At 45.0% G+C, this 243,793-nt stretch overlaps 8 protein-coding genes and 3 pseudogenes across 29 annotated transcripts; 4 read left to right on the top strand and 7 right to left on the bottom strand.

Moving 5' to 3' along the window:
• Nucleotides 1-758: 758 nt before the first annotated feature.
• On the bottom strand, nucleotides 759-13,818 carry ABCF1 (ATP binding cassette subfamily F member 1). Of its 3 annotated transcripts, none has more exons than XM_082415329.1 (25): nucleotides 13,676-13,818; nucleotides 9,926-9,972; nucleotides 9,628-9,726; nucleotides 9,342-9,471; nucleotides 9,154-9,191; nucleotides 8,959-9,069; nucleotides 8,212-8,286; nucleotides 8,017-8,130; nucleotides 6,961-7,065; nucleotides 6,570-6,692; nucleotides 6,091-6,191; nucleotides 5,908-5,993; nucleotides 5,453-5,592; nucleotides 5,219-5,367; nucleotides 4,837-4,920; nucleotides 4,512-4,636; nucleotides 4,209-4,321; nucleotides 3,914-4,085; nucleotides 3,737-3,811; nucleotides 3,584-3,654; nucleotides 2,325-2,357; nucleotides 2,072-2,240; nucleotides 1,808-1,872; nucleotides 1,641-1,713; nucleotides 759-1,495 (listed from the first exon to the last, which is right to left on the bottom strand). In XM_082415329.1, exons 1-25 carry the CDS (start codon nucleotides 13,746-13,748, stop codon nucleotides 1,329-1,331), a joined length of 2,538 nt encoding a protein of 845 aa, XP_082271455.1. In that variant the 5' UTR covers nucleotides 13,749-13,818; the 3' UTR covers nucleotides 759-1,328. The 3 variants fall into 3 exon arrangements, with proteins under 3 accessions (XP_082271455.1, XP_082271456.1, XP_082271457.1); XM_082415330.1 differs by having other exon boundaries at nucleotides 9,342-9,468; XM_082415331.1 differs by lacking the exon at nucleotides 8,212-8,286.
• A 3,538-nt stretch (nucleotides 13,819-17,356) lies between these two features.
• Nucleotides 17,357-23,331, bottom strand: PRR3 (proline rich 3). 5 transcript variants are annotated; one of them, XM_082415507.1, is made up of 5 exons: nucleotides 23,030-23,331; nucleotides 22,415-22,543; nucleotides 21,605-21,667; nucleotides 18,926-19,216; nucleotides 17,357-18,641 (listed from the first exon to the last, which is right to left on the bottom strand). In XM_082415507.1, exons 2-5 carry the CDS (start codon nucleotides 22,518-22,520, stop codon nucleotides 18,535-18,537), a joined length of 567 nt encoding a protein of 188 aa, XP_082271633.1. In that variant the 5' UTR covers nucleotides 22,521-22,543; nucleotides 23,030-23,331; the 3' UTR covers nucleotides 17,357-18,534. The 5 variants fall into 5 exon arrangements, with proteins under 5 accessions (XP_082271633.1, XP_082271629.1, XP_082271631.1 ...); XM_082415503.1 differs by having other exon boundaries at nucleotides 22,415-22,661; nucleotides 23,030-23,261; XM_082415505.1 differs by having other exon boundaries at nucleotides 23,114-23,212.
• An 87-nt stretch (nucleotides 23,332-23,418) lies between these two features.
• On the top strand, nucleotides 23,419-51,038 carry GNL1 (G protein nucleolar 1 (putative)). 5 transcript variants are annotated; one of them, XM_082415383.1, is made up of 13 exons: nucleotides 23,419-23,747; nucleotides 24,164-24,329; nucleotides 24,695-24,831; nucleotides 24,997-25,148; nucleotides 25,266-25,337; nucleotides 26,305-26,512; nucleotides 26,660-26,755; nucleotides 27,165-27,359; nucleotides 29,911-30,089; nucleotides 30,168-30,330; nucleotides 30,569-30,709; nucleotides 32,897-32,994; nucleotides 35,914-36,069. In XM_082415383.1, exons 1-12 carry the CDS (start codon nucleotides 23,675-23,677, stop codon nucleotides 32,944-32,946), a joined length of 1,632 nt encoding a protein of 543 aa, XP_082271509.1. In that variant the 5' UTR covers nucleotides 23,419-23,674; the 3' UTR covers nucleotides 32,947-32,994; nucleotides 35,914-36,069. The 5 variants fall into 5 exon arrangements, with proteins under 5 accessions (XP_082271509.1, XP_082271508.1, XP_082271510.1 ...); XM_082415382.1 differs by lacking the exons at nucleotides 32,897-32,994; nucleotides 35,914-36,069 and adding an exon at nucleotides 47,949-51,038; XM_082415384.1 differs by lacking the exons at nucleotides 32,897-32,994; nucleotides 35,914-36,069 and adding an exon at nucleotides 38,958-39,367.
• A 13,622-nt stretch (nucleotides 51,039-64,660) lies between these two features.
• On the bottom strand, nucleotides 64,661-67,407 carry RPP21 (ribonuclease P subunit p21). 3 transcript variants are annotated; one of them, XM_082415529.1, is made up of 5 exons: nucleotides 66,435-67,407; nucleotides 66,258-66,358; nucleotides 66,081-66,163; nucleotides 64,939-65,071; nucleotides 64,661-64,800 (listed from the first exon to the last, which is right to left on the bottom strand). In XM_082415529.1, the coding sequence occupies exons 1-5, from the start codon at nucleotides 66,489-66,491 to the stop codon at nucleotides 64,740-64,742; spliced, it is 435 nt and encodes a 144-aa protein (XP_082271655.1). In that variant the 5' UTR covers nucleotides 66,492-67,407; the 3' UTR covers nucleotides 64,661-64,739. The 3 variants fall into 3 exon arrangements, with proteins under 3 accessions (XP_082271655.1, XP_082271654.1, XP_082271653.1); XM_082415528.1 differs by having other exon boundaries at nucleotides 64,946-65,071; nucleotides 66,258-66,334; nucleotides 66,435-67,385; XM_082415527.1 differs by having other exon boundaries at nucleotides 64,946-65,071; nucleotides 66,435-67,374.
• A 370-nt stretch (nucleotides 67,408-67,777) lies between these two features.
• LOC309638905 (E3 ubiquitin-protein ligase TRIM39) lies at nucleotides 67,778-80,599 on the bottom strand. The gene is made up of 7 exons (XM_082415404.1): nucleotides 80,512-80,599; nucleotides 77,972-78,431; nucleotides 76,528-76,623; nucleotides 72,427-72,657; nucleotides 71,221-71,243; nucleotides 70,525-70,640; nucleotides 67,778-69,782 (listed from the first exon to the last, which is right to left on the bottom strand). The coding sequence occupies exons 2-7, from the start codon at nucleotides 78,422-78,424 to the stop codon at nucleotides 69,235-69,237; spliced, it is 1,467 nt and encodes a 488-aa protein (XP_082271530.1). The 5' UTR covers nucleotides 78,425-78,431; nucleotides 80,512-80,599; the 3' UTR covers nucleotides 67,778-69,234.
• An 824-nt stretch (nucleotides 80,600-81,423) lies between these two features.
• LOC309638984 (HLA class I histocompatibility antigen, alpha chain G-like) lies at nucleotides 81,424-128,025 on the top strand. The gene is given in 13 exon segments (XM_082415561.1): nucleotides 81,424-81,555; nucleotides 94,931-95,145; nucleotides 113,654-113,791; nucleotides 115,403-115,531; nucleotides 116,276-116,371; nucleotides 120,865-121,161; nucleotides 123,066-123,223; nucleotides 123,227-123,341; nucleotides 124,399-124,440; nucleotides 124,443-124,673; nucleotides 124,793-124,912; nucleotides 125,330-125,383; nucleotides 126,220-128,025. Coding segments are annotated over 10 exon segments (1,365 nt in total). The 5' UTR covers nucleotides 81,424-81,555; nucleotides 94,931-95,145; nucleotides 113,654-113,791; nucleotides 115,403-115,440; the 3' UTR covers nucleotides 126,381-128,025.
• An 18,735-nt stretch (nucleotides 128,026-146,760) lies between these two features.
• Nucleotides 146,761-180,450, bottom strand: LOC309638923 (BOLA class I histocompatibility antigen, alpha chain BL3-7-like). 5 transcript variants are annotated; one of them, XM_082415464.1, is made up of 8 exons: nucleotides 180,267-180,417; nucleotides 179,675-179,944; nucleotides 179,211-179,486; nucleotides 178,314-178,589; nucleotides 178,081-178,191; nucleotides 177,616-177,648; nucleotides 177,428-177,475; nucleotides 176,953-177,264 (listed from the first exon to the last, which is right to left on the bottom strand). In XM_082415464.1, the coding sequence occupies exons 1-8, from the start codon at nucleotides 180,328-180,330 to the stop codon at nucleotides 177,260-177,262; spliced, it is 1,083 nt and encodes a 360-aa protein (XP_082271590.1). In that variant the 5' UTR covers nucleotides 180,331-180,417; the 3' UTR covers nucleotides 176,953-177,259. The 5 variants fall into 5 exon arrangements, with proteins under 5 accessions (XP_082271592.1, XP_082271589.1, XP_082271590.1 ...); XM_082415465.1 differs by lacking the exon at nucleotides 177,616-177,648 and having other exon boundaries at nucleotides 178,048-178,191; XM_082415462.1 differs by having other exon boundaries at nucleotides 177,176-177,475; nucleotides 180,267-180,418.
• An 11,241-nt stretch (nucleotides 180,451-191,691) lies between these two features.
• On the top strand, nucleotides 191,692-194,711 carry LOC309638167 (cysteine-rich protein 2-like; annotated as a pseudogene). Its single transcript has 3 exons — nucleotides 191,692-191,866; nucleotides 192,315-192,394; nucleotides 193,395-194,711. The product of its transcript is annotated as a cysteine-rich protein 2-like (transcript).
• Nucleotides 194,712-195,776: 1,065 nt separating this feature from the next.
• Nucleotides 195,777-204,150, bottom strand: LOC309638943 (tripartite motif-containing protein 26 pseudogene; annotated as a pseudogene). Its single transcript has one exon. The product of its transcript is annotated as a tripartite motif-containing protein 26 pseudogene (transcript).
• Nucleotides 204,151-216,485: 12,335 nt separating this feature from the next.
• LOC309638917 (BOLA class I histocompatibility antigen, alpha chain BL3-7-like) lies at nucleotides 216,486-219,947 on the bottom strand. 3 transcript variants are annotated; one of them, XM_082415448.1, is made up of 8 exons: nucleotides 219,808-219,947; nucleotides 219,223-219,492; nucleotides 218,746-219,021; nucleotides 217,849-218,124; nucleotides 217,617-217,727; nucleotides 217,114-217,181; nucleotides 216,961-217,008; nucleotides 216,486-216,797 (listed from the first exon to the last, which is right to left on the bottom strand). In XM_082415448.1, the coding sequence occupies exons 1-8, from the start codon at nucleotides 219,878-219,880 to the stop codon at nucleotides 216,675-216,677; spliced, it is 1,245 nt and encodes a 414-aa protein (XP_082271574.1). In that variant the 5' UTR covers nucleotides 219,881-219,947; the 3' UTR covers nucleotides 216,486-216,674. The 3 variants fall into 3 exon arrangements, with proteins under 3 accessions (XP_082271574.1, XP_082271573.1, XP_082271572.1); XM_082415447.1 differs by having other exon boundaries at nucleotides 217,149-217,181; nucleotides 219,808-219,895; XM_082415446.1 differs by lacking the exon at nucleotides 216,486-216,797 and having other exon boundaries at nucleotides 216,872-217,008; nucleotides 217,149-217,181.
• An 11,319-nt stretch (nucleotides 219,948-231,266) lies between these two features.
• Nucleotides 231,267-234,288, top strand: LOC309638166 (cysteine-rich protein 2-like; annotated as a pseudogene). Its single transcript has 3 exons — nucleotides 231,267-231,441; nucleotides 231,890-231,969; nucleotides 232,990-234,288. The product of its transcript is annotated as a cysteine-rich protein 2-like (transcript).
• Nucleotides 234,289-243,793: the final 9,505 nt, after the last annotated feature.

The following is a 243,793-nucleotide window of genomic DNA, read 5'->3' as shown; positions in this document are numbered from 1 at the left end:
GAGCCACAACTACTGAGCCCATGTGCCACAACTACTGAGGCCCACGCACCTAGAGCCCGTGCTCCACAACAAGAGAAGCCACCGCAATGAGAAGCCCGCGCATCACAACGAAGAATAGCCCCCACTCGCCGCAACTAGTGAAAGCCTGTGCGCAGCAACAAAGACCCAACGCAGCCAACAATAAATTAATAAATAAATTTTTAAAAAAGAATCCTTACTATTTCAAGGTCCACCCTCAAGTCATCCCGCCAAATAACCAAGTTCTGGATAATCTTTCTCTTCTATGAGCTCAAGACAACTTAGAATCTAGAGCACCACACATTTGGCAATTAATCGTATCACGCTATACACTCATGTCTTATTTTCTAAGTCTTCTCTATCCAGACTATTCATGAAGGCAGACCTTGTCTCTTCCCTTTTTGCATACCGCACGGTGCTGTACATGTTGGCTGATTTAGTAACGTCTGGGAGGATCAGCTCTCTGGTCCCTGATACCAGGGCGGAGCTTGGATAGTGAGAAACCCGAGTGTCCTAGTTGGAAGGGATGACTCACTTTCCCTTGTCCTTGTCGGAAGGGCTGTGGGAAGGGAGGGAGGCCCCTCAAACAGTGAGCTCCATCTAAAGTGCAGTAAGACTGCAAGTCAGACCCACGTGTACTGGTGGGGAAGAGAGGGTACTAACCGCTGCTAGTAAACCGAACAAAGCAAATCAAGAGTAAGAACAGTTCCAGCTCCCACGAAATCTCCAAACAGTGACAGGGCGGTGCAACTCCTTTCCTTTATTTCTTCCCCTTGTAAAGGGTGATTCGAGTTCAGCAGCATTCATTTCCTGCCCCCAAGTCCCCAACCAGACTAGAGACTGCAGGCACCAAATCCTGGGTGACAGCACAGGCCTCAGAACTCTCCTCCAGCTCTGAGCTGCACCAGCTGTTTGTACCAGTTAGGCCAGCATTAAATCCACCAGAAAAAAGCAGCACCACTCACAGAACAGGGCAGCAGCTGGGCCTGAAGCTTTGAGGCGGACCAGACGCAGGTTTCTGAGTGAGGACAGAGTCTCAGACAACTGGCCACACGAGCTTGGCTGGATGGAACCCCATAACAAAGCTCACCTCTGCTTGTACAGAGGGATTTCAAGGACAAGGCCAGCTCAGTTATCTGAAGAGAGCAATCAGACAAGTCTTTCAGAGAAGAGGAAGCAATCAAAGCGGTAACCTGGTCACATCAAGACCATGCTCCGCCTTCATGTACCCGAGTAGCTGCTGCGCCAGCTGCAGACCAGAGCAGGCTTCCGAGTGGAGAGGAGACGAGGGGATGTCCAGGAAGGAAAGCTCACTCTCGGGGCCGGTTGACCACGACTTCACCCAGGGCCTCCAACACCTCCCGCTTGTAGTCTTCGAAGTCACCATCGATCTGGCTAACGCTCTGCTCCTCCACCACCCACAGCTGGCAGTTGGTTTCTGTGATAAGTCGGGCATCATGGCTGACGACGATCACAGCTTTGAAGAAAGATGGCGAGAACGGAGGGCAGGGAGGAAGGAGGAAGAGGGGAATCAGAACCTGAGAGGAGGGCGCCCAGCCGAAAGACACCACAGCCCCGTCCCCAAGGCGGGGAGGAGGAGGGCGCGCCCTGAGCTGACTCACCACCCTTGTATTCGTTGATGGCCTCCCCAAGAGCGTCGATAGACTCAATGTCCAGGTTATTGGTGGGCTCGTCCTATGGGGGAGGAGGCATCCCGTGACTGAGAGTTACGACTCCTACCTTTCCTTTCTGTCACCCTTAACCCAGCCCTGAAGTCCAGCTCACTCACCAAGATGAGGACATCAGGCTCCCGACAGGCCAGCTCTGCAAACACAACTCGGGCTTTCTGCCCACCTGTAGCAAAGGGAAAGGAGATCCACCGCACCTTTCACCACCTGACATTTCTCCAGGTAAACCCTGAATGTGTGTGTGTGTGTGCACGTGCGCACGCAGTGAGGTCCCCCAAGTCCCAGTTCCTCTTTCCTCCTGCCTCTAGGGACAGTCTGCAGGTATGAAGGCTAAGGACGGGGACACCTGCCCTGGCCCCTGGTACCAGAGAGTTTGCAGATCTGTATGGTGTGGGCGTGACTCTCCAGGCCGAAGCGGCCCAGGCACTTGCGGGCATCCTGGTAGGGCAGGTTGAAGCCCTGCTGCAAGTACTCGGTGGGCGTCTCCTCCATGTGCAGCTGCTCTGCGTACTGCTGGTTGAAGAAGCCAATTTTCTGCCCGAGAGGAGAGGGAGGTGGTCGGTCAAAGTCATACTTCCTCTGTCGGCCTCTTACTCCCTGATTCCCAAAGCCACTTACCAGCCGGTGGTTCTTCCTCATTTCCCCACGAGTCTGCAAGGAAAAAGCAAGGGGGGAGCTAAGGGGAAGGGGAAAGGAGCTGCAGCTCCACACCCCAACTTTTCTGAAGGGGAGCTAAACACCAGAACCGGGCTGGGAACAAGCCAGTGTGAGAAAGGGGACACGGGCGTGCTCCTGAACGTGACCAAGGCAGGCCCAGGAAATCAGAAGCAAGAAGAGAATCAAGGAGGGGGAGACAAAAAGCAGAGATTCAGAACCAGGAGCAGACTGACCACAAGTAAAGGACCCCCATCCCCAACCCCGCCTTCCAGCAAGATGTTTTCAGGGTTCCACCTCAGATGGGGATTAAGAGACAGTTTGTGGGAGGATCTAGAACACCTTTCTGAAGATCTACTCTCTGTGGGTATGAGGCAATGGGCCCTCTCAACACTTTCTTGGAGGGCGGACAGATGGCTACAACCCACCTAAGCACTACATAACGCCGCAAAAGTCCCCAAAGCAATTCTAGGGAATTTATCCTAAGGAAAACTAAATGCATGAACAGGTATAATAAGACTATTTACTATAATTTTGTCCTTTAGTGAAAAATCAGAAATAATCTAAACGACTGACATCAAATAAACTATGGCAGATCCATACGAAATGAATGCACACATAGGATTACTGGCATGGAAAAACGCTTGATGTACATTATCTGGAAAAAGCTGGTTACAGAACAATTCACACGATAGGCCACTTTCGTTAAAAAAAAATTATATGCACGCTTGTAAAGGAAAAAAGGGGAAAGCAATCCATCAAAATTAATACAGGTGACCTCTAGAATTTTCTCTGGCTTATGCAATTTTTCTTTTTTTTTTTCAGCTGCGCCACGCAGCTTGAGGGATCTTAGTTCACCGACCAGAGATTGAACCCGGGCCCATGGCAGTGAAAGCTCCGAGTCCTTACCACTGGACCGCCAGGGAATTCCCTGGCTTGTGCAATTTCTAACCTCTCTACAATGGGCATGTATTTCTTGCATAACTGAAACACATGGCAGGGGGCAGAGGGGGAGGCGCGTGCCCCTAGCCTGGCCCCACTTCTCCTGGCTCTTCTCCCCGCCTGATCTAAACTGTCCTCCTCTACAGCACCTCTCAAGGAAACACACCATCCATGACAAGTTCTGTATTTAACTCTCCACGGCACAGAGCCGCTGGGGCACAGCCGTGAGCTCACGCCTCGCTCGCTCGTCGCCGTCCCCCCTTCCCGGCTCCCGGACTCACCGGCGTCAGCCTGCCTGTCAGCAGCAGCAGCAGGGTGCTCTTCCCCACACCGTTAGGGCCCACGATGCAGACTGCCAGAAGGAAGACAGAGGTCAAAGAGGCGAGGTCCCCAGAAACTCTCCCCGGGGCTCGTGAGCCTCCCCGCCAACTCACTCCTTGAGTCCATGTCAATGCCAAAATCCAGATTCTTAAAGAGTGGTTTCTGCCCCTCATAGCCAAACGTCACACCTGAGAGGCCAGGAAAAGAAGCACTTTATTTTCTCTTCAGAGTCCCCCGAGGGTGCCCCGAATGTCCTGGTGTGGAGGGAAGGCAGGGCCGCGGCCGCTCACCGTGCAGGCCCAGCACCGGAGGGCTGAGCGGCGGCGGGTCGGGGAATGTGAAGCGCACGGTGTACTCCCTGGGGCGCTTCAGGAGCTCGGGGGCCTCCTGTGACTCCTCATCCTGGTTCTTCCTCCGGCACTTCTGCTGCTTTCGAGTCAGGGCTTCCCTTGTTTGCTTTTCCTGGGGAAGAAGGGGAAAGGGAGACATCCGCACCCTTCACAGAAGGCCTCGAAAGGCAGGCAGGGCCCGAGTCTTGCTCCTTCTCTTGAGAAGACCCCATCCCAGGAAGACCCAGGTGCTCACCGCCTGCTTGGTCGACTTGCCGCCCGCCTTTAACTCCTTCAGCTTTTTCTCCTGCTTCTCATACTGCTTCAGCAGTTCCTTCTGCTTCTGCTGGTACATCTTCTTGAAGGTCACTGGGGCAAGAGAGGGGAATGGGCATCGATGGTTGTCCCTCTCCCCAGCAGGACGGGGGAGGATGGGGGCAGGCGTCGTTGTCTAGAATTCTGAAAGACTCAGAATTATCACCACAACCCTACAGGCCCTCCTTCCCAGGCCTTTCTCCAGGAACCACCCCTTTCCTTGCCCCCAAACGATCCTCCTTACTGTAATTGCCCCTGTAGTAATGGAGCCGCTGGGCATCAAGATGGATGATATCGGTACAGACGTCATCCAGGAAGCCCTGGTCATGGGAGACGATGAGCAGCGTCTTCCGCCAGCCTTGGAGGTAGCTGGGTTTTAGAGAAGTGTGGAAATGTCACAATGGCCAGGTTAGGGTGGAGTCAGGGGAAGCAGACAGAGCATGGGGGGCAGGGAGTGAAAGAGCGGGGGCTGGAGTGCGAGCTGTCAAGGGCAGAGTGGAGACCAGCTAGAGGAAATGAGGGCAGAATGCGAACCAACGATGCAAAGGCTGTAATCAAGGGCTACTCACTTATTGAGCCAGATGACAGCGTTGAGGTCCAGGTGGTTGGTGGGCTCATCCAACATCAGCAGTGTGGGCTCCATGAATAGCGCCCTAGAGGGCAGGGCAGCAGAATGCAGAGTCAGGGGGAAGACGACCCTTGCTCAGAGAACCCAGAGAAGCCTCTGGTAAGTGGAGCCTGAGACCATGAACACTCCTTCCCAATCTCTCCTTAGACAGTTCCCAGGCAGGAGACACAGAGACAGAATACACCCCCAGGTAGGGAGAAAAGACCCCGAGTCTGACAAGGCAGACAGTAAGGGAGAGAGAAGATGGCCTTAGAAGAACTGGAAGAAGGGAAAGAGCCCTGGTGGACGGAGGCTGGAAGGGAGGGTGGTGAGGTGGGTCCCACCTGGCCAGGGAGACGCGCATGCGCCAGCCCCCCGAGAACTTCTGTGTGGGCCGATTCTGCATCTCAGGGTCAAAGCCCAGACCGGCCAGGATCCGGCGGGCTTTGGCCTCTGCAGCTGCCGCCCCGGTAGCCCGCAATTCCTCATACACCTGGGAGGAGGGAGAAGAGGACACATGCTGCGAGGTCCCAGGAGCCCCCAGTCTTAGCCCGTGTCCCCTGCGCCATCTCCTCTACCTTCTCGAGCCTCTCGGCAGCCGCGTCATCGCCCTGCTCCAGCTGTCCCTGAAACTGCCGCTCCTCTTCCAACAGCTTCAAGCGCTTGGTGTCGGCTCGGAGAACAGCCTGCACGGCCGGCGTCTCATCGGCTACCACCTCTGGGGGCAGGGGAGAAGTCAGGGTGTCCCAAGGGCCAAGCCTCCTATTCCCTCTTCCCTGCAGCTCTGTTTCTGGTTTGCCTGACCCTGCCCAGCTCTTTGTACTTGTTCCAAATAAAATATTCTCCAGTCTCTCATCTCTTCTCCCCCTTCTTTAGCACCATTTCCCAGTGCCCAGTCTCCCCACATAACCCTTCCAACTCTACAACCACGGTTTCTTCTATTCTTGGTTGGCTCCTGTACCCCAGTGGCGGCCCCCCTCAGGCCCCTCGGTTTCACCTCCCCACCAAGCCCCTCTCCCACCAGCGGCCTCACCCTGCTCACAGAGCAGCACGTCGATGTTGGGAGGGATGCTCAGGGCTCGGTTGGCGATGTGCTTGAGGAGAGTGGTCTTGCCCTTGCTGGGGGATGAGAGCTTTTAGGACCAGGCCGCCTCAGAGAAGTCTCTTCTCCTTCCAGCCCCGCCCCTCTCATAGCTCCAGCCCCTCCTCTCCTCACCCATTGGGTCCCACCAGCCCATAGCGGCGGCTGGCGACAATGTACAGGTCTGCGTTGACAAACAGCTCCTTGCCGTGGGCGGAGATGCTGAACTTCTCCAGCTGCAGTTGTCAGGGAAGGAGCGAGCACATGAGAACTCTCCCTTCCAGACAGCAGCTGCAGCTTTCTCTCTGCAGGGAAGTCCCCTCTTCTCACCACACCGGCCCCTTCCCCAACCACTGCCTCTAATCGGAGTCTCCAAATCCTAAGCGCGGCCAGCCTGTCCCGCCTTGCTTCCCTCCAAGGGTGGACCCTTATGCTGGTTCTTCTATCTTCTCACTCAAGTTGGCAGAACTCAAGGTGTAGAGCATGGCTCCAAGCTTTCTTCCCAATGGACTTCCCATTCATACCCACTTCCTCGGTTGCCGTGGCCACTCAGGGGAAGGTGAGAAGTGGCATGTCCCTGGGTGAGCTGGTAGAGGGGCCCCCTCAGATCTTACCTTGATGTCAGATGCATTTTCTAACATGGCCTGGCGGGAAGACACCTCTGCTTGCGACACGGAAAAGTCATTTTCAGCAGCATTGGCTGCTTTTAATGAAGCCACCTGGCGCTCATACTCCATCTGAGAAGGAAGGAAAAATCACATTTGAGGCTATTGCCTGCCACTTTCCCATCACCACAATACAGCCCCATGTCACCAGACACCGAGACAAGGCTCACAGAGCGCTATTATTTCCTTACTCCAACTGTTCTACTTGACATAGCACCCAAAGCGCTCCTTCTTGTCCCCTAATTCACATGTCCCCACTTGAAGCGTTAAGGAAAAAAAAAAAAAAAAAAAAAAAAATCAGATTCTCCCACCTTTGACCACCAAGAACCCAAGGTTTTACCTGTTTCTTCAGTTTCTTCTTTTCCTTCTTGCTAAGGTGAGCGTAGGGATCATCAGCCTTGGACTCCCCTTCTTCCTCCTCCTCCTCTCCTTCTTCCTCTGAGCCCTGTGAGAACCAGGGGATGGTAAAAACAAGGGACCCCTTCTAGAACTCAGACTTCACATCACGTACCCCCAGTTCCACAGTCAGCTCTGTCTCTCTCCACCAGGGTCCTGAAATACACTGGTGGATCTGCTCCCATTCTCATACCCGCCCTGCTCTCCTTGCAGCCCTGTATCCATTTTTGCCACCAGAAATGGTATGAGTATTTATGTATGAAATGTAATAATGTATGTGCACCTGTAACTATGTACTGTAACTATGTAACTGCCAATACAGTGTAATTGAGGGTTATATGAGGTTCTTTTTCTCATGTATCAGTGGCCTACACATTAACATGCAGGGAAAAGGTCTGGAAGCCCTAGCATACAGTCACTGAGAAATCCAGCAAAATCAGAACTAGCAAGTGCTAACGGTACGAGGGAGCTCAGAGATCACTAGATCACACAGATGAGAAAACTGAGACCCAAGGAGATGGAAAAATGTACTCAAGGTCACACAGTGAGTGGCAAGAGCCAGAACTCAGACTGACTGAGGCTAAGGCCCACATCATTTCCTCTCTGGATCAGGAGTTGCCAATGATGGCCCTTGAGCTAAGAACGGTTTTTACATTTTCAAGGAATTTTTCCAAAAATAGAAAAGAAGAAGAATATGCATCAGAGATTGCATATGGCCTACAAAGCCAAAAATATTTATTATGTGTCCCTTTATAGAAGTTTGCCTGGGACTTGCCTGGTGGTCCAGTGGTTAGGACTCCATGGTTTCAGTGCCATGGGCCCGGGTTCAATCCCTGGTTGGGGAACTAAGATCCCGCAAGCCGCATGGCAGGGACAAAAAAAAAAAAGTTTGCCATCTCCTGCTCTGGAGAGTAAGAGCACCCCCAGATCCTGCCCCCTGCCCAAGGGCCACAGAGTCCTAGTCCCTCAGCCCACCTTCCCCCAAAACCAAAATACAAACCTGCTCTGCCTTCTTGGCCTTCTCCTTCCCTTGCTTGGGTGGGTCCTCTTCTTTTGTTATTTCCTCTTCATCCTCCTCCTCTTCATTGTCCAGAGCAGCAAATTTATTTTGAGGCTACCAGGGAAAAGACAGCAAGTTTGATGAAATGCTCTAATTCCTGAGACCCAGCCCCTCCTCCTGCCTATACTCCCTCACCTTGGCTTTCCCCTTTGACCTCTCCTCCTTTCCCTTTTTGCCCTTGAGCCCTGGCTGTTGTTCCTGAGATACAGCCTGGAGAAGACACACACAGACACACACAAATTAATTTGCTATATTGTAGCTTAACAAGAGTTTCTAGGGAGTCTAGGAGTAGCAGTTAACTATACTGAGTCTGCCAGGGAGAAAATGAGACCCAGAAAAACCCTAGTCTCCGGCTGGATAAAGATAGTGAAGAGGCGACTAGAGAATATCAGCAAAGCTAAGGGACTGTGAGTCAGGCAAGTGAGCCACGTGGGTGAGATGGCCCTAGCAATGGAGGGCTTCCTCAAGAGGACAAATCTCGAGAAGAGGTAATGGATGTGGGCTTAGTGAAGGTGTTCTAGGAAGAGGGAAGAGAAGGCATAAAGAACAAAGGTTTCAACACACAGTCAAGCTGGATGCCAAGATGTGATCAGGCTAATCTGAAAGGTATACATGGAGAAGTCCCAAGTAACCCTGCAGAGGGGTCCAAGTGGAAGGGCAAAGACCCGAAGGCCTTTGTTTTATATTTTGAGTTTGAAAGCAACAGGATCACTGTAAATTTCCGAGTGATGAAGAGTATTTTAAAAAGCTGACTTTGACAGTGTAAGCAAGACTGGCCTAGAAGAGCTAGCTGAAAAGCAGGAAAAGCAGCCAGGAAATTACCACACTGTGGCCAGAGGTGCTACACGGGGTGGGAGTGACTGGCAGAGCCACCACTATCACCTTATTGATCCGATTTTTCTCTGGCTTGGCTGGCTTAGGAGGATGTTTTTCTTCCTCCTCCTCTTCTTCCTCACTCTGATCCTGAATCAGGGCTGCAAAAACATTACCACCCTGGAGAATGAAAGGGCCAGAGAAGTCAGCGGGATGGTCAAGGCTGCACCCCTGGGGTCTCTGTCTACCACACAGATGGCTTACCTTGGTTTTCTTCCCTCCTCGGGGTACTGGGGCAGGTACTGAAATGACAAGGGGAGAAGGTGAGACAGGAAAGGAGAATTACAATGTCCTGCTCCTTAATCTAATCCAGCTCCAAAAGCAAGGAATGAGGCTCCTGACTCTTCATGACTAAAGGGTTCCAGGTACCCATTTCCCCTCGGGACATTTACCCTCCTCCTCCTCATCACTGGCCGGCACTGAGAGCTTCTTAAGACGCTCCATGAGCTCCTTCTCCTCTCCGTCATCATCCACATCCTTTTTCCGACGGCTTTTTCGAGTGTCTCGCTTCTTTTTTTGCTGCTGAAAGACAAACAGTGAGAGAATGAAGCCCAGGCCGCTGCTGTATCTCTGCTCCAGAGAGAGCTCCCCGTCAGCTGAGTGACCCAGTGCGGGCTGCAGAGGGGCTGGCGGACCCATGGAGGCCTCCATGTAGCGGTGGGGCCTGGACACCTGTACCTGCTGCTGCTGCTGCTGCTGCTGTTGCTGCTCCTTCTCCTTGAGCACTTTCTTTTCTTCCCCAGCCTGTCTGTCTTCTACTGCCAGCTCTTCGAAGAACTATAACGGGAGTTAAGATCTAGGTAAACATGGCTCAGAAACCAACCAAGCCCTTCACCACCACACACGAGCCCAGGGACCTTCCACTCCATCCCACCTTGCTCCCTCTCCTGACAAGACCTCGTCCCCTCCCTTGGGCCCCCACTGCCTTCAAAGGGCCACCTTCTGCTCGGAAACACCCACAGTCCTCTCTCCTCACCGTCTTTTTGGTCTTCCTGTCCTTCTTCCCTTTCTTCACCACTTTGTCTAGAAGGTTAAGCAGACATTCTGAATGATGATTTGCAAATTCCAAAGCACCCTGATCTCTCCTGCCAAGCTCTCAGTGGTCCCCACCCTATTTACTGTTTTTCTAGCTCAACTACCGCTCCCTAGACATTGGCACTGTCCCACAAGACAGACAATGGTGGCTGGTCTAGGCTAGCAGTGGGAGGCAGAGAAGGAGAATTCACAGAGTGATGGCAGAGGTGAGAAGTAAGAGTATTCAGAGATGACTCCAATGTTTTTAGCTGGCAAAATTAGCTGGGCTATTGGTACCATTGATTAACGCAGGATATACTGGAAGAGAAGGACCCCTCTCCCCACCCCTACCACCCATGGGGGAGAAAGGTAGGACAAAAATATGAATTCAGTTAGGGATATGTCAGTTTTGGAACCTGCAGGCCATGGAAACAGAGCCATCTGGTAAGTCAACAGACACCTGGGTCTATGCCGCACCTGCTCCACTCGCATTTCTAGCACAAATCACGCTTGTTGTACTTAATTGGGCATCGGTCCTTCATCCTAGAGAGCAACCTGAGAGACTGCTTAACTTGTGTTCCCAGGGAGCAAAGTGGGAAGTCGATAAAAGTTTACTGACTGAACAAATTCCGATTTCTCCTTTCTGTCCATCCCCATTTCCCTGAAGGCAGGGGACTAGGTCTAACTCCCTCCCACATCAGACTGGGAGGCAGCCAGCAGCCTCGTGATTTCTCTCCACGCCCAGCCCTATCCACTATCACATTCGTCTCCCAACCATCCCATCCACCCACTGCTACCCAATTCTATCCAAAAGCACTCCTGCAATCACTTAGGTTTTTCTTCCCCAAAAAACCCCAAAACAAAGGCTTTCTGCTATCTACCACATTGAGTATTCTCAGACCAGATTTCCACCTAGTCCATAGTAATCATTTATTCAGATACTGAGCATCTACAGTGTCAAAAACTAGAGATAATAAAGGACAATCCCTATAACTTAGGGCCTCACAGACTAAAAGGGCGCATCCTATCTTGTCTATCTCTGTTTCCCTATCCATACCCGTGTTCTGGACACTGGCTTCTCCTCGCTCCTTGGTTAACTCCCAGGCATGCTTGTGCCTGTCTTTGCTTAATCTGTGACCTCCATCCTGAACACATTTCAAAATCTGATCCCCTATTGGGTGACTAGCGTGATGGAACTGAAAAGATGTGCAGGAGAAAGTAATGAAAGGTTTTATAAGCTATTCCAAGGAGTCTAATCCTAAAGCCATTAAGAAGGAGGACTCACTGCAGTACACGAGAAGGAATGACATGATCAGCGCACCCTGACAACACTGAGAAGTGACTCAGACACTAATGTATCTCCAAGGACTAACACAACCACACCTCCCGACCGTCGGGAGAGAAGCCTGTGCACAGGTTCAAGCGTGAGAAAGTATTATCAGCAAGGAACAGGAAAAGGCTAAGTGTGGCTAAAGCTATGCTATATCCTCCACGTCTCCCCCTCTAACGGCTCCTCCCCTTAGTAAGTACATCACTGAAGTGGCTCCTAATTTCAAAGCCAAGTAAAGCACTTTCCGTAACCTTACAATCTCCTCCCCCAATTACTGTTTCTACCCTTGTCTTCACTGAGTCTCAAAAGTGCAGTCCACACTAGCTCCACCTGCTCATCTCCCGTTCCTTTTTGAACATACTGCAACCTGATTCAGCTGTCATCTTCTAATGAATACTACTTTTCTCAAAGTTGTCACTGCCCCCTTAGTTGTTCAACCCGAAAAGGTTTCTTTGTAGTCCTTATTTTGCTTGATTACTTGGCAACATTCCATGCTACCGACCTCCTCATCCTTTTAATTCTCCTTTCCTGTTGCTACTTAGCGTCAGGGATCCTGCTGCTGCTGGTCTGCCTCTAGTTTCTCTGGCTGCTCGCCTTTCTCGGTCTCATCTCCTCAGCCTCCTTCTCTACCTTACTTCCCTTAATTGTTGAGGTTCTTTTGGGTTCCCACCTTCTACGTCTTTTCGTTTCAATCTGCATACACTCTCTAGGGGATGCCCCGTACAACTACACTCACCTGTGTCCTTACTCCTAGTCTAGAGCTCTCTCCACAGCCACCGAACAAACTCTCTCCTTGCCATCTCCTCTTAAAATTCCCCAGAAATCTCCAACTCAGCATTCAAAAGCTGACCTTACCTCTTCCCACTCCCCACTCCACAGCCCACTACTGCTTTCAGTGAATAGCCTACTAACCGCTGCATTATTCAAGTGAGTGTCAGCCTTAATTCTTCTCCCTTGATTTAGCTGGTTCCCAGTTCTAGTCAAGGCCCTGGCTTACTCTCTTACCACTTCTCACCTGGATCATTACCAGAGCCTCCTAAATGGTCTCCCTCTCTCCAACCATTCCTTATGCACTTCAATGGGTCCTCCTTCTTAATGTTTTTAGGACTAAGTTCCTTGGAGTACTGTATAAAGCCTTTCATTATCTGTCTCCCGCACGTCTTTCCAACCCCATCACACTAGTCACACAATACTGGGAACCAGCCAGGCTCAACTACATCTCTACCTCTGCACTAACTGCACCCTCTGCTTACTTAGGATGTTCTTCCCCTTGCTAACTCACACTGATCCTTCAAGAACGAACTCGGCTATCACATATTCCTGGGAGGCTTTGCTGACACTCCCGCCCTATCTGATAGATGTTGCCCCTCTCTATGCTAGTCCCATAGCATTCTCAAGACATTCATCACACTCTGTCAGCCTCTGCCTGATTAATGCTCTGTCCCCTCCACTACACTTGCCCCTTCTCGATAGGCAAGGCTTATCTTTCATCCCTACACCTCCAGTTCTTCTGCACAGCACCAGGTACAAAGTAGGCATCCAATAAATGCCTGTAAAGTTAGTCACTGTATACCTACTATAATTATTTGTGTCCATTTTATCTCCCTCTTGAAGTACCTTCAAGCCTGGTAGGATGTCTTCGTATTTTTTTCTCCCCTCCCCAAAGCACAGCATTTACACTGCATAATTAAAAACAGGTACTCAATAAACATCCGCTGCTTTTAAGTAAACCTTAATCCTCCATTCCAACACCCAGTATCTATGCTCTTGCTCCAGTTGAGTCAGAAAGATGTCTTACGAAAGAGCGCAAGGAGTCATCCTCTCTTAAGAAGCAGGTGGGATAATGGGTTCCACGGGTGAGAGTGTGAGTGTGAGAATGTGTATGTGTGTGTGTGTGTGTGTGTGTGTGTGTGTGTGTGCGCGCGCGCGCGAGAGAGAGAGAGAGAGAGAGAGAGAAAGTAAGAGAGAGAGAAAGTAAAAGAGAGAGAGAGACAGAGAGAGAGGGAGGAGGTCGAGGCACAGCTTGTATCAATATGTAAGTGCTGGACGTGGAATACCGTGTGGTGGGGAAGATGTCCAAAAGAGAAGAAAACAGGACTTTCTCAGTTTTCCCCATCTCTCCCTCGGTACCATACGCTCTTCCTCGTCTCTTTCCCAGTCTTACTGAAGTTCCTGCGTGACACCCCGGCACCTCTTCTTTCGCCGGCACCCCAAAAGCCCTCCTGCCAGGGCAAACTCTTCCCGGCCCCACTGAACGCATGCGCAGTAGCCCTCGCACGGCCCGGTCAATCTCGCGCCCCGTGACCCTCTCCTAAGACACGCACACACTTCTCTCTCTTCTTCTCTTTCCTATCTCCTTCCCTCCCTGCCTACCAGCCTCACCTGTGGGGCTCGTGGTCTCTCCGTCCCCGATCCACTCGGGCTCCGGCAGCTGCTGCTTGGGCCCCTTCGGCATCGCGGTGGCAGTTACTGCAATCTTGGCGGCGCCGGGTGCTATTTCCGGTTCCGGCAGCTTGGGGCCCGGAACCAGGCGGGCTCTCTACGCCTGCGCTGTCGACCCCGCCCCCGGACAGCCCACAAGCGCGCCGCGCGTTCATCTCCCGGGAACGCTTGCGGCGCGGGTCCTCCCGCTCGGGTCGCGACAGCAAGTTTATGACGGTTGGGGAACCCCAACCCAGTGACTCCGCGACGCCGCGTGACTAACGACTGAACATAATAATTTCCGACTAGTATGAAAGAGTGAAGTCATCTTTTGTCTTTTCTTTTTTTAAGAAACTGAGTGCTACCTTGTACCAGCCCCTTATGTCTGGTTAGGAGCAGAAAGGCGCAGTCCACCGACTTAGGAAGAGGCCTTGTCGGTCAAGTGTTGAGATGTGTCACAAAATCCCGAGGTGTAGAGGTGTAAACGAGGAGGAACTCTAGCCTAACAAACAGAAATCACGGTGCGGTGGAGCTTCAGTTCACCTTTTTTTTTTGGTAACAGCTTTTCTGAGGTGTAATTGAGTTACCATAAACTGCATATACAGTAGACAGCCAATAAACTGCAAAGTGTACACTTTGATAAGTTTTGACATGTACACACCTGTTAACTCACCACCACAATCAATGTTTGGGTCACTTCTTTTTTGTGTGTGTGTGACTCTTGGATTCATTGGAACTTCCTGACTTTTTTTTTTAGTAAATGTATTTATTTGTTTGTTTTTACTTTTGGCTGTGTTGGGTCGTCGTTTCGGTGTGCGGGCGTCTCATTGCAGTGGCTTCTCTTGTTGCAGAGCATGTGGGCTCTAGGCGCACGGGCTTAGTTGCTCCGCGGCATGTGGGATCTTACCGGATCAGGGATCGAACCTGTGTCCCCTGCATTGGCAGGTGGATTCTTAACCGCTGCGCCACCAGGGAAGTCCGGCCTTGGTGTTTTTAAGAGCTGGGCTGGCCCTCACATCTAGGCCATAGTGCTTGCTCTCACATTGAACATAACCTCAGAACACCCATGCCAGACAAGGCCAATCTGTGACTGTGAGGAAGTAAGACAGAGTCTATAATCTTGTGTAAGTGCAGACAAAAACAAGGTTACTATGCAAACCATAAATTCTAAACAGGTCCCTCTCAGCTAAAATGAGTAGTGGCTGCTTTTTTGCCAATTACAGCTTCAGCCATGTTTCATTTCTCCCCCCCCAGAGGAGACTCCGTTATCTGTGGGTTCCACATATTCGGATTCAACCAACCTAGGATCAAAATATTAGGGGAAAAAAGAAATTCCAGGAAATTCCAAAAAGCAAATCTAAGTTTGCTGCATACCAGCTACTACTTACATAGCATTTACATTGTATTTATAACTATTTACATGGCATTTACATTGTATTCAGTATTATAAGTCATCTAGAGATGACAAAGTATAGGAGGGGATGTGTGCAGGTTATACGCAGATATTATGCCATCTTATACAAGGGACTTGAGCATCCTTGGATTTTGGCACATGAGGGGGTCCTGGAACCAATTCCCCATAGATACCGAGGGATGACTATTAAAATGTGAAATCATAGAATTGCTCCCACTTCCTGGGAGCACTCAATCTAGATTCCCCACTTCCTTGAATCTTCCCCCAAATCACCTAACACAAACCCTAATCCTGTCACTCCTAACCGTCTCTTAGTGAGATCTCTGCAGTTGATAAACCCAACTTTGTTTAACTAGAGGTGGTTCCTGTGTGGTCTTTGGTTGGAGGGCACTGACACTTTTACTGTCTTATTCTCTATTTCATGTCCAAATTCTAGCAGGGAGGCACTGGTAGAGGATGTTCATCCTCCTCTAATGTTTTTACCTGCTGAAGGGCCAAGAGTTTGCTTAGTACATGGCTGCCTGAATAAAGAGTACTTTTCAAGCCTCACTGGGGCCAAGGATTGGCCAAGTTATGGCCAGTGATGTGTAAGTTAAAGAGGGTATGTTAGCTTGGAGGTAATTTCCTCTGCCCTTCCTCTGTCCTGAGGCTTGGAGCATGGATAAGTGAGCTAGAGTTTCACTGCAGACTGTGAATAGGAGGGTCTGGCCCCAAGAATCATGGAGCTGAGGGCTGGGGGGAGCAGGGGTTCTGAATGCCTGAGGACCTTGTGGTGGCATGATTGTCACACATGCCTTGTACTACTTCTTGACTTGTGAGAGAAATAAACTTCTATCTTGCTTTAAGACTAATTTTGGTTTGTTACAACTGAACTTAAAACTCATAACTGGGCCATAATAGGTGCTTAATATTTAGAGTGAATGAATGTATCCACGCTCATAGCTTCAACCACTACCTATATGCAGGTAACTCAGATTTATGTCTCTACTTTTAATCTGAGTACCAAATCTGTATATCCAACTACTTACTTTATATCTCTCATTGGATGTCTTAAAAGGCAGCTCAGATGCAACCATTCCAAAAGCAAATTAGTGGCATTCTGCCTGTTTTCTTCTAATACCTTTTCAAACAGCATTTGGTTATGCGAGCCAGAATGACCCAACCCTGGGAAGCCTAAAATACTTTCATTTTGGTCTCTTTATTTCCAAATGGTCACGTTTCTTCCACTCTGCTACCCAAGTCTATACCAACACCGAGTGGTCTAGCTCCTTCTCCTTCTCCTCGCCTCTCATTCTCCCCATCTCCTCTTAGCAACACCTTTGCCTGGACTCTGCTCTCCCACCTCACCTCCTGCTTGTGCTCAGAGCTTGTCTCACCTGCCATCTCCCCAGACTCCGTTTATTACATGCTTCCCCACCATGCCTCGCTTTTTTTTTTAATATAAATGTATTTATTTTTTATTTATTTATCTTTCGCTGCATTGGGTCTTTGTTGCTGCGCGCGGGCTTTCTCTAGTTGCCGCGAGCTGGGGCTTCTCATTGTGGTGGCTTCTCGTTTCAGAGCACAGGCTCTAGGCGCGTAGGCTCACTAGTTGTGGCAGGCGGGCTCAGTAGTTGTGGCTCGCGGGCTCTAGAGTGCAGGCTCAGTATTTGTGGCGCACAGGCTTAGTTGCTCTGCAGCGTATGGGATCTTCACGGACCAGAGCTCGAACCCGTGTCCCCTGCATTGGCAGGCGGATTCTTAACCACTGTGCCACCAGGGAAGTCCCCGTCTCGCTTTTTCATAGCACTTCTGACAGGTACTTCATGCATACTGGTGACTTTTTCACTAACGTGTCTCCTCTTGTAAATTCATTGATTTCGGCTCTCCATTTTCTCTAGCGTCTAGTACATTGCCTGGCCCACACGCACGCTACAGATATTTGTTGAAAGACTGCTTTGTCATTACCACTCCATAAACCTCAAACCATAAATGCAGGTAAAATGTTTAAAAATTACTCCATGGATACCCGGCCTTTCCTTTCTCTCAACAAAACTTTACCCTTGAACAAAATGCAACCTGGTCGGGTTGATTCCCATAGGTTAATGGGACGCCACCGGTTTCCTCAGACTGGAAGAAACTTCTAGCAACACTGCATATGAACTAAATGAAGAATAAACTGACTCCAACAAGAACAGCCTCACCTGCACCTCCGGAGATGACTGGAACACAGGGATTAAAGAAAATGCTTGTTTCCGCTGCATTTATTACTAATATAAAAACATGTTAGAAAGAAAAAAAAATTCATTCTCAGTTCTCCAACGGCTCTCATCCCTTCCTCTTGCCCACACAACTCCTGACCCATTTCCCCAGGGCCAGTTCAAAACTGAACCTGTTCACTGCCGTTTTCACAGAAAACAACCAGTGCCAGGGATGCAGAGGAAGAAGGTTGGAAGAGGGCGACAGTACTGTCCAAGTTCCACCCACAGGTAGACCAGGTGGAGATTCACAGAATTCAAACGAAAGGGCTGGTGGCCTCACAATGACATAGTCTAACTAAAACGGGCTGGAGAGGAGATAGGGTAGAGGACGTCTCTCGGGCCTGTGTCAAACCCAGAGAAACCGATACCGGGAGAATGGGGAGGACCAGGCAGGCAGCCTTGTGGAAGTTTCACAGTTCTCCCACGTCGGGAGGTGGGGAAAGTCTAGAGGGCACCAACGGCCCCACACATTTTGGCAGAAAAACTCACTCTAGCGTTGGGAAGTCACAAAAATGCCATGGACACTGAGAAAGGCTATGAGGGGATGCACAGTCTCACAAAGCACAGTGTTCACAGACCATAGCGGTGGAGATCATGCTACTGACGCAGAAACTACAAAATCCAAAAGCAGGGAACGTGGCCTCTCAGGAGTGACTCTGCACCAGTCATCCCAACTTGACCCCGGGTCAGACAAGCTGGTGAGTGTCACAGAGCAGCTGACAACACTGGGGGAAGGGGGTGTCACATAAAAAGGACTTAAAACAAGCAGCGAGAAAGGAATGGTAGGAAACTGCTCCAGGGCTCTCAGGAATCCAGGGCGCTACCCGGGGCTGGGTGGACAGATGCACAAGAAACAGCACCAAAGAGGTTTCCTGTTCTGCAGTCAGCTGGCGAGGGGGAAGAGGATCCAGGAGGCAGTTGAATGGAGCAAAGATGGGGTCCCGGAGACGAGTCTCTGGAGGCTGCATCAGAAGGAAGAGTGCACACCGTGCACCAGTCACGGAACACAGCTCTGGACCCCGAGTGGGGGAGGTGGCGATGGAGCTGGGCATCACTGACTGAGGGCGGCAGGTGAACGGCCTCACGGTAGCCATCACAGGGCCACAGGGAAGTATATGGCAGCCAAGTCAGAGGGCTCCTTCCAGTCTGGATGGGAAGGCACAGTCTCACAGAGGAGGTCCATTTACGCCAGGGTGGTAGAAGGCACAGAGGTCCTCATATCGACAGTGGCCCTTTTTTGCAAAGTGTCGGCAGACGGGGCGGTCAGATTTGTCTGTGAACAAGCGAAAACCGGGCAGTTTAAAATGTGAGTAAGAAAGAAAACAAATGTAACAAAAAGCAGAGATAGAGAAGGCAGTCAGATTTCCTACTCACTACCATTTCCAGATATGATGGAATGGTAGTCTTTCTCCTGGGAGAAAAAACATTCAGGGCTACTCCTACTTCAAAAGGACAAAGGACAGCCCAAAGAAGAAGAGCCATGGGCATTCTGGACATGAGGCCACTTTGGGAGTGATGGGTGTTCAATGTGTGCAGGCATAAAAAAATGGACCTCACCTTCCATAACCTGGGGTCCATCCTTGGGTGGGCAGGTATTCTTGATAAGAGACCAGCTTTTGAGCCTTCGAGGATTTCTCTGCTCTTTGTGAAAGCCTCCCCTGGACGGACCCCCATGGCCTGGTCCAGGAAAAGGAGGCTCAGCATTGACCCCCCACCAACCACGACCATATGGGCCAGACCTGGGGCCTAGGCCTCCCCGAATTGGGCCTCTGCCCCGGGGAGGAGGTGGGAGACTCAGCAGTGGTGGGATCATTGGTCCCCTTGATCCCGGAGGACCTCTGTGAAGAGCTGAAGAGAGAGAGAGAGAGGGAGAGGGAGAGAGGGAGAGAGAGAGCAAGAGAGAGAGAAACATGGAAAGGTGATCAATGGCCAGCTTAATCCAGATAATGAAGCCCTGATTTTTTAAAAACTTTTTATTGAAGTACAATATACATACCAAAAAATACACAATTTTAAGTGCACAACTCAATCATCACCAAAGTAAACACACCTGTGTTTCCACTAACACAGGCTAGAGAAGGGATAGAGCCTTTTTAGCACTTCAGAAGCCCCACCCCCTTGTGCCCCTCCTCCCCCACTATCCCACCCTACTCCCCAAAAGTAACAACTATCCTGACTTCTAGCATCATAGGTTAGTTTTAGCCTGTTTTTGAACTTTGCATAAATGAAATCATACAGTCTGCATTCTTTTGTGTCTGGATCCTTTTGCTCAACATCATGTTTATGAGATTCATCCAGGTTGCCTGTAGCAGGAGTTCCTTCATTTTCATTGCAGTGTAGTATCCCATTGCATGCACATACAACAACTTATTTAGCCATTCTACTGTGGTGGATTCCAGTGTGGGGCTATAACGAAAAATGCTGCTATGAACATTTTTATACATGTCTTCGGTACACACATGGATTCATTTCTGTTGAGTGTATACGTAGCAGACGTATTACTGGGTCCTCAAGTGTATGTATACTCAAGTTTAAGGAAGTCAAACTTTTTTTTTTCCAAAGTGGTTGTACCAACTCACACTCCCACCAGCAGCTGTCCCATAGACAACCTGTTGTTCCTTGACAACACTTGGTAATATAGATCTTTTTCATTTTTGCCATTCTGGTGAGTGTGAAAAGCAGTGTTTTGTTTTGAAATTGTGGTTAAAACATTTAACAAAAAATTTGCCATCTTAGCTACCTCTAAGTGTACATCTCTGTAGTGTTAAGTAAATTCATCTTGTTGGAAACAGATCTCCAGAAATTTTTCATCTTGCAAAACTGAAAGTTTATAGCTACTCAACAACTCTCTTTTCCCCCTCCTCCACCCAGCTCCTGGCAACAACCATTCTAATTTCTGTTTCTATGAATTTAACTACTTTAGATACCTCAGATCAGTGGAAACATAGAGCAGTTTTTTTTGTGACTGGCTCATTTCATTTAGCATGGTCTCAAGGTTCATCCGTGCTGTAGCATGTTACAGGATTTTCTTCCTTTTGGGGGCTGGATCATATTTCATTATATGATTATACCACATTTTGTTTATCCATTCATCCATCAACAGACATTTGGGTGGCTCCATCTCTTGTCTACCGTGGACAGTGCTGCTATGAACATGGGTGTGCAAATCCCTCTTCAAGATCCTGCTTTCCATTCTTTTGGGTAAATACCCAGAAGTGGAATTGCTGGATCATACAGTAGTTCTATTTTTAATTTTTTGAGGAATCTCCATAATGTTTTCCATAGTGGTTGCACCACTTTACAATCCCACCAACAGTACACAAAGGGCTCAGTTTCAAACATATGTGTTTTTATCTTGCATTTATTTGATGACTAATGATGTTGAGTTCTTATTCATGTTTTTGGCTATCTAGAGATCGGTTTTTATCAGGTGGCTGTTCTGGTCTTTTGCCCATTTTTCTAACAGGTTGTCAGAGAGTTTTTATATATTCAAGATATGAGCTCTTTATTGGTTATATTTGTTGCAAGTATCTTCTACTCTGTGGCTTCCTATTAACTTCTTAATGGTGTGATTTGATTAACAGAAGTTCATATTTTCTAACATAGTTCAGTTTATCTTTCCTTTATGGTTAGTGTGTGTGTTTCTTGTCTGTTTAAAAGCTCTCATCTACTTTAAGCCCATGAAATACATTTGTTTTCTAGAATTATTTCTTTAGCCATGAATATCCAATTAATTCAGCATCATTTACTGAAAAGACCACTATGTCAGTTCCATCTTCATCAACAATGAAATGGCCACATATGTGTGGGCCTGTTATTGGACTCTTTATGCCGTTCTGTTGATTTATATGTCTATTGTTGGGCCAATACCACACTGTTACAACTACTACAGGTTTACAATAAGTCTTGATATTCAGAGTAAGCCCTTCCACTTCAAGATTATCTTTGCAGTCTCTCACCCTGATCCTCTGCATTTCCATACAATAATGTAGAATGTTTATTTCTACAAAAACACTGTAGGGATTGTAATTGGGAGTGCACTGAATCTATAGGTCAGTTTGGGAAGAAATGACATTTTTACAACATTGAGTTTTTCCAGGCTGTCAATACACATCTCTCCATTCATTTAAGTACAAAATTCCTGATCTTTTAATTGTAAGTCCTTTCTGGGTTTTAGTCCCTCCCTTGCTGCCTTCTCAGGACCTAATCAAAGGATCAGGGCCCCTTCCTCCTCACCTGACTTGGGGTCACCAGGCTTTCCATTGGCCATGGGGGGAGGGCCCAGAAGGCTGGGTGGTCCTAAGAGCAGACATGAAAACATGGTCATCAGAATGAACTAAAAAACTGATGATCCTGTTCTTATATGTTTTTCTTCTATTATTCATTTCTTAATCTAACCAGCAAAGCCAGGTATGTTCTCAGCAGTGTTATGAGTTCTCACCCCATCTATTTCCAAAGCGTTTTCAGGATTTGCAAAGTGGAGACTCAGCCAAGTCAAGGGGGATAATGAGGGAAGGATACCTACAAACTTTCTCTTTCCCTTACATTGTTGCTACCCTAAAGATCCCAAGTGATTTCAGAGGTAATCCAACTACTCTTTCACTGCTGGCCAGTCAGATAGCTCTCCCCCCCACCCCACCTCCGAGTAGTTTACAGAAGTCTGCACTTCCACCTTCCCCGTGAACGTCTGGTCACAAATTGTCATCCCAGTCACCGCAACCTACAACCTCTCTAGGGCCCCTCTCCCCTGTCGTTTTGCGGCTGCGCACACAAGCTCTTTATCTTCTCCCCTGCCTTCTTTAGAAAGGTTTAGTGGCTGGTTTGAAGTTGAGGGTTCAAATAAGAGAACTCATTTAGTGTTCCATCCCAGCCAGGCCTCCCCCAGCCCCAGCCCCAGCCCCAGCCCCAGCCCCAGCCCCAGCCCCAGCCCCAGCGCGTGCGCCCTTCCTCCTTCCGTTGGAGCCCCCTCCCCCGCACCTTTTCAGCCCCCAACCCCTCGCCTCGGCCGGCTGACAGGCATGTGCACACAACTCCCGGGCTCCTCACCGATGGGACTCCCATCTTCCTCATCTCCAGTCTCTTCCCGCTCTGGCAGTGGGGGCTGCTGCTGCGGCTGCTGCTGCTGATGATTCTGCTTCTTTCGTTTCGGCATCGTGGTTGCGGCAATGGCTGCAGCTGGATTTGGAGGGCAGTGAGGAAGGGGCACGCTGAGATTCTGTTTCCGCTTCCGGGGGGGCAGTGGACAGTGAGGCTGAGGCTCCCGCCATTTCACTTCCGGAAGGCTGCGGGGAAACTTTGGGTGGCTGTTCTCAGATCAGCCGCCTCCCTCGGTCTCTGCCAGGCATGGCAGCAATCTCAAACCTTTCCTTTGCTGCGTTTCTATAAACGCTTTGGAAAAAGTTTTTCGCTCCTCCCCTCGCTGAAAAAACCCTACAGCCGGCTCCTCATAGTGTGCCATAGAGTCGACAGGCTCTGGCCAGAAGGCCTGAGAAAAGACGGCTGTCGCACCCTAAGATCGCCACATCCGGTCCCCGGTTTCTATGGTAACAGCTGCAGGCACAACTTCGTGCCCTATGACCTCCCTCCAAAAATCCTTGTTCCACCTGGGTTTCCCTCCTCGGCCGCGCGCTTGCACTTAGGATCTGTAAACCTGCTGCTTACCATCGTTCCCACGAGGAATTTGGGTCCCAGCAGGGCGGTGCCCAGGGCTCTCCAGACCACCACTCGCCCCTGAAGACCTCTCACCCTGTCCCCAGTGTAGCCCATCAACTTGGCTTCCTTCCCGGGACGCACAGTCGCGACTTTCCTCTAAGGTCCAGCCGGAGGATTGGTAGCTTCTGCTCGTCCACGCCCCTTTATCCCACAGGTGGTAGGACCCGCCCTCCGCTCCACCGCCCCCTCCAGGTGAGTGGTAGCTTCTCCCCGGCTCGCAAGGTAGTGATGACACGCGTCCCCCCTCCTCCAAACGCGATTTGGTAGCGTCCGTGACGAAGTTAGCCCGACCCTCCCACGCGCGCCTCCTTCCTCGCCGCCGCTGCGCCCTCTCAGCTCCACTGGCTCTCACGTGCGGGTAGCCCACCCCGCATCATCCTCTCGCCTCGCTCCCAGTGGGAAGTGACTGTATTTCCCCCTGGTTGCCTTCCACCCGGGCCGCCTGGGCGCATCGGCCTGGCCCGCCCGCTGACGTCACCTTCCAGTCCCGCCCCCTCCAGTGTCCCGGGCCCTTGCGGCGGGGGCTGGCCCGGGGGGAGTCAGTTGAGGCGGCGGGAGCTCGGCGAAGGGCGGGCCAGGTGACTGGTCCGGGCCATGCCGAGGAAGAAGCCTTTCAGCGTGAAGCAGAAGAAGAAGCAGTTGCAGGACAAGCGGGAGCGGAAGCGAGGTCAGTGCGGGAGCCAGAGGAGGGGGCGGGGCTCGGACTCCCGCACATCTGGGAGGAGGGGTGTGCCCGCCTCACCTCTGGGAGGCGTGAGAGGGGGTGGCGGCCGCGCGCCGACGCGCGTGGGCGACCGCGGAGGGGATTCCCTCACCCCAGCCCCCTACATCTGGAAGGGGTGGGGAAGGATGGAGAGTTGGGGGAGGGGAATCCCTCCAGCTCCGACGGGGCGTCATCCCAGTAGATCCCTGGAGGAGGAGTGCCTCCCCCCACGCACATCCGGGAGGGTCCTGAGCAGAGTAGGTGGGAGGGCCCGGCCTGAAAAGACTGGGGTGGTGTGGGGAGGAGCCAGGCCGACCGGGTTGGGGTCTTCTGGCCCGGGAGAGCTGGCCAGCCCTGGCGTCACCGGCTCCTCCCCGCAGGGCTTCAAGATGGGCTGCGATCCAGTTCCAACAGCCGCAGCGGGAGCCGGGAGCGGCGGGAGGAGCAGACCGACACCTCGGACGGGGAGTCTGTGACCCATCACATCCGCAGGCTCAACCAGCAGCCTTCCCAGGGGCTGGGCTCACGAGGCTATGACCCAAATCGGTGAGAGTGGACAGGGGGCTCTGGCCCGGGCTTCCCCGCCTACCCGGAAGTCAGAGCGTTGGGGGAAACCTGCTGCGGCTGGGGGAGGCTTGAAACTGGTGGGGCTGGGTTGCCACGGTTCTCCGCGGGCCGCTGGGTCACCGGAGCGGTCCACAATCTTCCCTTCTGGAGGGGCTGGAGAGAGTTTGGCTTTCAGAAGGGCGAAACTTAGGGGAAGGCCTGCTGTTGCGTGAAAAGAGATTTGGGAGAGGGCCGACTCAGAGGGGAGACTTGAACTCTGGAGTGAAAGCTTTGCGAAGTTGCCTGCCCAAGAGGGGAATTCGTGGCCAAGGATTGTGATGGATGGCGTGGTCCCTGTCCTGTAGATACCGGCTGCATTTTGAACGAGACAGCCGCGAGGAGGTGGAGAGGAGAAAGAGAGCAGCCCGGGAGCAAGTGCTACAGCCCATCAGTGCTGAGCTGCTGGTGTTGGACATCTGGGAGGTCTATCAGCCCGGCTCCGGTGAGTGAGAGCTCAACGCCTGGTTGCTTGGGGCAGGCAGTGGGCTGGGGAAAGGAGTTTGCAAGAGTAAGAGCTGACCGGGAGGAAGAAGGGGTCTGGGATGGATGCACCCTTGAGTCCTGAAACTATCCTCAGACTTATTTAGATTTTTTCTTGATTTCTCAGTCCTGGACTTTCCCCGACGTCCTCCTTGGAGCTATGAGATGTCCAAGGAGCAACTGATGAGCCAGGAGGAACGGAGCTTCCAGGAGTATCTTGGGAAGATTCATGGGGCTTACACCTCTGAGAAACTCAGCTACTTTGAGCACAATCTGGAGGTGAGACTAGAGTGGGGACAGGAGTGGGGCATAGTCACCCGTGGTCAAATTGGTCTGGGGTCATGCAGGAGAACGACTCTGGGCTCAGGTTCTCTTCCACTGACCTTGTCTTTTCAGACGTGGAGGCAGCTGTGGCGAGTATTAGAGATGTCTGACATTGTTCTGCTAATTACTGATATCCGACATCCAGTGAGTCCTGGGGATGAGGGTGGGTAAGGGGCAGGAGGGGGGAAGATTCTTGCCGGGTAAAGGGCAGAGGCAGGAGTTGGGAGTCAGAGAGGTAACCTCTTCTTTTCCAGTCTCCTCTACCCCATCCTGATGTCTGCAGTCAGGAACTCAGTCTTTATTCATCAGTGTCAGAGCCTGTCACTCCTCCCCTGGCCAACTGCCTCTCCTCTCCTTTATTTCTTTGATGGAAAACTGCATACACATCCTGTTTCCTAGCCCACTAGGGCTAAATAGAAAGTCTCAGTGTGGAGCTCCAGGGGATTCTGTGAAGGGGGCTTCCCTGCCATATCGGTTACTACAGAACTCGTCCTCACCTGGGATGCTAGGGTAGTGGTTAAGGCTCTAGACTCTGCTGCTAGGCAGCCCTTGTGTGACCTGGCTATGCCACTTCACTGTTGTCCTCCAGTGGGAGAAAGGGAGGTCTGGAGTCTGTGCGGATCTTTAGGTTGGAGGTCCTTAACATGTACACACGCCCTCCTACGTACTCACAGACATACATGTGCATTCACATGCTCACTTATGCAGCTACACGTGCTCAACACAAACATGCACACACACGTTTGTGTACACATGTAGACAGTTGCGTACATGTGAAAATAGATATTAATTTCTATCCCAACTCCCAGCCCTGTGAGTGATCCCAGCCTTTAGCCCAGTTGTGTTGGGGGTCTCTGTTTCCTTGTCTTCTTTTTAGCTCATTTCCATTCCTAATCAGGCCTTACAGGAAGCCCCCCAGAGACAAACACATAGGTGTTACTTACGCCTGCTTTGTCTTCCTAGTTCAGTTTGGCTGATTTATCCTTGTTGTCCCAGAATCTGCTTCCACCAGGGTCTTGTCTCCAAGCTGTGCCTGCTGTCTGGGGAGCTGGAGGCAGAGAACTCTGGGTTGACCTCGCATCACTCCCTCCTCTTACCATCCCTGTTGCAGGTTGTGAATTTCCCACCAGCACTTTATGAGTACGTGACTGGAGAGCTAGGGCTGGCCCTGGTGCTGGTCCTAAACAAGGTGGATCTGGCCCCGCCGGCTCTCGTGGTTGCCTGGAAGCATTATTTCCATCAACACTATCCCCAGCTCCACATTGTTCTTTTCACCTCTTTTCCCCGGGATCCCCGCACCCCACAGGACCCTAGCAGTGGTGAGTGGGCAATGAGGAGGGCAGCGTGGGTGAGGTGGGGTGGCAAGGGACAAAGGGGGACCTGATCTAGGGCCTGAGGGTGGTGGGAGAGAGGGGGTACATAGGCCCCATGGGGTGTGCTCACGCTTTTGTGCCCTCTGATCTCAGTCTTGAAGAAGAGTCGGAGGCGGGGGAGAGGATGGACTCGGGCTCTGGGGCCGGAGCAGCTGCTGAGAGCCTGTGAAGCTATCACTGCGGGGAAAGGTATGTGCCCCTTAGAGGGGAGCTGTGGGAGGCCGTGGGGGAGACCCAAAGCCCCAAGTCATTTTGCTCACCTTTCCCAAAGTCAGTCCCTCTATTATGGACTCAGGTGAGAGGCCATGGGGTGGGGTGGGAGAGGGAGCAGCCTGACTTGGTGGGACAAGAGAGGCAGCAGGGAGGCAGGAGCCTGAGTGGTTTGCTGCCTTCAGTGTTGCCAGTGCTTTTCAGAAACTCAAAAATGCACCTGATTCCGGGGTGGAGTCAAGTGAAGGCTGGGGAGAGTCGCTGTTGCGCAGCTTGGCCCTACCCAATCCAGAGGGCGCCACTTACATCAGCTGTGCAGTGCATGGTCTGCGCCATCGTATACAGTGGCCCTGGGGAGAACCTTCTTCTTCTTTCCTTCCCTGCGCAGTGGACCTGAGCAGCTGGCGGGAGAAGATTGCCCGGGATGTGGCTGGAGCCACCTGGGGTAATGGCTCCGGGGAGGAGGAGGAAGAGGAGGATGGGCCAGCCGTCCTGGTGGAGCAGCAGACTGACTCAGCGATGGAGCCAGCAGGCCCCACACGGGAGCACTACAAGGATGGGGTGGTGACCATTGGCTGTGTGGGTAAGGAAGCGGCGGCCCACGCATGGCGGCCTCCTAGGAGGCACAGGGTTTCAATATTTGGAATTGAGGGAAGGTGGTGAGGTCCCATTAGGCTCCAGGGTCTCTGAGGGCAGAGGAGGCTGTCTGCTGTCGTGGAAGGATCACGGCACGCCTGAGTTAAATTCTGCTTCTCAGCGTATTGATCTCAAGCAAGTTATTTACCCACTGTCAGTCTTAGTGACTTTGATTTGAAAAATGAGGACAATGATGCTCAATTAAAAGAATGGATGAGGACTTCCCTGGTGGTGCAGTGGTTGAGAATCCGCCTGCCAATGCAGGGGACACAGGTTCGAGCCCTGGTCCAGAAAGATCCCACATGCCGCGGAGCAACTAAGCCAGTGCGCCACAACTACTGAACCTGTGCTCTAGAGCCCGCAAGCCACAACTACTGAGCCCACGTGCCACAACTACTGAAGCCCGCGGCGCCTAGAGCCCGTGCTCCGCAACAAGAGAAGCCACCGCAATGAAAAGCCCGCGCACCGCAACGAAGAGTAGCCCCCACTCGCCACAACTAGAGAAAGCCCGCACACAGCAACGAAGACCCAACGCAGCCAAAATAAAAATAAATAAATTTATATTAAAAAAAAAAAAAGAATGGATGAGAGGAATGGAGGGAATAGTGTAGAGAGAGCCTAACAAAGCCTGACAGATAGTGATAATAGTAATAATAATAATTGTTAAAAATTAACATTTATGTGATGCTTGCTGTGAACCAGGCACGGTTATATGATTTACATATTAACTTTTTTAGTTGTAGTAATTAGTCCATCATAGAATGATCATTAAATTATAGTAGTAGCTTAGAAGTGTCAGTTTCTTTCTGGGTTTTAACTCTTTAAGGAGAATCTTCCCTATTTTTAAAAATATTTTATTATTTATTATTTAAAACATTTTTTTTTATTTTTCATTGCGTTGGGTCTTAGGTGCGGCATGCGGGATCTCTCATTGTGGTGCGTGGGCTTCTCTCTAGTTGTGGCGTGCGGGTTTTCTCTCTCTAGTTGTGGCACTTTACAGTAAAACTCTTTTAAAGAGGAGAGAGGAATGAGGCTGGCGGGGGTTGTCAAAGGAGAGTCTTATCCCCCCACCCCCTTTTGAGAGGAGATACAATCGAGGAACCTGTGGATACGGAGGGCCGACTGTACTATGCCATTTTATTTATTTATTTATATTTTAAATTTTTATTTATCTATTTATTTATTTTTGGCTGCGTTGGGTCTTCGTTGCTGCGCGTGGGCTTTCTCTAGTCAAGGTGAGCGGGGGCTACTCTTCGTTGTGGGGCGCGGGCTTCTCGTTGTGGTGGCTTCTCTTGTTGCGGGGCACAGGTTCTAGGTGCGCGGGCTTCAGTAGTTGTGGCGCACAGGCTCAATAGTTGTGGCTCGCAGGCTCTAGAGTGCAGGCTCAGTAGTTGTGGCGCACGGGCTTAGTTGCTCCGCGGCATGTGGGATCTTCCTGGACCAGGGCTTGAACCCATGCCCCCTGCACTGGCAGGTGGATTCTTAACCACTGCGCCACCAGGGAAGCCCTACGCCATTTTATATAAGGGACTTGAGCCTCCAGGGATTTTGGTATCTACAGGGGCTCCTGGAAACTATCCTCTGTGGATACCAAGGGCCAACTGTACTTGAGTGGGTTGTCAACAGAGTGCAGTCAGCACCATGGTGCATCTTTGCCCAGCCTCAGTCAGCTGCTGAATGGCCAGAGTTGCATTTTACAGGGTTGGAGTTTTGCCAGGTGACTAAGAAGAAGGGGAGAGGCGGGACCAGGGAGTGGAAGGTCTGTGAGGGGGACTGGCTGTAGAGCTGGATCACGGAATCTAAGTTGCATAAGAAGGGAAATGAGGACATGAGTCGGGTATTGAATAGTGTTCCCAAGCTAGTCAGTGTCAGAGACTTATTGGAATGGAGGAACCAGAATAAGTGAGCTGGAAAGACGAGATGTCAGGGCAGAGAGAGGGGTGCTTGCACGTGAGATTTGGAAGGCGTGAAGTGACAGGTCCAGGGTAAGACCACAGAGGTGGGATGGAAGAAACCTTTGGGAGGGAGATTCTGGCACTGGGAGGCCAGAGTGCTGTAGCGGAGATGTGTGGTGGAAGGTGGTGGTCATGAAGAGAGTGGCAGTGAGCCCCTGGGCTCTCAGTCTTCTCCTTGGAGAAGTTTGATAATCACGAGATGCATGTCTCACTTAGACTTCTGCAGACACAGTGCCACGCGATTGTATTTGTTTCTCATTTCATCCTGACCACTCTGAGGTTGGAGGTATCTGCTCTGTAAAATGCGGAAACAGAGACTCAGAAAATTAAGTAAATTGCCACGAGGTCACAAAGCTTAGGTAAATGGGGAGGCCAGAATTCAGCCCTGGCAGCCCAGAGCCTGATTCGTAACTTGTGATGTTATACCACTTCCTTTCTTTCTTTCTGCACCTTAGTTCTCCGTTCATCTATAGCTATAGCACGGTGTCCTGCCTGTCACAGAGTAAGGATCTGTCAGGTGTTAATTTTCCTTGTCTTCCTCAGGTTTCCCCAATGTGGGCAAGTCCTCGCTGATCAACGGGCTGGTGGGGCGGAAGGTCGTGAGTGTCTCCAGAACCCCGGGCCACACCCGATACTTTCAGACCTACTTTCTGACCCCCTCCGTGAAGCTCTGTGACTGTCCAGGCCTCATATTCCCCTCGCTTCTGCCCAGGCAGTTGCAGGTATGAGGGCAGAGGGGCCAGAGGCGGGGAGAAGGCAGGAGATGGAGGAAGGTGCTGAGTGCTCTTGTTTCCCCTCAGGTCCTGGCAGGGGTCTACCCCATCGCCCAAATCCAGGAGCCATACACCGCTGTGGGCTACCTGGCCTCCCGGGTCCCTGTGCAGGCCCTGCTCCACCTGCGCCACCCAGAGGCCGAGGACCCCTCCGCAGAACACCCGTGGTGTGCCTGGGACATCTGTGAAGGTGGGCTCCACACACCTGGCTTTCCTCCCCTTGCCCTATCTCCTTTCCTCTCCTTCCTCAGAGGTCCTGCCATCGATGGGGCAGCTAGCCAGTCACCCCTAGGCTTCTGTCTCAGGGCCAGCAAGATCTCGGGCCTGGAATATTCTGGGGGAAACTGGAAGGACTGTGTTAGGAGAGTGGGATGATTGTGACTGGACCTGGTTGATGGTCTTCCCTCCCCATTCTTTTCTCCTTCCAGCCTGGGCAGAGAAACGTGGTTACAAGACAGCCAAGGCGGCCCGAAATGATGTGTACAGAGCGGCCAATAGCCTCCTGCGGCTGGCACTGGATGGCCGCCTCAGCCTGTGTTTTCAGCCCCCAGGCTACAGCGAGCAGAAAGGTCAGTCAGCCGGTGTTCTTCCCTAGCCCCTGTGGTGATGGAGGCAAAAAGGTGTGGGCTTTGTAGGTGTGAGGATTCAGATTCTGTACCCATAGGCCAGCTCTGTGTTACTAAGCAGCTCTGAGATGACTTCCTGCTCTACGGAACCAGGGTGGTTAGTTGCCTCCTGGCAAGGTGGTGGTCACGATTGGAGTTAATGTGTGCAGAGCTTCTGTTCTGTGCCCAGTACACGAGAGGTTGAATGAATGCGTGAACAAATGAATGCCAGCAGCTATAAAAGTTATTGTTATTCTTAGTCTTTGCCTCTTCCCCATCTTTGCCTGGCATTAGTTTCTTGCTCAAAACTCTCCATTCTTTTTCTTGTTTTGGTTCCCCAGGCACCTGGGAGTCCCACCCAGAGACCATGGAGCTGGTGGTTTTGCAGGGCAGGGTGGGGCCAGCAGGTGACGAGGAGGAGGAGGAGGAGGAAGAGCTGAGCAGCTCCTGTGAGGAGGAGGGAGAGGAGGACCGGGATGCGGATGAGGAGGGGGAAGGGGATGAGGACATCCCAACCTCAGCTCCAGGGTCCAGCCTGGCCGCCCGAAACCCTTACGCCCTGCTGGGCGAGGACGAGTGCTGAGTCCCTGCCCTGCTCCATCTCCCCACCTCCCCGCCCATATCTTTGCTTTTGGACTGACCTGGGGGTCTCTCCCGTCTGCCACCCCAATTGTGAATAAAGATTGTCTGCTTTGTAGCCCCTTCCCCAGATGGACTGAGGTGAGAGCAGCTGTCTCAGGCTGACAGCTGTGGGAGGCTCCGCTGCTTTTCTCCCTTCTTTTTTCGTGCATTCTCTCTGCAAAGGAAGAGTTCTCTTAGGAGTTAATTCAGTGGGTTCTAAGGCCTGAAACCCGCTTCCTCTGCTCACTCTCCCACTTGCACCTTACGAACCCCGTCATCAACATGGGGAGGGGAGGTCACTTCAGGCTTTTGAGGCCTGGTCTAAATTCAGCCCCCTTTGGGAATTTGTGTCAGTCCCTCTGGGATTGGAGCAGCCCCCTGTGCCCCCCCTGCTGTCAGACCTGGGTTATACGAGGAGCTTCTGGGAGAAGAAGCAGTAAGAGAAGATGTCACAGCTGATGTCTCCAAGTGAGATATTTACAGGATTTATTCAAATTCAACAAATATTTATTGAGGTCTGACTGTGTGTCTGGACTTATGCTAAGCACTGAACATATAAAGCTGCACAAACAGGCCTGACCTAAATATACTGCCTGGCCATGATCAAGACCCCATTAATCAGGCATCTAGCTTTTTGGATTAAGATGGGTGTATAATGTCCTCCAAATCCTTAGGGCTCATATAGTATAACTCTAGAACTTCCTGTTGATGGAGGTATTTAGTTAAGACTCGATGCTTGTGAAAATGTTACTTAAACGTGTATGAGTAGTCTTAATTACTGGCAAAAAAGTAGCATGCACATTTATGATTTGAGCAGAAGAGCCCTTTGAGTGCAGTGTCAAGTTTAACTAGTTAAAAGCCTGTAACACTAGGGGGTACTAGATTCATAGGGGAGGGCATAGAGCCAGCTTCCTGAATCCCACTTACCCTGGTTAGAGATGGAGCTAAGGAAACCCAGTGCAGGTTCTTAGCTGGCTTACAGTGTCAGGCACATTTCAGCAGGGGTCAGGTCTCTTGTGAGTCAGGGCACTTTAGGCCTTGCTGTACTTCTCCCTTGTCAAGCAAGCAGCTGGACTCCTAGATTTAATTCTTGGAGAAAAGGAAGAATGGGCTTTGGTTTATTGGCTGCCACAATGTTGTCTGGGTCAGGTGGTAGCAAAAAGTGTTGTTTGATAGGTTAGCCGTTAGGTGTAGGGGTGAGGAGAAGAGGGCGTGCCAGATTCCTCTCTTCACTCTAAAGCATTCTATTCAGGTTCTGGGTCTTGGGCCAGTTTCTGTAATTCCAGCAGAGACCCTGTCACCCCAGGAGCAAAAGAGGCTGAGGTGTTTGGGCCACACATTTCCTCCAGTTCCCCCCTCCACTGGTCCCAGTGAGGGCATAAATCCTGGAATTTGCACTCCAATGCAAAGTTTAAATACTACCAGCATGTGAATATGCCTGAAGGTTGCCCAAAATGTGCCGTAAAAGAGAAAAAGTTTCAGTGGAGAGAAAAACCCACCTGTCTCCCATCTTGGGCTTTTTACCCTCAGGGCTGGGTCTTTTGATGGAAGAAAGAGGACCCCGACTCAGCATCTTCTGAAGGTTCATGATGATCAGGGAAGCACAGGGGACTTCTTTGCCGCTAGAGGTGGGTTGGGGACGTTGGAATCATCTCAAAAAGTGGAGAAAAGAAAAATCAGATTCTGTTTGTACACCTGCCTCTGTGCTGCTTCTCTTCACTGTCTTTATCTTTTGCTCTCATGAGTTTCACCAGGGGCATTTGGGAGATCTGGGGGTAGGGGTGAAAGTTGAGACCTGGTGCTGGAGGGGAAGCTGAGAAGGGGGATTTTCATGCTGAAGACCTGGAAGGAGGCAACTCTAACATCCCCAAGGGGCCAGACTGTAAATGATTCTTCCCAGGCCCCTGTCAATACTCACTCTGTAGGAAAGTAACACTGGGAGAAGAACTATCTTAGCAACAAATAGATTTGGGAGGAGAAGGGTAAATAATAACCAAAGACCACTGCCTGAGGCTGAGCTTGAAACTGACTAAAAAGGACAAAGGAAACCAGGGGTCCAGTCTCCCCTCCATGATGAAATACCCAGGACCCCTGTCCTCACGCCCTTCCTGGGTCACATCCACCATGGAGATACTTGACCATGGAGGTCTCGAGCTGTGGGAGTTCCCACAGCTTCTGGCCAGTCTCTTGATGGTGAGAAACTAGTGCTTCTCATTCATGCTGGAATTCTATTTAGATGCTGCACAACTTCTTCCGAGCTTCCATTTTTCTAGACTGAGTTCCAGTCCTGGTTCTGGGACAAGGTAGCTGTGTGTGGTCCAGAGCAGTTCAATTATCTGGGCCTCTGTTTCTTTATTTCTCATTATCATTGATACAATCAACGAAATTGGTTGAAAACAATGTGTGTCAGGCATGCTGAGTTCTGGGACAAAAAAATTGAGTAAGGCATAGACCTTACCCTCCAAGAATAGAACAGCCAGACACTAATACAGTAATTCCATAGCATATGTAAATTATAAAAGAATTGCTGTAAATGAGCCTATTGAGTTGTAACTAAGTAAGGTGGGTAGAACTATTATCACCCCAAGGATTCATTCACCAATCGAACATTTGTCCATTTGTCAAGCAATTACTATTTGCCAGTCACTGCTAAGTGGTAAGTGACAGAAATGGTCCTTTGTGGAGCTCACAATTTATTGGACTATGGAAACAATTAAATAGATAATTAGCAAAAAAGTGTGATAAGTGCTGTCAGAAGGGTGGAACAGGGTCCTGTGGGATAGTGGTGGCTCCATATAGAAGGGTCTTGTGATGCTGGTCAGAAAGGAGTGGAGGACAGGGCTGGGAGCTGTGATTGTATAGCAAGTTATATAAGACTGAGAAAAAAATCAGTGGTCTGTGGTAAAGAATTGCTATGGGAACACCCAGCAGGGGCCAGTCTTGGTGAGTCAGAGGAAGCCTCCTAGAGGAACAGAGGTCCAAGCTGAGGCCTGAAAACTGAGCAGGAGTAAGCCAGGCATTGAGAGGGAAAGAGCATTCCTGAGGGGACAGCAAAGGACAAGGAACAGCACGTAACAATTTTGGAAGACTAACACGTTCAGCATGGCTGGGGCAGAGGGTTCAAGGGAGAAGTGGCGAAAGGTGAAGCTGGAGAGGTAGGCTTGGGTCAGCTCTCACTGGGCCTTGTCAACCATGCTAAAGATTATGGCTTTATCCAGAGGAGCACTGAGACCAAGAAGGAGAGATTTGTGCCTTAGGTCACTTTGATTGGAGTGTGGAGACTGGTTTGGAAAGGGGAGAGAGATCAGAGGCTTTTGCAGAGATCCCAGAGACAGAATGGAAACCGGAATTAAGGGGTTTGGGGGAAGAGAGGTGCGGCTGCACACAGAGATTTGGGCGTCAGTAACATATAGGTGGGAGGAGGGTAACTGAGATCATCCACAGAAAGTGTGTAGCATGAGAAGAGAAGAGGGCTGAGGAAGGACATGGAGAATATAAAAGGGAGGGCAGGGAAAGAGGAACCAGCAGACAGGATAAAACCTAGGAAGTGTGGTGCATTGAAAGCTAAGGGAAGGAGGAAGGAAAGGCGCAGTGTAGAATGCTGCTGAGGATTGATGACAAGAATGAAGAGTGTCCACTGGATTTAGTAAAAAGCCTTGCTGATCTTGGTGGCAGCAGTTCCACTGGACAGGTGAGGTCAGAATTCCCAGATGTCAGGGGATTGAGGAATAATTTGGAGGAAGGAAGTGGAAGCAGTGGAGAAAAGGATATAATTTTCAAGAAGTTTGGTTGTGTTTGCAATGAGAGAAAAACGGAGAGAGCAGAGTATATAAAATCGAGGAAAACAGTTTTTTAAAGTTTTGAACATTTTCACGGGCTGTTTACAAGGGTCAAGTGGAGGAGGAAAGGCTGAAAAAGCAGGAAAGTGGGGATTAGTGACGGAACAAGCCCTGGAGAGCAGGCGGGGTGGCACTGACAGTCCCGGTGCAGGGATTACCCTCCCGCAGGAGCCTGGTGGCTTCTGTCGAAATAGGAGGAAACAGCGCTGACATTCAGCCGGTTTGCACTGGTACTGCTCAACCAGTTGTTAAAACACTTCTGTACCAGTTAGTAAGTAGTATAAGAGTAACTGCAATAAGCAGTAAAAATAATTAATAAAACAAATTATAATATGAACTCATCAGTTCAAGTAATTAAGAGATTGCGACAGCCATTGGTAAACGGGCTTCCCGCTGCACCTGAGACGCTTTGCAGCGCCATCTGCCGGTAGAGCAGCATCACTGCAGGCTGAGCGGCTGCTTTGAGCCTTATTAAATAAACTCTTTAAAATTACCTGTCTAAATTATCTTTGAATTATGGAGTTGCTATTGCTTCTAAGTAGTTTAGCTTCTACTTTGATTTTATTGCTAGTTCATTGTCACTCTTGTGTCTGTAGTAAACTGCAGTGTTTTAATATTTACAAATTCAAGAATTTTTAATAAAATATTAAAGCCAAACTTGAATAAAGAGATAACAAAGTTTGAACATGTTTCTTAATGTGCCTTCAGAAATATCATAAATGAGAATCTTTTGGTTCCATGGGAGAAAAAAGAAGAAATAATTTAATGAGCTGCTGCCTGGAATGTCTTCTGTTACTATGTTAAAAAAAAAAAAAAGAATAATATGGAAATTCTTTCCAACGTTTTGTTTTGAAAATTGTCTAACACACAAACTGAAAAAAAGGACAGTAAACACCCAAACATTCATACAAGGTTTCAACAAATCCTATAATTTTGCCACGTTTGCTTTACTCGTCTCTATCTTGTTATCCATCTATTTGTCTGTCTACTTATCCTTTTTTTTTCCTGAACCAGTTGGAAGCAAGTTGCAGACATCATGCTCATTCATCCCTAAGTCATCAGTGTATATCTTACACAACCACAATAGAATTATCATGTCTAATGAGTTAATAATTCCTAATATAATCTAATATCATATTCAAGCTTTCCCAATTTAAATGTCTTTTACAGCATTAAAGAAACAAACCAGGAATCAAGTTCCACAGATTGCCTTTTGTTGTGATTATGTCCTCCTCTTTGCCCTTTTCTTTTTTTAAAAAAAATATTTATTTATTTATTTATTTATTTATTTGGCTGTGCTGGGTCTTAGTTGCCGCGTGTGGGATCTTTGTTGTCGCATGCAGGATCTTAGTTGTGGCATGTGGGATCTAGTTCCCTGACTAGGGATCGAACCCGGGTCCCCTGCATTGGGAGCGCGGAGTCTTAGCTGCTGGACCACCAGGGAAGTCCCTCCCCTTTTCTTTTTAATCCAGAAGAATCCAGTCTTTTTCTTCATAGAATTGACTCTTTGAAGAGACTAGGCCAGTCTCTTCTATAGAATGTCTTACATTCTGGATTTGTCTTATTGTTTCTATGTTGTCATTTAACTTGTTCCTCTAGCTCATATTTTTTTAATTAAAAAAATAAGATTCTAGTTACCCAATTTTGGGACTAATTCTTCAAAAGTGCTGCGTTCTTCACATTGCCTCACATTGGAATGCATGTAATACGAGGTCATGCCGCAGCTAATGATGCTAAATGTAATCACTTGGTTAAGGTGGATACTGTCCGATCTGTCCTATGAAGGTAAAGTGTTCCCCTTTGCAATTAGCAAGTCATCTGCATGGTTCTTTGACACTGTGAGTTTTTTTTTTTTTTTTGGCTGCACTACATACGTTGCAGGATCTTAGTTCCCCAACCAAGGATCAAACCCAGGCCCCTGGCAGTGAGAGCATGGAGTCCTAACCACTGGACCACCAGGGAATTCCTGACACTGAATATTCTAAAAAAGCTTTCACCCAATAATTGGCATCCATAGTGATCCTTGCCTGAATGAGTTATTTCATCAGGAATTACAAAATGGTGCTTTTCGACTTCTCCCACTCCCCCATTTATAAGGGGATGTTAATCTAGAGAGGAGCTTTCCCTCATCAACTGGAAAAGTAGGGTTCCTTCTAAAAAGCCACGACAAATGCTTAATTATTTCCATTTAATTACCAATTTTCAGAGTAAGGTGGTGGTGTATTAATCTACAAGGGTAGAAAGTTATAGTCTTTTTTTTTTAACTATAGATCCAGGGTTTTTAATCCATTTAGTATTTTATAATCAGTTACAGTCATTATTCCTTTTGTGCTCAAACTGTATCAAATGTGTCCAGTAAGAGCCCTTTTAAGCTGACTCCTGTGTCCTTTTGACATGCCCCAAAGTTGTCTTGACCACTTTCTTGCTTCTGGCATGATGATGTCCCAGGCTCAGTTTTTACTTTCCCAAGCTTCAGACATGGAATCGGCCATTTCTCCAAGGAGCACTGGTTCTTTTAACGAAGAATGGTATATGGAAACCACTGTTTAGGTTCTGGGAGAGCTCATTGCTACAGAGGTATCACTGCTTTAAGACACTTTTAGTGTTTAGAGAAATCATGAATTCATACTGATATTTCCAATTCAAATTTTACATTGTAGTTTTCTCTCAACTTCTTTAATTTTGTATTTTATATCTTTTATCAGGATAATTGAAAATCTTAATAACTTTGATGTATTTATCTATTCGCTTTATCCTAAAATATACATAAAATAATTTCAAAATTGCAATATTTAATACTACTAACAAAATTACTAAGTGAAATTTAATATTTACTAGCTGTTCTTTTAGTCTTTAGAATATTTACCATGAAGGATGTACAGAGTACTGTATTCAAAAGTCACCTGAAATAATTATTTTCTCTTAATGGTTACCTCAAAATATGCAAATAAATAGGTTCATATGTTTTAGTTTTCAATTTTAGACTGATTTTTTATATTAAGTTCATTTAAAATATGTAAAATACTTTCAAAGTTCAAAAGTAGAAATAAGATTTTAAAGATGTACTCATGGGACTTACCTGGTGGCGCAGTGGTTAAGAATCCACCTGCCAATGCAGGGAACACGGGTTCGAGCCCTGGTCCAGGAAGATCCCACATGCCGCGGAGCAGCTAAGCTCACGAGCCACAACTACTGAAACCCGCACACCTAGAGCCCGTGCTCCACAACAAGAGAAGCCACCGCAATGAGAAGCCCGCGCACCGCAACGAAGAGTAGCCCCCGCTTGCCGAAGCTAGAGAAAGCCCGCGCACAGCAACAAAGACCCAACACAGCCAAAAATAAATAAAACAAATTAATTAATAAAAAAAAAAAAAAGACAGTTCAGGGGACATGGGTTCGATCCCTGGTCGGGGAAGATCCCACATGCCATGGAGCAACAAAGCCCGTGCGCCACAACTACTGAGCCCACGAGCCACAACTACTGAAGCTTGCACACCTAGACCCCATGCTCTGCAGCAAGGGAGGCCACTGCAATGAGAAGCCCAGACATGGCAATGAAGAGTAGCCCCCTGCTCGCCACAACTAGAGAAAGCCCGTGGGCGCAGCAGCGAAGACCCAACACAACCAAAAAGTTAATTAATTAATTTAAAAAAAAAGTACTCAGAGAAGTATGTTTATCGTATACTCCCCATCAGTTTCTTCCTTCTCCCTTCCAGTAACCATTTTTATTGGTTTCTGTTTTATTCTTACAGAGTTTCTTTTTACAAAAATAAACACACATGTTATAAATATTTTTTAGTCTTTCTTATACAAAGAGTAGCATTATACAGACTTAAAAGTTTTTATTGGGCTTCCCTGGTGGCGCAGTGGTTAAGAATCCGCCTGCCAATGCAGGGAACACGGGTTTGAGCCCTAGTCCGGGAAGATCCCACATGCCTCGGAGCAACTAAACCCGTGCGCCACAACTACTGAGACTGCGCTCTAGAGCCCTCGAGCCACAACTACTGAGCCCGCATGCCACAACTACTGAAGCCCGCACGCCTAGAGCCTGTGCTCTGCACGCAACAAGAGAAGCCACTGCAATGAGAAGCCCGCGCAACGCAACGAAGAGTAGCCCCCGCTCACTGCAACTAGAGAAAGCCCCGTGCACAGCAACGAAGACCCAATGCAGCCAAAATAAATAAATTAATTAAAAAAAAAGTTTTTATTTTCTTAAATTTTTTTTATTTTATAAAAATTTTAAAGGTTACTTTCTATTTACAACTATTACTATATTCCTCACATTGTACAATACATCCTTTAGCCTATCTTACACCCAATAGTTTGTACTTCCCAATCCCCCAGCCCTAAGTTGCCCCCCCGCCAGTGGTAACCACTAGCGTGTTCTCTATATCTATGAGTCTGCTTCTTTTATGTTATATTCACTAGTCTGTTGTATTTTTTCGATTCCACATATAAGCCATATCATACAGTATTTATCCTGCTTGGAGTTTGCTAAGCACTTGAACTTGTGAAAAACTTCCACTGTGTGAAAGACATTGTTAAAAAGAATGAAAGCCAAGTCACAGACTGGGAGAAAACATTTGCAAAGCACATATCTGATAAAATACTGGTGCTCAAAATATACAAAGAACTCTTAAAACTCAACCATAAGAAAACAAACAACCCAATAAAATATGGGCAAAAAATCTGAACAGACACTTTACACCTTACCAAAGACGATATACAGATGGAAAATAAGTATATGAAAATATGTTCCACATGATATATCATTAGGTAATTGCAAATTGAAACAACAATGAAATACCACTATACATCTATTAGAATGGCTAAAATCCAAAACGCTGATAACACCAAATGATGGTGAGGACATGGAACAACAGGAAGTTTCATTCGTTGCTGGTGGGAATGCAAAAAGGTATAGCCTCTCTGCCAGTGTTTCATAAAACCACACATACCCATTTATTTATTTATTATTTTAAAAAGTTATTTATTTATTTATCTTTTCGGCCATGCCACGCGGCTATCCTATTTCCCCGACCAGGGACCAAACCCGTGGCCCCTCCGTGAAAGCTCGGAGTCCCCGCTCTTTCTAAGAGAACTGGTAACTGCTCACACCCTTTTCACACACACACATCTATTAAAATAATCCCCTCATTAAATTGTACTCTATTATCCTGCACCATTTTATATCCCCACCAGCAGTTTGCAAGGGTTCTGCTTTCTCTACAGGTTTGCCAATACTTGTTATTTTCTTTTTTAAAAATTTTTTAAATTTTATTTTTTTTTATACAGCAGATTCTTTTTAGTTATCTATTTTATACATAGTGTATATATGTCAATCCTTATCTCCCAATTCATCCCACCACCACCACCGCCCCCCGCTTCCCCCTCTCTTTCTTTCTATTTTTTAAAAAAAATTTCATTTATTTATTTTTGGTTGCGTTGGGTCTTCGTTGCTGCACGCCGTCTTTCTCTAGTTGCCGAGAGCGGGGGCTACTCTTCCTCGAGGTGCGCAGGCTTCTCACTGCGGTGGCTTCTCTTGTTGCAGAGCTCGTGGGCTTCAATAGTTGTGGCATGTGGGCTCAGTAGTTGTGGCTTGCGGGCTCTAGAGCGCAGGCTCAGTAGTTGTGGCGCACGGGCTTAGTTGCTCCGCAGCATGTGGGATCTTCCCGGACCAGGGATCGAACCCGTGTCCCCTGCATTGGCAGGCAGACTCTCAACCACTGCGCCACCAAGGAAGTCCTCTATTTTTATTTTTTAGTAGCCATCCTAATGAGTGTGAAGTGGTATCTCATTGTGGTTTTGACTTGCATTTCCCTAATCATTAGTGATGTTAATCATCTTTTTATGTGCTTATTGGCCACGTGTATATCTTCTTTGAAGAAATGTCTATTCAAGTCATTTGCCCATTTTTGAATTGGGTTGTCTGCTTTTATGTTGTTGAGTTTTTGGAGTCCTCTATATGTTCGGGTTATTAATCCCTTATCATATATATGATATCTGATATTCGCAAATATTTTCTCCTATTTTATGGGTTGCACTTTTGCTCCATTGATAGTGTCCTTTGATGCACAAAAAGTTTTTAATTTTTATGAAGCTCAATTTGTCTGTTTTTCCTTTTGTTGCCTCTGCCTTTGATGTCATATCCAAGAAATCATTGCCAAATCAATGTTGTAAAGTTTCCCCCCTATGTTTCCTTCTAAGAATTTTATAGTTTTAGCTGTTATGTTTAGGTCTTTGATCCATTTTGAGTTTATTTTTGTATATCATGTTAGATAAGGGTCCAACTTCATTTTTTTTTTTCTTTCATGAAGCTATCCAGTTTTCCCAGCACCACTCATTGAAAGGACTGTCCTTTCCCCATTGGCTGGTCTTGGCACCCTTGTCAAAAGTGATTTGGGGCTTCCCTGGTGGCGCAGTGGTTAAGAATCCGCCTGCCAATGCAGGGGACATGGGTTCGAGCCCTGGTCCCAGAAGATCCCACATGCCACGGAGCAGCTGGGCCCGTGAGCCACAATTACTGAGCCTGCGCGTCTGGAGCATGTGCTCCGCAACAAGAGAGGCCGCGATAGTGAGAGGCCCGCGCACCGCGATGAAGAGTGGCCCCCACTTGCCACAACTGGAGAAAGCCCTCGCACAGAAACGAAGACCGAACACAGCCATAAATAAATATAAATTAAAAAAAAAAAAAAAAAAAAAAGTGATTTGGCCATATATATGAGGGTTTATTTCTGGGCTTTTTCATTTTGTTGATGGTTTCCTTTGCTGAGCAGAAGCTTTTCAGTTTGATATAGTCCCACTTATTTATTTTTGCTTCTGTTGCCTTTGCTTTTGGTGTCAAATCCAAAATACCATCTCCAAGACTGATGTCAAGGAGTTTACCACCTATGTTTTTTTTCTAGAAGTTTTATGGTTTCAGGCCTTATGTTTAAGTCTTTAATCCATTTTTTAGTTAATTTTTGTGTATGGTGTAAGATAGTGGTCCAGTTTCAGTCTTTTGCATGTGGTTGTCCAGTTTTCCCAACACCATTTGTTGAAGAGACTGTCCTTCCCCCATTGTATATTCTTCGTTCCTTTGTCAGAAATTAATTGACCATATATGTGTGGGTTTATTTCTGGGCTCTCTATCTCTTCCATTGATCTACATGTCTATTTTATGCCAGTACCACACTGTTTTTATTACTATAGCTTTGTAATATAGTTTGAAATCAGGGAGTGTGATACCTCCAGCTTTGTTCTTCTTTCTCAAGATTGCTTTGGCTATTTGAGGTCTTTTGTGGTTCCACACAAATTTTAGGATTGTTTATTCTAGTTCTGTAAAAAATGCCACTGGAATTTTAATTGGGATTCCATTGACTCTATAGATTGCATTTGGGTAGTATGGACATTTTAACAATATTAATTCTTCCAATTCATGAGCATGGAATATCTTTCCATTTATTTGTGACTTCAATTTCTTTCATTAATGTTTTATAGTTTTTAGTGTAAAGATCTTTCACCTCCTTGGTTAAATTTATTCCCAGGTATTTTATTCTTTTGATGCAATTTTAAGTGAGATTAGATTGTATATTGATTTTTTTATGCTACAACTTTACTGATTTATTGATTAGTTTTAACAGGTTTTTTGTTTTGTTTTGTTTTGTTTTGTTTTTTGTGGAGACTTTAGGATTTTCCATATATAATATGGTGTCATCTGCTAATAGTGACAGTTTTACTTCTTCCTTTATGATCTGGATTCCTTTTATTTCCTTTTCTTGTCTAATTGGTCTGGCAATTATTTCCAATACTGTGTTGAATAAAAGTGGTGAGAGTGGGCATCCTTATTTCCTTCCTGATCTTAGAGAAAAAGCTTTTAGCTTTTCACTGTTGAGTATGATGTTAGCTGTGGGCTTGTCATATATGGCCCTTATTATGTTGAGGTACATTCCCCCTATACCCACTTTGTTGAGAGGTTTCTTTAAATGGATGTTGAATTTTGTCAAATGATTTTTCTGCATCTATTGAAATGATCATATGATTTTTACAGACAATGATTATTAAATATATGAAAACATCTGCAGTCATTTTGACATAGCATTAAGAAAAGATACAAACAACACGATTTAAAGCAGATTTGCCCCCTTTGAAAGGCATTCTTATTTGTGGGAGCATTTCTGTGTAACCCCAACTACTTGACTATTTTAAATGGAAGTTCTATTTCTTTTGCAAAAATGGGTGTATAATTAACATACGGCATTATATTAGTTTCAGTTATACAACATAATGATTTGATATTTGTATACATTGGAAAATGATCGCCACTAGTCTAGTAACATCTGTGACCTTATGTAGTTATAAAATTTTCTTTCTTTTGATGAGAACTTTTAAGATCTACTCTCTTAGCAACTTTCAAATATGTAATACAGTATTATCAACTATAGTCAACATGCTGTACATCACATCCCCATGACTTATTTATTTTATAACTGGAAGTTTGTACTTTTTGACCCCCTTCATCCACTGGAAGTTCTATTTCTAAAATATTTTCTGGGCACTCTTTGGAGTAACACAGTATCATTCCATTTCTTATTAAAATATAAAAAAGAAGATACCTAAATTGTCCTTTATGGTACATATAGTTCAAGTTTCTTTGGACATGCATGGCATAATGCTAATGGAACAAAAGTATAGTTTCTTAAAAAAATTTTTTTTAGAGTGTCAAATACGGCTCTAAAGTGTTCGATGTGAACTGCAGCTGGCTTAGCATATCACATCAAGTAGAAATGTACTTTACAGTCTCCTAGCATATTTACCAAACAGGAACCTTACCCAGTTTGCACAGCTGATTCCCCATCTATTCATTGCCCCCTCCCCCTCCCCACAGAATCAAAACTTAGAATCAACTGTGTTTCATGATATTTAAAATCATTTGTAAGGCTAACAGTGTAAGAGCCAAATAAATATTAATTCATCTTCTCTTCATAGCCCCCCTCTGTGGTGGGTACTACTCTTAGTGGTCCTCACTAATGATACTAAGGCACAGTGTGTTGTCAACAGCAATACTTTAAGAGAGGAAGACAACTGAATTAGTTTTTGCCACAGCTCTGTAAACAAACAAAACTAAAAATCAGCAACAGGGACTTCCCTGGTGCCTGCAGTGGTTAAGAATCTGCCTGCCAATGCAGCGGACACGGGTTCAAGCCCTGGTCGGGGAAGATCCCACATGCCGCGGAGCAACTAAGCCCGTGCGCCACAACTACTGAACCTGCGTTCTAGAGCCTGCAAGCCACAACTACTGAAGCCCGCACGCCTAGAGCCCGCGCTCAGCAACCAGAGAAGCCACCGCAACGAGAAGCCCGCGCACCGCATCGAAGAGTAGCCCCCACTCGCCGCAACTAGAGAAAGCCCGCGCGCAACTAGAGAAAGCTTGCGCAGCAATGAAGACCCAATGCAGCCAAAAATAAATAAATTTGTATATATAAAAAAAATCAGCAGCAAAGAAAGAGTAGCACAACCTCAAAAAAAAAAAAAAAATCGCTGTGCAAATTCCCCCCCTCCCAGACTGTCATTCCCGCCAGCCTCAAAGTTATTTATTAGGAGAGTATGTTTCTGCGTGAACAGAATACTCTTTCGTCTATGGGAAAATCTAGAGGCCGGACGTCCCCCTCTGCGGAATGTCCAGGGGTTTTTGCAGGGGCACTGCTCCAAGCCTGGACTCTGAGAGGGCAAGCAGGGTCTGGAGTCCCAACCACTAGCAGAGGGCGCAATCAGTGCTCCCCAGAATATAAAGGTCTGATTCTCTAGAGCGCCTAGATACAATGCCTAGGAGGACGCTTAGTCACTTGCCTCGGAGGCATCTGGGCCTGGGACGCCTCCGGAAGAGCCCACAACTGACAACTGGCTGGCTTCACTGGGGGTGCCTACGGCTCGAATCCCCTCTCCAGCTTTTTTTTTTTTCTTCACTCCCTTGCTTTGCTTGTCTAGACTGCCAAAGCCTTGAGTTGCAAACGCACCCGTTCCCTTACCCCACCGTGGTCTAGGTTTCCTTGCCAGGGTCACTGTTCCTCACCTCTCACCTCCCTGGCCTGTTATACAGCAAAGTCCAGGCGACCTCAAACTCGCCTTTGCCCTCTCCTGTCCTCCTAGGGCGGTCCTTTCTGCTCTGGAATAGGCCCCATGAGGAGCTGCAGGGCAGTCTGCGTCAGACAACTGCGTCCCGGGTGCCAAACAGTTGCCTGTACCCTTCTGCACTCACCGCGTCCCGCAACGCAGTTCAGGGATTTTTAAACTACAATCTCCGCCCGGTGTGATTCTCCATTCATGGGCGGTGCGGGGCGTGCGGGCCACGCCACTGATATTCCCGTGGGGCGGGGGAGGGGGGTTAGGGGGTGCGGTCACTTTTTTCCCAGAGGAAGAGGGGAGACCCGGCTTTATGGGGAGGCGCTGGATGGAAACCCAGAAGATCAATTTTAGTCCGGGCACCGTCTCCCTTGGGACCAGTTAAGAGGTAAGCTGTACTCAGTAAGGCAAAGCAAAAATGAATTTGATTTTTTTCTTCGTGTAACTATTTTCAAAGGCTTCCTTGCCTGGACACAGAGCGGTCTGCCTCGAGCGTTGTTCTTCCGGAGAAATAAAGTATCTCGGGCTCGGTTCTCCCCCGAAGGAGCCAGAACTCGCAGCGGACAGAACTGCTGACCCTCGGACGGTCAGTTACGGAATAAAACTTCACCGCTAAGGCTCCAACTGGGCGCCGGCGTTTCTGTGCTGGTGACGCCCGTAGCCTAGTCACTCTCGGTGGAGTCGGGGGAGGCTTCCCATCCCTTCCAGGAGCCCAAACCTGCGGCCCCAAGTCTCCCCATTCTTCACGTGTAATCTCACTCGCCCTCACGACTTTTTTGGACTTCCGTTCAAAGGACTCATTCCAGGTCCCCCCGGCCAGCCAGACCCCTATTTGAAAGCCAGCCAGGAGGTGGAGAAAGGGTGGAAAGGGGGCTCTTGCTGGTGAACTAAACCTTTTTTTTTCCGAACCAAGCTTTGAGGAATCTAAATTTAGCTTATGCAGTCCAAATTGACTACAATGGTCGAGGGTACTTATTTTCTGTCTCTGGGGACAATCCCCAGCTCCGAGCTTCCGCCCACACCCTGAACCCCCCGCCCTGCCTCGCCCCAAGTGATGCCCTCACGCTCAGGTAAAGGGGAAAGGGGCCTGGACAGAAGCGGCCGAATCCCAGTCCTTTCAATTTCACTATTTTGAAACGCCGGGAGACCAGAAAGAGAGTGGCCGGGATGCGCGGCCGGAGGCCACCCGCCCCGCGCCCCACCCCCCCGCCCCCGTCACAGCACTGACTCTCCTGGGGCCCTACAAGAGATTTCTCCTCTGGAGATGAAAAATCTCACTGTGCACCTCAAGCAGGGGTCCTCGGAGCTGCCTCCCTCTGGTTGTGCTGGGTGGACTTCCCTTCTATCCTTTCTCCAGCAGGCAAAAACAAATCGATGAGCAACGTGCAGAACAACTCTTCTAGGAAATGGTGGTGGTGAGGGGTATAGGAAGTGGGGGGAGGAGTTCCATCCAAGTGGATGAATTTAGAGGCAATTTGTCATATTAACTCCAGGAATGGAGACACCAGGGAGACTAGAGTATGCCGACCCACTCAGGTCAAAAGGTTGGAGTCTCCTCTTGCCTCTCTCCATATTACAGCAGCTTCAGTGCCCTTGCTAGCCCTGGGTGCTGGTGGCCTCAGCCCCAAGGGCAGTCCTGCTCGTGCTCGGGCTCAGAAGAAGAGGTTTCAGGAACCCACAGACCCGTCACCACTCCTTGGAACCCTATTCTCTGAGTGAGGCTGGCTGCCTGCCCTGTCCACTTCCCCCTTCATTAAGTTACACAATGCCTCAGGAATTCCCTGGTGGTCCAGTGGTTAGGACTCCACGCTTTCACTGCCGAGTGCCCGGTTCCATCCCTGGTCAGGGAGATCCCACAAGTGGCTCGGCAAAAAAGAAAAAACAGAAAAAGTTACACAGTGCCTTGCCAGTAGCAAAATACCATCTCTCCTCTACTTTCTCCCAACCATTCCCTTCTACCCCTTTTCTGGAAAACAACTATTTTCAAGCCTTTTAGCTTACATTTTGTTTGTTATCTCCATGTCTCTTGATAGCATACATTCGTGCTTCGTTTGATTTTTCAGTTTTATTGATAGAAGTTATCTTTGACATGCCAACATCCCTTCCTCCCACACTTCCAACTCCCCCACCCCCCAATAAATGTAATTTCATCCTCTTAGGGTAGGTAGTCCAGTTGACTGGACTGAGAGTCAGAGTTACAATTATTTATTTATGGGAATGCTACTCATGCCTGAGCCACATGTAAAACTCTCTTAATTGTCCTTTCCATACATACTGGTGTTTGTCAGGGATTTAATAATTGCCTGATGTTTTCATTTTCTTACTTTCCATGATGTTTTAATTTTATAAATGTATCCCCCCAACTCTCCCCCCAGTTAAGTGAATCCCTTCTCAATCCCTTCAAAACCATGATGGTTGCTGCCTAGGTAATTTTCTTGGTTAAGGCTCCCCTCTGCCTTCCTGTTGACTCCCTTTCCCTTCTCATAGGTTGATGCCCTGTTTTCCCAGATCCCACATCTTCCTCTTTTTTGGTATATGCCCTCCTCTTCCTGGAGCACATCCCTCTGCTTCCCAAAAAGGGGTTCACAGGAAAATTTTAGATGCTCTCATGTCTGATTTTTTTTTTTTTTACTATTTTACAGGGATGGAATTGGGAGTCATGGTCACCCCCAGCAGGAACAAATGGGTCACAGGAAGATCCCCATCAAGGAGTACAGGTGGCCCCTCTCCTGATGCATAAAGAGTCTGAATTTTTCCTACACTGATTTCCCAAGCAGGCAGCAGAATAATACCACAGCCTAAGTTTTAACCACAGGTGTTCTCTCTTATGGATTGACAACCCAAGTTCACATTACATGGATGTTCTGAATATTAGCATGCCATGAATTCAGCATTAAGAAGGCCATACTCCAAGGAATCTGGTGAAAGCAAACACAAGAGAGGTCTGGAGGAATTTACTATCATCCATGCTTTGAAAATTCCAAAAATCATTTCATAAGCAAAATGAATACTTAACAGTAAAAAAGAAAATATATGTTCACAAGAAACAAGATACCTTGAAAGAAGAAACAGAAAAAAAGCAAACAACAGAATCCTGTAACTTTGAAATTAGAGTAATAAAAATAGGTTATAAAATAGCATATTCTTACTGTGAATAAAAGACAAAATTTTAAATATTTTCAGTTAATAAGAAATTGTAAAGAATATCCAAGAAAATTTGAAAAGAATTATATACAACATTTTATAAATGAAAATACAGGGACTTCCCTGGTGGCACAGTGGTTAAGAATCCGCCTGCCAATGCAGGGGACACGGGTTTGAGCCCTGGTCCAGGAAGATCCCACATGCCACAGAGCAACTAAGCCCGTGAGCCACAACTACCGAACCCCGTGCGCCTAGAGCTTGTGCTCCTCAACGAAGAGCAGCCCCCGCTCTCTGCAACTAGAGAAAGCCCACACGCAGCAACGAAGACCCAACGCAGCCAAAATTAATTAAGTAATTTTAAAAACCACAATAATTAAAACTAAAATTTCAATGGGATTTTCCAAAGGCAGACAATTTGACACAAACAGACCATTACTAAAGGAACTCTGAAGAATGTACTTCAGGCAAAAGGAGAGGTCTCAGGAGGAGGGTGTGAGTTTAAATAAAAAATAAACAAGAAATAAGGGTAAGTGTGTGCATAACATTGAATGAAGATAAACTATGGAAAAAATTGAAATGTCTTGTGAGGTTAAAAAGGATAATAAATTGGGAGGGGATAATCAAAGTTAATTGAAATCTGAATTCTTTCTCTTTCCTCCACAATAATACTGAACTTATTTATATCCTGATAAAAAACTTAAAGATAAACTTCTCACTCATTATGTGGTCTATTTTTGTTTTGTTCTGTACATTTCAGTATAGAGCATAAGAGAATATTTTGTGGATCTTTCTGTATGTTATCTTCCCAACTTATTGCTGGATTGTTCAGTAACCCAGATGCTCTAAACTTATAAATAACGAATGTACAAATTCAACCGTAGAGCAATTTTCCACAATAAGAAGGCCATTCATGGAGTTGGTGGAATCTGCCAATTTAAGACTTTCAGCACCGTGGACAGATCTACATGTCCTAGTGTACAGGAAGCTGTAGTTCCCTCTAAACTGGATACAATGGGATACCAGAGAGGAAAGTTTAAGGTAAACCCTAATGATCATGAAATTGTGATTTTAAACACAGTCATTAATCACAGTCTCAAATTCTGAATCTACCCCACTTCCAATACATCATTAACCGTGATGTCACTATAATAGAAGAGCCAGTTTGGGCAGAAGAGGAAGTGACTCACAGAGGCAGTAAGTCACCTGAGCCTCTGTTCTGCCAGACAGCCCATCTACAGTGAACCTACAGTGTAACAGCATTTAGACTAAAGTAAGCACTTCAAGAGAAATAAAAACACGTGTCCACACAAAAACATTGTACACAAGTGTTTATAACAACATTATTTATAATAGCAAAAAATGGAAACAACCCAAATGTTTGTCAAATAATAAATGAATAAACAAATTGTAGTATGTCTATACAATGGAATATTATTCAGCGAAGAAGAAGAAGAAGGAGGAGGAGGAGAGGAGAAGAAGAGGAAAAGGAAGAAGAAGGGGGAGGGGAGAAAGAGGAGAAAAAGAAGAGGAAGAAGAAAGGGAAGAAAGGAAGTACTAATAATGCTACAAAAAGGATGAACCTCGAAAACATTATCCTAAGTGAAAGAAGCCAGACCCAAAAGGCCACATATTGTATGATTTAATTTATATGAAATATTCAGAATAGGAAATCTGTAGAAATAAAACATACGTTGGTAATTGCCTAAGACTGGGGTCTTGGGGAAAATGGAGAGTGACAGCTAATGAGTATGGTGTTTCTTTCGTGGGTGATAAGTGTTCTAGAATTGATTGTGCTAACGGTGGCACAACTCTGTGAATATATTAAAACCACCGAATTGTACACTTTGCATGAATTGTATGGTATGTGATTTATATCTCAAGATGTTAAAAATGATTGTGTCAAGTAAAATTAGTGTGTTTCTTTGCTTAAAAAAAGAAGCTATGAGAGAAAAACACCCAATATAGTTTTTGTTGTTGTTGTTGCTTTCTGTTTTTTGTTTTTTTGGCCACGCCATGTGGCATGCGGGATCTTAGTTCCCAGGCCAGGGATTGAACCTGTGACCCCTGCAGTGGAAGCACAGAATCTTAACCACTGGACCGCCAGGGAAGTCCCTCAATACAAGTGTTTATGAAAATGGAGAAATCAAAAATATAGGGAGTAGACTGATAATATTACCTCAGTAAAGTGGGTGTGGGTTTAGTGATGGAAGAGATTTAAAAATATATTTATACAAATTTGATTGTTTCAATTCCTGTGTGAGTATGCATTATTTTTATAGTCAATTTTTAAAAATTAATTTTATTTATTTACTTTTGGCTGCATTGGGTCTTTGTTGCTGCGCGCAGGCTTTCTCTAGTTGTGGTGAGCCAGGGGCTACTCTTCATTACAGTGCACAGGCTTTTCTTGTTGCGGAGCACGGGCTCTAGAGCGCAGGCTCAGTAGTTGTGGCGCTCGGGCTCAGTTGCTCCGTGGCATGTGGGATCTTCCCAGACTAGGGCTTGAACCCATCTCCCCTGCATTGGCAGGCAGATTCTTAACCACTGTGCCACCAGGGAAGCCCTATAGTCAATTTTGTAAAATAGAAAGTTAAGAAACTTGAGAGCTTGCCCTGTAAACTCTGCAGCCAAATAAAATCAGTAACTAACAAATAATGAAGAGGTGTCTGGAATTTCTTCTTGGAGAATTGGCTTACTTGTGTGCAAGCCAGGAAGAGTACAATGATAAGAATCGCGGCAGGACTACAGTGTTGGAAGAGAAGAAAAACACAAACATGAAGATACACGAGAGGACAGAGAGAAGATGACAAATCCAAGAACTGAACACAAATCATGTGAAAAGCCCTTTCAGTCAGGAATTGGCTGGGGTCAATGTGAGAGGAAAATTGCAGCCCAGAGCCCAAGAGGACCAGACACCATGGACAAGGGACAGGGGCTTTCTGATGATTCCTTTTTTTCCTCCTTCCATTGCCCCGGCAAGATCACTGCCTAATTTATACCTATTGCATATTAAGAAATCAGCACCATTTGGAGACGTCCGGATAATAGGAGCACAATTTTTCAGCTCTTCTTGTATCAGTATAGGCTTTTTCAGAAAAACAGCCCTACTCTGGTATTCCAGGAATAAAAAAATTAACACAGGAATAACAGTTTCCACCACAGTTGAAAATCTGGGGAGCAAACATCAGTGAAGTCATGTGGTAGGCGTGACAATGGTCTCCTAAAGAAGCCCATGTCTTAATCCCTGGAACATGTGAAAATGTCACCTGATATGACAAAAGGGACTTTTTGCTTCTTGAGATGGGAGTATTATCCTGGATTATACAGGCAGGTCCAATGTAACATAGGGTTCTTTACAAGTAAAAAAGGAAGGCAGGAGAGTTAGAGAATGAGATTCGACGACAGAGTCAGAGGTCACAGTGATTTGATTATTGACTCAGAAGACGGAGGAAGGGGCCACAAGCTGAGAAATGCAGGCAGCCTCTGGAGACTGGAGAAGGCAAGGAAACAGATTCTCTCCTAGAGGCTGCAGAAGGAACACAGCCTCTCTGACATCTTGATTTTAGCCTCGTGAAACCTATTTCAGACTTTGACATCCAGAACTGTAAGATAACAAATTCATGTTGTTTTAAGCCACTAAGTTTGTGGTAATTTGCTATGGCAGATATAGGAAAATAATACCAGTCACCACCAAAATTCTGAGGAGCTGAAGTTGGAAGGTTAGGGAAGCAAATGCTGGAGATCTCAGCTCAAAGCACTGATGGGTGGTTCTCACAAGCTTTCTGGGAGATTGCTGTAGTTGTCTAGAACCTGTGAGAAAAATCCCATCCTGTGTCTCAGTCTGCAAGGCAAAGCAGGTGGGTGTCAAACCTGGTACAGTAGCTGCTGAGAATTTCTCATGTGCCTGCTCACTCATGTGCCTGATGGATAGCGAGATCTCCCTCTTCTGGGCCCCATATCTCATGCAAGTCTCTCCCACTGGAAAACTTGAACTTGAGCTATGGGGATTCTGGGACATACATTCCCTGGGTTCTCTTCTGCAGACGTGCTAGAAGTGGGGCTGCTGATTTGGTAGGATACAATTCTGCACGTTGGTTAATAATGGCAAGTGCAGGAGGGTGGGCTGGCCCCTGGTGGACAAGCAAAGGTTCTGTAAGCTGATGTAAACCAGTGATGTATTTAAGAGATCCATTTAAATTCAGCAAACACTTTCTTTTCTTTTTGGCTGCACTGTGTGGCATGTGGGATCTTAGTTCCCTGACCGGGGATCCAGCCCACGACCCCTGTGGTGGAAGCGTGGAGTCTTAACCACTGGACCGCCAGGGAAGTCCCCATAAATTCAGTAAACATTTTTGGTAGCTATGATGTGTCAAGGTAACTCATGGTTTTCTTGATTTTCCCCAGTATGACTCAAGAATGATCCTGAAAGACCATTGTTCTAGCCAGATCAGAACCATATATTTGAATTGGAAAAGCTGTGTTGGATCCTCCAAGTCTTGGGGGCTCACCTGAGGGGCAAAAAAATGTATTCTCTTACAGGTCTTGAGGTCAGAAGTCCAAAATTAGTTTCAGTGGACTAAAGTCAGGGTGTCAGCTGGGCTGGTTCCTGCTGGAGGCTCTAAGGAAAAACTCATTCTCTTACACTTTCCAGCTTCTAGAGTCTGCCTATGTTGCTTGGTTTGTAGCTCCTTCCTCCACCGTTAAAGTACATCACTTCAATCTCTGCTTCCATCATCACATCACCTTCTCTTCTGACTCTGACTCCTCCTTCCTTCTCTGATAAGGACTGTTGTGATTACATCTGGGCCCACCCTGCAAATTCAGGATAACCCCCCTTTTTCAAGATCTTCAGTTTCATCATATCTGCAAAGTCCCTTTTGCCATCTAAGGCAATATTCACAGTTTTCAGGCATTAGGATGTGATTAGGGGCCATTAGTCAGCCTACGGCCAGTAGTAATTTGTAAGTAGAATGATTAAAGGGAAGCAAATTATTGACATCCTATAGTTTGTAGTGCAATGTTATTTACTGTGACTTTGGCATACATTTTCTGCAATTAAAATGCTTTACAGATGTATACTACATATTGATAGCTTTTGCTTTATATGTATTCAAGACTATATGCAATTTAGGGCTATGTTTTCTCGAAATGATTGTGTGGGCCACTGAAGATTTTTAAGTAGGGGAAGGATCAAATGACATCTTGCTCTACAAATATCTCTCTGGTGGCTGGCAGAGTCTTTGGAGGAGAGTAAGACTGGAAGAAAAGAAATGTGTTAGGAAAACTTGGCAGAAATCTCAGGGACAGATAATGACGATCTCAGCTAGGCCAGTGGCCACGCACTGAGACTGGCATCCCAGCCAAGGGCAAATGCCTGAGATGAAGCAGCCACAAAGGGTAGAAGGGAAGGCAGAACAGACCAGGGCAGCGGTCTCTGGTTCTGCTAGAGTAGAAGCCCGCGCTGTCAGAGGTCCCGAGGCGAAAGGGACATGGATCTCCTGGGTTGGGGCACTTGCGTAAATCAGGTTTGAGTGCTATTTGTGTACTTGGAATGAGCTGGGGTAGCTGAGGGGCCCTGTGTGAGGGAAGGGCCGCGCAATCAGCGGAGAACAAGAGCCGCAATTCAGGCAGGGTGGAGCTGCCACAAGGTGGCGCCAAAGGAGCGGACTCTGGGCGAGGGAAACTGACAATCTGTGACCAATGCAACTGCAGAGGAACTTCTGCAAAGCCACTTTTCTTCCGGGTTTTAGACTGCGTTAGGTTTCTCGTGAATTATTTTCTAGCACCGGAGCCCATCATCTTCTCTTCTTCCTCTCGGCTCTTTCTCCAATTTGACTTTTCCCCTCATATTGAGGAAAAATCCTCCTATTGAGATATTGCAAATTTCCAATAAGGGACAATAAGGACCGTGAACTCTGTCCCTTGAGTCTCCTCTGGTTTCTCACCAACCCACAGCGTCCCACGCTTCCCAGACACAACAAGAAGCTCAAAGGACAAAGTCGAATTGCTTCTTCCCTACACCTCTGGGAAGCAAAAGGCATGTCCAAGCTTGGGAAACACATCTGAGCTGGGAGAACCGTGAACCTCGCAAGACAAGTCCCATATCTGTGTGTGTGTGGCGGGGATGGAGCGGTGTCTGAGAAGCGTGACAATAGGGGGAGACCAGCGGAAGCTCTTAGGTGGGAGTCAGAGCTGGACCTCCCAGCGAAGTCGAGAAGTGGAAGTGAAAGGGAAAGGAAGAATCTCAGCAGCTGGAAAAGAGAGCCAGACCCAAAAGTGGCCCGGGAGTGTTTGCGGCTTGCCGGCTGTGCAGCTCAGACGCATCACTGCGTCGCTCATTCCTTAAATCAACCAACGGTTATTTAACATCCTCTATCCGCCAGCCGCGATGCTGGACTGTGCGGGTACAAAACTCCAGGAACTCCTGCAGAGACACCGATCTGGTGTCGCGGAGTTGGCACCGCGGCCAGCCGCAGGCGGATCAGCGCACCCCGAGGCCTCCGTCCCTGCTCGCCTGGGGCCCGTCCCAGCCGCCTCTCCCAGCCCGCAGCTCTGCCCTGCTTTGGCAAGGCTCTGCCAAGCGGAAGACTCAACAACGCTGTGAAGCCCCGAAGAGGACAGAAATTGATGAAAAAAACCTCTAAATGCCTAAATCATAGATAGCTCCCGGTGATTTTTAATGGGAGAACGTTACAAGATCAGGATTCCTGGAGTCAGTATCCACTTTGGCTATATACTTATCAGAACCCAAAACACTTCAGGATCATTCACTTCAGCAAAAACACATCTCTGGAATGGATGTTATGACATCATTGGCTCCCCAGGGTAACTGTACACTGGAGGAAGATCAACAGTGTGGTTTAGATGACCTTGGAGAGCTTGCGAGTTTAAGAGGCTTGGTTGTACAACACCCACCTTCTCTAAATATAAATTCAGATGTTAATAGCAATTCATATTCAACCCTGAGATGGTGGAAAATTCTTTTGTTCAGGGAATGCTTCCTAATCCTTGTGTAATAAGACAGAGAGAAAGGGCAGAACCCAAAGGCAGCAGCTGAGACAGAAATTCAAGGATCAGTCACATGCTTAATAATCTAGATGTAATGAGATAAGTGCTGAAACACATCAGGAAAACAGCAATGATGCAAGAAATGACAAACAAAAACCAAGGCAGAATTTCAAGAAAATCTTGAGTGCTTATTACATGAGCAATTGTTTTAAGAGGCCAGAACACTGATGGACTGTGAGGAACTGAAACCGTGCAACTCAGATTGGGGCTTGAACCCATGGTCTTTTAACTGAGATCACACACCTGGTCTCAGGACTTAATGAAGCTCAGGTTCTTGATGTCTCACTGCAGAAAGAATTCAGTGAGAGACAAAGTGATAGATAAGAAGTGGATTTATTTAGAGAGAAACACACTCCACAGACAGAGTGTGGGCCGTCTCAGAAGGCGAGAGGCCTTGGGAGAAACAAGTGGAAATGAAACAGGAGGGAAGGGGGCAGGGCACAACCTTTAAAAGAATGACATAAACATAGAACATGACAAAAACTGGTTAGAACCAACTAGGTCCAAGATGGCAGACAAGTTGACTTCCAGTAGACCTTGAGCCTCAGTATACGCTCATTGTAATACATTAGCAGACTAAATGACACACCCACCAGCGCTATGACAGATCCTGCAAGCCGTGCAGAGTGACAAAAAAAAAGGGGGGGGGGCAAAGGTCTTGAACAGATATTTTTCCAAAGATATACAAATGGTCAACAAGTATAGGAAAAGATGCTCAACATCATTAGTTTTAGGGAAATGCAAATCAAAACCATAAGGAGATAGCACTTCATGCCCGCCCACTAGGATGGCTATAATAAACAAACAAAATAACAAGTGCAAGAATGGAGAGAAATTAGAATGCTTGTATATTGCTAGTGGGAATGTAAAATGGTGCAGCAGCTGTGGAAGAGAGTTTGGTGGTTCCCCAAAAAACGGAACTACCATATGATCCCACAATTCCACTCCTAAGTATATACCCCAAAGAACTGAAAACAGGTGTTCAAACAGAAACTTGTAAATAAATCTGGTCACAGCCTACAGATTCTGAGGACAGAATCCTCCTCTGGACTCCTGTCTCCCTCATCCTAAGGCTCCTTCTCTGACCCTCCTACCTACTTACTCAGTTTCAGGGAAAAAAAGTCCCAGTCTTTACCCCTTATGAGGAGAAAACATCCTGTGAGATGCCAGGGTGAACACTCTTAAGGAGCTGCTAGTCTTGGGCCCCAGTGAAGTTTCCAGAACTATCTCAGTCCAGACTAGGGCAGGATCAGGAAGCAATACGGGAAAGGGAAGTGTTGGTGAAACCGTGCACCTCAGATTGGGACTTGAACCCACGTGCCGGGACACGAATCCAGCCTAAACCCAGGTTGGGACTTGAACCTGACCAAAACCCACAGTCTTTTTTTAAAATAAATTTATTTATTTGTTTTTTTAAATTTTTGGCTGTGTTGGGTCTTTGTTGCTGTGCATGGACTTTCTCTAGTTGCGGCGAGCGGGGGCTGCTCTTCGTTGCGGTGCGCCGGCTTCTCATTGTGGTGGCTTCTCTTGTTGCGGAGCACGGGCTCCAGGTGCGCGGGCTTCAGTAGTTGCCACATGAGGGCTCAGTAGTTGTGGTGCATAGGCTTAGTTGCTCCACGGCATGTGGGATCTTCCCGGACCAGGGCTCGAACCCACGTCCCCTGCATTGGCAGGTGGATTCTTAACCACTGCGCCACCAGGGAAGCCCCCACAGTCTTTTATCTGAGATTAGGTAAAAGGCCTGATCTCAGGTTAACACCTGGTTTCAGGACTTAATGAAGCTCAGGTTTTGATGTCTCATGGCAGAAAGAATTCAGTGGGAGATAAAGTGATAGGTAAGAAGTGGATTTATTTAGAGAGAAACACACTCCACAGACAGAGTGTGGCCCATCTCAGAAGGTGAGAGTGGCACCAGGGTATGGGGTTGTCAGTTTTTATAGAAGTGGGTAATTTCATAGGCTAATGAGTGGGAGGAGTATTCCAGCTGTTGTGGGGATTTCCAGAAATCGGGCCACCACCCACTTTTTTGGCCTTTGATGGTCGGCGTTGGAACTGCCATGGCACCTGTGAGTGTGTCATTTAGCTTGCTGATGTGTTACAGTGAGCATATACTGCGGCTCAAGGTCTAGTGGAAGTCAACTTGTCTGCCATCTTGGACCTATTTGGTTCTAATCAGTTTATGTCATGTCCTCGGGCTCTATCATTCTTTTAAAGATTGTGCCCTGCCCCCTTCCCTCCTGTTTCATTGGGACTAGTCAGCTGCTCTCCCGAAGCCTATCCTGCGGCAGAGACCCTAGGCCTCTGACCTGTAACTTCTGGGTGTGAGTATGTTAACCATATTTTCTAGTTTCTGAAGTTTTTGACCTGTTGGGCCTTGCAGATTAGGGAGGGACTGCCCCTCCTGGGGTTAGCCTACTCTCAGAGATAGCAATCAACTCTCCCAGGAGCTCACCCTTTGACATGCAAACTAACCAATCTGGAGCCTGCACCCTCTCACCCGCCTGCTTTATTCCCTCTTAAGCTTGTGAGACATTAACCCTAGGCCCTAACCGCCCCAGCACCAGGCATCAGACAACTAGGGCTACACCTTGGAGCTCGCTAAGATTATTCAAACTAGCAATGCCAAACCTAGTCGGCCCGTTGTTGCCCTGCCTCACCAGTTCCTTCCCACAAAAACCACAATACAGGCATTCCTGCTGTTCCGCTTGCTCTCTATCTGCAACTGACCTCAACCTCAGTGTTCTGCCTGTGGCCCTGCTCAGTGTGGTGTGCAACGCCCCCTCCTCACTTCTTGGGAACCAGAGTAAAACTATCTTTTCAATGGTAATCATCTCCTGATCTGTTGGCGTCACCATACATACCAGAGTAGAAGCAAAATCCCAGGTACCTTTTAAAACAGGGAGGACACCCAATTCTGGTGGCCTGAGCTCTGTTCCTCTGTCCTCACCTGTGCTGGCTACAGTTAACCTGCCGTCCTCACCTAATGCTTAAGCTTGCGAGGCATCTATGTACACACGTTCACCAAATTTTCTCACTTATTCACATATCTGTTATGCTAACATTTAACTTCATATAAAAAATTTATAAAAACCAAGGACAGAATTTATAGGAGGGTGAACTGTATTATGGAAATCTGATTTCCAGGCATCCTGGGTACCTCTCAGGTACACCCCAGACCTACTGAGCAGAGACCTCAAGGGGATAGCAGGGGAAATCTGGCTTCAAACAGATCTCTGTGGCCTGTAAACATCACGAAGTGGTCCGCTCTGCTGAAGCAGCAGTCTGACCCCAGAAAGTCCTGGGATGCAGGGACTATGGTTCAACAGGCAGCAGCCTCCCTGCTCTGCTTCTAGCCTAAACTTTCTCAGTCTGCCCACCTGACAATCAAGCTTCTAATGCAGAAAACTCCTACCCCAAGTACCCAGTCCCAGCGAGCCTGGCTCCCTGCAGATTTCGGCCCCCCAGGCAGTGGTTGCTCAACTAGGCTAAGGCCTTGCCCACCAGAGAGCCAGTCTCCTTCCCACAGCCTGCTGCATATCTAGGTGTAGTCATTTCTAGCCCAGCGGTAACAGGGGCAGAAAATGGGGCAATTCCGCCACTTAGGGTGGGGAAGCCATAAGGAAATGGGGGCTCTCTTTCCTACCTGGACTCTTTCTCTTCCCTATAACAAGCATCAAGGTAACAGCAAGAAGATAAAGGCAAGTCCCATAGGTGGGAGGATAATGACTCGCACAGGGAATATGATGGTCTTGGATATGACAGGCCAGGAAAGCAGCTCTTAGAAGGGAAGGTGAAAGGTGCTGAGCTTCAGGTTTAACCCTTGAAGATCTGTGGTATTTGGGTTTCAATACTCCAGCCCTCCCTGCTCCACCCTGCGCTCAAGGCTCCATCCTCAGACTCTGTAGAAATACCTCCTGGGGGTAGGGAGGAGCTGATACCTTGTCTGACCCTCCTTCCTGGGGTCCAAGGTTGATGGGGCAGGGAAGGGGTAGGGGGTGAAGGGGTTCCTGAGACAGAAAAGGGGCAGCAAGATAGAGAAAGGCAGTGACTAGGAGATGGGTGAGAGGAGGGCTGAGGAGACCAGTGGATTGAAGTTACCTTTTTATGCATATGGATAAGCAATTGTTTCAGCATCATTTGTTGTAAAGAAATGTCATTTCTTTACCGAATTGTCTTTTTGCCTTTGCCCAAAATAAGTTATCCATACATGTATTGATCTATTTCTGGACTTTATTCTGCTCCATTGATCTATTTGTCTATCTTTACACCAAGACTATATTGTCTACTATTGCTTTATAAGTCTTGAACTCAAGTCTTTAATTCCTCCAATTTGTTATTCTTTTTCAGAGTTGTTTTGGCTATTATGACTTTCAGAGTAAAAAAAAAAAAAAAAGGGCTTGAGATTGCTTTAAATCTAGGGAGACATGTTTTGGGAGAATTGACATCTCAATAATATTGAGTCTTCCAATTCATGAACACGTTATATCTCTCCATTTATTTGGGTCTTGGAACAATATTTTGTAGTTTTCAGTATATAGGCCTTTCATAATTTTTGTCATATTTATCCCTAAGTATTTAATATCTGGATGCTATTGTAAATGGTATTGGTTTTTAATATTAATTTCTAATTGTGTATAGAAATACAATTTCTAGTACGTAGAAATACAATTTTTTTTTATATCCTGCACTCTTGCTAAACTCACTTATTAGGTGTAGGAGCTTTTTATTTTTTATTTTTATTTATTTATTTTTTGGCTGCATTGCACAGCATTCAGGGATCAAACCCACGTGGACCAGGAATCAAACCCACGCCCCCTGCAGTGGAAGTGCAGAGTCTTAACCACCGGATCACCAGGGAAGTCCCTGTATGAGCTTTTCAAGTGATGTCTTAAGACTTCCTGCATAGATGATCATGTCTTCTGCAAACTAAAACAATTTTACTCCTTCCTTTCCAATCTGGATGCCTTTTGTTTCTTTTTCTTGCCTTGTTGCACTGGCTAGAGCCACTAGTTCAATGATGAGTAGAAGAGGTGACAGTAGCCAACCTTGTCTTTTTCCTGACTTTAGGGGGAAAGCATTCATTTTTTCACCATTAAATGTGATGCTAGTTGTAGCTTTTTCATAGATGTCCTTTTAAGGTTGAGGAACTTTTCATCTATTCCTCATTTGCTGAGAGATCTTATTAGGAATAAATGTTAGATTCTGTCAAATGCTTTTTCTACATTTACTGAAATTATATGATTTTTTTTCTCTTTTAGTTCATTAACACAGTGAATTATTGTTCTGTCTCATTCTTCTTTGAAATCAGAAAATATTCCCCCTGATTTATACAACAGATCCTCAAAAGGCTCAATGGACAGCATCAGGTATTTTATCTTTATAATGAGAGGATATATGCTAAGAACCTTATAGCATTAACATTACAGAGAGAAAAGTTCATAGAGTTACAGAAGTGATGGCATGTCTCTCCATTCTACATACAGTGTACTTTCCAGAAGCCCTGGGAATGATTAGATTGAATTCCAAACCCAACTTCCACCCTGCACTGAGATGAATAATGTCCCCCACCAAATTTTTGTCCACCTAGAACATGTGAATGTGACCTTATTTGGAAATAGGGTCTTTGCAGATATAATCAAGTTAAGAGGACATCATATTGGATTAGGGTGGGCCCTACTCCAATGACTGATGTCCTTGTTTGTCTGGAGACAAACAGGGAGAATGCCATACAATGTTGGAGGCAGAGACTGGAGTGACGTATCTACAAGCCAAGGATCACCAAGGATTGCTGATAAACATCAGAAGTTAGGAACAAGCAAGGAAGACTCCTTCTACAGAGCCTTTGGAGAAAGTGTTGTCCTGTGGATGGCTTGACTTCTAGCCTCCAGCACTGTGAGAGAATAAAGTTCTGTTGTTGTAAGCCACCCATTTTGTGGCACTTCGTTATGGCAGCCCTAGGAAACTAATACACACATCAGGGCTGGAGATATATTGGACTCTGTACATTTGGATCAAATAGGAATTCATAAAATATCCTTTACAGAGAATATTTTCAAAGTACAGACCAATATCTTGTTCTGAATATATTATAGCACATATCACGAGACCGTTTAAACTTTAGTTTTGTGGAATTGTTTGTCCTTTTTCTTACATCCCTCTGCTAGTCCATCAGGAAATCTATGGGATCTACCTTCAAACTAGATCTAAAATCTGAACACTGCTCTCCCTCTGTGAAGACCCTTGTCCAAGCCACTATCATCTCTCACATGGGTGACCACAACAGCTCCCTGTTTTCCTTTCTTCCAATCTTGCTCTCCTAGTCTACTGTTAGATCAGAGTGATCCTTTTAAAATGTTAAGCCAGATCATGTCATTTCTTGCTAAAAACCTCCAATGAACCAGTCAATTTCCTTATGATGGCCTAGAGATCCTTGGTCTCCCATTATCTCCTGGCCACATTTACTACTCTCCACCTGGCTCATTCTGTTCACTCACACTGGCCTCTTGCGAACTATGAATACTCAGGCTCTTGCGCAGGCTCCCTCTTCAGGACACTTGCCCGAGCTGTTCCCTCTGCCTGGAAGTTTCTCCCAGATATCTGCATGACTGTTGAAGGAGGTAATCATGAGGACATGACTGCTGGTTGACCCTCGAACTGGACCCAGGCAATCAGGGGCTCCTCACCCACTCCCCTGTCCTTGGAGTGTGAGTTCTGCCCACTGTTCCCACAGTGGGAGCTGTTCCAAGGGCACAACTTTGAGAGAGCAAGGTGTTGTTGAGACCATCTGGGCTGAAAGCATGACTGAACCCTATTAAGGCCTCTATATAAACTTTTTAAGATTCTGGTGGGTGAGTGTGGAGGTCTACTCGTCTTGCTGCTGCCCAAGACAAAGCCTCGTATGTAAGTTTCCTTGCTTATTTTAAACCTGCCACCTACCAATCTGGAGTGGTCTGCCTCTTTCTTTGATCTCTCCTTGCTCTCCATGTACAGGGGCTGGTTTCAGATTTTACCTAGGAAGCTCCTGAGGTTTTGAACCAACAATGACTAGATCCCTTACCTTCCTCAAATCTTTTTTTCTTCTTTTTTTTTGGCGACACCATGTGGCCTGCCAGATCTTAGTTCCCCAACCAGAGGTGGAACCCGAGCCCTCTGCAGTGGAAGTGCAGAGTCTTAACCACTGGACTGCCAGGGGATTCCCAGACCTTGTTTTTTTGATTCAATTGGGATGACATAAGTTTCTTCTCTCTCCTCTATTTAATTTTATCTAACAGGTCCTAAAAGAGCACAGATTTTGAATTACTGAATTGTTTAGAAACATTAAAGAAAACTGACTATTGAATAATAGGGCTTTGATTTCCTTGTTGTTATAGGAAATCCATTTTTGCACATACTGACAACTATTGTATCATAATAAGTAAACATGAAAAAGGACAGAGTTTTGGGAGGAGGAAGAGGGCTATGATCTCTAGTTAGAGGAACCCCAGTGCTATCCCACTGTGGACATGTTCAGTCATGTGCAATCATAATCACACTCAAAACAACTTGGCCAAGAATCAGATTTAGTGCGTAAGAACCAACCAGCTCAGAAATGACACTCAAGGAGGGAACTAAGGAAGGTGAGCTGAGGACACAAAGGGTCCAGGCCTGCATGGGGTGCATCTTCAGGCTACATGTTTGTGTTGGCTGCTACAGTTGACCCGTTGAATACTATCTCCAGAAATAAATGTCAAAGAATAACTCAGAAACATTTAGTTACTTGCACACTGATAAGTATTTTCCATGCAAACAGCGTACTGGCATGTGAAGGAATCAGTGAAGAGAATGAGTCAGGGACAAAGGCAAAACAAGGATGTGGTAGACTGCTACACTGGTGGTCCTCAAGGAACCAATGAACCTCCCAGTATCCATGCCCCAGTGTAGCCCCTTCCACACTGAACGTGGGCTTGGCCACATGACTTACTCTGGTCAAGGTGACATTAGCAAGCGTGAAGAGGACAGAGGCTTGATAAGCACTTGCACCGTGGAGCTTGTCTTCTTGGAATACTCTCTGTGGAAGCCGGAAGCTTTGTAAGGAAGTCCAACCACCCAGAGACAGCCATGCTGTGAGGACGTCAAGGCCAGTTACAGAGCAAGGCCACATGGAGAAGCAATGAGGTGCAAACATGCAAATGAAGCTTTTTGAGTCTTCCAGACCAGGTACCAGCCTCCAGCTAAATGCAGCTGAGTGATTCCAGCTGATGCCATACGGAACAGAAGAACCACCCAGACAGGCCCTCAATCAGTCTAGCCCACAGAATCAGGGGAAATAACACATCATTGTTGTTTTAAGCTACAACATTATGCAGTGATTTTTATGCAGCAATGAATAAGTGCAACCAGGATTTACAAGAGAAAGAGAAGAGAGGAAACTGCATTCTGGGAATAGTGAATTTTGTTTGTCTACTTTTGGGGTAAACTGATTAGCTGGCACCTAGCAAAGAGGTCAGTCTGAAATTCTGACTTCGAGTAAATTGTCCAGGGATATCAAATAAAACAATTTTTGTTGTTTACTGATTCTCAAGAAAACCTTGAAGGTTTACCTACAGAACTTACTTGTGTAATATCTGCCAGTGTCCGTTTGTTATACCTTTGACTTTATTAGTTCAGGTTGTACAACTTCTCTTATTAGAATTTTATAGAAGAAAACACAGAGATTGGGAAAAGACCCAAAAGGAAGTGGGCCTGGAGAATCTAAACCTTCCCTCCACCAACCCCACCCAAACTTTTTTTCCCTCCTTTAAAAACAGCATCAGTGGCATCAGCAGTCTGTCTGTCCAGCCCTTTAGTCAACAGTCAGGGCTACCTAAAAATGGACTGCCTTAAGAAGGATCAGGGCCTTGCAGACAAGCCCGGAGCCTGAGTTCCAATCGTGGCACTGCACTGAGGAAGCAGGGGTGGAGGGGCACTGGAGGCAGGGTCCTGGAAATGGGAGCTGCTTCATGGGGCCAAGTGGTAATTGGGATCTCCCTGAATGGTGGGAGTATGAGGATGATAACGACAAAGGACTAAAAGGACAAAGAAGAGGTTAGCTGCTGACAGAGAAATACAGACAGAAACAGAGGAAAATGGAGTTAAGAGCTGAAATACAGAACAGAATCATGCAAAGTTAAAGAGAGTTAAAATTTATTTGGAAGACAGGGTGAATCCATCACTGGCGATTGGAACTCTGAGGCTGCACTTTCTCCTCAGGAAGGTGGGCTGGAATGCGGTGGGCTGTGTTTGGCAGGGGTTGTGGTGGTTTGGGATCTGAGTAGATGAGCAGAATTAGTTTTTTAAGACTGTGGCACCTTTCACACCAACCCAGAACCCACCCATGTGTCCTCTGCAGCTCTATGTTACCCACTGTCCCTACTCTCCTGGGGTACCCCCCATTTTCTCAACCACCTCTCACCTGCCTGGCTCCCCAGCTGGGCCTCAGGTCGGTCTCCCCAGAGCAGATGCCTAGGATCGTTGAGGAACCGTTGGCTGCGCTGGCACATCAGGCAGGTCTGTACAGTCCAGCGCTGAGCCTTGCAGCCTGGGGTGCATGTGGGAAAAAGAGAGTGCCCAGGTTTAGGAGAAGAAAAGGTCTCCTGCACCCAGTTTTGCCTCCACCGTTTTCCAGTAGGGATTCTACTCCCTCCCCACTTTGATTTGATGGTGTCAGGTGTCTGCATAAAGTCTGTCATTTTCTTGGTACCCTTTATTTATTTATTTGGTTGTGCCGGGTCTTAGTGGCAGCACGTGAGATCTTTGTTGCCGCGTGCGGGTCGGTCGTGCGGGATCTTCATTGCTGCATGCGGGATCTAGCTCCCTGACTAGGGATTGAACCTGGGCCCCCTGCATTGGGAGTGCGGAGTCTTAACCACTAGACCACCAGGGAAGTCCCTCTTGGTACCCTTTAAGATAAAGTCCAAACTCCTTAACAAGACTCTTCAAGATCTGCCCTGTTTCCCTCTCCGGCCTCCTGACTTGCCCTTGCCCACATCAAAGCCAGCCTCCTGGGCTCTCAGTTCCTTGACAGCACCACAAGCTCTCTTGTCTGCGGCCTCACAAATGCCTAGGATTTCCATCTCCCACTCCCTTCCCTTATAATGAACCTCACCATCACTGGTTTAAGTAACTTAGTATTCTACTTCCCTAATTAAAGCATTTTTCTATGCTATTCTAATTGTTTCTGTCTTAGTCTGTCCCATCAGACTATAATTTCAATGAGAATAATGACTCTAAAGCAATACTTGACACATCTCAGAAAAATAACTGTTTAATGAATGAATGAATATGGGAATCATGTCCTCCAAGATGTCAAATAACATCTATTATCATGCACGGGCGAGGTTGCTTCTCATGGCAACGTCACTTCTCTACTGCCCAGACCTAGTTTGTCCAAGTGGAGTTAAGTTATTAACTCAGAGCTGGAGAAAGCCGACGCCTCCAAATCCCAAACCTGGCACCCATCTACATCGAGGAAGGGATCATTGCCCGTGCCCTCCCCCAGCCCACAGGTGTTCCTCAAACTTCCCACCTCGGCAGGAGGGAGCACTCACGTCTCTGGCGCTGGGTGCAGGTCAGGCCCGGGATGAGGAGGGAAGAGCAGCCACGACAGAGGGTCCTCTTCACCGAAGGGTCCCTGGGGGCGGAGGTAGGTGGTGGTCTGGGCGCCCGCTCTCCCTCTCCCCTCTTTCCCCCGTCCAGCCCGCCGCCGGGCTCCGCACCCCTCTCACCGCCGCAATACGAGCCGCTTCGCTATGGTCCTCTCCGTGTGGCAGTAAAACCTCGCCAGTGCCTGGTTCTCGGGGTCCTGCGCGAGGACGCAGTGAGCAGCCTGAGGGAAGGAGCCGTCACTGGGATCCCTCCGCACTGGGCCGCCTCCCCGTGCGTGCGCCGCAACGCGGACTCACCTGGTACAGGAAGCTGAGCCTCTGGAAGGCCTCGCGGTCCTTCACCTGCCCGGCCATCCGAGCCGCGTTAGCTCCCCACACGCCGCAGTCCACAGGCCCCACCCCGGGGTAGCCCCGCTCCCGGGCGTCCGCGCAAGGCCTCCTGGGAACTGTAGTTCCTGGGGCCGTGCGCGCTCCCGTGCCGTCCTTACTCTGGCGACACCCTGCGGCCTCACAGACCCATCTATTTGCAAACCCACACCATCCCCTGCAATCCAAGCCAGGGGTTCCTTTATGAGTTTTGGCTTCCTTTTAGTCTTCCTCAAGCCCATGATTATATTAGGTAGAGACTGGAGAGGTTAGTGGAGCAGGAGAGAATCTTAAACTGCTAAACATCTTCAGGACAGAAGACTGGTCTCTTTATGCAGATAGGTTGGGGAGATGGTTATGTGCAGTATATACCCAGCTAGACTTCCTGCCCTATGCTCCTGAAGCCAAAGGCAGATGCCTGGAAGACCTACAGACTGATGGAGCAGTTTATACATTCAAAAAAACCACTAGTGCCAGTGCCAGTGAAATTGGAAAGGATCTTGAGGGCAGTGGAGGGAGGGAAGAGGGCTCCTGCCCCTTAGAAAGCACAGCTTACTCCCAATCGTTTCCACTTACCAAAATGCAGTGCTGGACACACAGTAAGTAGGTGATCCTCACTAACTCCTGGTCTTAGGTACTGGAGGAAACCTGTCAACAGCATCCCCTGCCCCCGAAAAAATATCCCTTGTAGTGTTTCACATGCTTTCCTCACATCCCTCCCTTAGACCTCTGTCTCTCCTTTGCTCTGTTTGACATCCTGTGTTCACTTCTGCTTCATAGTTAATAACCACTCGTTCCTGAGGTTAAGTAGAGGATGAATAAATCCTGAGATGGGGAGAGGGCAGACTAAGTCAGGGGAGAATGAGGGTTCTCTCCTCTCCCAGACCCCCTCCTCCCCGCCCCCCAGCAGGCTGGACAGGGAACCAACCAGGCCTCCAGTTTGAAGGAAATGGCTGAAATTTCCTCTCAGATTAGTTTCACAAGGGTCTTCAGGCTCAAATGAGGAGTGTTTAAAAGGTAGATGCCCAGGCCCACTCCAGACCTCGATCAATCACTGAAGGTGAGCCCCAGGAACACACAACTTTTTTTTTTTAGCCACGCCGTGCAGCTTGTGGGATGTTAGTTCCCTGACCAGGGAACAAACCTGGGCCCCTGACAGTGAGAGCGTGGAGTCCTGACCACTGGACCGCCAGGGAATTCCAAGGAACATGCATTTTTAACCGTTTCTTACACATCAACAGGGATTATCATCAAATTAACACAGGACACATAGATCACTTCAGTGGATCCTTTGTTCCATATTATGTTTTACCAACCAAAGCATCTTGCCACAAAGAACCACAGTCAAGGCACAAAGGTAAGAGGAGAGTCTGGACAAAGTCCTGTTGAGGTGGTAGGAGGAGCTGAAATGCCCTCAATGAACTGCAGTTTCTTGTCCTAATCTTCTGTGAACCCCTGATTACCCAAGTAGCAGATAATCCAGTCATTTTAGTTTGGTTTGGCATGCATTGCTTTACCTTTTTTGACAACATATGTACCCTACAAGTTATTTATTTTGGCCTAACATTAAAATGATTTACATTCTCTGATATGAGAAATGGCAAAAGGTGAAGGATGGCAACAAACAAAATCCGGCTCTTGGGAACACTAGTTCCAGGCCAGATGCACACAGGCCAAAGGAAGTTGCCTATCTGGCCCTTCCCTATACATACCACCCTCTTCTACCCTGTCCCCAGGGTGAGGAAGACTCCGTTTTCTTTTTCCCTGTCTGGCTTGGACACCTTAGCCAGGTAACAAGGCTGACAACTTGGGAGTAGCTACTTAGTAGCATTCTTTAAGGCCAGGGCTTTGGATAGGAATACTTTTCTCTTTCCTCTAATACCTGACTCTCTCCTTTCCAAGTTCCCTTGGGAAAGCAGTGAAAGGGTAGATGTGTCTTGCAGGATCTCCTGCATCTTGCCTCTCCAGATGAGCAAGGTAACAGCTCTTGGAGATGAGCAACTACAAGGAGGTGGGCGATGAGCCATCTCTGCTGAAGGCTAAGGCAGGGACCTGGGTTCTCTTTCTTCCAACCCCCTCCTCCCCACATTCCTACCTCTGGCCAATCCTACTCATAATGGCAACCAAAGAAACCCTTCTCCCCTTCATTAGTCTTTAGGAATCTGTTCATTTAGCCCCCTTTCCTGACCTTCTTTCTAACCTTCTTGATGCCCAATCTCTGCCCTGAAAATAACTCCTCAACTTCTACACCCACGAGAGCAACTGTCATTCATCTTTATTTCAATTTAGAGGTACAAAGACCCCTGTGACCTTCCTAAAAAAACAAGACTATTTTGGGTCAAAAAACCCCCTAAAAGGATGTACAGGGGTTTCTGTTTCCTCCTCTGGTTTGAGCAAGTCAGACCCTCCGACAGACTTGTTGTTTCTGGAAAAGCCTCTCCTTCCTTCCAACCCATCCTTGTGCAATAGAAAACCTGATGGACTTCAGAGGAGACTACCCCCTGGGAACCAGCTCTCCACCCTAACAGTGAGGAGGGAGACACTGCAGTGCTCTCGTCCCAGCCCAGTCCTAACTACTCCTCCCTATAAACCATTCTAGAAACCAAGGTGTTCTCCCAGATGGTTCAGGACTGGAACCAGGCAGACACGAAGACGTTCCAGCAGGTCACAGGAAGGAAGGCCCATAGCTCTTGACCCTGCCTCACCCTGATTATTCCCATGTCCCTACCTGTCACTCCCAATCTGTTGGGGGCCTGATGGTAAGTGGTGCAGCATTCTTCCGACCAGCCCGGATGCCTGGGTAGAAGAGGGGCCAAAGTTTCTCAGTAAAAGTATCAGTGAAGGTGTAGATATGAGAGCGGTCTGTGACGTTGTAAAAAGACAGTGTACCGGCCTCATAGTCTAGGAATATGCCTACCCGCTTGGGTTTCACCTTGATGTGCAAAGGGGTAAAAGGTGTGGTGGTGGCTGCATACTTGTCCCCGTTCCACAGCCGCACCCGCCAGTAGCCAGTCTCAGGGAGTGGGGTCAGTTCGCCCTTTCGGCTCACAGAGTCCCGGCACACACCCACTGCCCAGTGGGTCTTGTCGCCCACCTCCACCTCCCAGTAGTGTCGACCTGAGGTGAAACCCTCAGTAGCCAAGACACAAGGGTAGAAGGTGAAACGCTGTGGTGTATCAGGGAGATCCCGGAGTCTTGTCTCCACGAACTTGACGCTCTTACGATCTTCCGACAGGACTAGGTTAGGATGAGCAGTCTCAGGGTCCAGGGTCACATCCGCTGGCGGGAGAAGCCAGAGTGGGGAGCTAGATGAGGACGGGAATAGCTAAACGCCCCTGCCTCACTCTTCCAGCCTGCCTTTGCAGAGCCTGCTCCCTGAAAGCCCCCAGAACCCCGTGGTTTGCTTAACTTTCTCAATCCTCGGTGTCACCTAAGGGAGAGGAGGGGAGGGAACAATGGCTTCACTTCTCATCCTGGCCCTAAAATAAACAGGTAATGATCTCTTGACTCTGCAAGGGCTGGTGGTTTAGGCTCCTGACTAGTCCTCCCTCCATCCCCCGACATCATCATCCATCTCACTGTGTGGAGAAGCACAAGGCACAGTCCAACGGTCAGAAAAAATAAAAATGTTAAGAAGGGTACAGAGCAAGATAGCATTATAGTCTAGCGATAGGGTGACCATGTGTCTGTTTTCCTGGAACAGTCTGGCTTATGACTATTTTCCAAGTAAGTATTAATAAGACTCCCTTTCACTCTCAAGAGGGGACCAGTTTCAGCAAATTATTTAACCTCTCTGGGTCCCTATTTAGAAAAGTATGGGACTAAGAGTAGATGACACCTGAAGCTTCTCACTTTGAGTTCTGTGACTCAGAGTGAGATTGAAAACCAGGTAAAGGAGTGGGTGTGGATATGGACATGAAAAGTGACAGAGGGGATAATTGAAGTCCAGATAAAGTAGGACCTAAAGACTCTCTTCTATCTGTCAATTCCCTCTGCTAGTTTCCTTTTGGGAACAACTCACCAATTAGCTGTTTAAGGATTTTCCTTAGTGCAAAGTACTGTCGGGGGAAATTGCTGAAGTTCTTTTCCAGCTCTATGGATACTGAAGTCACCTCCATGGTCTTCACCTTCTCACATCTAGGAGGGATGGGAAGATAGGGGAAGAAAGGGCAGGGTCAGGGGAAGCTCCAGCTTAGTGAGTATTCAGATGTTGTCATCTCTAGGGAGAAACTAAAATTCTCCATCCTCACACTTTCTCCTCCCTCAAGACAAGTACTTGCTTATTGCTTTCTTTTGCCTATCTATGGAAAGCCATATGGTCCCCTAGACAAACCCTTATCTTAGTAATCAGTCTTAGAACTTTTTGGAGGTACTGTTATATTTCATGCAAATAGATAACCACCTCCCCCCGCCGCCCCCAACCAGTTCCTCCTTCCATCTTGTTTGGACACAATTCCACCCATAGGCCCAGGTAGAATCTGGTTCTATTTCATTATCTTTGTATCTAGGAAGTCCTGATGCTCAAAGGGGAAAAGGTAAGGGACTAGTACTCCCAGTGATTTGCTCTCTAACTGGCTTCATGGACGCAATAAACCTTCTCCCTTTTTCTACCCAGACACTGCATGACTTTCCCATCCTTATTCCCCCAACTCCTTATTGTAGCCCTACTCTTTAAGCCAAGACCTAACTCACTCAAAGAGATACAAGAATCACTTACTTTTCCAGGGTACTTTTGACATCCTAGAGGAAGGAGAAAAGAAAGCAATATTGGTCCTGGTAGTCAAGGGTCCTAAAGGCAAAAGGTTCCCCTCCTCCCAAAAGTTCTAGATCTATTAAATAGGCATAAGGCAAACTATGGGTCACAGTGCAAGGGGACGAGCTCCAGAGGGATCTGAGTACATCTCTCCTAACCTAACCCCCACTTTCAACTCTCAGTCATCATGAAGCTTGGTAATTGATATCACTTCCAAATAGTTTCTTGGGTGCTTGTCTTTGTTCCTCAAGAACACTGGGACTCAATGCCAGGGACAGGGATTGTGTCTGCTCTTTACTCTGTCCCCCAAGTACCAACCACACACCTGTCTCCTTGAGGATCAGTACAGATAGTTCCAGACTGCTGGCATAGGAACGAATCACACTCTCCCGTTGTGGTTTGGTATCCCTTGCCTAGTATTGGTTAATAAATATTAGTAACTGTGTGCCAATCCTGATTTGTGAATACTTGGGGTCCAGAAGACAAAGAAGACAAATCTCTGCCCCCCAAGGATTTCCCAGTTTAATGTGGAAGGCAGAACACACATACATGAAAGGACACGAGAGTAAATACCAAGCAATATATAACATGCAGATAAATGTACAACGAAGCCTCACTGATTCAAATGTTGGTAATGTGATCTCTAAGGTAAGAAATATGTTTCCTACAGCCTTGCTAACACCATTCATTTGCTTAAGAAAACAGATTATTTCAAACATTTAAGAGGCACCATTTACATATCAAAAGCAATATATTACTTATACATTATTTCAAGTGTCCTTCAAACTATGATTCTATTCTTTCTGTGCACTAGGTAAATCAAGTTCCAGGACTTAAAAGTAACGGTTACTGCATTTACACAATTTTTAATGCATAGTTTTTTCACTAATTCAGACTAGACTGCCCTCCTCTCAAAAGAGTGAATTTTTTCTTTGGTACAAGTTAAGCACATAATTGTTGACAAGACATAAGAACACAGAAATGATCAGAAGGGGATGGGAGAAATCAGAGAAGGCTTTCTGTAGAAAAAGATCCTTTGAGCATGTCTGGAAGAATGAATTGGATTTAGAGAGGCAGAGCGGAGGAGTGAGCATTGCAGGCTGACAGAATGGCCTGTGCAAAGCTAGACTGCGCTTGGCCTGAGGGGCTATGCAGGGGCAAAGGTCGAACCTTAAGCATCTCGAAGCCCGACTGTAAGCACTTGCCCTCCACCTCAGCAGCCAAGTGGGCCAGGTCCCGGCGCTTGTCTCCAAGGTGAGCAGCATTTTCTCGGAGGCGCTGTAGAATGTCCTGTTCCTCCTCCTCTAGTCGTGAAAGTAACACCTGCTGCTCTTCATCCAGCCGCCGATGAAGCTCTTCAAATTCCTTTAGGATCTGCTGTCGACGACTCTCCACTAGTCTCTGAGAACAGAGGGTGGGTATTATGTTTAACAGGGCCAGTGGGGCATAAAGTGCCTTTCCCCACCCACCATGTGTATGAATTCACACAGACTTCCAGCGTCATTGGAAAGAGCTTAACAGGACACGCATGTTTCTCTCCATTGGAATTTCCTTTTGTAAAGAATGGCTCCATCCCTAACTAATAAGAACCTACTGTATAGCACAGGGAATTCTACTCAGTGCTCTGTAGTGACCTAAATGGGAAGGGAATCCAAAAAAGAGGGGATATATATATATACGTATAGCTGATTCACTTTGCTGTACAGTAGAAATGAACAAAATAGTCTACACTATACTCCAATAAAAATTTTAAAAAAAGAAAAGAAAAGAATGGCTCCATCCTCATTGTCACCCCTACTGATGATGGGATGAAGACCATTGGGGAGATAAGAAAATAAACCAATGTTAAAAAAATTTATCTTCTTTATTAAATTAGCTTCTAAAAAAGCTACACTTTTATATTTTAGTAAAAATATTCAAGACATAAGAACCCAATAATATGACATGTACTATTACAGATATCAGAGATACCTCTGCTACGGCCTACTCTAAAGTTCTGGTTAATGCAATCTGTCAAGAAAAGGAAAGTACAAATACTGGAAAGTCAGAGATTGTTATCATTTGTACATTGCAAGACATTTACTTGATAAAAATCAGAGAAGCAACTGGAAAAATATCAGAATCAACAAGATTTTAGAAATGGGTTGTTACAAAATATAAATGTAGATTTCAGGGCTGAACCTGTTAAACAGCTTCAAGTCACTTCAGAGACTGACAGTTCACACCCCAGGAAGAGGTTATAGAAGTTTGTGAGTATATTATTTGCTTGAAATTTGAAACATGCATTCTTTCAGTTAAACCTCTAACATTTCTGAAATTGGATAACATATGACTCAAACTCCAGCCATAACCCATTCTGAGAGTTATCAGCAGACATATCCTCCCTTTTGCACCTCAACTGCAACAAGAAGTGATCTCCCCAAAGGATTCCCTAAGCATCACGTGTCTGATGGGGAGGAATCAGCCCAAGAGGAAAGCAAAGTTAGAAGCAGAGACTGGGACTCTGGAAGGAGGAAGTAGATAGGGCCTGGAAGGCAGGGTTGAGGGTGAATAGAGAGCGGGGCTGCAAAGCCAGGTGGGCCTTACAAGCCTTGTGTTTCTGGATTTCAAGCTAGTTTCCAGCAGAGGCAGACTAGCTCCAGTTCTAGAGCTGCTTGCTGCTTCCCATTTCACTGCTGCCTCCTCAGGAGCATATTGGAACAAAATCTATTCTTACAACAATTAAGTAAAACACAGCCTTTCTTCCTGTGTGTCTGTGTGTTTAGGGGTGATGTATGGGTAGAATTTAGGTTAGTAACTGTGGTAAAAAGAAAGCAAAGGGCTCTCTTATAATCTCATAATCCCTTCTCTTTTTTTCCCTCTATTTTGTAGGGCAGTGGTTCTTAATCAGGGTGTTACCTCCCTCTAGGGATGTTTTGGAAACAGGGGGCATTTCTGTTTGCCATGATTCGGGGAGCTCCTGGGAAGGATGCTAACACTCCTCCAATGTGTGAAGACAACCCAGTAAGATGAACTGCACCATTTTCTAATGTTCTGCTGGATATTAAAAAAATGGAGTCCTGGACTTGAATGCCACTTTATATACAAACACAGAGTAATTCTTATATGGTTTTAATATGCCTGAATTTTTCAGGAATGGCTGAAAACTCATTAAGACTGTATTTTGTTTTTCTTAGAACTTTACTGTAAGTTATTTATCATTTTGAAAAATTATGGCACCAACAGCTAAACTGCTAGTGGCATTTGAGTCAACATTACTACACAATTCCGTCAGTCTGAATTTGTATTTGTTGCATTGTTGATATAGGTGCAAAGATAAAACTACACTGTAGTGTCTTTCAGGGTAGTCATGCCTAAATGTTTACACACCAGATTTTATTATAAATTACTTCTATGTTGTATTATATTATACTATATTTGGGCATGATAGCCTCTTTTAAAAATTATGTGGATAGATCATTTTATCCATAATTTTCATTTCAGCATGATTAATTATAAATTATTTATTTCTAAAAGGGGCATTGGGTCTGGAGGTGGGGATGAGGGAGAGAATTCAAAAGGTCACTGAAGGAATGCTGGTGGTTGCTGAGTTTCTGAGACCACTGAAATGATAATTTACATTTAAAAAAAAAACACACCACAGTTCTGTTCAAGCATTTAGCAGGTTTTTAAAATTTTTATTCCCCTCTCCATCCTTTACCTTTAAGAAGGTGATCAACAGGAAGAGGAAAGCTAATGACTGGGAATAAGCTTCATTTTCACATATTTTAAGTTCTTCAGGAGCCCTCCAAAAGGACAAATAACGTTTTTTTTTTTAACGTTCACCTTTGCAATCAAAATTAGTTCAAATTTTAAAAAAATTCAAATGTTTGTTTGTTAAAATGTATAAAGGACTAAAGTAATAATACTTGCTTCCTGTTGAAATGTCATTTTTTTTTTTTTTTTTTTTTTTTTTAATGTCATTGTTAAAAAAAAAAAATTAGTGTTTCTATGGATTTCAAACCTGTGTTTAATTTCTGGTGATCCCTAAATCTCAACTCCAAAAACTCATTATTTCTTCTGGAAGCCTTTAATGACATCAAGTTTCTCTTCTGTCTTCTTAGGAATTTGCAACTGTGCTTTTTGTGCCATGTCATTTATATTTTCTCTACTTGACTGTAAGCTCAAGGAGGGAAGGGACTGTGCTTTTGCTCATCATTGTTCCCCAGTGTCAAAGACAGGGTTTGGCCTATACTGGAAGCTTAGTAAATATTAACTGATTTCTGCAGAATTAGTATCTCTGATTTTTGCACATACTGGCTATATGATCTTGGACTAGACACTTATCCAAGTTCTGTTTCCTACTGTGTAAACTGGGGATAACAATACTTACCTTACAGGGTATCTAAGTTCACTCTTGTCAAATATGACTTCCTGGACTCCCTTCTCCTTGTCTTGTACCTCCTCTATGTCCCACTTGGGCCAAGTATAGCCTGAACTCTTAGAACTTAAAACTGGGCAGAACCCTAAGACCTAATACAATCTTCTAAGTTTGGAATGTCATGGACACCTAATGAATTAATGCACAGGATTCAATAAATACTAGGTATTATTACCACTATAATTAATACATGTTTCACTGTCCAACAGAAGAAATAAGGCAGATACCAAAATACCATGCTACAAATATGGTAATGCTATGGAAGAGATGTGAAACTGTATGAAAATTAAGAAAGCTAATTTCTAAAGGGTCAGGAAAGGCTACATAGGAAGTGGTTTTCATCTTAGGATGGACAGGATCCTATAGGTAGAGGATGAGGAGGGTAAGAACATTCTAGGAACCATTATCATCTAGCATACTTGAGCTTACTTGAATTAAGAGAATGTGGTCCTAATGTCGCTGGGGGGTTCTTCTGGGTGCTGTTGGGCAGCTCCTTCATTCTTCCTCCCCAGTGCACCTTCCACATTCTCCTTTCCTCAATCCCTCTAAGGATCTCTCAGCAGAGAGCCTCCTTCCCTGCTTTACAAAGAAAAGGAGGCCAAGGGGCATGAACTCCCTCAACTCGCCAGATATAAGATGTTCTGTCCTTCACCTCTTACATCCTTCTCCTCAATTCTTAATCCATGACAATTTAAGTACAATGTTTAATCACAGTCAAGCTTAATAAAATATCATTGTTTTTGAGAGAACAGCATTTTTCTAATAAACCAGAACTGGTGGATTAAATAACGTGTGGTTAATGTTCAGTTAATTGCCTGCAGAGCAGCCCAAATGGGATTGCCTGCCTTTACCTTGAGCTCCCCAGGCTTCTTCTCCTCAGAGGACTTGCAGCGGGTGATCTCCTGCAGCTTCCGCTCCAGGGGCTCCAGGCACTTCTGCAGTTTTTCCTGAGGGGTGAGAAGTGGGAGAATGGCATTTGGAGTTGGCTAGTACATCCTACGTTCAGAGGCTAACCTATTTTTTTTTTTAAATTAATTAATTAATTTTTATTTTTGGCTGTGTTGGGTCTTCGTTTCTGTGCAAGGGCTCTCTCTAGTTGCGGCGAGCAGGGGCCACTCTTCATCGCGGTGCGCGGGCCTCTCACTATCGCGGCCTCTCTTGTTGCGGAGCACAGGCTCCAGACACGTAGGCTCAGTAGTTGTGGCTCACGGGCCTAGTTGCTCTGCGGCATGTGGGATCTTCCTAGACCAGGGCTCGAACCCACGTCCCCTGCATTGGCAGGCAGACTCTCAACCACTGCGCCACCAGGCAAGCCCTAACCTATTTGTTTTAAACCATTTGTTTGCTTCCTATCCATCTCACTGCCTCTTGATCCAACTCCCTTCCTGGCCTGTCATTTGAGGTGTCAGCTTCCTACAGGTCCCTCCTCCTGCCACCAGCCTGTCTCTATCACCTTCCTTGCTCTGAAACCTTCCTTTCACTGAATCTCACTGTTCCACTGTCACCAACTCTCTGTCCTTCCCCAGCCCTATTAATTTTCTAACTCAAGGAACCGCTTGTTACTGTCAAAGTGACCTCCTGTACCCTGATATCTTTCTTTAAACTTGTTTTCCTATCCAATTCTAACCACTTGCAAATATAATAAAATCTTGATTACTTATTCTTCAAACTACCATAAAGTCTTATTTCCAAGATTTTATTAACATTATTAACATTTATTAATTAGGCAAAGTACCTGATAAAGTGCTAAGACATTAAAATCTCTAGTTCCTATTACTCAAACATTTACCCTGTGTCCCAGTAGTAAGTTAAACCAGATGCCGTATTATCCTTTATTGGGGGAAGATGCAAACAGACTGGTTCAGCTTAGCCTGGTGGGGATCATTCTAAAGTGAGGTTACCTGTTCCCAATACCAGTGGGTAAACAAGGGGTGTGCTGAGCAGGGGGACAGAATGAAGAAACCAGGCCATTTTTCAGTTCTTAAGTTTGATCTTCTCCACATGGTTTCATTCATTTATGAAAAATATGATACATTCCAAGACCACACATACTCAAATGTATTATAAAAGTCAGACAGAAGTTTTGGGGGTACTCCTTACTGCTTTTCTTCATGCCTGAGGATAATTGATCAGACATACTGTGTGCCCCGGTGTACATAGCTCTGAAGGGACTATAGAGTGAGGATCAGATACCGTCTTGCCCTCAGGAACTTACAATCCTCTACCCAGGGAGTCTCCCATCCTCTGTGCTCCTCCCTCTTGCCCTGCATTGGCATCATGTGTCTGGTTCCCTACCTTGTACTCCTGTGTGGCATCGTCCAGTGGCACGACGGTGTGGGCCCGGTGGGTGTGGGAAATTGCACATATCAAACACACAGCCTCCTGGTCCTCATAGCAGAAGAGGCTGAGGGCTTCATGGTGCTGGGGGCAGAGGCTCTCATCTCGGATCTTCCGCTTGACGGCCTGGAGCTGCTTGGCAATTTCCACCATGCTGCCCAGCTGTCGATTAGGCCGGAGACTGCGGTAGCGGGACGTCTTTCGACATACAGGACAAGGGAAGTCCCTCTCTAGGTCCTCCCACCAGCGAGTGATGCAAGCTTTGCAGAAGTTGTGCCCACACTCAATGATGACAGGCTCCTTCAGATACTCCAGGCACACAGAGCAACTTGCCTCCACCTGTAAGTTCTCCAGAGCTGCAGCTGTGGAGGCTGCAGAGGCCCCGGCCTCTAACAGGCTTGTCTCTGCCATTATTTAACTTGAGGTTAGGATGGGAGAAGAGAAAAAAAAAAATGTTAGTTGGAGGTTTAGTTTTTTTTGCATCCCTGGCCTGACAGTTACCCCCATGTTAAATCCTAAGTCCAGATTTAGCCCCATCATGGTATTTTACATCTTCTCTTCCACTACATCAACCTTTTTTGTTTCTCCATTTCCAAAACTTTTGACTCCCAGCCATCAATTTTTTTTTTCTCTTCAGCAAAATGACACACAACCCTCAATCTTGTCTTTTACCACTGCTTTCTCTTGCTAGAAACAGAGGCTTCCTTCAACTCTAGCTGAGTACTTCTCCTGATCCAGGTTCATTCCACTTGTATCTTAGAACCAAGAGTTTCAGACCAATGTATTCCTAGTGTGACATCTTCTTCTAATAGATGAGAAAAGAGTATGGGAAAGCGAAGAGTGCCACAAAAGTCAAAACATTAATTAAGATTTCTTAAATTAAGTATATTTTAAAGTTTAATATTACAGAAGAGTTTTACTACAATAGCCCATTGGAGCCTAAGCTTGATTCTCTGCCACTGTTCTCTCAGTCTTTCAAAGGGTGATAAATAGAATGAGTTAGGCAAGGGTGACAACCTCTTCTTTTCAGAAAGTTTGAAATTATTCTTCCTTTTATCAGGCTAGCCTAGAGGAAGTGTGCCCTTTTTTTGGAATGAAATGATTTATACAACAACTCATTTCTATTTGTGTGCATTTGGACATCTGGAACTGCTGAAAAGTGATAAATTCACGGCAACTAAAGTCTATTACTGAGCCCAGGGCAATAATTTTTTGAAGAGAGAGCTGACAAGTCTATTTTAAGTATTCAGCAGTGACTGGAGTCTTTTGAAATAGTTATCGATAACTAATTCCTTGGATGTACTGTACCTCCAACTAATAGGTTCTGGAGTGGTTGGGAATTAAGAGAGAGAAAAGTAAAGAGGCAATCAAAAACTTCTAATGAAGCCTCAAAAGAATTGGAAATGCATCTAAGAGATTTATAAAGCAGAAGGCTGGTCCTCTATTCCATCCTTAATACATCACCACTTTTATCCATGAAATAGCTGACTTCTCTATCCCCTTAACCCCCTCCCTAAGGGACCCAACAGAAGGAAATTTAGTAAGTCTATGTATTGAGAGAGAAGTGGCCATGTAATGAGTTGGGTTAACAATGATTATTCCTGTATATGTTGACGGCACATGTGAAAAGTATTTAATTTGGAGTAGGAACTGATAACCTATTTGGATCTGAATTTCCTCCCTCAACCAGGAGAGAAGTTCAGTCAGACGATTTTTCTCTACCTATGGGAATCCAACTTTGACGAGTAACCCTTCCCTTTCCCTAATCTTCTAGAAATTAGGTGGTTTCCTCAACTGGGGTGAGTTGAACTGTTTGCAGAGTTAGGGAGCAGGATGGATCTAGACTAGCAAAGAAGTAGTGTGAAAGAGAGATGGGGAAAGGTTAGGGAGGTATGGGGAGAGGACTTGGAGCTACAGCACTAGTGAGGCCTTCGGTGTCTCTGGGTTGGTCATTTTTTCCCTTCTATTCCTCGTGTCTCAGTAGAAGGGCAAACTTCAAAGCCGTCCTCATTTTGTTTCTACCACTGTCGGGGGTCCCACCTTGCGACCCTTTCCTGAGCGTGGTCCACAACTCGGTCCCACCCCCGTCTCCATCTTCTCCCGCCAGATCTGGCGCAGGGGGATTGGAGTTGGGGGAGAGGAAACGTCGTTGTTGGCAGGGAGGGAGGGATGTGTGTCCAGGTGAGGAGGAGGTGTGACGTGAAGGTGGGATGCCCGCCGCTATGACGCAGCCGAGAGCCGCGGTGACGGCGTAAGAGTTTCACCCGGGGAGGCGAGCGGCAGCGGGACGGGGGAACGGCGGGGTAGCCAAGCAACGCCGGACGCGCTGACGTCGCCGGGGCGGCAAAACGTCCGCCCGGGCCCGAGGCAGGCGGAGGCAGCTGTGGTTACGTGCGGGGGGCCGGTGACGCAGTCGCGGGGCGCTAGGACGCGGCGTGCGGAGCCGGTCAGCGGGGACAGGCCCCAAGGCCCCGGCGCGGCGGCGGGACAGCACCTACCTTCCCGGCTTCGGGTCCGGGAGTGCGGGGCGCAGAGCCGCCGGAGCGCTGCCTCCCTCCTTCCTCCTCCCCCCGCCCCCGCCCCGCAGCGCGACACACAATACTCGCCGGAAGCGGAAGCCGCGCTGAGAGGTTCGTGTCAGTGGAAGCCCGGGTATCGGCGGGCGGCCGCGAGAAGGCCTAGCGGCGCCTGCGGAACAAGGAGAAGGCGGGGGGCCGGAGGGGAACACCAGCAGCAGGAGTTAAGGGCGAGAAGAGACCCGGAGGGGCAGGTGGCTGAAATGCGGTCGTCCAGGTGACCCGAGGAATACTCTGGAGAAAGAGGGCCGCGCATGCGCGTGGCGGAGCGCTGAAGCCCATTGCCCACAGGGCGTCTACGGGCGCCGGGGCAGGCGGGACCGTCCCGCCCAGGGTGTGGGCCCGGGCTCTGACCCGGCTCGGGCTGGTCCCGGTTGGGGCTGGGAGCCGCCGGGGGCGGGACAAGGGCGGGTTGCGGACTTTGAGCTACACTGCTCCTCTCTCCAGGCCAGTCCCGGGAGAAGGTGGCTCGCCGAGTCGGCGGCCAATTACGTGGTGGACCTGCGGGTCTCAGCTGGCACGTCACTTCCGACAAGTTGAGTTTAAGCCTTTTAACATTCAAGGATTAGCTCAGTTTTCCCTGCCGTGGACTTCGGATGCTGGTCACCTTGTCCTTGCTAGGCGAGCTTTACGGAAATAATCTACCTCCTCCGATGGAGTGGAAGCCCCGAAAGAGCTGGTACTGTGACTCTGCTGCTCACCTTTGTGTCCTCAGCTCCTCGCTCGGTGCCCGACCGCAGCGAGCGCGCCGTGAGCACCCGTTCTGGGTGCGAGCCAATCCCGTCTTTTTCCAGTTTTGTGGCTTTGGCTTGAGTTTCTCCTCAAGAGCAGATGGTGGTTGTGCGGGGACTCCGGACTCCTGCGTTATAGCCTCCTTACTTTCCTCTCCTGTTGCTGGAAGCTTCGCAGCCCTGTGACTTTGGAGGACGAGAGATGATGAGGCTGGGGAAGAGTCGGCCGACAGAGGTGTGATGAGACTGGGAGGAGGTGCTGAGTTGAGTTGATGGAGCTGGGGAAGAGTGGATGCTGGGTAAAAGGGTGATGGGACTGGGGAGAAGTTGGGGCTGGGGAAAGGTGTTCTGCGGCTGGGCAGGAGTTAGTGCTAAGAGTGGACGCTGCTGGTAGGAAACGCAGCTCGCCCCGCCTTCTCTCTGCCAACACTTGGCATACAGAATGCTAACCGAAAGAAATGAGCACATTTTGGTGTACCCTTCCAGGTGAAATGGCCCAATGGCCCTACTTGTTCCTGTGTAAGTTGTGATGCTGTTTACAAACACTGTGCAGTATTTAACCTCTCATCCTGGGAGCCAGGAACTATTTATTTGCAGAAAATATCTCCTGTGGGAGGTATAAAGATTTAGGGTCAGGCATGCTAAATACAGCTGGTCTGCTTTTTCTTCACTGTTCTTTGCTTTTTGTTCACTTTTTTTCAGTAGCAGTGATTTGAAGAGGATTAAACTTGATAAAATTACATTTATTAACTTCTTTCCCCCTCATTGTTATTTGACCATTGGGAATTTTAGCAGCAGTACTTTTTCTAGTTCACGGACTGCCTCAGTTCTAAGGTAGGGTAGTTTGAAAGCCGCAAACTGAGGGGTCAGCCTCTTTATCCTTACTTTATAGGGAGCGTGGTGAGGTTTGGTTCTGGTTATGATTTGTAACTTTTAAGGTGTTGGCTAGCACTTCATTCTGGCTTTCTGTTTGTAGGTGGCCAGGGGTGGTAATATTAAGCAAATTTCCAGGAGGAAGTGCATTTCTGAGGAATATGAAGAATGTGTTGGCCTGGAGACTAATAGATTATTAAGATGACTTTATGCTCAGTATGGAAGGAAAGGGGGAGAATGTCTAGGTAAAACTATAAAATTATGAAGGGCATGTACTATGTCATAGAACAGGGTTTGGCAAACCTTTCCTGTAAGGAGCCAAATAGGACATATTTTTGGCTTTGTTGCCCATACTCAGTTCTGTCTTTGTAGTATGAAAATAGCGTTAGACTATACTAAATGAGTGAGCGTTGCTGAAATTTGAATTTCATATAAATTCTTCACTTGCCTTGAAATTTTATTCTCCTTTTGATTTTACCCCCAATCATTTAAAAATGTAAACACATTTCTTAGCTTGTGGGCTGTACAAACACAGGTAGCAGACCATAGTTCGCTGACCCCTGACATAGAACAGTAATGAAGTACCCAATATTTTTCAAGAGAGAATGCCTGGGAAAGTGGGTGAACACAAGCTATGATCTCTTATTTCCATCTGTCTATATGATAACACACAAAATAATGATAAAGGAAATTTGAAATCTTAACACAAATTTGTTATGACCTGTGAAACTTGGTCGGCTGAGATTTATGAATATACTAAGATACAAGTACATTCTTTAAACAAGGAAAGGTATTCGTTGTCTAAAATTAAAAGGGATTGCAGTTCAGGAGAGGTGGAATAACACTGAATTGTGATGTTGATTTATATCAACAAGGGATTTCCAACATAGGAATATGCAAAAATGAATAATAGTAATATGAATGATAATTAAAAAAAATTAAATATACACTTTAATATTGTTTTTATATCAGTAAAAGATATATCTGATATATCTTTTATATCAGAAGATATCTTGGAACCACTGAGTCATATAGAGGAAAAGGATGTATTAGCAGTACAGGTAGAAAACTGGCTGAGGTCAGATACGAGATATGGTAGGTTGGGGAGGGAGAGGGTTCAACTGTCCAGACTTCCGAAATGCTTCCTCAGAAAAAGGCAAAGCATCTAATTTTCCCCCACCATTTTTTTAAATTATAAAAAATTTAAACTGCAGAAAGACAGTCGTCAGTCTTTTTATACTTTATCCTGTGCTTTTTATGCTTTACACACGGTGCTTTTTATACTTTATACTGGCTGTCTTTTATCTTCCCAATTCAGTAACATTGGAACTACCTTGTTCTTTTTCAAGTCTATATCACTGCTTCATTGTGTAGACGTATAATTTATTCAGCCATTTTCTTTAGAGAAGACATTTAGGGTTTTTCCAAGTCTTATTAAATAAAGGCTGTAGTGAACATTCTTGTACATATATCTTTTTCCCTCAGTTTTATTGTGATATAACTGACGTATAACACTGTGTTAGTTTAGGGTGTACAATGTAATGATTTGATATATTTGCCCCGATGTCTTTTTTTTTTTTTTAACTTCTCAATAAGGAATGCGTCTTTTATTTTTTTTTGAATTTTTGAAATTTATTTTATTTTTTTAAACAACAGGTTCTTATTAGTTATCCATTTTATACATATTAGTGTATACATGTCAATCCCAATCTCCCAGTTCATCCCACCACCACCACCCCGCACCCCGCCACTCTCCCTCCTTGGTGTCCATACCTTTGTTCTCTGCATCTGTGTCTCTATTTCTGCCCTGCAAACTGGTTCATCTGTACCATTTTTCTAGGTTCCACATATATGCATTAATATACGGTATTTGTTTTTCTCTTTCTGACTTACTTCACTCTGTATGACAGTCTCTACATCCATCTACTTCTCTACAAATGACCCAATTTCATTCCTTTTAATGGCTGAGTAATATTCCATTGTATATATGTACCACATCTTCTTTATCCATGCAACTGTAGATGGGCATTTAGGTTGCTTCCATGACATGACTATTGTAAATAGTGCTGCAATGAACATTGGGGTGCATGTGTCTTTTTGAGTTATGGTTTTCTCTGAGTATATGCCCAGTAGTGGGATTGCTGGGTCATATGGTAGTTCTATTTTTAGTTTTTTAAGGAACCTCCATACTGTTCTCCATAGTGGCTGTATCAATTTACATTCCCACCAACAGTGCAAGGGGATTCCCTTTTCTCCACACCATATCCAGCATTTGTTGTTTGTAGATTTTCTGAAGATGCCCATTCTAACTGGTGTGAGGTGATACCTCACTGTAGTTTTGACTTGCATTTCTCTAATAATTAGTGATGTTGAGCAGCTTTTCATGTGCTTCTTGGCCATCTGTATGTCTTCTTTGGAGAAATGTCTATTTAGGTCTTATGCCCATTTTTTGATTGGGTTGTTTGGGTTTTTTTTACATTGAGCTGCATGAGCTGTTTATATATGTTGGAGATTAATCCTTTGTCCGTTGATTCGTTTACAGATATTTTCTCCCATTCTGAGGGTTGTCTTTTCGTCTTGTTTGTGCTTTCCTTTGCTTTGCAAAAGCTTTTAAGTTTCATTAGGTCCCATTTGTTTATTTTTGGTTTTATTTCCATTACTCTAGGAGGTGGATCAAAAAGATCTTGCTGCGATTTATGTCAAAGAGTCTTCTTCCTATGTTTTCCTCTAAGAGTTTTATAGTGTCCGGTCTTACATTTAGGTCTCGAATCCATTTTAAGTTTATTTTTGTGTATGGTGTTAGGGAGTATTCTAATTTCATTCTTTTACATGTAGCTGTCCAGTTTTCCCAGCACCACTTATTGAAGAGACTGTCTTTTCTCCATTATATATCCTTGCCTCCTTTGTCGTAGATTAGTTGACTACAGGTGCGTGGGTTTATCTCTGGGCTTTCTATCCTGTTCCATTGATCTATATTTCTGTTTTTGTGCCAGTACCATATTGTCTTCTTTTTCTTTTTCATTTTATTTTTATTTGTTTATTATTTTTGGCTTTGTTGGGTCTTCATTGCTGCACGCAGGCTTTCTCTAGTTGTGGCGAGCGGAGGCTACTCTTCATTGTGGTGCATGGGATTCTCATTGCAGTGGCTTCTCTTGTTGTGGAGCACGGGCTCTAGGTGCGCGGGCTTCAGTAGTTGTGGCTCACGGGCTCTAGAGCACAGGCTCAGTAGTTGTGGCGCACGGGTTTAGTTGCTCCACGGTATGTGGGATCTTCCCGGACGAGACCTCGAACCCGTGTCCCCTGCATCGGCAGGTGGATTCTTAACCACTGCACCACCAGGGAAGCCCTGTCATATTGTCTTGATTACTGTAGCTTTGTAGTATACTCTGAAGTCAGGGAGTCTGATTCGTCCAGCTCCGTTTTTTTCCCTCAAGACTGCTTTGGCTATTCGGGGTCTTTTGTGTCTCCATACAAATTTTAAGATTTTTTAATTTTAGTTCTGTAAAAAATGCCATTGGGGGGCTTCCCTGGTGGCGCAGTGGTTGAGAATCTGCCTGCCAATGCAGGGGACACGGGTTCGAGCACTGGTCTGGGAAGATCCCACATGCCGCGGAGGAACTGGGCCCGTGAGCCACAATTGCTGAGCCTGCGCGTCTGGAGCCTGTGCTCCGCAACAAGAGAGGCCGCGATAGTGAGAGGCCCACGCACCGCGATGAAGAGTGGCCCCCGCTTGCCGCAACTGGAGAAAGCCCTCGCACAGAAACGAAGATCCAACACAGCCATAAATAAATAAATAAATAAATAAAATTAAAAAGAAAAAAGAAAAAAAAAGTTAAATAACCCAAACGATTGAGTTGGGGAAATGAAACAACTATTTAAAAAAAAAAAAAAAGCCATTGGTAATTTGATAGGGATTGCATTGAATCTGTAGATTGCTTTGGGTAGTATAGTCATTTTCATGATATTGATTCTTCCAATCCAAGAACATGGTATATCTCTCCATCTGTTTGTATCATCTTTAATGTCTTTCATTAGTGTCTTATAGTTTTCTTCATACAGGTATTTTGTCTCCCTAGGTAGGTTTATTCCTAGGTATTTTATTCTTTTTGTTGCAATGGTAAATGGGAGTGTTTCCTTAATTTCTCTTTCAGAATTTTGATCATTTGTGTAAAGGAATACAGTAGATTTCTGTGCATTAATTTTGTATCCTGCAACTTTACCAAATTAATTGATTAGCTCTAGTAGTTTTCTGGTGGCATTAGGATTCTCTATGTATAGTATCATGTCATCTGCAGTGACAGTTTTACTTTTTCTTTTCCAATTTGTATTCCTTTTATTTCTATTTCTTCTCTGATTGCTGTGGCTAGGACTTCCAAAATATGTTGAATAATACTGGCGAGAGTGGACATCCTCATCTTGTTCCTGATCTTAGAGGAAATGCCTTCAGTTTTTCACTATTGATAATGATGTTTGCTATGGGTTTATTGTATATGGCCTTTATTACGTTGAGGTAGGTTCCCTGTATGCCCACTTTTTGGAGAGTTTTTATCATAAATGGGTGTTGTGTTGAATTTTGTCAAAAGCTTTTTCTGCATCTATTGAGATGATCATATGGTTTTTATTCTTCAATTTGTTAATATGGTATATCACATTGATTGATTTGCGTATATTGAAGAATCCTTGCATCCCTGGGATAAATCCCACTTGATCATGGTGTATGATCCTTTTAATGTGCTGTTGGATTCTGTTTGCTAGTATTTTGTTGAGGATTTTTGCATCTATATTCATCAGTGATATTGGTCTGTAATTTTCTTTTTTTGTAGTATCTTTGTGTGGTTTTGGTATCAGGGTGATGGTGGCCTCATAGAATGAGTTTGGGAGTCTTCCTTCCTCTGCAATTTTTTGGAAGAGTTTGAGAAGGATGGGTGTTAGCTCTTCTCTAAATGTTTGATAGAATTCACCTGTGAAGCCATCTGGTCCTGGACTTTTGTTTGTTGGAAGATTTTTAATCACAGTTTCAATTTCCTTACTTCTGATTGGTCTGTTCATATTTTCTGTTTCTTCCTGGTTCAGTCTTGGAAGGTTATACGTTTCTAAGAATTTGTCCATTTCTTCCAGGTTGTCCATTTTATTGGCATAGAGTTGCTTGTAGTAGTTTCTTAGGATGCTTTGTATTTCTGCCATGTCTGTTGTAACTTCTTCTTTTTCATGTCTAATTTTATTGATTTGAGTCCTCTCCCTCCTTTTCTTGATGAGTCTGGCTAATGGTTTATCAATTTTGTTTATGTTCTCAAAGAACCAGTTTTATTGATCTTTGCTGTTGTTTTCTTTGTTTCTATTTCATTTATTTCTGCTCTGATCTTTATGATTTCTTTCCTTCTGCTAACTTTGGGTTTTGTTTGTTCTTCTTTCTCTAGTTCTTTCAGGTGTAGGAACCTAAGATTGTTTATTTGAGATTTTTCTTGTTTCTTGAGGTAGGATTGTATTGCTATAAACTTCCCTCTTAGAACTGCTTTTGCTGCATCCCATAGGTTTTGGATCATCATGTTTTCGTTGTCATTTGTCTCTAGGTATTTTTTGATTTCCTCTTTGATTTCTTCAGTGATCTCTTGGTTATTTAGTAACATATTGTTTAGCCTCCATGTGCTTGTGTTTTTTATGTTTTTTTCACTGTAATTGATTTCTAATCTCATAGCGTTGTGGTCAGAAAAGATGCTTGATATGATTTCAGTTTTCTTAAATTTACTGAGGCTTGATTTGTGACCAAGATGTGATCTGTCCTGGAGAAGGTTCCGTGTGCACTTGAGAAGAAAGTGTAATATGCCGTTTTTGGATGGAATGTCCTATAAATACCAATTAAATCTATCTGGTCTATTGTGTCATTTAAAGCTTGTGATTCCTTATAATTTTCTGTTTGGATGATCTGTCCATTGGTGTAAATGAGGTGTTAAAGTCCCCCACTATTATTGTGTTACTGTTGATTTCCTCTTTTATAGCTGTTAGCAGTTGCCTTATGTATTGAGGTGCTTCTATGTTGGGTACGTATATATATATATATGTATATTTATATATATATATACACATACACATATATATGTATATGTGTGTGTGTATGTATATATATATACATATATATGTATATATATATAAAATTGTTATATTTTCTTTTTGGATTTATCCCTTGATCATTATGTAGTGTCCTTCCTTGTCTCTTGCAACATTCTTTATTTTAAAGTCTATTTTATCTGATATGAATATTGCTACTCCAGCTTTCTTTTGATTTCCATTTGCATGGAATATCTTTTTCCATTCCCTCACTTTCAGTCTGTATGTGTCCCTAGGTCTGAAGTGGGTCTCTTGTAGACAAGCGTATAGATGGGTCTTGTTTTTGTATCCATTCAGTGAGCCTGCGTCTTTTGGTTGGAGCATTTAATCCATTCACGTTTAAGGTAATTATCAATATGTATGTTCCTATGACCATTTTCTTAATTGTTATGGGTTTGTTTTTGTAGGTCCTTTTCTTCTCTTGTGTTTCCCACTTAGAGAAGTTCCTTTAGCGTTTGTTGTAGAGCTGGTTTGGTGGTGCTGAATTCTCTTAGCTTTTGCTTGTCTGTAAAGCTTTTGATTTCTCCATTGAATCTGAATGAGATCCTTGCCAGGTAGAGTAATCTTGGTTGTAGGTTCTTCCCTTTTATCACTTTAAATATATCATGCCACTCCCCTTAAATATATCATGCCACTCCTTTCTGGCTTGTAGAGTTTCTGCTGAGAAATCAGCTGTTAACCTTATGGGAGTTCCCTTGTAAGTTATTTGTTGTTTTTCCCTTGTTGCCTTCAATAATTTTTCTTTGTTTTTAATTTTTGTCGATTTGATTACTGTGTGTCTCAGCGTGTTTCTCCTTGGGTTTATCCTGCCTGGGACTCTCTGCACTTCCTGGACTTGGGTGGCTATTTCTTTTCCCATGTTAAGGAAGTTTTTGACTATAATCTCTTCAAATATTTTCTCAGGTCCTTTCTCTCTCTCTTCTCCTTCTGGGACCCCTATAATGCAAATGTTGTTGCAGTTAATGTTGTCCCAGAGATCTCTTAGACTGTCTTCATTTCTTTTCATTCGTTTTTCTTTATTCTGTTCCACAGCCGTGAATTCCACCATTCTGTCTTCCAGGTCACTTATCCGTTCTTCTGCCTCAGTTATTCTGCTATTGATTCCTTCTAGTGTATTTTTCATTTCAGTTATTGTATTGCTCATCTCTGTTTGTTCTTTCTTCTAGGTCTTTGTTAAACATTTCTTGCATATTCTTGATCTTTGCCTCCATTCTTTTTCCGAGGTCCTGGATAATCTTCACTATCGTTATTCTGAATTCTTTTTCTGGAAGGTTGCCTATCTCCACTTCATTTAGTTGTTTTGCTGGGGTTTTATCTTGTTCCTTCATCTGGTACAAAGCCCTCTGCCTTTTCATTTTGTCTATCTTTCTGTGAATGTGGTTTTCCTTCCACAAGCTTCAGAATTGTAGTTCTTCTTGCTTCTGCTCTGCACGTATGTCTTTAAATTGTCATACCATCTGTATTAGTAGGACAGATTTCTGGAAACTGAGCTACTGAGTCAAAAGGCATGGAAATTTAAAATTCTAATTGTCTTCTAGTTTCCTTCCCATAAGGTTGTACTGATTCCTGCCCACACCAGCATATTATGAGATAGTCTGTTTGCTTACAGTGGAGCCACTGTTGACATTTTCATATTTAAAAATTTTTGCTTATTTTTTTCATTAAAATTGTAATGATTGCATAACAGGTCTTGTTCTGCAGGTGACATACGTTTTCCAGTCTTTTATTAGCAGATGGGCATTTACTTAGTTTCCTGTTGTTACTTAGTTTCCTTTCTTTTGCCTTAGTTTCCTCTTTATTTCATTTTGCTGCTGCATAAATAGTGTTAGACTAAAGATTCTCTGAACATTTGTCCTTATGTGCTAGTGGATTCGTTACTGTGAAAACGGTTCCGGGGTTGAAGGGTATTATTTACAATCAGCTCTCTGTATCCGTGGCTTCTGTATCTGTAGGTTCTGCATCTGTGGATACAGAGGGCTGCCATTTTTTAGAAGGGACTTGAGCATCAGTGGATTTTGGTATCTGTGTGGAACAACTGTAGTACTAATTTTTATGGATATTTCATTGCTGCATTTTTTTCTTTTTTTTTTCTTTTGGTTGTGTTGGGTCTTTGTTGCTGCACGTGGGCTTTCTTTAGTTGCGATGAGCGGGGGCTTCTCTTCGTTGTGGTGTGTGGGCTTCTCACTGCGGTGGCTTCTCTTGTTGCAGAGCATGGGCTCTAGGTGTGCGGGCTGCAGTAGTTGTGGCACTTGGGCTCAGTCGTTGTGGCTCGTGGTCTCTAGAGTGCAGGCTCAGTAGTTTTGGTGCATGGGCTTAGTTGCTCTGTGGCATCTGGTATCTTCCCGGACCAGGGCTCGAACCTGTGGCCCCTGCATTGGCAGGCAGATTCTTAACCACTGCACCACCAGGGAAGACCCCTTACTGCTTTTTAAGAAGGCTGTTATTCTTTACATTTACCTTGGCAGCAGTGTATGAGCTTTCCCCTTTCCTGTATCCCCAGGAGAGAGAGTTATTATCTGTTTTTATTTTTTTCTGGCCAGTAAAAAATGTCTTGGTTATTTGAATTACACTTTTTCTTACTTAGTAATTTTGAATATCTTTTTGTTGTTATTGTTTGTTTGTTTGTTATTGGGATTTGTTTTCTGTGCATTTCTAATCCTGTCTTTTGCCTGTTTTTCCTGTTGGGTTGTCTGTCTTTTGCTTATCAATTTATACATACATACATACACACACTTGACATACTGTCCTCATTAAGAAATCTAGCCTGACCCTCAGATTCTAATTTACTTTCCTAGGTTTTCTTACAGTGTTTTTTATTTTTTGCATTTAAGTCTTTTTCTTTGTTTTTTTGTGTTTTTTAAAAAATTAATTAGTTAATTAATTAATTAATTTATGTCTGTGTTGGGTCTTCGTTTCTGTGCGAGGGCTTTCTCTAGTTGCGGCGAGTGTGGGCCACTCTTCATCGCGGTGCGCGGGCCTCTCACTGTCGCGGCCTCTCTTTTTGTGGAGCACAGGCTCCAGACGCGCAGGCTCAGTAGTTGTGGCTCACGGGCCTAGTCGCTCCACGGCATGTGGGATCTTCCCAGACCAGGGCTCGAACCCGTGTCCCCTGCATTGGCAGGCAGATTCTCAACCACTGCGCCACTAGGGAAGCCCTTTATCTTTGTTTTTAAAAATATGATGTAAAGGGAAGATCTTTATTTTTCTCTAGAGCAGTGCTGTCCAGTAGAAATAAAATGCAAGATACTTATGTAATTTTAAGTTTTCTAGTCAAAGCTGCATTAAAAAAAAGTAAAGAGAAGTGAAATTAATTGTAATAATATATTTTATTTCACCAACTTAACCCATTATATCAAAAATATTTTTACATGTGATCCATTTTAAACAATTATTAGTGGGATATTTTATGTTTTCTCAGACTAAGTCTTTGAAATCCAATGTATATTTTACACTCATATCAAATCTCAATTCTAGACTAGGCGCATTTTAGGTGCTTAGTGGCCACATGAGGCTAGTTGTTACTGTTGAATAGCATGCATTAGATGGCTTAGATGGATGGCTAGTTGTACTAGTTACATTTATTAAATAATCATCCTCTTTTCATTGAATTAAACTATCACACTTGTCATATCTGAAATTCTTTCATAGTGAGATCTGTTTCTGGATTTTTGATTCTATATTCTAATCTTCTATTTATCTCTTCTTACACCAACACCATAGATTTTATTTCATTGATTTTATAATATTTTCTGAAATCTAGACAGGCAAGTCTCTCTTTCCTGTTATTTTTATACTTTTTCTTAGATGTTTTTGGACATGTATTCCCTATACACTCTGAAATCATTTTTTACTGTTCTCTCCCGTCAAAGAAAAAGAGAAAAACCTATTGTGATTCTAAACGGAAAAACATTAAATGTATAATTTAACTTGGGTATTGTTGGTATTTTTTATGTGTCTTCCCAGCCAAGAATGTGGTTTGTTTTCCATTTATTTAGGTCTTGTTTTATTTTTTCAGTAAGATCTTCATTTTTAAAAAAAAATTTATTTAATTTTGGCTGTGCTGGGTCTTTGTTGCTGCGCACGGGCTTTCTCTAGTTCCTACGAGTGGGGGCTACTCTTCATTGTGGTGCGCGAGTTTCTTACTGTGGTGGCTTCTCTTGTTGTGGAGCTCGGGCTCTAGGCGAGCGGGTTTCAGTAGTTGTGGCACACGGGCTCAGTAGTTGTGGCTCGTGGGCTCTAGAGCGCAGGTTCAGTAATTGTGGCGTATGGGCTTAGTTGCTACACGGCATGTGGGATCTTCCCAGACCAGGGCTCCAACCCGTGTCCCCTGCATTGGCAGGTGGATTCTCGACCACTGTGCCACCAGGGAAGTCCCAAAATCTTCATTTTTAAAAAACAGATTCATTTAGCATTTTTTTGGCTGTTATGAGTGGAGATTTTCCCCCAGTTTCTGATAAGCATACCAGGTGCTTCATTGCTTGGATAAAGAAGTAAGAAATCATTGATATTTGACTATTTCTTATATCTAGACCCCCGTCACAATCTCTTACTAATAGTAGTAAATTTTTAATTATAGAGTTCATTTAAGTATTAACTGGCACTCCGTGTTTTCATAGGTTTTCCCAGACAATTCTTGTGCATTTGGCCAGAGAAGCTCATTTGAGATCTGCTAATCTGTATGCTAAAGATTCTCAAAATTTGTTTCTGGCTTATATGTCTCTCCTGAAACTCACACATCTGGAGCTCAACATGTATGAACTGAGATTTTTCCCTCTCACTCACAGCTAATGTGTTACTGAGTTCCAGGAATTCTTCTTAACTGCTGCCCTTCTCTCCCTCCCTAGAGTATCAAAGAATTTGTAGGTATTTAAAAAACTACTGCAGAGATTAAAGGGTCTCAATTTATAGAGCCTTCAGAAGTAAATTTCCCTGCCCTTTACATCACCTGTGAAGGTGCTCTTTTGGTTTGAATTGCTCAGTCATTCTGTTGCTCTCACGAGTACCCCTTTCCATGTGCTAATACAGTTACTAGCATTGATATCTATCTTTTCTGTCTGAGAAGATAAAAAAATCCTAAATCCTAGGGCACATAGAAGGAAAACATGTACTGGGAGGGGGGTATGTATTAGTTTCCTAGGGTTGCTATAACAAGGTATCACAAACTGGTGGCTTAAAAGAACAAAATTTATTCTCTCACAGGTCTGGAGGAAGACTGAAATCAAGGTGTTGGTCAGGTTGATTGCTTCTGGAGGCTCTGAGGGAGAATCTGTTCCATGCCTCTCTCCTAGCTTCTTGTGGTGCCTGGCAATACTTTGCGTTCCTTGGCAGTCTCTCTCTCCACTGTCACATGGTGTTCTGTGTGTGTGTGTGTGTGTGTGTGTCTGTGTGTCTGTGTGTCTGTGTCTGTGTCCAAAATTCCCTCTTCTAAAAAGAACATCAGTCATTGGATTAATGCCCACCTTAATCCAGTATGCCCTCATTTTAACTTGATTACATTTACAAGGACCCTATTTCCAAATAAGATTGCATTCTGAGGTTCCTAGTGGACATGAATTTTGGGGGGACACTATTCAACCCAATATAGGGTATAAATTTTAAATTTCACTGGTGTCTGTAGACACTTCACCAGAGAGAAGTTTCCATGACACTGCAGTATCCAGATGTCCTTGATGTAGACATTGAGTTGGTCAGTGGACTAGTCAGATTGTAGAACCATGGCTGCTACTTGTTCATATGGAAATATTTGGTTATGGGAAGCTAAGAGAATTAGTACTAAGTAGGAGAAGTTGAAAATAGTAACTGGCATAAAGATGATTTTTCTAATCACTTTTATGTATGCTCTCATTGTCAGCTGAGCCTGGGAAATTTGCCACTTTTGATCATCTGACTCTGTGTCATGATACCACCTTGCTTGATTACTTGGTGCCAAGGGGATCATACCAGAGGTCATCCCTGGTATTCTTTGGTCTGTAGGCAAAGCCTTTTTTCAAATCACACAAGTGCAAGATGTGCTTATCTAAGTGACACTTCAGTAGAGGAATCATGGGATTGTCAAGCTCTCCTCCACTCCCCTTGCTTGATATGCATAGAAGAGGCACTTTTACCTCCAGGAAAGATTGCAGAATTTGGTTTTCTTGATTCTCAAGCTGGCTCTATTTTAGGGAGGGGACCAAAAGGAGAAGTGGCTGCTCCTAGTACAGTGAGTATGTAGTAGGTATTCTATAAATGTTTGTTGAATTAAAGAATCTTTTTCTCATAGGGGTAGCTGTTGGCATAATACATAGCTAATATTTATCTATATAGTGCTTTGTCTCCTTTGACTTCCACAACATTCGTATGTGGAAGGTTTTATTACTCCAGCTCTCCCCACTGCCAAATTATCATCCATCAGAACTAAGTTATTGTTATTTGTAGTTCCCTAAATCTAGTGCCCTATTTCACAGCTTGATGCCTTTGTTTTCCTGGATTCCTCTTAATCTTGCTCCCAACTCCAAGTTGTTAATATTTTTCTTTGGAAAACTTCTGTACTTTTATAGTGTTCTTGAACTATTGATGTTTTTTATATCTGTTCTCCACTGGAGTAGGAGCTACTTGAGAGCAGAAATTGTCTTTGTTTTCCCATTGCTTCACAGTGTCTGACACACAGGAAGCCTTAGCTCAAAGAAGGAGATCAAGGCTTGGAATGAACGAGTAATTTGCCTGCGGTCACACAGCTGGTGTATGGCAGAGCCAGAGGAGAATCTAGATCCTTAACCACTCAAGAACTAGAAAGAAGAAAACACTGCACGGGTGTCAGGAGACCCAAGGACTAACCTTGAGTTGGCAGCTCTTGTGTCATCCTACCTAGGTGAGATTCTTTACCTTTATGGTATCAATATTTCGGTTCTTGTTTGTAATGCTCTTTTTAGGACCATCAATCAAAGGTTCTTTTTGTATGCATTTCTTCCAAGGAAATTGAAAAAGTCTCAACTCCCTATAGATACCTTTTAAGATAAGTCACTGAAGAGAACTGTTGGCTATAATGAAGGTATGGAGAATTTCCTTTTCTGGCTCAAGAGTATCCCTCCTATGAGGAGTTCAGACTAGGTGCTCTATAGGGCTCTTTTGGATTTTGTATTCCAAGTCTTTCTACCTCACCTGAATGCTCTCCATTAATGACTCCACTACCCTTTATTTTTTCTTTCCCTCATCTTCATGTTGCGATGGAACGTTTCCTCAGGAGCGACCACCTTCTGCTCTCCATGGTCCTGAAAAGATGTCTCTGGGTTTTCTGAAAGTTTCTGTTTCCCAAATGCAAATTTGAGTTTTGATTGGTTCTTGAAGAAAAAGAAGATGGCAGATGATCTGCTAATGACTTACTGGAAAACACAGGAGAATGAAAGGCACTACCCAGGTGGTAGAGTCAGATCTTCTGTTATTTTGCATTTCTCCATCTCTCCCTCTTTCTTTTGGCTGCCTCAGTGAGTCCAGCTCTGCTTCTCTTGTTGCTGAGGTCTCAGACCTTATGATTTACTCTAGAGGTGCTGGCAGAACTGAGCTCAGATTTAGGATTAAGGAGATTAGGACTGGAGAAGGATTAGGTAGGTTCCAGAGGCTGATGGGTTTATCTGTCAGAGAGACTTCAGGAGCTCTGTATCTCTCACATTCAGACCTTTGTCCGCTCTGGGAGCAACACAGTGTTGTCACTGATCATGCCCTGATTCACTTCAGTGAATCCCTGAGGAACTAGAATGTCCTCCCTCCCATCCTAAGAATTCCACTGCTTAGGAAGTGACGCAAAAGTGATAGCCTCTAAAATCCTCTCCCTGTTCCCATAGAGCACCACAGAAAGATTCCAGGTGGAGATCCTGACCCTTAGGATGTGAAACTACTGGGATGAGATTTTTTTTCTTCCTTTTTTTTTTTAAAGGGCATTTTCTTTGCTGTTGATATCCAGTGCTTCACTGCTTTGTTAATTATGTTGTAATTCCTCTCCTGTATCCCTCCCATTTAATTAATTGCCAGTTTCTGACATTTCTAAACATCTTAGCTGTCCCCTCCTTCCTTTTCCACTTTGATTGTCCTATTTCAGGCCCTTCCTATACTGTGGCAGCTGACTCCCTACCTTTATCTGAGCATTTGGTCTCACTCCCTTGCCTCACTCCCAGTCTTTCCTCTGTACTGCCTCCTCGGTGATATTTCTGACTCAGAACTCTGTAGTATTCCCCTACTCAGTCATCTTTGATGATGACTTTTATCCTTCACTGATTGGGTAAGACCTAAATCTCTCTGGAATGGCTTACAAGGCTCTTTATGATCTTGTCCAATGGGCTGTCCTAACTTTATAGGTGGGAGATTTGTGAGGAAGAACAGACCACTTGTAGAGAAATAGACACTGCATCTTTGTGCACTTAGGTATATGGGGGATTCCATATGTGGTCCCATTCAAATGTAAGGAGAGAAAGTTTAAAACAGCTTTCTACAGTCTTTGTTTTGGCTGGTGAAAGGAGCAAAGTGATCCTTCTCGTTTGTCAAACTGAGCACTTTCTAGGGAAGCCAAGATCTTTGCAAACTGCTCATGGAAATTACTCTTTCTCTTTGCAGTAGAGGTGGGCCATGGACCACTGAGGACACTTATTAAGCATGTACTCCTCAAATATTGAAGGAAGAGTCCATCAGTAGCAAACTTTTATTGAGAGACTGTGTTAGGCATTGTGCTAGGTCCCATGGATACCAGTGAACAAGACAGACATAGTCCCTTCAGGAATCTGAGGTCATAGCTGGGAAAAGAGACAGCTAATTCCAAAATGTTTCTCCAGAGATATAGCCAGTTCCAAACTAACTGTAGTCTTGATTATAACTCCTTTATTTTTTATTTTTTTCGTAACTCCTTTAGAGTTATTGTTTTCATAGTCTTTTTTCTTTTATCAGTCTTTATAGTGCTTCCTCTTTTTTGCTTTCAAATCAGAATTTAACAAAGCTTTTATTGGCCCGGCTGACCTATGTAGCAACAATCTTCCCTTTGCTGCAGTGAGAGAAGTGGTCTGCATTTAGTATTTTACTTTCCTCAATTCTCATCTTTCCCCATGGGGGCCCAGTGTGCAATGGCTGCAAACAGCAGCCTCCTCGGTAGTGTATGCAGCCTGTTGCCTGAATGGGTTGCCCTAAGGGACCTTGGAGACAGCCCTTTCCAGTGGACATTCATGACTGGCATGCTGTCCCCAGTCTAGGCTCCAGACAGGTATGTGCGGTGTCTTTGGAAAGCCCCAGGGCACAGTGGCCAGGGTCCACATTGGCCAAATCATAATGTCCATTCACACCAAGCTGCAGAACAAGGAGCATGTGATTGAGGCCCTCCGCAGGGCCAAGTTCAAGTTCCCTGGCCACCAGAAGATCCACATCTCCAAGAAGTGGGGATTTACTGTTTAATGGGGATGAATTTGAAAACATGGTGGCAGAAAAGTGGCTCATCCCGGATGGATGTGTGGTCAAATGCATCCCTAATTGTGGCCCCTGGACAAATGGTGGGCCCTGCACTCTTGAGAGCTTTGGCGCTGTCCCCTCCTTACTCATGCCCACCAATAAATCCTACTTTCCTGTCAAAAAAAAAATTTTCATCTTTCTTTGACTTCTGCAGTCCCACTTCTTCTCGCCACTTAATTTACACTGTCTTCCAGTGGTCCTCAGAGGCCTTTCCTTAGTCTTCTCTATGGCACCTAACACCGCTCATGGTGCTCCCTCCTTAGTCTCAGAGCACTGCTGGATACCGTCCAGTCTGCTCAGTCTCTCCCTTTGTCCCCACCACCTCTTCCCCCTGCCCCCTCCACTTGCCTCTCCCATGAACCTCTAACAGACTCTTCCTCAACACCCTCCTCACATTCCCAAGATAAGCTGAGTCAAACTTTGAAGTGAAAAGAAAGTTTTATTTGGACATCATCTGCATTTTTTTTAACATCTTTATTGGAGTATAATTGCTTTACAATGGTGTGTTAGTTTCTGCTTTATAGCAAAGTGAGTCAGCTATACATATACATATATCCCCATATCTCCTCCTTCTTGCATCTCCCTCCCACCCTCCCTATCCCACCCCTCTAGGTGGTCACAAAGCACCAAGCTGATCTCCCTGTGCTATGCAGCTGCTTCCCACTACTTATCGGTTTTACATTTGGTAGTGTACATATGTCCATGACACTCTCTCACTTCGTCCCAGCTTACCCTTCCCCCTCCCCGTGTCCTCAAGTCCATTCTCTACGTCTGCGTCTTTTATTCCTGTCCTGCCCCTAGGTTCTTCAGAACCATTTTTTTTTTTTAAGATTCCATATATATGTGTTAGCTTACAGTATTTGTTTTTCTCTTTCTGACTTACTTCACTCTGTCTAGGTACATCCACTTCACTACAAATAACTCAATTTCGTTTCTTTTTATGAGCCCCATTCTTGCCAACACCTTGATTGCAGCCTTGTAGGCACCCTGAAATAGATAACCCAGCTTATGCTGTGGTTGGATTGCTGACCCACAGAAACTGTGAGATGCTGTGAAATCCTCTTGTTTGGGGTAATTTGTTATGCAGTAATAGATAATATATTGCAGATGTACGGAAATGCCAACTGCCCAATAACTGGAGGCCTGGGGGCCCATGGCAAATTATAGACTCCTTTGCCAAGTGTTAAAAACACCACTGATCCAACTGGATGGTGATTTCTTGCAGCCCCACTCGCTGGGAGAAGAAGGAACCCCAGGTTCTAATTAGCTTATTATTCAGGCTACCCAGCATGAGTTCGCAGTGTTATTCTCAGACAGTTCTGCTTCTTGCATCATAAAGATAATAGAACAACACTAGAGTGAGTTAATGAGGTTAGGACAGTGGGTTATAGACCACCTTATGTAGGGATGTGTTTTTCTAGACACTTGAAATCTCACTATGAGGAGAAAGAGTTGTTGAAGGTACTAAATAAACTTAAGAGAAAGGAGTTTCGAAGAAAATGTCAGTATCTTAACTAAGAAGTAATTTTGTGACCTCAAAGGGCAGGAAACAGGAAGCTGTAGGTAAGCTGTGCTAGAAGTGAAGGCTGATTTCTAACCAAATAAATTTCAAGAGAAAAAAACAAAAAGAAGAGAGGGAATCAGTAAGTTAGGAGACATAGCAACCAAAATCAATGAGTACATCTCTTTGGATCCTGGTTTAAACACCTCAGTTGTTAAGAAAAAAATATAATTAGGGAAGTGTGAACATGCACTGAATGTTTGATGATGTTAAGAATTGTTATTTTTAGAAATGATACTGTAATTATGAAATTTATAAAATTAATTTTAGGGATACATTAAAAATATTACAGATGAAATGATATATCTATAATTTTGTTTAAAATATCCAGCATGTACTGTGGGGAGAACTAGGTGGGAATATAAATGATGCAAGGTTGATTCCAACTATATGACATATGGAAAAGGCAAAACTACAGAGAGAAGAAAACCTAGTGGTAACTGGTGGGGTGGGGTGGGGTGAGGTAGGGAGATAAATAGGCAAAACACAGAGGATTTTTAGGGCAATGAAAATGCTTTGTATGCTATAATAATAATGAATATATGTCATACATTTGTTCAAACCATAGTATGTACAACTCCAAGAGTGAACACTAAGGAAAACTATGGACTTCATGATTATGATGTGTCAATGTAGGTTCATCCTTGGTAAAAAATGTACCATTCTGGTGAGTGGTGTTGATAATGGGGGAGACTGTGTAAGTGTGGGGGCAGAGGGTGTATGGAAAAATCTCTGTACCTTCCTCTCAATTTTGTTGAAAATCTAAAACTTTTCTAAAACAATAAAATCTTCTAAAAAATTAAAAAAAAATACACATACAAAGCAAAAAAAACCCCAAAAAACAAAATAAAACCTGTTCAGTAGAAGGACTCAATAGCAGAATTGAGCAGGCAGAAGAAAGAATTTGAGGATCGTTCAATAGAGTTTATCTGGTATGAAGAACTGGAAAAAATAAGAATAAAAAAATATGAACAGAGCCTCAGATACTGTGGGACAACATCAGTACCAACATATGCATAATAGGAGTCTCAGAAAAGGAGGAAAGAGAAAAAGCAGAAAAAATAAAGAAATAAAGGCTTGAAACTTCCCAAATTTGATGAGAAACTTGAATCTGTACACTCAAGAGGTGTATCAAACTCCAAGTAAGATGATCCACACCAAGACACATTATGGTCAAAAGATCGTGAACAAAAGAAAGGAGAAAAATTTGCAAGCAGTAGGAGAAAAAGCTCATTACATATTAAACACACACCCACACACAATAAGAATAACAGCTAACTTCTCATCAGAAACAATAGAGGCCAGAAAGCATTGATACATTCAAAATGAAAAGCAAAATAAAGCTAAACAAAAACCACCAAATAACCTGTTAACAAAGAATCCTATATCTAGCAAAACTGATTTGAAACTGAAGACAAAGACATTCCCAAAGACACAGAGGATTTATTGCTAGCAGATCTGTTTTACAAGAAATACTATAGTTAAGTTCTTTAGGCTGAGAAGAAATGACACCAGACAATAACCCCAATCTGCATGAAAAAAACAAAGAGCACCAGGAAAGGTAATATGAACATAATTATGAAAAACATTATAAATGTATTTTTATCTTTTCTTATCTGACTTAAATTATATAAAGCAATAATAAATTTATTGCGTTGGGCTTATAACATCTTCAGATGTAATATATATTCATGTGAATAATTGGACAAAGGATGGAGGAAGGAATGGAACTCTTTTGGAGTAAGGAAATGACAAAAATGGTATCTTGTGGTATTTGAATCCACAAGAGGAAGAGTACTGGAAATGCTAAATACAGAGTTTAAAATGAAAGGCTCAAGTATGTTTTTTCTCTTTTCTCAACTTCTTTAAAAGAAAATTATATAAATCAATATTTATGATACTATGTTACAAATATAGCTATGTAATATATATGACAATAACACGAAGGAGAGGAGTCATAACAAAACTATATCAGAGCAAGGTTTCTCTGCTTACTGGAATTAAATTAGTATTTATCCAAAGTATACTGTGATATGTTAAGGTAGAGATTGTAATTCCTAAAGAAACCACTATAAAATAATTCAGAGTTACACTTAGAAATGAACAAAATAATTTATATGGCTCATAGCAAAATATCTACCTAATAAAAGACAATAAAGAAGGAACAGAGGAACAAAAAGACATGAGATACATAAAAAAAAGAAAAAAACATGGTAAACAAATCCACTCAGATAAAAAATAACATTAAATGTGAATGGATTAAACATACATAGTTTTCTGTGCTACATAATAAGTGATCACAAACCTAGCCCACAAATCAACACACATTTATTATCTCACAATTTCTGTGGGTCAGGACTCCAAGTATACCTCAGCTGGGTTCTCTGCAAGGCTGTATTAAGGTGTCAGTTGTGTTCTTAGCTGGAGGATTGACTGTAAGATCCACTTCCACACTCACTAAGGACGTCAGTAGAATTCAGTTCCCTGTGGTTATAAGACTGAGGGACTTGACTTCTTGCTGGTTGTTGGCTGGAGGTTGCCCTCAGCTCCTAGTAGCCACCCTCAGCTCCTTGTCACATGGGACTCTCAACATGGCTGCTGCTTCAAAGCCAGCACAGGAGAGTGTCTCAAGAAAGTCTACTAGCAAAACAGACTCTGTAGCAATGTGATCATAGGCATGACATCCCATCACTTTTGCCATATCCTCTCCGTTAGAAACAAGTCAAAGGTCCCAGAGACAGTCAAGGGGAGGGTTATATAAAAGGGCATAAATATTAGAAAATGAGGATCATTAGGGGTCATCTTAGAGTTTGCCACAGAGAGAACTTATTTAACCTGATAAAGAGCATTTATGAAAAACCTGACATCTTAATGGTGAAAGAATGAATGCTTTCCCCCAAGATTGAGAACAAGGTATGTCTGCTGCCACCATTTCTATAAGCATTGTACTAGAGGTTATAGCTAGTGCAATTAGAAAAAAAAAAAAAAAAGACATCTACATTGGAAAGGAAGAAATAACGCTATCTTTATTTGAAAATAATGTGATCCTGCATTTTGAAAACCCTAAGGTACCCTCCCAAACACACAGATTACTGGAATGAATAAATTAATTCAGCCAGGTAATACAGTACAAGATTGTGGCAGATAGATTCTAAGGTAGCCCCTATAGTCCCTGCCTCCTGGTGTTCATTCGTGTGATAACTTACACTTGAGGCTCTTGACCAATAGACTATGGCCAGGGTTATGGGATATCACTTATGTGATTACATTACATAGGATTGTCACGTCTAAGAAAGAGGCTTTCTTCTCTAGTGGCTTTGATGAAGCAAGCAGCCATGTTGGGAGGAACATGGAAAGTAATTGAGGGCTGCTTCTTGGAGCTTGGGTGGCCTCTGGTCAGCAATCAGCAGCAAGCTGAAGCCCTTCTTCCTATAGCCACATGGAATTGAATTCTGCCAACAGTTTGGGAGCTTGAAAGCAGATCCTTCTCTTGTCAAGTCTTGAGATGGCCAATACCTTGATTGCAGGCTTGTGAGGCCCTAAGCAGAGGACCCACTAATCTGTGCCCAGATTCCTGCCCCACAAAGCCTGCAAGATAATAAATGTTTATGGTTTTAGCTGTTGAATTGATGGTAATATTGTTAGGCATTAGTAGAAAGGTAATATGTATTTTAGTACCTGAAAGTGGGATATTGCTATAACAAAGACCTACAAATGGAATAGCAGGTTTGGAACCAGGCAGTTGGTAGAGGCTAGGAGAATTTTAAGCATGGTGGGGGACTTCCCTGGTGGTGCAGTGGTTAAGACTCTGTGCTCCCAATGCAGGGGGCCCGGGTTTGATCCCTGGTCAGGGAACTAGATCCCACATGCATGCTGCAACTAAGAGTTCATATGCCTCAACTAAGGAGCCTGTGAGTTGTAACTAAGGAGCCCGCCTGCTGCAACTGAGACCTGGTGCAACCAAATAAATGAATAAATATTAAAAAAAAAAAAAAAAAAGCATGGTGGAGGGAAGTCCCTGGCGGTCCAGTGGTTAGGACTCAGTGCTTTCACAGGAAGGGAAAGGAAAGGAAGAAAGTAAAAGAAAAGGAAGGAAGGAAAGAAAGAAAGAGAAAAGGAAGGAAAAGAAAGAAAGGGAAGAAAAGAAAAAGGGAGGAAGGAAGGAAGAAGGAAGGAAGGAAGGGAAGACTCCCTCTTGTGAGAGCACTGGAATCACAACTAACTGCTGAACAACCATTGACAGGAAGACACTGGAACTCACCACAAAAGATACCCCACATCCAAAGATAAAGGAGAAGCCACAATGAGACGGTAGGAGGGGGGCAATCACAATAAAATCAAATCCTGTAACTGCTGGGTGGGTGACTCACAAAATGGAGAACACTTATAACAAAGAAGTCCACCCACTGGAGTGAAGGTTCTGAGCCCCATGTCAGGCTTCCCAAGCTGGGGGTCTGGCAACGGGAGGAGGAATTCCCAGAGAATCAGATTTTGAAGGCTAGTGGGATTTGATTGCAGGACTTCGACAGGACTGGGGGAAACAGACTCCACTCTTGGAGGGCACACACAAAGTGATGTGTGCATCAGGACCTGGAGGAAGGAGCAATGACCCCATAGGAGACTGAAGCAGACCTACCTGCAAGTGTTGCAGGGTCTCCTGCAGAGGCGGAGGGTAGCTGTGCTCACCGTGGGAACAAGGACACTGGCAGCAGAGGTTCTGGGAAGTGCTCCTTGGCGTGAGCCCTCCCGGAGTCCACCATTAGCCCCACCAAAAAGCCTGCAGGCGCCAGTGCTGGGTCAGGCCAAACAACCAACAGGGAGGGAACTCGGCTCCACCCATCAGCAGACAAGCGAACTAAAGTTTTACTGAGCTCTGCCCGCCAGAGCAACACCCAGCTCTACCCACCACCAGTCCCTCCCATCAGGAAGCTTGCACAAGCCTCTTAGATAGCCTCATCCACCAGAGGGCAGACAGCAGAAGGAAGAAGAACTACAATCCTGCAGCCTGTGGAACAAAAACCACATTCACAGAAAGACAGACAAAATGAAAAGGCAGAGGACTATGTACCAGATGAAGGACCAAGATAAACCCCAGAAAAACATCTAAATGAAGTGGAGATAGGCAACCTTCCAGAAAAAGAATTCACAATAATGATAGTGAAGATGATACAGGACCTCAGAAAAAGAATGGAGGCAAAGATCGAGAAGATGCAAGAAATGTTTCACAAAGACCTAGAAGAATTAAAGAACAAACAAACAGAGATGAGCAATACAATAACTGAAATGAAAAATACACTAGAAGGAATCAATCGCAGAATAACTGAGGCAGAAGAATGGATAAGTGACCTGGAAGACAGAATGGTGGAATTCACTGCTGCAGAACAGAATAAAGAAAAAAGAATGAAAAGAAATGAAGACAGTCTAAGAGACCTCTGGGACAACATTAAATGCAACAACATTCGCATTATAGGGGTCCCAGAAGGAGAAGAGAGAGAGAAGGACCCAAGAAAATATTTGAAGAGATTATAGTCGAAAACTTCCCTAACCTGGGAAAGGAAATAGCCATCCAAGTCCAGGAAGTGCAGAGAGTCCCAGGCTGGATAAACCCAAGGAGAAATACGGCAAGACACATAGTAATTAAACTGACCAAAATTAAAGACAAAGAAAAATTATTGAAGGCAACAAGGGAAAAACAACAAATAACTTACAAGGGAACTCCCATAAGGTTAACAGCTGATTTCTCAGCAGAAACTCTACAAGCCAGAAGGGAGTGGCACGATATATTTAAAGTGTTGAAAGGGAAGATTACTCTACCTGGCAAGGATCTCATTCAGAGTCGACGGAGACATCAAAAGCTTTACAGACAAGCAAAAGCTAAGAGAATTCAGCACCTCCAAACCAGCTCTACAACAAATGTTAAAGCAACTTCTCTAAGTGGGAAACACAAGAGAAGAAAAGGACCTACAAAAACAAACCCAAAACAATTAAGAAAATGGTAATAGGAACATACATATCGATATTTACCTTAAATGTGAACGGATTAAGTGCTCCAACCAAAAGACACAGGCTCGCTGAATGGATATAAAAATAAGACCCATCTATATGCTGTCTAAATAGACCCACTTCAGACCTAGGGACACATACAGACTGAAAGTGCGAGGATGGAAAAAGATATTCCATGCAAATGGAAATCAAAAGAAAGCTGGAGTAGCAATACTCATATCAGATAAAATAGACTTTAAAATAAAGAATGTTACAAGAGACAAGGAGGGACACTACATAATGATCAAGGGATCAACCCAAGAAGAAGATATAACAATTATAAATATATATGCACCCAACATAGGAGCACCTCAATACATAAGGCAACTGCTAACAGCTCTAAAAGAGGAAATCAACAGTAACACAATAATAGTGGGGGATTTTAACACCTCTCTTACACCAAAGGACGGATCATCCAGACAGAAAATTAATAAGGAAACACAAGCTTTAAATGACACAGTAGATCAGATAGATTTAATTGATGTTTATGGGACATTCCATCCAAAAACTGCAGATTACACTTTCTTCTCAAGTGCACACGGAACCTTCTCCAGGACAGATCACATCTTGGGTCACAAATCAAGCCTCAGTAAATTTAAGAAAACTGAAATCATATATCAAGCATCTTTTCTGACCACAACGCTATGAGATTAGAAATCAATTACAGGGAAAAAAACGTAAAAAACACAAACACATGGAGGCTAAACAATATGTTACTAAATAATCAAGATATCACTGGAGAAATCAAAGAGGAAATCAAAAAATACCTACAGACAAATGACAATGAAAACATGATCCAAAACCTATGGGTTGTAGGAAAAACTGTTCTAAGAGGGAAGTTTATAGCAATACAGTCCTACCTCAAGAAACAAGAAGAAAATCTCAAATAAACAATCTTAGGTTCCTACATCTAAAGGAACTAGAGAAAGAAGAACAAAGACAACCCAAAATTAGTAGAAGGAAAGAAATCATGAAAATTAAAGCAGAAATGAATGAAATAGAAACAAAGAAAACAATAGCAAAGATCAATAAAACTAAAAGCTGGTTCTTTGAGAAGATAAACAAATTTGATAAACCTTTAGCCAGACTCATCAAGAAAAAGAGGGAGAGGACTCAAATCAATAAAATTAGAAATGAAAAAGGAGAAGTTACAACAGACATGGCAGAAATACAAAGCATCCTAACAGACTACTACAAGCAACTCTATGCCAGTGAAATGGACAACCTGGAAGAAATGGACAAATTCTTAGAAAGGTATCTTTCCAAGACTGAACCAGGAAGAAATAGAAAATATGAACAGACAAGTCACAAGTAATGAAATTGAAACTGTGATTAAAAATCTTAAAACAAACGAAAGTACAGGACCAGATGGCTTCACAGGTGAATTCTATCAAACATTTAGAGAAGAGCTTACACCCATCCTTCTCAATTCTTCCAAAAAGTTGCAGAGGAAGGAACACTCCCAAACTCATTCTGCGAGGCCACCATCACCCTGTTACCAAAACCAGACAAAGATACTACAAAAAAAATTACAGACCAATATCACTGATGAATATAGATGCAAAAATCCTCAACAAAATACTAGCAAACAGGGCTTCCTTGGTGGCACAGTGGTTAAGAATCCGCCTGCCAATGCAAGGGACAGGGGTTCGAGCCCTGGCCTGGGAAGATCCCACATGCCGTGGAGCAACTAAGCCCATGCGCCACAACTACTGAGCCTGAGCTCTAGAGCCTGCAAGTCACAACTACTGAGCCCACGTGCCACAACTACTGAAGCCTGCATGCCTAGAGCCCGTGCTCCACAATAAGAGAAGCCATGATGATGAGAAGCCTGCACACCACAACGAAGAGTAGCCCCTGCTCACTGCAACTAAAGAAAGCCCGCGCGCGGCAACAAAGACCCAACACAGCCAAAAATAAATAAGTTAATTAATTAATTAAAAAAAATACTAGCAAACAGAATCCAACAGCACATTAAAGGGATCATACACCATGGTCTAGTGGGATTTATTTCAGGGATGCAAGGATTCTTCAATATATGCAAATCAATCAGTGTGATATACCATATTAACAAATTGAAGAATAAAAACCATATGACCATCTCAATAGATGCAGAAAAAGCTTTTGACAAAATTCAACACAACACCCGTTTATGATAAAAACTCTCCAGAAAGTGGGCATACAGGGAACCTACCTCAACGTAATAAAGGCCATACATGATAAACCCATAGCAAACATCATTCTCAATGGTGAAAAACTGAAAGCATTTCCTCTAAGATCAGGAACAAGATGAGGATGTCCACTCTCACCACTATTATTCAACATAGTTTTGGAAGTCCTAGCTACGGCAATCAGAGAAGAAAAAGAAATAAAAGGAATACACATTGGAAAAGAAGAAGTAAAACTGTCACTGTTTGCAGATGACATGATACTATACATGGATAATCTTAAAGATGCCACCAGAAAACTGCTAGAGCTAATCAATGAATTTGGTAAAGTTGCAGGATACAAAATTAATGCACAGAAATCTCTTGCATTCCTATACACTAATGATGAAAAATCTGAAAGAGAAATTATGGAAACACTCCCATTTACCATTGCAACAAAAATAATAAAATACCTAGGAATAAACCTACCTAGGGAGACAAAAGACCTGTATGCAGAAAACTATAAGACACTGATGAAAGAAATTAAAGATGATACCAACAGATGGAGAGATATACCATGTTCTTGGATTGGAAGAATCAACATTGTGAAAATGACTATACTACCCAAAGCAATCTACAGATTCAATGCAATCCCTATCAAATTACCAATGGCATTTTTTACGGAGCTAGAACAAATCATCTTAAAATTTGTTTGGAGACACAAAAGACCTCGAATAGCCAAAGCAGTCTTGAGGGAAAAAAACGGAGCTGGAGGAATCAGACTCCCTGACTTCAGACTATACTACAAAGCTACAGTAATCAAGACAATATGGTACTGGCACAAAAACAGAAACATAGATCAATGGAACAAGATAGAAAGCCCAGAGATAAACCCACGCACCTATGGTCAACTAATCTATGACAAAGGAGGCAAAGATATACAATGGAGAAAAGACAGTCTCTTCAATAAGTGGTGCTGGGAAAACTGGACAGCTACATGTAAAAGAATGAAATTAGAATACTCCCTAACACCATACACAAAAATAAACTCAAAATGGATTAAAGACCTAAATGTAAGACTGGACACTATAAAAGTCTTAGAGGAAAACATAGGAAGAACACTCTTTGACATCAATCACAGCAAGATCTTTTTTGATCCACCTCCTAGAGTAATGGAAATAAAAACAAAAATAAACAATTGGGACCTAATGAAACTTCAAATCTTTTGCACAGCAAAGGAAACCATAAACAAGGCGAAAAGACAACCCTCAGAATGGGAGAAAATATTTGCAAACGAATCAACGGACAAAGCATTAATCTCCAAAATATATAAACAGCTCATTCAGCTCAATAGTAAAGAAACAAACACCCCAATCCAAAAATGGGCAGAAGACCTAAATAGACATTTCTCCAAAGAAGACATACAGACGGCCACGAAGCACATGAAAAGATGCTCAACATCACTAATTATTAGAGAAATGCAAATCAAAACTACAATGAGGTATCACCTCACACCAGTTAGAATGGGCATCATCAGAAAATCTACAAACAACAAATGCTGGCGAGAGTGTGCAGAAAAGGGAACCCTCTTGCACTGTTGGTGGGAATGTAAATTGATACAGCCACTATGGAGAACAATATGGAGGTTCCTTAAAAAACTAAAAATAGAATTACCATATGATCCAGCAATCCCACTACTGGGCATATACCCAGAGAAAACCGTAATTCAAAAAGACACATGCACCCGAATGTTCATTGCAGCACTATTTACAATAGCCAGGTCATGGAAGCAACCTAAATGCCCATCAACAGACGAATGGATAAAGAAGTTGTGGTTTATATATACAGTGGAATATTACTCAGCCATAAAAAGGAACGAAATTGAGTCATTTGTTGAGAAGTGGATGGATCTAGAGTCTGTCATACAGAGTGAAGTAAGTCAGAAAGAGAAAAACAAATATCGTATATTAACCCGTGTATGTGGAACCTAGAAAAATGGTACAGATGAGCCAGTTTGCAGGGCAGAAGTTGAGACACAGATGTAGAGGACAGACATGGACAGCAAGCGGGGAAAACTGTGGTGGGGTGGGGATGGTTGTGTGATGAATTGGGCGATTGGGATTGACATGTATACACTGATGTGTATAAAATTGATGACTAATAAGAGCTTGCAGTATAAAAAAACCAACCAACCAACCAACTAATACTAAACTTTCATTGGGTTATTTGTATGGAAATATGTTAATATAAATGTTTCAGACATTACATGAAATTTCTAAAAATCTTATATGTTCTGGTATAATGTTATAAGTCATAATCCTAGTTATTTCTTTAAAATGTATATCTCAGAAATAACTAATTTTCTTGTCAACTGCATTATTATGAACTTTCATCAAATCTTTAACCATGGTCATTTTTAACTCTTTTGTCATTTACAGACAGTTCTGGGTGTACTCTGATGCTTTTGCAAATATGTTCCTATAAAAGGGTTTCATCTTCAAGAATTTCATGGAAAAGACTCTGACAAGTACAGGTTTCTGGTAATTGACTGTACTGCTGAACTGAATAAATAAGCATTTTCAGAACTCTAATGAAAAACTGATGAACTCATAAAAGTGCTAACAAAAGATCAAGATGAAAAAAAATTAATTACATGGGACTGAGTGAACTGATGAGGATGAGTATAATTTTTGTGACTTTCTGTTTGAATTAAAAAAAAAAAAATCCCACAAGGACTCAGAGGCAAAGAATATACAAATCAGTTTTCACTGCAAAGTAAAGGAGCTGCTACAGTGGAGGATTACTGGACTGAATGTCAATATTATGACATAGTATGAGTGTGTTTCATGTTTGGTAATTGCAATCATTGTTGCTTTTGTTGTGGTCATCCATGTACAATGCTTGATGTCAGTCTATTTATCTCTTGTAAAAATAAAATACAGTGTGTGTGTGAAAAAAAAATTTCTCTCTCAAAAAAAAAAAAATGACACAAACAGATGGAGAGATATATCATGTTCTTGGATTGGAAGAATCAATATTGTGAAAATGACTATACTACCCAAAGCAACCTACAGATTCAATGCAATCCCTATCAAATTACCGATAGCATTTTTTACAGAACTAGAACAAAAAGTCTTAAAATTTGTATGGAGACAGAAAAGCCTCTGAATAGCCAAAGCAGTCTTGAGGGGAAAAAACGGAGCTGGAGGAATCAGACTCCCTGACTTCAGACTATACTACAAAGCTACAGTAATCAAGACAATATGGTACTGGCACAAAAACAGAAACATAGATCAATGGAACAAGATAGAAAGCCCAGAGATAAACCCACGCACCTATGGTCAACCAATCTATGACAAAGACGGCAAGGATATACAATGGAGAAAAGACAGTCTCTTCAATAAGTGGTGCTGGGAAAACTGGACAGCTACATGTAAAAGAATGAAATTAGAACACTCCCGAACACCATACACAAAAATAAACTCAAAATGGAGTAGAGACCTAAATGTAAGACCGGACACTATAAAACTCTTAGAGGAAAACATAGGAAGAAGACTCTTTGACATAAATCACAGCAAGATCTTTTTTGACTCACCTTCTAGAGTAATGGAAATAAAACCAAAAATAAACAAATGGGACCTAATGAAACTTAAAAGCTTTTGCACAGCAAAGGAAACCATAAATAAGACGAAAAGACAACCCTCAGAATGGGAGAAAATATTTGCAAACGAATCAATGGATGAAGGATTAATCTCCAAAATATATAAACAGCTCATGCAGCTCAATAGTAAAAAAACAACGCAATCAAAAAATGGGCAGAAGACCTAAATAGACTTTTCTCCAGAGAAGACATACAGATGGGGGCTTCCCTGGTGGCGCAGTGGTTGAGAATCTGCCTGCCAATGCAGGGGACACGGGTTTGAGCCCTGGTATGGGAAGATCCCACATGCCGCGGAGCAACTGGGCCCGTGAGCCACAACTACTGAGCCTGCGCGTCTGAAGCCTGTGCTCCGCAACAAGAGAGGCCATGATAGTGAGAGGTCCATGCACCGCGATGAAGAGTAGCCCCTGCTTGTCACAACTAGAGAAAGGCCGCGCACAGAAATTAAGACCCAACACAGCTAAAAATAAGTAAATAAATAAATAAAATAAAAAAAATACAATGATACAAATCACAAAGGTAGAATAATGAATAAATATTTAAAAAAAAAAGACATACAGGTGGCCAAGAGGCAGATGAAAAGATGCTCAATGTCACTAATTATTAGAGAAATGCAAATCAAAGCTACAGTGAGGTATCACCTCACACCAGTTAGAATGGGCATCATCAGAAAATCTACAAACAACAAATGCTGGTGAGGGTGTAGAGAAAAGGGAACCCTCTTGCACTGTTGGTGGGAATGTAAATTGATACAGCCACTATGGGGAACAGTATGGAGGTTCCTTAAAAAACTAAAACTAGAGCTACCATATGACCCAGCAATCCCACTACTGGGCATATACTCAGAGAAAACCATAACTCAAAAAGACACATGCACCCCAATGTTCATTGCAGCACTGTTTACTATAGCCAGGTCATGGAAGCAACCTAAATGCCCATCTACAGTTGCATGGATAAAGAAGGTGTGGTACATATATCCAATGGAATATTACTCAGCCATCAAAAGGAAGAAAATTTGGGGCATTTGTAGAGAAGTGGATGGATGTAGAGACTGTCATACAGAGTAAAGTAAGTCAGAAAGAGAAAAACAAATACCGTATATTAATGCATATATGTGGAATTTAGAAAAACGGTACAGATGAACCGGTTTGCAGGGCAGAAATAGAGACACAGATGTAGAGAACAAAAGTATGGACACAAAGGGGTGAAAGTGGGGGTGGTGATGGTTGGGGGGACGAATTGGGAGATTGGGATTGACATGTATACACTGATGTGTATAAAATAGATAACTAATAAGAACCTGCTGTATGAAAAATAAATAAATAAAATTAAATTTAAAAAAAAAGAAAGGAAGAAAGAAAGAAGCATGCTAGAGAAAGCCTACATTTCTGTGAACACACTTAGTAGAAACCTGGGCTTTAATCTGCCAATGAGGGCTCAGAAGGAAATGAGGAACATCTTATTGGAAACTAGAAGAAGAGGAAGTCTTTGTTAAGTAGTAGTGGAAAGCTTAGCTAAATTATCTCCTACAGTTATGTGGGAAGCAGAACTTGTAAGCAATGAACCTGGTTATATAGCTAAGGAGATTTCTGAGCAACGTGTTGCAGGTGCTGCTTGCTTTCTTCTTACTGTTTATAGTAACATGTAAGAGGAGAAAGATAAATTGAGGGAAGAAGAGCTAAAGAAAAAAGGAACCAGGGTTTGATTATTTTGAAAATTCTCAGCCTCTCCAGATGACAAAAAGCATTAAAATTAGAAATGAATTTTCAGCACTATCAGGAAAGCATGGCATAGAGAAAAAGCTGAGGGTATGACTCTACAATTTTAGTTAAATCCTCAGAAAGACCTAAGCATCAAGTAAAATTCAGTCACACAACAGGCCCTTTAAAAATACTAAGTGTATGCCTCATAGAACCTCTCAGTTAAACCATAGCAATTCTAGGAAGCTTAAATATCTTGTCCCTCAGCCATCTCAGCAAGAGCCCAAGATCTTGAAAAGATCTGTGTTTGTGGCTTTTGTCTAATTGTGAACACCAGTGAAATCCATGGAAGGCCCACAGTGTTTTATAAGAAGGTTAGTCAATAAAATCACTGGCAGTTCGTACTGAAAAGGATGAAGAGAATGCAGAACGGGAAGGAAAGGTTGCTGTCAGACCCCCCCCAGATTCTATTGGTAGGAAACAAGCTGATAAAATGACTCAGGTACAAACAAGTGCTGCCTTTCATGAAAAAGGAAGGATGACTAAGAGGGTGGAATCAAGCGTCCACAGGGCAGAGCCAAAAACCCTGAGAATTATTCTCAGGTCTCGAAACTTAATCAGGACCATCCCATCCAACATTTGCCCAGCTGAATACCAGAATTGCTATGCAATAGTATCTCCATTATCCCCCCTCCCCATATTGAATGGGAATGTTTACAGCTGTTATCCGACGCCTGTCCTACCATATGTTGGAGTGTGTGAGGCAGATAATTTGTTTTTAGTTTTACAGATTGACAAATTGAAAAGAACTATATTCATGGAACTTTATCCATGCCTGGACCTGATTTATTTATATGAGGAGGTTCTGGATGTTGAGCTGATACTGTAATGGGATGAGAGCTTTGGTGTTCATGAAGGGGGTGAATTTATTACGCATATGGGATGGACATGAATTATAAGGGGTCAGATGACAGACTGGTGGACAGACTTTAAGATGGCCCCCATGAGCCCCACATCCTGGCATTTGCACTCTTGCGTTATCTTCCTTGAGTTTGGGCAGGACCTGTGACTTGCTTCTGATCAATAGAATACAGCATGTGTGATGTGATGTCACTTGTTACACCTTGTTACATAGGACTGTGATCCCAAATTTGCAAAGACACTTCCTCCCTTGTTGGCTTTAATGAAACAAGTGGTCATGTTGGGAGGTTCATGTGGCAAGGATCTGAGGCCAGCTTCTAGGAGCCAAGGGCAGCCTTCAGCAGACAGCCAGCAAATAACTGAAACCTTGAGCCCCAAAACCACAAGAGACTGAATTCTGCCATCATCCACATGAGATGGAAACCAGTCTTTCCCCAGTAAAGTTTTGAGATAAGACCCCAGCCCTGCTGACACCATTTTGGATGGGATGGTCCAAAATTGAGTGGACATAGCTAAATCATACTCCACTCCTGGCCCACAGAAACTGTGAGATAAGTTGTGTGAGATAAGATACTGTTGTGTTAAGCAGCCAAGTTGGTGATAATATTGTTACAGAGCAACAGAAAACAAATACAAAGGTTAATATACAAGAATCAATTGTATTTTTTAAAAAAGTTTGACATTTTATTTTATTTTATTTGTTTTGGCTGTGACAGGTCTTAGTTGCAGCAGGCAGGATCTTTCCTTACAGGGTGCGGGCTTCTCTCTAGTTGTGGCGCATGGGCCCTGTAGTTTGCGGCATGCGGGCTCAGTAGTTGTGGTGCTCGGGCTTAGTTGCCCCGGGGCATGTTGGATCTTAGTTCCCCAACCAGGGATCAAACCCAAGTCACCTGCATTGGAAGGCGTATTCTTTACCACTGGACCACCAGGGAAGTCCCCCCAGTTGTATTTCTATACAGTAGCAATGAGCAATTCAAAATAAACGTAAGAACACAGTTCCATGAGTGATAGCATCAAAAAGAATAAAATATTTAGGAATAAATATAACAATTAAGTGTATAATTTATACTCTGAAATGAAAAAAAATATTGCCGAAAGAAAATAAAGGAGATCTAAATAAATGGAGAGACTTATCACTTTCAAGGATCAGAAGACTTAATATTTTTTTTTTTTGGCGGTGTGGCGTTCGGGATCTTAATTCCCCGACCAGGGATCAAACCCATGCCTCCTGCAGTGGAAGCACGGAGTCTTAACCACTGGACCACTAGGGAAGTCCTGACTTAATATTGTTGAGATGGCAATATTCTCCACACTGAGCTACAGATTCAATGCAATCCCTATAAAATCCCAGTTAACTTCTTTGCAGAAATTGACAAGCTAATTCTAAAATTCATATGGAAATGAAAGAGAACCAGAAAAGCCAAAATAATCTTGAAATGAAGAACAAAATCAGAAGGCTCATACTTCCTGGTTTCAAAATTTACTACAAAGCTGAAGCTATCAAGATAGTCACAGGAACTATATATCACAGGAACTATTGGCTGCTAAACCCTTTGCTTTCTTCTGAGGACTAGCCCACATCTTTGTTCCTTCTGCTCCCCTGGCTTTAGCTACAAGTTGCAGGTTGTGTTGTACTGGGTCCCCCTGAATGACCTTGTGCTTGATAATAAGAATTGGAGTGATGAGGGCTCACCTCCTACTGCTGCTGTTCCAGGGAATGCCGAAGGCCATTCTTTCCAGTGAGTATGGCCGTTGGGATAGGGTAGGGTGGGGGTGTGGTGATTTATGGGAGGCAGGATTAGGGAGATTAGAGAAACAGAAGGTAGGAGAAGTCCTGACTTCTGGTCCCTACTGGCTCCTATCAGGGTATGCTTTCAACCATCCAGATGTGAGCAAAAGAGAAGCCGGGTGGAAAGGGAAAGGGGATGTCCTTTGTTTTTGTTTTTTAATCTTTCTCTTGGCTCTACGTCCTTGTCCCAAGCTTTACCAACCTCCCTCACCCCCAGCAACCCACTGTGGGGGTCTGAACCTGGTCCACTTGAACCGCCAAACCAGGGAGGAGAGCTTCCCTCACCCTCTGCGGCAACTCTGTGACCCAGCAGTCCTCTCACTTTGCCCAGAGTAGGCAGGGTAACTGCCCCTCCCAGGTTCCTCATAACAGTTTCTGTCTTATACAAACAATGCTCCTGCTGAACTTATTTGAATTGGACATTTTATTTTTATCCCCAGTTTTTCAGGTAAAATTGACATATAACATTATATTAGTTTAAGGTGTAGGATATAATGATTTGATATATGTATGTACTGTGAAATGATTGCCAATGTGACTGATTAATTAGCTGTTATAAGTCAAAGGCAGTGCATTCCATAAAACTTGGAACTGGAGGGGAAAAAATCACCCCAAATCAGAACATTATTTTTGTGTATTTATTGCCGATTTCCCCCCTAAATATGTAATTTTGTTTTTCCCTGTGGCCTTGCAGCATGTGGGATCTTACTTCCTCCACCAGGGATGGAACCCATATCCCCTGCATTGGCAGGCGGATTCTTGACCACTGCGCCACCAGGGAAGTCCCCAGGTTTGTTTTTTCTTTTTTAAATTAATTAATTAAGTTTTGGCAACACCTCATGGCCTGCGGAACTTCCCCGAGCCGAGGGATCGAACCTGTGCTCCCTGCACTGGACGCTCGGAGTCTTAACCACTGCACCACCAGGGAAGTCCAATTCAATTTTAATTGTATGTTTATTACGTTCCATATATGGCTATATTTTTCCAAGTTGCTAATCACTCTTTTAACTTCTCTGTGGTTTTCCATGTATAGATGAACATTATTTGCATTGGGTGAGGAAGGAACCAAGGCTCCTAAGCTGAGAGACCTGCCTAGGATCTGAAGTCCAATAAGGGGGTGGGTGCCTCTAGACCAGCCCTGAGCTACTGGCTGACTTGGTGTGGCGTTGGCTATGCGGGACCGGGAGCGTTTCCTGTTCATCTGGGACTTTCTCCGAAACCAATTCCAGTGGGACTTTTCCAGAGAGCGTTTTTGCAGTGCTTATCTCTCTCTGGCTGGTGCTCTAGTTTCCCTCCCCAACCCTTTCCTGTTCGCCCTCAGCAGTTTTTGTACCTCTAAGGCCCCGCCCTGTTGGGTAAAGAGCTGGAGTGAAGCTGGCTGCCCCGGTGCTGAGTGCCCCGTCCCGGTTGTGCTGGGGAGCCTTGGGGCCAATCATAACAGCTGAGGCGATGCTGTGGGCCCCTGTCCTCTTTCACTCCTTCCTGACCTTCCTGCCAGAGACCCGAGCCCGTTGAGTGGGGAACTGGGGGCAGCGGGCTGGGAAGAGTTGCAGGGGAAACCGAATCCGGCAGAGGAAAACTCCAGAATGGAACTTCAGAGCACTGGAAGCTCAAGTGTGACTTTCCAAAATCTTGGTGCAGGCTGTCACAGGCTTACTATTGTGCGGGCTCTGTCAAAGAAGGGCATGTAGTGCAAACAAGAAGGAAGCTGGCAGATCTCTGAACGAGGCTGGAAGTTACGAATTATGTATTCTTCCTCAGAATAGATGTTTCTGGTTCTTCAAAGCCACTTAGAAAAGAGGCTTGTTGAATATTTCGAAGGGCAGAGCCACAGCCAGAAGCAAGAGTTTGGGGTCCATGGTGTCCAAGGTTTTAAATCATCTTTCTTTACAGTTTAAAGTGTGTGTTTATTTATAAAGTATGTAGATGTTCCATTGTACCAATACATTATGCACATTATAAAAATTTACAAAAACAGAAATCTAAAAAGATGGGATAAAATATTTTAAATAACTTCTTTTTTATTTATCAGAAGTTTGGTTAATGACAGAGTTGAAAGAGATAACACGCACAAACATTCACATTTATTCAGATGGAAGAAGTGCTTCACTGATGTACTCGTTAAATATGACTCATCCAGGAAAACCCCGACCCGAAACTATGTAAAGCTCTCCCCACCCCAAGCTGCTATTTTTGGATTTTCCTTTATGCAAACTAATGAGAAACCGTTGTCTACAGCCTCAGGTGTCCTATGCATGGTTGCTCAGCAGCTGTTGTTAAACTTCAGAGTCTAGAGGTGTACTAAGAAAACCAGATGGAAAGCCAGGCTCATGACTTAATTGCTGATTAAAATGTTTCTGGACTAGCAAGGAAAAACTCGATGGAAAATGAAACAAATTCTTGACATTCATATCTGGCAGCATGAATGTGATGTCGGTTTCACTCTTTTTTTTTTGTCTCACCTATTTATGAGCAAGAGAGAGAGATGTGTTCTAATTAAAGCTTTGCTACTAAGCTTCAGTTTTCTCACCTCTAACATGGAATTTAAATGTCACTTCATACAGTTATTAAAAGAATTAAAATAAAACAAAGAAATAATAGCAGACCACAGAGGAAATGCTCCAACACAGTGATAATATTTAGGAAACAGACTTTATTTCTGTGCAAACCTAACTGGTTTGGTGAGGGTGTTTAATGGGAGTAAGGTGTGAACTTTTCCATATTTGTACATTTCCTGTCTGCCTGAATGGACCAAGTCATCCAGGATATGGCTGCTGGACTGAACCTTAGAAAGAATAAAGGGGAGTTTGTATGCAGTGTCTTTCGTCTTTCTTTTGCTCTTGTTTTTTTTTTTTCTTTCTCTTCACCATCATTCCCTGGAATTCAGTGTCTCTGAACATCTAACAACAGCCTTGCTCCCTGCATAGCCCCTGTTCAGGTGCAGGGCCACAGTAGGGATTGGCAGAGAACAGACAGAGGGGGACCGCTGGCTTGCATGTCCACTGTCTTGGTTCCTCAGGAAGGACTTCTTGACTTGACTCAGCAGGTGCTTCTTCATGGAGTCTAGATCTGAGTGGGGTCAGAGTCAGTTCACGGTGAGAGGGACTTGTTCATCAAAGGAGGAGACCACACCAAGGGGTAAAAATGGAGAGGTTCTTAACAGAGAAAAACAATTCCGTTAAAAGCATATAAATGATATGAATAAGTAATTTACAGAAGAATAAATTCAGTTGCCCAGTAAACATGAAATTATATTCAACCTCTCTAATTACAACATAAGTACATTAAAAAATATATATTTCAACTGCCATTTGCAGCAATGTTGATAGATCTAGAAAATATTATGCTTAGTGAAATAAGTCAGACAAAAAAATACTATATGACATCACTTATACGTGGAATCTAAAAAATAATACAAATGAATGTATATACAAAACAGACTCAGACATAGAAATCAAATCTGTGATTACCAAAGAGGAGAGGGCAAGAGGGGAGGGACAAATTAGGGGTATGGGACTAACAGATACAAACTACTATATATAAAGTAGATAAGCAACAAGGATTTATCGTATAGCAAAGGAAATTATACCCATTATCTTATAATAACCTATTATGGAATATAATCTGCCAAAATACTGAATCACTATGCTGTACACCTGAAACTAACACAACATTGTAAAGCAATTCTTCAATTAAAAAACAAAAAACACACTTTAATTCTGTAGAAAAGGCCCTCCCAAGTTTTTGTTGACTTTTTAAATAATCTATTGAGTGAAACTTGCTTATTAAATAATCTGTTGAGTGACAAACAAAAAACTATATATTGCAAATTCTCCTGTTAATGTGGGTATAAATTGATGATCTTTTTGTGGAGCACTTTGGTACTACCTATTAATACTCAAACTATTCATAAGCTTTGTTTCAACATTTCCACTTAAATTAAGAATTCATAGAAACACTTTCTCTAGTATGCAAAGAAATAAGTGCAAGAATACTTTTGAGGCATTATGTATATTAGTGAATAATTGGGGAAAAACAGTACTGGAATAGTTAAATAAGCTATGTACATACAGTGAAATACCACACTTGTCATTAGGAAAAAAGATAAGAGTCTATATATATGGACAGGAAACATGTCCACATGATAAATTAAAAGTGTAGAACAATCTGAATTGGAAGAAATATTTATTTCAAACTTCCATCCATCTTTACTAATGTATGAATAGGGGAAAAAGGGGGAAATTTAGAACAAATAGTTAATAGTGGTTCTCTCTTGGATATTATTATGGGACATTTGTACTTTCTATATTATATATCTGCTATACATGAATTTATGTTCCTGGTACCTTTGTAAGGTATATGGATTTTTCACTTATTCCTCTCCCTCTCATATACATATGGTGTATATATGTATAATACACATATATTTTTATATATACATTTGTATATGTACTATGTAATTATGTATTTGTGCTAAGTGCTTGCGATGGTTAATCTCATGTGTCAACTTGACTAGATCCTGGCACCTAGCTATTTGGTCTAACACTAGTCTAGATTTTGCTATGAAGTTATTTTTTAGTTGAAATTAACATGTAAATCAGTAGACTTTGGAAATTCCCTGGTGGTCCAGTGGTTAGGACTCGACACTGTCATTGCCAGGACCCCAGGTTCGATCCCTTGTCGGGGAACTAAAATCCTGTGAGCCACATGGCATGGCCAAAAGAAAAAAAAATCAGTAGACTTTGAGTAATGTAAATTACCCTATTGATAATGTGGGTAGGCCTTGTCTAATCAGTTGAAGGCCTTAAGGGGAAGACTGAGGTCTCCTGAGGAAGAGGGAATTCTGCTTCCAGACTGCCTTTGGACACAAACTGCAACATCGAGTCTTCCTTAGGTATCCAGCATGCAGGTCTGCCCTGCAGATTTGGACTTGCCAGCCCTCCAAGACTGCATGAGCTAATAATTCCTTAAAGTAAATCAATCTCTTACTCTGTATGTATGTAAATATATATATACATATATATTTGTATGTGTATACATATATATTTGTATGTGTATACATATGTGTGTGTATATATTTATTTCTTCAAATTCTCTCAGTGCGTACTCTGTGTGGGATTTGAATTCACTTATGCCAAGTGTTGTAATTGTCTTTTTCATTGTTTTATGTTGTGTGCCGTGTGTCTCTTATTAGACACACGTGCACACACACTCATTCCCTAGATCCTCACTCAGTAAATTCTGGAGCTTGCTCTGACCCACTGTCTCTTGTTCTTACCTCAGGATCACACTCTCTGCATTATTTCTACTCGGCTGTGTCTGAGCCAGCTCCAGTAGTCCCTTCATTTACTGCTTTTGGCTTCGTGGATGACCAGACCTTCATTCGCTATGACAGTGAGGAGATGAAGGCAAAGTCTTCTGTTCAGTGGTTGATGGAGGAGCCGAGTTACTTTGAGGATGAGACCAAGATCTTCACAAGTCGGATGAAGATTTTCCACTTAAATCTGAGGAATGTGCAGCAATATTACAACCAAACCATGGAGGATGGTCTGAACAAAGCGCTGGCACAAAAGCAAACAGGTAGGTGCTTCAGAAAAAGCAGAGGGAAGTGGTGGTTATCACATCACCCCAATCCCCATGGGTGAAAGGCCCTCTCTACAAGTGTTCCCATAGGATCAGGCTGGGGCAGGAGAACGTGTACAAGTTAACACTTGAGAATGAAAGCTGGGCTAGTCTGGTCACAATGGCATAGGGTCTGTTTGACATGACTTAATAATTAATAAATAGATGAATTAAGCAGTTTTATTGGGTCATGGACATATGCTTAGTATGTCACTTTTGGGTGCTGGAGGTGGGGATCCAGAAAAGTATAACCTGGTGTTTGTCTTCAGAGAGCTTACAATTAATATGGGAGGGTACTCACACTTCTGTGAAAACTTTATTAACCCTTTGATGCATACCCAGAGATGTCAAAGACAGGAACCTCCTTAAATGCCAAATGAGAAGCAGAGAAATAGTTTACTGAGGTTCATAGGCAACACACCCCAGTGGTCAGAGTTTCATGAATGAGGCGGAACTTTATATAGAACCTGATGGATGTGTATTACTTAGGTCTATGAAGAAAGTAAAAGATGTTTCAAGCAGTAGGAAATTAGGGTGCAGCAAGGTGTGGGGTGGGATTTGGCATAGTGAGTTCAGGGGATAGACTGAAGTTTAATCATTTCTAGTTAATGGCTCTTGAGAGTTTAGCTCTGTTGAAACAAGTTTGTAAAGGGCCTTGAAGCTAAATCAAAGCATAAACCAGTGAGAAGTACAATTCAAGCTGAATACTGAGGCTGCTCAGCTTTTACCAGTTGATCCTTCTAGGAGCATGAATTCAACAAAGGTCTATCAGATGGTTACTTCACAGGCACTGACATAGTACCTGCCATCTAAGGGCTCACAGCATAAGAAGAGAGTGATGATACACAATAAGGTTAGAGTATGTCAGTGTTGGACTAGGAGTTTGAGCTGGGAGACTGTGGGAACCCAGAGGAGAGTGTGGTGAATCCAGGCTGCAGTGATCTCAGATTTATTTATATTTGACTTTGAAATTCATTCAAGAAATTTTTCAGCAGTTTGGGCTTATTGATGTTATTTGCATTCTCTAGTACCTCGTGTATTAGTCTGCTCGGGCTGCCATAACAAAATACCACAGACTGCATGATTTAAGCAACAGAAACTTATTTTCTGACAGTTCTAGAGGCTGGAAAGTCCAAGACCAAGATTCAGCAGGGTTCACTTTCTGGTGAGGGCTCCCTTCCTGGCTTGCAGTCAGCCACATTCTCACTTTCCTTGGTGTATGCACATGGAGTGAGTGAGAGATCGCCCTATCCCCCTAATCCCTGTTGGATTAGGGCACCATGCTCATGACCTCATTTAAACTTAATTACCTCCTAGAATCTCCAAATAAAGTTACATCGAGGTTTAGGGCTTCAACATATGAATATTGGAGGGATAAAATTCAGTCCATAGCATTCAAGGAAAACTGTACTTAGCACTCTGTGCCCTCCTGTGTTAATGCTGTGTAGTGTGATCCTGTTTTCAGGAACTTGTGCTTAGAATCTGAGACTCTTAGCACAGAAGAGACCTGTAAGGTCATAGTCTAACCCTCCATTTACACAAGATAAATGTGGAACCCTGGAGGTTGAATAACTTGCCCAAATAACACAGTTCATGGCAAAGTCCAAATCTGTAACTCCCCATCCATGGCTTTTTCAGTACCTCCTGGAACCAACCATAGGCCACTCCCCACAGCAGAGCTGACAGCCAATAAAAGAGATCAGTATCAGGACAAAACTAGTTTGCCTATAGAATGTGAATGACCTCTAAGGAGAAGATAAGAGATAAGATGGGAAGGCGTGGGGGAGCTGGAACCATGGATGCGGAGGCCTTGGAGGCAGGCTCCGCCTGACTGACACTGCTTGGTCCCTGGGGGTGGGCAGGTCCCCACACCCTCCAGTTCACCTTCAGCTGTGAGCTCCAGCAGGACGGCAGGCCCACGGGGCACTGGCAGTATGGCTATGATGGTGAGGACTACCTGAGCTTGCATATGGACTCTCTGCAATACACAGCAGCACCATTCATTGCTCAGTACACCAAATGAAAATGGGAGGCTGGTGGGAACTTCACTGAGAGAGACAAGAACTACTTGGAGAAAGAGTGCGTCCTGTGGCTGCAGAGATACTTGAAATTTGGAGGGGAGAGCTTGAAGCGCACTGGTAATGACCTCCCACAGCCCACCCACTCAGCCCTTCCCCCATCCCCAGCTTGGGCCATTCTCTCTCCAGAGTGTGGGTGAGGTGAGGGGGTCTCCTCCAGAACTGATCCAGCACAGGGGTGTAAGATATTTAGTGTGGGATGGCTGGGGCCCATGTGCTGATGATGACTTCCCTGCAAGCCAGAGAGGTGGACTGGGGGGCTTCCTATCTTGAGTCTCCTGGACGGTGCCATCTGACCCACCCATTCTTCTTTTTTTTTTTTTTTTTTAAAGCTTTGATTCAAACACCGATTTTTAAAAAATTAATTAATTTTTTGGCTGCATTGGGTCTTAGTTGTGGCATGAGGGATCTTCGTTGAGGCATGTGGGATCTTTCATTGCGGTGCGTGAGGTTCTCTCTAGTTGTGGCGGGCGGGTTTTCTCTCCTCTAGTTGTGGCACGCAGCGTCCAGGGCACATGGGCTCTGTAGTTGTGGCGCACGGGTTCCAGAGTGCATGGGCTCTGTAGTTTGCGGCATGCAGGCTCTCTAGTTGAGGCGTGCGAGCTCAGTAGTTGTGGCACATGGGCTTAGTTGCCCCGTGGCAAGTGGGATTTTAGTTCCCTGACCAAGGATTGAACCTACGTCCCCTGCATTGGAAGACGGATTCTTTACCACTGGACCACAAGGGAAGTCCCGACCCACCCATTCTTATTAGGCTCAGGAAACTACTCTCAGGAGGGCACAGAGCTACTTCATAGAACCTTGGAGGTTTTTCACCCTTTTGGCACTTTTCCACTAGATACACACCTGTATCTAGAAACATTGACCAAAGGCTTGATAAGAGTGGAGAGTCTTTGAAAAGGCTCCTGTCCTGGAGGAGAATGTTAGATTGAGTTCCCACAGCCTTGTCTTTAACCTGGCTCAGCCTAATATGGGTCCCTCTACCTTCAGATAGAGGAAGCTCCCTGTCTCCCCCTGGTCAGCAGCCAAACCATCAGGAGTTGTGGTGTCTTGGTCTTTGGAGTCGATGCCACTCAGTGAGCCCTTGCCTGAGCCCTCCCTGCTTTGTCTACCACAGAGCCTCCCAAAACACACGTGGCCCAACACAGCGGCCCTAATAGGAGGTCACCCTGAGATGCTGGGCCCTGAGTTTCTACCCTGCAGAGATCACCCTGACCTGGCAGTGTGATGGGGAGGATCAGACCCAGGACATGGAGCTTGTGGAGACCAGACCTGCAGGGGATGGAACCTTCCAGAAGTGGGCGGCTGTTCTTGTGCCTTCTGGAGAGGAGCAGAGATACACGTGCCATGTGCAGCACGAGGGGCTGCCTGAGCCCGTTACGCTGAGATGGGGTAAGGAGGGGAATGGAGCGGGGAGATTCTCAGGGAAGCAGAGGCCCTTCTGGAGAACTTCATCAAGGTCAGGACTAAAGACTGAGGTCTGGGCCCCTTCCCTTCTCTTTCCTTCCCAGAGACAACTTTCCTTCCCATCTCCATCAAGGGCAACACTGCTGGTGTGGTTTTCTTTATGGTCATTGGAGCTGTGGCAGCTGGAGCTGTGGTGGTTTTGATGTGCAGGAAGAATCAATCAGGTAGGGAAGGGAGGGAGGGAATCTGAGTTTTCTTGTCCCGCTGTGGGGTTTCAAGCCCACGTAGAAGTCTGCCTGCCTCGTTACTGGGAAGTACCATCCACACATGTGTGCTTAGTAAGTTTGGGACCTTTTGCTTTCACTTATTCTTTGTAAGGCACATGTGAAAATCGAGACCAATATCAACGTGATGAATCTGGTGACGGCGACATGATTCCTAGGATTTGAAGGTCAGGGAATGTCACTACTGAGGACAGGCCTCCGGGAGGGTGGTTGGTCCAGTCCCTGCACATCTACTTTCTTCATGTTTTTGGATCCTGCCCTGGGTTTTCAGTCACAGTTCTGGAAACTTCCCTGGGGTTCAGGACTAGGGGGTTCCTTTAGGGCCTCATGACCTGCCTTCTCCCTGGCTTCTCACAGGACATTGTGTTTCTTTCCTCAAGTGGAAAAAGAGGGGCTATTCTCAGGCTGCAAGTAAGTATTGAGCAGAGGTGGTGGTGGAGGGTGAACCCTGAGATCCTTGGGATAGTGCAGACGGGAGCCGATGGGGGAGCTCACCCACCCCATGATTCCTTCTTTAGTCACATCTCTGGGCTCTGGCCACGTCCTGTTTTGTTCTCCCCCAGGCAGTGACAGTGCTCTGGGCTCTGATGCTCTCACTGATTCAAAAGGTGAGCCCCTAAAGGGCCCAAAATGGGAGAGAGGCTGGGGCAGAGGGAACACACTGGGTTATGGAGATTCTTTGAGTGGGACATTTTGAGCATGTGGGGGGCTGTTAAGAATGGACCACTTACGGTGATTGACCTGAATTTGTTCATGATTATTTTCTTTCACAGTATGAGAGAATGGCCTTGTGTGGGACTGAGTAATGTAAGATTTGTTTGTGCCCCACCCCCCTCCTTTGTGACTTTGGATCCCCTGACTTCTGTTTCTGCAGCTCGCATCTGAATGTGTCTGTGTTCCTCTTAGCATAATGTGAGGAGGTGGGGAGACTGGCCCACCCCTGCCCACCACGACCCCTCCCCACCCTGACCTGTGTTCTCTTCCCTGATCCACTTGCCTGTTCCAGCAGAGGTGGGGTTGGGCCACCTCCATCCCTGTCTTAACTTCATGTTGCACTGAATTGCAGTTTCTTACTCCTTATTGAAAATAGGAATCTGGATATGAATTTGTTTCTTCTGATTCTTGTCGTGAGGTGGGGTTGGTGGGTTAATTAAAAGATAGGAAGATTCTTAAATTTTGCGAGAAATAAATGGAAGTGCTGAGAACCTTCCAGAATCCGTGTGCTTGCTGTGCTCTGTCTGTTGCAGGTGGGACAGGAGGAGGCTGTGAGGAGCCGAGCGTGGACATGGCCTGTGCCCACTCCGTGCTCACTGCATCGTGGGCTTTGATGTGGTCACTCCTGGTCACATCTTCTCAGCTTCTTTGTCCTTGTCCCTTCAGTAGAACCTTGTCCCACCAGGACTTGTGATCACATGGACTCGGATATCACCTGGACCTTGTCTTGTCTTCTGGACTCTGGGCAGTGAGGACTTTACCTGGTTGGGTCAGCCAGGACTCAGGACTGGGTCTGGCCCTCAGCCTTCATCTTTTGGGTGTTTATTATTATTTTTTATTTGTTTCTATAGAGAATTACGCCTCTTCTTGTTCTTGGGTATGAATTCTAGTCTCATTTTACTCTGGGTGTCCCCCATCTCTTGACAGGAGCAGGAGTGATTTTGCCTGTCATTGTCCCCACAAGGCCCAGGAGCTCCCTGCTCACTGTAGTGTCAGTGGTCTGCAGAAATGAGTTTTCTGACTCATCCAGCTCTTGCCCTCCTTCTAAGGCTATTTTCTGGATTGTTCTTTCCGTCTTTTCCCCAACCTTTCTTTAAGGAACCAGATCCCAGAATTAGTAGGGAGGAGGGATCTGATAGTTTCTCATCTTAGAAATTCCTCTTATCTTCTCTGCTCACTACTCCTTCTCCCTGCCCTTAGCTCTAGTAGTGCTAGTGCTGGCTTCAGGCCAGACTCATGGATTTATAAAGCTGAGTCTAATTTAGATTTACAGTGGATTGGAAAATAGGACGCATAGGTCAAGGACCATTGTTTTCTCAAGAGGGAAAGAAGTTGTGTGCTGTGGTGTGCAGGAGGGTTGGTGTGGGAAGAAGGAGAAGGAAGGAAGGAGGGAGGGAGGGAGGGAGAGCAGCACTTGTGAGAAAAGCACGTCAGGATTGACACCAGTGAGAGTAGATGTTGTGCTGTAGCTGCCACAGAACAACATGTGGCCTTAGGCTACATTAATAAAGATACTGCCTTTAGAATACGGAGGTGCTATCCACTGATCGTTCATTCAACCGATATATATGTTGTGTGTCAGATACATGACACACTATTTTTGCATCTAAGAAACTTCAGAAAACTAAAGTCAGGCAAAGTTGTTGGCCTGTGGAGCATGTTCTGGTGGGAACGGGCAGTGTGGGTACTATAAGCAGAGTAATAAAGGAAGTGTTTACCTTAGACGTTGGTAAATGCTTTGAGGAAGGAGACCCAGCATGTAAGTGTGTGGGGACAGGGAAGGTGGCTGTTTTACTAGGGCGGTCAGTGTGGGCCTCATTGAGAAGGTGACCTTTGAGTAAAGATGTGAAGGACATGAAGGAATGTCCATGAGGATGTCTGGGGCAAGTTCTCTCCAGGCAGGGGAGCCTCCAGTGCCAGTGCACTAGGGCAGGAGAGTGTCTGCGTGCTCAAGGAAGAGTGAGGAGGCCATCGTAGCTGGAGGAGAGAGGAATTGAGATGAAATCCAGTGTCCGGCCAGATCATGTGGGCTTTGAGAATATTGGATTGACTTTTCTCTGAGGAAGATGTAGCACTCCAAGACAGTTTTGGAAGAAGAGGGACCTGGTATGACTTCTTTTTAGAAGCATCAGTCTGGCTGTTGCACTGAGAACAGAATCGAGAAGTAAAGGGTGAGCAATGCAGTAGTGGAAACTGTAGGAAATAATGCAGTGTCCAGGCTGGAAATGTTGGTGCTCATCTTTCTAGCCATGGGGCTCACCACGTGCTAGGTTTGGGAGTCTTTGTTTCTTCACTTCCTGTTTTCACTACAGATCAGATTCCTTGTTTGTTTGTTTGTTTGTTTTTAAGAAATTCACGTTCTTTTATTTATTTATTTATTTATTTATGACTGTGTTGAGTCTTCGTTTCCGTGTGAGGGCTCTCTCCAGCCGCGGCAAGTGGGGACCACTCCTCATCGCAGCGCGCGGGCCTCTCACCATCGCGGCCTCTCTCGTTGCGGAGCACAGGCTCCAGACGCGCAGGCTCAGCAACTGTGGCTCACGGGCCCAGCTGCTCCGCGGCATGTGGGATCCTCCCAGACCAGGGCCCGAACCCGTGTTCCCTGCATTGGCAGGCAGACTCCCAACCACTGCGCCACCAGGGAAGCCCCTCCTTGTTTGTTTTATGATTTGGTTTGGAGGCAGCAAATTGTGCTCAGAGACTGAGATTTTCTTTGCTAATAGTTTATTTAACACAGGTTCACTGTGGAAATTATAATAATTTCATCAGCCAATAGCATACAGGATAATGTCTTTTAATAAGCTAATAAAGAAATAACATACTCCAAACAAATGATTAATTACACTGTTGTTCTGGGCAAGGGGAGATTACAGAAATAATGTCCAAATGTACTTTGAGGTGCATCTTTTATAGGAGTTTGTTTTCTCGGGAGAGAAGGCTTTGCTAGAGCATGTTGCTAGGGAACGTTGGAGCCTGTGTTGGTGGGCAGGCGAGGCTGCTCCGAGGGTTATCACTTCAGGGACCATTGCATGGCTCATGTCACTGCCAACCAGGAGGGCCTCGGTGAAGCAGGAACAGGTGTCCCTTCCCTTCCTGAGACTGCTGCGTTGTTGAACATCGCTGCTGACCAAAGAGTTGCCTTGGCCAGGGCAGGAGCAAGTGTCTCAATATCTTCAGAGAGCTAGATCCGTGAAGGGTAGCTTTGCCCTGACTGAAACTCTCAGATATTCCTCCCTAACTGTTGGTTTTTTATATTGTAAATGTCCCTTTGCCATAGTTACTTCTCCACATGTTCTTATTGATAAGCCCCCAGAGGGCCCCCGTCAGCAGCTGGGCTGCTAAGTGCTTATCAGTCAACAGCAGAGGACATGATGACATCCTGACACAACTTACTTCATTCTTATGTCAAAACAACTTTACTTTGAAGAACAACTTTTTTTGGTCCTTACCATAAACAAGTGGATTAAAACAACTCCACTTAAGGTATAAACAAGTGGATTTGAAATCATTTCAAACCAATATATTTACAACGGTCCTAGCCAGCATCAGAATCACTGCTGGTGGTCTCTTCCTCCTCCTCCTCCTCCTGTCTCGAGGCAGCGACTGTGGAGGCTGAGATCTAGAGGAGAAACTCCTCAGGTGGAAAAGGAATGCAGAGCCACTTGACATTGGTTTTCACTGGGAGTCTGTGCTTCCCCAGCCTGGCTTGGACTGCTGAACTTGAGACAACTGACCTCAGTTCCCTCATATCCTGTCCCCAGTCATCCCAAAATAAATATTCCATCGCTCACTTCCCGAATTCTATTTGCTACCAGTGAGTCACTAGCTCCAGCTTATGCTCTAAGGGTAAAGGTTATACATGGGCATGGATGCCAGGAGATGAAGATCTTTGGGAATATCTGAGAGTCTGTCTGTTTACCACCTAGAAAGGTGAATCAGTTTTGTGATTAAAAGAGTCAGTTTTGTTAGCTAGAAACATAAAGGTAGGGACTTCCCTGGTGGTCCAGTGGTTAAGACTCCATGCTCCCAATACAGGGGGCCCGGGTTCGATCCCTGGTCAGGGAACTAGATCCCACATGCATACCACAACTTAGGAGCCTGCAAACCACAACTAAGACCTGGCACAACCAAATTAATTAATTAATTAATTTTAAAAAGAAACATAAAGGAAAGCCAACTTTGCTAATAGCTAATGTTCTCTCATTTTTCTCGTGGCCCAAAGAATTCTGAAAGTTCTTTTTATTTATAGTTACATGGTTTAATAATCAGCATGACCTTAAATAGCTTAGGAAATATTATGATGCACCAGGAGAGGCACATGACCCAGACCTGACCAATCAGGGTGTACCACATTGTACCACATCTGCCTGGCAACAGGGATTGGTCCAAAGGTAACCTTCTCTGGTACTTTATGTATGGACACTGTGAGAAAGATGTTTATTTTTCTGCTTAAGTTGTTAAAGTGGCGCAATGTGAGGGAGGTTAGAGATGATCTTGGCTACCTTCCTTAGGAACAGAGAGAGAGAGCTGATGACAAGTTTGATTCCCTAGATCCAGTCATGTCTCAAGTCAGCCTCATCCCTGCCCTCTCAGGTAGATCAACATGCTCAATCTGTTCTGCTAAAACTGTTAACTTGTGACTGAAGGAGTCCTGCCACAATGATGCAAATATTGTTATTTTTTAATGAGAGCCCAGCAGAATTTAGTGTTCTCTTCATCACCCAATGACTAGTCTAATGACTAGTCTAGTCTAATGACTAGAAGTATAGCCTTGGATACTTATATTACTATGTGAGCCCTAGGTTAATAGTTCTGAGTGATGCTCTGTGGGAAGGAAGGGCAAAATCCTACCTGGAATACATGTCAGCCTAGATCAAGATCAATCCCTGATTTTTCCAAGGTGGAAGAGTAACAACATAATCAACTTGCCACCAAGGGTCTGGTTGCCCTCCTCAAGGAATGATACCACATTGGAGTTTATTTGCTGCTGGAAGATCAGCTGTTCAGTTGTAGCAGTAACTATATCAGCCTGGGTGAAAGGGAGCCCAACCATGGATATTCCTTTTATAGCTTGTTGTGCAAACACTGAGTTAGCTAAGGACAGAGGCTGGCTAATGTCTACTGGCTGAGTCGTTCTGTGCACTTGGTTGTTTAGTGTCTCTTGCATAGTAGATAGTTTTTGATGGGCATTAACATGTGATACAGCTTATCCTAACACTTTGTGCCTACCATATGCCTCTTCCCAAATATTCTTGTCCTGATCTTCCAATCTTGCTCCTTTTAGGTCCCTCCCAGGCCCCTCCAGTTAAGCCACCGCCACTGCCTGAGTTTGTGCATAGTCTTACCTCAGGCCACTTCTTTTTCTTTATGCAATGTGGGTAAGTAGGAGCGCCACCTGAAGTTCTGCCCATTGGAAGGACGGCCCCTCAGCACTGTCTTTGGTCATCCCTGAGTGGGGCTATGGTGCAGCATGGCAGTAGCCCACTTTTGGCTCACACCAACATACTGAGCTGCCACATTTGTGACCCAGGCTCAGGTTTTCCCCTCTTATGTCAACTGGTCATAGGAACTCCCCGTTAGGTCATAGGTGAGAAATGAGGAAAAGAGAAAGGCACAACAGTGGTAGGTGACATGAAGGTCTGAGCCATTTGTTTATGCAACTGAATTGAGGTAAAATTCCCTTTAGGTATTCAATAGCCTTATATCATATACCAGAAACTGCATAAATCTGCTCTATTAAACATATCACATTCAGCACATCTGCTGCAATTAGGCTAATTTGAGTTAAATTTCTAGCAGTTCCCTATCATCTACCATGATCCATCCAATTTTTGCAAGAACCAGACCAGCAAATTAATATGTTTGGACTGCCCTCCACGCCTGCATCCTTTATGTATTTGAGGGTGGTATTAACCTCTTTAATTGCCCTCAAGATACAATATTGTCTTAATTTTCTATCCTGCCTGAGGTTCAAAGGCTAATTCATGGGCTTCCACTTGGCCTCTCTTACTACCAGGCTTTTATTCCACAGGTCAAAGAAACAATGTGAGGGTTCTGGCAATTGTTAAGCATGTCCATTCCAATGACACATTTGGAAACTGGGGAAATAACCACCAAGTGGATGTGTGGACACAGAGGACCCACTGAGATATTGGTGGACCTGAGACAGGAAACAAATTATTTCCTGGTCCCCATATGCCTCTCCCTAATGGGAGTCCATGATGGTGCTTTGGTTCCCCAAGAATTAGTGTCAAATTGGATCCTGTGTCTAATAAACCTAGCAAAGATCAGGGTATTTTCTTTCTTCAGTGTATGAATAAATGGCCATTGATTCCTTTAGTGATGGGCTTGGGGAATTACTGATGTACACTTGACATGGTGTTGCACGGGACTTCAACAGGGGACCTGGCCTCTCCTTTAATTAATGGATTCTGTGTCTGAGATCTGGCTTGGGTCTGGAAACTGGTCAAGGAATCATAACTTTTTAAAAAATTTTTTCATTTATTTGCTTATTTATTATTTATTTTGGCTGTGCTGGGTCTTAGTTGCGGCACATGGGATCTTTCGTCACTGCATGCGAGATCTTTGCTGTGGCATGCAGGATCTTTTTTAGTTGCGGCATGTGGGATCTTTTAGTTGCGGCATGCGGGATCTTTTAGTTGTGGCATGCGGGATCTTTTAGTTGTGGCATGCGGGATCTAGTTCCCTGACCGGGGATCGAAGCCGAGCCCCCTGCATTGGGAGCATGGAGTCTTAACCACTGGACCACCAGGGAAGTCCCAAGGAATCATAACTTTGTATTGGAGCCATTAATCTCAGCCATCAGCTTATTCATTTTTCTTCTATTGGTTAAAATATTAAGCAACACTCTTGTAGGCTGCCCATTTATCTTGCCCCTAGGAGTACAATGGTCTGTTACCCATTTCCAAAATTCCTTGCAGTCAGAATTTTCTGGCTTCAGTTCTGACATTGCTGGCTATTTTGGCAATTCTGCCCACTTTGTTTCTAACTTGCTGTCACTTGTCCTCTGGCTTTCTGGGATCCTATTATCCCCATTAATGCTAAGGAGCCAGGTTCTGTAATATCATCTCCTAGAGTCAGGCCCGGCTTACCAAGCACAGGCACAATGAGGTTGATACTCCCCTTGCCTGCACATTCCTTATTGCCTGATAAACAGTATCCTCTGGGTACCTCCAAGGAAAATAGTCACCTCGTGTGTTATTCATGGACATTTAGGTTATTTCTGTTTTTTTGGTTATTATGAATAATGTTGCTTGAACATATGTTGCAAACTTAGTAATACACTGTAATAATTAATTATTACTTCGTATAATTTTTATGTCTTCAAGGTCACTGATCTTCTGCAATATCAAATCTACCATTACACATCCAAACACAATCTACCAATCTACCAATACACATCCAGTGTATTTTTTAAAAAGTTATTTATTTATTTATTTTGGCTGCTTTGGGTCTTCGTTGCTGTGCGTGGGCTTTCTCCAGCTGCGGCGAGCGGGGGCTACTCTTCGTTGCAGTGCGCAGGCTTCTCATTGCAGTGGCTTCTCTTGTGGAGCACAGACTCTAGGCATATGGGCTTCAGTAGTTGCAACGAGTGGGCTCAGTAGTTGTGGCTTGCAGGCATGGCGCACGGGCTTAGTTGCTCCACGGCATGTGGGATCTTCCTGGACTAGGGATCGAACCCGTGTCCGCTGCATTGGCAGGCGGATTCTTAACCACTGCACCACCAGGGAAGTCCCATCCACTATATTTTTATCTCAGACGTTTTCATCTCTAGAAGTTTGATTGTGGTCTTTTATATACCTTTCATGTCCTTATATAACTTTTTGAACATAAGGAGTACATTTATAATAACTTCTAATGTCACTGTCTGCTAATTCTAACATCCTAGTCCTCACAGTTCATAACTCTGTCCCCTTAACTCACTGAGACTGCTGGGCTGTGTTAGGGCTCCTCCCCACCTGCGCTGTGTCCTGGAAACTCTCTCCAGGAAGGAAGCTGGACAATTGTAGGCCTTGCTGCTTTCGTTTCCCTTCTCATAGGAGTCACAGTTCTTGTGCTGCCTGATGCCCAAGGTCTGAATACTGTTGTTTCATATATTTATCTGAATTTGTCATTGTTTAAGACAGGAGAGTAAATCTGATCCTTGATACTCCATCATGGCATTTTCAAGCTTGTCATTTTTCTCTTTATACAAAATAATCCAGGTTGTTTTATTTTCTATGTTTTATAATTACAATATTGAAGTTTTATGAGCTTCTTTGTACTATCTGTTGTTTCTTGTGGTTCTCAATTGTATTGTCTTTTGCCCACTTGTACTTATACATCTCCTGCTCCAAGCTGTTCCTTTATCTTGTGCAAGTATTTGTGTAAATTCTTTGACACATAGGTTAAATGTCAAACAAATATATTAGCAATAAATGTGAACAAAAACAAGAATGTGGAATAAGAAATGAAATAAAAATTAAAATCTGTCAGCTTGGGGGCTTCCCCGGTGGCGCAGTGAAGAATCTACCTGCGGATGCAGGGGACACGGGTTCGAGCCCTGCTCTGGAAGATCCCACATGCTGCGGAGCAAGTAAGCCTGTGCGCCACAATTACTGAGCCTGCTCTAGAGCCCGCGAGCCACAACTACTGAGCCCGTGTGCTGCAACTACTGAAGCCCGTGCGCCTAGAGCCTGTGCTCTGCAACAAGAGAAGCCACCACGATGAGAAGCCCGCGCACCACAACGAAGAGTAGTCCCCGCTCGCTGCAACTAGAGAAAAGCCTGTGCGTAGCAACAAAGACCCAACACAGCCAAAAATAAATAAATGATTTAATTAAAAAGAAAAAGAATGAAAAAATCTATCAGCTTGGCAAAGATGAAAATGAATGAGGAGGATATTGCCAGTATAGGGAAAAAATACACTGGTCATAAAGCTTGATGGGATTAAAAACTGGAATACAAAATTTCTTTTTTTCTCCTCTTCTTACCAACTCTATTAATTTGTGTTTACTCTTAGAATATTATAGGGTTACAAAGTAAGTAGTAAAGAGAACATTTAATTTAGTAATTGAGTATTAGATTCCCCAGACATGGTCTAAATATAAATGATACCAAAAGATTATATAATATAAAATTATTTTTTAGTGTGCTAAGCACAAAGCTGACTTTCTTAACTATTCAAAGAAAGCTGTCTAAAATCCAGAGTCTTTTGCTCATCTCTATCCTGAAGTATAGAATTTGGGGGGAAAATAATAGAACTAATGAGTACATTAAATTTTAATAAACTGTTAGGCTTTTTTTCAGCCTTGAAATAAAGATAAGTAGTGTAAAATTTCTAAAGGGCACTTTTGCAGATCATCTCAACAATTTAAGTATGCTTACATTTTAATGCAGAAATAACTAAATTCCTGGGACTTCCCTGGCAGTCCAGTGGTTAAGAATCTGCGCTTCCGATGCAGGGGGCACAGGTTCGATCCCTGGTTGGGGAACTAAGATCCCACATGCCGCACAATGCAGCCAAAAAAAAAAAAAGAAATAACTAATTCCTAAAAAGAATTTATCCTAAGAAGATAATCACACATGTCTCAAAAATGTGTTCAAGGATGTTTCTTGAATTGTGGTTTATAAAAGCAAAATAGTGGAACTTATCTAAATGCTGTAATGATGGTAACTGTGAATAAAGGAACACATTTCTCAGGCAATAATGCCATGTGATTTACATGGAGAGTCAAATTTAATCCTCAGAGCAAACCCATGAAGCACCCAATTTGTGATCCCTTTGTACAGACAGGGAAAGGGAAACTCAGGGAGGTTAAGGAGGTGGTAGAGTTGGGGTTGAACCCAGGATATCTTCTCTCAGAGACCTTTGTGACCCATCTTCCTTTGGTTCCCTGTCCATCAGGTGGCAGGCATGACTCTGCATCCCATGCAAATGAACTGTTGCAGTGTTCCAGAATGTTCTGTGATAGGAAACTGCTAGGCTCAGAACTCAGGAGGTCATCAAGCGGCAGTGTGACTTAACTGCCCAAGCCACACTAAAGTCCATCATCCAGCGTATGTTTTGAGGCCTCCAGTGGATCAGGATCTGCTAGTTCCTGGAGACAGAGTGAAGAACAAGAGTAAGACCCTGGTGCTATGGAGATCTCACTGTTGTGAGGGAAATGAACATTTAGAAGAAATCATGAAAGCAGATAACCAGGAGAACTAACGGATTCCCTATGACTATAATCAATAATATCTAAAAGATGTAAAAAAGATACGGCATATGAAACAAGAACAGAATTACATACAATTGTATACAGTCAGAGAAGAAGAAAGCACTCTTTAAAATTAGAAATATCACAGAAATAAATAATTCAATAGATGAATTGGAAAATTAAGTTGTACTTCCATTTAGTGCTACAAATGGAAAAGTAATGGCAAGAAGGAGAGAAGAACTATACGAATTCTGGGTTATCAATCAAGGGATTCCAACACATCAATAATACAAGTTTCAAAAAGAATGGAAAGTAGCAAATAATTTTAAAATTTCAAGAAATTTTCTCAGAGTTTGACAGACAAAAGTTTACACTTTGAGTGGTCCCAACCAAGTTCTCAGCACAGGAGATGAAAACAGATCCACATGAAGATACATCACAAATGAAATATCAGAAAAAGGGTGGAAAAGAAGAGAACCTGAAAACTTCAAGAGGCAAGAAAATCTGCTCTGGAGAAGCTAGAAAATGTTGAAGCAGTGCCTTCCAAATTCTGAGGAAAATTATTTCCAACACAGAATTCTATACCAAGTCACTATGTGAATATGTGTTAGCATAGTCTGAAGACATTTTTAGATACTAAGGGTTTCAATATTTTACTTTACATGTTCCCTGTCTCAGGATACTAACTAGATGAAGTAGGGGGGAAATGTTTGAGAAAACCAAAAAGAGGAACACATGGGATCCAGGCAACAGGGAAACCAGTAGGAGAGAAAGGCCAGAGGGCTGCCCAGGATGAGGTGAAGGAGATGTGGGACATCAGCCCTGCCCCAGGTGTGCAGGGAACCAGTCCCCGTGTGGCAGCATCGAGGTCTATGGGAGAGTCTGTGCAAAGAGACGAAGTTGGTAGAATATCCGATGTGCTTGAATATATTCATAAATATTTAGATGGTGGAGGAAAGTTTGGGAATGATTTCGTAATGAATACAGCAGAAACTAAGCAAATGAAGGAATAAGACATTTATTTACTCCAGAAAAATTTTTTAAAAATTCAAGGGAAAAAAATAATCATAGTCTACTAAATGCTTAGTTGTGAATAGCATTTACATGGTTATAATAATGTAGATACTGAACACTGAGCTAATCAAAATTATAAAATAACTATTTGGAGGACTGTGGTATGTTAAAGAGAGCTAATCCACTAAAATGATACACAAACTGAAAAACAAAGAAGGAGCACTACAAACGTGCTATGTAGACAACAGAAGTAACAATAAGAGAAACAGACAGAAGTTGGCTCTGGGATCGGAAATGGGATGCATGGAAGACTGGGGATGTATGTCTCCTTAACGAGCCTTGTAGAGGTATTTACTTTTCAAGATATATGCGTATATGCATCTGATAAAACGAAAAGACAACCTAGTAGGTGAGAGAATGGACTCAGGGATTGTTCTATAAGGAGTGTCATAGAAATGGGGCACTGGTGGGTGGGGGACGTGGGATCAGGTGGTGGATTTTGATGGGATGATTTTTTTTCTGTTGTTGTTGTTGTTTTGGCCCACACCGCACGGCGTGCAGGTCTTAGTTCCCTGACCAGGGTTCGAACCTGAGCCCCCTGCACTGGAAGCGCGGAGTCTTAACCACTGGAACGCCAGGGAAGTCCTGGAATGATTTTTGTTTTCATTTATTTAGTTTCATTTTGTTTGTTTTAATGAGAGGTATTACAGCACATTTGTATGCAAGAATGAATGAGGGGCTTCCCTGGTGGCGCAGTGGTTGAGGGTCTGCCTGCCGATGCAGGGGATGCGGGTTCGGGCCCTGGTCTGGGAGGATCCCACATGCCGCGGAGCGGCTGGGCCCGTGAGCCACAACTACTGAGCCTGCGCGTCTGGAGCCTGTGTTCCGCAACAAGAGAGGCCGCGATAGTGAGAGGCCCGCGCACCGCGATGAAGAGTGGCCCCCGCTTGCTGCAACTAGAGGAAGCCCTCGCGCAGAAACGAAGACCCAACACAGCCATAAATAAATAAATAAATAAATAAATAAACATTAAAATGGAGATTTCTTTAAAAAAAAAAAAAAAGAATGAATGATACAGTAGAGACTAGGAAATTGATTCTCGGGGGAAGCAGGGGCCCAATCTTATGCCCAAGCTGAGGGGTGACCTTAGATAGGAGTGGGACCATCCATCATAACTGGTTGGAAGGCAGAGATACAGGCACAGAGCTTGGGGCCACTGAGGTCTGTGCTCATCAACTTAGAGTTTCAGCACTTGGGCAGCAGCAGGTTATATAATAAACTAGAAGAAAATGCAACAAAATATTCCCATGTGTGAGGGTTACAGTTATTTTTACTGTCATTTATTATTTTCAGCATTTTGTAAATTTTCTATAGTGAATATACATTATCATATATTATACACTATCCATATACATTATAATCAGAATTTTAAAAGCTTGGTTTAAAATTTTAAAGGGAAGGCAGATGGGTAGAAAAGTCAGGAGTTTGGGACAAAGAGCTGGAAGTGCAGGACTGCTATGTCTGGGCTCTGGGGCAATAAATTTACAGAGCTGTTTCTCCATTTTCAGGACACTGTTCTCTATGAAGTCCAAGCAGGATCTTTCCCTTCTTTGGGGAGCTAGGTCATTTATTACTATCTTGTCAACTCTTTGATGCTTTTAAGAAGATGGTTTTTGAGTTTTACATGGCATTTGTACCTCTTTTCAGTGGAAGGATTTGTCCATATACTATAGCCAATCTTTTCTAGAAATGGAAAATTTAAGCCAAAATAGTTCAGCGAAAAGATCTTTGGGGAGTTTCTGGTTTGGGTTCTACACATAAGCAGCTTGGAAATCACCTCTCTGTCCTTAAACCAAGTAAAAAGCTGAACAGACTGAAAAATCACCAACTCTTCTCAGATTCGTAAAAGAGGAGAGGAAACAAGGCAAACTACTGCCCCCAAGATTAAAAAAAAAAAATTCCAAAAAGTTCCCCAAAGCAAAATTTGAATTTGCTATATACCAGCAACTATTTTCATAGCATTTACATTGTATTTATAACCATTTGCATGGCAATTACATTGTATTAGGTATTAGAAGTAACCTAGAGATGATTTAAAGTACACAGGATGATGTGTGTAGGTTATATGCAAACACTATGCCATTGTGTAAAAGGGACTTGAGCATCCACAGATTTTGGTATCTTTGAGGGGTCCTGAAATCAATCCCCTGTGGATGCTGAGGGACAGTGTAGATCAACTGAACAGAATAAAGAGCCTAGAAATAGACCCACATAAATACTGTCAACTGACCTTTGACAAAAGAGCAAGGCAATACAATGGAGCAAAGATAACCTCTTTCAACAAATGGTGCTAGAACAACTGGACATCCATATTAAAAAATGTCCGTCTCGACACAGACTTTACATGATTCACAAAAATTAACTCAAAATGGAGGATAGGCCTAAATGTATAATGTAAAACTATAAAATACCCAGACGATGATATAGGAGAGAACCTTGATGAATTTAGGGTATGGTGATGACGTTTTAGATACAACACCAAAGGCACAATCCATGAAAGAAATAATTGATAATCTGGACTTACTTAAATCTTCTTTAAGTGTGGGCGAGGATGTGGAGAAAAAGGAACACTTGTGCACTGTTGGTGGCAATGTACATTGGTGCAGCCACTATGGAGAACAGTATGGAGAGCCCTCAAAAAATTAAAAAGAGAACTACCATATGATCTAGCAATTCTACTTCTGGGTATTTATCTGAAGAAAATGAAAACACTAACTCAAAAAGAGATGTGCATGCCCATGTTCACTGCAGTATTATTTACAATAGCCAAGATATAGAAACAACCTAAAGTGCCCATTGATGGTTGAATGGATATGAAAATGTGGTATACACACACACACAGATACACACACACTGGAATATTATTCAGCCATAAAAAAAAATGAATCTTGCCATTTGTGACATGGATGGACCTTGAGAGCGTTATGCTAAGTGAAATAAGTCAGACAGAGAAAGACAAATATCATATGACTTCACTTATATGTGGAATATAATCCCCTCCCCTAAAAAAAGTCCCCAAGCTCATAGATACAGAGAACAGAGTGGTGGTTACCAGAGGTGGGGGTGGTGAGGGTGGGAAAAATGGGTGAAGGGGATCAAAAGGTACAAACTTCCAGTTATAAAATAAATAAGACTTGGGGATGTAATATACAGTCTGGTGACTATAGTTAATACTGTACTGCATATTTGAAAGTTGCTAAGAAAGTAGATTTAAAAGTTCTCATCACAAGAAAAAAAGTTTTATAACTATGTATGGTGATGAATGTTAACTAGACTTATTGTGATGATCATTTTACAATATATACAAATATTGAATCATTAGGTTTATACCTGAAAACAATGTCAATTATAGCTCAATAATAATAATTTTAAAAACTTCTGCTGTCAAGAGAATTAGAGTCAAGCCACAGAGTAGGAGAAAATATTTGCAAAAGATACATCTGGTAAGGGACTGTTATCCAAAATACAGAAAGAAGTCCTAAAACTCAGCAACAATGAAACAAACAACCATTAAAAAATGGGCAAAAGACCACCACCAAAGAAGCCACCCCACCAAAGAAGACATACAGATATGGCAAACAAGCATATGAAAAGATGCTCCACAACGTAAGTCATCAGGGAAATACAAATTAAAACAATGAGATATCACTACACACTTGTTAGAATAGCCAAAATTTAGAAAACTGACACCACCAAATGATGATGAGGATGTGGAACAACAGGAAGTCTTATTCATCGCTGGTGGGAACGCAAAATGGTATACCTACTTTGGAAGGCAGTTTGGTTGTTTGTTACAAAACTTACCATACAATCCAGCAATCACACTCCATGGTATTTCCCCAAAGGAGAAAACTCTTGTCCACACAAAAACCTGCACACAGATGTTTATAGCAGCTTTATTAAAAATTGCCAAAACCTGGAAGCAATCAATATGTCCTTCAGTAGGTGGATAAATAATCTGTGGTACATTAGACAACAGAATACTTTCAGTGCTAAAAACAAATGAGCTATCAAGCCTTGAAAAGACATGGAGGAACCTTAAATGCATATTATTAAGTAAAAGCCAATCTGAAAAGGCTGCATACTGTATGATTCCAACCGTATGACATTCTGGAACAGGCAAAACTATGGAGACAGTAAAGAGTTCAGCGTTTGCCAGGGATTAGGAAGGGGGAGGAATGAATAGGAGGAGCACAGAGGATTTTCAGGGCAGTAAAAATACTCTGTATATTATAATGATGGATACCTATATTGTACATTTGTTCAAACCAATAGAATGTACACCACCAAGGTGAACCCTAAGGTAAACAAGATAAACTGGATTTGGAGTGATCATGATGTGTCAATGTGGGTTCATCAATTATAACAAATGTACCACTCTGTGGGGGATGTTGATAATGGGGGAGGTTATGCATTGGTGGGGCCGGGGGGGTATATGGGAAATCTCTGTACCTTCCTCTCAATTTTGTTGTGAAGCTAATACTGCTCTAAAAAAAAAAAAAAAGTCAAAAATAAATCATTGGTGCCAGAATAGAGGATCAGAATATGAGTTTTAACACATGATTTGGACATGATGTCAAGTGTTTTACAAGTTTAAAGGATTTTAATGTAATTTAGTTTTGAAACCATTCTTTGATACACAAGAAAATTAAAAATGCTGAGGGATATATCTATATCTTATATCTATATCAGAATATATAGATATATAGATATAGATGTATAGATAAATACACACACACAAGTCACATCTCCCCAGCTGCCATCCCCCAGTCACCCAGGTCATCTGCCCAGAAACTAGAGTTAGCAATTTCTCATTTCCCTTTCCAGAAAAATAGTAGTATTTTTTTCTTTTTTTTAAATAAATTTATTTATTTTTGACTGAGTCAGGTCTTCGTTGCTGCGCGCGGGCTTTCTCTAGTTGCGGTGAGTGGGGGCTACTCTTCGTTGTGGTGCACGGGCTTCTCATTGCGGTGGCTTCTCTTGTTGTGGAGCATGGGCTCTAGGAGTGTGGGCTTCAGTAGTTGTAGCACGCGGGCTCAGTAGTTTTGGCTCACGGGCTCTAGAGTGCAGGCTCAGCAGTTGTGGCGCACGGGCTTAGTTGCTCCACAGCATGTGGGATCTTCCCAGACCAGGGATCGAACCCGTGTCCCCTGCATTGGCAGGCAGATTCTCAACCACTGCGCCAGCAGGGAAGCCCCTAGTAGTATTTTTTTGTAAAATACAAATCTATGCTTATATTTGGTCATTTGCATATGTTGTTATGTCAGTAAAAGAGCTCAGGCCACAGACTCGGAGAAAATATTTGCAAATCACATATCTGATAAAAGACTTGTATCTAGAATATACAAAGAACCCTTAAAACTCAACAATAAGAAAACAGATAACCCAGTTAAAAAATATGTAAAATATGAACAGATAATTCACCGAAGACAATACAGATGGTATATGAAGAAGCATATGAAAAGATGCTCAATATCATATGTCATTAGGGAAATGCAAATAAAAAATAGTATGCCACTACACATCTATTAGAATAGTTAAAACAAAAACTGATATTACCAAGTACTGGTGAGGATGTGGAGCAACAGGAACTACGGTCTGTTTGGGCTGCTGTAACAAAACAGCACCACCCGGGTTGTTTATAAGTAACAGAAAGTTATTGCTCATAGTTCTGGAGGCTGAGATGTCCAAGATCACTGTACCAGCAAGGGTGGGTAAGGACCCTCTTCCTGGTTCATAGCTGCCACCTTCTGGCTATGTCCTCACACAATGTTAAGAGCTAAGGATTTCTCTGTGAGGCACTGTGATATTGTTATTTATAATAAGAAATATATATTTGGTCTTCCTCCCCTTTCCTGGCACAGGGCTACAAAAGCCTTTGGAATTTCCTAAGTGATGAAAGCGATAAATGTGTCTTTTTTTATGTTAATGAAGTGACTTTTGGACCACCCCTAGCTAACTTAAGGATGAGGGCTGGTCACCAAAGGAGACTACCACGATTAGAGGGTTGGAATTTTCAGTCCCACCCCCATGACCTCCGTGGAGGGGAGAGGGGCTGGAGGTTGAATCAATTGCCAATGGCCAATGACTTAATCAACTATGCCTATGTAATAAAGCCTCCATAAAAACCCAAAAGGATGGAGTTTGAAGAGTTTTCAGATTGGTGAACACGTGGAGGTGCTGGGAGAGTGGTGCATCCAGAGAGGGCATGGGAGCTTGGTGCCCCTCCCCACATACTTTGCCCCATGAATCTCTTCCATCTGGATGCTCATCTGTATCCTTTATCATATTCTTTTATAATAAATTGATAAACATTAAGTAAACTGTTTTCCTGAGTTCTGTGAGCCTCTCTAGCAAATTATCAGGAGGGGTCCTGGGAACCACTGATACCTAACTGATCAGTCAGAAGTATAGGTGACAACTGGGATTTGCAATCAGCATCTGAAGTTGGGAGGGGTGGGTATTCTTGTGAGACTGAACCTTTAACCTGTGTGATCTGATGTGATCTCCAGGTAGATAGTGTAGACAGCGTCAGAATTGAGTTGAATTGTTCGACCCCCATCTGGTATCAGAGAATTGCTTGGTGGTGTGGAAAAAACCCCACACCTTGGGGACTGGGAACAGGATTGTAGGCACTCATCCCATTCATTAGGGCTCCACTCTCATGACTTAAGCACTTCCCAAAGGCCCTGCCTACTAATACCATCCCACTGGGCATTAGGACTTTAGCATATGGATTTTGAGGGCACACAAACATTCAGACCAGGGCGGGAACACTCATTCCTTGCTGGCAGGAATGCAAAATAGCACAGCCACTATGGAAGATATTGTTTCTACCTCTCGGTATCATACAGTATGTGGACATTTGAAAATCACCACAGTTCACCTTCTGGACATTAATTATTTTCATTCCTCACATATGCAAAATAAACTCCCTCCCATCCAAGGCCCCAAATGTTTGATTCCAAGACAGAATCCCTCTATGTGGGACCCGACCTGGAGTGGATTATGGATTCTGTTCCTGGCTGTGTAGCCTCAAGCTTGTTCTGTGGCTTTCCCTGAAATGAAATGAGTTCCCAGGGTACACACACACACACACACACACACACACACACACACACACACACACTTTTCATTTATGTTACAATTAGAAAAATTTGTATTCCATTGTTTATACCAAGGAATGAGTGAGAAATCCATCCAGGGAATAGTTTCAGAGAGCAAGGATTCATAGATTTTCATTATCTTGAGCTAATAACACTTCGTCAGTCTTCCACCTGGCTACATACCCCAGGGTAGAAAAACCAACATGTGTCTCCAGCATACATCTTGCCCTTTTCTTCCCAGGAAAAAACAAGGTTTAAGTGTGGATTTAAGGCTCCTCCCCAACCTGAGCGCTCTGATCACTGACCTCAGTCGTTCCCAATCTGGCTGAATCCCAAGATTGCTTGCAAGGATTGCTGCAAAATATTCAGGCTTCTTCCCAGACCCACCATCTCAGAATGCTGGGCACGGAGCCCAAGACTTGCTTATTCAACAAGCCCTACAGGTGAGGCTGGTGCACAGCCGTGTGGGAATCCTGGTCTATGTTCTTGCTACTAAATGTGATCTGAAAGTCAGCAGAATTAGCACCAACCTTGTTATAATACAAAATCCCATGCCCTACTGCAGACCTTCTGAATCTTATCAAGATGTCCCGATGATTCTTATGCAAATTAAAGTTTAGGACTCCCTGGTCTCTGTGCTGTCTAGACGCAGTGCCAAAACTCTGCAGTCTGCTCAGGTGTGTGGTCTGATCAGATCACGTAGCACTGGGACTTCCAGGGTTTAATCCTTTTTCCTTTCCAGTTTTTGGTTCTTTGGAAAAGATGGAAAGAATAATCCAGAAAACAGCCCTAGAAGGAGAACAAGAGCTGAATGAGAGAGAAAAGTCATCTCTCAATACCACAGAGACTCCTGTGTGCAGGGGCTGCCACAGGCCTTGTGGGGACCCTGACAGGCAAAATGACTTCTACTGTTGTCAGAGATGGGGGACACCCAGAGCAGAATGAGACCAGAACTCTATACATGAAAAGAACAGTCATAATTAAAAAAAAAAAAAAAAGCAAAAAACTAAAGAAGCAAAACATAAACATCCAAAAGAAGATAGGGCTGAGGGCTGGACTGAGGCATGAGTCTAGGCTGACCCGGCCACATGAAGCCCTTGCTTCCCACAGCTCGGAGACAGGACAAGGCCCAGGTGACTTGGATGACAGGTCCTGGTGGGACAAGGTTCTACTGAAGGGACAAGGACAAACAACAGAGAAGATGACCCATCCAATTAGTGACCACTTCAAAGCCCACAATGGCCTGAGCACTGACTGGACACAGGCCCTGTCCACACTCCTCATATCCTTCTCTGGTCCCACCTACATCAGACTCAGCACAGCATACACATAGATTCTGGAAGGTTCTCAGTGCTTCCATTTGTTTCCTGTCTTAAACTTTAGGAATCTTTTTTGTTTTTTAACACATCGACTGTCATGACATGAATTAGAAACAAATTCACATCCAGATTCTTATTTTCAGTATTTCTCAGGGCACCCTGAAGTTAAGGTAGAGGTAGAAAGGGCCCAGCCCTGCCTCTGCTGGAACAGGCAAGTGGATCAGGGAAAAGAACAGAAGTCAGGGTGGGGAGGGGTCTCGGTGGGCAGGGGTGGGCCAGTCTCCCCACCTCCTCACATTATGCTAATAGGAACACAGACACATTCAGATGCAGCTGCAGAAAGAGGAATCAGGGGATCTGAAGCTACAATGGTGGGGGGGGAACTAATCTTGCATCACTCAGTCCTATGCAGGCAGCTGTCTCACACTTAGAAGAAAATAATCATAAATAAATTTAAGTCATTCAGAAAAGTCTTGACATTCTAAACAGTCCACTGTATGTTCCAAATGTCCACTCAGAGAATCCCCATAACCCAGTGGTGTCACCTCTGACCCACCCCTCTCCTGCTTCAGGCTCTCCAGGGTCTCACCTTTAGGACTGGTGAAAGATAACATCACAGCCCTGGGCACTGTCGCTGCCTAGGATAAAACAAAACAGGACCTGGTCAGAGCCCACAGAAGATGAGACTAAAGGAAGAATTAGGGGATGGGTAAGATTCCCCCCATGGGCTCCCATCTATACTATTCCAAGGGTCTCAGGGATAACCCTCCAACCCACCCAAATGTACTAGCAGCCTGAGCATAGCTCCCTCCTTCTCTGCCTGTGGGAAGAAAACATCACATGATAGACCAGGGAGGAGGCAGGGCCATGAGATCCTAGAGGAGCCCCCTAGTCCTAGACCCCAGGAAAGTTTCCAGAACTGTGACTAAAGTCCCAGGGTAAGGTCAGGAAATATGAAAAAAGGAGATGTGCAGGGACTGGACCAACTGCCCTTCTGGAGGTCTGTCCTCAGCAGGGACTTTCCCCTCTGACCTTCAAGTGCTGGGAATCAGGTCCCCATCACCAGAATTATCAAGGTGAAAAGTTTGTTTTCATTTTCACATATACTTTACAGAAGGGTAAGTGTTAGCACTCAGCTCCAGACTAGTAAGCACATATGTGTGGATGGTATTTCCCAGGAACAAGGCAGGCAAACTTCTACCTGGGCTTGAAACACCCCCAGTGAGACAAGAAAACTCAGATCCCTCCCTCCCTTCCCTACCTGAGTGCTTCTTCCTCCAGATCACAGCTCCAGCCACCACAGCTCCAGTGACCACCAAGAGAACCAGGCCAACAATGATGCCATGAGGACGGTGGGCTGAAGAGGTTCTGTGGAGGAAAGGGAAGGTGAGGGCCTTCCTCAGGCTTGAGTCCTGACCTTGCTGAAGTTCTCCTGAAAGGCTCTTGTTTTATCTGATAATAAGCTCGACCACCCATCCCCCTTTCTATCCCATCTCAGGGTAATGGGCTCAGGCAGCCCCTCGTGCTGCACATGGCACATGTATCTCTGCTCCTCTCAAGAAGGCACAACCGCAGCCGCCCACTTCTGGAAGGTTCCGTTCCCCTGAAGGCCTGGTCTCCACAAGCTCCATGTCCTGGGTCAGATCCTCCCCATCACGCTGCCAGGTCAGGGTGATCTCCGATGGGTAGACGTCCAGGGCCCGGCACCTCAAGGTGACCTCACGGTCAGAGATGGGGTGGCAGGTCACATGTGTCTTTGGAGGGTCGGAGGAGGAAGAATCAGAAAATTCACACTTTGGGTTACTTCCATGGGCCACTGAAGCAGCATCATGTGACCATCCTGAGAAACGCGAGGACAAGGGTTGGGAAGGAGAAGCACAAAACCCAGACACCAGCCTCGTCTCAGGGGTCTGGGAATATCTCCTATTCCATGGAAAGTTCTAGAATGAGAGACTACAGTAGGAAGTTCCAGGTCTCAAAGGAAGAAAACACAGATTTCTGGACCTAGTCTGGGTGAAGGGCGAAGGACTCAGCAAAGCTGGAGTCAGGCCTCCAAAGGTGTTTTCAGGCCAAGAACAAGGCCTTGAGGGAGAAAGTCATGGTTCACAATACTGCTGTCAATGTCACAGGGAATTATTAATAAGTTATTTCAGGGATGGTCTCCCTTTCCATCCCCATGAGACTGGATTCCTTAATTGTCCTTTAGAAAAAGTCCAATGGGGCTTCCCTCGTGACGCAGCGGTTAAGAATCCGCCTGCCAGTGCAGGCGCCACGGGTTCGATCCCTGGTCAGGTAAGATCCCACATGCCGTGGAGCAGCTAAGCCCGAGCGCCACAACTACTGAGCCTGCGCTCTAGAGCCAACGAGCCACCGAAGCCCGCGTGCCTAGAGCCCCGTGCTCCACAACAAGAGAAGCCACGACAATGAGAAGCCCGCGCACGGAAACGAAGAGTAGCCTCGACTCGCCGCAACTAGAGAAAGACCACGCGAAGCAACGAAGGCCCAACGCAGCCAAAAAAAAAAAAAAAAAAAAAAAAAAAAAAAAAGTCTAGCCCTCTGGGCAAGTCAGTCTCTAGTACTGAATATAAGAACCTAGAAGGACTCCTCCCTCTCCCGTCCAGAAGGAAGGGTGATATTCTGATGCTGATTGCTTTTCCTCTCCTTGTGGGAAGCCAGCTCCAGCCCGAGGGGAGACCAGGGAGGCCCCGCATTCCCTCGTACCTGCGCGTTGCAGCGTGTCCTTCCCGGTCTCCAGGTGTCTGCTGAGCCACTCCACGCAGGTGCCCTCCAGGTAGTTCCTGTCGCGCTCTGCCTCACCCGAGCCCTCCCACTTAAGCTTGGTGATCTGAGCCGCTGTGTCCACCGCGGTCCAGGAGTGCAGGTCCTCGTTCAGGGCGAGGTAATCCGCGCCGCCGGAGGCGAAATGTCTGTACCCGCGGAGGAGGCGCCCGTCCTGCTCTACTTCGCAGCCTTACATCCATAGGCGAGTGAGACTCTGGCCCCGCCCCGAAGTCAGCCCCGCCCCCACCCCGACCAATCACAGTGACTAAACCTAAACCGAAAATGAAACCGTGTGAAAGACCTGCGGACCCTCCCGGGTAGGGGGTGCCGGGCGGGTCTAGCAATGTTGGGACTATCCCGGCCCGTCCCTGGGGATGGGGGTCGTGACCACCTGGACCCGGGCCCGCGTCGCTCACCGGCCTCGCTCTGGTTGTAGTAGCCGCGCAGGGTGTTCAGGTTCACTCGGAAAGTCTGTGCGTGGTGCTTGTAGATCCGCGAGTTCCGATCCCAGTACTCCGGCCCCTCCTGCTCCACCCATGGCGCCCGCGGCTCCATCCTCGGATTCGGGTCGTCGCTGTCGAACCGCACGAATTGAGTGTCGTCCACGTAGCCGACAGAGATGAAGGGGGGCTCCCCGCGGCCAGGCCGGGACACCCCGGTGTAGAAATTCCTCAGGGAGTGGGAGCCTGGGGGCAGGGAGGGGTGAGACCCGGCCCGACCCTCCTCCCGGCGCGGGTCCCGGGTCCGAGGGGTTGGGGCTGGGAGCGGGGAGGGGGCGAGGGGCTCGTGAGACGGAAAAGGTCGGAGAAGGGCCGGGACTTCCGGGGGAGAAAAGAGGGGGCGGGAAGCAAGGGAGGGACAGGCGGGGACTGGCGTGAGGGGGCGTGTCTGGGCCGGGGGCGGCGGAATCGAACCTTCCCTGGGGGTCCTGCGCACCCGACCCCCGGGGGTTTGCGGTGCCGTTACCGCATCTTCGGGGTCTGGGGAGAAGTTGAGTCTCGGCGGGTCAGACGCTGATTGGCTTCTAGAAACCGGACACCCAATGGGAGTGAGAACTGGGTTCGCGTCACGAGTGTCCAGGCAGGAGGGCCCGACACAGGTGGTGAGAGAGAAAGTGAAACTCTGGGAGACGGGGAACCCTAACACGGAGCGTCAGAGCCCCAGACACTGCCCTGGAGCCTGGGACCTTGAGAGCCTCGCCCTCCCCGGGACCTGGGACTTTGCCCTGATCCCTCCCCTCCTGCACCAGGAGCTGTTTGTCGCACTGTCTCCCCGAGTCCTGGCCCAGGGGATGTGTAGTCAGCGATTTTCAAAACATTTTGGTCAGAATATTCATACAGTCTTACAAATTAGTGAGGACCCCCAGGATAATTTTGTTTATGTGGTTACTTCTACCGATATTTTCCTTAGTAGAAATAACAGAGTTTAACATTTTAAATTAATTTATTTAGAATAATATTAATAACCCATGCATTTAATATGAAAAATAACTATTTCCCAGAATAAACACGGTAGTTGGGAAAAGCGGAGCTTTTTACGTTTTTATATTTTTGCAAGTCTCTTTCTTGTCTGTCTCATTAGAAGACCACTGGATTTTCATGTTTGCTTCTGCATTGAATCTGTTATGTTGACTGAAGTCTGTGAAAATAAAAAGGCCCACACAAATGTAGGAGTAGTTTGTTTTTTTTTTAATGTGGACCATTTTTAAAGTCTTTATTGAATTTGTTACAGAGTTGCTTCTGCTTTATGTTTTGGTTTTTTGGCAGCGAACCATGTGGGATCTTAGCTCCCGACCAGGGATCAAACCCTCACCCCCAGCCCTGGAAGGGGAAGTCTTAACCACTGGACCGCCAGGGAAGTCCCAGTAGGAGTAGTATTTTTCATAACCTTTTCAGATAATCGTGGATGTTTATCTTTGATACAAAACTAAAACTGCACAAGTGGCAGTTTCTCAAAGGTTATTTTCAAAGTGGACCTGAAACAATATCATTGAATATTTCCTATTCTGTTACATTAAAATCCATAAGCCTATTTTGCACATTGAATGTCTCGTACTAATGTAAGATTTTTAAAAAGTAATACGTTGTTTCACTAAGTTATATGGATCTTCCAGTGTCATTCGTTCTTTCAAGTAAAAATTGTATTCCATGAAAAAGAGGATAGTTCAGCTCACACAAATTATTTTCCTTGGGACATAGTACTTTGGAATGTAGCAGAAGGGCTTGATGGGTACTTCCCATGTCATCACAGAAGATACTTTTAAAATGAGGATTTAAGGATGGTGATTTAGGAAAGATAAGAATTTTTATTTATTTATTTTTTAAAATTTATTTTACTGAAGTATAGTTGATTTACAATGTGTTAATTTCTGCTGTACAGCAAAGTGATTCAGTTATATATATATATGTATATATACATATATATTTATATTCTTTTCCATTATGGTTTATTAAGAAAAGATAAGAATTTTTAATGCATCAACCAGGACACTTTAAAGCAAACATGCTTTTTTTTTTTTTTCTGCAAGTAAGTTGTGGTGAAAATAATTACTAGTGCAGTTTGCTACCATAGTCTCTATTAATGCTGTTATACCTCAAAGCAAGTGTCAACATAGCAAAAAGACAAATATTATCTTAGTAATTCTATGAAAGTAGGTTTCACCTCATGGATCTCATGAAAGGGTCTCAGTGACGTCAAGAGTTCCACAGACCACACTCTGAGAACTGCTGTTCTGAATAAACCAGGGAGTCTCCCAACTGATCCCTGCCTTTGCCTTCTCGTCATTTCCAAGAATCCTTCTCCCCGAGCTGGACTTGCTGCCTCCCTAAACTTAGCTGAGGGCCCTGCCCAGGACTCCTCTAGGAGAGAACTCACCCCCTGAAAATTGGTGCCAGTGTCTGGGAGGGAGGTGGAGGGACAGGTGTTTCCCTTTGGACCTGGGAACAGTTTGTGCCTGAAAGCACCACACCCACTCATAACCTAGTTTGGTTTTGTTACACACCAGCTTAATATGTATTCATATCCCAGACAGAAATCTGACATAGTCTCTAAGGGAAATAATATTGGCCCTTTCATCTCACATGGGTCTAATGTATATGACTTGAGGCCCACAAAGCATGAAGAGCAGTCCTGGCCAATAGAACGTTCTGTGATGAAGGAATTATTCTGTATCTGTCCTGTCCAGTCAGGTAGCCCCTAGCTGCATGTGGCTACTTAGCACCTCAGAACTGGCTATTGTGCTGAGCACTTATATTTAATTTAAATAGCCATATGTGGCTAGTAGCTAGCATATTGGGCAGTGCATATCTAGAATATTCTTAATCTTAAGTCTCTTCCCCCAAAAAGATACTGTGTGACTCATAGGTTGATGCATATTAAAATAATCTTCATATGGAAATCATGGATTTGTCTACGTGGGTCTTAGATATATCCTTAAAATACAGCATGCACCGAAAGTTTCATTAACATGTATTTTAACAACTAGAGTGTTCACACATTAACCAAACCATAGTTTATCACCCTAAGGTCATAAGTGTTCAAAACTGCCCATCACTGGAGATAATCCTTGTCTATATTACATTGAGCTCTTGGTGTTGTTTTCCTTAACCTGGTAAACATAAGCAGACACAAAGAGTTCACTTAGCCCAAGAGGAAGTAGTTATAGAATACATCATATATCAAATACCTTGTAGGCCCTGTACATACTTGTAAAATTATAAAGTAGAAGATGTAACCTTAGAATTCTTTACTTACTGCTCCTGCTATACTTTCCCCCCAAGTTCGATCAATTCTGTTTCCCTTCACCCGTGGACCCCTCTCTCCTAGATAAAAATATACATGAATTTTTTTTCGGTTGCGCTGGGTCTTCGTTGTGGCGTTCAGGCTTCTCTTGTTGTGAAGCATGGGCTCTAGAGCACGCAGACTCAGCAGTTGAGGCCCGCGGGCTCTCTAGTTGTGGCGCAAGGGCTGAGTTGCCCTGCAGCATGTGGGATCTTAGTTCCCTGACCAGGGATCGAACCTGTATCGCCTGCATTGGATGGTGGATTCGTAAGCACTGGACCACCAGGAAAGTTCCTTTACATGAATGTTTTACACTTGTGGAATGAAGAGTTATATGACCCAAAGCTGAAAAATCATAAAAAGCCATAAATCTTCTGTCAACCAGACACTCACAAAGATACAAACACATGCCCCTATTCAAACTCAATGACACTTTAAAAAAAAATTGACAAACAGGTAACCTGTCTCAATGTTCTTCAGCCAAAGACCGCCAGGAGCAAATTTGTGGGCAAACAAGTTGGAGTTATTACTGGATGCAGCAAGGAGGGAGATGACACACCATAGGGGACCATGCTGTCTTAGTGTGAGGTGTTAGATAGAACATATACAGGATGTGGGCTCTGGTTGGGTGATTTTGAGGAGGGCGTATGGAGGAGGGGCTCACTCTAGATTGGGTGTTGTCAGGAAGTGTGGGCAATTCTGTGACTGGGCTTGTCAGTGAATCTTCCCTGTATGGAGGGAAGACTAGAGTGAGGATGCAGCTGTAATTGGAAAGAAGCCGTGGTCACTCTTGTCAGCACAGGGAAAGGTTTGGTCCATTGTGAGGTGCACAGTGCTGCCTTGTTTGGTCTGTACTTGGACAGAATGATGTCGTGGGCTTGTTTTGTCTCACTGCGTCATGGCCTCAGATGTCCTTGTCTGATGTTGATGTTCTGTGAGATGACATATGTCCAACAGGAGAATAACATGGCCGCATGGTGAGCTCCAGCCCAGCTTCTGAGTAATATTCCATTGTATATATGTACTACATCTTCTTTATCCATGCGACTGTAGATGGGCATTTAGGTTGCTTCCATGACATGACTATTGTAAATAGTGCTGCAATGAACATTGGGGTGCATGTGTCTTTTTGAATTATGGTTTTCTCTGAGAAAATGCCCAGTAGTGGGATGGCTGGGTCATATGGTAGTTCTATTTTTAGTTTTTTAAGGAACCTCCATACTGTTCTCCATAGTGGCTGTATCAATTTACATTCCCACCAACAGTGTAAGAGGGTTCCCTTTTCTTTACACTCTCACCAGCATTTGTTGTTTGTAGATTTTCTGATGATGCCCATTCTAACTGGTGTGAGGTGATACCTCATTGTAGCTTTGATTTGCATTTCTCTAATAATTAGTGATGTTGAGCATCTTTTCATCTGCCTCTTGGCCATCTGTATGTCTTCTCTGGAGAAAAGTCTATTTAGGGCTTCTGCCCATTTTTTGATTGCGTTGTTTGTTTTTTTACTATTGAGCTGCATGAGCTGTTTATATATTTTGGAGATTAATCCTTTGTCCGTTGATTCGTTTGCAAATATTTTCTCCCATTCTGAGGGTTGTCTTTTCGTCTTGTTTATGGTTTCCTTTGCTGTGCAAAAGCTTTTAAGTTTCATTAGGTCCCATTTGTTTATTTTTGTTTTTATTTCCATTACTCTAGGAGGTGGATCAAAAAAGATCTTGCTGTGATTTATGTCAAAGAGTCTTCTTCCTATGTTTTCCTCTAAGAGTTTTATAGTGTCTGGTCTTACATTTAGGTCTCTACTCCATTTTGAGTTTATTTTTGTGTATGGTGTTCGGGAGTGTTCTAATTTCATTCGTTTACATGTAGCTGTCCAGTTTTCCCAGCACCACTTATTGAAGAGACTGTCTTTTCTCCATTGTATATCCTTGCCTCCTTTGTCATAGATTAGTTGACCATAGGTGTGTGGGTTTACCTCTGGGCTTTCTATCTTGTTCCATTGATCTATGTTTCTTTTTTTGTGTCAGTACCATATTGTCTTGATTACTGTAGCTTTGTAGTATAGTCTGAAGTCAGGGAGTCTGATTCCTCCAGCTCCGTTCTTTTCCCTCAAGACTGCTTTGGCTATTTGGGGTCTCTTGTGTCTCCATACAAATTTTAAGATTTTTTGTTCTAGTTCTGTAAAAAATGCCATTGGTAACTTGATAGGGATTGCATTGAATCTGTAGATTGCTTTGGGTAGTATAGTCATTTTCACAATATTGATTCTTCCAATCCAAGAACATGGTATATCTCTCCATCTGTTGGTATCATCTTTAATTTCTCTCATCAGTGTCTTATAGTTTTCTGCATACAGGTCTTTTGTCTCCTTAGGTAGGTTTATTCCTAGATATTTTATTCTTTTTGTTGCAATGGTAAATGGGAGTGTTTCCTTAATTTCTCTTTCAGATTTTTGATCATTAGCATATAGGAATGCAAGAGATTTCTGTGCATTAATTTTGTATCCTGCAACTTTACCAAATTCATTGATTAGCTCCAGTAGTTTTCTGGTGGCATCTTTAGGATTCTCTATGTATACTATCATGTCATCTGCAAAGAGTGACAGTTTTATGTCTTCTTTTCCAATTTGTATTCCTTTTATTTCTTTATCTACTCTGATTGCTGAGGCTAAGACTTCCAAAACTATGTTGAATAATAGAGATGAGAGTGGACATCCTTGTCTTGTTCCTGATCTTAGAGGAAATGCTTTCAGTTTTTCACCATTGAGAATGATGTTTGCTGTGGGTTTGTCATATATGGTCTTTATTATGTTGAGGTAGGTTCCCTCCATGCCCACTTTCTAGAGAGTTTTTATCATAAATGGGTGTTGAATTTTGTGAAAAGCTTTTTCTGCATCTATTGAGATGGTCATATGGTTTTTATTCTTCAATTTGTTAATAGGGTGTATCACATTGATTGATTTGCATGTATTGAAGAATCCTTGCATCCCTGGGATAAATCCCACTTGATCATGGTGTATGATCCTTTTAATGTGTTGTTGGATTCTGTTGGCTAGTATTTTGTTGAGGATTTTTGCATCTATATTCATCAGTGATATTGGTCTGTAATTTTCTTTTTCTGTAGTATCTTTGCCTGGTTTTGGTATCAGGGTGATGGTGGCCTCATAGAATGAGTTTGGGAGTGTTCCTTCGTCCGCAATTTTTTGGAAGAGTTTGAGAAGGATGGGTGTTAGCTCTTCTCTAAATGCTTGATAGAATTCACCTGTGAAGCCGTCTGGTCCTGGGCTTTTGTTTGTTGGAAGATTTTTAATCACAGTTTCAATTTCATTACTTGTGATTGGTCTGTTCATATTTTCTGTTTCTTCCTGGTTCAGTCTTGGAAGGTTATACCTTTCTAAAAATTTGTCCATTTCTTCCAGGTTGTCCATTTTATTGGCATAGAGTTGCTTGTAGTAGTCTCTTAGGATGCTTTGTATTTCTGCGGTGTCTGTTGTAACTTCTCCTTTTTCATTTCTGATTTTATTGATTTGAGTCCTCTCCCTCTTTTTCTTGATCAGCCTGGCTAATGGTTTATCAATTTTGTTTATGTTCTGAAAGAACCAGCTTTTAGTTTTATTGATCTTTGCTATTGTTTTCTTTGTTTCTATTTCATTTATTTCTGCTCTGATCGTTATGATTTCTTTCCTTCTGCTAACTTTGGGTTTTGTTTGTTCTTCTTTCTCTAGTTCCTTTAGGTGTAAGGTTAGATTATTTATTTGAGATTTTTCTTGTTTCTTGAGGTAGGCTTGTATAGCTATAAACTTCCCTCTTAGAACTGCTTTTGCTGCATCCCATAGGTTTTGGATCGTCGTGTTTTCATTGTCATTTGTCTATAGGTATTTTTTGATTTCCTCTTTGATTTCTTCAGTGATCTCTTGGTTATTTAGTAACGTATTGTTTAGCCTCCATGTGTTTGTGTTTTTTACGTTTTTTCCCTGTAATTGATTTCTAATCTCATAGCGTTGTGGTCAGAAAAGATGCTTGATATGATTTCAATTTTCTTAAATTTACTGAGGCTTGATTTGTGACCCAAGCTGTGATCTATCCTGGAGAATGTTCTGTGCGCACTTGAGAAGAAAGTGTAATCTGCTGTTTTAGGATGGAATGTCCTATAAATACCAATTAAATCTATCTGGTCTATTGTGTCATTTAAAGCTTGTGTTTCCTTATAATTTTCTGTTTGGATGATCTGTCCATTGGTGTAAATGAGGTGTTAAAGTCCCCCACTATTATTGTGTTACTGTTGATTTCCTCTCTTACAGCTGTTAGCAGTTGCCTTATATATTGAGGTGCTCCTATGTTGGGTGCATATATATTTATAATTGTTATATCTTCTTCTTGGAATGATCCCCTGATCATTATGTAGTGTCCTTCCTTGTGTCTTGTAACATTCTTTATTTTAAAGTCTATTTTATCTGATGTGAGTATAGCTACTCCAGCTTTCTTTTGATTTCCATTTGCATGGAATATCTTTTTCCATCCCCTCACTTTCAGTCTGTATGTGTCCCTAGGTCTGAAGTGGGTCTCTTGTAGACAGCATATAGATGGGTCTTGTTTTTGTATCCATTCAGTGAGCCTGTGTCTTTTGGTTGGAGCATTTAATCCATTCACGTTTAAGGTAATTATCGATATGTGTGTTCCTATGACCATTTTCTTAATTGTTTTGGGTTTGTTTTTGTAGGTCCTTTTCTTCTCTTGTGTTTCCCACTTAGAGAAGTTCCTTTAACATTTGTTGTAGAGCTGGTTTGGTGGTGCTGAATTCTCTTAGGTTTTGCTTGTCTGTAAGGCTTTTGATTTCTCCATTGAATCTGAATGAGATCCTTCCGGGTAGAGTAATCTTGGTTGTAGGTTCTTCCCTTTCATCACTTTAAATACATCATACCACTCCCTTCTGGCTTGTAGAGTTTCTGCTGAGAAATCAGCTGTTAACCTTATGGGAGTTCCCTTGTATGTTACTTGTCCTTTTTCCCTTGCTGCTTTCAATAATTTTTCATTGTCTTTAATTTTTGCCAGGTTGCTTACTATGTGTCTCGGCATGTTTCTCCTTGGGTTTATCCTGTATGGGACTCGCTGTGCTTCCTGGACTTGGGTGGCTATTTCCTTTCCCAGGTTAGGGAAGTTTTCGACTATAATCTCTTCAAATATTTTCTCTGGTCCTTTCTCTCTCTCTTCTCCTTCTGGGACCCCTATAAGGTGAATGTTGTTGCGTTTAATGTTGTCGCAGAGGTCTCTTAGACTGTCTTCATTTCTTTTCATTCTTTTTTCTTTATTCTGTTCCACAGCCATGAATTCGACCATTCTGTCTTCCAGGTCACTTAACAGTTATTCTGCCTCAGTTATTCTGCTATTGATTCCTTCTAGTGTAGTTTTCATTTCAGTTATTGTATTGGTCATCTCTGTTTGTTTGTTTTTTAATTCTTCTATGTCTTTGTTAAACATTTCTTGCATCTTCTCGATCTTTGCCTCCATTGTTTTTCCGAGGTCCTGGATCATCTTCACTGTCATTATTCTGAATTCTTTTTCTGGAAGGTTGCCTATCTCCACTTCATTTAGTTGTTTTTCTGGGGTTTTATCTTGTTCCTTCATCTGGTACATAGCCCTCTGCCTTTTCATCTTGTCTATCTTTCTGTGAATGTGGTTTTTGTTCCACAGGCTGCAGGATTGTAGTTCTTGTTTCTGCTATCTGCCCTCTGGTGGATGAGGCTATCTAAGAGGCTTGTACAGGCTTCCTGATGGGAGGGAGTGGTGGTGGGTAGAGCTGGGTGTTGCTCTGGTGGGCAGAGCTCAGTGAAACTTTAATCTGCTTGACTGCTGATGGGTGGGGCTGGGTTCCCTCCCTGTTGGTTGTTTGGCATGAGGCAACCCAACACTGGAGCCTACCTGGGCTCTTTGGTAGGGCTAATGGCCGACTCTGGGAGGGCTCATGCCAAGGAGTACTTCCCAGAACTTCTGTTGCCAGTGTTCTTGTCCCCACAAAAGCAGCCACCCCCCGCCTCTGCAGGAGACCCTCCAACACTAGCAAGTAGGTCTGGTTCAGTCTCCCCTGGGTTCACTGCTCCTTGCCCTGGGTCCCGATGCACACACTATTTTGTGTGTGCCCTCCAAGAGTGGAGTCTCTGTTTCCCCTAGTCCTGTCAAAGTCCTGCAATCAAATCCCACTAGCCTTCAAAGTGTGTTTCTCTAGGAATTCCTCCTCCCATTGATGGAACCCCAGGTTGGGAAGCCTGACATGGGTCTCAGAACCTTCACTCCAGTGGGTGGGTTTCTGTGGTACAAGTGTTCTCCAGTCTGTGAGTCACCCACCCAGCAGGTATGGGATTTGATTTTGCTGTGATTGCGCCCCTCCTACTGTCTTATTGTGGTTTCTCCTTTGTCTTTGGATGTGGGGTATCTTTTTTGGTGAGTTCCAGTGTCTTCCTGTCAATGATTGTCCAGCAGCTAGTTGTGATTCTGGTGTTCTCACAAGAGGGAGTGAGAGCACGTTCTTCTACTCCGCCATCTTGGTTCAGGCTCTGTATGACTTCTAATCTTCTAAATTTGTTAAGGTGGGGACTTCCCTGGTGGTGCAGTGGTTAAGAATCCGCCTGCCAATGCAGGGAACACGGGCTCGATTCCTGGTCTGGGAAGATCCCACATGCCGTGGAGCAACTAAGCCTGTGCGCCACAACTACTGAGCCTGTGCTCTAGAGCCCGTGAGCCACAACTACTGAAGCTCGTGTGCCTAGAGCCCGTGCTCTGCAACAGGAGAAGCCACCACAATGAGAAGCCCGCGCACCACAACAAAGAGTAGCCTCCGCTTGCTGCAACTAGAGAAAGCCTGCGCATAGCAAAGAAGACACAACACAGCCAGAAATAAAATAAATAAATTTATTAAAAAAAATTTTGTTAAGGTGTGTTTTATGACCCAGAATGTGGTCTATCTTTGTGAATGTTTAATGTGAGCTTGAGAAGACTGTGTATTCTGCTGTTGTTGGGTGAAGTAGTCTATAGATATCGATTATATCCAGTTGATTGATAGTGTTTTGAGTTCAATTATGTCCTTACTGATTTTCTGCCTGCTTGCTCTGTCCATTTCTGAGAGAAGGATGTTAAAGTCTCCAACTAAAAGAGTGGATTCATCTATTTCTCTTATCAATTCTATCAGTTTTTACCTCACAGAGTTTGACCCTCTGTTGTTAGGTGCATTCACATTAAAGATTTTAATGTCTTTTTGGAGAATTGACTCTTTTATCAGTGTGTGACGCCTTTCTTGCTATTTCTGATAACCTTCCATGTGTTGAAGTCTGCTGTGTCTGAAATTAATATAGCTACTCTTGCTTTCATTAGACTAGTGTTAGCATGGTATATTTTTCTCTATCCAGAACCTCTGTGCCATGAGTTGGGTTCTCCCCATCATGCTGTCAGATCAGGGTTATTCCATAAGGTAGAAGCCCAGGGCCCAGCATCTTAGGGTGACCTCACAGTCAGAGATAGAGTGATGGGTTGCATGTGTCTTTGGGGGAATCTGAGGGGATGAATCAGAAAATTCAGACATTTTGCATCCCTAATGGGACACTCCAGCAGCACTCATGTGAACATCCTGGGAACAGACAGGACAGTTGAGTTGGGGGGAGAAAGACACCAGCCTGGACTTGGGGTCTGGGATAATCTCCTGTTCCTTGGATAGCTGTAAGTTCAGGTTGAGACAACTCAGAGAAAGAGGCTCCAGGTTTCTGGGTTGGAGAACACCACTTCTGGTCCTGACCTGTGTGGGGGCCAAGTAACTCAGAAGAGCTGGAATCAGACTTCCAGACAGATTGAGGGTGAGGCAGAGAACAAGGCCTGAGAGAGAGAAAGTCGCCCAGAGTATAGTGCCCATTGCTGCCACCGGAGTCAAAGGGAACTGCTAACCACTTACTTCGGGGATTGTCTTCCCCTCCATCCCTGGAGAGACTGGATGCCTTAGTTGTCCTGAGAGAAGGGCGGGCCCTCAGAGTCATGCTCTTGGCACAGAATCTGGAAACTCCAGAGGACTCTTCCCTGTGGTTCTAGTATCAGACATAATTTCTCTTCTTGGCTTCTTTTTTCTGATTTTTTTTTTTTTTAAATTAAGGATCCTAAGGTAGCTTTTTTAAAAATAATTAATTAATTAATTAATTAATTAATTAATTTAAAATTTTTGGCTGTGTTGGGTGTTCGTTTCTGTGCGAGGGCTTTCTTTACTTGCGGCGAGCGGGGGCCACTCTTCATTGCGGTGCGCGGGCCCCTCACTGTCGTGGCCTCTCTTGCTGTGGAGCACAAGCTCCAGACGCGCAGACTCAGTAGTTGTGGCTCACAGGCCCATTTACTCCGCGGCATGTGAGATCTTCCCAGACCAGGCTCGAACCCGTGTCCCCTGCATTGGCAGGCAGATTCCCAACCATTGCGCCTCCAGGGAAACCCCCTGATTTTTTTTCTATTTATGTGTCTAATAAGTATCTTACTAACATTAATCTTTGACTTAAGAAACATTCTAAAGAGGAACAGTTTCAACACTGTCTTGCTAAATTCTGACCCTGTTCTTTAGTAATTACTCATATTTCATCTCATATTTACTTCTGCAACATCCTCTATCTACATCCTTAACCCATAAAATCTGTTCCCTTCAGTCCTGTAAGTGAAATATGGACTGCACTGTAATTGAATATAATAGTTAAAACCTTTGGCCACTCACCATATAGAAAAAATCTGGTTGCACATTGCTTTGTCCCTGCTATAATGAGGATCTGAACATACAACGTCAGCAATCGACTTGTACTTGCTTGTATTGATAGATACAGTAATAGGGTTTAGGAATCTTGTGTTGTTTGGTCATATTTTTTTGACAAAACATTCTTATACAACTGAGCTATCAGAGCAAGTATACCCACATCTCTTGAACCCAGCAGTTTAAATAAGGGACGTTCTTCTTAAGCAGCTAGCATCTGCTCCCATGTCTTGAGAATGCTAAACTACGTGAGTCTTGATGAGACCACCTCTTATTACAGAAGCCAAAAGCACACTTTCCTAACCTTTAATGTTGCTGGGGCACAGGCAGGCATCCTATTCTCTGGCAATCTGGTGCACTTATGCCAGATTTTGATTTAGGAGTTAGTTACATGAAGAACTATGGCCTGTTCTATCCACTAATTTCCTGAGACCATTCCCTCCTCAACTCTTCATTCTCATCTCTATGTCCAGGAGAACTATACCCATCAGTTGGGTCTATGAATCCACCAAGATAGCTACTGCCAAACACACCTCTGGCTCTACCCCTGTCTGTATTCACTACTTCTTCCTCCTCTGCTCCCCACCAGATCACACCCACTCTCCACTAGCTTGTCCTCATGCATCATATGTTCTGTTTACGTACTGACAATCCCAACAATCCTCTCAACCACTGATGACTCCCCCACCTGCTCCTCCCTCTCACTGCAGCTCCCGCACTGACTCCCAGCTCTCTTGGGGCAGAATTTGCAAGCAGGTAGGCACACATATCCCTACCTCTTTACACTCGAAAAGCCCCAGTAACGTTTAATAAATTTCCCTTTTTCTAAAATTAGCCAAATTTGTTTTCTGCTGCTTATAGTTAAGACTACTAATTTAATATTAAGCTAAGTATCTATTTCTACCATCTCAAAACACAGCTGATATAAGACTGAACTTCAGGACCAAGTGACTTCCAAAAACTCATATACACCTGAACCTCACATGGCTTCCACTCCCCCCTTCTTTTTTTTTTAAATTTTTATTTATTTATTTATTTTTAATTTATGGCTATGTTGGGTCTTCGTTTCTGTGCGAGGGCTTTCACTAGTTGTGGCAAGTGGGGGTCACTCTTCATCGCTGTGCGCGGGCCTCTCACTATCGCGGCCTCTCTTGTTGCGGAGCACAGGCTCCAGACGCGCAGGCTCAGTAATTATGGCTCACGGGCCCAGCCGCTCCGCGGCATGTGGGATCTTCCCAGACCAGGGCTCGAACCCGTGTTCCCTGCATTAGCAGGCAGATTCTCAACCACTGCGCCACCAGGGAAGCCCCACTCCCCCCTTCTTATTGCAAAAATTATCAGAACACCTCAGAAAGAAATAAACCAATTCCCACTCCAGATAGCTCAAGTCTCATAATGTATCAATAGTAAGCAGGTACGAGTTGCAAAACATTTACTGTTTGCTCAGCTGCTTAGAAGGATGGCAGGAGAAATTCTGTGACAGAAAAGGTGCTCCAGAAATGGATATGGATGTTGTAATCAATTCCTATTCCTGGCAGGGGCTGCAGTCCCATGATATAGTCACTCGTTCTCATACCTTTGTCTCAGTGGCAGGTGAAGAACCAAATCAAAGGCAACAGAAGAGAAAAATTAATAATTAATACACATTTTAATAAGTACTTTAAAGACATTTCAACCATTCCCTTGTAGAGAAAGCAGACCAAGTGTTACGACTCCCATTTTAGAGACAAAGCAGTGAGGACAAGAGACTCCTGACTACCATAAGGCTCCAGTCACCTAAGTGCATTCAGAAGCCCCGCAGGACCACCTAGCTGAGGCAGAGAGCTGGGAATGATGTAAAGGAGCAGAGGATCAATGAAAACACCGAGGGCTGTGCCCAGGAGGTCTTCTCTCAGGGTCTCAGGGTAAGTTTGGATCTCATGCAGTCAAGCCACAGGAAAGGGAAAATTCTCCCAGTGAAGGAAGATGAGAATTCATAGAGAAACTCTTGAGTTCTGGCATTGGTAAAGGTTACCTTCCCACCATCATAATCCAGAGCAGCTCCAGTCAGCCTTGGACAGTAGGACAGGATCTGGCAAGACTCAGGGCCGGTGCATATATAGACCCCAGCTGAAGACAGCTGCAGAGTCCAGAACCCCTCCTCAGGGGTGAAGCTGAGAAACCCTTTTCTCACCACTGACTCTCTTGCCACCCTCACCGGGCAGAATTCTGGCCACATTCCGTTTTCCTGCGACCATTCCCCTCCGACTCCTCCTTCTCACCTCTATATCCAGGAGAACTAGACCCATCAGGGATGCCTAGAAATCCACCAAGATAGCTACGGCCAAACACACCTCTGCTTCCACCCCTGTATTTCACTGCTTCTTCTTCCTCCCCTGCTCCCCACCAGATCCTGTCCACTGTCACTTCCCAATACACTTTGCCCCACGTGAAGCCCTTACTGCCCAGCACGCCAGGCTCCGGATCAAATCGCTGACCATGCTGCTATGTGTTCATCCACAAGCCAGTGAATATCATGCTCTTCCCATTTGGAAACACTGGGAGGTAGCCGCTGGCTGTCTGGGAATTCAGGATGATCCTCCCTGTGGGGACAAGGAGATAAAGGCGTGGCATCACAAAAGACAGCAAATGAGATTTATCCCATAGGTCCCGGGGCCTTTATGACAATGGGGGGAGACTCCTCAGGGGGCCAGGCCAGAAACTGCTTTTGACCTTGTGCTCATACTATTAGCAACCATATCTGGAAAATGAAGAGAACACAGAAAATTCAAGGGCACAGGCAGTGTGATGAGACTTGAGAGGGAAAAACGGTAAGGACTGGGATCAGTGCAGCTGCACAAATCTGGGGAAAGGTTTGTGGTTTTGAAATCTGAATTCTCAAGATAAAGAATTTGGATACATTAGTCACACGAAGACCTTCCTCTTTAAAATGAAAGAGCTGACCCATAAATAATGGAGCTTCACAGGAAAGCTGCAATTAGCAAACTTCAGCCACTATCCTCTCCAGATGCTCACTTGTTTTATATTCCAGATCCCTCATCAATTTTCCTAGAATAAAAGTACCAAAGGACAGCAAGCGATTCTGACACCACATCTTCTAGGTCAAATTCTCTTACTGTTGGCTAATATAACTTTAGAAGGTGACAAAGCACCATGAAAACGCAAGTGAAATAGAGAAATCAATTCAGGAGACACCCAGAGCTGTCCAGTGTAAAGTGGTTCATGTAAATATCCCGGCCAACATCTGCTGAACCCACCTGGTGCTTCATTAAAGAGTACCTGTGGACATATTCCCTGTTGTTAAACTAAGTCCTAAACTTCTAGTCCTAGACCATACTATTTCTCTCCACTCTCAAAGATACCTCTTTTAGATTCATTCTCCCAGTATTCTTTAAATTAAAAAAATTTTTTATTGTGTAAAAACACATAACATTTACCATCTTTACCATTTTTAACTGTATAGTTCATTAATGTTTTAAGCGTACTTAACTTGCTGTGCAACCAATTTCCAGAACTCTTCCATTCTTCAAAGCTGAAACTCTCTACCCATTGAACAGCAGCTCCGCATTTCCCCCTCCTCCCAACCACTAATCTACTTTCTGTTCCTGTGGATTTGACTACTTCAGAGACCTCGCATGAATGGAATCATACAGTACTTGTCCCTTCGTGACTGGCTCATTTCACTTAGCATAATGTCCTCAAGGTTCATCCATGTTGTAGCATGTGTCAAAATTTCCTTCCTTTTTTAGGCTGGATAATATTCCATTGTCTGCATATGCCACATTTTGTTTTTCCATTCATCCACTGATGGATGGATTTGGGTTGCTTCTACCTCCTGGCTATAGCGAATACTGCTGCTATGAACACGAGTGTGCAAATATCTCTTTGAGATCCTGCTTTTAATTCTTTGGAAAGTGGGAATGCTGGATCATATGGTAATTATGTTTTTAATTGTTTGAGGAAATGCCACACTGTTTTCCATAGCCTCCCAATTTTCTTTTGCTTCACTGTTAAATGTGAAATACCTTTTTACCAACTCTGAGACCTATTGACTATGATTCTGCTTTAGTCTAGGTAACATTCTTAGACTATCATGTGGAATGCTCTCTGGTTTGGACTTGCTTAGATTCCCTCCCCAATGTCCCTGCGTGGTGTGAGTGACGTGCACAAGAGCAAGGAACTCTGAGAAGCCACGGCCACAATCAAAACCTAAGGAAACATTATAGAGAAAGAAAGAAGGTTTTCTAGGCTCAGAACCCCTTCCTTTACCATGGAATCCTTTGAGTCCTTTCTCTAAAGAAAGAAGTTTATCTGAAAATTCTTGTGTCTGTTTTTTGATTTGAGGACTGATAGGCTTTTCAATCCAGAACTTCTTCCTGGGGTATCTAGAGAAAATGAAGTCACAGTTAGAACTCCTGAGAGAAAGGCATGATTTCCCATCATCAGCACGTGCATGCGCACAAACACCAGCAATGGACCAAAGGGGCAGAGAGTAAAAGCTGCTTTTCCAAGTGGTCGGTTTCAACATCAGAGTCAAAGAGTAGATATATAGAGTTCTGAAGAAAGGGTCATGATCCAAGGATTCTCTACCCACCAATATATCATTTATAGACAATGTTAAAAAAGAGAGAAAGCCATTTTCTGCCTTTGAAAGTGTTTGAAACATGCCAGTAATACTACAACCTCTAAGGAAATTACCTGAGGATATAAACTAGACAAATTAAAATTAAGCTTTAAATATACATTTTTAAAAGCTTTAAATTTAAAATGAAGGAAGTGCTGGGCAGAGATATATAAGCTAAATACAAAATGAAGGAAATCTGAGGTCTTGATCTTATTATCAAACAGGATTGGATTCAAAGCAAAAAATTATTAAGTAAGACAACAGAGGGTGTTTTATGTTACTAAGAAAATTATAATCCACAATTAAGATACAACTCTCCTTAAAGGTCATACAGAAAAAAAGTATCAAATATAAAAAGCAAGAACTATAAGAATACAAGTAAAATGGGCAAAAACTCATTGCTAATAGGAATCTTTGAGTGATTGCTTCTAGTCCATAACATATCAAGAAGTCAAAAAATAAGTGTCAATACAAAATACCTAAATAACAAAACTACTAAGGAAAACTTCATGGAGATAGAGCAAATCCTATTCCAAGAACACAGAGAATGTACCTTCTTTGCAAATGTTTGGAACTGTCCAAAAGTTTACAACGTACAATACACAAAGCCTCAATAAAGTCCAAAATGGTAGAAATGGCAACAAACTTGTCTGGTCACAAGATTTAAAAACGATGAAACATAAAACTGTTAGAAAAAACCCTGCACACCACTGACAGGAAAAAAAAAAAAAGAGGGAGGAGAGTCCTTGAAGAGGATCTTATCCTGGAGGAGAACGTTGGACAGAGTTCTCACCTCCTTGTCTGGACCTGGCTTGTCTAGTGCTTGTTCCCTTCACCCGCTGCCTAGAGGACGGTCCCTGCCTTGTGCTGGTTGGCAGCCAAACCATCAGGACTTACGGTGTCTTGATTTTTGGAGTCGATGGCACTCAGCAAGGCCCTGCCTGAGCCCTCCCTGCTTTGTCTCCCGCAGAGCCTCCAGAGCACAGGTGACACAGCATCCCAGCCCTGACGGAGAGGTCACCCTGAGATCCTGGGCCCTGGGCTTCTACCCTCAGAGGTCACCCTGACCCGGCAGCGTGATGAGGAGGACCAGACCCAGGCCATGGAGCTTGTAGAGACCAGGCCTTCAGAGGACAGAACGTTCCAGAAGTGGGCGGCCCTGGTGTTGCCTTCTGGAGACGATCAGAGACACACGTGCCACGTGCAGCACCAGGGGCTGCCTGAACCCCTCTTCCTGAGGTCCGGTGTGGAGGGATCTGAGGCGGAACCTTCTTCTCAGGGAAGTAGGAGCCCTTCTGGGGACTTTCAGCAGGGTCAGGGCTCAGATGTGAGGTCAGGGCCCCTCACTCTCCTTTCCTCCTCAAAGCCGTCTTCCCAGCCCAGCATCCCCATCAAGGGAGCACTTGCTGGCCAGCTTCTCCTTGCAGCTGCTGTCAGTGGCGTTGTGTTTGCAGGAGTTCAGATTGCTGGAACTTTGCCTGCAAGAACTGTGCTCTAGAACACCAAGAACTCAGGTTAGGAAGGGATTCTGGGTTTCATTGTTCTGACCCAAGGGTCTCACACCTCAGGGGTTGAATTGCAACTCCTGTCTTCGTGCCTTCTGGAGCCAACGTGCAGACATTCTGTTGTGCAGCAAAGCGTGGAGGGACCCTGGCTGGTGGGAGGCCAGCTGAGAAAGTGCAGGTGAGCTGGGAGGCTGGGGACCTGCTGGATCCCCTGAGCCCCTGTTCCAGGTCAGGCCAGTGTACGTGGCTGCCTTTGGACTCCAGGACCTTGATCTAAGTTCAGCTCCCCTTCTCCTCTATGAGGGTTCCAGGAGCAGGGCCACATGAGGCCCAGAAAGTACCAGATTGCCTGGGGAATGGGTCTCTTTCTAGTGGGACAAAAATTCTCAGGTCCGTCTCCTGCAGGATCCTAAATGTTTTTACAAAGATGAAGTAGTATTAAGCCCAGTCCTACAATGAACTGGCAAATCTGAAAGGAGAGTGTAACCTGCATGTGTGTCTGTCTGTGTGTGTTCACATGCGTATAGAAATGTGTGTGGATGTTTGTGTGTATGTGAGTGGGTGAGTGTACACAAGCATGTGTGGGCCTTTGTATGCGTATGTGTGCTTTTGTGGTGTGCGGGTGTGCATTGCTCTGATGCGTCCTCATCCTGGCCCCCACCCTGGCCTTCTCCAGGTGCCCCTCCCACCTCAGGGGATATAAGAGACAGGACAGCTCTCCATCTGCACATGAGTAAGAAGCTGAGGTGATGAGTGTTGGGGAGAAGTGGTCCTCGTCCTCTTGGAAGAAAGAAACAGGAGCTGCACGCGTGGACTCTCTTCCTTCCCAGGATTTTGCGTTAGTAAATGTGTCAGATACCATTTTAAGGGACTTACATGAATCAAATTATTTAAATCTCATAAGAGTCCTCTGAGATAGGGACAGCAATTAACCCCATTTTACAGACAAGGAAACTGAGGCCTCAGAGCTTGGCTGGCCCTCAGCTGGCTGAGCCATGACTCTAAGGCAGCGTTCTGACCGCCGCGCCCAGGTCTGTACTCACTCTCCTGTGTTGACTCCCATACACTGTTCACCAGCCTCACTAAGGGTCACCTCCTCTGGAGGCTCTGACAGCTTCCTTGTCCCCTCTGGGCTCTAAGACTGGCTGGGAGTCTATTGCGTTTCTCACACTCCCTATAGGTGTGTCCATGGGGTCTGAAGTGACAGGAGAGTTGGTTCTACATTGGCTGCTGGAGTGTGTTTGCCGGAGGTGGGGGGAAGTGAGGGTCACATCTGGGCTGTAGGGCCGCAGTGGTGTTTGCATCTGGGTGTGAGCTGGGCTTTCCAGATGCTGAAGGGTGAAGACCAGCAGGGGCCGTGCAGAGTTTACTCATCACTGTGTTATTTCACAGCCTGAAACCACGGCCCCTCGTGGGCCTGAGAGTCACAGGGGTGTTCACGCATCTCCTTCCCATCCCTGCTGCCCTGACTGCTCTTCTTCCAGCTGACTTTCTGGGAACATCTGCTGTCCAAGGTGACACATGAGGAGGGGTCTGGCCACACCCCTGCTCACCAGCACTTCCTGCCACCCTGCGTGCTGCTCCCTTCTGGGGCCTCCTGGATGAAGTGAGAGAACAGCAACTAGGATAGACAGAGAAGCTGACCTTATGCTGGTAAAGAGAAAGCAGAACGTCTGTCACCAAGAAATGGAAAGGGTTGCCTTAGGGAAGAAGACTGAGTAGTTTCTTGTGGGCTGTTACAGTGGCAGCCTCAGACTTCTGCTGGATGTTGACAGGAGGCTGACCTTAATTTCTTGCCATGTAGGACTTTCCAACGCAGCTGCTTCCTTCCTCAGAGCTTGCAAGCAGTGAAGACAGTAGAAAGTCAGCCAGCAAGACGGGGTCTTGCTCTTCTATGATCTAATCTCAGGAGTGACATCCCCGTTGTCATATTCTATTGGTCAGAAGCAAGTCCCAGTCCCACCCACACTCAGGGGTGGAGAGCCACAAGGTGTGAACCCCAGGAGGCAGGGATCCTTGGGTAGATCCTTGGTATCTCAGAGTCTGTCTGCACTGGGACATTCCAGGTCAGAGAAGCAGGAGCACGAGGTAGTGAGGACTCTGCCACGGATTGCACAGTCACTGAACAGTCATTGTCACTGTGGGTCCGCCTCAGGCAGGATGATCTGCAGAACTGACTTGTGTTTATCACGGCACCGACCTGGATACAAGAATCAATGTTTTCATCGGAAAGGTTTCTCTCCAGGTCTGTGGGAATCTGAGAGGGTCCCCTCTGAATATTTGCCCCCTTACTTTTCAAACCTCCTACACCTCTAGGAAAGTGCCGTCACTAAAGTCACCCACATTTTTCTTCCCTGTGTCATCCTGCCAGCAAACCCTGGGCTCCCATTATTCCTCCCATCTTACTTTCCTACAGGATCCCAGAGTCACTCCTTGTGATTCTAGCTTGTTGGTTTCTTCCCCTTCATCCAGATTATTTCTTAGTGATTTTCTCTCGTGTTGATTACTCAGCTTCATTAGGAAATTGTGTTCTCTAACTAACCCTTTCTACTAATTTTTGGACCAAATGGGCCAAGGTCGTCTCTCCAATCCTCAGCTCACGTCCCACACAGGGACAGGAGAAGGGTGGGGCTCCTGGGAAGTCATGGACTGGCACAGACCCTCATCGGGGTGAGACATTCAGGTCACCAAGCCATAGACCTTAGCTTTCTTTATGTGCCCGGCAGGGGGCACCACACCCGGCACACAGTATGCTCTCAATCAGCTCCCTCCCTCCTGGAAGCTGTTTCCCCGACAACTAATTATAGACTATGTTGCATTTACCAGGCCATTTCACTCCATCGTGAGTTCCTTGATGTGTCACACACTGAGGCCCAGCACAGAGCCTGACATCTAGTAACCGCGTAATAAATGATTACTAAATGAGTGTGGGGTTTTCTTTGGTCATTCAACATTTATTTCAACTTACTAATACATGCATAAAGTTTAAAAAATTCATATGACATAAAGGATATACAGTGAAAAGTAAATTTCCTCCTCCATCCCATCCAAAACCCTTCCAAATTCCCTCCCTGGACACAGTAACTATTACCAGTTTCGACAGTGTAATAGAGAGCAATTTCATTTTATCAGGTGGTATTTATCACATATTCTATCTGCAATTTTGTTATCAATTAGCAATATATTCTAAGATTATTCTGGTTTTAAAATACAAATCTGGCTCAGCTTAAGATACTGATAATAACAATTCTCCACTGCTGATTTAAAAAAATTTAAGTATAGCAAAAATCATCTCTCTTCCATAGTAATAGAGTTTTTTTCTGGACAAAGTCACCCAGATTAAAAATACATTCGGGACTTCCCTGGTTGCGCAGTGGTTAAGAATCCGCCTGCCAATGCAGGGGACACGGGTTCGATCCCTGGTCCGCGAAGATCCCACATGCCGCGGAGCAAATAAGCCCGTGCACCACAACTACTGAAGCCCGTGCCCCACAACTACTGAAGCCTGCGTGCCTAGAGCCCGTGCTCGCATCAAAAGTAGCCCCCGCACTGCAACTAAGCGGAACTAGAGAAAGCCCAGCAACGAAGACTCAATGCAGCCAAAAGAAAGAAAGAAAGAAATTAAAGTAAAAAAAAAAAAACATTCAATCTCCACTACTTGTATCCTTTTGATTAAGTTCTGGCCAATATGATGAAGCAGATGTCAACTTTAAAATTTTGATCTTAAAGGGAAGAAACCTTTCTTCCTTCCCTGCTTTCCCTGGTTGCTCCTGGACCATGAACATGGTCTTAGGTACCTTGGGTCATGACAACAATGGCAACATCCCAGGGACAGCAGAGAAGGAAGGTCAAGGAGGCCTGGACGCCTGGACATCCTCGTGGTGCAAAGCCACCCTAGCAGCCCTGGAACTGCCTGCCTCACTGTCATGGGGGACACACACAGGCTTCCATCCTGTGAGACCACTGTTATTTGGGTTCTGCTGCACATACTGAATACATATCGGCAGAACAGGACTTCCCAGGAGTGTAGGGCTGTGGTGGTCTGTTCTAAGATGAGCAGAGATATATTTACAGTGTCACCACTTGGGCTCCTGGGACATTATTGTAAATGGAGAAAGGGAGAGCTGTGCCAGGGTTGGGCGCACAGCACAGGGAGACTGGAGACTGTTACCCTCCTCATCTCTCTAGCCACGGGGTCTGATAGGGGAGCGTTTGGGTCACCAGGTGTTAGATTTGGGAGCCTTCGTTTCTTCACTTCCCTTCTTGTCCTTTTCACAGACAGTTCTCTTGACATTCCAGCCAGGATGAGAATCACTGCTGATGGTCTCTTCCTCCTCCTTCTCCTGTCTGATGGCAGTGACTGTGGAGGCTGAGATTTGGAGGAGAAACTCCTCAGGTAGGGAAAGAATGCAGCATCAGTTGTCATTGGGTTCCATCGGGAATCTCTGCTTCCCCAGCCAGGCCTGGACAGCCAGCCCTGAGACAGCTGACCCCGGGTCCCTCATATCTTTTTCCCTGGTGATCCCCAAATATACATTCATCACTTCCCCTATTCTATTTGTTACCAATGAGTCACTGTGTCCAGCTTATGTTCCAAAGGTATTAGACAGGGGCATAGATACCAGAGGAGGGAGCATCGGGGACCAACTTAGAGTCTGCCAACCACAGGGTGACTTTGGGACCATCTGACTACATGGCCTGTCACACGGCTGAGGCTAGCAATGCAGAGACCAGAATAAATAGAGCTCAAGTCAAAGGTTTTGGGGCTCACTTCACAGGAATCCAGATCAAAATTATATTCCCGAAAAACTGGCCCGATCTTCCAGGTAATTTGGGATTTTTAAAAGAGAGAACTTTGTAGGTAGAAACATAAAGGTAGGAAATGAAAAGAAAGGTAGCAGCGCTGAGAGTTAGCATTGTCTCACTATCATTGACAACGATCCTTCCAGTTTCCGAAAGAACCACAGTGGTGAGTTAACTGGTATGTGATGTGACCACCACCCCTGCATCCTTTAAGTCTTTGAGGATGACGTTAACTTCTTTCATTATCTCAAGACACAATATCGTTTTTAATGTTCTGTCGTGGCTGAGCTTGGGTGGCTATTTCAGGGGCTTCCACTAAGCCTTTCTTACTAAAAGCTTTTACTTCACAGGATTAAAAAAAACCAATATGAGTTCTCTGGGTGACATTTCCAAATACAGCTCATAAGCTTGAGAAAACCAAAGGTAAGATGTTTCCAGATTTGGCTAATGCCCTAAGGATAAAAACAATTTTTCCCTCTGGGTTATTACCCACATCTATATTTTGGCCTGAACAATTATTCTCTTGATACTGTACTTATGGAAGCTTCTTATACTTTATTTATTATTTTTATTTGTTTTTACTGGAAGAGGCAGCCTTAAAACAAGTTCTATCACGTTACTGGGAATGGAGTCTCCATGACCTGTGTTTTCACCCCTGCTATTTATCTGGCACCATGGTAGGTACTAGAATACAAGTCCACCTAAACCAATGATACTTTATCTCTTCTGTGAGCCAGTGCTGGTTTGTGAAATGTTTGCTCTCAGCTCACAATAAGAAACATACAGACATTGAAAGTGAGTGTAAGCAAGTAAACTTCTACCTTTATCTTGACCCAGACTGGTAATTGGCAAGAAAAAGATGAGCATTTATGTCATGTCATTGGATCTGCTAAGACAGTTGGATCATTAGTTCCTCATGGACCAGAGACTGAGTAACTTGCTGTGTAAACTAGTATTGATACTTCTTTGTGGGGATCACATGTAAACTGATAAGTGATATGGATACTTTCCCCAGAAAGATGTGCATGTACAAAGAAATATGAAACTTAGGATAAAATGTCAGTGTTTATGTATGGATCCCATGAAGACTTACAGATCTTGTTTTTATAAGCTTAGAAGGAGACAAAGGTAGGGAGAGGACATTTTGAGTAATCATTTCATTATTGAAAAATGCACTCTGCTTATCTGAGTATAAACTGGAGTAGACAGAAGCTGGACCCCATAACAGAACATCACAGAAGAAGTTGAAAGATGTCATTTATTACTTATTTATCCATCCAACCTGACTGCTTACAATGTACCAGGTCAAGTTCTCGTCTAGGTCACTGCTGCGAAAATTGAAATTTGTCATTCTTTTTCCCTTCCTCACCTTCAACCTCCACCCCTAGAATCTGTACCCTCTTCCCAAGTTAGGGGAATTTCAAACTTGAAGATCTTGGTAGGAGGTAGAGGCCACCTCCCTCCATAAGAGAGAAAAACCTGCTTCCAAACATTCTGGCAGGTTGAAACAGCCTGAGGCCCCACCAGGCAGGTGACCCCATGCTGGACTCTGACTCAGGACATGGTGACACAGGGAGGCTGGAATTGTGCTGAATGCTTTGGCACATGTGGCAGAGGTGGCGGTAGTGTCGTCCAGTTGTCAGGAGCAGCAGAGACAGCAGGCCTAGCCGCAGGGTGCATTGTCCAGCATCAGGGCTGACAGTGCTGTGAACAGTGGCATCTGTGCCCACCTGCAGGCGCAGGGGTTCCTCTGTGGGACCCGACCTGATGGGATTGTGGATTCTGTTCCTGGCTGTGTACTCTCAGGGCTGTTCTGTGGCTTTTTCCTGAAATAAAACAAAACTACAATCAATCTCTCTTTCCCTCTCTCTCTCTCTCTCTCTCATTCCATTTAGAACAATTTGAAATCCTTTTTTCCCCATAAAGAATTGCATGAGAATACCATGTAGCGAAACTCTGAGAGAGCAGGGATTCAGAGACTCTTTCCTGCTGCTTTACTGAGATATGATTGATTACAATATTGAGTAAGTTTATGGTGTACAACTTGTTGACTTGATACACTTAATATGCAAAATAATTACCACCGTAGCATTAGCTTACAACTGTATCATGCCACATAATCACCTTTTTCGTGTGTGTGGAGAAAATTTAGGTCTACCCTCTTAGCAACTCAAGAGATTTTCTTTAGGCTGAGTGGATAACTGTTTCTTAAATTTTCCACCTGGCTATACTGCATGGTAGAGAAAACACGTATCTCCCAGAAAATGTCCTGACTTTTTCTTCCCAGGGAAAAATATTTCAATGCGGATTTAAAACCCCTCCCCACCCTGATTACTCTCTGATCACTGACCTCAGTGGATCCCAACCTGCCTGAGCCTCAGGACTGCTTGTAGGGATTGTTGCAAAGTACTCAGGCCTCTTCCCCGACCCACCATCTCAGAATGTGGGCATGGAGTCCAGGAATCCCTTATGAACAAGCCCTACAGGTGAGGCTGATGCACAGCCACGTGGGAATCCTGGTCTACAATGTTGCTACTAACTGTGTGATCTGAAGACCAGCAACCTCAGCACCAAACTTGTTTAAAATGCAGATTCTCACGCTCCCTTCCACCTGAGGTGTGCAGGTGATGCACAAGGAAGATCGGGACCCCCTGGTCTCTGCGCCGTCTAGACTCGGTGTTCAGAACCATGCGGTCTGCTCGGGTGTGTGGTCTGATCAGATCGCATAGCGCTGGGGGGTCCAGTGTTCAGTCCTTGTCCTTCCTCTTCTGTAGCCAATTCTCCCCTGGTGACCTCATCTGTTCTCAAAGCTTTCAACCTCATTTATAGGGTGTCACCTCCTCCAACTATTTCTCCAGCCAAGTCATCTCACCTGAACCCCAGACTCAGTTTGCACTTTCCTAAACCGAATGCCAATGCTGCCGCCTCCTCAAATATGCTGCTTCCAGAGTCTCCCCACTTCTGCGGAAGGTGCCCCACATGTCTACTTGCAAATCTCAAAATTTGGGGTCTTCCTTCATTCTGCTTTCTTATAACCCAAATTTAATCCATTAGGAATTGCTGTAAAACGTCATTTTCAGAATATATCCAGAATCCAATCAGTTACTATTACGTTCCCTGCTCACACCCCAGACAAGCACCAGCATCTCCAGCCTGGACACTGCACCATTTCCTACAGTTTCCTCTATGGAATCTCTTGCCCTTCACCTCCTCATTCTGCCCAGCAGCCAGATGTTTCTAGAGAGTAGTCACACCAGGTCAATCTTCTGTTCAGACCATCTTGTAAACTCCACATCTTACTCAGACAAAATCAAAACCCTTCTAATATTGTCTAGGTCTATATGATCTGTCCGGACACTGCATCTCATCTCAGTTCCTCTCTCCTCCAGCTACGATGGCCTCCTCACTCTTCCTTGAGCACGCAGACACTCTCCTGCCCTAGTGCACTGGCACTGGAGGCTCCCCTGCCTGGAGAGAACTTGCCCCAGACATCCTCATGGACATTCCTTCATGTCCTTCACATCTTTACTCAAAGGTCACCTTCTCAATGAGGCCCACACTGACCGCCCTAGTAAAACAGCCACCTTCCCTGTCCCCACACACTTACACGCTGGGTCACCTTCCTCAAAGCACTTACCAACTTTTAATGTAAACACTTCCCTCACTTACTAGTCTCAGCGTGCACACTCTGCCTTTTCCTCTAGAACATATACTCCACATGGCTGACAAGTTCTGTCTGTTGTTAGTTCCCTGAGGTTTCCTAGATGCAAAAATAGTGTGTCCTGTATCTGGCACACAAAAATATCAATTGAATGAATCATCAGTGTAGAGCACCTCCCTATTCTAGAGACAGTGTCTTTATTAACGTGACCTCAGGCCACATGCTGTCTTGTGGCAGCTACAGCACAACATCCATTCGCAATGACATCAATGCCGCCTGTACTTTTCTCACAAGGGCTGATCTCTCCTCCCTCCCACACCAATCAGTCTGCACACCACACACCATGCTCCTTCTCGCTTCAGAAAAGAATATCCTGCACTTATGTGTCCTATATTCCAACGTACCCTGACTCTGTTAGACTCTGCTTTCTAAATCCATCAGTTTGGATTGGAGTCAGCACTAGGCTTAGAAGATCTATCTAAGGGCAGAAGAGGGGCCAGGCTGCAGAGAAGAGAGAAATCCAGCAAGAATTAAGTCAAGATGAGAGACTACTGGGTCCCTTCTCTTTGCTAATTCCAGAATCTGGTTCCTTTAAAAAGATGGGGAGGGCTTCCCTGGTGGCGCAGTGGTTGAGAATCTGCCTGCTAATGCAGGGGACACGGGTTCGAGCCCTGGTCTGGGAAGATCCCACATGCCGCGGAGCAACTAGGCCCGTGAGCCACAATTACTGAGCCTGCGCATCTGGAGCCTGTGCTCCGCAACAAGAGAGGCCGCGATAGTGAGAGGCCCGCGCACTGCAATGAAGAGTGGCCCCCGCTTGCCGCAACTGGAGAAAGCCCTCGCACAGAAACGAAGACCTAACACAGCCATAAATAAAAAAATAAATAAATAAAATAAATAAATTTTAAAAATATATAAAAATAAAAATAAAAAAATAAAAAAATAAATCTTTAAAAAAAAAAAAAAGATGGGGAAAAGTTGGAAAGAAGAATCCAGCAAACATCTCTAGAAGGAGGGCAAGAGCTGGATGAGGCTGAAAATTGCTCTCTTGATACTACTGAGAATCCTGTGTGCAGGGCCCCCTTGGACTTGTGGGGACAATGACAGGCAAAATGACTCCTGCTGCTGTCAGAGATGGAGACACCCAGAGAAGAATGAGACCAGAACTCTGCACATGAAAAACAACAGTCATTATTCCAACAACAACAACTAAATAAGCAAAATATAAACACACACGATAAAGACAGGGTCCGAGGATGGGACCAAGGCCTGAGCCAAGGCTACCTGGTTACAGGAAGCCCTTGCTGCCCACAGTCCTGGAGACAGTACAAGGCCCAGGTGATTTCTGAGCCTCTGAGATCACAGGTCCTGGTGGGACAAGGTTCTACTGAAGTGACGAGGACAAACGAACAGAGAAGATGACCTGGCAGAGCAGTGACCACATCAAAGCCCACGATGCAGTGAGCACGGAGTGGGCACAGGCCGCGTCCACGCTCAGCTCCTCCTGTCCCACCTGCGACAGGCTCAGCACAGCAAACACACAGAATCTGGAAGGTTCTCAGTGCTTCCATTTATTCTCTCCCTCAAACTTTAGGAATCCTTTCCTTTATTATCCCATCAACCCCTCATGGCAAGAATTAGAAAAAACAAAATTCATATATAGATTTTATTTCCAACAGGCAAGTAAGACATTATTACTCAGTGCAACACGAAGTTAAAACAGGGATGGAGGTGGCCCAGCCCTGCCTCTGCTGCAACAGGCAAGTGGATCAGGGAAGAGAACACAGGTCAGTGTGGGGAGGGGTCATGGTGGGCAGGGGTGGGCCAGTCTCCCCAACTCCTCACATTATGCTACGAGGAACACAGACACATTCAGATGCAGCTGCAGAAAGAGGAGTCATGGGATCTGAAGCCACAAAGTGGGACCGTGGATCACTCAGTCCCCACGAGGCTGCTGTCTCACACTGTGAAAGAAAATAATCACGAACAAATTCAGGTCAGTCATGTAAGTGCTGACCTTCCCATCAGCCCCCCACGTGCTCAAATGTCCCACTCAAAGATCCCCACCACCCGGGGTATCCCCTCGGCCCCAACACCTCTCCCAGTCTAGGCCCTCCAGGGTCTCACCTTTAGGATCCGTGAGAGACACATCAGAGCCCTGGGCACTGTCACTGCCTGGGGGAGAACAAAACCAGGACGTGGTCAGAACCCACAGGAGAGAAACTAGAGAAGGAACTTTAGGAGGGTGAGCCCCCCATGGCCTCCTGTCTGCGCCCTCACAAGGGTCTCAGGAATCACACCCCCTCCACACTCACTTGCAGCCTGAGCGTAGCTCCCTCTTTTTACACCTGTAAGAAGAAAACATGACGTGAGAGGCCAGGGAGAAGACTGAGTTGTGAGATCCTATAGGAACCCCCTAGTCCTGGACCACAGAGAACTTTCCAGAACTGTTGACCAAAACCCATGATAGGATCAGGAACACGAAGAAAGGAGATGTGGGGGGACTGGATCAACTTCTGCCCTCCTGGGGGTCTGTCCTCAGCAGGGACCTTCCCTCTCTGACCTTCAAGTGCTGGTAATCTGGTCCCCAACTGGAATTATAAAGGTGACAAAATCTTTCATTTCCACATGTGCTTTACAAAAGGGTAAGTGCCAGTCTCCAGACTGGCAAGCAATGTTTCTGAGTGGTATTGCCCAATAAAAATGCAGGCAAACTTCTACCTGGGCTTGAAACTCCCCAGTGAGACAAGAAAACTCAGATCCCTCCCTCCCTTCCCTACCTGAGTGCTTCTTCCTCCAGATCACAGCTCCAGCCACCACGGCTCCAGTGACCACCAAGAGAACCAGGCCAACGATGAGGCCCATGATGGGGACGGTGGGCTGAGGAGGTTCTGTGGAGGAAAGGGAAGGGGCCCTGACCTCAGGCTTGAATCCCGACCTTGCTGAACGTGTCCAGAAGGGCTCCTGCTTTATCTGAGAAGAAGCTACACCCCCCCCCCATGTCCCTCCTTACCCCATCTCAGGGTGAGGGGCTCCTGAAGCCCCTCGTGCTGCACATGGCACGTGTATCTCTGCTCCTCTCCAGAAGGCACCACCAGGGCCGCCCACTTCTGGAAGGTTCTGTCCCCTGAAGGCCTGGTCTCCACAAGCTCCATGTCCTGGGTCTGATCCTCCCCATCACGCTGCCAGGTCAGTGAGATCTCCTCAGGGTAGAAGCCCAGGGCCCAGCACCTCAGGGTGACCGCACGGTCAGAGATGGGGTGATGGGTCACGTGTGTCTTTGGAGGGTCTGAGGAGGAAGAATCAGAAAATTCACACTTTGGGTTACCTTCATGGGCCACTGAAGCAGCATCATGTGACCATCCTGAGAATGGACAGCACAACAGGTTTGAAAAGAAGAAGCAAAAACACCAGACACCAGCCTGGACTCCGGGGTCTGGGAAAATCTCCCAGTCCTTGGAAAGTTCTAGAATAAGGATGAAAGCCAAGGTAGGAGGCTCCATGTAAAGGGGAGAATACAGAGCAATGGTCCTGACTTTGGTGGAGGCTGAATGACTCAGAAAAGCTGGAGTCAGGCCTCCTAAGATGTTCTCAAGCTGAGAACAGGCCTTGAGAGAGAAAGTCATGGTTCACAAGATGGGGGTCAGGGTCAAAGGGCGCCGCTGGTCAGTTATTTCAGGGATGGTTTCCGGCTTCTTCCCCAAAGAGACTGGATTCCTTAACTGTCTTTCAGAGAAGTGAGGCCACCGGTGAATCCCTGTCTTGTACAGAATATGAAAACCTGGGCGGATTCCTCCCTCTCCTGACAAGAAGTTGGGGCGCTTTTCCCACAGGGACCCCATTTCCTCCCCTTGTGGGAAGCCAGCTCCAGCCCGAGGGGAGACCAGGGAGGCCCCGCGGCCCCTCGTACCTGCGCGCTGCAGCGTGTCCTTCCCGTTCTCCAGGTATCTGAGGAGCCCCTCCACACACCTGCCCTCCAGGTAGTTCCTACGTTGCTCCGCAGCACCGGCCGCCTCCCACTTGCGCTTGGTGAGCTGAGCCGCCGCGTCGGCCGCGGTCCAGGAGCGCAGGTCCTCGTTCAGGGCGATGTAATCGGCGCCGTCGTAGGCGTGCTGACTGTACCCGCGGCGGAGGCGACCGTCCGGCCCCACGTCGCAGCCGTACATCTCCTGGAAGGTGTGAGACCCTGACCCCGCCCCGACCAGCCGCAGTGATTAAACCCAAACTTAAAATGAAACCGGGTAAAGTCCCGAGTCGGGGGGCCGGGCGGGTCCCGCAATGCTGGGGTGACCCTCGGACCCGGAGACTCGGGGCGACGCCTGCCCGTCCCTGCGGATGGGGGTCGTGACTCGGACCCGGGCCCGCGTCGCTCACCGGCCTCGCTCTGGTTGTAGTAGCCGCGCAGGATGTTCAGGTTCGCTCGGTACACCTGTGCGTTGTTCTTGGAGATCCGCGTCTCCTCCTCCCAATACTCCGGCCCCTCCTGCTCCATCCACGGCGCCCGCGGCTCCTTCCTCGGATTCGGGGCGTCGCTGTCGAACCGCACGAACTGCGTGTCGTCCACGTAGCCGACGGTGATGAAGCGGGGCTCCCCGCGGCCGGGCCGTGACACCCCGGTGCTGAAATACCTCAGGGAGTGGGAGCCTGGGGGCGGGGAGGGGTGAGACCTGGTCCGACCCTCCTCCCGGCGCGGGTCCCGGGTCCGAGGTGACGGGGCCGGGGTGGGGGGAGGGGGCGAGGGGCTCGTGAGACGGAAAAGGTGTGGAGGTCGGAGAATGGCCGGCACCTCGGGGGGAGAGAAGAGGGGGCGGGAAGCCAGGGAGGGACAGGCGGGGACCGGGGTGAGGGGGCGGGTCTGGGCCGGGGGCGGCGGCGCGGCTCCTTCCCTGGGAGTCCTGCCCCCCCGACCCCCGGGGTCCCCTCGCTCCTCCCCGCAGAGGCCGTTCCCTCCCGACCCCGCACTCACCCGCCCAGGTCTCGGTCAGGGCCAGGGCGCCCGAGAGCAGCAGAAGGAGAGTTCGCGGCGCCATGACCGGAATCCTCGGGCTCTGAGGAGAAGCTGAGTCCCGGCGCCTCGGTGGAGACTTTATAACCGGGAACCGCGGGGACGCTGATTGGCTTCTCCAGAAACGGGACACGCAATGGGAGTGAGAAGTGGGGCCGCGTCACGAGTGTCCAGGCAGGAGGGCCCGACACAGGTTGTGAGAGAGAAAGTGAAACTCGGGGAGACGGGGAATCCCCACCACGGAGCGTCCCCGCCCCAGAGACCGCCTGACACCCTGAGAGCCTGAGAGCCTGGCCCTCCCGGGACCTGGGACTGTGCCTGGCCCTGCTCCTTCTGCTCAGAGAGCTTTTTGTCACACTGTCTCCCTGAGTCCTGGCCCGGGGACTGTGTAGTCAGCGATTTTCACAACATTGTGGTCAGAATATTTTATACAGTCTTACAAACTAGTGACGACCCCAAAGATAATTTTGTTTATGTGGATACTTCTATCGATACTTTCCAAAGTAGAAATAGTACAGTTTAAAATTTTTAAATTAATTTATTTAGAATAATATTAATAACCCATGATTTAATATGAAAAATAACTACTTCCCAAAATAAACACGGTAGTGGGAAAAGTGGATCTTTTCAGGTTTTTATATTGTTGCAAGTCTCTCTCTTTCTTGTCTGTCTCATTAGAAGACCCCTGGATGTTCATGTTTGCTTCTGCATCGAATCTGTTATTTTGATTGAAGTCTATGAAAATAAAAGGGCGCACACATATGTAGGAGTAGTATTTTTAATAACCTTTTCAGACAGTCATGGATGTTAGTCTTTGATACAAAACTAAAACTACACAAGTGGTAGTTTCTCAAAGGTTATTTTCAATATAAAATATTGAAACAGTATTATTAACTATTTCCTATTCTGTTACGTTAAAATCCATAACCCTATTTTGCACATTGAATGTCTCTTGTACTAACGTAAGATTTTAAAAAAGTAATACGTTGTTTCACTAAGTTATATAGATCTTCCAGTGTCATTCATCCTTTCAAGTAAACATTGTATTCCATGAAGAAGAGGGTAGTTCAGGTCACACAAATGGTTTTCCTTGGGACATAGTACTTTGGAATGTAGCAGAAGTGCTTGATGGGTACTTCCCATGTCATCTTAGAAGATAGTTTTAAAATGTGGATTTAAGGGAGTTCCCTGGCAGTCCAGTGGTTAGGACTCAGAGCTGTCACTGCCATGGCCTGGGTTCAAGGGTTCAATCCCTGTTCAGGGAACTAAGATCCCACATGCGGTGGGGTGTGGCCAAAAAAAAAAAGTGAATTTAAGGATGATTTAGGAAACAAAAGAATTTTTATTTATTTTTTTAAGTTTTTTTTTATGAGGTATAGTTGATCTACAATGTTGTGTTAATTTCTGCTGTACAGCAAAGTGATTCAGTTATACATATGTATATACATTCTTTTTCATTTTCTTTTCCATTATGGCTTATTAAGGAAAGATAAAAATTTGTAATGCATCAACCAGAATGTTTTAAAGCAAACCTGCTTTTTTTTTTTCTGCACGTAAGTTGTGGTTAAAATAATTATATTGCAGTTTGCTACAGTAGTCTCCATCACTGCTAAGTTATACCTCAAAGCAAATGTCAACATAGTGGAAAGTCAAATAATATCTTAGTAATGCTATGAAAGTAGGTTTCACCTCGTGGATCTCATGAAAGGGTCTCAGTGACGTCAAGCGTTCCACAGATCACACTCTGAGAACTGCTGTTCGAATAAACCTGGGAAAATCTCCTAACGGACCCTTGCCTTTGCCTCCTCTTCGTTTTGGAGAATCCCTCTCCCTGAGCTGGACTCCCTGCCTCCCCACACTTAGCTGAGGGCCCTGCCCCTGGGCTCCTCTAGGAGAGAACTCACCCCCTAGAAAGTGATGCCAGAGAGTGTCCTCGGTCTGGGAAGGGAGGTAGGGGGACAGGTGTTTCCCCTTTGGACCTGGAAACAGTGTGTGCCTGAAGGCACCACACCCACTCATAACCTAGTCTGGTTTTGTTACACACCAGCTAAGTATGTATTCATATCCCAGACAGAAATCTGACATCGTCTCTAAGAGAAATAATATTGGCCCTTTCATGGGCCCAGTATATCTGACTTGAGGCCCAGAAAGCATGAAGAGCAGTCCTGTCCAATAGAATGTTCTGTGATGAAGGACTTGTTCTATATCTGTACTGTCAAAATCAGGTAGTCACTAGCTACAGGTCGCTATTTAGCACCTCAAAAGTGGCTATTGTGCTGAGCACCTTAATGTTATTTGGTTTAAATAGCCATATGTGGCTAGTAGCTAGCCTATTGGGCATTGCATAACCATAATGTTCTTAATTTCCAGTCTCTTCCCCCAGAAAGATACTGTGTGACTCATAGGTTGATGCATATTAAAATAACCTTCATATGGAAATCATGGATTTGTCTATGTGGGTCTTAGATAGATCCTTAAAACGTAGCATGCACAGAAAGTTTCATTAACATGTATTTTAACAACTAGAGTGTTCAGACATTAAGGACACCATGGTTTATCACCTTAAGGTCATATGTGTTCAAAACTGCCCATCGCTGGAGCTAATTCTTGTCTTTATTACCTTGAGCTCTTGTTGTTCTTTTCATTAACCTGGTAAACATAAGCAGACACTGAAGTCTTCACTTAGCCCAAGAGAAAGTATTTACTCAACACAACATATATCAAATACCTTGTAGGAGCTGTACATACTTCTAAAATTAAAGAGCAGGAGATGTAAACCTTAGAATCTACCACCTTAGAATTCTTTACTGACTGCTCCTGCTATTCGTTCCCCCAAATTCAATCAATTCTGTTTCCCTTCACCCGTGGACCCCTCTTTCCTAGACAAAAAAATACATGAATTTTTTACACTTGGGGAATGAAGAGTTGTATGGCCCAAAGATGAAAAACCACTAAAAAATCATAAATTTTCTCTATGTCAACCAGACATTCACAAAGATACTAACACATGCCCCTATCAAACTCAAAGACAAAAAAATTGACAAACAGGTAGCAATGTTTTTCAGCCAAAGACCACCAGGAGAAAATCTGTGGGCAAACAAGTTGGATTTATTACTGGATGCAGCGAGGAGGGAGATGACACACCATAGGGGACCATGGTGTCTTAGTGTGAGGTGTTAGATAGAACATATACAGGATGTGGGCTGGGGTTGGGTGATGTTGAGGAGGGCGTATGGAGGAGGGGCTCACTCTAGATTGGGTGTTGTCAGGAAGTGGGGGCAATTCTATGACTGGGCGTATCAGTGCATCTTCCCTGTAAGGAGGGAAGACTAGAGTGAGGTTGCAGCTGTAATTGGAAAGAAGCCGTGGTTGCTGGTATCAGCACAGGGAGAGGTTTGATACATTGTGAGGTGCACAGTGCTGCCTTGTTTGGTCTGTGCTTGGACAAAATGATGTTGTGGTCTTGTTTTGTCTCACTGTATCATGGTCTCGGGTGTCCTTGTCTGATGTTGATGTTCTGTGAGGTGACATCTGTCCAACAGGAGAAGAACACGGCTGCGTGGTGAGCACCAGCCCAGCTTCTGACAACGCTGAGGCCTAAGGTAAATGTCAGACCAGTTTCTGATGTTGGAGGCTTCTTTGTCCTTCCTGAATTCAGTGTTTTAAAGTAACTAAATCCCAAACAAAACATAATTAAAGTGTATTAGAAAACAATTTGGAAAATAAGAAGTGCAAATGTCAAACAAATATATAACAAATAAATGTAAAGAAAAATGCAAATGTGGAATAAGAAATGGGAATAAATTAAAATCTATCATCTTGGCAAAGATAATAGTATGAGTAGAGTATTGACAGGAATTTAGGGAGAATATACTGTCATAAAGATTGATGGGATTGAAAACTGGTACAAAAATTTTAAAGGTCACTATGCAAAACATCTCAATTTCACTATATTTACATTTAAAAAATTTTTTTATTTTGTATTGGTGTATAGGTAATTTACAATGTTGCGGGGTGTTTTGTTTTTTTAGGTGTACAGCAACTTGACTCACCTATGCATAGATGTATACATGTCCTTTTTTGGGTTCTCTTCCCATCTAGGTTATTGTAGAGTGTTGAGTAGGGTTCCTTGTGCTATACAGTGGGTCCTTGTTGATTATTTTATAAATAGTAGTGTGTATCTGTTCATCTCAACCTGCTCATTTTTCCCTGCCCACCACCTTTCCCTTTTGGTAAACGTTAAGTTTCTTTTCTAAGTCTGTGAGGCTGTTTCTCTTTTGTAAAGAAGTTCATTTGTATCCATTTTTAGATTCCACCTGTAAGTGATATCATAGGATACTTGTCTTTTCCTGTTTCACTTCCTTCCTTGTGGCTGGAAATGGCATTATTTCATCCTTTTTATGGCTGAGTAATATTCCATTGTGTATATGTATCCTATCTTCATTATGCATTCATCTGTCCTTATACACTTAGGTTGCTTCCATGTCTTGGCTATTGTACATAGTGCTGCCATGATCGTTGGGGTGCACGTATCTTTTAAAACTACGGTTTTCTCCGGATCTAGGCCCAGGATTGGGATTGCTGGGTCACATGGTACTTCTATGTTTACTTTTTAAATGAACCTCCATACTGTTCTCCCTAGTGGATGTACCGATTTACATTCCCACCAACAGTGTAGGAGGGTTGCCTTCAATATATTTACATTTTGACATAGAAATTTCTCTTTCAGAAATTTATCCTGTGAAGATAATCGCACATGTTCTCAAAAATATATATTCAAGGATGTTTCTTGAATTGTGGTTTATAAAAGCAAAGAATGGAAACAATCTAAATGCTATAGTCATTGTAATGATGGTAACTATGAATAGGGGAACACTTAATAAGAATTAAAGCAATAATGCCATGTGATTTACGTAGTGGGTCAAATTTATTCCTCAAAGCAAACCCACGAGGGGACTTCCCTGGTGGTCCAGAGGCTAAGACTCCAAGCTCCCAATGCAGGAGGCCCAGGTTCGATCCCCGTTCAGGGAACTAGATCCCGCATGCCGCGATGAAGACCTGGCGCAGCCAATAAAGAAATAAATTAATGAATTAAAAAAAAAAAGCAAACCCATGAGGCACCCAACATGTGATCCCTTTGTACAGACACAGAGAGAGAGACTCAGAGAGAGGAGACACAGAAGGGGAGACTCAAAGAGGTTAAGGAGTGTATATTTCAAGGCCACCTTGAATCAGGATCTGGAGACACTGGAGAAAAAATGAAGAACAACAGTTAGGACCTTGGTGATGTGCGACAGGCACTGTGGTGAGGGAGATGGACAGAAATGACAAAGATAAATGTAAATCACTACTGAGCTAAGTGCTGTGAGGAAGAAGTTCATGATATCATGAAAGCAGATAACCAAGAGACCTGACAGCTCCCCTACCACTATTATCAATAATATTTGAAAGATGTAAAAGATATATGGTATATAAAACAAAAACAGAATTCTATACAATTATATAAAATCATAGAACCAAAAAGGGCTCTTTGAAATTAAAAATAATGTCATAGAAGTGTATAATTCAGTAGATGAATTGAAAAATTACAGTCATACTCACAGTAAGTAATAGGAATAGAAAAGTAATGGCAAGGAGGAGAGAAGACCTATAAGAATATTCCTCTATCAATCAAGAGATTCCAGCCAGTAAGCAATACAAGTTTCAAAAATAAGGGAGAGTAGGAAATAATAAAAAAAAATTTTCAAGAAAACCTCTCAGAGTTTACAGACAAAAATTGACATCTGGAGTGACCTAAGCAAACTCTTACTGCAGTAGATAAAAACAGACCGACACTAAGAAACATCACAGTGAAACTGCAGAAAGGATGGAAAAGAAGAGACCTTGAAAACTTCAAGAGGCAAAAAACATGGCCCTGGAGGCTAGAAGACAGTGAAGCAATGCCTTCCGAATTCTAAGGAAAAAAATCAGTATTTCCAACACAGAGTTCTATGTTGAGTCAAGATGAGAGGAAGTTCTAGGGTAGCCTAAGACATTTCAGAGTTACAATGTTTTCCTTTCCATGTTCCCTTCTTCAGGATACTGTTAGACAAAGTGCGGGGGAAATGATGGAGAAAACCAACAGCAGGGAAACATGGGATCCAGGCAACAGGGAAGCCTTGTAAAATTAGACAGTAGGAGATAGAGGCAGAGGGCTGCCCAGAATGAGGCGAAGGAGATCCGGGACGTCAGCCCTGCCCCAGGTGTGCAGGGAACCAGTCTCCGTGTGGCAGCACTGAGGGCTGTGGGAGAGTGTGTGCAAAGAGGTGAAGTTGGTGGACTATCCGATGTGCTTGAATGTATTCAGAAAGACTTAGATTCTGCACAGAGTTATAGAATGATTTAAACTGAGTACAATATGGGGCTTCCCTGGTGGCGAAGTGGTTAAGAATCTGCCTGCCAGTGCAGGAGACAAGGGTTCGAGCCCTGGTCCGGGAAGATCCCACGTGTTGTAGAGCAACTAAGCCCGTGTGCCACAACTACTGAGCCTGCGCTCTAGAGCCCGTGAGCCACAACTACTGAGCCCGCCTGCTGCAACTACTGAAGCCCACGCACCTAGAGCCCATGCTCCGCAACAAGAGAAGCCACCACAATGAGAAGCCCGCGCACCACAACAAAGAATAGCCCCGCTCGCTGCAACTAGAGAAAGCCCGCGTGCAGCAACGGAGACCCGAAGCAGGCAAATAAACTAAAAAAATAAAAACGAGTACAACAAAAGTAAGATATTATTTATTCCAGCGAAATCTTAAATATCCATTCAAGAAAAGTAATCATAGTCTACTAAATGCTCACTTGTGACTAGCATTTCCATCATCATAATAATGCAAATATTGCACACCAAGCTAATCAAAATTACAAAACTGATAGATTTGTGATTATAAATTATAACTATTTTGGGAGGACAGGGGTGTGTGAAAGAAAAACCAGTTAACTAAAGATGATACATAAAACTGAAAGACAAAGGAGTATTAAAGGCATGCTTTTTAGAGACATAGAAGAAACAATTAGAGAATCAGCTTAAGAACTAAAACAGCTTCTCTCTGAGATTCAGGAGACGGGGGACATGGAAGATTGGTGACATCGGTCTAGATATCAAGTCTTGTAGAAGTATTTTATTTTTTAAAACTACGTGCATATATCCATTAGCTAAAAATAAAAAGACAACCTAGTAGATGAGAGAATGGCCTTTGGCCTTAGGAATTGTTCTGTTAAGAAGAGTCATAGAAATGGAGCAGTAGTTGGAAGGAAACTGTATTCAGAGTGGTGGATGTTTATGGGAGAATTTTGTTTTGATTTATTTAGTTTTGTTTGATTAATTTTAATGGGAAGAACTGCAGCATGTTTGTAGGCAGGGATGAAGGAGCAGTAGAGAGTGGGAAACTGATGACACAGGGGAGGATGGAGTCGGATCCTGTACCCACGCTGAGGGGCAGCCTTAGACAGGAGGGGACCATCCATCATCACTGGTGGGAAGGTGAGGATACAGGTGCAGATGCGGGAATAGGGGAGGAGGAGGATGTAATTCTCTCCTGAGTCCTTTTTTTTTGCTGAGTGAAAAAAAGAAGCTCATCATTAAGAACAGGGAGTGGGGGGTGAGTGGAGGGGTCTGAGGGGAAAGGAGGAAATGAGAAATAGCCCTCTCAGGGGTGTGAGAGTGAGCTGACTGGGAAATGGCATCTGGAGAGTGCAGGGTGGGGGCCACTGAGGTCTGGGCTGATCAGCTTAGAGAAATTTCCAGCTCTTGGCCAACAACAGGAGGATGTATAAGAAACTAAAGAAAAATGCAACAAAATATCTCCAAATGTGAGGATTACATTCTTTTTACTTTGTCATTTATCACTTTCAACACTTTATCACTTGTTTTACAGTGAACATACATTATATCCTATATTATACGTTACACATATACATCATGATAAGAATTAAAAAGCTTTGTTTAAATTTTTCAAAGGAAGGCAAGTAGGCAGAAAAAGTGAAGAGCTGTGGGCACAGAGCTGGACGTGCTGGGCTCCGTGCCTGAGCTCTGGGCAGTGAACTCACACAGCCTTTTCTCCTTTTCTCAGGACCGTGTTTTCTTTGGAGGCCAAGCAGGATTTTTCCCTGCTTTTTTCAGTGTGGTCACTTATTAGGACCTTGTCACCTCTTTTATGCTTTTAAGATGGTTTTTATATTTTACATGGCATTTTCAGCTATTTTCAGTGAGCAGAATTCTCCCTACAATCCAGCCCATCTTTTCCAGTAATGGAATTTCTATGGCAGAATAGCTCAGTTAAAAGACTCTGGGTGCCAAAGTAGAGAATGTGTGTCCTAATGCATGATCTGAAGAGGATCTGTCAGGTGTTTTACAAGTGCAAGGGATTTTAATGTAATTTTTGAAAGCATATTTACCTACACAGAAGGGAATTGAAAAGGTACTCAAGGGTATACAAAATAAATAATTCATGTTCTCCCTCTCATCCCCCATTTGCCCAAGTCCTCTACTTGGAAACCACTGCAGTTGGCAATTTCTCATTTTTCTTCTCCCCAAATATATCTATGCATTAATGAATACTGTTATGTCAGTAGAAGAGCTCAGGCCACAGACTGGGAGAAATTATTTGCAAATTCACATATCTGGTGAAGGGCTTGTTTTAGAATATACATAGAACGCTTAAACTCAATAATATGAAAACAATTTAAAAATGAAGGAAAGTCTGAACAGACACCTCTTCAAGAAGATCTATCAGTGGAACTGCATATGAAAAGATGCTCAACATCATATATTATTAGGAAATGTAAATTTAAAAAAATGATGGGGCTTCCCTGGTGGCGCAGTGGTTGAGAATCTGCCTGCTAATGCAGGGGACACGGGTTCCAGCCCTGGTCTGGGAAGATCCCACATGCCGCGGAGCAACTGGGCCCGTGAGCCACAGCTGCTGAGCCTGCGCGTCTGGAGCCTGTGCCCCACAACAGGAGGGGCTGCGATAGTGAGAGGCCCGTGCACCGCGATGAAGAGTGGCCCCCGCTTGCCACAACTAGAGAAAGCCCTCACACAGAAACGAAGACCCAACACAGCCAAAAATAAATTAATAAATTAAAAAAAAAAAAGAAAAGTACTAAGTTGTTTCCTTAAAAAAAAAAAAAATGATGTATCATCACACCTATTAGAATAGCTAGAATCCAAGAACTGCTGATACCAAGTGCTGTGCAGGATGTGGAGCGACAGAAGCCCTCACTCACTGCTGCAGGAATACGAAGGAGCACAGCCACTAGAAATGATGGTCAACAGTTTCTTACAAAGCTACACATCGACCCTCCATCCAGTCTATCGAGCACTCCAGTCCTCATGCAACTCGTCTGAAAACTTATATATGCACAAACCCCTGCACAGCAATGTTTATAGCAGAGCGCCCCTCAAGTGTGGGCTGCACATAGTGACTTCCTACAGTATGGAAAGTAGGGAAGTAAAAATAAAAGTTCACAAGGAGAAACCTGGGAAATGTACCTTAGCCGGGTGATAAGGTGAACTTATTACTGATAATCAAGTGGAGAGTATACACCCTTGTTGTGTGGAGAATGTCACTTCATCTCTGTGGTCTTCTTCCCCAAAATACTTTGCCACAGTCAACCAACTTGAATAGAGGGACATTGTACAATATCCCTGAGCAGTACTCAAAAACATCAAGGTCATCAAACACAAGGGGCCTCTGAGAGACTGTCACAGCCACAGGAGCCTGAAGGAGATATGATTGGGACTTAACACAATGTGTCTTTGATAGGAGCGTAGATCAGGAAAAGGAAAAACTAATGAAGTCCAAATAATTCTGGAGTTTAGTAATAATGTATCAATATTGCTTCAGTAGCTGTGACAAATGTATGATGGTGATATAAGGTATTATCACAGAGAGACTGAGCGTGGGATTTACAGGAACTCTCTACTAACTTTGCTACTTTTTTTGTGAATCTCAAACTACACTAAAATGAAAAAAAAATTAATATCTGCCAGAAACGAACAGGGAGTGAAATAGTTATCGACTTTGAATTTTCCAGAGTGTTTTCATCAATGAGCTGGAGAGATGGGTTGTGGAGAGAAAAGATGGAAACCTCAGACACAAGGCAGGGCTCCAGGGCTCTCCTCCCCTCTAATCCCCGCCCCATCCCCGAGCTCGACCCCAGAGCTGCTCAGACAGCATCTTCATCCCCCATTGCTGACCAGCCTCCAGGGCAGCCATCTCTGTCTGACACAGACCACAGCCCATCCTCTCCCTTCCCTGTGCTGAATAGGAGAGGGCGGAGTGGTGGCGCCCCCGTGTGGCCACAGTTGCTGATGACAGGAGACCTGAGCTCCCCTTTGACCCCCTTACAAAAGACCTGCCCAGGGTTTCCTTGGGCTCCTAGCAGTGGGTCAGTGCTGCGCACAGAAGTTGGAGTTCATCCAGTGTCAAGTTCAAAGTCTGAATTGTTACCCAGAGTACATGCTGACACGACCTTTTTCTCCCCATCAAACCAACAAGGACTTTGGCCTCAGGGAGGATCAGATTTCAAGGCCATTAACAGCTGGTTCCCAGGTCCAGGGTGGACCCCACAAACATACTGGGTGTCCTCAGTCTCCAGGGGTGGGACCTTGAACCCCAAGTCCTTGTCACTTCTTCCAGCTGCTGACCGGGTTATAGACTCTTCCTCCAGGGACTTAACTCTGGAACCTCCATCCCTAGAATGGGGTAGAAGAGGGGGAAGAGGGGGAGGGGGAGGGGGAGGAGATCCCCTAAGGTATCTGCCTATGAAGTGCGGAGGCTCCTGGAGAAGTGAGGAGAGGAAGGAAACAGTGACATTAAGGGATGGAGGCCAACAGGAGTGGAGGGGAAGGAACAATAGAGGAGAGGGGCAGAGCGGGTCACTTAGTGGACACGTGTGCAGGGAGGGTGGGGTCTGTGTGGGGAGAGGCACAGGGGCTTCTGGCCTGGGCGCTGGTAGAGCCTCTGTTTTTCACCTGGATGATAATTACACAGGTGTCAGCTCTATATTTTGCTGGTAAATTATACTTAACTTTTAGGTATTTTCCTGTCCTTACAGGTATGGTATAACTCAAATACACCTGGAAGAAAGAGAAAAGAGAAAAGGAGAGAGGGGAGGTGGTTAAAGGAATTCCTCTCTTCCAGAGAAATAACCTCACCCCCAGTCCTCACTCCACCCCACACACACATGATGCTGGGGGGCAGCAGGGAGACTCAAGGAAGGGAGAGTCCGTCCCAGCTCACAGCCCGGGGCTACTTGGACATCGTCTCCCTGTGAGCTAAGACAGCGGGGACCACTGTGCCAAAAAGACTGGTTAAAGACCTTTGGAAAAAGACCTGCCCAGCTGGTGGCCATGGAGGTGGTTCCTGGAGAGCCGAGGACAGGACGTGGACTGGAGCCTGGAGACCACAGTGGCGGCAAGGAGATCAGCCATGAGTTTGGGCCCGGGGGTCCCCCTAACATTTCCCTGAGACACGAAAACGACCTCCCCCCTCCCCAGACCTCCAGGACCCAGGCGTCCCAACACCGTACCCAAGGACACCAAGCATGGCCCCTCCTGTCCAGGCATCAAATCCGCCACTGTTTGAAGCTTCAAGGGTCCTCTCCACTCCTCCCCAGTCCCAAGAGCCCAGGACACCCCAGTGTCCTGCCTCTTCTTCCCCTTCGTGGACCTAATAATAGACAGGGACCTGCTGTCTGGATCCCTCAGGCCTCTCTCCAGCCACTTCCAAACCTGAAATTAAAGGCCCTGTGGTCCTGGACTCAGATCTAATTTCTGGCCCTGATGTTGACCCAGGACTTCGGGGTCAGGGGTCAGGGAGGCTCCCCAGGGCCCCACAGGCTGCAGCTGAGCCAGGCCTCCAGCTGAACAGAATCGGCTGATTCTGGACATAAAACTGGGACCTGGAGGAGACACATCAGCCACACGGAGGAGTGAAAAGCTGCCTTTGTCTCCCCGCTTCCATCCACAACCAGTAAACTTCCACGACACACCACAGGTGACTCTGCCCAACACACCAGGACTCCGGAGAATCCCACACAGTGTGCATGGAAAGGTGGGTGGACTGGGACACAGAGACGAGGCTGAACCTAGGGAAGAGCAGAGGCGGAGCCTGCGATCCTGTTCTCCACCTGCGGCCACTGAGCTGGAAGCCCCTGAACACCCAGCAGCAGCCGCAACACGACACAGGAATCCAGCCTTCCAGCCTCAGCAGTGCCCAGGGCCCCAGGTAACTAGGCAGCAGCAGAAGTGGGTCCTGGGACCCCAGCCACCAGCCCCTGAGATGCCCATGACTTTGGCCCTTCCAACCACCCACTCACAGCAGCAGAGCCGGAGAACCTTACAGCACAGGACATGGCAGAGGTGCCTGCACCAGCCCAGCTACCCACACCCCCTGCTTCCCCCGTGGTTCAGGGGATCCCGGACACGAGGGAAGAACCCACTATCCCAGGTCACCAGGCAGCGATGCCAGTGGCACAGGCAGCAACAAGGCACCAAAAACCCTGGAGGCAAAAGAAGCAATAAGAGGGCACGGGACCACACCCCTGATGGGGGGTGGAAAGTGCCAACTCTCCCAAGCAGGTAACACAGGTAGGAGAACCCCAAACCTGTGCTCTAGCGCCACCTCCTGGAAGAGAAGAGAAAAGCCTCTGCTCTCTAATTTGTTGAATGGTTAGAATCAAGCAGAAAAGTGCTCCCCACTTCACCAGTGCTGGCAGAGGAACAGCCCAGCAAGCACACGAAGAACCACGGTAACACTGCATCACAAAAAGTAAAGGACAGTTCTCCAGAAACCAAACTTAAGGTCATGGAATATTGTGACATAACTGATAGAGAATTCAAAACAGCTCATGAGGAAACGCAACAAGCTACAAGAAAATTCAGAAAGGCAGTATAACGAGCTCAGGAATACTATGAATGGACAGAAGGAATACTTTACCAAAGAGATGGAAACTCTAAGCAAAACTATATAATTTCAGTGTACTTATGTGGCACACTTTCTTTAAATTGATACCTAAATATTTTATCCTGATGCTATGATAAATTGAATTGAGACGTATTCATTTTCCGAGTCCCGCGCTCCGGTGTGCTCCCGCCCAGCCACCCGCCCCGGAGCCGGCGCCACCGTGCCCAAGTGCCCCAAGTGCGACAAGGAGGTGTACTTTGCTGAGCGGGTGACCTCCTGGGGGAAGGACTGGCATCGGCCTTGCCTGAAGTGCGAGAAATGTGGAAAGACGCTGACCTCCGGGGGAGGAGACACACTGAGAATGAAGGCAAGCGCTGTTGCAACCACCCCTGCTACGGGGCCATGTTCGGACCCCAAGGCTTTGGGCGCGGCGGAGCGGAGAGTCACACTTTCAAGTAAACCCAGGTTTTGGAGACCCCATCCCCGGCTGCCCGCGGGGCCGCGGCCCTCTAGGCCGATGGCAGGCCTTCTCCACAGGCACCTGGGGCTGTCCTGTAGACCCCCATGCCCTCAATAAACCCGTACACTTGGAAGAAAACAAAAGAAAACACATTCATTCATTTTCCTAATTTTATATTTCTGGCACAAAACTCTTAAAATCCTTCGAATTTCCTAAGTGGTGAGAGCCACAGAGGTGTGTTTTGTTATGTTAGCGATTGGCTTTTGGACTGAACCTAAGGATGGGGGCTGGTTACCAGGAGAAGCAATCATGTTAATAGGGAGCTGGAATTTCCGGTACCACCGCATCCCCCATGTCCTGGGAGCCGAGAGGGGCTGGAGGTTTCACAACTGCAATGGCCCACGATGTAATCAATCGCGCCCATGTAATGAAGCCTCCATAACAGCCCCAAATGATGAGGTTCAGAGAACCTCCGCGCTGGCGAATACACGGAGAGCTGGGGAGAGTGTCCCAATCGGAGAGGACGCGGGAGCTCCACGCCCTTCCCACACGCTTGCCCTTTGTGTCTCCTCCGTCTGGCTCTTCCAGAGTTACATCCAGTAGTCTAGTAAGGAAAGTGTTTCTCTGAGTTCCGTGAGCCGCTCTAGCAAATTAATCAAACCCGAGTGGGGGATCATTAGAACATCCAATCTGTAGCCAGTCGGTCAGAAACACAGGTGACAACCTGGACTCGAGATTGGCATCTCAAGGAGCGGGCGGGCGTGCAGGACTGAGCACTAACCTGTGGGGTCTGACGGTGCCCGCGGTAGAGACAGAGTTGAGTGAATGGGGTTGCAAGAGAAATCCAAATATGGGAATATTGGAATCTGATGATGGCAATATTAATGGTAAAGAAAGAAGGACGGGAGGGTGGGAGAAAAAGCCTGGGTTTTGCCTGCGATCATCTGTCTCCTGCTACACAGAATGGCCAGCCTGGGAGAGATGGGAGAGCTCCAGAAAAGAGAAGGGAACAATAGTTTTACCCACTGTAATCTCACACCTTCCCCCAAGGAGCTGAAATAGACACTGTTTGGTTTCACCCCTCCCTTCCTAGAGTTTTAGACAAAGGTTCAACCGAGTAATTGGTGTCGACCTGTGCAGGTGTACCGCGTCTTATTGCATTTTGAAGATACTGCATTTTTTACTAGTTGAAGGTTTGCGCCAACCGTGCAGTGAGCAAGTCATCAGCGCCACTTTTCCAACAGCATTTGCTCACTTCATGTCTCTGAGTGTTGGGCTGCACCCGGCAGGCCTACAAGGCCTGTGCTTGCCCAGCTTCAAGACAGAAGAAAGGCTCGGAGTCAGCAACAGAGACGTCAGTGGTGCAATGGATGGGGAAGCTTACACATCTGAAGCAAGATCCTGGAGCGACACCCCACCGTGTGCGGGGGTCAGGGGGGATATTACCAGTTATAGGGGAATTGACATCACCTGGGCTCATTAGTTACCAGGGAAACCAGTAGTGGGGCACACCCCTCACATCCTCCCTGATAAGAACAATCACTAGCTAGGGCCAGGGGCAAGTATGGAGGAAGGTCAGTCATGTGAGTAGGGTATAGGTGAAGCAGGCCCCGGTTGGGCAGGGGATGTACAAGAGAACAAGAGAACAGCCATCCTGACTGGCCTGACCATACACTATATCAGAGTTTGGTAAATCTCACAGTATTTCAAACTTTTCATTATTATTATATTTATTATGCTGGTCTGTGATCAGTGATCTTTGATGTTATTATTGTAATTGTTTGAGGGCACCAGGAACCACTCCCATAGAAGACAACAAACTTAATGGATAAATCTGTGTGTGTTCTGACTGCTCCACTGACCAGACGTTCCCTCATCTCTCTCCCTCTCCTCAGGCCGCCCGATTCCCTGAGACACAACAACATTGAAATTAAGCCAGTTAAAAACCCTACAATGGCTTCTAAATGTTCAAGTGAAAGGAGAGTTGCACATGTTTCACTTTAAATCAAAAGCTAGAAATGATTAAGCTTAGTGAGGAAGGCACGTCAAAAGCCTAGAAAGGCTGAACGCTAGGCCTCTTGCACCAAACAGTTAGCCAAGTTGTGAAAGCAAAGGAACAGTTCTTGAAGAAAATAAATAGTGCTACTCCAGTGAACACACGAATGGTAAGAATGCAAAACAGCCTTATCGCTGATATGGAGAAAGTTTTAGTGCTCTGAATAGAAGACCAAACCAACCACAACATTCTCTTCAGCCAAATTCTAAACCACAGCAAGGCCCTCACTCTCTTCAATTCTATGAAGGCCGAGAAGGTGAGGAAGCTGCAGAAGAAAAGTCTGAAGCTAGCAGAGGTTGGTTCCTGAGGTTTAAGGAAAGAAGCCGTCTCTGTAACATGAAAATGTGAGGTGAAGCAGCACGTGCTGATGTAGAAGCTGCAGCGAGTTATCCAGAAGATCCAGCTAAGACCATTACTGAGGGCGGCTACGCTAAATGACAAATTTTCCGTATAGATGAAACAGCCTTCTGTTGGAAGAAGATGCCATCTAGGACTTTCATAGCTAGAGAGGAGAAGTCAATGCCTGGCTTCAAAACTTCGGAGGCGAGGCTGACTCTCTTGTTAGGGGCTAATGCAGCTGGTGACTTTAACTTGAAGCCAGTGCTTATTTACCATTCCTCAAATCCCAGGCCCTTTACGGTTTATGCTAAATCTACTCTGCCTGTGATCTGGAAATAGAACAACAAAGCCTAGATGAGAGCACGTTGGTTTACAACATGGTGGACTAAATATTTTCAGCCCACTATTGAAACTTACTGCTCAGAAAAAGATTCCTTTCAAAATATTACTGCTCATTGACAATGTACTTGGTCACCCAAGAGCTCTGATGGAGATACATAATGAGACTTTCCCTCCTCTCCTGCTTTCCCTGGTTGCTCATGGACCAATGATATGGTCTTAGGTATGTTGGGTCATGCTAATAAGGGCAACATCCCAGGGACAGCAGAAAACAAAGGTCAAGGAGACCTGGATGCTTGGACATCCTCCTGGTGCAAAGCCACCCTAGCAGCCCTGGAACTGCTTGCCTCACTGTCATGGGGGACACACACAGGTTTCCATCCTGTGAGACCACTGTTATTGGGGTTTCTGCTGCACATACTGAATTAACACATATCGAGAGAATAGGACTTCCCAGGAGTGTGTGGCCATGGTGCTCTGTTCTGGAGATGAGCAGAGATATATTTAGTGTCACCTCTGTGGGCTCTTGGGACATTATTGTGAGTTAGAGAAAGGGAGAACTGAGCCAGAGGGGGCAGCACAGGGAGATTGGAGATTGTTACCCTCCTCATCTTTCTAGCCATAGGGTCTGGCCTAGGGAAGTGTTTGGGTCACCAGGTGTTAGATTTGTGAGCCCTTGTTTCTTCACTTCCCATCCTCTTTGCAGACCAGATCTCCTGCTCATCCTACCTAGGATCAGAACCACTGCTGGTCTCCTCCTCATCACCCTGTCTGCTGACAGGGATTGTGGAGGTGGAAATCTAGAGGATTAACCCCTCAGGTAGAAAAGGAGTGCAGGGCCATTCTGCATCAGATTCCGTAAGGAGTCTGTGCTTCCCCCAACTGGTTTGAACAGCTGACTTTTGGATAGTTGACCTCCGGTCCCTCATTTCCTGTGCCCTGGTGATCATAAAACTCTATCACTTCACTGTATTCTCCTTATCACAAATGAGTCACCAGGTCCAGCTTATACTCCAAAGGTGGGAATTACACAAGTGCATGAGCACCAGGAGGCGGGAATCCCCTCTTAGAAGTGTGCTCACCACAAGGGGCCTCTGGCAACCCCCTGAAAGTGTGGCATCTCACAGGGCTGTAGCCAGGAGCGCAGAGATCAGAGCTGAGCTCAAAGGGGCTTTGTGTTCCTCCCACAGGAATACAGGGCAAAATTATGATCCCAGAAAGGTAGCCCAGTCTTCTAGGTAATTTGGGGATTGCAAGAGGCAAAAGGCTAGGTAGAAATATAAAGAAGAGGAAATAAAAAGACACCCAGCAGTTCTAATAGTTAATGTTCTCACTTATTTTCTTATGGTTCTGAGAAGTTGCAAACGTCTTTTTGTTTACTAGTTACATGGTTTAATAATCAGCATGACCTTAAATAACTTAGGAAATATAATGAACCGAGGGATGAGGAAATCACATGACCCAGGCCTGACCAGTCAGGTTACCACGTTGTACCACATCCACCTAGCAACAGGGATTGGTCCAAGGGTAGTCTTTCCTCTCCAGTACTTTATGTATGGTCAGTGTGAGAAAGATGTTTATCTTTCTGCTAAAGTTGTGAAAGTGGGTAATGTGAGGGGGTTAGAGATCATATTGTCTGTCTTCCCCAGGAACAGTGAAAGAGAAGAGAAATTGAGGTCTGATGACAAGTTTGAGCCTCCAGGTCCAATCATGTCTCTAATTGGCCTCACCCCTGGCCTTCCCAGGTAAATCAACATGTTACACCTCTTTTGCCAAAGCTAGATTCATTCGAGTTTTGTTAACTTGCAACTGAAAGAGTCTTCTCACAAGAAGGCAGACTTTTCTGTGATGCTGGGTATTTAGATAACACTCGTTCACTTGTTATTAAGACTTTATTTTTGTAGAGTAGTTTTAAGTTCACAGCAAGATTGAGGGGGATATACAGAGATTTCCCGTATACTCCCTGCCCCCATACATGCATAGCGTGCCCCGTTATCAATGTCCCCTGCAGAGTGGTGCGTTTGTTACAACTGATGGACCTACACCGACACATCATCATCACCCACAGTCCGTAGTTTATATTATGATTCACTCTTGGAACTCTACATTCTGTGGGTTTGGACAAATGTGTAGGAACATATGTCTATTATTATAGTATCAGACAGAGTGTTTCATTACCCTAAAAATCCTCTATTTTCCGCCTACTTATTCCTCCCCTCACTCCCCAACCCCTGGCAACACATCTTTTTACTGTCTCCACAGTTTTGCCTTTTCCAGAATGTCATATGCTTGGAATCATACAGTATATAGACTTTTCTGATTGGCTTCTTTCACATGGTAGTATGCATTTAAGGTTCCTCCATGTCTTTACAAGTCTTGCTAGTTCATTTCTTTTGACACTGCATAATAACCCATTGTCTGGACGTACCACAGTTTATTTATCCCTTCATCTACTGATGGACGTCTGAGTTGCTTCCAAGTTTTGGCAATTATGAATAAAACTGCTATAAACATTCATATGCAGATTTTTATGTAGACATGTTTTTATCTCCTTTAGGTAAATACCGAGGAACACAACCGCTGGATTGTCTGGTAAGAGTATTTTTAGTTTTGTAAAAAACTGCCGCACCATCTTCCAAAGTAGCTGTACCATTTTGTCTTCCCACCAGCAATGGCATTTTGCCTTCCCACCAGCAATGAATGAGAGTTCTTGTTATTCCACATCCTCTCCAGCATTTGGTCTTCTTAGTGTTCTGGATTTTGGCCATTCCAATAGGTGTGTAGTAGTACTCATTGTTTTAATATGCATTTCCATGATGACATATAATGGGAACATCTTTTCATATGCTTATTTGCCATCTGTATATCTTCTTTGGTAAGGTGTCTATTAAGGTCTTTGGTCCTTTTTTTTTTTTTGGCTGCGTTTGGGTCTTCGTTGCTGTGCACAAGCTTTTCTCTAGTTGTGGCGAGCGGGGGCTACTCTTCGTTGCAGTGCGTGGGCTTCTCATTGCGGTGGCTTCTCTTGTTGTAGAGCACGGGCTCTAGGCGCGCAGGCTTCAGTAGTTGCAGCATGTGGGCTCAGTAGTTGTGGCTCACGGGCTCTAGAGTGCAGGCTCAGTAGTTGTGGTGCACGGGCTTAGCTGCTCCACGGCATGTGGGATCTTCCCGGCCCAGGGATTGAACCCGTGTTCCCTGCATTGGCAGGCGGATTCTTAACCACTGCGCAACCAGGGAAGTCCCTTTGGCCCATTTTTAAATGAGACTGTTTTCTTATTGTTGAGCTGTAAGAGTTCTTTGCCTATCTTGAATAACAGTTCTTTATCAGATGCGTCTTTTGCAAATTTTTCTCCCAGTCTGTGTCTTGTCTTCTCATTCTCTTGACATTGCCTTTCTCTGAGCAGATGTTTTTAATTTCAATGCAGTCGAGCTTATCACTTCTTTCTTTTTTTTTTTTTTTTAGTATTTTTCTTTTTCAAATTTATTTATTTATTTATATTTATTTTTGGCTGCGTTGGGTCTTCGTTTCTGTGCGAGGGCTCTCTCTAGTTGCGGCGAGCGGGGGGCACTCTTCATCGCGGTGCGTGGGCCTCTCACTATCGTGGCCTCTCTTGTTGCGGAGCACAGGCTCCAGACGCGCAGGCTCAGTAGTTGTGGCTCATAGGCCTAGTTGCTCCGTGGCACGTGGGATCTTCCCAGACCAGGGCTCGAACCCGTGTCCCCTGCATTGGCAGGTGGATTCTCAACCACTGCGCCACCAGGGAAGCCCCCTGATTTTTTTTCTATTTATCTGTCTAATAAGTATCTTATTAACATTAATCTTTGACTTAAGAAACATTCTAAAGAGGAACAGTTTCAACATTATCTTGCTAAATTCTGACCCTGTTCTTTAGTAATTACTCATATTTCATCTCATATTTACTTCTAACCAAAATCACTGCAAAATCCTCTATCTACACCCTTAATCCATAAAATCTGTTCCCTTCAGTCCTGTAAGTGAAACATGGACTGCGCTGCAATTGAATATTATAGTTAAAACCTTTGGCCACTCACCGTATAGAAAAAATCTGGTTGCGCATTGCTTTGTCCCTGCTATAATGAGGATCAGAACATACAATGTCAGCAATCGACTTGTACTTGCTTGTATTGATAGATACAGTAATAGGGTATAGGAATCTTGTGTTGTTTGGTCATATTTTTTTGACAAAACATTCTTATACAACTGAGCTATCAGAGCAAGTATGCCCACATCTCTTGAACCCAGCAGTTTAAATAAGGGACGTTCTTCTTAGGCAGCTAGCATCTGCTCCCATGTCTTGAGAATGCTAAACTACGTGAGTCTTGATGAGACCACCTCTTATTACAGAAGCCAAAAGCACGCTTTCCTAACCTTTAATGTTGCTGGGGCACAGGCAGGCATCCTATTCTCTGGCAATCTGGTGCACTTATGCCAGATTTTGATTTAAGAGTTAGTTACATGAAGAACTATGGCCTGTTCTATCCACTAATTTCCTGAGACCATTCCCTCCTCAACTCTTCATTCTCATCTCTATGTCCAGGAGAACTATACCCATCAGTTGGGTCTATGAATCCACCAAGATAGCTACTGCCAAACACACCTCTGGCTCCACCCCTGTCTGTATTCACTACTTCTTCCTCCTCTGCTCCCCACCAGATCACACCCACTCTCCACTAGCTTGTCCTCATGCATCATATGTTCTGTTTACGTACTGACAATCCCAACAATCCTCTCAACCCCTGATGACTCCCCCACCTGCTCCTCCCTCTCACTGCAGCTCCCGCACTGACTCCCAGCTCTCTTGGGGCAGAATTTGCAAGCAGGTAGGCACACATATCCCTACCTCTTTACACTCGAAAAGCCCCAGTAACGTTTAATAAATTTCCCTTTTTCTAAAATTAGCCAAATTTGTTTTCTGCTGCTTATAGTTAAGACTACTAATTTAATATTAAGCTAAGTATCTATTTCTACCATCTCAAAACACAGCTGATATAAGACTGAACTTCAGGACCAAGTGACTTCCAAAAACTCATATACACCTGAACCTCACATGGCTTCCACTCCCCCCTTCTTATTGCAAAAATTATCAGAACACTTCAGAAAGAAATAAACCAATTCCCACTCCAGATAGCTCAAGTCTCATAATGTATCAATGGTAAGCAGGTATGAGTTGCAAAACATTAACTGTTTACTCAGCTGCTTAGAAGGATGGCAGGAGAAATTATGTGACAGAAAAGGTGCTCTAGAACTGGATATGGATGTTGTAATCAATTCCTATTTGTGGCAGGGGCTGCAGTCCCATGATATAGTCACTCGTTCTCATACCTTTGTCTCAGTGGCAGGTGAAGAACCAAATCAAAGGCAACAGAAGAGAAAAATTAATAATTAATACACATTTTAATAAGTACTTTAAAGACATTTCAACCATTCCCTTGTAGAGAAAGCAGACCAAGCGTTACGACTCCCATTTTAGAGACAAAGCAGTGAGGACAAGAGACTCCTGACTACCATAAGGCTCCAGTCACCTAAGTGCATTCAGAAACCCCGCAGGACCACCTAGCTGAGGCAGAGAGCTGGGAATGATGTAAAGGAGCAGAGGATCAATGAAAACACCGAGGGCTGTGCCCAGGAGGTCTTCTCTCAGGGTCTCAGGGTAAGTTTGGATCTCATGCAGTCAAGCCACAGGAAAGGGAAAATTCTCCCAGTGAAGGAAGATGAGAATTCATAGAGAAACTCTTGAGTTCTGGCATTGGTAAAGGTTACCTTCCCACCATCATAATCCAGAGCAGCTCCAGTCAGCCTTGGACAGTAGGACAGGATCTGGCAAGGCTCAGGGCCGGTGCATATATAGACCCCAGCTGAAGACAGCTGCAGAGTCCAGAACCCCTCCTCAGGGGTGAAGCTGAGAAACCCTCTTCTCACCACTGACTCTCTTGCCACCCTCACCGGGCAGAATTCTGGCCACATTCCATTTTCCTGCGACCATTGCCCTCCGACTCCTCCTTCTCACCTCTATATCCAGGAGAACTAGACCCATCAGGGATGCCTAGAAATCCACCAAGATAGCTACTGCCAAACACACCTCTGCTTCCACCCCTGTATTTCACTGCTTCTTCTTCCTCCCCTGCTCCCCACCAGATCCTGTCCACTGTCACTTCCCAATACACTTTGCCCCACGTGAAGCCCTTACTGCCCAGCACGCCAGGCTCCGGATCAAATCGCTGACCATGCTGCTATGTGTTCATCCACAAGCCAGTGAATATCATGCTCTTCCCATTTGGAAACACTGAGAGGTAGCCGCTGGCTGTCTGGGAATTCAGGATGATCCTCCCTGTGGGGACAAGGAGATAAAGGCGTGGCATCACAAAAGACAGCAAATGAGATTTATCCCATAGGTCCCGGGGCCTTTATGACAATGGGGGGAGACTCCTCAGGGGGCCAGGCCAGAAACTGCTTTTGACCTTGTGCTCATACTATTAGCAACCATATCTGGAAAATGAAGAGAACACAGAAAATTCAAGGGCACAGGCAGTGTGATGAGACTTGAGAGGGAAAAACGGTAAGGACTGGGATCAGTGCAGCTGCACAAATCTGGGGAAAGGTTTGTGGTTTTGAAATCTGAATTCTCAGGATAAAGAATTTGGATACATTAGTCACACGAAGACCTTCCTCTTTAAAATGAAAGAGCTGACCCATAAATAATGGAGCTTCACAGGAAAGCTGCAATTAGCAAACTTCAGCCACTATCCTCTCCAGATGCTCACTTGTTTTATATTCCAGATCCCTCATCAATTTTCCTAGAATAAAAGTACCAAAGGACAGTAAGCGATTCTGACACCACATCTTCTAGGTCAAATTCTCTTACTGTTGGCTAATATAACTTTAGAAGGTGACAAAGCACCATGAAAACGCAAGTGAAATAGAGAAATCAATTCAGGAGACACCCAGAGCTGTCCAGTGTAAAGTGGTTCATGTAAATATCCCAGCCAACATCTGCTGAACCCACCTGGTGCTTCATTAAAGAGTACCTGTGGACATATTCCCTGTTGTTAAACTAAGTCCTAAACTTCTAGTCCTAGACCATACTATTTCTCTCCACTCTCAAAGATACCTCTTTTAGATTCATTCTCCCAGTATTCTTTAAATTAAAAAAATTTTTAATTGTGGTAAAAACACACAACATTTACCATCTTTACCATTTTTAAGTGTATAGTTCATTAATGTTAAGCGTATTTAACTTGCTGTGCAACCAATTTCCAGAACTCTTCCATTCTTCAAAGCTGAAACTCTCTACCCATTGAACAACAGCTCCGCATTTTCCCCTCCTCCCAACCACTAATCTACTTTCTGTTCCTGTGGATTTGACTACTTCAGAGACCTCCCATAAATGGAATCATACAGTACTTGTCCCTTCGTGACTGGCTCATTTCACTTAGCATAATGTCCTCAAGGTTCATCCATGTTGTAGCATGTGTCAAAATTTCCTTCCTTTTTTAGGCTGGATAATATTCCATTGTCTGCATATGCCACATTTTGTTTTTCCATTCATCCACTGATGGATGGATTTGAGTTGCTTCTACCTCCTGGCTATAGCGAATACTGCTGCTATGAACACGAGTGTGCAAATATCTCTTTGAGATCCCGCTTTTAATTCTTTGGAAAGTGGGAATGCTGGATCATATGGTAATTATGTTTTTAATTGTTTGAGGAAATGCCACACAGTTTTCCATAGTCTCCCAATTTTCTTTTGCTTCACTGTTAAATGTGAAATATCTTTTTACCAACTCTGAGACCTATTGACTATGATTCTGCTTTAGTCTAGGTAACATTCTTAGACTATCATGTGGAATGCTCTCTGGTTTGGACTTGCTTAGATTCCCTCCCCAATGTCCCTGCGTGGTGTGAGGGACGTGCACAAGAGCAAGGAACTCTGAGAAGCCACGGTCACAATCAAAACCTAAGGAAACATTATAGAGAAAGAAAGAAGGTTTTCTAGGCTCAGAACCCCTTCCTTTACCATGGAATCCTTTGAGTCCTTTCTCTAAAGAAAGAAGTTTATCTGAAAATTCTTGTGTCTGTTTTTTGATTGGAGGACTGATAGGCTTTTCAATCCAGAACTTCTTCCTGGGGTATCTAGAGAAAATGAAGTCACAGTTAGAACTCCTGAGAGAAAGGCATGATTTCCCATCGTCAGCACGTGCATGCGCACAAACACCAGCAGTGGACCAAAGGGGCAGAGAGTAAAAGCTGCTTTTCCAAGTGGTTGGTTTCAACATCAGAGTCAAAGAGTAGATATATAGAGTTCTGAAGAAAGGGCCATGATCCAAGGATTCTCTACCCACCAATATATCATTTATAGACAATGTTAAAAAAGAGAGAAAGCCATTTTCTGCCTTTGAAAGTCTTTGAAACATGCCAGTAATACTACAACCTCTAAGGAAATTACTTGAGGATATAAACTAGACAAATTAAAATTAAGCTTTAAATATACATTTTTAAAAGCTTTAAATTTAAAATGAAGGAAGTGCTGGGCAGAGATATATAAGCTAAATACAAAATGAAGGAAATCTGAGGTCTTGATCTTATTATCAAACAGGATTGGATTCAAAGCAAAAAATTATTAAGTAAGACAACAGAGGGTGTTTTATGTTACTAAGAAAATTATAATCCACAATTAAGATACAACTCTCCTTAAAGATCATACAGAAAAAAAGTATCAAATATAAAAAGCAAGAACTATAAGAATACAAGTAAAACGGGCAAAAACTCATTGCTAATAGGAATCTTTGAGTGATTGCTTCTAGTCCATAACATATCAAGAAGTCAAAAAATAAGTGTCAATACAAAATACCTAAATAACAAAACTACTAAGGAAAACTTCATGGAGATATAGCAAATCCTATTCCAAGAACACAGAGAATGTACCTTCTTTGGAAACGTTTGGAACTGTCCAAAAGTTTACAATGTACAATACAGAAAGCCTCAATAAAGTCCAAAATGGTAGAAATGGCAACAAAATTGTCTGGTCACAAGATTTAAAAACGATGAAACATAAAACTATTAGAAAACACCCTGCACACCACTGACAGGAAAAAAAAAAAAAAAAAAAGAGGGAGGAGAGTCCTTGAAGAGGATCTTATCCTGGAGGAGAATGTTGGACAGAGTTCTCACCTCCTTGTCTGGACCTGGCTTGTCTAATGCTTGTTCCCTTCACCCTCCCCCTAGAGGACGGTCCCTGCCTTGTGCTGGTTGGCAGCCAAACCATCAGGAGTTACGGTGTCTTGATCTTTGGAGTCGATGCCACTCAGCAAGGCCCTGCCTGAGCCCTCCCTGCTTTGTCTCCCGCAGGAGCCTCCAGAGCACAGGTGACACAGCATCCCAGCCCTGATGGAGGGGTCACCCTGAGATCCTGGGCCCTGGGCTTCTACCCTCAGAGGTCACCCTGACCCGGCAGCGTGATGAGGAGGACCAGACCCAGGCCATGGAGCTTGTAGAGACCAGGCCTTCAGAGGACAGAACGTTCCAGAAGTGGGCGGCCCTGGTGTTGCCTTCTGGAGACGATCAGAGACACACGTGCCACGTGCAGCACCAGGGGCTGCCTGAACCCCTCTTCCTGAGGTCCGGTGTGGAGGGATCTGAGGCGGAACCTTCTTCTCAGGGAAGTAGGAGCCCTCTGGGGACTTTCAGCAGGGTCAGGGCTCAGATGTGAGGTCAGGGCCCCTCACTCTCCTTTCCTCCTCAAAGCCGTCTTCCCAGCCCAGCATCCCCATCAAGGGAGCACTTGCTGGCCAGCTTCTCCTTGCAGCTGCTGTCAGTGGCGTTGTGTTTGCAGGAGTTCAGATTGCTGGAACTTTGCCTGCAAGAACTGTGCTCTAGAACACCAAGAACTCAGGTTAGGAAGGGATTCTGGGTTTCATTGTTCTGACCCCAGGGTCTCACACCTCAGGGGCTGAATTGCAACTCCCGTCCTCGTGCCTTCTGGAGCCAACGTGCAGACATCCTGTTGTGCAGCAAAGCGTGGAGGGACCCTGGCTGGTGGGAGGCCAGCTGAGAAAGTGCAGGTGAGCTGGGAGGCTGGGGACCTGCTGGATCCCCTGAGGCCCTGTTCCAGGTCAGGCCAGTGTACGTGGCTGCCTTTGGACTCCAGGACCTTGATCTAAGTTCAGCTCCCCTTCTCCTCTATGAGGGTTCCAGGAGCAGGGCCACATGAGGCCCAGAAAGTACCAGATTGCCTGGGGAATGGGTCTCTTTCTAGTGGGACAAAAATTCTCAGGTCCGTCTCCTGCAGGATCCTAAATGTTTTTACAAAGATGAAGTAGTATTAAGCCCAGTCCTACAATGAACTGGCAAATCTGAAGGGAGAGTGTAACCTGCATGTGTGTCTGTCTGTGTGTGTTCACATGCGTATAGAAATGTGTGTGGATGTTTGTGTATATGTGTGTGGGTGAGTGTACACAAGCGTGTGTGGGCCTTTGTATGCGTATGTGTGCTTTTGTGGTGTGCGGGTGTGCATTGCTCTGATGCGTCCTCATCCTGGCCCCCACCCTGGCCTTCTCCAGGTGCCCCTCCCACCTCAGGGGATATAAGAGACAGGACAGCTCTCCATCAGCACATGAGTAAGAAGAGGCTGAGGTGATGAGTGTTGGGGAGAAGTGGTCCTCATCCTCTTGGAAGAAAGAAACAGGAGCTGCATGAGTGGACTCTCTTCCTTCCCAGGATTTTGCCTTAGTAAATGTGTCAGATACCATTTTAAGGGACTTACATGAATCAAATTATTTAAATCTCATAAGAGTCCTCTGAGATAGGGACAGCAATCAACCCCATTTTACAGACAAGGAAACTGAGGCCTCTGAGAGCTTGGCTGGCCCTCGCTTGGCTGAGCCATGACTCTAAGGCAGCGGTCTGACCGTTGCACCCAGGTCTGTACTCACTCTGCTATGTTGACTCCCATACACTGTTCACCAGCCTCACTAAGGGTCACCTCCTCTGGAGGCTCTGACAGCTTCCCTGTCCCTTCTGGGCTCTGAGACTGGCTGGGAGTCTATTGCGTTTCTCACACTCCCTATAGGTGTGTCCATGGGGTCTGAAGTGACAGGAGAGTTGGTTCTACATTGGCTGCTGGAGTGTGTTTGCCGGAGGTGGGGGGAAGTGAGGGTCACATCTGGGCTGTTGGGCCGCAGTGGTGTTTGCATCTGGGTGTGAGCTGGGCTTTCCAGATGCTGAAGGGTGAAGACCAGCAGGGGCCGTGCAGAGTTTACTCATCATTGTGTTATTTCACAGCCTGAAACCACGGCCCCTCGTGGGCCTGAGAGTCACAGGGGTGTTCATGCATCTCCTTCCCATCCCTGCTGCCCTGACTGCTCTTCTTCCAGCTGACTTCCTGGGAACATCTGCTGTCCAAGGTGACACATGAGGAGGGGTCTGGCCACACCCCTGCTCACCAGCACTTCCTGCCACCCTGCCTGCTGCTCACTTCTGGGGCATCCTGGATGAAGTGAGAGGACAGCAACTAGGACAGACAGAGAAGCTGACATGATGCTGGTAAAGAGAAAGCAGAACGTCTGTCACCAAGAAAAGGAAAGGGCTGCCTTAGGGAAGAAGACTGAGTAGTTTCTTGTGGGCTGTTACACTGGTAGCCTCAGACTTCTGCTGGATGTTGACAGGAGGCTGACCTTAATTTCTTGCCATGTAGGACTTTCCAACGCAGCTGCTTCCTTCCTCAGAGCTTGCAAGCAGTGAAGACAGTAGAAAGTCAGCCAGCAAGATGGGGTCTTGCTCTTCTATGATCTAATCTCAGGAGTGACATCCCCGTTGTCATATTCTATTGGTCAGAAGCAGGTCCCAGGTCCCACCCACACTCAGGGGTGGAGAGCCACAGGGTGTGAACCCCAGGAGGCAGGGATCCTTGGGTAGATCCTTGGTATCTCAGAGTCTGTCTGCACTGGGACATTCCAGGTCAGAGAAGCAGGAGCACGAGGTAGTGAGGACTCTGCCACGGATTGCACAGTCACTGAACAGTCATTGTCACTGTGGGTCCGCCTCAGGCAGGATGATCTGCAGAACTGACTTGTGTTTATCACGGCACCGACCTGGATACAAGAATCAATGTTTTCATCGGAAAGGTTTCTCTCCAGGTCTGTGGGAATCTGAGAGGGTCCCCTCTGAATATTTGCCCCCTTACTTTTCAAACCTCCTACACCTCTAGGAAAGTGCCGTCACTAAAGTCACCCACATTTTTCTTCCCTGTGTCATCCTGCCAGCAAACCCTGGGCTCCCATTATTCCTCCCATCTTACTTTCCTACAGGATCCCAGAGTCACTCCTTGTGATTCTAGCTTGTTGGTTTCTTCCCCTTCATCCAGATTATTTCTTAGTGATTTTCTCTCGTGTTGATTACTCAGCTTCATTAGGAAATTGTGTTCTCTAACTAACCCTTTCTACTAATTTTTGGACCAAATGGGCCAAGGTCGTCTCTCCAATCCTCAGCTCACGTCCCACACAGGGACAGGAGAAGAGTGGGGCTCCTGGGAAGTCATGGACTGGCACAGACCCTCATCGGGGTGAGACATTCAGGTCACCAAGCCATAGACCTTAGCTTTCTTTATGTGCCCGGCAGGGGGCACCACACCCGGCACACAGTATGCTCTCAATCAGCTCCCTCCCTCCTGGAAGCTGTTTCCCCGACAACTAATTATAGACTATGTTGCATTTACCAGGCCATTTCACTCCATCGTGAGTTCCTTGATGTGTCACACACTGAGGCCCAGCACAGAGCCTGACATCTAGTAACCGCGTAATAAATGATTACTAAATGAGTGTGGGGTTTTCTTTGGTCATTCAACATTTATTTCAACTTACTAATACATTCATAAAGTTTAAAAAATTCATATGACATAAAGGATATACAGTGAAAAGTAAATTTCCTCCTCCATCCCATCCAAAACCCTTCCAAATTCCCTCCCTGGACACAGTAACTATTACCAGTTTCGACAGTGTAATAGAGAGCAATTTCATTTTATCAGGTGGTATTTATCACATATTCTATCTGCAATTTTGTTATCAATTAGCAATATATTCTAAGATTATTCTATTTTTAAAATACAAATCTGGCTCAGCTTAAGATACTGATAATAACAATTCTCCACTGCTGATTTAAAAATATTTAAGTATAGCAAAAATCATCTCTCTTCCATAGTAATAGAGTTTTTTTCTGGACAAAGTCACCCAGATTAAAAATACATTCGGGACTTCCCTGGTGGCGCAGTGGTTAAGAATCCGCCTGCCAATGCAGGGGACACGGGTTCAATCCCTGGTCCGCGAAGATCCCACATGCCGCGGAGCAAATAAGCCCGTGCACCACAACTACTGAAGCCCGTGCCCCACAACTACTGAAGCCTGCGCGCCTAGAGCCCGTGCTCGCATCAAGAGAAGCCACCGCAATGAGATGCCCCCGCACTGCAACTAAGTGGAACTAGAGAAAGCCCAGCAACGAAGACTCAATGCAGCCAAAAGAAAGAAAGAAAGAAATTAAAGTAAAAAAAAAAAATTCAATCTCCACTACTTGTATCCTTTTGATTAAGTTCTGGCCAATATGATGAAGCAGATGTGAACTTTAAAATTTTGATCTTAATGGGAATAAACCTTTCTTCCTTCCCTGCTTTCCCTGGTTGCTCCTGGACCATGAACATGGTCTTAGGTACCTTGGGTCATGTCAACAATGGCAACATCCCAGGGACAGCAGAGAAGGAAGGTCAAGGAGACCTGGACGCCTGGACATCCTCGTGGTGCAGAGCCACCCTAGCAGCCCTGGAACTGCCTGCCTCACTGTCATGGGAGACACACACAGGCTTCCATCCTGTGAGACCACTGTTATTTGGGTTCTGCTGCACATACTGAATACATATCGGCAGAATAGGACTTCCCAGGAGTGTGGGGCTGTGGTGGTCTGTTCTAAGATGAGCAGAGATATACAGTGTCACCACTTGGGCTCCTGGGACATTATTGTAAATGGAGAAAGGGAGAGCTGGGCCAGGGTTGGGGGCACAGCACAGGGAGACTGGAGACTGTTACCCTCCTCATCTCTCTAGCCATGGGGTCTGATAGGGGAGCGTTTGGGTCACCAGGTGTTAGATTTGGGAGGCTTCGTTTCTTCACTTCCCTTCTTGTCCTTTTCACAGACAGTTCTCTTGACATTCCAGCCAGGATGAGAATCACTGCTGGTGGTCTCTTCCTCCTCCTCCTCCTGTCTGATGGCAGTGACTGTGGAGGCTGAGATTTGGAGGAGAAACTCCTCAGGTAGGGAAAGAATGCAGCGTCAGTTGTCATTGGGTTCCATCGGGAATCTCTGCTTCCCCAGCCAGGCCTGGACAGCCAGCCCTGAGACAGCTGACCCCGGGTCCCTCATATCTTTTCCCCTGGTGATCCCCAAATATACATTCATCACTTCCCCTATTCTATTTGTTACCAATGAGTCACTAGGTCCAGCTTATGTTCCAAAGGTATTAGACAGGGGCATAGATACCAGAGGAGGGAGCATTGGGGACCAACTTAGAGTCTGCCAACCACAGGGTGACTTTGGGACCATCTGACTACATGGCCTGTCACACGGCTGAGGCTAGCAATGCAGAGACCAGAATAAATAGAGTTCAAGTCAAAGGTTTTGGGGCTCACTTCACAGGAATCCAGATCAAAATTATATTCCCGAAAAACTGGCCCGATCTTCCAGGTAATTTGGGATTTTTAAAAGAGAGAACTTTGTAGGTAGAAACATAAAGGTAGGAAATGAAAAGAAAGGTAGCAGCGCTGAGAGTTAGCGTTGTCTCACTATCATTGACAACGATCCTTCCAGTTTCCGCAAGAACCACAGTGGTGAGTTAACTGGTATGTGATGTGACCACCACCCCTGCATCCTTTAAGTCTGTGAGGATGACGTTAACTTCTTTCATTATCCCAAGACACAATATCGTTTTTAATGTTCTGTCGTGGCTGAGCTTGGGCGGCTTTTTCAGGGGCTTCCACTAAGCCTTTCTTACTAAAAGCTTTTACTTCACAGGATTAAAAACAACCAATATGAGTTCTCTGGGTGACATTTCCAATTACAGCTCATAAGCTTGAGAAAACCAAAGGTAAGATGTTTCCAGATTTGGCTAATGATTACCCTAAGGATAAAAACAATTTCTCCCTCTGGGTCATAACCCCCACTTATATTTTGGCCTAAACAATTATTCTCTTGATACTGTACTTATGGAAGCTTTTTATACTTTATGTATTATTTTAATTTGTTTTTACTGGAAGAGGCAGCCTTAAAACAAGTTCTATCACGTTACTGGGAATGGAGTCTCCATGACCTGTTTTTTCACTCCTGCTATTTATCTGGCACCATGGTAGGTGCTAGAATACAAGTCCACCTAAACCAATGATACTTTATCTCTTCTGTGAGCCAGTGCTGGTTTGTGAAATGTTTGCTCTCAGCTCACAATAAGAAACATACAGACATTGAAAGTGAGTGTAAGCAAGTAAACTTCTACCTTTATCTTGACCCAGACTGGTAATTGCCAAGAAAAAGATGAGCATTTATATCATGTCATTGGATCTGCTAAGACAGTTGGATCATTAGTTCCTCATGGACCAGAGATTGAGTAACTTGCTGTCTAAACTAGTATTGATACTTCTTTGTGGGGATCACATGTAAACTGATAAGTGATATGGATACTTTCCCCAGAAAGATGTGCATGTACAAAGAAATATGAAACTTAGTATAAAATGTCAGTGTTTATGTATGGATCCCATGAAGACTTACAGATCTTGTTTTTTTAAGCTTAGAAAGAGACAAAGGTAGGGAGAGGACATTCTGAGTAATCATTTCATTATTGAAAAATGCACTCTGCTTATCTGAGTATAAACTGGAGTAGACAGAAGCTGGACCCCATAACAGAACATCACAGAAGAAGTTGAAAGATGTCATTTATTACTTATTCATCCATCCAACCTGACTGCTTACAATGAACCAGGTCAAGTTCTCGTCTAGGTCACTGCTGCAAAAATTGAAATTTGTCATTCTTTTTCCCTTCCTCACCTTCAGCCTCCACCCCTAGAATCTGTACCCTCTTCCCAAGTTAGGGGAATTTCAAACTTGAAGATCTTGGTAGGAGGTAGAGGCCACCTCCCTCCATAAGAGAGAAAAACCTGCTTCCAAACATTCTGGCAGGTTGAAACAGCCTGAGGCCCCACCAGGCAGGTGACCCCATGCTGGACTCTGACTCAGGACATGGTGACACAGGAAGGCTGGAGTTGTGCTGAATGCTTTGGCACATGTGGCAGAGGTGGCGGTAGTGTCGTCCAGTTGTCAGGAGCAGCAGAGACAGCAGGCCTAGCCGCAGGGTGCATTGTCCAGCATCAGGGCTGACAGTGCTGTGAACAGTGGCATCTGTGCCCACCTGCAGGCGCAGGGGTTCCTCTGTGGGACCCGACCTGGATGGGATTGTGGATTCTGTTCCTGGCTGTGTACTCTCAGGACTGTTCTGTGGCTTTTTCCTGAAATAAAACAAAACTACAATCAATCTCTCTTTCCCTCTCTTTCTCTCTCTCTCGTTCCATTTAGAAGAATTTGAAACCCTTTTTTCCCCATAAAGAATTGCATGAGAATACCATGTAGCGAAACTCTGAGAGAGCAGGGATTCAGAGACTCTTCCCCGCTGCTTTACTGAGATATGATTGATCTACAATATTGAGTAAGTTTATGGTGTACAACTTGTTGACTTGATACACTTAATATTGCAAAATAATTACCACCGTAGCATTAGCTTACAACTGTATCATGCCACATAATCACCTTTTTCATGTGTGTGGAGAAAATTTAGGTCTACCCTCTTAGCAACTCAAGAGCTTTTCTGTATGCTGAGTGGATAACTGCTTCTTAAATTTTCCACCTGGCTATACTGCATGGTAGAGAAAACATGTATCTCCCAGAAAATGTCCTGACTTTTTCTTCCCAGGGGAAAAACATTTCAATGAGGATTTAAAATCCCTCCCCACCCTGATTACTCTCTGATCCCTGCCCTCAGTGGCTCCCAATCTGCCTGAGCCTCAGGACTGCTTGTAAGGATTGTTACAAAGTACTCAGGCCTCTTCCCCGACCCACCATCTCAGAATGTGGGCATGGAGTCCAGGAATCCCTTATCAACAAGCCCTACAGGTGAGGCTGATGCACAGCCACGTGGGAATCCTGGTCTACATTGTTGCTACTAACTGTGTGATCTGAAGACCAGCAACCTCAGCACCAAACTTGTTTAAAATGCAGATTCTCACGCTCCCTTCCACCTGAGGTGTGCAGGTGATGCACAAGGAAGATCGGGACCCCCTGGTCTCTGTGCCGTCTAGACTCGTTGTTCAGAACCGTGCGGTCTGCTTGGGTGTGTGGTCTGATCAGATCGCATAGCGCTGGGGGGTCCAGGGTTCAGTCCTTGTCCTTCCTCTTCTGTAGCCAATTCTCCCCTGGTGACCTCATCTGTTCTCAAAGCTTTAAACCTCATTTATAGGGTGTCACCTCCTCCTACTATTTCTCCAGCCAAGTCATCTCACCTGAACCCCAGACTCAGTTTGCACTTTCCTAAACCGAATGCCAATGCTGCCGCCTCCTCAAATATGCTGCTTCCAGAGTCTCCCCACTTCTGCGGAAGGTGCCCCACATGTCTACTTGCAAATCTCAAAATTTTGGGTCTCCCTTCATTCTGCTTTCTTATAACCCAAATTTAATCCATTAGGAATTGCTGTAAAACGTCATTTTCAGAATATATCCAGAATCCAATCAGTTACTATTACTTTCCCTGCTCACACCCCAGACAAGCACCAGCATCTCCAGCCTGGACACTGCACCATTTCCTACAGTTTCCTCTATGGAATCTCTTGCCCTTCACCTCCTGATTCTGCCCAGCAGCCAGATGTTTCTAGAGAATAGTCACACCAGGGCAATCTTCTGTTCAAACCATCTTGTAAACTCTGCATCTTACTCACACAAGATCAAAACCCTTCTAATATTGTCTAGGTCTATATGATCTGTCCGGAAACTGCATCTCATCTCAGTTCCTCTCTCCTCCAGCTACGATGGCCTCCTCGCTCTTCCTTGAGCACGCAGACACTCTCCTGCCCTAGTGCACTGGCACTGGAGGCTCCCCTGCCTGGAGAGAACTTGCCCCAGACATCCTCGGGGACATTCCTTCATGTCCTTCGCATCTTTACTCAAAGGTCACCTTCTCAATGAGGCCCACACTGACCGCCCTAGTAAAACAGCCACCTTCCCTGTCCCCACACACTTACACGCTGGGTCACCTTCCTCAAAGCACTTACCAACTTTTAATGTAAACACTTCCCTCACTTACTAGTCTCAGAGTGCACACTCTGCCCTTTCCCCTAGAACATATACTCCACATGGCTGACAAGTTCTGTCTGTTGTTAGTTCCCTGAGGTTTCCTAGATGCAAAAATAGTGTGTCATGTATCTGGCACACAAAAATATCAATTGAATGAATCATCAGTGTAGAGCACCTCCCTATTCTAGAGACAGTGTCTTTATTAACGTGACCTCAGGCCACATGCTGTCTTGTGGCAGCTACAGCACAACATCCATTCGCAATGACATCAATGCCGCCTGTACTTTTCTCACAAGGGCTGATCTCTCCTCCCTCCCACACCAATCAGTCTGCACACCACACACCATGCTCCTTCTCGCTTCAGAAAAGAATATCCTGCACTTATGTGTCCTATATTCCAACGTACCCTGACTCTGTTAGACTCTGCTTTCTAAATCCATCAGTTTGGATTGGAGTTAGCACTAGGCTTAGAAGATCTATCTAAGGGCAGAAGAGGGGCCAGGCTGCAGAGAAGAGAGAAATCCAGCAAGAATTAAGTCAAGATGAGAGACTATTGGGTCCCTTCTCTTTGCTAATTCCAGAATCTGGTTCCTTTAAAAAGATGGGGAGGGCTTCCCTGGTGGCGCAGTGGTTGAGAATCTGCCTGCCAATGCAGGGGACACGGGTTCGAGCCCTGGTCTGGGAAGATCCCACATGCCGCGGAGCAACTAGGCCCGTGAGCCACAATTACTGAGCCTGCGCATCTGGAGCCTGTGCTCCGCAACAAGAGAGGCCGCGATAGTGAGAGGCCCACGCACTGCGATGAAGAGTGGCCCCCGCTTGCCGCAACTGGAGAAAGCCCTTGCACAGAAACGAAGACCCAACACAGCCATAAATAAATAAATAAATAAATAAATAAATAAAATAAATAAATTTTAAAAATATATAAAAATAAAAATAAAAAAATAAATTTTTAAAAAAAAAAAAAAGATGGGGAAAAGTTGGAAAGAAGAATCCAGCAAACATCTCTAGAAGGAGGGCAAGAGCTGGATGAGGCTGAAAATTGCTCTCTTGATACTACTGAGAATCCTGTGTGCAGGGCCCCCTTGGACTTGTGGGGACAATGACAGGCAAAATGACTCCTGCTGCTGTCAGAGATGGGGACACCCAGAGAAGAATAAGACCGGAACTCTGCACATGAAAAACAAGTCATTATTCCAACAAGAACAACAACTAAATAAGCAAAATGTAAACACACACGATAAAGACAGGGTCCGAGGATGGGACCAAGGCCCAAGCCAAGGCTACCTGGTTACAGGAAGCCCTTGCTGCCCACAGTCCTGGAGACAGTACAAGGCCCAGGTGATTTCTGAGCCTCTGAGATCACAGGTCCTGGTGGGACAAGGTTCTACTCAAGTGACGAGGACAAAGGAACAGAGAAGATGACCTGGCAGAGCAGTGACCACATCAAAGCCCACGATGCAGTGAGCATGGAGTGGGCACAGGCCGCGTCCACGCTCAGCTCCTCACAGAGTCATGTCCCACCTGTGACAGACTCGGCACAGCAAACACACAGAATCTGGAAGGTTCTCAGTGCTTCCATTTATTTTCTCTCTCAAACTTTAGGAATCCTTTCCTTTACTATCCCATCAACCCCTCATGGCAGGAATTAGAAAAAACAAAATTCATATATAGATTTTATTTCCAACAGGCAAGTAAGACATTATTACTCAGTGCAACACGAAGTTAAGACAGGGATCGAGGTGGCCCAGCCCTGCCTCTGCTGGAACAGGCAAGTGGATCAGGGAAGAGAACACAGGTCAGGGTGGGGAGGGGTCATGGTGGGCAGGGGTGGGCCAGTCTCCCCACCTCCTCACGTTATGCTACGAGGAACACAGACACATTCAGATGCAGCTGCAGAAAGAGGAGTCATGGGATCTGAAGCCACAAAGTTAGACCGTGCATCACTCAGTCCCCACGGGGCTGCTGTCTCACACTGTGATAGAAAATAATCATGAACAAATTCAGGTCAGTCATGTAAGTGCCGACCTTCCCAACAGCCCCCCACATGCTCAAATGTCCCGCTCAAAGATCCCCACCACCCAGGGAATCCCCTCGGCCCCAACACCTCTCCCAGTCTAGGCCCTCCAGGGTCTCACCTTTAGGATCCGTGAGAGACACATCAGAGCCCTGGGCACTGTCACTGCCTGGGGGAGAACAAAACCAGGACGTGGTCAGAACCCACAGGAGAGAAACTAGAGAAGGAACTTTAGGAGGGTGAGCCCCCCATGGCCTCCTGTCTGCGCCCTCACAAGGGTCTCAGGAGTCACACCCCCTCCACACTCACTTGCAGCCTGAGCGTAGCTCCCTCCTTTTTCACCTGTAAGAAGAAAACATCACGTGAGAGGCCAGGGAGAAGACAGTTGTGAGATCCTAAAGGAACCCCCTAGTCCTGGACCACAGAGAACTTTCCAGAACTGGTGACCAAAACCCATGATAGGATCAGCAACACGAAGAAAGGAGATATGGGGGGACTGGATCAACTTCTGCCCTCCTGGGGGGTCTGTCCTCAGCAGGGACCTTCCCTCTCTGACCTTCAAGTGCTGGTAATCTGGTCCCCAACTGGAATTATGAAGGTGAAAAAATCTGTCTTTCATTTCCACATGTGCTTTACAAAAGGGTAAGTGCCAGTCTCCAGACTGGCAAGCAATGTTTCTGAGTGGTACTGCCCAATAAAAATGCAGGCAAGCTTCTACCTGGGCTTGAAACTCCCCAGTGAGACAAGAAAACTCAGATCCCTCCCTCCCTTCCCTACCTGAGTGCTTCTTCCTCCAGATCACAGCTCCAGCCACCACGGCTCCAGTGACCACCAAGAGAACCAGGCCAACGATGAGGCCCATGATGGGGACGGTGGGCTGAGGAGGTTCTGTGGAGGAAAGGGAAGGGGCCCTGATCTCAGGCTTGAATCCTGACCTTGCTGAACGTGTCCAGAAGGGCTCCTGCTTTATCTGAGAAGAAGCTACACCCCCCCCCATGTCCCTCCTTACCCCATCTCAGGGTGAGGGGCTCCTGAAGCCCCTCGTGCTGCACATGGCACGTGTATCTCTGCTCCTCTCCAGAAGGCACCACCAGGGCCGCCCACTTCTGGAAGGTTCTGTCCCCTGAAGGCCTGGTCTCCACAAGCTCCATGTCCTGGGTCTGATCCTCCCCATCACGCTGCCAGGTCAGTGAGATCTCCTCAGGGTAGAAGTCCAGTGCCCAGCACCTCAGGGTGACCGCACGGTCAGAGATGGGGTGATGGGTCACATGTGTCTTTGGAGGGTCTGAGGAAGAAGAATCAGAAAATTCACACTTAGTGTTACCTTCATGGGCCACTGAAGCAGCATCATGTGACCATCCTGAGAATGGACAGCACAACAGGTTTGAAAAGAAGCAGCAAAAACACCAGACACCAGCCTGGACTCCGGAGTCTGGGAAAATCTCCCAGTCCTTGGAAAGTTCTAGAATAAGGATGAAAGCCAAGGTAGGAGGCTCCATGTAAAGGGGAGAATACAGAGCAATGGTCCTGACTTTGGTGGAGGCTGAATGACTCAGAAAAGCTGGAGTCAGGCCTCCTAACATGTTCTCAAGCTGAGAACAGGCCTTGAGAGAGAAAGTCATGGTTCACAAGATGGGGGTCAGGGTCAAAGGGCGCCGCTGGTCAGTTATTTCAGGGATGGTTTCCTGCTTCTTCCCCAAAGAGACTGGATTCCTTAACTGTCTTTCAGAGAAGTGAGGCCATCGGTGAGTCACTGTCTTGTACAGAATATGAAAACCTGGGCGGATTCCTCCCTCTCCCGACAAGAAGTTGGGGCGCTGTTCCCACAGGCACCCCATTTCCTCCCCTTGTGGGAAGCCAGCTCCAGCCCGAGGGGAGACCAGGGAGGCCCCGCGGCCCCTCGTACCTGCGCGCTGCAGCGTGTCCTTCCCGTTCTCCAGGTGTCTGAGGAGCCACTCTACGCAGGTGCCCTCCAGGTAGTTCCTGAGTTGCTCCGCAGCACCGGCCGCCTCCCACTTGCGCTTGGTGATCTGAGCCGCCGCGTCGGCCGCGGTCCAGGAGCGCAGGTCCTCGTTCAGGGCGATGTAATCGGCGCCGTCGTAGGCGTGCTGACTGTACCCGAGGCGGAGGCGACCGTCCGGCCCCACGTCGCAGCCGTACATCCACTGGAAGGTGTGAGACCCTGACCCCGCCCCGACCAACCGCAGCGATTAAACCCAAACTGAAAATGAAACAGGGTAAAGTCCCGCCGTTTCCTCCCAAGTAGGGGGGTCGGGCGGGTCCCGCAATGTTGGGGTGACCCTCGGACCCGGAGACTCGGGGCGACGCCGGCCCGTCCCTGGGGATGGGGGTCGTGACCCGGACCCGGGCCCGCGTCGCTCACCGGCCTCGCTCTGGTTGTAGTAGCCGCGCAGGTTGTTCAGGTCCACTCGGTACATCTGTGCGGTGTCCTTGGCGATCCGCGTATTCCGATCCCAATACTCCGGCCCCTCCTGCTCCACCCACGGCGCCCGCGGCTCCATCCTCGGATTCGGGGCGTCGCTGTCGAACCGCACGAACTGCGTGTCGTCCACGTAGCCGACGGCGATGAAGCGGGGCTTCCCGCGGCCGGGCCGTGACACCCCGGTGTAGAAATACCTCAGGGAGTGGAAGCCTGGGGGCGGGGAGAGGTGACACCCGGTCCGACCCTCCTCCCGGCGCGGGTCTGAGGTGACGGGGCCGGGAGGGAGGAGGGGGCGAGGGGCTCGTGAGACGGAAAAGGTGTGGAGGTCGGAGAAGGGCCGGCACCTCGGGGGGGAGAGAAGAGGGGGCGGGAAGCCAGGGAGGGACAGGCGGGGACCGGGGTGAGGGGGCGGGTCTGGGCCGGGGGCGGCGGCGTGGCTCCTTCCCTGGGAGTCCTGCTCCCCCGACCCCCGGGGTCCCCTCGCTCCTCCCCGCAGAGGCCGTTCCCTCCCGACCCCGCACTCACCCGCCCAGGTCTCGGTCAGGGCCAGGGCGCCCGAGAGCAGCAGGAGGAGGGTTCGCGGCGCCATGACCCGCATTTTTGGGATCTGAGGAGACGCTGAGTCCCGGCGCCTCGGTGGAGACGTTATAACCGGGAACCGCGGGGACGCTGATTGGCTTCTCCAGAAACGGGACATGCAATGGGAGTGAGAAGTGGGGCCGCATCACGAGTGTCCAGGCAGGAGGGCCCGACACAGGTTGTGAGAGAGAAAGTGAAACTCAGGGGAACGGGGAATCCCCACCACGGAGCGTCCCCGCCCCAGAGACCGCCTGACACCCTGAGAGCCTGAGAGCCTGAGAGCCTGGCCCTCCCGGGACCTGGGACTGTGCCTGGCCCTGCTCCTTCTGCTCAGAGAGCTCTTTGTCGCACTGTCTCCCTGAGTCCTGGCCCGGGGACTGTGTAGTCAGCGATTTTCACAACATTGTGGTCAGAATATTTATACAGTCTTACAAACTAGTGACGACCCCAAAGATAATTTTGTTTATGTGGATACGTCTATCGATACTTTCCAAAGTAGAAATAATAGAGTTTAAAATTTTTAAATTAATTTATTTAGAATAATATTAATAACCCATGATTTAATTTAATTTAATTTAATTTAATTTAAAAATAACTACTTCCCAAAATAAACCCGGTAGTGGGAAAAGTGGAGTTTTTCAGGTTTTTATATTGTTGCAAGTCTCTCTCTTTCTTGTCTGTCTCATTAGAAGACCCCTGGATGTTCATGTTTGCTTCTGCATCGAATCCGTTATTTTGATTGAAGTCTATGAAAATAAAAAGGCCCACACATATGTAGGAGTAGTATTTTTAATAACCTTTTCAGACAGTCATGGATGTTAGTCTTTGATACAAAACTAAAACTACACAAGTGGTAGTTTCTCAAAGGTTATTTTCAATATAAAATATTGAAACAATATTATTAACTATTTCCTATTCTGTTACGTTAAAATCCATAACCCTATTTTGCACATTGAATGTCTCTTGTACTAACGTAAGATTTTAAAAAAGTAATACGTTGTTTCACTAAGTTATATAGATCTTCCAGTGTCATTCATTCTTTCAAGTAAACATTGTATTCCATGAAGAAGAGGGTAGTACAGGTCACACAAATGATTTTCCTTGGGACATAGTACTTTGGAATGTAGCAGAAGTGCTTGATGGGTACATAGTACTTTGGAATGTAGCAGAAGTGCTTGATGGGTACTTCCCATGTCATCTTAGAAGATAGTTTTAAAATGTGGCTTTAAGGGAGTTCCCTGGCAGTCCAGTGGTTAGGACTCAGAGCTGTCACTGCCATGGCCTGGGTTCAAGGGTTCAATCCCTGTTCAGGGAACTAAGATCCCACATGCTGTGGGGCGTGGCCAAATAAAAAAAGTGGATTTAAGGATGATTTAGGAAACAAAAGAATTTTTATAAGTTTTTTTTATGAGATATAGTTGATTTACAATGTTGTGTTAATTTCTGCTGTACAGCAAAGTGATTCAGTTATACATATGTATATACATTCTTTTTCATTTTCTTTTGCATTATGGCTTATTAAGGAAAGATAAAAATTTGTAATGCATCAACCAGAATGTTTTAAAGCAAACCTGCTTTTTTTTTTTCTGCAAGTAATTTGTGGTGAAAATAATTATATTGCCGTTTGCTACAGTAGTCTCCATCACTGCTAAGTTATACCTCAAAGCAAATGTCAACATAGTGGAAAGTCAAATAATATCTTAGTAATGCTATGAAAGTAGGTTCCACCTCGTGGATCTCATGAAAGGGTCTCAGTGACTTCAAGGGTTCCACAGATCACACTCTGAGAACTGCTGTTCGAATAAACCTGGGAAAATCTCCTAACTGATCCTTGCCTTTGCCTCCTCTTCGTTTTGAAGAATCCCTCTCCGTGAGCTGGACTCCTTGCCTCCCCACACTTAGCTGAGGGCCCTGCCCCTGGGCTCCTCTAGGAGAGAACTCACCCCCTAGAAAGTGATGCCAGAGAGTGTCCTCAGTCTGGGAAGGGAGGTAGGGGGACAGGTGTTTCCCCTTTGGACCTGGAAACAGTTTGTGCCTGAAGGCACCACACCCACTCATAACCTAGTTTGGTTTTGTTACACACCAGCTAAGTATGTATTCATATCCCAGACAGAAATCTGACATCGTCTCTAAGAGAAATAATATTGGCCCTTTCATGGGTCCAGTATATCTGACTTGAGGCCCAGAAAGCATGAAGAGCAGTCCTGTCCAATAGAATGTTCTGTGGTGAAGGAATTGTTGTATATCTGTACTGTCAAAATCAGGTAGCCACTAGCTACGGGTCGCTATTTAGCACCTCAAAAGTGGCTATTGTGCTGAGCACCTTAATGTCATTTGGTTTAAATAGCCATATGTGGCTAGTAGCTAGCCTATTGGGCATTGCATAACCATAATGTTCTTAATTTCCAGTCTCTTCCCCCAAAAAGATACTGTGTGACTCATAGGTTGATGCATATTAAAATAACCTTCATATGGAAATCATGGATTTGTCTATGTGGGTCTTAGATAGATCCTTAAAATGTAGCGTGCACAGAAAGTTTCATTAACATGTATTTTAACAACTAGAGTGTTCAGACATTAAGGACACCATGGTTTATCACCTTAAGGTCATATGTGTTCAAAACTGCCCATCGCTGGAGCTAATTCTTGTCTTTATTACCTTGGGCTCTTGTTGTTCTTTTCATTAACCTGGTAAACATAAGCAGACACTGAAGTCTTCACTTAGCCCAAGAGAAAGTATTTACTCAACACAACATATATCAAATACCTTGTAGGAGCTGTACATACTTCTAAAATTAAAGAGCAGGAGATGTAAACCTTAGAATCTACCACCTTAGAATTCTTTACTGACTGCTCCTGCTATTCGTTCCCCCCAAATTCAATCAATTCTGTTTCCCTTCACCCTTGGACCCCTCTCTCCTAGACAAAAAAAATATATGAATTTTTTACACTTGGGGAATGAAGAGTTGTATGGCCCAAAGATGAAAAACCACTAAAAAATCATAAATTTTCTCTATGTCAACCAGACATTCACAAAGATACTAACTCATGCCCCTATCAAAAAGACAAAAAAATTGACAAACAGGTAGCAATGTTTTTCAGCCAAAGACCACCAGGAGAAAATCTGTGGGCAAACAAGTTGGATTTATTACTGGATGCAGCGAGGAGGGAGATGACACACCATCGGGGACCATGGTGACTTAGTGTGAGGTGTTAGATAGAACATATACAGGATGTGGGCTGGGGTTGGGTGATGTTGAGGAGGGCGTATGGAGGAGGGGCTCACTCTAGATTGGGTGTTGTCAGGAAGTGGGGGCAATTCTATGACTGGGCATCTCAGTGCATCTTCCCTGTAAGGAGGGAAGACTAGAGTGAGGATGCAGCTGTAATTGGAAAGAAGCCGTGGTTGCTGGTATCAGCACAGGGAGAGGTTAGATACATTGTGAGGTGCACAGTGCTGCCTTGTTTGGTCTGTGCTTGGACAAAATGATGTTGTGGTCTTGTTTTTTCTCACTGTATCATGGTCTCGGGTGTCCTTGTCTGATGTTGATGTTCTGTGAGGTGACATCTGTCCAACAGGAGAAGAACACGGCTGCGTGGTGAGCACCAGCCCAGCTTCTGACAACGCTGAGGCCTAAGGTAAATGTCAGACCAGTTTCTGATGTTGGAGGCTGCTTTGTCCTTCCTGAATTCAGTGTTTTAAAGTAACTAAATCCCAAACAAAACATAATTAAAGTGTATTAGAAAACAATTTGGAAAATAAGAAGTGCAAATGTCAAACAAATATATAACAAATAAATGTAAAGAAAAATGCAAATGTGGAATAAGAAATGGGAATAAATTAAAATCTATCATCTTGGCAAAGATAATAGTATGAGTAGAGTATTGACAGGAATTTAGGGAGAATATACTGTCATAAAGATTTATGGGACTGAAAACTGGTACAAAAATTTTAAAGGTCAGTATGCAAAACATCTCAATTTCACTATATTTACATTTAAAAAAATTTTTTATTTTGTATTGGTGTATAGGTAATTTACAATGTTGCGGGGTGTTTTGTTTTTTTAGGTGTACAGCAACTTGACTCACCTACGCATAGATGTATACATGTCCTTTTTTGGGTTCTCTTCCCATATAGGTTATTGTAGAGTGTTGAGTAGGGTTCCTTGTGCTATACAGTGGGTCCTTGTTGATTATTTTATAAATAGTAGTGTGTATCTGTTCATCTCAACCTGCTCATTTTTCCCTGCCCACCACCTTTCCCTTTTGGTAAACGTTAAGTTTCTTTTCTAAGTCTGTGAGGCTGTTTCTCTTTTGTAAAGAAGTTCATTTGTATCCATTTTTAGATTCCACCTGTAAGTGATATCATAGGATACTTGTCTTTTCCTGTTTCACTTCCTTCCTTGTGGCTGGAAATGGCATTATTTCATCCTTTTTATGGCTGAGTAATATTCCATTGTGTATATGTATCCTATCTTCATTATGCATTCATCTGTCCTTATACACTTAGGTTGCTTCCATGTCTTGGCTATTGTACATAGTGCTGCCATGATCGTTGGGGTGCACGTATCTTTTAAAACTACGGTTTTCTCCGGATCTAGGCCCAGGATTGGGATTGCTGGGTCACATGGTACTTCTATGTTTACTTTTTTAATGAACCTCCATACTGTTCTCCCTAGTGGATGTACCGATTTACATTCCCACCAACAATGTAGGAGGGTTGCCTTCAATATGTTTACATTTTGACATTGTAATTTCTCTTTCAGAAATTTATCCTGTGAAGATAATCACACATGTTCTCAAAAATATATATTCAAGGATGTTTCTTGAATTGTGGTTTATAAAAGCAAAGAATGGAAACTGTCTAAATGCTATAGTCATTGTAATGATGGTAACTATGAATAGGGGAACACTTAAAAAGAATTAAAGCAATAATGCCATGTGATTTACATAGAGGGTCAAATTTATTTCTCAAAGCAAACCCACGAGGGGACTTCCCTGGTGGTCCAGAGGCTAAGACTCCGAGCTCCCAATGCAGGGGGCCCGGGTTCGATCTCCGGTCAGGGAACTAGATCCCGCATGCCGCGATGAAGACCTGGCGCAGCCAATAAAGAAATTAATTAATTAATTACAAAAAAAAGCAAACCCATGAGGCACCCAACATGTGATCCCTTTGTACAGACACAGAGAGAGAGACTCAGAGAGAGGAGACACAGAAGGGGAGACTCAGGAGGTTAAGGAGTGTATATTTCAAGGCCACCTTGAATCAGGATCTGGAGACACTGGAGAAAAAATGAAGAACAACAGTTAGGACCTTGGTGATGTGCGACAGGCACTGTGGTGAGGGAGATGGACAGAAATGACAAAGATAAATGTAAATCACTACTGAGCTAAGTGCTGTGAGGAAGAAGTTCATGATATCATGAAAGTAGATAACCAAGAGACCTGACAGCTCCCCTACCACTATTATCAATAATATTTGAAAGATGTAAAAGATATATGTTATATGAAACAAAAACAGAATTCTATACAATTATATAACATCATAGAACCAAAAAGGCTCTTTGAAATTAAAAGTAATGTCATAGAAGTGTATAATTCAGTAGATGAATTGAAAAATTACAGTCATACACACAGTAAGTAGTAGGAATAGAAAAGTAATGGCAAGGAGGAGAGAAGACCTATAAGAATATTCCTCTATCAATCAAGAGATTCCAGCGAGTAAGCAATACAAGTTTCAAAAATAAGGGAGAGTAGGAAATAATAAAAATTTTTATTCAAGAATACCTCTCGGAGTTTACAGACAAAAATTGACATCTGGAATGGCCTAAGCAAACTCTTACTGCAGTAGATAAAAACAGACCGACACTAAGAAACATCACAGTGAAATTGCAGAAAGGATGGAAAAGAAGAGACCTTGAAAACTTCAAGAGGCAAAAAACATGGGCCTGGAGGCTAGAAGACAGTGAAGCAATGCCTTCCAAATTCTAAGGAAAAAAATCAGTATTTCCAACGCAGAGTTCTATATTGAGTCAAGATGAGAGTAAGTCCTAGGGTAGCCTAAGACATTTCAGAGTTACAATGTTTTCCTTTCCATGTTCCCTCCTTCAGGATACTGTTAGACAAAGTGCGGGGGAAATGGTGGAGAAAACCAACAACAGGGAAACATGGGATCCAGGCAACAGGGAAGCCTTGTAAAATTATACAGTAGGAGATAGAGGCAGAGGGCTGCCCAGAATGAGGCGAAGGAGATACGGGACGTCAACCCTGCCCCAGGTGTGCAGGGAACCAGTCTCCGTGTGGCAGCACTGAGGGCTGTGGGAGAGTGTGTGCAAAGAGGTGAAGTTGGTGGACTATCCGAGGTGCTTGAATGTATTCAGAAAGACTTAGATTCTGCACAGAGTTTTAGAATGATTTAAACTGAGTACAATATGGGGCTTCCCTGGTGGCGAAGTGGTTAAGAATCCGCCTGCCAGTGCAGGAGACAAGGGTTCGAGCCCTGGCCTGGGAAGATCCCACGTGCTGTGGTTGGCAACTAAGCCCGTGTGCCAGAACTACTGAGCCTACGCTCTAGAGCCCGTGAGCCACAACTACTGAGCCCGCCTGCTGCAACTACTGACGCCCACGCACCTAGAACCCATGCTCCGCAACAAGAGAAGCCCACACCGCAACAAAGAGTAGCCCCACTCGCTGCAATAGAGGAAGCCCGCATGCAGCAATGAAGACCCAAAGCAGGCAAATAAACTAAAAAAAAAAAAGAGTACAACAAAAGTAAGATATTATTTATTCCAGCAAAATCTTAAATATCCATTCAAGAAAAGTTATCATAGTCTACTAAATGCTCACTTGTGACTAGCATTTCCATCATCATAATAATGCAAATATTGCACACCAAGCTAATCAAAATTACAAAACTGATAGATTTATGATTATAAATTATAACTATTTCGGGAAGACAGGTGTGTGAAAGAAAAACCAATTAACTAAAGACGATACATAAAAGTGAAAGACAAAGGAGTATTAAAGGCATGCTTTTTAGAGACATAGAAGAAACAATTAGAGAATCAGCTTAAGAACTAAAACAGCTTCTCTCTGAGATTCAGGAGACGGGGGACATGGAAGATTGGGGACATCAGTCTAGATATCAAGTCTTGTAGAAGTATTTTACTTTTTAATACTACGTGCATATATCCATGAGCTAAAAATAAAAAGACAACCTAGTAGATGAGAGAATGGCCTTTGGCCTTAGGAATTGTTCTGTTAAGAAGAGTCATAGAAATGGAGCAGTAGTTGGAAGGAAACTGTACACAGAGTGGTGGATGTTTATGGGAGAATTTTGGTTTGATTTATTTAGTTTTGTTTGATTAATTTTAATGGGAGGAACTGCAGCATGTTTGTAGGCAGGGATGAAGGAGCAGTAGAGAGTGGGAAACTGAGGACACAGGGGAGGATGGAGTCGGATCCTGTACCCACGCTGAGGGGCAGCCTTAGACAGGAGGGGACCATCCATCATCACTGGTGGGAAGGTGAGGATACAGGTGCAGATGCGGGAATAGGGGAGGAGGAGGATGTAATTCTCACCTGAGTCCTTTTTTTTTCTGAGTGAAAAAAAAAAGCTCGTCATTAAGAACAGGGAGTGGGGGGTGAGTGGAGGGGTCTGAGGGGAAAGGAGGAAATGAGAAATAGCCCTCTCAGGGGTGTGAGAGTGAGCTGACTGGGAAATGGCATCTGGAGAGTGCAGAGTGGGGGCCACTGAGGTCTGGGCTGATCAGCTTAGAGAAATTTCCAGCTCTTGGCCAACAACAGGAGGATGTATAAGAAACTAAAGAAAAATGCAACAAAATATCTCCAAATGTGAGGATTACATTCTTTTCACTTTGTCATTTATCACTTTCAACACTTTATCACTTGTTTTACAGTGAACATACATTATATCCTATATTATACGTTACACATATACATCATAATAAGAATTTAAAAGCTTTGTTTAAATTTTTCAAAGGAAGGCAAGTGGGCAGAAAAAGTGAAGAGCTGTGGGCACAGAGCTGGATGTGCTGGGCTCCGTGCCTGAGCTCTGGGCAGTGAACTCACACAGCCTTTTCTCCTTTTCTCAGGACCGTGTTTTCTTTGGAGGCCAAGCAGGATTTTTCCCTGCTTTTTTCAGTGTGGTCACTTATTAGGACCTTGTCACCTCTTTGATGCTTTTAAGATGGTTTTTATATTTTACATGGCATTTTCAGCTATTTTCAGTGAGCAGAATTCTCCCTACAATCCAGCCCATCTTTTCCAGTAATGGAATTTCTGTGGCAGAATAGCTCAGTTAAAAGACTCTGGGTGCCAAAGTAGAGAATGTGTGTCCTAATGCATGATCTGAAGAGGATCTGTCAGGTGTTTTACAAGTGCAAGGGATTTTAATGTAATTTTTGAAAGCATATTTACCTACACAGAAGGGAATTGAAAAGGTACTCAAGGGTATACAAAATAAATAATTCATGTTCTCCCTCTCATCCCCCATTTGCCCAAGTCCTCTACTTGGAAACCACTGCAGTTGGCAATTTCTCATTTTTCTTCTCCCCAAATATATCTATGCATTAATGAATACTGTTATGTCAGTAGAAGAGCTCAGGCCACAGACTGGGAGAAATTATTTGCAAATTCACATATCTAATGAAGGGCTTGTTTTAGAATATACATAGAACGCTTAAACTCAATAATATGAAAACAATTTAAAAATGAAGGAAAGTCTGAACAGACACCTCTTCAAGAAGATCTATCAGTGGAACTGCATATGAAAAGATGCTCAACATCATATATTATTAGGAAATGTAAATTTAAAAAAATGATGGGGCTTCCCTGGTGGCGCAGTGGTTGAGAATCTGCCTGCTAATGTAGGGGACACGGGTTCGAGCCCTGGTCTGGGAAGATCCCACATGCCGCGGAGCAACTGGGCCCGTGAGCCACAGCTGCTGAGCCTGCGCGTCTGGAGCCTGTGCCCCACAACAGGAGGGGCTGCGATAGTGAGAGACCCGTGCACCGCGATGAAGAGTGGCCCCCGCTTTTCACAAGTAGAGAAAGCCCTCGCACAGAAACGAAGACCCAACACAGCCAAAAATAAATTAATAAATTAAAAAAAAAAAAGAAAAGTACTAAGTTGTTTCCTTAAAAAAAAAAAAAATGATGTATCATCACACCTATTAGAATAGCTAGAATCCAAGAACTGCTGATACCAAGTGCTGTGCAGGATGTGGAGCGACAGAAGCCCTCACTCACTGCTGCAGGAATACGAAGGAGCACAGCCACTAGAAATGATGGTCAACAGTTTCTTACAAAGCTACACATCGACCCTCCATCCAGTCTATCGAGCACTCCAGTCCTCATGCAACTCATCTGAAAACTTATATATGCACAAACCCCTGCACAGCAATGTTTATAGCAGAGCGCCCCTCAAGTGTGGGCTGCACATAGTGACTTCCTACAGTATGGAAAGTAGGGAAGTAAAAATAAAAGTTCACAAGGAGAAACCTGGGAAATGTACCTTAGCCGGGTGATAAGGTGAACTTATTACTGATAATCAAGTGGAGACTATACACCCTTGTTGTGTGGAGAATGTCACTTCATCTCTGTGGTCTTCTTCCCCAAAATACTTTGCCACAGTCAACCAACTTGAATAGAGGGACATTGTACAATATCCCTGAGCAGTACTCAAAAACATCAAGGTCATCAAACACAAGGGGCCTCTGAGAGACTGTCACAGCCACAGGAGCCTGAAGGAGATATGATTGGGACTTAACACAATGTGTCTTTGATAGGAGCGTAGATCAGGAAAAGGAAAAACTAATGAAGTCCAAATAATTCTGGAGTTTAGTAATAATGTATCAATATTGCATCATTAGCTGTGACAAATGTATGATGGTGATATAAGATATTATCACAGAGAGACTGAGCGTGGGATTTACAGGAACTCTCTACTAACTTTGCTACTTTTTTTGTGAATCTCAAACTACACTAAAATGAAAAAAAAATTAATATCTGCCAGAAACGAACAGGGAGTGAAATAGTTATCGACTTTGAATTTTCCATAGTGTTTTCATCAATGAGCTGGAGAGATGGGCTGTGGAGAGAAAAGATGGAAACCTCAGACACAAGGCAGGGCTCCAGGGCTCTCCTCCCCTCTAATCCCCGCCCCATCCCCTAGCTCGACCCCAGAGCTGCTCAGACAGCATCTTCATCCCCCATTGCTGACCAGCCTCCAGGGCAGCCATCTCTGTCTGACACAGACCACAGCCCATCCTCTCCCTTCCCTGTGCTGAATAGGAGAGGGCGGAGTGGTGGCGCCCCCGTGTGGCCACAGTTGCTGATGACAGGAGACCTGAGCTCCCCTTTAACCCCCTTACAAAAGACCTGCCCAGGGTTTCCTTGGGCTCCTAGCAGTGGGTCAGTGCTGCGCAGAGAAGTTGGAGTTCATCCAGTGTCAAGTTCAAAGTCTGAATTGTTACCCAGAGTACATGCTGACACGGACCTTTTTCTCCCCATCAAACCAACAAGGACTTTGGCCTCAGGGAGGATCAGATTTCAAGGCCATTAACAGCTGGTTCCCAGGTCCAGGGTGGACCCCACAAACATACTGGGTGTCCTCAGTCTCCAGGGGTGGGACCTTGAACCCCAAGTCCTTGTCACTTCTTCCAGCTGCTGCCCGGGTTATAGACTCTTCCTCCAGGGACTTAACTCTGGAACCTCCATCCCTAGAATGGGGTAGAAGAGGGGGAAGAGGGGGAGGGGGAGGGGGAGGGGGAGGAGATCCCCTAAGGTATCTGCCTATGAAGTGCGGAGGCTCCTGGAGAAGTGAGGAGAGGAAGGAAACAGTGACATTAAGGGATGGAGGCCAACAGGAGTGGAGGGGAAGGAACAATAGAGGAGAGGGGCAGAGCGGGTCACTTAGTGGACACGTGTGCAGGGAGGGTGGGGTCTGTGTGGGGAGAGGCACAGGGGCTTCTGGCCTGGGCGCTGGTAGAGGCTCTGTTTTTCACCTGGATGATAATTACACAGGTGTCAGCTCTATATTTTGCTGGTAAATTATACTTAACTTTTAGGTATTTTCCTGTCCTTACAGGTATGGTATAACTCAAATACACCTGGAAGAAAGAGAAAAGAGAAAAGGAGAGAGGGGAGGTGGTTAAAGGAATTCCTCTCTTCCAGAGAAATAACCTCACCCCCAGTCCTCACTCCACCCCACACACACATGATGCTGGGGGGCAGCAGGGAGACTCAAGGAAGGGAGAGTCCGTCCCAGCTCACAGCCCGGGGCTACTTGGACATTGTCTCCCTGTGAGCTAAGACAGCGGGGACCACTGTGCCAAAAAGACTGGCTAAAGACCTTTGGAAAAAGACCTGCGCAGCTGGTGGCCATGGAGGTGGTTCCTGGAGAGCAGAGGACAGGACGTGGACTGGAGCCTGGAGACCACAGTGGCGACAAGGAGATCAGCCATGAGTTTGGGCCCGGGGGTCCCCCTAACATTTCCCTGAGACACGAAAACGACCTCCCCCCTCCCCAGACCTCCAGGACCCAGGCGTCCCAACACCGTACCCAAGGACACCAAGCATGGCCCCTCCAGTCCAGGCATCAAATCCGCCACTGTTTGAAGCTTCAAGGGTCCTCTCCACTCCTCCCCAGTCCCAAGAGCCCAGGACACCCCAGTGTCCTGCCTCTTCTTCCCCTTCGTGGACCTAATAATAGACAGGGACCTGCTGTCTGGATCCCTCAGGCCTCTCTCCAGCCACTTCCAAACCTGAAATTAAAGGCCCTGTGGTCCTGGACTCAGATCTAATTTCTGGCCCTGATGTTGACCCAGGACTTCGGGGTCAGGGGTCAGGGAGGCTCCCCAGGGCCCCACAGGCTGCAGCTGAGCCAGGCCTCCAGCTGAACAGAATCAGCTGATTCTGGACATAAAACTGGGACCTGGAGGAGACACATCAGCCACACGGAGGAGTGAAAAGCTGCCTTTGTCTCCCGCCTTCCATCCACAACCAGTAAACTTCCACGACACACCACAGGTGACTCTGCCCAACACACCAGGACTCCGGAGAATCCCACACAGTGTGCATGGAAAGGTGGGTGGACTGGGACACAGAGACGAGGCTGAACCGAGGGAAGAGCAGAGGCGGAGCCTGCGATCCTGTTCTCCACCTGCGGCCACTGAGCTGGAAGCCCCGGAACACCCAGCAGCAGCCGCAACACGACACAGGAATCCAGCCTTCCAGCCTCAGCAGTGCCCAGGGCCCCAGGCAACTAGGCAGCAGCAGAAGTGGGTCCTGGGACCCCAGCCACCAGCCCCTGAGACGCCCATGACTTTGGCCCCTCCAACCACCCACTCACAGCAGCAGAGCCGGAGAACCTTACAGCACAGGACATGGCAGAGGTGCCTGCACCAGCCCAGCTACCCACACCCCCCTCTTCCCCCGTGGTTCAGGGGATCCCGGACACGAGGGAAGAACCCACTATCCCAGGTCACCAGGCAGCGATGCCAGTGGCACAGGCAGCAACAAGGCACCAAAAACCCTGGAGGCACAAGAAGCAATAAGAGGGCACGGGACCACACCCCTGATGGGGGGTGGAAAGTGCCAACTCTGCCAAGCAGTGTTAACACAGGTAGGAGAACCCCAAACCTGTGCTCTAGCGCCACCTCCTGGAAGAGAAGAGAAAAGCCTCTGCTCTCTAATTTGTTGAATGGTTAGAATCAAGCAGAAAAGTGCTCCCCACTTCACCAGTGCTGGCAGAGGAACAGCCCAGCAAGCACACGAAGAACCACGGTAACACTGCATCACAAAAAGTAAAGGACAGTTCTCCAGAAACCAAACTTAAGATCATGGAATATTGTGACATAACTGGTAGAGAATTCAAAACAGCTCATGAGGAAATGCAACAAGCTACAAGAAAATTCAGAAAGGCAGTATAACGAGCTCAGGAATACTACGAATGGACAGAAGGAATACTTTACCAAAGAGATGGAAACTCTAAGAAAAACTATATAATTTCAGTGTACTTATGTGGCACACTTTCTTTAAATTGATACCTAAATATTTTATCCTGATGCTATGATAAATTGAATTGAGACGTATTCATTTTCCGAGTCCCGCGCTCCGGTGTGCTCCCGCCCAGCCACCCGCCCCGGAGCCGGCGCCACCGTGCCCAAGTGCCCCAAGTGCGACAAGGAGGTGTACTTTGCTGAGCGGGTGACCTCCTGGGGGAAGGACTGGCATCGGCCTTGCCTGAAATGCGAGAAATGTGGAAAGACGCTGACCTCCGGGGGAGGAGACACACTGAGAATGAAGGCAAGCGCTGTTGCAACCACCCCTGCTACGGGGCCATGTTCGGACCCCAAGGCTTTGGGCGCGGCGGAGCGGAGAGTCACACTTTCAAGTAAACCCAGGTTTTGGAGACCCCATCCCCGGCTGCCCGCGGGGCCGCGGCCCTCTAGGCCGATGGCAGGCCTTCTCCACAGGCACCTGGGGCTGTCCTGTAGACCCCCATGCCCTCAATAAACCCGTACACTTGGAAGAAAACAAAAGAAAACACATTCATTCATTTTCCTAATTTTATATTTCTGGCACAAAACTCTTAAAATCCTTCGAATTTCCTAAGTGGTGAGAGCCACAGAGGTGTGTTTTGTTATGTTAGCGATTGGCTTTTGGACTGAACCTAAGGATGGGGGCTGGTTACCAGGAGAAGCAATCATGTTAATAGGGAGCTGGAATTTCCGGTACCACCGCATCCCCCATGTCCTGGGAGCCGAGAGGGGCTGGAGGTTTCACAACTGCAATGGCCCACGATGTAATCAATCGCGCCCATGTAATGAAGCCTCCATAACAGCCCCAAATGATGAGGTTCAGAGAACCTCCGCGCTGGCGAATACACGGAGAGCTGGGGAGAGTGTCCCAATCGGAGAGGACGCGGGAGCTCCACGCCCTTCCCACACGCTTGCCCTTTGTGTCTCCTCCGTCTGGCTCTTCCAGAGTTACATCCAGTAGTCTAGTAAGGAAAGTGTTTCTCTGAGTTCCGTGAGCCGCTCTAGCAAATTAATCAAACCCGAGTGGGGGATCATTAGAACATCCAATCTGTAGCCAGTCGGTCAGAAACACAGGTGACAACCTGGACTCGAGATTGGCATCTCAAGGAGCGGGCGGGCGTGCAGGACTGAGCACTAACCTGTGGGGTCTGACGGTGCCCGCGGTAGAGACAGAGTTGAGTGAATGGGGTTGCAAGAGAAATCCAAATATGGGAATATTGGAATCTGATGATGGCAATATTAATGGTAAAGAAAGAAGGACGGGAGGGTGGGAGAAAAAGCCTGGGTTTTGCCTGCGATCATCTGTCTCCTGCTACACAGAATGGCCAGCCTGGGAGAGATGGGAGAGCTCCAGAAAAGAGAAGGGAACAATAGTTTTACCCACTGTAATCTCACACCTTCCCCCAAGGAGCTGAAATAGACACTGTTTGGTTTCACCCCTCCCTTCCTAGAGTTTTAGACAAAGGTTCAACCGAGTAATTGGTGTCGACCTGTGCAGGTGTACCGCGTCTTATTGCATTTTGAAGATACTGCATTTTTTACTAGTTGAAGGTTTGCGCCAACCGTGCAGTGAGCAAGTCATCAGCGCCACTTTTCCAACAGCATTTGCTCACTTCATGTCTCTGAGTGTTGGGCTGCACCCGGCAGGCCTACAAGGCCTGTGCTTGCCCAGCTTCAAGACAGAAGAAAGGCTCGGAGTCAGCAACAGAGACGTCAGTGGTGCAATGGATGGGGAAGCTTACACATCTGAAGCAAGATCCTGGAGCGACACCCCACCGTGTGCGGGGGTCAGGGGGGATATTACCAGTTATAGGGGAATTGACATCACCTGGGCTCATTAGTTACCAGGGAAACCAGTAGTGGGGCACACCCCTCACATCCTCCCTGATAAGAACAATCACTAGCTAGGGCCAGGGGCAAGTATGGAGGAAGGTCAGTCATGTGAGTAGGGTATAGGTGAAGCAGGCCCCGGTTGGGCAGGGGATGTACAAGAGAACAAGAGAACAGCCATCCTGACTGGCCTGACCATACACTATATCAGAGTTTGGTAAATCTCACAGTATTTCAAACTTTTCATTATTATTATATTTATTATGCTGGTCTGTGATCAGTGATCTTTGATGTTATTATTGTAATTGTTTGAGGGCACCAGGAACCACTCCCATAGAAGACAACAAACTTAATGGATAAATCTGTGTGTGTTCTGACTGCTCCACTGACCAGACGTTCCCTCATCTCTCTCCCTCTCCTCAGGCCGCCCGATTCCCTGAGACACAACAACATTGAAATTAAGCCAGTTAAAAACCCTACAATGGCTTCTAAATGTTCAAGTGAAAGGAGAGTTGCACATGTTTCACTTTAAATCAAAAGCTAGAAATGATTAAGCTTAGTGAGGAAGGCACGTCAAAAGCCTAGATAGGCTGAACGCTAGGCCTCTTGCACCAAACAGTTAGCCAAGTTGTGAAAGCAAAGGAACAGTTCTTGAAGAAAATAAATAGTGCTACTCCAGTGAACACACGAATGGTAAGAATGCAAAACAGCCTTATCGCTGATATGGAGAAAGTTTTAGTGCTCTGAATAGAAGACCAAACCAACCACAACATTCTCTTCAGCCAAATTCTAAACCACAGCAAGGCCCTCACTCTCTTCAATTCTATGAAGGCCGAGAAGGTGAGGAAGCTGCAGAAGAAAAGTCTGAAGCTAGCAGAGGTTGGTTCCTGAGGTTTAAGGAAAGAAGCCGTCTCTGTAACATGAAAATGTGAGGTGAAGCAGCACGTGCTGATGTAGAAGCTGCAGCGAGTTATCCAGAAGATCCAGCTAAGACCATTACTGAGGGCGGCTACGCTAAATGACAAATTTTCCGTATAGACGAAACAGCCTTCTGTTGGAAGAAGATGCCATCTAGGACTTTCATAGCTAGAGAGGAGAAGTCAATGCCTGGCTTCAAAACTTCGGAGGCGAGGCTGACTCTCTTGTTAGGGGCTAATGCAGCTGGTGACTTTAACTTGAAGCCAGTGCTTATTTACCATTCCTCAAATCCCAGGCCCTTTACGGTTTATGCTAAATCTACTCTGCCTGTGATCTGGAAATAGAACAACAAAGCCTAGATGAGAGCACGTTGGTTTACAACATGGTGGACTAAATATTTTCAGCCCACTATTGAAACTTACTGCTCAGAAAAAGATTCCTTTCAAAATATTACTGCTCATTGACAATGTACTTGGTCACCCAAGAGCTCTGATGGAGATACATAATGAGACTTTCCCTCCTCTCCTGCTTTCCCTGGTTGCTCATGGACCAATGATATGGTCTTAGGTATGTTGGGTCATGCTAATAAGGGCAACATCCCAGGGACAGCAGAAAACAAAGGTCAAGGAGACCTGGATGCTTGGACATCCTCCTGGTGCAAAGCCACCCTAGCAGCCCTGGAACTGCTTGCCTCACTGTCATGGGGGACACACACAGGTTTCCATCCTGTGAGACCACTGTTATTGGGGTTTCTGCTGCACATACTGAATTAACACATATCGAGAGAATAGGACTTCCCAGGAGTGTGTGGCCATGGTGCTCTGTTCTGGAGATGAGCAGAGATATATTTAGTGTCACCTCTGTGGGCTCTTGGGACATTATTGTGAGTTAGAGAAAGGGAGAACTGAGCCAGAGGGGGCAGCACAGGGAGATTGGAGATTGTTACCCTCCTCATCTTTCTAGCCATAGGGTCTGGCCTAGGGAAGTGTTTGGGTCACCGGGTGTTAGATTTGTGAGCCCTTGTTTCTTCACTTCCCGTCCTCTTTGCAGACCAGATCTCCTGCTCATCCTACCTAGGATCAGAACCACTGCTGGTCTCCTCCTCATCACCCTGTCTGCTGACAGGGATTGTGGAGGTGGAAATCTAGAGGATTAACCCCTCAGGTAGAAAAGGAGTGCAGGGCCATTCTGCATCAGATTCCGTAAGGAGTCTGTGCTTCCCCCAACTGGTTTGAACAGCTGACTTTTGGATAGTTGACGTCCGGTCCCTCATTTCCTGTGCCCTGGTGATCATAAAACTCTATCACTTCACTGTATTCTCCTTATCACAAATGAGTCACTAGGTCCAGCTTATACTCCAAAGGTGGGAATTACACAAGTGCATGAGCACCAGGAGGCGGGAATCCCCTCTTAGAAGTGTGCTCACCACAAGGGGCCTCTGGCAACCCCCTGAAAGTGTGGCATCTCACAGGGCTGTAGCCAGGAGCGCAGAGATCAGAGCTGAGCTCAAAGGGGCTTTGTGTTCCTCCCACAGGAATACAGGGCAAAATTATGATCCCAGAAAGGTAGCCCAGTCTTCTAGGTAATTTGGGGATTGCAAGAGGCAAAAGGCTAGGTAGAAATATAAAGAAGAGGAAATAAAAAGACACCCAGCAGTTCTAATAGTTAATGTTCTCACTTATTTTCTTATGGTTCTGAGAAGTTGCAAAAGTCTTTTTGTTTACTAGTTACATGGTTTAATAATCAGCATGACCTTAAATAACTTAGGAAATATAATGAACCGAGGGATGAGGAAATCACATGACCCAGGCCTGACCAGTCAGGTTAACACGTTGTACCACATCTACTTAGCAACAGAGATTGGTCCAAGGGTAGTCTTTCCTCTCCAGTACTTTATGTATGGTCAGTGTGAGAAAGATGTTTATCTCTCCGCTAAAGTTGTGAAAGTGGGTAATGTGAGGGGGTTAGAGATCATATTGTCTGTCTTCCCCAGGAACAGTGAAAGAGAAGAGAAATTGAGGTCTGATGACAAGTTTGAGTCCCCGGGTCTAATCATGTCTCTAATTGGCCTCACCCCTGTCCTTCCCAGGTAAATCAACATGTTACACCTCTTTTGCCAAAGCTAGATTCATTCGAGTTTTGTTAACTTGCAACTGAAACAGTCCTCTCACAAGAAGGCAGAGTTTTCTGTGATGCTGGGTATTTAGATAACACTCGTTCACATGTTATTAAGACTTTATTTTTGTAGAGTAGTTTTAAGTTCACAGCAAGATTGAGGGGGATATACAGCGATTTCCCGTATACTCCCTGCCCCCATACATGCATAGCGTGCCCCGTTATCAATGTCCCCTGCAGAGTGGTGCGTTTGTTACAACTGATGGACCTACACTGACACATCATCATCACCCACAGTCCGTAGTTTATATTATGATTCACTCTTGGAACTCTACATTCTGTGGGTTTGGACAAATGTGTAGGAACATGTGTCTATTATTATAGTATCAGACAGAGTGTTTCACTACCCTAAAAATCCTCTATTTTCCGCCTACTTATTCTTCCCCTCACTCCCCAACCCCTGGCAACACATCTTTTTACTGTCTCCACAGTTTTGCCTTTTCCAGAATGTCATATGCTTGGAATCATACAGTATGTAGACTTTTCTGATTGGCTTCTTTCACATGGTAGTATGCACTTAAGGTTCCTCCATGTCTTTACAAGTCTTGCTAGTTCATTTCTTTTTGACACTGCATAATATCCCATTGTCTGGACGTACCACAGTTTATTTATCCCTTCACCTACTGATGGACGTCTGAGTTGCTTCCAAGTTTTGGCAATTATGAATAAAACTGCTATAAACATTCATATGCAGATTTTTGTGTAGACATGTTTTTAACTCCTTTAGGTAAATACCGAGGAACACAACCGCTGGATTGTCTGGTAAGAGTATTTTTAGTTTTGTAAAAAACTGCTGCACAGTCTTCCAAAGTAGCTGTACCATTTTGCCTTCCCACCAGCAATGAATGAGAGTTCTTGTTATTCCACATCCTCTCCAGCATTTGGTCTTCTTAGTGTTCTGGATTTTGGCCATTCCAATAGGTGTGTAGTAGTATCTCATTGTTTTAATATGCATTTCCATGATGACATATAATGGCAACATCTTTTCATATGCTTATTTGCCATCTGTATATCTTCTTTGGTAAGGTGTCTATTAAAGTCTTTGGTCCTTTTTTTTTTGGCTGCGTTTGGGTCTTCCTTGCTGCATTCAAGCTTTTCTCTAATTGTGGCGAGTGGGGGCTACTCTTCATTGCAGTGTGTGGGCTTCTCACTGCGGTGGCTTCTCTTGTTGTGGAGCACGGGCTCTAGGCGCACGGGCTTCAGTAGTTGCAGCACGTGGGCTCAGTAGTTGTGGCTCACGGGCTCTAGAGTGTAGGCTCAGTAGATGTGACGCACAGGCTTAGTTGCTCCGTGGCATGTGGGATCTTCCAGGCCCAGGGATTGAACCCGTGTTCCCTGCATTGGCAGGTGGATTCTTAACCACTGCGCCACCAGGGAAGTCCCTCTGGCCCATTTTTAAACGAGATTGTTTTCTTATTGCTGAGCTGTAAGAGCTCTTTGCCTATTTTGAATAACAGTTCTTTATCAGATGCGTCTTTTGCAAATTTTTCTCCCAGTCTGTGTCTTGTCTTCTCATTCTCTTGATATTGCCTTTCTGTGAGCAGATGTTTTTAATTTCAACGCAGTCCAGCTTATCACTTATTTCTTTTATGGATTGTGCCTTTGGTGTTTTATCTAAAAAGTCACTGCCATGCTCAAGGTAACCTAGGTTTCCTCCTATGTTACTTCTAGGTGTTTTACACTTTTGCATTTTACCGTTAGGTCTGTGGTCCATTTTGATTTAATTTTTGTGAAGGGTGTAAGGTCTACATCTAGATTTGTTTTTTGTTTTTGTTTTTTTTGGCATGTGCATGTCCATTTGTCCCAGCCCCATTTTTCTTTTTAACATCTTTATTGGAGTATAATTGCTTTACAAAGGTGTGTTCGTTTCTGCTTTATAACAGAGTGAATCAGCTATACATATTCATATATCCCCATATCTCCTCCCTCTTGGGTCTCCTTCCCACCCTCCCTATCCCACCCTGCTAGGTGGTCACAAAGCACCGAGCTGATCTCCCTGTGCTATGTGGCTGCTTCCCACTAGCTATTTTACATTTGGAAGTGTATATAGGTCCATGCCACTGTCTCACTTTAAATAAATAAATTTATTTATTTATTTATTTTTGGCTGCGCACGGGCTTTCTCTAGTTGTGCAAACGGGGGCTACTCTTCATTGCAGTGTGCGGGCTCCTCATTGCAGTGGCTTTTCTTGTTGTGGAGCACGGGCTCTAGGCACATGGGCTTCAGTAGTTGTGGCTCACGGGCTCTAGAGCACAGGCGCAGTAGTTGTGGCGCACGGGCTTAGTTGCTCCGTGGCATGTGGGATCTTCCCAGCCCAGGGCTGGAACCCGTGTCCCCTGCATTGGCAGGCAGATTCTTAACCACTGCGCCACCAGGGAAGCCCCCGAACGCTTCCATTCTTCAAAGCTGAAACTCTCTACCCATTGAACAACAGCTCAGCATTTCCCCCTCCTCCCAACCACTAATCTACTTTCTGTTCCTGTGGATTTGACTGCTTCAGAGACCTCCCGTAAATGGAATCATACAGTACTTGTCCCTTCGTGACTGGCTCATTTCACTTAGCATAATGTCCTCAAGGTTCATCCATGTTGTAGCATGTGTCAGAATTTCCTTCCTTTTTTAGGCTGGATAATATTCCATTGTCTGCATATGCCACATTTTGTTTATCCATTCATCCACTGATGGACATTTGGGTTGCTTCTACCTCCTGGCTATGGCGAATAATGCTGCTATGAATATGAGAGTGCAAATATCTCTTTGAGATCCTGCTTTTAATTCTTTGGAAAGTGGGAATGCTGGATCATATGGTAATTATGTTTTTAATTGTTTGAGGAAATGCCACACTGTTTTCCATAGCCTCCCAATTTTCTTTTGCCTCACTGTTAAATGTGAAATATCTTTTTACCAACTCTGAGACCTATTGACTATGGTTCTGCTTTAGTCTAGGTAACATTCTTAGACTATCATGTGGAATGCTCTCTGGTTTGGACTTGCTTAGATTCCCTCCCCAATGTCCCTGCGTGGTGTGAGTGACGTGCACAAGAACAAGGAACTCTGAGAAGCCACGGCCACAATAAAAACCTAAGGAAACATTATAGAGAAAGAAAGAAGGTTTTCTAGGCTCAGAACCCCTTCCTTTACCATGGAATCCTTTGAGTCCTTTCTCTAAAGAAAGAAGTTTTTCTGAAAATTCTTGTGTCTGCTTTTTGATTGGAGGACTGATAGGCTTTTCAATCCAGAACTTCTTCCAGGGATATCTAGAGATAATGAAGTCACGCTGGGAACCACTGAGAGAAAGGCATGATTTCCCATCGTCAGCACGTGCATGCGCACAAACACCAGCAATGGACCAAAGGGGCAGAGAGTAAAAGCTGCTTTTCCAAGTGGTCGGTTTCAACATCAGAGTCAAAGAGTAGATATATAGAGTTCTGAAGAAAGGGCCATGATCCAAGGATTCTCTACCCACCAATATGTCATTTACAGACAATGTTAAGAAAGCAAGCAAGCCATTTTCTGCCTCTGAAAGTCTTTGAAACATGCTACTAATACTATAACCTCTAAAGAAATTACCTGAGGATGTAAACTAGGCAAATTAAAATTAAAATGAAGCTTTTTTTGTTTGTTTTTTTTGGTCACACTGTGCGGCATGTGGGATCTCTGTTCCCTGACCAGGGATCCAACCCAGGCCCCCTGCAGTGGAAGTGTGGAGTCTTAACCACTGGACCACCAGGGAAGCCCCCAAATTAAGCTTTAAATATACATTTTTAAAAGCTTTAAATTTAAAATTAAGGTATAGCTGGGCAGACATATATAAGCTAAATACAATATGAAAGAAATCTGAGGTCTTGATCTTATCAAACAGGATTAAATTCAAGGCAAAAAAATATTAAATAAGACAACAGAGGGTATTTTAGGTTACTAAGAAGATTATAATCCACAATTAAGATATAACTCTCTTTAAAAGAAAAGAAAGCATCAAAATATAAAAAGCGAAAACTATAAGAATACAAGAAAAATCGGCAAAAATTCATTGCTAATAGGAATCTTTGAGTGACTTCTTTTAGTCCATGACATAACAAGAAGTCAAAAAATAAGTATCAGGGCTTCCCTGGTGGCGCAGTGGTTGAGAATCTGCCTGCCAATGCAGGGGACACGGGTTCGAGCCCTGGTCTGGGAAGATCCCACATGCCGCAGAGCAACTGGGCCCGTGAGCCACAATTACTGAGCCTGCGCGTCTGGAGCCTGTGCTCCACAACAAGAGAGGCCACGATAGTGAGAGGCCCGTGCACCGCGATGAAGAGTGGCCCCCGCTTGCCACAACTAGAGAAAGCCCTCGCAGAGAAACGAAGATCCAACACAGCCATAAATAAAATAAATAAATAAATTAAAAGAAAAAAAAAAGTTAAGGATGTACCTCACTTATCTTATAAAAAAAAAAAAGTATCAATACAAAATACCTAAATAACAAAATTACTAAGGAAAACCTCATGGAGCTATATCAAATCCTATTCTAAGAACACAGAGAATGTACCTTCTTTTTAAGTGTTTAGAACTGTACAAAAATTTACAACATACAATACAGAAAGCCTTAATAAAGTCCAAAATGGTAGAAATGGCAACAAACTTGTCTGATCACAAGATTTAAAAACTATGAAACATGAAACTACTAGAAAAAAACCCCAGCGCCACTGACAGATATCCTCTTTCTTAAATCTTATGTTAAATAGCAAATCAAATTTAAAATTTCAAAATAGCTAGAAAACAATAAAAATACCAAATACTAGAAATTTTGGCCTATGACAAAAGCAGGGCTCATAGATATACACACACAAAAATAAAAAAATATTAAAAATGGAAAAAAGAAGGGAGAGGCAAGTAGAGGAGTCAAAAGTAGAAATACACAAAACAAACAGATATATGCAGACATAAAAAAAATTAAATTTAAGGACATTATTTGGCAAATTATGCAAATATTTTTGAAAATATAAATGAAAATGGTGATATTCCAGGAGCTATAAATACTAAATATTCCAATTAAAAAGTGTCAGAATGAATTTATTTAAAAAGAAAAAAAATTTTATGTTGCTTATAAGAGGTACATAAAAATAACGGCTGAGAAAGGTTGAGAGTTAAGGGATAAAAAGTTAAATAGCATGCAAACACTAATCAAAAAAAAACTAGAATACCTCTACTAATATCAGACAAAATGCTTTCAGGCAAGAAGTCTTACCCATTCTGTATCACTCTCATTTCTTATATAATTACTCATCTCTAATTGTCTCTGTCTAGTCTCCCCAGCCAGAATCTGGTAACCTATCTCATTACACCCCTTTCTACCCAGTAACTGGTCCACAGTAAACGTGCAGTATATGCCAATAGTCTTGAATGTCTCTGGGATGAACAGTGTATTATCAAAATACCTCCCTTTTATCTCTGTTCAAAGCTTCTGAGTATCGTGTGGGTATTATTTTTGAAAACTGTCAATGTTAAATGCCTAACACACATTCCCTCAGACCCACTGTTCAAGAACCCATTGTCTCTATGACTCATATACATGTCCTCTTCTTATGGTCAGGCAGAGAGCAGGAAACCACCACTAGCAAGCATGGAGGACAACCTGATGATGAAATGTGCTCTACTGAATGTGAGGGAAGCTGTGGCCAGGAGAGGCAGCTGGGAATCAAGTACAGAAAGAACAAAAGGAAATCGGGTTTTAGAAACAAATGTATATTCTAAATTTTCTCTAATACTCTCCCATAATCTCCTCCCATTTCATTTCTCCCTATCCCATTACCATCCTAACATAAGTTCCATGACAATAACTTTTCTAGAACTCCCTCCCCCATTCTATGGAATACCTTTCAACTTACCCTTTCTAGAAGAACCTCTCTTCCTCCAAACAACCCCTTTCCAGCCCTTGTCACATTTCAATAAGTTATGGTGAC

Source organism: Balaenoptera physalus (genome assembly GCF_965194825.1).
Source record: "Balaenoptera physalus genome assembly, chromosome: 11".
NCBI lineage: Eukaryota > Metazoa > Chordata > Mammalia > Artiodactyla > Balaenopteridae > Balaenoptera > Balaenoptera physalus.
Note: the sequence above shows the minus strand (reverse complement) of the source record. Positions and strands in the feature narration are given on the sequence as shown.

Excerpts from the sequence above, each read along its gene's own strand:
- PRR3 (XM_082415503.1), bottom strand. The coding sequence starts at position 23,134 with ATGGGCTACACTGGGGACAGGGTGAGAGGTCTTCAGGGGCGAGTGGTG. Across the intron at positions 22,662-23,029 it reads AATTCCTCGTGGGAACGATG|TTTCCCCGCAGCCTTCCGGA; the intron begins GTAAGCAGCAGG and ends AGCCACCCAAAG. Across the intron at positions 21,668-22,414 it reads GGAAGATGGGAGTCCCATCG|GACCACCCAGCCTTCTGGGC; the intron begins GTGAGGAGCCCG and ends GTCTGCTCTTAG.
- LOC309638905 (XM_082415404.1), bottom strand. The coding sequence starts at position 78,424 with ATGGCAGAGACAAGCCTGTTAGAGGCCGGGGCCTCTGCAGCCTCCACA. Across the intron at positions 76,624-77,971 it reads ATGCCACACAGGAGTACAAG|GAAAAACTGCAGAAGTGCCT; the intron begins GTAGGGAACCAG and ends CTCACCCCTCAG. Across the intron at positions 72,658-76,527 it reads AGAAGCCTGGGGAGCTCAAG|AGACTAGTGGAGAGTCGTCG; the intron begins GTAAAGGCAGGC and ends CTCTGTTCTCAG.
- LOC309638917 (XM_082415448.1), bottom strand. The coding sequence starts at position 219,880 with ATGCGGGTCATGGCGCCGCGAACCCTCCTCCTGCTGCTCTCGGGCGCC. Across the intron at positions 219,493-219,807 it reads CCTGACCGAGACCTGGGCGG|GCTTCCACTCCCTGAGGTAT; the intron begins GTGAGTGCGGGG and ends CCCCGCCCCCAG. Across the intron at positions 216,798-216,960 it reads GTCTCTCACGGATCCTAAAG|TGTGAGACAGCAGCCCCGTG; the intron begins GTGAGACCCTGG and ends TTTCTATCACAG.
- RPP21 (XM_082415527.1), bottom strand. The coding sequence starts at position 66,491 with ATGGCCGGGCAGGTGAAGGACCGCGAGGCCTTCCAGAGGCTCAGCTTC. Across the intron at positions 66,359-66,434 it reads GGCTCAGCTTCCTGTACCAG|GCTGCTCACTGCGTCCTCGC; the intron begins GTGAGTCCGCGT and ends TCCTTCCCTCAG. Across the intron at positions 66,164-66,257 it reads AAGCGGCTCGTATTGCGGCG|GGACCCTTCGGTGAAGAGGA; the intron begins GTGAGAGGGGTG and ends CTCCGCCCCCAG.
- ABCF1 (XM_082415329.1), bottom strand. The coding sequence starts at position 13,748 with ATGCCGAAGGGGCCCAAGCAGCAGCTGCCGGAGCCCGAGTGGATCGGG. Across the intron at positions 3,655-3,736 it reads CATTGACATGGACTCAAGGA|TCTGCATCGTGGGCCCTAAC; the intron begins GTGAGTTGGCGG and ends TCCTTCTGGCAG. Across the intron at positions 1,496-1,640 it reads CATCAACGAATACAAGGGTG|CTGTGATCGTCGTCAGCCAT; the intron begins GTGAGTCAGCTC and ends CTTTCTTCAAAG.
- GNL1 (XM_082415380.1), top strand. The coding sequence starts at position 23,675 with ATGCCGAGGAAGAAGCCTTTCAGCGTGAAGCAGAAGAAGAAGCAGTTG. Across the intron at positions 24,330-24,694 it reads CGAGGCTATGACCCAAATCG|ATACCGGCTGCATTTTGAAC; the intron begins GTGAGAGTGGAC and ends CCTGTCCTGTAG. Across the intron at positions 24,832-24,996 it reads GGTCTATCAGCCCGGCTCCG|TCCTGGACTTTCCCCGACGT; the intron begins GTGAGTGAGAGC and ends TTGATTTCTCAG.
- LOC309638923 (XM_082415462.1), bottom strand. The coding sequence starts at position 180,330 with ATGGCGCCGCGAACTCTCCTTCTGCTGCTCTCGGGCGCCCTGGCCCTG. Across the intron at positions 178,192-178,313 it reads GCCCCTCACCCTGAGATGGG|AACCTCCTCAGCCCACCGTC; the intron begins GTAAGGAGGGAC and ends TTTCCTCCACAG. Across the intron at positions 177,476-177,615 it reads GAGCTACGCTCAGGCTGCAA|GCAGTGACAGTGCCCAGGGC; the intron begins GTGAGTGTGGAG and ends GTTCTCCCCCAG.